This window comes from Schistocerca nitens, chromosome 11 (genome assembly GCF_023898315.1).
Source record: "Schistocerca nitens isolate TAMUIC-IGC-003100 chromosome 11, iqSchNite1.1, whole genome shotgun sequence".
NCBI lineage: Eukaryota > Metazoa > Arthropoda > Insecta > Orthoptera > Acrididae > Schistocerca > Schistocerca nitens.
The window spans coordinates 137,889,969-138,178,326 of record NC_064624.1 but is presented as its reverse complement, the minus strand read 5'-3'; the positions used below and the strand labels follow the sequence as shown (position 1 = coordinate 138,178,326).

At 44.9% G+C, this 288,358-nt stretch overlaps 1 protein-coding gene across 6 annotated transcripts; it reads right to left on the bottom strand.

The window, feature by feature from the left end:
• Nucleotides 1-114,763: 114,763 nt before the first annotated feature.
• LOC126213244 (THAP domain-containing protein 1 B-like) lies at nt 114,764-282,154 on the bottom strand. 6 transcript variants are annotated; one of them, XR_007541114.1, is made up of 3 exons: nt 281,780-282,141; nt 281,434-281,575; nt 114,764-115,038 (listed from the first exon to the last, which is right to left on the bottom strand). XR_007541114.1 is itself a non-coding variant. In XM_049940902.1 (3 exons), exons 1-3 carry the CDS (start codon nt 281,930-281,932, stop codon nt 115,010-115,012), a joined length of 300 nt encoding a protein of 99 aa, XP_049796859.1. In that variant the 5' UTR covers nt 281,933-282,154; the 3' UTR covers nt 114,764-115,009. The 6 variants fall into 6 exon arrangements, 2 of the variants coding, with proteins under 2 accessions (XP_049796859.1, XP_049796860.1); XR_007541117.1 differs by lacking the exons at nt 281,434-281,575; nt 281,780-282,141 and adding exons at nt 115,161-115,302; nt 115,506-115,747; XM_049940902.1 differs by lacking the exon at nt 281,434-281,575 and adding an exon at nt 115,185-115,302 and having other exon boundaries at nt 281,780-282,154.
• Between the last annotated feature and the right edge of the window lie 6,204 nt (nt 282,155-288,358).

Below are 288,358 nucleotides of genomic sequence, written 5' to 3'. Positions count from 1 at the left end.
GCGATGGATGTCGGTGAATGGGCAGGTGGGCAGGCTATCTGCCTGACATCCAGGGCCGCACTGACACCTCTCCCCCTCACTTACTCCTAGCTTCCAGTACTTGGGGGCCACACCACCATCCTATCTCAACACCCCCATCGTCACACAAGACATCGTCACCACAATACACACCAATCGTAATATGGCTCCCGGGCATGACCGTATTACATACTGCCAACTCAAAGAAGCCCCCCTCTCCTTCCTTACAGTCCCTACCACCCTCTATAATGTTATCCTCTCCACCGGCTCGTACCCTGACATTTGGAAGTCTTCCCAGATGCTTATGTTTCTCAAACCTGCCAAACTCCATTCCGATACCTCCTCCTAGCGCCCTATGAGTCTCACGTCGGTGTTCAGCAAGGTCCTGGAGTACATCATTACCAGCCGCATTCACTACCACTTCCACCAGCACCGTCTCCTTCCCTTGACCCAATGTTGCTTCCAACCTTCCTTCTCTGTTGACTATCTCCTCCTCCACCTGACACACCTCCTTTCCACTCATCTCAATTCCCATCGCTCCACCATCTTTGTGTCGCTTTACCTTGAACGTGCCTATAACCATGTATGGCATCCCAGGCTCCTCTTTGAACTCCAGACTTACACCTTCCACATCAACTATGTTCGCATGATAGCCTCCTTCTGCTCTCACTGCCCCTCCTATGTTGCCATCCACAACTCCAATTCTTACACCTTCTACCCCTCCACAGGCATGCCCCAAGGCTCCGTCCTTTCCCCTCTTCTCCACCTGTTATACACGGCGGACATGCCGCAGTCTCCACCACCTGCCCATCTCTTGTAAAATGCCGATGACACTGCCTTCCTTGCCCTTGCCCCTCCCTCCAACACTCCCAGCGCCTCCTCTAGTCCCACCTTGACCTGTTGACCACATGGTGCAACCAATGGCTCCTTAAGATCAATCCCTCCAAAACCCAGGTAATCATCACAGGCCACACCACCCCCTCCTTCCGCCACCTAGATTTCTACCTTACCATCTCTGGTTGCCCCATTGCCCTCACTCCCACCCTCAACTACCTGTGTATCACCCTCGACTGCCACCTTTCTAGGACCCCCCATCTCCTCACAGTCCAAGCCAAGGCACGTATCCGTCTCTGTCTCCTCCCCGGTCGAACATGGGGATTAGACCCTTCCACTATTCTACATACCTATAAGTCGCTCATCTGCGCACTCCTATGTTATGCTCACTCCACGATCTCCACCTCCCCCACCTATTACAAATCCCTCCAATTCAATGAGCACCATGCGCTCCACCGCACTTATTGCATCTGACTCTTGTCCTTTATGCGGATCCTTTGCGATCTGATTCCTTTCCCCCATCTTTCCTGTTCCTAGAATGGATACTGATCCTATATGTCTACCACATACTGGATCCCCCCCATCCTTTGGTTTCTCCCATCATCTCCCACCTTAGCCCACTGCCACACCTGCACCACAGTGTACCGCCTGGTCTCCATGTCCACACGCTCCATACCCTCACCAAGGTGGCTTCCACCAACTCCCCCTTCTGGATAATGCCCTCATGTCTTCCATCTACCCCTCCTACCAGATCTAATCCCTCCTTTTTCCCCCCTCCTAAGGGCTCCCACTCTCTCCCCCTTCCCATCTTCTTCCTTCTCCCATGCCAAACACCTTTTTCCTTTTAACCTACCCCCTCCTTTCCTTCTCCCCTCCACTGTCCCCTCTACCCGCTCCTTGTTTCCTCCTACCATCTCTACCAACTTTTCTTCCCCTCTCATCCCTTCACCCAGTGGTAGGTCCCCTTCGGTGCAGTGATGTTTATCGTTTTTGTTATGGTGTCAGCATTACTCTAGTGCCATGTGCAGTGTCGCCAGAATCACTCATTTGTATTCATACTGTGTTTTTTTTTTTATTTTTGTGTCAAATTACAGTGTTCATTCTCCATATGTGTGTGTGTGGCTCTCGTCTATGTTGTTTTTAAATCTACCATTTATACTCATCTAGTTTTGTTCTCGTTTCTTCATCACTTTATACCATTCTATGTTATGTGTTCTCTTCTCATTTGACTATGATTTTTCTGTAACCCTCTTGGCTGAAGAGCGGCGTATTGTGCCACTGCCAGCCCGCCCCATTTTGGGGAGTGAAATATCAATAAAGAAAAAAACCATAAAAAAACTTTGGGCTGGTATGGAAAATCGGGCCATGCGGCTGTCGCTTGGCGCCACTAACAGATGACAGGGCAGTAGCCGCACTTGTCTTTGCTGCAGTGTCGGTCCGTTTCCCCGCAGTTTTTGACGCTAGTTTCGAAGAAAGAGTGAGTCAAATGTGTGAATTTGTGTCTACAATGTGTTCGCCAGATAAAACAACTGACTAGCAACGTACCTATTAAGGTCGTTTCCCAGCAACAGCAGCGACAAACGCTTTCCGCGGTGACTCGGCTGTTTGAGGAATTGGCAGTCCCAGCTGGAAGCGGCAGACGCTAGCAACAGAGAATGACTGTGCAGGTGGGGACCCACTCAGATGCGCGATGAATTTCATTAACTATACCACGAACCTACACGAAAGAAAGACGGAGTTGCGTGAAGACATACTAAGTTTTCATTTTCTTTGCAAAATATTCTTCCACATCTTTCATTATTCATGTTCACTTACTTTATCATAAAGAGACTGGACGAATTACTGTTCATGACTGTCCCCTGTCTCATTATGTAGTGGACAATATTTAGGAAACCGATCGCCCCAGAACTAAAACTTGCTGTGACTCTCATAACAATTTTTAGTATTGACAGTTGCAGTACCGAAGTGCAGTTTACCATAATTATTGCACATCACCTCTTGTGGAGTAGGTATCTATAACCGAAAATGTGTGGCAGTTGATCCTTACTGTATATGAAGAAGATATGTGTTAACCCCTTTGTTATTGAAACAATCAGTGAAGCAGTATCACAATACTTGGCTCCATCGCCAACCTGCCATTAACTTTATATGAAAAATAAACATAAATCTAAAATCCACCCACCACAGTGGTACACGTTTACATGCCTATCAACACCACAGATGAACAGATTGAATCACTGTACAGTGAGATAACAGAACTAATTCAGATAGTTAACGGGGACAAATATTTAAAATGTGATATGACCAGTGGCGATAAAGGGGGTCTTTGAGGAAGAGGCGGAGGGGTGGAGTGTGTTCCACACCTGTTTCCAGCTTCATGGTGGTGACAAAACCTGCCAGGTTATGTTGTGGCACAAGTACTAAAAACTGGACAACATTTTGCTTGTCCTGCTCATCTGACTTGCTTTCTTCTCCATGCCATAAACATGGACCAATAGTCTGGTATTCTGCGCCGCAAATTTAGGTGTGTCCTCTATCTTGACGGACAACTCAATAGCATCAAAGTTATGTCAATTACGAAAATCAAGGTATCTACCATATCCAGATGAACGCTGTGGTTTTTTCTCATAATTTCTCTCAGGAGCCAGACCTGACCATACAAAACAAGCCTTATGCTTTTCATTTTGAACATTAATGCATGGTGCTATATAGCTAGGCCCTGCATTTACCGGATCGTAGACGGATATGCAGTGGTACGACGAAAAAAATATATGGACTACTTACAATGGCGTTCCTGCCGTTGCCGCTGCCACTGCCACTTCTTTCACCAGCCAGGTTGTCAATTATCCGGTGGACATATACTGAAACAAAACGAAATTCTTAATGAAAAGAAAAGAAGTAACGCTTAATCGATCTCTGAAATCACCTACAACAACAATATACATTGAATCGGCAAAGAAACTAATACAGGTATTGCGTATTGAAGTACAGAGATAATTAAGGAAGAATAAGGCGATGCGGTTGGCAACCCCTATATAAGACAACAAGTGGCTGGCGCAGTTGTTAGATCAGTGACAGCCGCTACAGTGGCAGGTTATCAAGATTTCAGTGCATTTGGGCGTGGTGTTACCGACAGTGCACGAGGGATGCGATACAGAATCTCCGAGATAGCAATGAAATCGGGACTATCCCATAGGAGTATTTCAGAGTGCATCGTGAATATCAGGAATCGGTAAAACATCAAATCTCCGATATCGATGTGGCCGGAAAAAAATCCTGTAAGAATGGGATCAACTAAGACTCATGAGAGTCGTCTAATGGGACATAAATGCAATCCTTTCGCAAATTGCTTCAGAATTCAATGCTGTGCCATCAAAAAGGGTCAGCATGCGAACCATTGTACGGAACATCATCGATACACTCTTTTGGAGGTGAAGTCCACTGGTGTACACTTGATGACTGCCAACACAAAGCATTACACCTCGTCTGGGCCCATCAACACTGACAGTGTACTGTTGATGACTTAAAAAATCTTGGCTGGTTGGATGCATCTCGTTTAAAATTGTATTGAGGGGACGAAATTTAGCTTATTTGTTTATGTATAGATTTTGGTTGGAAATCGATTGCAATGTATGGAATGCGTGCAATATTGTTTGTTTATATAGTTCTTTGTTTATATTATTGTTTATTTATGTAATATATGGGATAGAAGGAAATGTATAGAAAAATTAAACGATTGCAATGCTTTTTCATTCATAATGCACAAGCAAACACATATTTACACTGTCACAGAGTGCTTAAACACATCTGGAAAACTTGCTTCCTTTTCACCACATGTGGAGGCAACCCGGATTTGGGATGTACTAGAGGAATTTAATTCGACTACAGTCCATTATCCTTGTTTTGCTTTTGTTGACTTTCATCTTATATCCTCCTCTCAAGACACTGTCCATTCCGTTCAACTGCTCTTCCAGGTCCTTTGCTGTCTCTGATAGAATTGCAATGTCATCAGAAACCTTCAAGTTTTTATTTCTTCTCCATGGATTTTAATTCCTACTCCGAATTTTTCTTTTGTTTCCTTACTGCTTGTTCAATATACAGATTGAATAACATTGGGGATAGTCTACAAACCTGTCTCACTCCCTTCTCAACCACTGCTTCCCTTCCATGCCCCTCAACTGTTAAAACTGCCATCTGGTTTCTGTACAAATTGGAAACAGCCTTTGACTCGCTGTATTTGAACTCTACCACCTTCAGAATTTGAAAGAGTGTATTCCAGTCAACATTGTCAAAAGGTTTCTCTAAGTCTACAAGTGCTAGAAACGTATGTTTGCCTTTCCTTAATCTATCTTCTAAGATAAGTCATAGGGTCAGTATTGCCTCACGTGTTTCAACGTTACTGTGGAATCCAAACTGAACTTCTGTGAGGTCGTCTTCTACCAGATTTTCCATTCACCTGTAAAGAATTCGTGTTAGTATTTTACAGCCATGAATAATTAAATTGATAGTTCAGTAATTTTCACATTTGTCAATAACTGCTTTCTTTGAGATTGGGATTATCATATTCTTCTTGAAGTCTGAGGATATTTCACCTGTCTCATACATCTTGCTCACCAGATGGTAGAGGTTTGTCAGGGCTGGCTCTCCCAAGGTTATCAGTAGTTCTAACAGAATGTTGTCTACTCCAGGGGTCTTGTTTCGACTTAGTTCTTTCAGTGCTCTGTCAAACTCTGCACTCAGTATCATATCTCCCATTTGATCTTCCATTTCCATAATATTGTCTTCAAGTACATCGCCCTTACATAGACATACCATATACTCCTTCCACCTTTCTGCTTTCCACTCTTGGCTTTGGACTGGTGTAATGCACGTGCATTCCTTTCACGTGTTTAAGCAAGTATTACACACATTTAAGCGATTGGGAATGTTCAGTAGCTGCCAGGCTACATGAACAGTCTTAGACATAAAACCTGACCGCCGGCCAGCCACCACAGAGACTAAGCCTGAGTTGTTCACTTAAGGTGCCCAATAAAACCGACCACCCCTGGCAACGCTAAGTCCGACGCTCGGCACAATCTGGCAACACTGTAAGAAGCGGAAGTGTCACAAGGAAAGGTAGTCTGCTTCCTAGGTGTTCTTGTGAAGTGTGAGCCCGTGATCTAGTGGTATTTATAGTGCATTCTAAACTTATAGACGTCATTGTGGAATCTTTACTGAAACATCTTATTCAGTAAGCTTCTGAGACCTGTTACCGAATGGTCCTCCCAACGATTTTACGACAATTGTAAAGAAAGGTTTTGGATTTCGGTGTGGCCCTGTTGATCGGTGAGCTGTGAATTATGTATACCTATAATTTGTTATTTTAAACATATTTATCGGTTTTAGCTTTGGATTTAGTGATTGTGTTACTAAAGAATCACCAAAGGATGCATCCAGTGTGAAAGTGAGTTCATAATAGACAATTTTCCTTTGTTAGAAATATGGTTAGATTAGGTTGTTTCTGTGAACGAGTACATAAAAAAATGTTTTCGGTCATTATTCTCTCAAAATACATGTTATTTTTATGCAAATAAGAGTTTGAAGATCATTAAATATCAAGACATCGCCTCTGCTTACGTATATGACATGAGTGTGAACTGACGTTACTAGTGACTTCTTGTACTTTTTCCCACAAATGGTTTAGTTAGTAATAATCGAAACGTGTTTATAACTTTGAAGTAACAAAGGAAAGCAATTATGTGAAACCTGATACTGGAAACCTTCCAAACTATCATGTATTTATGACTTACCGAGCACCATTTGACAACAAAGTCAGCCTAAGTTACTCTGCACAATAGTACTAGAACTGAGCGCTATGTTTCTGTTGTTTGGCGTGGCCAAGTGGTAGCTGGTACGGTAGCTCAGCGTGTTCGGTCAGAGGGTTAGCTACCCTCTGTAATAAAAAAACTGAGTTAATGGATCAAAAACGAACTGAAATGCTTTCTACGTCCGCACCGAGCAGATATAACGAACGAAAACGAACGAAATGAGAGTGTATAAAAAAAATAGTGGTTAGCATATGGGTATGCTGTATACAAGCATCTGGGTTCGCACATGGATGGGTGAAAAATTTTTTTTCCGCTTCATGTATCCAGCACGTTGTGAGACATTGTTATTCGTGTAAGTTAAGGTTTTTGAGCAATATTCGTTATTACTTACATGTAAGAGCGCACTTCCTCAGTAATGATTTCGTGATTTGTGTGTGTTTAAAAAACGAAATACGACATTGCTGGAGATGAAATTGCTGTGAGTGAAACAACCAACAGTGGCCTTTATATTTTTTCTTTTCAGAAATAATTTTCCATTTTTTTCCGAATGTATAGCGATTTCCTAGTTTCGTTTAGACAGGAATCTAAGAGCACAACTTAAATCACTGGGAATGTAAATAGCAGCAATCATCTTCATAAGCTTTCTTGTCACAACTGTTTATCTGCGATCGAATCCTCAACCACAGTAGACAGAGATGAATGGTCTCCATCGTAATATTTTTGGACTGTAGCGCCATATACGAAACGTTTTCATTCATAAGATGCATGTTATAAACTTCGACGAACTGCAGGAGCTGCCCAAAATGTTTTTTTTTTTTTTCAGTTTCGTTTTTACGAACCAAATCGTTGACCTATCATATAGGGAAGTGGGCTACTTAATCATTTGAATCTCTAGGAGTGAGTTATAACCACATTCTGTTCATCTTCTTATTCTTTGAAACTCTCAGAATCAATCTTTCTGGTGTTTTTTAGGTATATTAGTACAATGTGGTACTACACAATATTCCTTAACTCATTTTCCGAAACGTAAACTCCACCATAACCCAATGTCAGTGTCAATGAGAATAAGATGACATAATGCGGCCTTTACGACAATCTGCAGAATACAGTCAAATACGCTATCGTTATTATGCATGCATGGAAACATGCGGACAGGGAAACTGTAAAAATTTCTATGCATTTCAGCTGAGGAACATGGAAATGGATATACTACGCCTGATACTTTTAAGGAGGAGGCACGACCGATGAAGGCAGACACATCAGTTCGATGGAATGCGGCGTCATGCGTTATGGCAACGTAAGCGCAATTTTCGGTACTTGGAAGAACAGCGCGCCTGTGTCATGTGCTACCAACTTTGTGTCCATGGTGCTGTGTGCGCTGCAGTGTGCATGCGCGGATCTGCAGCTGCTTGCTTTTGATTGGCTTGCGCAACGCGAACCGACAACAGCGTTTCGGTTCTCTAGACCCGAACGTTATCACTACCGAAATGCATACTGAGTAATGCAGGGACTCTAATTCGAGTACTAGAGCGTTCGGTACTCTGGAGTACCGAAACGATCGGCACAATGCCGGAAAGATACAGAATAGTCACCAAGACGCCACCCACTGCATGGAATCCGGCGCCACCCAGGTGAACGAGGCGCGATACTGTCGTGTATGTATCAACCGTCATTTTAGAATTTGAAGTTCTAATTATATCTTGCAGTTAAGCATTGGATTTTACATACTTGAAAATCATGAACTACAGTTAAGCGTTGTAAAATTGGGTCGCAAGTGGTAAAAGGTATAACATCAGCAACACAATATTTACTTTTTGTATAATAGAGGGCTGAATGCAGAGGAGGCAACTTGAAAAATTTGAACTGTGTCTGGAGCGAGTGCTTTTGGTAAAAATACGCCAGAAAAAGATATTCTTGGTTCAACAAAGATCGTTCTGGCATTAATAATTTTCCACGTTAAGGAAGTCTTGACTACTGTAATAAGTGATGGATTACCATTTAACCGTCATGCGACATTTGCATTAAACAGGCAAGGTTCAGAAGTCTGGTGTAGGAGTACTGAGTGCTCCAACTCGAAACAACAAAAATCAATGGAATGAGTATTATTACAGTTTGGCTTGAACGTCATCAGGTCGCTCATTGAGCATTCCTATGCAATTCTGTTAGTGGTGCCGTGTTATGATGCTTTTATCGTTAACTTTCTAAGAAGAAATGAAAGGCTGAGTCCTACCAAAAGACGTAAACTGGAGCAAAGAGTAGTGTGAACATAATATTTTCCATCTGATATCTCCAACAGCGTGTTTTGCACTACTACTACAGCTGGAATTTGTTGCCAAAAATTGAGACACCATTCGGTCGCAGTGTCTCTGCGTAATTGATTGGTGCATGTGTTGTTCAACAGACAGCAGTCGTCACTCACACTGCAATCAGTGACTCTGTGTGTGTGTGTGTGTTTTCATGTTTGTGCCCGATCTGAATCAATACTATCAACATAAGAGAGACAAGCAACAATAAATATTGCATCAAATGTAACTGTTAACCATGGTAATGCAGTGGCTAGTTACTACAAATTGAATTTTTACCCAACCCATGTCCTGCAAATTACGTTAAGCAAGTAAGATGTATAAACTCCATTATATCGTTGCCAGAGACAATGCGCTCTTGTTGTCGCGACCGGCGACAAGTGCAACGATTAGCAATGCCCAATGCCGTCACGATTTGTTTATGTTGGCTGAGCGTGGACGCTGCTGCAGACGCTTCTCCATAAACAGAAGGAAATAAACATGGCTCTGACTGCAGTGAGCGGACATCACTGCCTGCATTTTCTTATAGCAACAAACGTGAGACTCTACTCACAGTTGAATGGAGCAATTAGAACTGGTATCACGTCATTAGTCATCATATTATTAACCAGTGATGAAATTTCCACGCTCTTTGAATCCCAAAAGTCGGAACCTTCTCACAAAGTAATGTGAGATGATATCAAAATTTATCCAACACACAAAAATTAACTGCAGAGCTTTCATGCATGTAGTAGTTGCACACAAGGAAATATTATGTCTTGGAAGCGTATACTTCATTTCCTCTTCTCATATCAACGCCCTTGTTTTAGTATGAAGTGAGGAAATAAACACAAAAAGCTGAAGTTTCTGAGAGGCACGTAAGCCATTTCCTCTTCTCATATTATAGGTTTTGTTTTCGTATGAAGTAAAAAAATAAACAGTTTAGGGTTCTGAAGTATAATATGACACCAGATTCTTCTCATACGATCTATCGGAAACGCAAAAAGCAGGGAGCTCTCCATTCTTTTGTCCAACAGTTTGTTTCCTTTCATGCATTACTACCGCGCGGAGATTCTTATTTAAGGTCTTGCGGGCATCAAGTTCTTAAGAAGAATGAGCCTTAAGTTATTTTGCTAATTACGGTACGAAAAAATGCGACAAAGACGAGTTCTCCTAGAGCAGTGAAGATATTTGCACATGTCTGTATTCAGAAATGACTGCCAGGATCGCACCTACATGGAACCTGGTACCTGAGCGTTACTACTGTGCAGCGAGGGACTACCGAAGCAGCAGGACACCAGGTTAGTGATACTAAACCAGAGAAGTAAGGCAGAGTTGCTTCCTTCTCACTACAATGCCACTGTCGAAACTTAAGTAATTGTGGTTTCAGGAGTTACAAAGAGTTCTTCAAGAAGTATGTGGAAAAGAACTATTTAGATGATCCCCTGAAAGAAACGGATTTAATATCAATCATTTTGATCAAGTTGCCTCTGAGGGTACAAGGAAAGTTGATAGGAATATATAAGTCAGATGTAAACGCAATTGTGCAAGCGCTGGACCAATTGGATTCATTTTCAGGGAACAATCAGAATCTAGAAGGTTGGAGAAGAAACCCCTGGGAAAATAACGGACCTAATGAAGATAGGATACAAGGAGAACTGACAAACAGACAGATACAATATCCTCAACACACAGATAATGGAATAACTCAGCAGGAGACAATGATAGACAGGACACACACAACTGGTCAAAGGATCAACTGAAAACCTCAGTTGGCTGGGGTGGCCGAGCGGTTCTAGGCGCTACAGTCTGGAACCGAGTGATCGCTATGGTCGCAGGTTCGAATCCTGCCTCAGGCATGGATGTGTGTGATGTCCTTAGGTTAGTTAGGTTTAAGCAGTTCTACGTTCTAGGGGACTGATGACCTCAGAAGTTAAGTCCCATAGTGTTCAGAGCCATTTTTTTTAACCTCAGAGGGCGTAGTGTTCTGTACAACACAAGGTGTTTAACAAACACCTGGCACTCAAGTTATTGACAATTTTATTTCAAAAAAAGGTTCAAATGGCTCTGAGCACTATGGAACTTAACATATGTGGTCATCAGTCCCTTAGAACTTAGAACTACTTAAACCTAACTAACCTAAAGACATCACACACATCCATGCTCAAGGCAGGATTCGAACCTGCGACTGAAGCGAATATTATTTCAGTTTCCCTTCATATTGTCAATCTTCATCTTCTTTCAGTCAGAACTATTTACTATCATCTTTAATTCATCGCTATCCAACTTCAGAGTGTACAACTGCTTTGCAAGGTAAGGTGCGTGACACACACCAGGTGCTCAGGCATTGTCAAAATATTCCAATTCTTGTCATATTGCCAATATTCCCTTGTTTCTGTCAAAACGATGCTCTATCATTAGTCCCTGCTTCATCTTCGAATATAGGAACATGGGAATAGTGAGTAACACTGGTAAGTGAGAAAAAGAGACGGTACAAAAAAGGAAAAACTATTTATAAAATTGTGTTATCCTGTTGGAAAATGTTTAGCAAAATCTGAAATGTGATTATAACATGTAACAACCCTAAAAGACAGTCAGTACAACAAGGAAAAAGCTATGATTAGAGTAAACAAGGTATAGAGAGACAAAGAAGATTATCCTGTTGGAAACAAATTTAACAAATTCTAAAAAGCCACCATGGAGACAGTGAACAAACAACTTAGCGAAAACAGGAAAAATGGATATAAGTGGGTATCATTCTGCAATTGTGCTTAGATAAGTGAACAGTAAAGAGATTGAATGGTAACAAAATGCGAAACATATGTTTAGCCAACTGACAAGGTAAATCATGACCAAAGGATAAAGAGGTAAGTGCAGCAGAATAAGATGAAGAATTGAAGTTATGTAAGTATGGGAACTGGGTCCAAACCCCATAGAATAAAAGAAAGAAAAGGTAAAAGTTAATGAGTGGCCGAGGATGGTATCACTATACATTATGAAGTATAAAGATGACGAGGGTCATACAAAGGAGTCCCCACATCCAATAATGGGTAATGGTAACCCGAGAGGTACCTTGAGTAAAGATAAGAAGTATTGAAATAAGTTAGAGGGAATGCTTTATAGTTATAAGAGTGAGAATGACGGTATTCGCTGGCGAAAAAGAAACAAAAAGTAGTGAACCAGTGACTAATAGGACGGCAATTACTTAGCCGATGATTATGGAACATGTTCTTGTATGTAGTAGAAAATGGGCATTATAAAGTAAGATTAGCCAAATGCGAGTTTTATAAATTTTTGATTTACTTGTTCTGTATTGGATGTAGAAATAATTAATATGTAAATGTTTAGATGAGCTAAAAGGAAGGGGCATATGAGTAGATGTTCCATCTCAGATAAAACAGAAGTGCATCAGAATAAGTATTCAATTTTAATTAAGGTATTATTATATAGTGTTCATGGTATATTCAGAAATGATTTAAAGCTAAAATGGTGCCACTCTCAAGGCATCAAGGCATCAATTAAACAGGGTCTTCGAGCATATTGAATTTTGAAAATAAAAGAAGAGGGGGGGAATGTGTAATGCACGTGCAATCCCTTCACATGTTTGAGCCAAGTATTACGCTCAGTAGCAGCCAGGTTACATGTTCATTTGACAATTAAGCGTCAACAGGGATCATTAGTGATGAAACCATAGGAGGCAATGTTCTGCAACCTTAGTATGGACGAGATCTGTCTATTCGGGAGTAGGATCTTACAATCTGAGACAGTGTTACGAGACAAACTTCGGTCACAATTTCCGCAAACATGACGTCAGATCCGCCTAGCAACAGCGATCTGAACGCCCATTGGCTGAAAGTTTGGATATATATATATATATATATATATATATATATATATATATATATATATATATATATATATATATGCGTGTGTGTATGAAATGAGCGAAGTGTCCTTACTGGCTGAGAGAGAAAGGTGCGGTTTCTCTTGTCCGTCGGGAAGAGAGGGCGAGTTAGTAGCGAGGCGCCACTGAATAAGCACGTTCGAGTAACTGGGGGTGGCTCCAAAAGAACGATGACGAATAAATGTTCCAGCTGTTAAACATGAGATAGTGAATGTTAGTTATCAGTGAACGCCACGTGTCGTGGGCAGTGTGTATTATGATTATGGAAAGTTAGAAAAGTGTTAATGTGTTGTAAAGGGTTGAATAACGGCGTAGCCAAGAGCCGCCATATTGCAAATTCGGTGAAGTGTCTTTCAAAGTATTTTCTTTATTAAAATGGGTATAGTACAAAGCGTTGTTGACATTTAACTACTGGCATCCAGAAACACTCCACTTCAGCAAGATCGCCCCTTCATTGAACCTAGTGCCTGAGTGCTAATACTTGGGATGAGGGACTACCGAAGCAGCAGGACACCAGGTTAGTGATACATAAACCAGAGAAGTAAGGCAGAGTCACTTCCTTCTTGCTACATTGTCACTGAGGGCATTGTACTGGGTTTCCATCTGAGCTCGTGATATTCAAACAAGTGGTTCTCTTTTCTCCAAAGGTCTCTTTAATTTTACTGTAGGCAGTATCTATTTCTTCCCTGGTGATATATGTCTATACCTCCTTTCTTTTGTCCTCTAGCCATCCCTGCTTAGCCATTTTGCACTTCCTATGGATCTCATTTTTGGGACGTTTGTATTCCTTTTTGCCTGCTTCATTTACTGCATTTCTAAATTTTCTCCTTTCATCAATTAAATTCAATATTTCTTCTGTTATCCAAGGATTTCTAATAGCCCTCATCTTTTTTCCTACTTGATCCTCCGCTGCCTTCACTATTCCATGTATCAAAGCTACTGGTTCTTCTTCTACAGCATTTATTTCCCCCATTCTTGTCAAGCGTTCCCTAATGGTCTCCCTGAAACTCTCTACAACCTCTCGTTCTCCCAGTATATCCAGGTACCAAGTTCTTAAATTTCCCACCTTTTTGCACTTTCTTCATTTTTGATCTACAGTTCATAACCAATAGATTGTGGTCAGAGTCCATGTGCGGAGCTAGTTGGCACATAAACTTGTTCTATTGTGGCAGGTGTGGGCTTCGTGTCTATCTTCGTTACAATAAGGTGTTAACTATGCTGTTCACTGTAGCTCACCCGCACTCCTATTTTTTAAATTCATTATTAGACCTTCTCCTGCATTACTCTATTTGACTTTTTATTTATAACCCTGTATTCACCTGACCAGAAATCTTGTACCTCCTGCCACTGAACTTGACTAATTCCAACTATATGTAACTTTAACCTATCCATTTCCCTTTATAAATTTTCTAACCTGCCTGCCTGATTAAGGGATCTGACATTCCACACTCCCATACATAGAACGCCAATTTTTTTTCTCCTGATTACGACGTCCTCCTCAGTAGTCCCCACCCAGAGATCCGAATGGCGGCTACTTTACCTCTGGAATATTTTACCCTAGAGGACACCATCATCATTTTACCATACACTGAAACCACACGCCCTCGGGAAAAATTACGACTGTAGTTTCCCCTTGGTTCCAGCCATTCCCAGTACCAGTACTAGAGGTGGCAAAAAATAACGTATCTGACAGAAATAACCAGTTACTGAGAAGTAACGGTTACTGCTATAACCGTTCCTCTGATACAGGCAGTTATTTGAATAACTCTCTAGTGTCAACAGTGCCTCACGCCATCTGTTGACTAAAGATCATACTATGCTTTCCCGTCAACTCATCGGAGATGAGGCTACGAACGAAAGAGAGGGATACACCATTTGGAAGGCGTTCTATAGGCCATGGGAATAACTGTGAGACTGCGCGCCATCTATTGACAAGAGCTGTGTACTATTTTGTGTGCCTTCGTTACTTTTAGCACAAACAATTAAATAAAGTTAATGTCCGAGCGGTTGCTGATAGGAGCTGCAGTACAGGCATTAACAAGTACGGTTGTTCCCGTGAGCCACCGCCTTATATGTCAATTTAGCATGGATGGGTAGTATAAAGAGAGTTACCATAAGGAATTCGAGCGACTATGGAAACATCTGTCAGTGATCCATAATTTCCTCAACGTCCGTCTGATCGGCCCCTTTTTCTCCCACCGTCCTTCCTACGTCACCATCCATAACACAGATTCCTACACCTTTTTTCCCTCCGCCAGTGTGCTCCAAGGCTCCACCCTCTCTCCCCTTCTGTACCTTTTGTATACGGCGGACATGCCGCCGCCGTCTCCGCCCATCCACCTTCTCCAGTTTGCCGAAGACACCGCCTTCCTTGCCCTTGAACCCAACCTGCAGGGCTCCCAACAGCTTCTCCGATCCCATCTTGACCGGTTCACCGCTTGGTGCAACCAGTGGTTGCTCAAAGTCAATCCCTCCTTTTCCCCGAACGGATACGGGTCCTCTACACTCCCGTAACCTCGATCCTCCTCACTCGCTTGTCTCTCCCATCCACTCCCGACCCCGCTTGCTGCCGTGCCTGTATTTCCACTTCCCACAAGCTCTCCATCTCTCCCCTTACCCTCTCTCAAGGAGGCTTCCACCAGCTCCCCCTCCCTGATGATGCCCTCCACCCCTCCATCTACCCCTCCTACCAACATTGATACTCCTCTCCCTCTTCCTGTGTAGGCAAAACCACCCCTTCCTTCCGCCTCCTCGATTTTTATCTAACCATATATCTCTGCTCTCCCCTCTCCCTCTCCCACCTCCCCTCTTCCTCTCTTGGCAGGTCCCCGGACTCGCACACGCAGTGAACATTCACGCACTGGATATCATCGCCATCAGTGTCTCGTGTGTGTGCCTTCGTTTTATGTTTAGTGTTCTTTCGCCATCTCGCCACCACTGTTCACATGTGCCGTCGCAGTCATCCTTGTTATGTGCGACGTGTCAACTAGTGTTAGTGTTTTTTCGCGTCCAGCGTGACCAGCTCCATGTTTATTTTTCGTTTCTACAGTTTTTGCCCACCATTTTTATTGTGTTATCTGTGCCACCAATATGTAATACTTACTGTACGACTCACAGCTGAAGAGCAGCGTAATATGCTGCTGCCTGCCTGCCTTTGTATAAGGTGATCAAAATAACAATAAAAAAAATAATAAAAAATTCCTCAAGGCTGACTGGAATACCTACCGGGATACCCTCTCACCTACCACAACCCTGATGATATTACCCGTGCTGCCTCCATTCTCCTGCAGACCTTGTCTGAGGCCGTGGAGGCCCACATAACTTCCGTCGCCATCCACCCCCACCACCCTACTTTACTCCCACAGGCCGTCCTCCTTCTCTGTGAATGCCGCCGTCTCTACTGTGCCTTCCTTCACATGCGTGAACCGGACACAATACGACGCCACTCGCAACTACAACGACACATCAGAAACTTGCTCGCGGCTAAGAAACGCCGGGACTGGCGACAGACATGCACCCGTTTCAGTGCTACACTTCCTATCAACTCGTACTGGTCAGCCTTCCGCTGCCTTACCGGATCTAAACCCCCTGCCTACTACTCTCTCCTTCATGATGATGAACCCTTCCCTGACAACCTTAGTAAGGCCAATCACTTTGCGTCCTACCGCTCCAATGTCTTTATCATCCCTGACGATCCCCAGTTCGATTACTCCCTCTTCCCAGATGCCCACGATCGAACTCACACCTCTGTCCCTCCCCTAGCCCCTGGTTTCCAGTACTTGGACAACATTGCACACACCAAACTCAATGACCGCATCACTACTCAGGATATCATCGCTATCTTCCTCTCCCTTGACCTTGAATGCACCTATGACCAGTTGTGGCATTCCAGTATCCCCGTCAAGTTCCAAACCTTCACCCTTCCTATTAACTACGTCTGTCTGATCAGGTCCTTTCTTTCCCAACGTCCATCCTACCTCAGCATCCATAACATGGATTCCTACACCTTTTCCCCTCTGCCGGTGTGACCCAAGGTTCCGTCCTCTCCCCTCTTCTGTACCTTTTGCATACGGTGGACATGCCGCCGCCTTCACCTCCAATCCACCTTCTCCAGAACGCCGATGGCACCGCCTTCCTTGCCCTCACCCCCACCCTGCAGCGTTCCCAACACCTACTCCAGGCACATCTTGACCGGTTCACCACATGGTGCAACCAGTGGTTGCTTAAGGCCAAACCCTCCAAAACCTAGGAGATCATTGTAGGCAAAACCACCCCTTCCTTCCGCCCCCTCGACTTCTATGTCACCATCTATGGCCGCCCTATCGCCCTCACCCCTACCCTTAAATACCATGGCATCACCCTTGACTGTAGCCTCTTCTGGCCCCCCACCTCCGGACAATCCAAGCCAAGGCACGCTCCCAACTCCGTCTCCTCAAGCTCCTTCCTGGCCGTACACGGGGTTTGGAGCCCTCCACCATCCTCCACACCTATAAATTCCTCATCTGCCCTATCCTCTGCTACGTCCTCCCTGCCTGGATTTCCGATCCTCCTACCTTTTCCAAATCTCTTCAGATCCTTGAATGCCATGCTCTTCGCCTTGCCTATCACATCTGTCTCCCCTCCCTAACGTGGATCCTGTACAACCTTATTCCATTCCCCAACCTCCTCCTTTTCCTCGAACAGATACGGGTCCTCTACACTTCCTGTAACCTCGATCCTCCTCACCCACTTGTCTCTCCCATCCTCTCCCGACCCCGCCCGCTGCCGTGCCTGTATTTCCACTTCCCACAAGCTCTCCATCTCTCCACTCTCCTTACCCTCTCTCAAGGAGGCTTCCACCAGCTCCCCCTCCCTGATGATGCCCTCCTCCCCTCCATCTACCCCTCCTACCAACATTGATACTCCTCTCCCTCTTCCTGTGTTTGTTCCTATGGGCACCCTCTCTCCCTTCTTTCCCCTTTCCCTCGTTCCTCCTTTTCCCCCCTCCTCCCCAGCTTCCCCTGCGCCCATACCTTCATTCCTCCCACCATCTCCTCTGCCATTGGCATTTTCGCTCTCCCCTCTCCCTCCCCCACCACCTTCTTCCCCTCTTGGCAGGTCCCTGGACTCGCACAAGTTTGGTGGACATTTGCACGCCAGATATCATCGCCATCAGTTTCTTGTGTGTGTGCCATTGTGTTTGTGATTTAGTGTTTTTCGCCGCCACGTTCCTTCGTTCAGTTGTACCGTCTAAGTCATCAGGGTTTGTGCGCAGTGCTGACAGTTTCTTGTGTTTTTCGTCGAGTGTGAATGGCTTCGTGTTTTTAATTTTTGTATCTACTGTTTTTTTTAACCACCAATCTGTTACTTTCCTGTCTTCGTTGTCTCTTTTATTGTAATGCTTGTGGCTGAAGAACAGAGTAGATTTATCCGCTGCAAACCCACATTTGTATAAGGTGAAAAATAACAATAAAGAAAAAAATAATAATTTCCTCTCGGCCAACTGGAATCCCTACCAGGATACCCTCTCTATCCAGGTCGATAGCCACCCGTTCACCTACCACCACCCTGATGATATTACCCGTGCCGCCTCCTTTCTCCTCCAGACCTTGTCTGAGGTTGTGGAGGCCCAGTCCCTTCCATCGCCATCCACCCTCATTGTCCTACTTTACCCCCACTTCCATTTCCGTGAATCACGCCGTTCCTACCGTTCCTTCCTTCACACATGTGACCCAGACACACTACAACGCCACCGGCAACTACAATGACACATCAGAAACTTGCTCACGGCTAAGAAATGCTGGGACTGGCGACAGACATGCACCCATCTTAATGCTACACTTCCTATCAACTCGTCCAAGTACTGGTCAGCCTTCTGCCGCCTTACCGGATCTAAACCCCCTCCCTACTACCCTCTCCTTCATGATAATCAATCCTTCCCTGGCAACCATAGTAAGGGCAATCACTTTGCCTCCTACCTCTCCGATGTCTTTACCATCCCAGATGATACCCACTTCCATTACTCCCTCTTCCCATATGTCCGCAGTCGAACTGACGCCTCTGCCTCTCCCCTCGCTCCTGGCTTCCAGTACTTGGACAACATTGCACAGAACGAACGCAATGCCCCCATCACTACTCAGGATCTCATCACTGCACTCCACATGAAACACAACACCACTCTTGGTTACGATCGTGTCACCTATCACCAACTTTGTGAATCTCCTGCCTCCTTCCTCTCCACTCTGGCCAGGCTCTACAATGTAGTTCTGCCCACCGACTACTACCTCGACCTGTGGAAAACCTCCCCCATCCTGATGTTCCTTAAACCTGACAAACCACCGTTTGCTGTCTCCTCTTACAGTCCCATCAGCCTTACCTCGGTCTTCGGCAAGGTCCTGGAATTCATCCTCACCTGACTCATCCACCAGCATCTCCGCCAGCACCGCCTCCTTCCCGTTACCCAGTGTGGCTTTTGGCCGTCCTTCTCTACCGATGACCTTTTCCTTCACCTCACTCATCTCCTCTCCAAACCTTTGCCCTTCCTCTTAACTACGTCCGTCTGATTGGGTCCTTTCTTTCCCAACGTCCTACCTAGGTCACCATCCATAACACAGATTCCTACACCTTTTTCCCCTCCACTGGTGTGCCCCTAGGTTCCGTTGTCTCCTCTCTTCTGTACCTTTAGTATACGGCGGACATGCCGGCACCTTCACCCCCCCCCCCCCGTCCACCTTCTCCAGTACGCCAATGACACCGCCTTCCTTGCCCCCCTCCGCACCCTGCAGCGCTCCCAACACCTTCTCCAATCCCATCTTGACCAATTCACCACTTGGTGCTACCAGTGGTTGCTCAAGGTCAATCCGTCCAAGACCCAGGCAATCATTGTAGGCAAATGCACCCCTTCCTTATGCCTCCTCGACCTCTATGTCACCATCTATGGCCGTCCTATCGCCCTCACCCGCACCCTTAAGTACCTTGGCGTCACCCTTGACCATTACCTCTACTGGACCCCCATCTCCAGACAATTCAAGCCAAGGCACGCCCGTGACTCCATCTCCTCAAGCTCCTTTATGGTCGCACTTCGGGTCTGGACCCCTCCACCATCCTCCACACCTATAAATCCCTCATCCACCCTATCTTCTGCTACGCCCACCCTACCTGGATCTCCGTCCCTCCTACCTTTCACAAATCCCTTCAAATCCTCGAACGCCATGCTCTCTGCCTCACCTATCGCATCCGTTTCCCCTCCCCCACATGCATCCTGTACGATATTAATCCATTCCCACAACTCCTCCTTTTCCTCAAATGGATACAGATCCTCTAGACCTCCTGTAAACTAGATCCCCCTCACCCACTTGTCTCTCCCATCCTCTCCCACCGTTGTCTGCTGTCGCACCTGTATTCCCACATCCCACCTCCTCTCCATCTCTCCACTCTCCTTACCCTCTCCCAGGGTGGCTTTCACCAGCTCCCCTACCCTGATGATGCCCTCCAACCCTCCATCTATCCCTCCTATCAACTTTGATCGTCGTCTTCCACTTCCAGTGTTTTTTCCTCAGGGCACCCTCCCTCCCTTCTGTCCCTCCTCCCTCCCCCAGGCTTCCCGTACCCCAAACCTTCTAATGTTACTTACAATCCGTCTTGATTGCAAATTTTTTATTCATATGACCGGTTTCGGTTCATTCAGAACCATCTTCAGATCTGTAAAAGTAATGATACTAATTTACCATTTCACGGAAGCAAATCTTTTTCATCCTATCTAATCAACATCAAATGTACCAGAACGTACCTGATATTTCAGTTACAGGTGTAACCCGTCCAAATCCAGCAACTTTCACATGCCACATCACATAAAATTGGTTGGCAGAGTGCCCGCCATTCATATTAATTATAACACTATTACCAACAGGTGGCGTCTGGTACATTTGTTACATTCCATTTGCAAATACTGTATTCAGTAGATCTTTTTTTTATATTAAAAATACTTAATTAAAATATGCAGATGGCAAGGTTAAAATCTGTACTTGTCAGAATTAAAAAACAGTAAAATTATCATTTTTATACGATCTAAAAAACATAGGGCGATTTATATATCTATGGTGCTGGTGGGAACTTGTTTTCCTCTACGGTCGGTCTGCTTCTGCGGTTTCCGCCATTTCGGTGTTGTGCCGCGGTCCACTCAATCGTCTGATGTCAATCGCTGCGGGCAAGAGGGCTGCACAGGAGGGCTCCGTCAACGACGCCAGGCGCTGCACGCGTCTTCCGGCTTCTCCACCGCGCACCATCTCTCATCCCTCGGTCTGGATCTCCACACGCAACACTTGTCATCGTAGTAGGTCGTCATAAGTGCTAAAATAGGCGTTACGATTGAATTCGCTTTGCTCATTGTGGATTAAATCCGGATCTTTATTTTTGTGGGTGTATATTTCAATTTCTTCCAAAATGTTAAGAAACCGTCCCTTATGAGCTGTATGCAGTATGTCTAACTTGCGTTCAATGTTCGTGACTGAGTGCTTTGTCGCAGCCATATGCGCCCCAAAAGCTGTTTTGTTTTGAGAGTAGGTGTGCTTCCTGAATCTGGTTTCAAAGTTCCTACCAGCCTGCCCTATATAATGTTTACAGCAGTCATTCCATTTGATCTTATATACCCCTGAATCCTGAAATTTATTCCTACTATTACATATTCTATGCCGGAGCTTCAATTTTAACGTGTTATTTGTTCAGAACCCTATTTTAACGTCGGATTTACGAAAGCATCTTTCAATTTTATCTGTAATTCTTCCATTGTAAGTGAGAGCTACATATTTTTTCTTGTTGTTCCTCTTAACTGATTCTTGACTTCCTTCTATTTGTTCCATTTTCCTCTTCTTTGTCCTCCTTTAAATATTCATCACCTGCTTACAAGTATATCCGTTCGCTACGGTCACTTCTTTTAAAATACTTAACTCCTTTTCTACTTCCTGTTGGCTTAGTGGCAATCTTAGTAGCCTGTATACCATCCAAGTAAAATATGCCCATTTGTATCGCGGTGGGTGACAAGAACGCTCATTGATAACTAGATCCGTACATGTAGGTTTTCTGAATATGCTAAATTCATACTTCCCATCTTTCTTTATTAGTGTTAAATCTAAGTAATCTATACAGTTGTATTCTTCAAATTCCATGGTGAATCTAATTTTCTGGTCTTGGGAGCTCATTTTTTGTGCTAAGTTTTCGATATCATTTTTATCTCCTTTGTATAATAAAATGGAGTCGTCAATATATCTCCTGTAATATACAATTTTCTCATCGATATTAGGATTTTCATCAAAGAATTTGTTTTCTAAGTGATTTACAAAAATGTCAGCCAGCGTCCCAGCTAAACTATTCCCCATTGCCAGCCCATCTTTGTTGATAAATTTTACCATTGAAAGTAAAGTAATTCAACGACAAGACTTGTTCCAACATTTCCACTAGTTCAATCACTTCCCCCAGTGCCAATTTACCATGAGTGAGGAGATTGTTCTTAATGATCGCAATCGTTTCTTTTACGGGAATGTTGTTGTACAGATTGGTGATATCCAATGAAGCTAATGACGCATTCTGAGGTATAAGTACGTCTTTAATTTGCTCAGCAAATTCGTAGCTGTTGCTAATGTTGAAAGTCCAACGATATGTATATGCCGCCTTCAATCTGTTATTTAGCTCTTTATTTAATTTATAACTTGGGCTGCTGGTGTTATTAACGATTGGGTGAATCGATTTTTCAACTTTATGGAGCTTTATTTGTGACCGTAATTCGGGGATTCGCGGATTCGTTACTTTCAGTTTAAACTTTTCCTCCTCTGTGAACAGAAACACACTGTTATCTATTTGTTTCCTTATTTCTGTTTGAAATTTCTTGGTTGGATCTTTCTTGACTTCTACTATTCCGTTTTCCATAAGTTTTCTCTATATAGTCTGTATCATGTATTAAAACCATAGTGCCGCCCTTATCTGCCTTTGTGATGATAGATAGCCTTACGTGATTTTAACTTCTTATTCAAGCCCTTAAGAGTTAGTAGTTAGTTTCTGTTCTTGTGAGCAGAGTGCATTTCATCTATAATCGACTTCTTTACTTTAACTGCCGTGTTGGTCTGTTCGTATCTATTCATATTTGCGATAACACATGCAATTTTCACTTCTGCGACAGTCTTTTTTATTGTATTTGAGTTAATTGCGGGATTTAGGTTATATTGCAGCCCTTTATTTAAAAGGTTCTGCACATCCTTTGTTAATTCTATCTCAGTTAAGTTCACGACCCTCTCACAAAAAGTATGCAACTTTTTATACGCCGTTTCGTTATCAATATTAAAATCTACACCTAGGTTAAAAAGTTTCTTCTGATGCCTGTTACAGTTAGTTCTCGCTCCCTGACAATTCTATTTTCAATCTCTCTGCTTAAGTATGTGAACTGTAATGGAGATAAAATGTCACCTAAAATCAAGTGAAGATTAAAAGCTTCTCTATTTAACTTGTCTTTCATTTTATATGCTTCTCGAATTTGAGTTTTAACCCATAATACTTCACTTTTACGTTTTACTATTTGTGCTATGTTTGACATATTCCTGATTTTTACTTTTGCGTAATTAGGAGTAATCCCTGCGTCTAAGCATGTTTTGTTAAATTTTATTTTCAGGTTTTCTTTCATTATCTTTGTCCTATTACGTAAGAACTTCGTAATGTATCCCGAAGCCTGACGTGGCACAAACTTTGCAAAAACAGACATAATGTCTTATGGGATAACAGCAATCAGTGATTTTATAATGTTACTTAAAATCCGTCTTGATTGCAAATTTTTTATTCATATGACCGGTTTCGGTTCATTCAGAACCATCTTCAGATCTGTAAAAATAATGATACTAATTTAATATTTCACGGAAGCAAATCTTTTTCATCCTATCTAATCAACATCAAATGTACCAGAACGTACCTGATATTTCAGTTACAGGAGTAACCCATCCAAATCCAGCAACTTTCACGTGCTACGTCACATAAAATTGGTTGGCAGAGTGCCCGCCATTTATATTAATTATAACACTATCACCGACAGGTGGCGTCTGGTACATTTGTTACATTCCATTTGCACATACTGCATTCAGTAGATCTTTTTTTTATATATTAAAAATACTTAATTAAAATATGTAGATGTCAAGGTTAAAATCTGTACTTGTCATAATTAAAAAACAGTAAAATTATCATTTTTATACGATCTAAAAAACATAGGGCGATTTATATATCTATGGTGCTGGTGGGAAATTGTTTTCCTCTACGGTCTGCTTCCGCGGTTTCCGCCATTTCGGTGTTGTGCTGCGGTCCGCTCAGTCGTCTGGTGTCCTTCCTTCCCCGATCTCCTCTGCCACTTGCATCTCTGCCCTCCCTCTTCCTCCTCCCCCACCTTTTTCCCCTTTTGGCAGGTCCCTGGACTCACACATGTTCAGTCAACATTAGTGCGCTGGACATCATCGTCATTGGTTTTGTGTGTGTGCCATCGTGTTTGTGCTTCAGTGTTTTCGCCGTGCACACTCCATCGTTCACGTGTGTCATCTCCATCATCAGTGTTAGTGTACAGTGCTAACAGTTTTTTTGGTTTTCTTCACGTGTGAATGTCTTCATGTTTCTTCGTTACTGTGTCTACTGTTTTTTTGTCACCCGTTATGCTATGTTCTTTCTGTGTCTCCAATGTTTTTTTCTCTTGTAATACCTGTGGCTGAAGAGCGGTGTACTGTGGCCGTTGCCAGCCAACCCTTGTCTAAGGTGTGAAATGACAATTTAAAAAAAAAAATAATTTCCTCTGGTGATCGTTTTGGCTAACAGTTCTCGTTCACTGGCAGTCATCGGGCTACCACTAAAGGTAATCTGGAAGTTGGTAATGGAATAACTGTGCGTCTGGGTTCCTTGGAACCCGCTGATATTTTCAGAAAGGATAGTTACTGAAGCGAACTAATATTTTCGTACTTCTTCGAAAATAGCCACTGGCCATCGCGAATGACAAATAACATGTGAGAAAGTATAAATGGTTCAAATGGCTCTGAGCACTATGTGACTTAACATCTGTGGTCATCAGTCCCCTAGAACTTAGAACTACTTAAACCTAACTAACCTAAGGACATCACACACATCCATGCCCGAGGCCGGGTTTGAACCTGCAACTGTAGTGGTCACGCGGTTCCAGACTGAAGCGCCTAGAACCGCATGGCCACACCGGCCGGTTCAGAAAGTATAACATAATAGATTTGAATATAATAATTATTATCCTCATCATTTGTCAAAATATGTGAATAACTGCTAATATTTACTGCTTGTGAGTAACTGCTAATATTTACAGAATTGATACACTGTCAGAATAAAACACTTTTAATAAATTTATCATACACAGAATACCCGATCTTGACTGTTGCGACCAAGTGCTGTCAAAACTGAAATATAGCAGAATTTTTACTTAAGCTGGTCTGTCTCTGTTAAGAGATTCATCTACAGAGTAGAAGGAGGGGTCAACGGAAGCGTCCGATTCCACCCGTCTGCTTTGACGTAAAGATGTTGTGGTGTGTGAATGTCATTATGACACGGTGTTTATGTGTTGTTTTGTGTGGGGGGGGGAAGGAGGGGGGCAGGCTGATCTAGTTTGTTGCAGTACCGGGGTTTGCTGGTGCTAATCAATTTTTTTTCTAGTTGTGGTGTTTTGTGTATTTATGGAGTATTGAAAGTGTTTTAATTTATGTAGGGATGTTTGACTTGTGGATTTTTGAGGTTGTGGTTTTGGTTTTATTTTTCGCAGTTGTAGTTTTTTTTTTTTGGCATCAGTAGTTGTGGTGGACGTATATAGGTCACCGGAAATGACCGATTCCCATTTTCATAGGTGTATGTGTTGATGTGTTGGTATCGTCATCTGAGGTTGACCTATGTAGGTCAAGGGAAACGTCTGATTCCAATTTTCGTACTTTTAGTAGTGGATATTGGTGTTTTAGTATGGTCACCTATGGTTGACCTATTTTGTTAAAGAGAAGTGTCCGATTCCTGCAGATTTTGTTAGTGTAGCGGAATGCTGTATTTTTTTCCTTATTTCGTTATGTTCTTCATTTTGTGTTTTTGGATCATGGATTTTTTTTTTTTTACTACCTTGTCCTCACCCTAAAACCCCCAACATCCCGCAGTTGTCCCGTTGGTTTGATTTTTTTTTTTTTTGGTGGGAGATGTTATTGTATTATTTATATGTATCTTAGTGTTTGTTGCCATGTGTATATAGTGACGTCATAGAAACACTTAAAATAGCCATTTTCGGCATATTGATGTCGTCCTGGGGCAAAGCACACGCGTGGAATCGGACACTTCTGTATCAAAAACTCTTTCAAACAGTCTGTAAACCGTGCTTTATCTAAACCAAGTTTTTAATGGTTGCTGACTTGTTGGCAGTTTATTGAAAATGCATGTTCCTGAATATTGGACCCCTTTTGGACCAAGGTAAGTGATTTTAGGTCTTTATGTAGATTGCTGTTCCTATTTCTAGTACTGATACTATGTATTGAGCTATTGGTTGGAAATACTTGTAATACATTTCATTAAGGAATAAATATATTAGGAAGCAGTGGTTAGACTACAAAGTTCCTTGAACAGGTTCCTACATGATGTTCTTGAATTTATACCACAATCGAACTTTATTACACGCTTTCACATGCGAAAAACTTTTGCTCCGTTTGATAAGTTACCACAGAATATGATCCCTTATGAAATAATAGAATGAAAATATGTAAGCTTTCCTATATCTATGTCTCCTACATCTAACATCATTCACACTTTAAATACAGACCTGTTAGGCGCTTCACCTATTCTGTGGTATGCCCTTTCCAACTGAATTTGTTTTCGAGTTGTAGTCCCAGAAATGTAACACTGTCAACCTTTTCGATCTGCATGTCTCCATATGTTGTAAAGATGCTGTAGCTGGAGAAATTGAGCAGTTTCCAAATTGCACATAAAACTTGGATTAGCGTACTTACACTTTCCCCAATAGGACTATCTTGTACAGGACAGGAGTAAACAAATCTGATTCATTATGTATATTTTTTGTTGTATTACAAGGCTGTATACTTATTCTATTAAGTGAGCAGCACAAGAAATTAAGCTCGAATTTAATCTACACTATTCAGATTACATATTACTTCATACTTAAAAACTCACGTTGTTAACATTTTACTCAAACAGTGCTGCGGCGAAGTTCCGCTTACTTTCTGTTGCAGCTGTGATGATAATATTTCTAATAGCGACCGATAACCTACATACATATGATATGAAACACTAATAATTGTTCTAACGTCAACTAAAATGTACCCAGAGTTAATTAGCTAAGGATATGACACGATTCATACAACATTCCTGCCATTTCACACTACTCGCAGTTATACTGATAACAAAACTGATGGATTCCAACTATGTCGTTATTTAACTGTAGCCCCATCGGAGCATTCGGTATTCGCTAGCGAAATATAACTTGACAGTTATTAATAGCCATTAAAAATAATGGTTATCAAAGACTAACAGAAATGTGATAAACGTTACTCCAGAATAACCGTTTGACCTACTACTAACCAGCACAATTAGTCCATTTAAATTTACATACTCTCCAGTCTCGAACGGGCCCAGACCACAACATCACAATCAGGGCCGCTCAAAAATTTACTGCTTGAAAAAAGACCAATGAAATAACACTAATACTTTTTGTTTTCTTTATTGTATTTCAATTCCCATTCGGGGCGGGCTGGCAGCAGCATATGTGCTGCTCTTCAGCCAAAAGACATAGAACAAAACAATAGAAGACATTTAAAAACAGCAAAGGAGAGAATAAGGTGAACATAGATATAAAAAAGGGGGAACATCATGGAAGCCAATAGACAAAAAACGGGGTGACTGTAAAATGGAGATAAAAAACTGTTTAAAAGTAGCACACACAAAAAGCCACACACTGCGACGATTAAAAGAACACAACGCACAGTATGACTGGAGCATAAAGGTATCGACGGATGGCATAGCACATAACGTAACACTGACGGCGAACCTCAAGGCAGTACACAATTATAATCACACCTCTTGACGCACACGAGAAACAGCACTAGACACAACACTGATGTGGCACACTGATGATGATCAATACAGAATGGTTCAAATGGCTCTGAGCACTATGGGACTCAACTGCTGTGGTCATAAGTCCCCTAGAACTTAGAACTACTTAAACCTAACTAACCTAAGGACAGCACACAACACCCAGCCATCACGAGGCAGAGAAAATCCCTGACCCCGCCGGGAATCGAACCCGGGAACCCGGGCGTGGGAAGCGAGGGTGTGGAGATGGAGAGAGGGAGGGATACAGCGATAGAGGCACGGCAAGGGTGGGGGGTGGAGAGGAAGGAGGAAACCAGAGGGTGGGGGGGATCAAGTCTGCAAACAATGTAGATGCGGAGATGTTGGAGGAACAGCAGGAGGTGGGGGAAGGGGATCAGTTCATACAGGAGGTGTGTGGGGGAAGGAAGGTGGATACAGAAGGCAAGGCGGAGCGCATGGCGTTCAAGGATGTGGAGGGCCTTGTAAAAGCGGGTGGGGCCGGAGATCCAGGCAACGCTGGCATAACAGAGGATAGGACGGATGAGGGATTTGTAGGTGTGGAGGATGGTAGAAGGATGCAATCCCCATGTCCGGCCAGACAGGAGTTTAATAAGGCGGAGGCGGGAATGGGCTTTCTGCTGGATGGTCAGGAGATGAGGGGTCCAGGTGAGGTGTCGGTCAAGGGTGAGGCCAAGGTATTTCAGGGTGGGAGTGAGTTGGATAGGACGACCATAAAGGGTGAGGTAGAACACTACTACTTGCGATTGCATTTATGAATAGCATTTGCCGTAAATAGTAGAAACGAGTATGAGGCCGTCGTCAGGAACCATTCAGTCTAATTCTCACTCACATGATTATCATTAAAGAATAAATATCTTTTTTTTTTTTTACAAATAAGCTTTCCTTAAACGAATCGTCCACGAATATCCGAACGGGGGCCGTAAACCCGACTTTTACGTTAGGCAGGTATCGAAGAACGGCCCCACTCCTGCCGTCATCAACAGATGGCAGCACAGTAGCCACTCTTGCAATTGCTGCAGTGCCGATTCTTTCTCCCTTCAGTTTTGACTCCAGTTTAGAAGAAAGAGCGAGTTGAATGTTTTAATTAGGGTCTGAACGTGTTCGCCAGATAAAGATAACAGACTACCGCCATATGTATTGAGGCAGTTCCCAGCAGTTGCGTGACAAACGCTTTCCGCTGTGATGCAGCTGCTTCAGGAAATTGGCGTTGTCACCTGAAAGTGGCAACCTCCTTTATCCTGATGTTCTCCAAACCAAACAAGCCTCCATCTGATTCCTCTTCCTACCGTCGGTGTTCAGCAAACTCTTGGAATCCATCCCTACCCAGCGCATCCATCACCACCTCCACCAAAACCACCTCCTCCCTGACACCCAATGTGGCTTTCGACCTTCCTTCTCCACCGATGACCAACTCCTCCACCTCACTCATTTCCTCTCCCACCAGCTTAACTCCCATCGCTCCGCCATTTTTGTCTCCCTTGACCTCGAAAAGGCCTACAACCGTGTCTGGCATCCCGGTCACCTGTTTAAACTCCAAACCTACGCCATTTCTGTCAACTACATCCGACTGATGGCCTCCTTCCTCTCCCGCCGCCCCTCCTATGTTACCATCCATAATCCCAATTCCCGCACCTTCTACACTTCCTGCCGGTGTGCCCCAGGGTTCTGTCCTCTCCCCTCTCCTCTACCTCCTGTACATGGCAGATATGCCCCAACTCCATTCCAGTACACCTCTTGCAATATGACGATGACACCACATTCCGCACCCTCACTCCAACCACCAACGGTCCCAAAGCCTTCTCCAGAATCACCTTGTCCTTTTTGCCGCATGGTGTAACCAGTGGCTCCTGAAAATCAATCCCTCCGAGACCCAGGCAATCATCGTAGGTCGTACCACTCGCTCCTTCTGGCTCCTGGATTTCTCCCTTACCAACTGCGCCTGTCCTTTCCACCTCAACCCCACCCTCGCCTACCTTGGCCTCACCATTGACCGTCACCTCACTTGGATCCCTCATCTCCACTCCATCCAATCCAAGGCCCACAACTGCCACCCACTCATGAAACTCCTCTCTGGCCGGACATGGGGTTTGCACCCCTCTACCATCCTCCACACCTACAAATCCTTAATCCGTCCCATCCTCTGTTATTCCAGTCCCGCCTGGATATCTGCTCCCCCCAAATTCTATAGTCCCTCCATATCCTTGAGTGTCATGCAATCCCCCTCGCCTTCTGTATACGCCTCCCATCCCCCATGCGGATCCTCTATGACCTCATTCCTTTCCCCCATCTGCTCCTATTCCTCAAACATATCCGCATACTCTACACCTCCCGCCACCTAGATCCCCCTCACCCCCTGGTTGCTCCTCTCCTCTCCCATCCCCGCCCCCTGCCACCTCTCCACTGTTGTGTCACCCTACCCTCCATCTCTACACCCTTCATCTCCTTTCCCAAGGTGGCTTCCATCAACTCCCCCTCCCTGATGATGCCCTCTCTCTCTCCATTTATCCCTCCTATCAACTCTGATCCTCACCCACTCCTTACCTCCGTCCTTTTCCTGGGCTCCCCTTCCATCCTCTTTTTTCCCCACCTACCATCTCTCTGCCTCCATTCTCTCCCCTGAGTCCTCTTGCATTTCCATTCTCTGCCTTTTCCCATTCCCTCTCGCATCTGCCCTGCCCCTCCCCCCCTTATGAGTCCTCTACCTCCTTTGGTTCCTCCCCCTTTCGTTTTTCCCCTCCTCCCTCCTTGTTTTACCCCCCCCCCCATCTATCCGCCCCCCCCCCCCCAGCAGCCCTCGGCTATGGTGTGTCATCTTCGTGCCGACATTTTAGTGCAATGTTTACAGTGAGTGTTCAGTGTTGTGTGTCTTTTCCTAAGTGTTGCAAACAGACGTCATACTGTCGCTGGGTGTGATTTTTATATTTCTTGCGAACAGAAACCAGACTGTGGCCGTGTTTTTTAATTGTCTATTTACTATGTTACCTGCTTGCTTCCTGTGTATCTTATTGGCTTTGCCAACCGTTTGCTTTATGTTTTAGCTTTCCACAATTTTCCACCGTTTTACAATTTAAGTCACCGTTTTATCCCCTGCTTTTATTGTTTCTTATCTTCTTCTTACGTTTTAAAAAGTCTGTAGGCTGCTGAGCAGCGTACTAAGCTGCTGCCAGCCCGCCCCCTTAGGGCGGAATCGAGATTCAATAAAGGAAAAAAAAAAAAAAAAAGAAATGGAAGTGGCAGACGCTAGCGGTAGACATGGCGTTATGGATATGGAGTTCATCATAAGAATAAACCTGGTGTAAAAAAACAATCGCGATGATAGGTCAGAAGCTCTAGCAGACGTACACTGGTGTTATTACGTTCTTGGAAGTAGGTCCTACTTATGTATTAGCTACATTAAGTAAAACATTATGATGTTCAAATCTATTAAGAGCCACCAACTTTTATCTTAACAACGCTTTAGCTACGTATTTTAGTTTAATTTCAAAAATGCTCGTCCGCAGCTCGTGGTCGTGCGGTAGCGATCTCGCTTCCCACGCCCGGGTTCCCGGGTTCGATTCCCGGCGGGGTCAGGGATTTTCTCTGCCTCGTGATGACTGGGTGTTGTGTGACGTCCTTAGGTTAGTTAGGTTTAAGTAGTTCTATGTTCTAGGGGACTGATGACCATGGCCGTTACGTCCCATAGTGCTCAGAGCCATTTGAACCAGCCAAAAATGCTCTACAGTCACAGCCTCTTTATTGTTGAGCTCTGATTGTCGCGCTGTTAATACGCGGAATGAAAATACCTGAGGCTGCAGACTGTTCCATAGTGAAACAGGGTTAAAAAGAGGGCCGAAAAATAGATTGTTCTTAATGTTTTTCATAAATATACAGAGGTAATCGGCTTTGAACTTTTCTGAGGGACTGTGTTAGACACAGTGCAGTTACGCATCTAAACTGCAGGTTTCGCTGAATCGGTAGCCTGCTGCGGGCGTTTGTTGCCTGGTTACAATTTCCCCATAGTCACTTTTTTTCTCATTCAATTTGAAATAGCTACATCTCGTAATTCTAGAACTCATCATAACTTTTTATGAATAATGTACGAATTCTTGTTTCTAATTTCATATTGCATGCGAAATTCTCGTTTTTATTGGATATATAAATTCTAAATTATCGATTTTTATGAATGACTGTTAACAAAAGATGCTTATATTATGAAAACATAAGAATATAAGTTTTGAGACAAAAATGAGGAACGAAACACTTTTTATTTGAGCTATCTTTATCGTTTTTTACCACAGATGTAGATAAGCCTCGTAGATACATGGAAAACAAATATTTTCACAGCATCGAGCATGGCATACAAATTCTGGATTTTTACATTTGCCACTGTACCATTACAATAGGAACTCAGCAGAACTGATCTGCTGCCAAATTATGGGAATTGGCCCAAGAAATAACAAGACTTGCCAACTGCCAGACGTCGACTACTGGTACAAACGCACGCAGCTTTTTCACACGTCACGCAGTACGCTGGCGGGATACAGAACGGCTCGTCAAAAAAGACGAAGAGAAAATGGGGCGGCTGGTTGGCTTCGTGTATTCTGATGTCGATAGGGTCGTTATCAACGTAGCAGGTGACACTTCCAGAAATGAAATGTATTTCTCCGACTCCGATAACGCAGGAGCTAAGAGATCACCAGATGACTGACTGTAATAAATAAATTAGTGGCTTCAGTGTTCAACAGTAGAATGAAATCCCTGCAGTATGCTTTTACATTACACACAGCTCGCTATGTTTAAGTTGGAAATTTTCATCACTCTTGTTTGTAATTAGAACACCATGTCAGGTGACAACAATTGCATTTCATGCTTTCCGTCTGGTCACTGAAGAAATGCGTGATAGTGGTTGAGTGTCTCCAAATGTAGTGTCATTCTCTTTAAAAATTAAATGACATTCGAAGCTATCTTGTTTCTTTCCTCGTCTCGTTTTACATCTGAACTGCAACTGTTCACATCATTGCAGGTAAGTTGGACCGCTGGCTGGCCAGTGCTGTCCAAGTTTGATGCTCCGGTATAGCTGTTGTCCCGCATTATCGCTCACTCTGTGTGCGTGTAACACAGCACAAAAAAGGTACCCTTATGATCTTACGTGACTGTACTGGTCTCAGATTGGTTTCCGCTCCACGTGAAACGAAATCCAATTATATTGAAGCAAACATACAAGAATACATGACGTAATGGTTACATCAGTTTTATTCTTATGATGAACAGATTATACTGACGCTGTGCTGTCTTTCAGCATCGTCATTATATCAGACCGGCGAGTGCATTGATAGACGACATTCTTTGGAGGCAAACGACCGATCTGAATACTACACGGTTCGCGTTACAACATTGCCCCGATTTTGAGAGAAAAACATAGATAAAAATAATCTCAGGCACGTATGAATTAGAATGTGATTGATTAAACTGCGAATGATCGCTAACAGTGTTCGGTCATGACCCCCAAACAATCCCAGAAACAACTTCTCTCCAATACAGCCCGAAACTGCACTAAGAAATCCATACTAAACTCATGTGTAACGTGAACAGCAAGGAAAGGCATCTTCAAATGAAACACGGCTACTTAAGATGAAATTGACATAATTATTTCACAAAAGCACACATGTGACACTACACAGCTTATCTCGGTACCGCAGGACAAAAGGGAGAGGGGAAAACAAGTCGCCTTCCGCTTTTTTTTTATATCGTTAGACAAACGAGCGTACCTACTACATTTTGTTTCAACATTTTAACTCAAAGATACTTCTTTACAAAATAATTCATAAAATAAAATGTGGTTCATGGTGTGGGTTCCTGTAGTCATGTCCTAGTTCATGAACCACGGGCAACGTATGAGTGGCCAAGTAAGTGGTCCCGACAGTCGGGATACCAGTTACTTTGGAATAAGGCTGGGCATCTCGGACATATTCTGAGTCGTGGTCACCTTTGTGCTCATTCGGCAAAGACTACCAAATCCACCGGTTAGTCCCTCAGCCGTTAGGGGTAAAACCCAATGGGACTCGGGGCAAGTAAGGCTAGCAACCTGCTTCCCTGGTACTTTAAACATGATGCTGGCAATAATCAGAGCAAAATGCCTCGGACCTTTGGAGGTGACGGAGTCCCACCTCTAACTGACAAACCAGGGACTCCTAAGATACGACTTGGCAAACAAATGGTAATGAGATGGGGAGCTATTAATATCAATGGGGGCTACTCTGGGAAGAAGGTAGAGCTGGCAGAGGCTGCAAGTAAGATGGGGCTGGACGTTTTAGCTGTTAGTGACATTCGGGTAAGGGGTGAGAAAGAAGAGGAAGTGGGAGAATACAAGGTCTACCTGTCAGGAGTCAAAGCAGGAATAGCACAATGGGGTGTAGGGCTTTACATCAGGAAAGAAATGGAACCCAGCGTAGTTGCAATAAGGTATGTAAACGAACGACTGATGTGGATAGATTTGACAGTGTCTAGCAAGAAAATTAGGATTGTGTCAGTATATTCGCATTGTGAAGGGACAGAGCAAGATAAGATGGATAGTTTTTATGAGGCACTCAGTGATGTAGTTGTTAGAGTAAAGGACAAGGACAGTGTTCTGCTCATGGGTGATTTTAACGCCAGGATTGGAAATCGAACAGAAGGGTATGAAAAGGTTATGGGTAAATTTGGAGAGGATATGGAGGCCAACAGGAACGGGAAACAACTCTTGGATTTCTGTGCCAGTATGGGCTTAGTAACCACAAACTCCTTTTTTAAACATAAGAACATTCACCGGTATACTTGGGAAGGCAGGGGAACCAGATCTGTCATTGACTATATAATAACAGATCAGGAATTCAGGAAGGTTGTGAGGGACACACGTGTATTCAGGGGATTCTTTGATGACACTGATCATTATTTAATCTGCAGTGAAATTGGGATTGTGAGGCCGAAAGTGCAGGAGGTCAGGTCCATATGTAGGAGGATGAGAGTGGAGAAACTTCAGGATAAGGAAATAAGGCACAAGTACATAACAGCGATCTCAGAAAGGTACCAGTTAGTTGAATGTAGTCAATTACAGTCATTGGAAAAGGAATGGACAAGGTACAGGGACACAGTAATAGAAGTGGCTAAAGAATGTCTTGGAACAGTAGTGTGTAAAAGTAGGATGAAGCAAACAGCTTGGTGGAATGATACAGTCAAGGCAGCCTGTAAAAGGAAGAAGAAGGCGTATCAAAAATGGCTACATACCAGAACCCAGGTAGACAGAGAAAGTTATGTTGAAGAAAGAAACAAAGCCAAACAGATAATTGCAGCATCGAAGAAGAAATCGTGGGAAGACTGTGGAAACAGGTTGGAGACTATGGGTCAAGCTGCTGGAAAACCATTCTGGAGTGTAATTAGCAGTCTTCGAAAGGGAGGTAAGAAGGAAATGACAAGTATTTTGGACAGGTCAGGAAAACTGCTGGTGAATCCTGTGGATGCCTTGGGCAGATGGAGGGAATATTTTGAAGAGTTGCTCAATGTAGGTGAAAATGCGATCAGTAATGTTTCAGATGTCGAGGTAGAATGGGATAGGAATCATGATGGAAATAGTATCACATTTGAGGAAGTGGAAAAAATGGTCAATAGATTGCAGTGCAATAAAGCGGCTGGGGTGGATGAAATTAAGTCGGAACTCATCAAATACAGTGGAATGTCAGGTCTTAAATGGCTACACAGGATAATTGAAATGGCCTGGGAGTCGGGACAGGTTCCATCAAACTGGACAAAAGCAGTAATCACACCAATCTTTAAACATGGAAACAGAAAAGATTGTAACAACTACAGAGGTATCTCTTTAATCAGCGTTGTGGGTAAAATCTTCGCAGGTATTGTTGAAAGGAAAGTGCGAGTATTAGTTGAGGACCAATTGGATGAAAATCAGTGTGGGTTTAGGCCTCTTAGAGGTTGTCAGGACCAGATCTTTAGCTTACGGCAAATAATGGAGAAGTGTTATGAGTGGAACAGGGAATTGTATGTATGCTTTATAGATCTAGAAAAGGCATATGACCGGGTTCCTAGGAGGAAGTTATTGTCTGTTCTACAAGATTATGGAATAGGAGGCAAACTTTTGCAAGCAATTAAAGGTCTTTACATGGATAGTCAGGCAGCAGTTAGAGTTGACGGTAAATTGAGTTCATGGTTCAGAGTAGTTTCAGGGGTAAGACAAGGCTGCAACCTGTCTCCACTGTTGTTCATATTATTTATGGATCATATGTTGAAAACAATAGACTGGCTGGGTGAGATTAAGATATGTGAACACAAAATAAGCAGTCTTGCATATGCAGATGACTTAGTTGTGATGGCAGATTCGATTGAAAGTTTGCAAAGTAATATTTCAGAGCTAGATCAGAAATGTAAGGACTATGGTATGAAGATTAGCATCTCCAAAACGAAAGTAATGTCAGTGGGAAAGAAATATAAACGGATTGAGTGCCAAATAGGAGGAACAAAGTTAGAACAGGTGGACGGTTTCAAGTACTTAGGATGCATATTCTCACAGGATGGCAACATAGTGAAAGAACTGGAAGCGAGGTGTAGCAAAGCTAATGCAGTGAGCGCTCAGCTACGATCTACTCTCTTCTGCAAGAAGGAAGTCAGTACCAAGACTAAGTTATCTGTGCACCGTTCAATCTTTCGACCAACTTTGTTGTATGGGAGCGAAAGCTGGGTGGATTCAGGTTATCTTATCAACAAGGTTGAGGTTACGGATATGAAAGTAGCTAGGATGATTGCAGGTACTAGTAGATGGGAACAATGGCAGGAGGGTGTCCACAATGAGGAAATCAAAGAAAAACTGGGAATGAACTCTATAGATGTAGCAGTCAGGGCGAACAGGCTTAGATGGTGGGGTCATGTTACACGCATGGGAGAAGCAAGGTTACCCAAGAGACTCATGGGTTCAGCAGTAGAGGGTAGGAGGAGTCGGGGCAGACCAAGGAGAAGGTTCCTGGATTCGGTTAAGAATGATTTTGAAGTAATAGGTTTAACATCAGAAGAGGCACCAATGTTAGCACTGAATAGGGGATCATGGAGGAACTGTATAAGGCGGGCTATGCTCCAGACTGAACGCTGAAAGGCATAATCAGTCTTAAATGATGATGATGATGATGAATAACTAGAAATACATCATCTCATTAGTACATCGTTTCTTTCAATTATATACAAATTTATTTTTATATGCAAAATTTTTTACGATGTTTTCAGGCGATAATTAAAACTAGGGCTACTTCTTTATACATTTATAACGTAACATTTCAGCACGCTATCTGAACGTTCGTGAAGGACGTGGCGGGACCGCATGTGATGACCAGTTATGAAAGAAAATGTAGCACTATGGATGTTCGGACATACAGCCACCTACATTGTTGAGAACAGCGATGCTACATCCTCCGAATATCTGTCCTACGTTGAAGGGGAATATTTTCGGTTGGCGCGCGATGACAATCATCGGAAAACATTTGGCAACATGCTGCATATCATGACCATGGAATCCGCTCAAGTACTCTCGATTGCTGCACTTAACCCATAACCGACACGCTATAGAAGAATTCCGTACAATGCTATAGCCTGTTCATGTGGGTGATATAGGTGCGAGACTAGTTATAGAAGTGGGCAGCACGGGGGAAACAAGCACTCGGATCAAAGGCACTTCATTAAACATAGAAAAAAATCAAACGTGACATATGCTTAAATTCATGTCATCCTGACGATGACGATGGGGGCTATGGTCCAAAGCTCGCGATTTTATCCCGAATTGATGCGTCAAGAAAACCGAGAATGTTTTACATATAAATGCCATTGCGAAAGACTTTTTTCTCATGATGATTAAATTCAGTCCGCTATTTATCTTCAACTAAGAAATTTTGTTACTTACCAAGTCAGAAGAACGACGAAATCCTATCTATTTCTTCATTTCCATATCATTATTTTAAAAAATTGGGCAGTTGGCAAAAGGCTGCCCAAGCACTTCATTTGTGTATATGGGAGAATTAATCTAATTAGTAGTTACTTTATTATACAGCGTGGTGTGAAACATGCAGATACATTTTACACTGTGACAGGGGAAAAAGAAGAAGAAGGTGCACAACAAACAACTTGTGCAGATTGGTCAAAAATTGAAATGAATGCAGATATCGACAGAAAATGCAAATTTGTAAACTTTGGTGGTCGATGAATGAATGTGTGACGCTGCAGAGCAATTTCAACGCGCAACTGGCGAAGTTAGTAAACGAGGGACATGTCGGCAGGACAAAATACAATCTTTACGAATTTCATTCTGTGTACTCTTCTGGACAGCAGCTATGCCTGGCAGACAGGTACGTAGACACTATATACAGCTGTCATCATTTGGGAGACTTGTTGGGCTGAAAGAAGGCAGTTGGAGTAATAGACGAATCGCTCGTCATCTGAGGGGAGTGATGGCACTATTTTCCTATGTTAGCAGGAATGGCTAAACAGTGGCCAAACATAGCATCAAGAAGGAAGAGCTTGACCTCGGGAGATGACAGAACGTGAGTTTGGAGCAGTCATCAGAGAGACACTCAGAGCGCCGGATTCATCATTATTGTCGAGCTGACGTGCAACTGGTACTTCATTTACTGTAGGGACCATTAACAGGCGGCTCACAGAAAGGAGCTGTGTCCACGTCGCCCCTGTACAGAATCAAGCTCGTATTCAGTGGTGTCGGGCACATTCGGCCTGGAATCTCATTGAGTCGAGTAGTCTTCAGTGATGAGTCCTACTCCGAACTGAGCCCCGAATACCAACGAACACTTGTCTGGAGAAGCTGCATACAGTGGTGGGATATCAGACAGACAGTCCCGCCATACGGGAACACAATCAGGTGTTATTGTCTGGGGTGCTACTACATTTCCCAGGGTATTTGACAATCTCTCTGTTCAACCAGTTCTCACACATCTGGACTCAATAAAGGGACATAGATGGTTAATTTACAGCCTTTCCCAATCGTACTTCACGATATCTTCTCGCTTGCAAAAGGATGCGCAAAGTACAGGGTTATTACAAATGATTGAAGCGATTTCACAGCTCTACAATAACTTTATTATTTGAGATATTTTCACAACGCTTTCCACACACACAGAAAATCAAAAAGTTTTTTTAGGCATTCACAAATGTTCGATATGTGCCCCTTTAGTGATTCGGCAGACATCAAGCCGATAATCAAGTTCCTCCCACACTCGGCGCAGCATGTCCCCATCAATGAGTTCGAAAGCATCGTTGATGCGAGCTCGCAGTTCTGGCACGTTTCTTGGTAGAGGAGGTTTAAACACCGAACCTTTCACATAACTCCACAGAAAGAAATCGCATGGGGTTAAGTCAGGAGAACATGGAGGCCATGACATGAATTGCTAATCTTGATCTCCACCACGACCGATCCATCGGTTTTCCAATCTCTTCTTTAAGAGATGCCGAACATCATGATGGAAGTGTGGTGGTGCACCATCCTGTTGAAAGATGAAGTCGGCGCTGTCGGTCTCCAGTTATGGCGTGAGCCAATTTTCCAGCATGTCCAGATACACGTGTCCTGTAACGTGTTTTTTGCAGAAGAAAAAGGGCCCGTAAACTTTAAACCGTGAGATTGCACAAAACACGTTAACTTTTGGTGAATTGCGAATTTCCTGCACGAATGCGTGAGAATTCTCTACCGCCCAGATTCGCGCATTGTGTCTGTTCACTTCACCATTAAGAAAAAATGTTGCTTCATCACTGAAAACGAGTTTCGCACCGAACGCAGCCTCTTCCATGAGCTGTTGCAACCGCGCCGAAAATTAAAAGCGTTTGACTTTGTTATCGGGTGTCAGGTCTTGTAGCAATTGTAAACGGTATGGCTTCTGATTTAGCCTTTTCCGTAAGATTTTACAAACCGTCGGCTGTGGTACGTTTAGCTCCCTGCTTGCTTTATTCGTTGACTTCCACGGGCTACGCATGAAACTTGCCCACACGCGTTCAACCATTTCTTCGCTCACTGCAGGCCGACCCGTTGATTTCCCCTTACAGAGGCATCCAGGAGCTTTAAACTGCGCATACCAACGCCGAATGGAGTTAGCTGTTGGTGGATCTTTGTTGAACTTCGTCCTGAAGTGTCGTTGCACTGTTATGACTGACTGATGTGAGTGCATTTCAAGCACGACATACGCTTTCTCGGCTCCTGTCGCCATTTTGTCTCACTGCGCTCTCGAGCGCTTTGGCGGCAGAAACCTGAAGTGCGGCTTCAGCCGAACAAAACTTTATGAGTTTTTCTACGTATCTGTAGTGTGTTGTGACCATATGCCAATGAATGGAGCTACAGTGAATTTATGAATCGCTTCAGTCATTTGTAATAGCACTGTATATTCACGTAAAAGCTTGAAAATTAGCAGCAGTTTTCCCCTACGAAACATACACTATGTGGTCAAAAGTATCCGGAAACCTGGCTGAAAATGACTTACAAGTTCGTGGCGCCCTCCATCGGTAATGCTGGAATTCAGTACAGTGTTGGCCCAACGTTAGCCTTGATCACAGCTTCCACTATTGCAGGCATACGTTCAATCAGGTGCTGGAAGGTTTTTTCGGGAATGACAGCCCATTCTTCACGGGGTGCTGCACTGAGGAGAGGTATTGATGTCGGTCGGTGAGGCCTGGCACGAAGTTGCCGTTCCAAAATATCCCAAAGGTGTTCTGTAGGATTCAGGTCAAGACTCTGTGCAGGCCAGTCCTTTAGAGGGATGTTATTGTCGTGTAACCACTCCCCCACAGGCCGTGCATTACGAATAGGTGCTCGATCGTGTTGAAAGGTGCAATCGCCACCCCCGACTTGATCTTCAACAGTGGGAGCAAGAAGGTATTTAAAACATCAATGTAGGCCCGTGCTGTGATAGTGCAACACAAAACAACAAGGGGTGCAAGCCTCCTCCATGAAAAACACGACCACTTCATAACACCACCACATCTGAAGATTACTGTTGGCATTACATACGCTAGCAGATGGCGTTCACCAGACATTCGCCATACCCGCACCCTGTTCATTGGATGCCAGATTGTGTACCGTGATACGTCACTCCACACAACGTTTTTCCACTGTTCAATCGTCCAATGTTTACTCTCCTTACACCGAACGGGGCGTCGTTTGGCATTTACCAGCGTGATGTGTGGCTTATGAACAGCTGCTCGACCATGAAATCCAAGTTTTTTCACCTGCTGCCTGACTTTCATAGTACTTGCAGTGGATCCTGATGCAGTTTCGAATTCCTGTGTGACAGTCAGGATAGATGTCTGCCTACTACACATAACGATCCTCTCCAATTGACGGCGGTCTCTGCGAGTCAACAGACAAGGTCGGTCTGTACGCTTTTGTGCTGTATATGTTACTCCTAGTTTCCACTCCACTATCACATCGGAAACAGTGCACCTAGGTATGTTTAGGAGTGTGAAAATTTCGCATACAGACGCATGACACAGGTGATACCCAATCACTTGACCATGTTCAAAGTCTGTGAGTTCCGCGGAGCGTCCCATTCTGCTCTCTCATGATGTCATTGATATGGAGTACCTGGCAGTAGGTAGCTGCACAATGCAGCACAGAGCTGGTTGATGTGGTGAATGGTATCTGTGGATCTGAATGCCATCATAAAAATTAGAAATCTAGATTCCAGATTAGTATTATTTTGTCAAATAAAGGGCGCTCAGGCCAATCATGTCGATTTGTCATTCCACTCACAGCATCATTGTACATACATTTATCCATTTGCTGCCATGGATTAAGTAGCTAGCATTGTCTGTGATTGCTGTGGTGTTCGCACTAAGAAAAGCCCGGCTTTCCGTTCCAATCTATCACATAGTCTTGTGGCACTCTGCGCAGCACTCAGAATGGGCCTGTATGTGGTTGGTAGAAATCAGACACGTGTTCTTCAGACGATAGTTTCGTTGTTTTGTCTGTCAGTAGCTCAGCAGAGTGGGAGGGGAAAAGCAGAGAGGAGCTTAAACAAGTGTCTAGGCATATGAAGATAAAGTGGTCCTGGTTGTGAGAGTAAGTGGCGTAGCTATTGAAATGGAAGACGGAGCAGCAACTAGGGAGATCTGCTGGATTGTGTGGGGATGTTGCAGTGGGTGGATATTCTGCAGAACAATGGTCAGGAATCAGATGTCTTCAGCTGTAGGGGGAGGGTGGAGGAAATTGATGGGATGGATGGGCTGGTCAATGTGGTGAATGGGGACAGTGAGCTCAGGATTTGCATTTGGAGGAGTGGGTGGGGTGGAATTCGTAGCAGGTGTTGCAGGAAGGACGAGGCCAAGGTTAGGACATTGTTTAAGGTAGTGGGAGGCACTCCACGAGGTAATGGTGGATGCGGGGCAAGTAGAGGTGTAAATGATGGTGCTAGTGGGTGTGTCCATGATGGAATTCGTTGTCCACTGGCAATAGGAGTCACTGAAATGGGGAAATAGACAAATATGGTGGGTGGCTGTGATGAGGACATGGGGATGCCGGCGGCGGCGGTGGTGGTGGGGAGCACCAGGCGGCAGACAGATGGCAAAGGCACCTTGAGAGCAGCCCGAGTGGCATAATCCTCCGATTTGGAAGTGAGGGGATCCAACCCTCGAGATGTTAATTTTTTCCCCTTACTGAATGTCAGTTCCCCCTGGCGATAGATGTGTAAAGCCCAAATAAGAAAAGAGAAAAAAAAACACATTATGGGAAAATAACAAACGATATAAAAAGGCAATAAAACGGTGACTTTGTTAAAAACGGCAAAGTGGCGGAAAAGTTGCAGAAGTTAAAAGAGAGAAAATATGGGGTTGATGACGCTAATGAAGACATACAGAAAGTACACAGGCAAAATTTAAAAAACATGGCGACGGTACATTTTCTGTTTGCAACGTGCATGCGTGTGAGCCCGCCGGCGACTGTTTCAACAAACCAATTCATACTTCTCCTATCAACACCACCAAGAAACAAAGCTTCACAACGTCTGCTGTGACGTCACAGCTCTGCGACTGAGTTCAGAAACTAGCACTGAAGTAGCGCAAGGGAATGCACATTCGCTATTTAACTAATGATAGAAGTAACGAAAACAATGAAACCTTCAATTAAGAGAGTACTGCATACTGTGTCACCTAGTTTGTCAATGATGAATTGTGGCGTAACACGATAGAGTGAAAAGGATTTATATAAATATTGGATCCTGTATCTTCAAAGGCAGTTGATATAGTCACAACTACCTACTTTTTAGAATTTTAAGCACTTATTGCGTCACCTTGCTGCTGATTAGATCTTACAATTAGGTAACCAACGCAATATTTCGACTACATAAGTAATAATGATTTTCCTTGATTGTTAATAAAATGACACTAGGACCTTAAAAATTGACCGCAAATAATGTAAATCATTTATTAAAAGTTTTTTCATTTAATAACTTATGAAAAAGGGGCATGTGATACTTAACAAGCTTCATTTTAATAAGTAAATGTCCAGAAAACATTTATTTCACAATTTTTTGTGACAAGGAGTCCAATGTCAAGACTTTTTCATTCTTTTGTAAATACTTACATCTTTTGTCACACACACATCATTTTTTCGTTTTACAAAGTTGTTTAGTAAAATATTTGCACTGCAAGTCAATATCCAATGTATGATAGTTTCAAGAGTGTAACCTTTTAAACAATGGAAACCAAGAAGTAAGTCTTTTGGCACATTAATGGCTGCTTCTTTCACAAGCACATTTTTTGATTTACTTGTTGCAGGAACAAATTTTTCCTTTTCTTTAAGAATTTTTTATAGTGTTAAGTATACATAGGAAACACATGTGACTACATCACTGCTAGGGTATGTTAAACCTCCCCTGTCATTTGCCATTATCAAATCATCTGCTTGTCTTGTTTCTTTGGATGTTACAAACCCTTCACAATATGGACAATTTATTTTAGATGCACTTGGTGTGAGCAATATAATGGAGTAATGGGCAAGTGTTTTCATCCACTTCATCAACATCACTATCATCAACTGCTACATTTAACAGCTCTGGGTTGTCGATATCTTGAAAGCCTGGGCTTCTACAACAAGCAGCATCAACATTATTAGGTCTTACAACAACATCACCAAACACTTTGGCCTTTAATACAAGAGAAAACATACTCTGGGCCCTTAATTTTCCTTCTGTTTCAAATACCTGCCTTAGCGATACATGGTAACTTCCCCCATTAAGTTGGCGGTATTTCCCAAACCTGTCTGTCTGTATTTTCCCAAAGAGCAAATATGTTCTCTTCTTCTCACACAGCCAGTATTCACTAAAATTAATAAAGGCTGCAGTAGTATGTTTGAGAGCAAAGTGTGTTTCTCTGGTCAATTTCTTTCCTCCATTGCAATCTTCCCATGAACACAACCACGAGAGAAAGTTTCTCAAAAAGACATGAATATGTTTTGAATTGAGAGTAATCTGTTCTTGGTAAACTTTTCTTAGCCTTTTACCCTTCAGCAGCGTTTCAACATTTAATATCAAACCACTGACTTATTATTTTTACAAATGTGGCAGTACTCTCCCAGTTTTCAATTTCTTTCTTGCACCTAGTTGTTGCATTGCAACGACAGTCATGTTATTAAAAATATGCAATTCTAATTTCACATTTTGCCATTCAAAAGAATTTGACTTAAGTGTTAAAGTGCTGCCATACTGCAACACTTCACCCTTTTCTAGTAAATGTAGTTCCTTCAGTGCTGTAACAGAAGCAAGACCTACCTTCAAGCTATCACTAAAAGAAGGTAAGCATATAATTTGGTCCTTTTCATAACCCCAGTTGTTCCGTTTACATTTTAAAATGTGTACAGTATCCACAAAATAGTAAAGTGGGCGATCTGCAGAAGTCTGCTCAGGACGAACATATTTTATCTGTACACTAGGAGGGAGGGGGGGGGGGAAGAAAAGTACGAAATAGCTTTCTTATTAATAGCATTATTGTCAGCTACTACTCCTATTACCTGAAATCCCACTGCTTCTAGTTTAATTGAATTGTGTGAACTGGGAGAATATGCACTACATCTTTGTACACTGAATCCATACTCTGGATCAAAAAAATATAAGCACTAGTTGCACACAAAACCACATCTGAGTTAAAAACACCACCTACAACATTGCCACCTTTGTAGTCAAGTTGTGACTTTAAATAAATCTCATCCATCAACAGGACAGTTTTATCATTCACAGATAAAGCACCAACTTTTTGTGGTATGTAACTGAGAAACTGCTCACTCTGAAGCTCAATGATTGGGTTAGTTGGAAGTTTACTGCAAAGTTTTGACAAAGTACTGGGACTTGGAATGGAAAAATTACGAGCACTCGTCAAAAACCTATATGCATGTGGCCTGATAGAATAAGCTAATGACCATAAAATCATTGAAACACTTCCGTACCTAATCTCTGTTGGACTATTAAATCTTGGAAATGAAACTTGTTCCTTCAAAAATTTAATTTTATGCTCACTTTCTGGTAATTTTTCTTACAAGTTTTCCAAAATGTCTTCAATGCAAGACAAACTTGCCTCAAATGGAGCCTCATTTATATGAAACATCACATACAACTCTTTCAAAATATTGCTAACTGTACCAGTATCACTTACTTGGTTTGGTAATTTAATCTTACCAAAGACGTAGGTCATCTTGGCAACTTTGATGGTACAGCATCTGCAAATGGAGAGAGATAAACATGAGATTCGTATAGCAATGTTTCATGATCTTAGATATTTAACAATATCGTAAGAAAATTAAGGAACCTGTACTTTAATCTGTAAACTGATTACAAGTACCCTTTACGATAAATTTTCACGAACGTTTCTTTAAACGTGGACGGTCCAAAGGTGCTGTAAAGAGTTTGCCAGTTTTGGGTCGTAAGCACTGGTAATTTTCTCAATGTCGTCTGCAGTGAAAGGCAGTTCACATATCTGAAAAGAAGCATATATTTCACTGTTAACGTAAAGGCAGAATGTAAACTGACAAATGAAATCTAACTGAGGACTGCATAAAGTGAGCTTAAAAGTATAATGCTTCGTTATAGATAGGCTATTGATTTGAATTTTCAGTTCTGTGACATAACAGTATTAAAAAGGGTAACAATATAGAAATAAAGTTAAATTACAGATACTTACAACGAACTGTTTACTGGGTTCCCAGTCATTCCTATGAACTGCAGCGATCCGTTTCAATCTTAATGCTTCATCAGACGGGAACGAAAAGACGCTAACTTTTAAACCGTTGTCGTAGTTTCCCCTACAATAGGGCATACAGCACTTGTGTGGCATTTTGAGCAGATTCTCAATAACAATCCGAATCGCATATGACAGTGAGAACAAGATTTCCGCCACAAATGTTACGAAAACAAAGCCATGCTTTCAGTCACTGCTACGAAAACAAACCCATGCAGTGACCACGCTTCCAAACATGAAACACCGCTTCTACCACAGATAGCACTGCTCAACCGCAGAACGCCAACGTCACAGCTCCCACAGAATTGTGTGCGTAAGCTTTGTTTTTAGGAGAAGTTGCTCCAATGCGACTCGTTTTCGGCCAGTCACGAATTGCAGACGGAGCTAAAATGATCGCCATATTTTCTGAGGTGGCGTCTTGCACTGACATCTGTTGGCAGCGCCCAGCAACACTGAAGTTTTTTTTTTTCTTTATTGTAATTTGAACACCCCATACAAAGGTGGGCTGGCAGCGGAACAGTGTACTCCGCTCTTCAGCCATAAGCAGTACAATAAAAAAGAAAGGGAGACAGACAAGTAACAGAATGGCGGTTTAAAAAACAGGAGATACAATAGTTAAAAAACATGAAGCCATTCACACTTGACGAAACAAACAAGAAAACCGTCGGCACTGGGCACAAACACTGACGAGGTAGATGACACACGTGAACGAAGGAGCGTGGACGGCGATAAACACTGATGCACAGACACGACGGCACAGACACTAAACCGAGGGCGACGATCTCCGGCGCGCGAAAGTTCACAATGCGTGTGCGAGTCCGGGGACCTGCCATGAGAGGAGGAGGAGGAGGAGGAGGAAGAGGAGTGGGAAAGCGAGAGGGGAGAGCAGGGACGCCACGGGCAGGGGAAAGAGGGGGGAGAGAGGAAGGGGGAGGGGAAGCCCGGAAGAAGAAGGGTGGTGGGAGGGGATGGGGGAAAAGGAAAGAGAAGGGAAGGGAAGAGAAAGGAGGGAGGGTGCCTAAGGGAAAGGACACCAGGAGAGAGGGGGGGGCAGGGTCAAAGTTGATAGGAGGGGTAGATGGAGGGGACGAGGACATCATCAGGGAGAGGGAGCTGGCGGAAACCACCTTGGGAGAGGGTAAGGAGGGTGGAGAGATGGAGACCGGGCGGGACATGGGAGTACAGGCGCGGCAGCGGGCGGGGGTGGGAGAGGATCGGGGAGACGAGCGGGTGAGGAGGATCGAGTTTACGGGAGGTGTATAGGATTCGTATCCTTTCGAGGAAGAGGAGGAGGTGGGGGAAGGGGATAAGATCATACAGGATCCGCGTGGGGGAGGGGAGACGGATGCGATAGGCAAGGCGGAGAGCATGGCGTTCTAGGATTTGGAGGGATTTATAAAAGGAAGGGGGGGGCGGAGATCCAGGCTGGATGGGCGTTACAGAGGATAGGGCGGATGAGGGACTTATAGGTGTGGAGGATGGTGGAGGGGTCCAGACCCCACGTACGGCCGGAAAGGAGCTTGAGGAGACGGAGTCGGGAACGTGCCTTGGCTTGGATTGTCTGGAGATGGGGAGTCCAGGAGAGGCGACGGTCGAGGGTGACGCCTAGGTACTGAAGGGTGGGGGTGAGAGCGATGGGACGGCCATAAACGGTGAGATAGAAATCAAGGAGGCGGAAGGAAGGAGTGGTTTTGCCTACAATGATCGCCTGGGTTTTGGAAGGATTGACCTTGAGCAACCACTGGTTGCACCAAGCGGTGAACCGGTCAAGATGGGATTGGAGAAGGTGTTGGGAGCGTTGCAGGGTGGGGGCAAGGGCAAGGAAGGCGGTGTCATCGGCAAACTGGAGAAGGTGGACGGGGGGTGACGGCGGCGGCATGTCCGCCGTGTACAACAAGTACAGAAGGGGGGAGAGGACGGAGCCTTGGGGCACACCGGCGGAGGGGAAGAAGGTGTAGGAATCGGTGTTATGGATGGTGACATGGGAAGGACGGCGGGAGAGAAAGGAACCGATCAGACGAACGTAGTTAATGGGAAGGGCGAAGGTTTGGAGCTTGAAGAGGAGACCGGAATGCCATACGCGGTCATATGCACGTTCGAGGTCAAGAGAGAGGAAGATGGCGGAGCGACGGGAATTGAGCTGTTCGGAAAGGAGATGAGTGAGGTGAAGGAGAAGATCGTCGGAAGAGAAGGACGGCCGAAAGCCACACTGGGTAACGGGGAGGAGGTGGTGCTGGCGGAGATGCTGGTGGATGCGGCGGGTGAGGATAGATTCCAGGACCTTGCTGAAGACCGAGGTAAGGCTGATGGGACGGTAGGAAGAGATGGCTGACGGCGGTTTGCCAGGTTTGAGGAACATGAGGATACGGGAGGTTTTCCACAGGTCGGGGTAGTAACCGGTGGACAGGACTACATTGTAGAGCCTGGCCAGGGTGGAGAGAAAAGAGACAGGAGCTTCACGAAGGTGACGGTAGGTGACACGATCGTGACCAGGAGTGGTGTTGCGTTTGGTGCGGAGTGTAGTAATGAGATCCTGTGTAGTGATGGGGGCATTAAGTTCCGTGTGTGGAATGTTGTCCAAGTACTGGAAACCAGGAGCGAGGGGAGGGACAGAGGTGTCAGTTCGATCGCGGATATCCGGGAAGAGGGAGTAATCGAACTGGGGATCATCAGGGATGGAAAACACATCGGACAGGTAGGAGGCAAAGTGATTGGCCTTACTAAGGGCGTCAGGGAAGGGGTGATCATCGTGGAGAAGAGGATAGTAGGGGGAGGGCTTAGTTCCGGTAAGGCGATGGAAGGCGGACCAGAACTTGGACGAGTTGATAGGGAGGGTAGCATTTAAACGGGTGCATGTCTGTCGCCAGTCCCGGCGTTTCTTAGCCGCGAGCAAATTTCGAATGTGTCGCTGTAGTTGCCGGTGGCGTCGTAGGGTGTCCGGGTCACGCGTGCGGAGGAAGGCACGGTAGAGACGACGGGATTCACGGAGGAGGAGGACGGCCTGTGGTGGTAAGGTAGGATGGTGGGGGTGGATGGCAACAGTAGGGACGTGGGCCTCCGCGGCCTCAGACAAGGTCTGCTGGAGAAAGGAGGTGGCATGGGCGACATCATCGGGACGACGGTAGGCGAGAGGGTGGCTATCGACCTGAGTGGAGAGGGTATCCCGGTAGGCATTCCAGTTGGCACGGGAATAGTCATGGATGTACTTAGGGGGAGGGTCATGACGAGGGTTGGGACGGGGGCGACGACCGTCTGAAACGGTGAGGAGGACAGGGAGATGGTCGCTACCTATAGGCTCCAGGACATCCACCGTAATGCGACCAAGGAGGTTGGGGGAGGAGAGAATAACATCGGGAGTGGAGTTGTATTCGGGACGGGTGTGCTGGGGGATGGGGATGAGGTCGCCTTGAAGGGAGGAGAGGAACCGATGCCACCGCCGTAACTGGGCAGCGGAGCGACTATGGATGTTGAGGTCGGCGGCGATCACATAGGAGGAGATGGTACGGTCGATGTGGGAGAGGAAGTCGAAAGGAAGAGGGGCGTTGGGGCGGACATAGATGGTGGCACAGGTAATGGTAAGGCCGGGGAAGAAGAGACTAAGGATCAGGTGTTCGGTGAGGTCGGGAAGGAGAGGTTGGAGCCGAACGGGGATCTGGCGGTGGTGGCCTATGGCAACTCCGCCACGCGCAACTGGGAGGGGATTATCGGAGCGCTGGAGGAGATATGGGGAGGTGTGGATGGAGTGGTGGGGTTGGAGGAAGGTCTCATTGAGGAGGAAGGCATCCACACGGTGGGTAGCAAGGGTGTGCAGGAAGAGGTTCTTGTTGGCGGGAAGGGAGCGGATATTGTTGAAAAGGATACGATGCTGTCGCGCCATGATAAGGATTTAGACGAGGGTGTCAAGGCGGGAGAAGGTGAAATGGGCCTGGTTATTGGAATAGGTGGCGTACATTTTAAGGTGGAAAATGGAACGGGCGGCGAGGGAGATCTGTTGGAGGGTGTGGGGGCGCTGAAAGGGATGAACGTTTTGGAGGACAATGGTGAGGAACCTGATGATGTCCTCAGCGGTGGGGGGGGGGGACGAAGGGAATTGCCAGGAGGGGTGGGGGCGTCCAGGGGACAGACAGGTACGGTGAGTTCAGGAGTGGTGGGAGGGGGTCGGGCTTTACACTTTTGGGAGTAGGTGGGGTGGGGGAGGCTGCAGGTATTACAGGAGGGAGGGGATTGGAGGTTGGGGCACTGCCGGAGGAAGTGCGCTTGTCGACAATGCGGGCAGGTGGGGGCCTCGCGGCACTCTGCTGTTGGATGTGCATTATAGCGCAGACATCTCTGGCAGCGCAGGGATTGAGGAGGGGAACGGGAGGGGTCGACCTTGTACCGCTGATTGAAGAGAAGGGCACCCTCCTTCAGGAGTCGGTCAATGGAGGGGGCGTCCTCAGAGAAAACCCGCATAAGGCGGGTGGGGCCGGTCGCGTTGAAAATGCGGCGGACTGCCCGCACCTCCAGCGTGGGATGGACCTTGAGCTCCGCCAACACCTCCTCCTCCGTGATCGACGGGCTGAGCCGAGTGATCACGGCGGTGAGGGTCGGCGGGCGACGCGGGTGTTGGGGTTGGCGGATAGTAGATGGGGAGGGAGCAGGGGTAAGGGAGGCGTGAGGACCAAAACGGGTGATGGGGAGGCGGGAGAGGATGTCAGTATGGAGGGTTGGGCTGGGGGAGGAGATAAGAACAGAATCCCGTCTGGGAGTAAGGAGAGAGATGGGGGCGCCAGGGAAATGTTGGCGGAGGAGGAGGGATAGATTCCGGGCCTCGAGAAAGGAAGGATCGGGATGGGACAGGAGATATTTGTATAAACTGGGTGGGGAGGAGGAGGAGGAGGGAGCAGGGCCTGGTGGGGAGACATCCATGGCATTTTGGGGTGGGGATGGGGGGCGGGGTGGAGCCTTTTTGGGAGCAGAGGAAGTGGGGGCGCCACTAGGGCGTTTGACGGCGGCAGATGGGCGGGTGGTGACATGAGGGACGGGAAAGATGGGGAGGTGGTGGGAAGGGACAGGTCCCGGCACGGACTCAGCAGTCGGCGCCGGAGATGTTGACTGTGACGGCACAGGCGAAGGTGTCAGTGATGGTGATGGTGACGGTGACGATGATGACGGTGGTGGCGGTGGCGGCGGTGATGGCGATGGCGACGGGGACAGCTGGGCGTGGGCAGTGGCCCGACGGGCCACCACCCTAGCCGGAGCTGCAGTGACAGGCTGGGGGAGTGGGGGGAAAGGATCAGAACGAGAGGAAGAAGTGGGAGAGGGGGCGACAAAGAGCGAAGGCGAAGGGATAGAGAGGAGGGGAGGGATGGAAGGAGGGGGGTGGGACTGGGCACACCAAGTGATAGTGGTGGAGGCGGCGGAAGGGGATGTATACACGATGGCGGTGGTGGTAGTAGTGACGGTGGTGGTGGGGGCGGACATGACAAGAAGAAGAAAGAAAAAACACAGCACTAAAAGGACAGGACACACACTGGGAGACGACGGACGGCGGCGGCGACGGCGACGGCGACGGCGACGGCGACGGCGACGGCGACGGCGACGGCGACGGCGAGAGGCAGGAACGCTGCTGCCACGGACGAGGCCGGGGCGGCGGCGGCGGCGGCTGCTGCTGCTGCTGCTGCTGCCGCTGCTGCTGCTGGCTGGACTGCTGCTGGCTGGACTGCTGCTGGCTGGACTGCTGCTGCCACCGGAGGGCTGGCTGGCTGGCTGGCTGGCTGGCTGGCTGGCTGGCTGGCTGCGGGACCACTGCTGCAGCCCGGGACCGGGAACTGCTGGCTGGCTGGCTGGCTGGCTGGCTGGCTGGCTGGCACCTGGAACACCTAGCACTTCGATGAGCGCTAAAATCGCACTATCGAAGGGCGGTAACCTTTCGGTGTACCGCCGGAGAATGACTGAAGTATTCAAGCGCTGCTTATTTTACTTTACAAGTTCAGCAGGAAAATATTGAGCGTAAGAAACAATTTCGTAGTTATATGAAGTATTTATTTCTATACTGCTAATAAAATAGCAATAACCACCCTCGCCCTTGGTTTGTCTGTGAAGAATATATTTCATACCCACAAAATTTCTTGGTAAGGTATTATTTAGATATGGTAACTTTCAGCTACTAGTTGCTATGAATACTTCACTTGAACTCAATTTTTGTAAGGTACGGATTGTGTATTCCGTCCCTATATAAGAAGCCCAAATTGTGTATCGGTAATTAATATACGTGAAATATATCTTCTTCTTCCAACGTTTCTCTTATCAACTGCAATATGGTTTGCTAGTGCGTTATGGGGCGTAACGTATTTGTATATATCCCCGTCTCCCCCAGTAATTCCCAACAAGCAACTCCTCAAGCTAAGGGTCAAATCGAGTAGACTGGTAGCATTTCCAAACTTTGACTTTCGAAGAAGTCGGAAACTTAGTTTTAAACCTATATCGAGTTTACAGTAAAGCACCCATCTTACTTTTATTTTCGTGTTTATCTTCCTTGTCCGCCCAATCTGTAACTTTCATCGATTTAATGATTGCATGATAGTTAGTTTTTTGTATGAAATTCCAAGCGTACTTTCGCCTTCCCTCGCTCCAGTATTGAAATGACAGTAAGCTTTTCTTTCGTCGCCGGCACTCAGCTTTGGAAATCTAGGCAAGTAGATTCTAGTTAGTAATGGGCTTTGTGGTATTGTGAGTTGTAAGAGACGAAAAGCGGAACACAAAATTGTTGGAGAGAAAACAGGAAATGTAATGTACATTCGGATTCTGGGATGCAAACAGGCTGATCGGTTAAAATGATTGTGGCTAGAATATCGTATTTTCCCATAGAATATAAATGTATAGGATCTATTTGGACTGTATGTACTAACGCTGCACGTGTAGTGTTGTACTCGTGAACGTTATAAACGGCAGATTTAGTTTCATAGCTGTGTTGTATGCAACTTACTACTGTTGTAGTCGCATGCGTCATATCCATTCCTGAACAAAAAGCAACAACCGATTAATTTTACTAAAATTACCACACGATCTACAATGAATAAAACCAAATTAAGCTTCACACTCACTGAAACAAATTCCACTACAAACACAGCCGACACTCGAACAATTATGGATAATGAGCAAAACCAAACTGAACCCATTACACCACACAAACGAAAACCCTGAACACACCACAAGAGAGCACAACAAACCACAACACGACGACATCTACAGACACGCCACACTCACAAGGCAAACTCCGCGCCGTCATGACATCACACACGACAACACCCGTACGTCACGGGTCAAAGCCGACGTGTGGGATCGGACGCTTCTGTCGTTCCCTCTCAGATTATATTAGTGAATTATATAACAAAACTTTTGTGGTTATTGTTGAACGCTTTTGTGAATCTTTGGCAGACTTAGTGATAAACAATTGTTATGTTTTCTTCTAAATTTTGATTAAAATAAACTCATGGATGGCAGACAGCTATGGTGGTGAAGGGTCATTCATTATTTACATCATTCCACATGGAATAAGCAAGAGCCGCACATGCAATGCAAATAGAGCAAAACTTACATTCAGATTACTTTTATTGTTGTCATTGTCAGCAGCAATGGGAAGTACATCAGTGGGGATGGTGGATAGAACAACAGTTGGCTCTCGCCTTCCTGTACATCATACTGCAGCTGAGAAAGCTGTGTGGTGCCTAAAAATCAGTCATTATAGTGGGCACATAGGTGTCAAGAAAGAACGGCAGTTGGCTGACTCTTAGTCACTCCCACAATCACAGTTACTTTAATCAAGGCGTATTGTGGTTGTGTAAAAATCAGTTCATGCTGAAATTTGATCTGCACTATCAATACAAGACAGAAATATAACCTTTGTGTAAACTTTGCATCCTTAACTAAGATTTAACAAAGTTATGTATTATGGTATGAAGATACACTCCTGGAAATTGAAATAAGAACACCGTGAATTCATTGTCCCAGGAAGGGGAAACTTTATTGACACATTCCTGGGGTCAGATACATCACATGATCTCACTGACAGAACCACAGACACATAGACACAGGCAACAGAGCATGCACAATGTCGGCACTAGTACAGTGTATATCCACCTTTCGCAGCAATGCAGGCTGCTATTCTCCCATGGATACGATCGTAGAGATGCTGGATGTAGTCCTGTGGAACGGCTTGCCATGCCATTTCCACCTGGCGCCTCAGTTGGACCAGCGTTCGTGCTGGACGTGCAGACCGCGTGAGACGACGCTTCATCCAGTCCCAAACATGCTCAATGGGGGACAGATCCGGAGATCTTGCTGGCCAGGGTAGTTGACTTACACCTTCTAGAGCACGTTGGGTGGCACGGTATACATGCGGACATGCATTGTCCTGTTGGAACAGCAAGTTCCTTTGCCGGTCTAGGAATGGTAGAACGATGGGTTCGATGACGGTTTGGATGTACCGTGCACTATTCAGTGTCCCCTCGACGATCACCAGTGGTGTACGGCCAGTGTAGGAGATCGCTCCCCACACCATGATGCCGGGTGTTGGCCCTGTGTGCCTCGGTCGTATGCAGTCCTGATTGTGGCGCTCACCTGCACGGCGCCAAACACGCATACGACCATCATTGGCACCAAGGCAGAAGCGACTCTCATCGCTGAACACGACACGTCTCCATTCGTCCCTCCATTCACGCCTGTCGCGACACCACTGGAGGCGGGCTGCACGATGTTGGGGCGTGAGCGGAAGACGGCCTAACGGTGTGCGGGACCGTAGCCCAGCTTCATGGAGACGGTTGCGAATGGTCCTCGCCGATACCTCAGGAGCAACAGTGTCCCTAATTTGCTGGGAAGTGGCGGTGCGGTCCCCTACGGCACTGCGTAGGATCCTACGGTCTTGGCGTGCATCCGTGCGTCGCTGCGGTCCGGTCCCAGGTCGACGGGCACGTGCACCTTCCGCCGACCACTGGCGACAACATCGATGTACTGTGGAGACCTCACGCCCCACGTGTTGAGCAATTCGGCGGTACGTCCACCCGGCCTCCCGCATGCCCACTATACGCCCTCGCTCAAAGTCCGTCAACTGCACATACGGTTCACGTCCACACTGTCGCGGCATGCTACCAGTGTTAAAGACTGCGATGGAGCTCCGTATGCCACGGCAAACTGGCTGACACTGACGGCGGCGGTGCACAAATGCTGCGCAGCTAGCGCCATTCGACGGCCAACACCGCGGTTCCTGGTGTGTCCGCTGTGCCGTGCGTGTGATCATTGCTTGTACAGCCCTTTCGCAGTGTCCGGAGCAAGTATGGTGGGTCTGACACACCGGTGTCAATGTGTTCTTTTTTCCATTTCCAGGAGTGTATTTGAGAAGCTCCCATCTAACATAAAACAAGAAATTAGTTATCTTAGGAAATTCAAAGGAAAAGGATTTCATTCCTTCTTTAGATGGATGGCAGGTAGTGTGTTGTAAACTGTCCTATGTAATTACATATGTAGGTTACTGTTTTTTTCTAAGCAATACTTGATTAATGAACTAAATATCAAGTTTCTTATAAGACATCCTGAAGGTACCTAATGTAACTGAAGTAGCAGCAGCATTCCTTCTAATTCACTAGAACACATTTAACTGGCATAAAAAGAAATATCATTAAGCAGTACTGTGATTTTTTCTTGTGAATATAGTGTACAGCTTAAGCAATGTTTGGTTGCCTTTTGTTAATGTTTACCTTCACTTACTCCCTGTAGGTTCACCTCCTTGGCGGTAGAGTAGAAGAAATTTCTATTCTTTTTCACCTTCTTGGTTGGATGTACAGAATATGATGAATGAGTAGAATAAATTTGTATTCTTTTGAAATTGTGATGGTTTATTTATGTCAAGATATGTTAGTAAATGTATATAATGTGATGGTGATATTAGAACACGTACCTATATAATGAGTGTCGGTAAATCCCTAGCATCACTATCTTCAGCTGTCCAGTTGCAGTGTGAATGCAATACATGATCAGATTAGCTGATTAAATGTGCCACCATTTAACAACTTAATATGTAGTTAAATGTGGGAGTTTTTTGAAAATTATTTGCACCTAATTGGCCACAGAGTGGTGTATTCTACATACAAAATTCATATTGCTGATCAGTACATACATAATTCTTTTCTTATTTGACATGTATTGATGTTATTCTAATTTGACATCTAATGATGTTATTCTACTCACATTTGTTCTTTCCGTTACTGCCAGGTTCTATCTTAAAATATGCAATAATTCATTCAATATATCTTTGATGTATTTTCAGAAACACATTGCAAATCCAGTACCACAACAGAGTGACTACAGGATTGCACAACCAAACGTTCTCTGCCAACACCCTATATTTTCTGGGATGGTTACTAGGGATAGGCAACAGCCAGTACCCAGGATCATTATTTTTATTTTACCATCTGTGTCAAATTAATGTGTCTGGTAATATATTAATAATGTTATATCACTGCCTGTAGTAGTATCATAGATATACTTTAAGAAAATGAAATGGTTTACATTCCACTGTGAAAACCCATGTCATAAAATGTTTATTGACGTGGATGACACGTGTATCTCTTGTGTTGGAGTTACTGTTGCAGTGAATGTGATTTTTTAGTATGACATGTTAAAAACAACAGCAGTAAAATAAATTTGTTTATTGCATACCGGTGGTATGTCTTTTACATATGTAGTATTGTCCCATCTTATACATGTGTTGTTCACAATCCCTGCTCCCGTCCCCACCCACAGAAAGTAATTACAGAATCATGAATCTGTGTTGTGATTGGTTCTGCATGGAATGTTGTTATAATATATTCAATTATTCAAAATTTGTTTGCTTACTGTGAACTATTAGACATCATCTGTATTACGTATATTAGTGACATGTGAAAATTTGTGCCGGAGTGCAACTTGAGCCTCATCAGAGATTCACTGTGAATATGTTTAAAATAAGGTATAATGAGCTAATTGTAGCACATTCGGCCAGTGATACACAGCTTCTTATTTGGCATGTGTTCAGTTCTTTTTCTTTGATTCATTCCACGCATCACCTCACTTCAGATTGATCAGTCTGTGAGAGTACATAATGGGCTATGAAAATGAACACTTATTTACAACAGTTCCTACTAGATAAGTTCAGTTTGGTTTGACCTTCTGGATGTGACATGATCTCGAATAAAACAAGTAGAAGTAGTAACAGTTATGACCAGTGCTTGATTTATAAAAAAGAAGAGGTACCAGTACTGTGACTTGTCAGAGGTATCAGTATGGCATACCATCACAAATCGAGCACTGGTTATAACAACCAAAGCAGTTGTTTGGTTTAGAATAGTGATGCCAGTAACTGTACCTGGATTGCTTCGTCTTGTCACAGCAATGAAAAATGAAGATACACGTTCGACGGTTTTATGAAAAGGATAGTTGCTACCCACCATATAGTGGAGTCGTTGATTCGCAGATAGGCACAAAAAAAGACTGTCAAACACAGCTTTCAGCTAAACAGGTCTTCATTAGATTTAAACAGCACACAACACAACACACAAACACAACATTCGCAGACGCGGCCACAGTCTCTGGCTGCCAAGGCAAGACTTTGAGCGTCTTGCACTGCTGCTCACATTCTGGCCTTGGCAGCCAGACGCTGTTGTCAGGTATGTGTGTTTGTGTTTACGCACACTGCCACTGCCACTCAAAGAAACTGATATACAAAATAGGTCTTATGAATTTTTGTGTGGTGGAGGGGTTGGAGGCAGAGGGGAAAGTTTGCACTGCTCACATGCAAAAATCTATCTTAGTATGTGTTAATTAAGAAATCCCAACCTAATCATGGATCTGCCACTATAGATTTAGCATTGCGTTAACATACCAGAATTAAACAATAATTTGAAAGTGATGAATGAAATCAGAATATTATGTGATTGGCTCTGTATGGGATCTGATCCCTGTCACATTCATCTTTTTTTGTTGTAATATATATGGTTACACTGATGCAAAACTTCAGAAAGAGTACACAAGATGAAAACTCCATAAAACAAGATTGATGGAAAAAAGGAAGTTAACTGTTTAGTATTTCTAAACTAATCACCATAGCTGTGAATACATTTATGCCCCTGTGAGACAAGATGGTCAATCGCTTCATGGAAAAATGTTTGCGGTGTACTACGAACTCTTGGTGTGAACCAAACGAATGACCAAGAATGGTTCTTTAGGGCTCCAAAAATATGGAAATCACATGAGGAGAGGTTGGGGCTGTATGGAGGTTGTGTGAAAGCTTCCCAGACAAAACTCTGCATCATAGTTTAAGCAACCTGCCAGTAAAATGCCTGCCAGACTGTATAGAGTATGTTGCAGAAGTTTTTCTGGGAAACACATATTCTCCATAAAGTCCCAATGTCTCTCCATGTGATTTCCATATTTTTAAACTGCTGAAGAAAGGCGTTCATGGCTGTCCCTTTGCTTCAGATAAAGAGGTGTGTGTCTGGCAACATTTTTCCACAAAGGCGTTGACCATTGTAAGGCAATTACAGTGGAATAAATGTGTTAACAACTATGGCAAGTACTTCAGTATTAATGAGTAGTTTACTTACATTTTTCCACATTTTTCATATTTGACTGACCTTGTATGCCACTCTCGTATGTTTGCTTTTGTAGCTCTGTGTACTACGTACACAAGTACTCTATTATTATTTTACAGCATTTTTTTAATGCCATGTTCCCTTCATGATCTTGCAGCTGTGTGCTGGGTTGAAGCTATCCCAAATTTGGTAGGTTTTCATAATGTAGCTAGATTTATCTGCAATGCTAAAGCAATCAACAGTAGCTTCAGAAACACTGATTGACATGCATGCACCATTTTGGATTTGAGAACTGTAGACTCACTTTTTTAAGTTGGGAACAGTAGAATACGTACTTCTATTTTACAGTTGACGAACTTGATACTTGTAAAGTTGGAGTAACTGCATTTTGTATAAATCTACTACTTAGATAACTTTCTTATTTCTTTTTTTTTATATTCTACTGGTTGTGGATGTACCACATTTGCACAAAGCACCAAAATTCCTATTTAAGTGATTTTTCAGTAAAATTCATTATCTGTCAGTTTAACTGAGTTCTGCTAATGTAAACATTGTATGTGTTCTTTTAAGAGAAATCTGTAATTTGCTTTATTCAGAAGCCATATGCTCAGGAACATATTGTGAGCTAACAATTGTTTATTTCCACAATGACATAAATTATTTGAAAGCCCTCATTTCACTCTATCAGTAACCATTTTATTATTTGTGAAAATTAATTAACTAAAATGTCATTCATAATTAAATTTCCACACACTGAAAGTAATATTATTATTTGGACCTCTGCAAGCCTTCCTGCACTTCAATGCTGCCTTCCAGCTTCTCAGCCTCCATACAGACAAATAGCCTCACATAACTACTGAAGCTCCAGTTATGCAGTATTTCATTCTTTTGCAGTTACATGGAATTTCTATATTTTTTTAGTTTGTTTAATATAAGCAGTATATTTTCCACCTTCATTTGCATTGTAAGGAAATGGAAATCCATCATTCTGGCAGAAACAGCTGTGCCACATATTGCAGCTGAGGAAACTCGGGAAAGGAAAGCAGATAAATTGAAATAAATATTAGCCATAAAATCAAACATGAACCATGGATCTTGCCATTGGTGGGGAGGTTTGTGTGCCTCAGCGATACAGATGGCCATACTGTAGGTGCAACCACAACAGAGGGTTATCTGTTGAGAGGCCAGACAAACATGTGGTTCCTGAAGAGGGGCAGCATCATTTTTAGTAGTTGCAGGGGCAAGACTCTGGATGATTGAATGATTTGGCCTTGTAACACTAACCAAAACGGCCTTGCTGTGCTGGCACTCTGAACAGCTGAAGCAAGGGGAAACTACAGCCGTAATTTTTCCCGAGGGCATGCAGCTTTACTGTATGATTAAATGATGATGGCATCCTTTTTGTTAAATATTCCGGAGGTAAAATAGTCCCCCATTCGGATCTCCAGGCGTGGACTACTCTTGAGGCCATCATTATGAGGAGAAAGAAAGCTAACGTTCTACGGATCAGAGCATGGAATGTCAGATCCCTTAATCGGGCAGGTAGGTTAGAAAATTTAAAAAGGGAAATGGATAGGTTAAAGTTAGATATAGTGGGAATTAGTGAAGTTCGGTGAAAGGAGAAACAAGACTTTTGGTCAGGCGAATACAGGATCATAAATACAAAATCAAATAGGGGTAATGGAGGAGTAGCTTTAATAATGAATAGGAAAATAGGAGTGCAGGTAAGGTACTACAAACAGCATTGTGAACGCATTATTGTGGTCAAGATATACACGAAGCTCATGCCTACTACAGTAGTACAAGTTTATATGCCAACTAGCTCAGAAGATGATGAAGAAATTGATGAAATGTATGATAAGATAAAAGAAATTATTCAGGTAGTGAAGGGAGACGAAAATTTAATAGTCATTGGTGACTGGAATTCGAGAATAGGAAAAGGTATGGAAGGAAACATAGTAGGTGAATATGGATTGGGGCTAAGAAATGAAAGAGGAGGCCGTCTGGTAGAATTTTGCACAGAGCATAACTTAATCATAGCTAACACATGGTTCAAGAATCATGAAAGAAGGTTGTATACATGGAAGAATTGTAGATTAAACCTGAAGAAACTGCAAAAAGGTAGGAATTTAAGGAGATGGGACCTGGATAAACTGAAAGAACCAGAGGTTGTACAGAGTTTCAGGGAGAGCATAAGGGAACAATTTACAGGAATGAGGGAAATAAATACAGTAGAAGAAGAATGGGTAGCTCTCAGGGATGAAGTAGTGAAGGCAGCAGAGGATCAAGTAGGTAAAAAGATAAGGACTAGTTGAAATCCTTGGGTAACAGAAGAAATATTGAATTTAATTGATGAAAGGAGAAAATATAAAAATGCAGTAAGTGAAGCAGGAAAAAAAGGAATACAAACGTCTCAAGAATGAGATCGACAGGAGGTGCAAAATGGCTAAGCAGGGATGGGTAGAGAACAAATAATAATAATAATAATAATAATAATAATAATAGTAATAGTAATTTTATTGTCGTTCAGCTGATTACAGCAATAGACAAAGTCAAGAGCATATATTTCTACATAAACTACTAGCCTATATCGAAGTGAATTGGTTTACATAAAATAGGTACACGTTAGAATATAGTATTTTCATCTTCAAAGTATTCATCAATGGAGTAAAACGGATTGTTCACTAGTAGCTTGTATAATTTAGCTTTAAAGATATTTACAGGCAGTTCTTTAAAGTCAGCACTTAGTCTATTAAACATCCTTAGTCCAAGAACTAGGTAAGAGTTATGCGATTTTGATAATCTATGATATGGTACGTCTACAGATGTTCTGTTTCTAGTATTATGGCTATGAATATCACTTCTCAACACAAAATTAGACACATTGTTTCTAATGTACATTAAAACATTGTAGATGAATATGTTTACTACTGTAAGACACTGCAATTTAATAAACAGAGGTTTACAATGTTCTGTTTTATCAGAATCCGTTATTATTCTTATTACTTTCTTCTTTAAAAGTAAAATGTCATTTACATGACAGCTACTACCCCACAGTAAAATTCCATAAGAGATGATGCTTTGGAAGAAGGCAAAATATGCTGATCTCACATAGTCATTGGGAACATGTCTTTTTAAATTTCTAATTAGATAAATCACTCTTGAAAGCCTAGCCAATATATTTTTAATGTGTGGTTCCCACGTCAATTTATTGTCAATAGTAACACCTAAAAATTTAATAGTTTCTAATTCCTGGTAGTTAGGAATCTCTCTGAGGCTAAAGTAAAGTGTCTGGGTTTTGGTTTCATTTAGCAAGAAGCCATTAGCTTTGAACCATAATGAGGACTGAGCAAGGGTATTTTCGGTCAGTGTTTTCAGTGTACCTAGATCAGAGCTTTTATGTAGAAAAGTTGTGTCATCAGCATACAATATTGTATGAGATTTTATGAATAAGGGCAGGTCATTAATCATTAGTATAAACAGTAAAGGTCCAAGCACTGACCCTTGAGGCACTCCGTACCTAACATTAACCAAATTTGATTTCTCCCTACCAATGCACACAACTTGTTGACGGTTCTCTAGAAAAGACCTGAACATATTTATACTGTTGTCATCAAAACCATAGTAAACTAGCTTATTCAGCACAGTGTCATGCTCTACACAGTCAAAGGCTCTGCTCAGGTCACAAAATGTAGCCTGGGCATAGTCCCTAGCCTCGAACACATCTAGGACTAATTTTACGAGGGAGTCCATTGCATCTGTTGTGGATTTACCTTTCCTAAATCCAAACTGTTTATCACTAATTATATTTAGTTTACCCAAGTAGGCACTAACTTGCTCATACATAATCGTTTCTAAAATTTTTGAAAAAACTGGGGTCATGGATATAGGTCTGTAGCTAGCGGGACAGTTCTTTTCCCCTTTTTTGTATATGGGCACAACTCTAGAAATTTTTAGTATGTCCGGGAACTTACTTTCAACTAGGCATTTGTTAACACAAAAGGTTAAAGGATAAATCACACAATCAATAACATCTTTCAACAAATTACATGACATATCATAGTAATCAACACTAATTGAAGGTTTGAAATTTTTCACTATTTTTAGGATATTATTTGGGCTCACTTCTGTGAAAGTGAAGGTGCTTGGGGGAAGCTTTTCAAAGCAGCTGTCCATAATACTAAGTGCATTTTCAGGTGGTTTGATTATTGAACTACTAATTTCTTCAATAGACTGAATGCAATATTTATTAAATTCTTCTGGGGTAATGGTAATTTCCTCTTTGTGTTTAGTGTGTGCAATGGAGTTTATTACACTCCAGGCCTTCTTGCATTTATTGTTAGATTTTTCAATGTTTACTATGTTATGCAGTTTCTTTGCTTCATTTATTGCCTTCCTGTACTTGCATTTAGCTTTAGCATACAGGTCTTTATACAGTTCTGATTTACTGGTTTTGTACAGACTAGAATACAGCATAACAGTACTTTTCAGTTGCCCTAACTGTGGAGTATACCATTCCTTCGTTTTCCTTTTCTTGTAATTACTACTAATATTCACTGTACATTTTTTCAGAGGGATGCTATTTTCAAATACATTTAAAAAGATGGAGAAAAACTTTGTGAATACAATATCAGCTGAACAATGTTGAAGCCTAATAAAACATATGTCCCAACTGAAATAAGTGAGGGCATGTCTAAACCTATCCATCCTCTCTCTGTTCACTGGTCTAGTAATCACAGTTTTAGATTCTGGTTTGGTGCAGTCTGAAGTTACATTATTAAGACTAAGATATACTGCATCATGGTCTGAGAAAGGGAAACTAATTACATCAGTGGACATACAAGTTCTCTTAATATTTGTAAATATATTGTCTAGACAGGATGAGCCTCTGGTAGGTTTGCAGTTAACATAGTACATGTTAAATTGTCGAAGCACATTTTTGAGCTCAGTCACAGTTTTTCTGTCCTGCAGGACATCAAAACTTGAATTGATATCCCCTCCAATGACAACATTGTATTTTTTCCATTTCGGTATACATATGTACATTAAGAGTTCCTCAAGTTTCTCCAGAAAGATATGGGGGTCACCACTAGGTGGCCTGTACACTACTACCACCATTAGCTTAAGGCTCTCAGTTACTATACCTGACATTTCAAAATGCATTTCATCACAAAGGGTATTGAGATCTATCCTGCCACAGTTTGGTGCAAGAGATGTTTTTGCATATATTGCTACCCCACCACGTAAGTGCTGTTTTCTGCAATAGCAACTAAGTAGTGTGTAATCACCCAATACTTTGTACCCAAGCTCATCCTCTTTACACCAATGTTCACTTAAACATAGAATATCTATCACGTTTTCATTTGAAAATTCGTTGACAATTAAGTTTTTATCTGCCATGCCCTGAATATTGAGGTAGCATATTTTAAACTCTACTTTAGGCATTTATTTTTTTGCGTATTCTCTTAGTTGACATGACCTAGTGTTACTGCATGAAAGTTGACCAGGTTGTGTCCTTATGTTACTAGAACACCCAACCTGGTCTATGCATACAAGTTTTTTGTCATCTCAGTTGAAACATAATCCAAACACATTACTGGTCTTTTTTCCTTCTCTAGCTTATCCAATACTATTCCGATAATTGTATCACTTAAAACACGTATACCTAGATAACTGAAATGTTGACCATGCTTGGTATGCCATTCTCTGCTACAGCTACTGGTGTTAATTAGGGAAACATTCTTAAAGTGCTTACAGATAGCTTTGTACTCCTTGTTTGTCTGCTCCACTTCCTTATTCACACATGACCACTGGGGCAAATCATGTCGATGTGGCACATTAACAACAATCACGTTGGTGTGGGTTAACATTCCGAGAGTCTTCTTCAGTGTCGAAGTAGCAATCTTCCTTTCGTTTCTGCTGACGTCGTTTGCTCCGGCCATTACCACTACAAAGTCTCTGTCCGCGAGGACTGTGCTTTCTTTCTTGATTGATGTTGAAACATCTCGTAAACCAGCTCCTGATTTAACAGTACCTTCTATTTCAAACTCGTTAATCACACGAGGTCCGCTTTCCGTTAACATAGCTGCTAATCCTCTGGCGTAACTGTCTGAATAAATCTTGATTTTACGTTTTTTCTTATACCTTCCTTGGCTGTTCACTAAATTTTGAGAGTCCTGCACCACCTTATCAGATGAGTGTGCTGATACAGTTTCTATGTCATCTGTGTTTTGAAGCGAATTATATTTGTTATTTAATGGTAACACAAAGTCCTGCCTATGTTTATTGTTAATATGTTTGTAAGCGCCCCCCTTCGATTTTACAGTTACCCATCTACTGCTAGGCCTGTTGTGAGCCGTTTTAGTCGTAGCTTCACTTTCTGGCAATCCTTCCATAGGTTTGGGGATATTAAGACATACCTGATGACCAATCTCTTCCAATTGAAGCTTGAGTCTTCTGTTTTCATCACTCAGAATTTTTGTGTCCTCTCGTAGCTCAGCAATAATTAACAACAGATCATTTTCAGAGGATGGAGCACCGATTTTCACATCTTTGGTTTTTGTTTTACCACGCCATTGCTCCGACTTTTGTGGATTTAATTCATATTTCTCGTACAGTATTTTTAATTCGTCCTGTAAGAGTCCAATAATTGTAATATATGATAGGTTTTCCTTTTTGATACTGTCGGTCTTCCTTGCTGCATCACACGTACACGTTTCTTGACCATTAAGGGATGCAGCCCTTTGTTTACAATCCGCACAGTTCCACAAAGTCGCACAATTATCGTCGTTTCTCAGTGAAGGATCAACCTTTCCGCAACGAAAATGAAATTTATGGTTACACTGGACACAGACGAAGCCACTTTTAACAGGTTTCGTGCACTTTTTGCAAGATAGACACTGTAAAACACTATTTTCGCGAACTTCTATATTCATTACTTCCGCAACTGACGCCATCTTAAATATGTAAGGATGCAGAGGCTTATCTCACTAGGGGTACGATAGATACTGCCTACAGGAAAATTAAAGAGACCTTTGGAGAAAAGAGAGCCACTTGTATGAATATCAAGAGCTCAGATGGAATCCCAATTCTAAGCAAAGAAGGGAAATCAGAAAGGTGGAAGGAATATATAGAGGGTCTATACAAGGGCGATGTACTTGAGGACAATATTCTAAGCTAAGAAGGGAAAGCAGAAAGGTGGAAGGAGTATCTAGAGGGTCTATACAAGGGCAATGTTCTGGAGGACGATATTATGGAAATGGAAGAGGACGTAGATGAAGATGAAATGGGTGATACAATATTGTGTAAAGAGTTTGACAGAGCACTGAAAGACCTGAGTCGAAACAAGGCCTCGGGAGTAGAAAACGTTCCATTAGAGCTACTGATAGCCTTTGGAGAGCCAGTTCTAAAAAAACGATACCATCTGGTGAGCAAGATGTATGAGACAGGCGAAATACCCTCAGACTTCAAGAAGAATATAATAATTCCAATCCGAAAGAAAGCAGGTGTTCACAAAAGTGAAAATTACCGAACTATCAGTTTAATAAGTCACAGCTGCAAAATACTCACTTGAATTCTTTACAGACGAATGGAAAAACTGATAGAAGCCAACCTCGGGGAAGATCAGTTTGGATTCCGTAGAAATGTTGGAACATGTATAGCAATACTGACCTTACAACTTATCTTAGAAGAAAGATTAAGCAAAGGCAAACCTAGGTTTCTAGCATTTGTAGACTTAGAGAAAGGTTTTGACAATGTTGACTGGAATACTCTCTATCAAATTCTAAAGGTTGCAGGGGTAAAATACAGGGAGCGAAAGGCTATTTTCAATTTGTACAGAAACCAGATGGCAGTTATAAGAGTAGAGGGACATCAAAGGGAAGCAGTGGATGGGAAGGAATTGAGGCAGGGTTGTAACCTATCCCCAATGTTATTCAATCTGTATATTGAGCAAGCAGTAAAGAAAAGTTTTGGTCCTTTTCATTTCTAATTTGATTCGACTGTCTCTCTGTAATCTCACTCCATCTTAAATATGTTCCTTCTTACACTACCTGTAAGATGCTCAGATAATCTGCCCTTCTCCCTCCTGTCCAGGTGCAGGCACTAATTAGCTTATTCCTATCTCCCAACTGGAGCAACAGGCATGGCTTGGATGCAAGTCTTCGTTTCAGTCAAAAGCAATTGCCCTCAGGACTTTGCTTACACAGCTGATAACTGCATAAACTCAGTGCAGGTTGTGTTGTAGCAAATCCTCGGAAAACCCCTCACAAATATGTGCTGTTGCTTATCTTGTTTCATCCAGATAAGTTTTAATATTCTACGCTGTGTTGATACAACTGTTTAAGTTAAACAAGTCTGTGGCTCAATGTGGATTGTTTCTCTCCATGTTCTGTGTCTTTGTTCATAACCTATTTCCAAATTTTGTTATTTGAAGGAATGTTAAACATTTGTTGCAATTTACGGGCGGAAAACATGACTATACAGTTCGCAGTACCAAGGGGCTCACTTGGACTCTTGACTGATGGTGAAAAAAGGAAAGTAAGAGAGGTACAGACACTTTGTTATAATTCCAAGGTGGTATCATATTGTATCTCAAGTGACCTCTGTCATCCATTGTACAACAGCATATGATACAACTCAAACAGATGATAAAAGAACATTGTTTCATGTAGTTTACACCACACTGAAAATATATAAAACATGAATTCATAATGCTAAAAGGGTAAGAGTAAGTTCGAGTAGTAATGCTGGTCATAATCAAACATTTTTATTTCTAATGAAACCGTTTAGTTTTGTATGCCAACCCAAAATATGTTTAGTATAATTCACAAGAAATCACATTCAAGGAAGTCCTATATTATACAGCAGTAAAGGTTTGTTTGAAATGATCAAGTTTTTTAAATTATTTTGTTGGTTCTTGAATATTTTTTTACTTTTCAGGATATGGTTTTTCAGCTTGACTCCCTTACAGTTTCACCATTACTATACAGTTTAGTTGTATGGGGAACTAATCTTCTAACTTTGATTGGCCTTGTGTCATGTTGGGGATTCTCCAGGTTCCTGTTCAGTCTGTTATGTGACCACTGTTCTAGATATGTGAAATGTTGCAGGATTAAAGTTAGCTTCTTACTTCTGTAGAGAAAATATAGACAAAGGAGGAGTTCCCAGTTTGTCAGAAACTGTTTTGATTTCAAGAATATTGATATTAATAAATTTTGATCAGAGTGGCACTTAGAAGCTTGTGCAACAGAATTAGTGTTTTATAATAAGTCCTTTATAATAGAGGTATTTACAGATCACCTTCAGGAAATTTTAACCTCTTCTTAAGAATTATGAAAGCTCTATTGTCCCTTCGCACAGTAAAAAAAAAAAAAAAAAAAGGGGTATAGTGGTTACTGGTGATATTAATGTAAGTTAGATTGCCATTCATAATATCTTTGTATACAAATCAAGGGGAAAAAAGGCATATCACAAAACCAATAGTAAATGGGCTATCTGATCATGACATGCAGCATCTTGTGTTATATTTTGAAACTTCTCAGGATTAAAATTCTATTAAATCTGAGTACAGGAGGATAATACATAAGTAAAAATTTTAGATATTGCTCAAAAACATAAACTGGATATATGCTTACAACACTTCTGACTCAAATGGAAAATACAAAGCATTCACTAATAAAGTTACCTCCACTTTTGAAAATTGTTGTTCTCTAAAGGTAACTCAAATCACACAGAAGTAAAACAATAAACAAGGATTACACAAGGAAGAAAGATATCATGTGGGACAAAAAGGAGACTGTATCTACCATCTAGGAACAACTCTGATGTTAACACTGTAATGTATTACAAAGAATACTGCAAAATATTGAAGCAAGTAATCCAGAAATCGAAGCAGGCTTATTATGAGAAAAAGATAATTACATCGAACAACAAACCAAAAACTGTATGGGATATAGTGAAGACAGACAGGTGGGGCCAAAAAGGAAGTGGAACAGATAGCTCTAAAAATAAAGTGTTGCAAACCTCTTAAACAAGTACTTCATTTCTGTTACAGACAGCTTGGTGTCATCAGGTTCGGTGAGCAGTACAATTGTGTATCCAAGACAAGTCTTTAAAAATAACTTCATTAAAATAGAAATGGTGCTCAGGTCTCCCAGAGAAGTAGCACCCATCATAAAATCCTTCAAATGTAAGTATTGTAGTGGGTATGATAATATATCAAAAGAAGTTAATCAGGCTGGCCGCGGTGGCCGTGCGGTTCTAGGCGCTGCAGTCCAGAACCGTGGGACTGCTACGGTCACAGGTTCGAATCCTGCCTCGGGCATGGATGTGTGTGATGTCCTTAGGTTAGTTAGGTTTAAGTAGTTCTAAGTTCTAGGGGACTGATGGCCTAAGATGTTAAGTCCCATAGTGCTCAAAGACATTTGAACCATTTTTTTTAAGTTAATCAAAGAGTGTTCGTGCGAGTTGAGTTCTATCTTAAGTTGTTTCTGTAATCCTCAAGCACCTGACTGCAAATAATATACTGTCAAAGTCACAGTGTGTGTTACTTAAATGTTCTGATATAGTGAAAGCTATTAGAGGCTACTGGCAGTTTCTTTGACCTGTCAAAAGCCTTTGACTATGTGAACCACACCATTCTCTTAAGTAAGTTACAATATTATGGTGTCACTGGCAGTGCTGTGAAATTGTTAGTCTCTTATCTAACAGGAAACAGGGTGTTGTTGTGAAAAACCTAAGCAGTCAGCCTTCATCCGATTGGGAAGTAATTACATGTGGTGTTAAAGGTTTACATTAATGACCTCATCTGTTACATTGCCTACTCAGATTTTCACTGACATTGATAAGTGATAGTGTTGGAGGTACTGCGCCAGGTCTTCGCCAGAAATCGCAGTTCATTAGAAGTTGAGTGATTGGAGATATGTTGTTTCATTTACTTGTTAAATTATACTAGTTTTCTTGGTGAGGTCACCAGCTGCTTTGTTTTGTAATTGTCCCACCATTCTTCTCCGCTTGCCCACCCGTGGGAAATTGGTTATTTATGAATTGGGTGGTCCATTTTCCCTTGGGGAGTGGGGCAACGTAGAGCAATCTGCAGTTCAGGTTGTTTAGTAATCCCCCTGTCAATCTGCCATACGTTAATAGCTGCCTCTGTCATGTCTGTTGGATTCGGTGTTAACGAATTTATTGCTTAAGGTGTAAAGGCCGAATTCCTGAAATATGTTTTTATCTTGTCTATCATCTTGCGAGGTGGTATATGTGTAATGTAGAGCATGTTGGTACATTTTATGTAAAATTGCATTTCATGGATTTTATTTAAATGGTCAATTTATCATATAAAGTTGCCACCCTTCCACCGTAAGAGTTCTTTTAAAACAAGTTGCACTTTTGGTGGCAAATAATTTTTAAAGTGAGTGTTTTGTACCATTTACAATCCTTTACAGGGCGCATAGTTTATGTGTTTGTGTGAGTTGTTAAAAATTTTAATTTAGGGTAATCTGGTGTGTTGCAGGTTTGCACCAGTGTAGTCTTTAAGAGGTGTTGTGAGCGGTCGTGTCTACAGCCATGTTAAAAGGGAGTGGCAAGGTTCTCAGCTCGAAAGCTCATACCACAAAAACAAAAACAAAATTGTTGTTTCTGCCTCTGAATAAATTGTAACTTGATATTTGCAGGGTGCTTTCTGATTATAATTTTAAATCTGTTTAAAAAAAGGCTTTTCGGAATAAAATTTCCATTTATTGAAAATAAAATATTTAATTTGTTTCTTCAGTTACCATTGGCAACTACTCTCACGCTCTCGTAGTCTGATTAAATGTGTTAATGTTCTTCATGAATCACTAGTAAATAAAATAAATTCTTATGGATATTCTTTGAAAATAAATCAGGTTAAATGGAGGAGGGGATACTGTGGGGAGGGTTTAGATCCAGTAAGGTGATGGAAGGCTGACCAGTACTTGGATGAGTTTATAGTGAGGGTATCATTTAGGCAGGTGCAGGCCTGGCGCCAGTCCCAGCGTTTTTTGGCTGCGAGGAAATTACAGGCATGTCTTTGGAGTTGCCGGTGACATCGGAATGTGTCCCGGTCCCGTGTGTGGAGAAAGGCATGGTGGAGATGATGGGAATCACAAAGGAGGATGGCCTGTGGGGGTAAAGTGTGGTGGTGTGGGTGAAAGGTGGTAGTGGGGATGTGAGCCTCAGCGGCCTCAGACAGGACCTGTTGGAGAAAGGAGGCAGCATGGCTGATATCATCCAGATGCTGGATGGTCAGATGATGGCCACTGACCTGGGTATCTAGGGCTGCCCAGTAGCCATTCCCATCAGCACAGGAGTAGTTATGGACGAAATTTTGGGGAGGATTGGTGTGAGGAGTGAGGCATGGGTTTTGTAGGTCTGTCATGGTAAGGAGGATACACAGCTGGTCGCTACCAGTGGGATCTAGTACGTTCGCCATAATGTGTCGAAGGAGGTCACTGGAGGCCAGGACTACATCATGAGTGGTATTGGAATCAGGGCAGGTGTGGCAGGGGAGTGGAGGAGCTCCCCTTGCAGTGAGGCGAGGCGCCGATGCCACCATTGTAGCTGTGCATCGGTACGACGGTGGATGTTTAGGTCAGTGGCAATCACATAGGAGGAGAAGGTGTGGTCAATGTGGCAAAGGAAGTCAAACGGGATGAGGGTAGAGGCATGGACATAGATGGTGGCGCTGTTTATGGTAAGTCCAGGGAAAAAGAAGCTGAGGATAAGGTGTTCAGTGGGATCAGGAAGGAGGGTTTGGAGCCCAACAGAGATCTGGTGAAGGTAGCCGATGGCAACTCCACCATGCGCAATCAGGTGGGGATTATTGGATTGTTGAAGTGGGTATGGTGATGTGCTGATGATACCTGGGGGCTGGAGAAATGTTTCATTGAGGAGAGAGGCATCCACACGGTGGGTTGTAAGGATGTGCATGAAGAGTTGTTTGTTGGTAGGTAGAGAACGGATGTTACTGAACAAGATACGATGCTGCTGCACCATGGTGGGGTTTAAACTAGGGTGTTGAGACGGGAGAAGGTAAAATGGGCTTGGTTATGGGAGTAGGTGTCGAAGGTGTTAGGGTGGATGATTGAACGGCAGCTAGATAGATCTGTTGGAGGGTATGGGGGGGTTGAAAGTGGTGGATATTTTGTAGGACAATGGTTACAAATCTATCGATGTCCTCGACTGTGGGGAGAGGGCAAAGGCTGTTTCCAGGAGGGGTGGGATCGTAAATAGGTTGGACGGGGACAGTGAGATTAGGAGATGTGGGGGGTATCTGGCCTTACATTTTTCAATAGTTTCTTTTTCCTTTATTGTGATTTCCATTCACTATCAGGGGCAGGCTGGCACCAGCATAAGGCTGCTCTACAGCTAAGAGACATAAATAAACAGGAAGACATGTAAAACAATATAACGAAGGAAACATGGCGGAATATAGAAACAAAAAAGGCGAAATAGAAGAAAAGAAAGCATACGAAGCACTGACATTAAATGAGAGATAAAAATCTGAAAAAATTATGCTACACAAAAAACACACACTAGATTAAAAGGCACCAGGCAAATTGTGGAAACCAGGGTGTGGGAAGGATCTAGCCTGCAGACAGTGTAAAGGTGAAGAGATGTTGGAGGAAAAGGAGGAGGTGAAGGAAGGGGATGAGGTCGTACAGGAACTTTGTGGTGGAGGGAAGGCGGATATGGAAGGTAAGGCACAGCACATGCCATTTGCAGATTTGGAGGGTCTTGTAAAAGCTGGTGGCTGTGGAGATCCAGGCAACATTGGCATAACAAAGGATAGGACAGATGAGGGATTTGTAGGTGTGGAGGATGTTGGAAGGATGTAACCCCATGTCCGGCCAGACAGGAGTTTCAGGAGGCGGAGGCAGGAATGGGCTTTCTGCTGGATGGTCAAGAGGTGAGGGGTCCAGGTGATGTGAGGGTTGAGGGTGAGGCCAAGGTATCTCAGGGTCGGGGTGAGCTGGATGAGACGACCATAAAGGGTGAGGTAGAAGTCATGGAAGAAGCAGGTGGTGCGATCTATGATCATTGCCTGGGTTTTGGAGGGGTTGAGATGAAGGGACCACTGGTTACACCAAGTGGTGAACAGGTCAAGGTGGTTTTGGAGGGTGTGTTGAGACCATTGAAGGGTAGGATAGAAAGCCAGGAAGGTGGTGTCATCAGCATATTGGAGAAGGTGGACAGGAGGGGGTGGATTGGGCATATCAGCGGTGTACAGGAGATAGAGGAGAGGGAAGAGGATGGAGCCCTGGGGGACACCAGTAGTGGGATAAACGGTTGGTGTTGTGGAGGATAACATAGGATGGACAGCGTGAGAGGAAGGAGGCGATCAGATGGACAAAATTGATAGTCAGAGTGTAGGTAGGTGTAGGTGGAGGAGACCGGGATGCCATACACGGCCATAGGAATTTTGGAGGTCGAAGGAAACAAAAATGGTGTAGCAAACGGTGTTAAGCTGGAGGAGGTGAAGGCGAACTACATTAAGGAGTTGGTTTTCTGCAGAGAAGGAGTGTTGGAAGCCACACTGGGTAAGGGGGAGGAGGTGGTGTTAATTAAGGTGCTGACAGATACGACGGGAGAGGATTAACTAGAAGACCTTACTGAAGATGGAGGTGAGGCCGATGGGACGATAGGAAGAGGCGACAGAAGGTGGTTTGTTGGGTTTGAGGAATAAGAGGATGGGGGAAGTCTTCCACAGGTCAGGGTAGGAGTCGGTAGATAGGATGACGTTATAGAGATGGGCAAGGACAGTCAAGAAGGAGATGGGGCTTTCTCTAAGGTGGCAGTAGATGACACAGTTATGAGACAGTGGGGCTTGTTGCATTTGGACCAGAGAAGTTTAATGTCTTGTGCTGTGATTGGAGTGTTCATTTCAGAAGTGGACAACTGCCCCAAGTACTGGAGACTAGGGACAAGTGGAGTGACCGAGGTATTGGCGCATTCCATGACGATGGGGAAGAGAGAATAATCGAAGTGGGGATCATCTGGGATGGAGAAGACCTCAGAAAGGTGGGAAGCAAAGTGGTTGGCTTTACTGAGGTTGTCAGGAAGGGGGCAGTCGTTATGGAGAAGGAGCACGGAATGGTGCGGAATGGGGACCAGTGAGGCGATGGGAGGCGGAACGGTACTTGGAAGAGCTGATAGGCAGGGTGGAATTCAGTTGTGTACATGTCTGGCACCAGTCTTGGCGTTTCTTTTCTGTAATAAGGTTCTGTACGTTTCGCTGTATTTACCAGTGGTGTTGAAGAGTATCCCTGTCATGAGTGCACAGGAAGGAGTGATAGAGGCGGCAGGATTCACAGAAGAGGACAGCAGCCTGCAGAGGGAGAGTGGGAGGGTGGGGGTGGATGGTTTTAGTGGGAACATGGACCTCCAAGGCGTCAGTAATTACCTTCTGAAGGAAGGACGAGGCATGAATGACGTCGTCAGGATGTTGATAAGTAAGAGGATGGCTTTCGACCTGGGTGGTGATGGATTCCTAGTAGGCATCCCAGTTGGCACAATGGTAGACATGGATGACCTTGGGAGGGGGTGCAGGGCAGAGAGCTGGAGGGGCGTGATGAGCAGACATTATGGTGAGAGGACGGGGAAGTGGTCAGTACATGTGGGGTCAAGGATGTCGAAGGTGAAACACCCAAGAAGGTTGGTGGAGGTAATGACAACATTGTGAGTGGCGTCGCTTTCGGGATGGATGTGTTTTGGATGTGGAACAAAGTCACCTTGGATCGTGGAGAGGAACTGATGCCACCAATGAAGGGCGGCAGGGGAGCAGCTATGGATGTTTATGTCGATGGATATTACAAAGGTGCACAAGGTGCAGTCAACGTGGGAATTGTTGGGGTGGATGGGAGACAATAGGACAAACAGGGACAGTAAGCTCAGGGGTGGCATGAGGAGGTTTAGCTTTACACATGTGGCAGTAGGTAGAATGGGGGCTGTTGCAGGTGTTACAGGAGAGAGGGGTGGCTAGATTGGGGCAGTTTTTAAGAAAGTGGGAGACCTTGCAATGGGGACAGTTGGGGAAGATTTTGCAGTTGGGGGTCATGTGATGATTGTACATGAGGCGGTGCTGGAAGTGGTAGGATTGGGGAGGGATTTGGAGGATTCAACTGGATGGTGATGGTGGTAAATCTGAGCACCCTGGGAGTGGAGGTGGTCAATGGAAGGGGTGGACTCCGAAAAGACCCTCATGAGATAGGTGGGACCAGCAGCATTGTGGATACGTTGGGCGGAGTGGATTCGCAGGTTAGGGTGTGAGTTCAGTTCCACCAAAACCTCATTTTCCGTGATCACCGGGCTGAGTTTGGTCTTCATGGCGGTGTAGGTGGGGGAGCGATCGGGAGGCTGACGCTGACGGGGAGAGGAAGATGAGAGGAAGGGAGTGAGGGATGCGTGGGGGCCAAACATAACGCGCAGTACTTTACGGAGGAGGTGTGTGTGAAAGAAGGGGACTCAATGAGGACTGAGTTCCTGCATGGAATCGAAAAATGGTTCGAATACCTCTGAGCACTATGGGACTTAACATCTGCGGTGATCAGTCCCCTACAACTTAGAACTGTATGCGCCCCGGTGGTCCCGGTCGCCTACGGCGGACTGGATGACCAACCGTTGACCTCTCCAGCTGTCAGGATGCTATGAAATGGCTGTAGAAGCGTCAGAAACGCCAAAGAAACATTATTAATTCATAACACCTTTATTCGTGCCGAGTACAATGTGTCTTGGTGATATCAACGACCTTCCCCGTGTCCTCTCTGACTCGTAGCGATGACACCAGATCCGGGCCGCACCAGTCTTGTTAGCGCAGCGCCGCGTGCAGTGATGTAGCGGAGGAATGCCCTTACTTCAGTCGCGCATGGCTGGCGGCGCCCGGCTGGTGAGCCGGCTCGAGGCAGACAGCAGGCTGCTGCACATAGAGGCTTCGGTTTGGAGTCCCCGGCGCTGTTGGCACCAGAAGCTTTCTAGTAGTGCAGAGTGTACTCTATCCCACCCCATGTTCTTCCGTGCTCCTCCTGGTCTCTCGTCTGCAGTGGACGGGCGGAACAGACTGCAGTCCCCTAGCGTCGTTGGCTCACCCGGCTGTGATGGCGAATGCACAGGGCCTAGGCCCCGCACGATCTCGACAACGGCTCACTGATGTGGGCAACATTGATGGCGAGCGAGTCAGCCGCGATGTCTGCTAATCCTGGGTTGATGATTGATAGTGGCAGCAGAGACCCCTCACGTCTGCTGCTGGATGGGCCGCTCTTACTGCAACATCTCCTTAATAAAGAATAAAATGTCGATCACCGACCTGAGTGCTACGCAGCAACCCAGTACACATCTAACTGCAAGTCTGACTGCGAGTGCGAGTGCCTTGTTGCTATCAAAGCTGGCGTATTTAAAGGAAGCACGAGCGACGTCCTGACGTCATTCTCGTTTGTAATGACCACATTCGTTCCACTTATAGTGCTGACTTATCTGTCGTACTCGCCCCTTAGGTGTTCTTGCAACAGAGTTACGTGTTGTTTCGACAGACTTACGCGAAGTTGTGAAATGCTGTACAGCTGACACTATACCTCTGTCTTGCACTCTACGAAAGTCTCCGTCTAACACAAACCCGCATGCTAAGCAATTCTCTCTCGCCTGTTGTGTGGAACCAGGCCATGGCCCCTGCGTGACGACACATTCCATACATGTGCAATCCTCTTACTTCTTGGCCGACCTACTGCTTCTGGCTTTCGGCATAGGCAACAAAACTTGACAATAGTCCACGTCTCCAACTCATTACTATTCCACGACACTACAGAACTACTTAAACCTAAATAATCTAAGGACATCACACACATCCATGCCCGAGACAGGATTCGATCCTGCGACAGTAACAGCTGCGCGGTTTCAGACTGAATTACGTAGAATCGCTCGGCCACAGCGGCCGGCTGCGAGAAATCAGCTGGGGGATGGGAGCACCAGTGTCTGGGGTGGACAGGAGAAAGGTTTGGAGGGTGGGGTCTGGGGTACGGTTGTCAGTTGGAGGGGTAGTGTCCATGAAGACAATGGGGGGAGGGGGAGGAGGTGGTGCCTTTTTGCTGGAGGGGCAGAGTCGGAAATGACGTGTTTGTGGAGTTTTTTGGAGACCGTAGGCTGGGAGGAGGAGAGAGGGATGGGGAGGAGAGGGAGGTGGTGGGTGGCAGATCCTGTAGGCGTGGTGGAGGTGCTGGGAGAAGCAGCTGGTTCAGTGGCGGTGATTGTGGCCTGGCATGGCGTGGTGAATGCGGTAGATGCAGATGATGAAGTGACAGGGGGGTGAGAGGGAGCAAACCGACAACCTGAGAGGTGGCAGTGAATGTGGCAGCAGAGGTGTACTTGAGGGTGGGGGCAGGAGCTGTTGTGGATGTGGAGGCTAGGGGAAGAGTGTAGATGTTGGGGGGGGGGTACACAGCAGAGGAGGAGATGGGGGAATGGGTGAAGGGGGGGGAGGGAGGACGAAGTATAAGGAGGGAGGCGAGAAGCAGCACTCCAGGAAGGGACAGTGGAAGAGGGAGAAGGGGAGGAGTAGATGACAGTGGAGGTGAGAAGGTTCATGATGGACGGATGGCGACAGACAGACGGACAGCAGGCAGCGGCGGCGATGGACAATCGATGGACAAATGGACCGACAGACGGACAGATGGACAGCAGGCGGCAAAGGTGATGGATGTTGGTGAACAGGCAGGTGGGCAGGCTGTCTGCCTGACATCCAGGGCCGCACTTACACCTCTCTCCCCCCACTTGCTCCTAGCTTCCAGTACTTGCGGGCCACACCACCATCCTTTCTCAACACCCCTATTGTCACACAAGACATCGTCACCACACTACACACCAATCGTAATATGGCTACCGGTCACGACCGTGTTACATACCGCCAACTCAAAGAAGCCCCCCTCTCCTTCCTTACAGTCCTAACCACCCCCTATAATGTTATCCTGTCCACCGGCATCTACCCTGACCTGTAGAAGTCTTCCCGGATCCTTATGTTTCTCAAACCTGCCAAACTCCATTCCGATACCGCCTCCTATCGCCCTATGAGTCTCACGTTGGTGTTCAGCAAGGTCCTCGGGTACATCATTACCTGCCGCATTCACCACCACTTCCACCAGCACCGTCTCCTTCCCTTGACCCAATGTCACTTCCAACCTCCCTTCTCTCCTGACGATCTCCTCCTCCACCTGACACACCTCCTTTCCACTCATCTCAATTCCCATCACTCCGCCATCTTTGTGTCCCTTTACCTTTAACGTGCCTATAACCGCGTATGGCATCCCGGGCTCCTCTTCGAACACCAGACTTACACCTTCCCCATCAACTATGTTCGCATGATAGCCTCCTTCTTCTCTCACTGCCCCTCCTATGTTACCATCCGCAACTCCAATTCTTACACCTTCTACCACTCCACAAGCATGCCCCAAGGCTCCGTCCTTTGCCCTCTCCTCTACCTGTTATTCACAGCAGACATGCCGCCACCTCCACTACCTGCCCATCTCTTGGAATGTTCTGATCACACTGCCTTCCTTGCTCTTGCCCCTCCCTCCAACACTCCCAACGCCTCCTCCAGTCCCACATTGACCTGTTCACCACATGGTGCAACCAATGGCTCCTTAAGATGAAGCCCTCCAAGACCCAGGTAATCATCATAGGCCACACCACCCCCTCCTTCCGCCTCCTAGATTTCCAGCTTACAATCACTGGTTGCCCCATTGCCCTCACTCCCACCCTCAATTACCTTGCTATCACTCTCGACTGCCGCCTTTCTAGGACCCCCACCCCCCCATCTCCTCACAGTCCAAGCCAAGGCACATATCTGTCTCTGTCTCCTCTCTAGTCGAACATGGGGATTAGTCCCTCCCACCATCCTACATACCCATAAGTCCCTCATCTGCGCCCTCCTAAGTTACGCCCACCCTACGAAGTCCACTTCCCCACCTATTACAAATCCCTCCAATTCATTGAGCGCCATGCACTCCACCTCACTTATTGCATCCGTCTCCTGTCCCCCATGTGAATCCTTTATGATCTGATTCCTTTCCCCCATCTTTCCTGTTCCTAGAATGAATATGGATCCTATATGTCTACCACAAACTGGATGCCCCACCCCATCCTTTGGTTTCTCCCATCCTCTTCCACCTTAGCCCACTGCCACACCTGCACCACAGTGTCCCACCTGGTCTCCATCTCCACACGCTCCATACCCTCGCCCAAGGTGGCTTCCGCCAACTCCCCCTTCTGGATGATGTCCTCATGTCTTCCATCTACCCCTCCTACCAGATCTAATCCCTCCTTTTTCCCCCTCCTCGGGGCTCCCACCCTCTCCCCCTTCCCATTTTCTTCCTTTTCCCATGCCAAACACCTTCTTTTTCCTTTTAACCTGCCCCCTCCTTTCCTTCTCCCCTCCACTGTCCCCCCTACCCCCTCCTTGTTTCCTCCTACCATCTCTACCCCCTTTTCTTTCCCCCTCATCCCTTCACCCAGTGGTAGGTCCCCTTCAGTGCTGTGATGTTTAACGTTTTTGTTCCGGTGTCAGCATTACTCTAGTGCCATGTGCAGTGTAGCCAGAATCACTCATTTGTGTTCACACTGTGGTATTTCTTTATTTTTGTGTCAAATTACAGTGTTCATTCTCCACATGTGTGTGTGGCTCTCGTCTATGTTCTTTTTAAATCTACCATTTATGCTCATCTATTTTTGTTCTCATTTCTTCATTACTTTATACCATTCTATGTTATGTGTTCTTTTCTCATTTGACTATGATTTTTCTGTAACTCTCTTGGCTGAAGAGCGGCGTATTGTGCCGCTGCCAGCCCTCTCCATTTTGGGGAGTGAAATAACAATAAAGAAAAAAAACATAAAAAAGTTTGGGCTGGTATGGAAGATCGGGCCATGCGGCTGTCGCTTGGCGCCACTAACAGATGACAGGGCAGTAGCCGCACTTGCCTTTGCTGCAGTGTCGGTCCGTTTCCCCGCAGTTTTTTACGCTAGTTTCGTCGAAAGAGCGAGTCAAATTTGTGAATTTGTGTCTACAATGTGTTCGCCAGATAAAACAACTGACTAGCGACGTACCTATTAAGGTCGTTTCCCAGCAACAGCGCCGACAAATGCTTTCCGCGGTGTCGCGGCTGTTTGAGGAATTGGCAGTCCCAGCTGGAAGCGGCAGACGCTAGCAACAGAGAATGACTGTGCAGGTGGGGGACCCACTCAGACGCGTGATGAATTTCATTAACTATACCACGAACCTACACGAAAGAAAGACAGAGTTGCGTGAAGACATACGAAGTTTTCATTTTCTTTGCAAAATATTCTTCCACATCTTTCATTATTCATGTTTTCTTACTTCATCATAAAGAGACTGGACGAATTACTGTTCATGACTGTCCCCTGTCTCATTATGTAGTGGACAATATTTAGGAAACCGATCACCCCAGAACTAAAACTTGCTGTGACTCTCATAACAACTTTTAGTATTGACAGTTGCAGTACCGAAGTGCGGTTTACCATAATTATTGCACATCACCTCTTGTGGAGTAGGTAACTATGACCGAAAATGTGTGGCAGTTGATCCTTACTGTATATGAAGAAGATATGTGTTAACCCCTTTGTTATTGAAACAATCAGTGAAGCAGTAACAATACTTGGCTTCATTGCTAACCTGCCATTAATTTTATATGAAAAATAAACATAAATCCAAAATCCACTCACCACAGTGGTACAAGTGAACATGCCTGTCAACACCACAGATGAACAGATTGAATCACTGTACGATGAGATAACAGTACTTATTCAGATAGTTAACGGGGACAAATATTTAAAATGTGATATGACCAGTGGCGATAGAGGGGGGTCTTTGAGGAAGAGGCGGAGGGGTAGAGTGTGTTCCACACCTGTTTCCAGCTTCGTGGTGGTGAAAAATCCTGCCACGTTCTGTTGTGGCACAAGTACTAAAAACTGTACAACATTTTGCTTGTCCTGCTCATCTGACTTGGTTTCTTCTCGACGCCATAAACATGGACCAATAGTCTGGTATTCTGCGCAGCAAATTTAGGTATGTCCTCTATCTTGACGGAGAACTCGATAGCATCAAAGTTATAACAATTACGAAAATCGAAGTATCTACCATATCGAGATGAACGCTGTGGTTTTTTCTCATAATTTCTCTCACGAGCCAGGACCGACCATACAAAACAAGCCTAATGCTTTTCATTTTGAACATTAAAGCATGGTGCTATATAGCTAGGCCCTGCATTTACCGGATCATAGATGGATATGCAATGGTACGACGAAAAAATTATATGGACTACTTACAATGGCGTTTCTGCCACTGCCACTGCTGTTGCTGGCTTTCACCAGCCAGGTTGTCAATTATGTGCTGGACATATACTGAAACAAAACGAAATTCTTAACGAAAAGGAAAGAAGTAACGCTTAATCAATCGTTGAAATCACCTACAACAAGAACATACACTGAATCGCCAAAGAAACTAGTACGGGTATTGCATATTGAAATACACCGATAATTAAGGAAGAATAAGACGATGCAGTTGAGGGGATGGACATGTACAGGTATGGAGACAACCTCATGAACCCATGGACCCTTCATGTCAGTAGGGGAACGTTCAAGGTAGTGGAGGCTCTGTAATAGTGTGGGGCTCGTGCAGTTGGAGTGATTTGGGAGCCCTGATATATCCAGATGCGACTCTGACAGGTGACACGTACATAATGATCCTGTCTTAATACCAGCATGCATTCATGTCCATTTGCATTCCGTCAGACTTGGGCAATTCCAGCAGGACAATGCGACAGCCCACACATCCAGAACTGCTACAGAGTGGCTCCAGCAACGTTAGTTTAAACACTTCCACTGGCCACCAAATCTCCCAGACATTATTGAGCATAACAGGCATGCCTTGAAACGTGATGTTCGGACGAGATCTCCACAAAAGATTGCTTTTATTTAACTCGAAGAATAAAAAATTTCTTTCATGCAGATATAGTTATTTTTCTGCACATTTGCAGAAGAAAGGATTTTTTAACCTCATGAATTCAGAATCACTACATAATCCTAAATAATTCTTCATTTCCATACTATTATTAAAGACAATTGGTCAGTTGGACGTCACATGGCACAAGCCAGCCGTTCTGCACCCAAGCATGACATGAGTGTAAATGGGAGAATTATCTAACTCGTAGTTACCTTAGCATATAGAGCGATGTGAAACATACATTTTACAGACTGAGAGGTGAATAAAGAAAAAAAAGGGTGCACAATGAACAACTTATGCAGATTGGTCACAAACTGAAACGAATATAGGTTTTGGCAGAAAAGACAAAATTATAAACTTTGGTGCCCGATGGATGAACATGTGATGCTGCAGTGCAATATCAATGCATGACTGGCAAGGCTAGCGAACAGGGGATGTGTCGATACCAAGGTATAAAGTCTTTGTGAATTTCATTCTATGTACTAAGCTACGCAGTAAGTACGCCTGGCAGGTAGGCATGTGCACAATATACGCAGAAGTTAACATTTGAGAGAGGACGTGTAGTTGGGTTAAAGAAGGTAGTCAGAGTAATTGGCAGACCACTCAACATCTGAGTGGAATGATGCCACTATTTGCTGATGGTAGCAGGTATGGGTGAAGCAAGGAAAAAAAACACCATCCAGAAGGAAGCGGTCGACTTCGAGAGACGACAGAATGTGAGGACTGAGGAAATGTCAGAGAGGCACTCAGACCCTACATCAGGGACAAGTATACATTCAGAGGCCAACCTATTTTTCTCTTTTGATTGACAGGTCCTTAACCTAAAGTTCTGCTAATAGGATTATGACCCCATGGGGATTATCCTTCTCTTCGATTAACAGGCCTTTAACCTAGTGTCCCCACCCATCACCCTACCCTTCCCTTCCCCCACATCCATCCCCATCCCTCTGTGAACTCCCCTCGCCGATACGAGCACACTTTTGATATCAATTTGAATGATTGATTAATGATATCGATCAACTGATTAATCCCATCTGGGAAAACCCCCAGGTCTCCCTCTCCCCTCCCCAACTGTGAAATTCAGTGTATGGAGTATTGTTTGAACAATTAGACAATGTGTGGAATATAGTTTATTTAAACGATTTATAGGATATGTGACTCTGTATGAAAATCGTTCATTCATTTATTTGTTTATTTAATTACGATATTTGTTGGGAAATCCATTGCAGAGTATGGAACATTGTTTAAACAGTTTAGGCAATATAGTTTATTTATTTAAAGAATTCGGTGGGAAATTGATGGTGGTTCATGGAATATTATGTGAAGAATTCAGACAGTGTGTGGAATATTGTTAATTTAAGCAATTTATGGCATATGAATCTCTGAATAAAATTTAGTTTATCTGTTTATGTATAGATTTCGGTGGGAAATCGATTGCAATGTATGGAATGCGTGCAATATTGTTTGTTTATATAATTCTTTATTTATATTATTGTTTATTTATGTAATTTATGGGATAGAATGTAATGTATGGAAAATTTAAACAATTTCAATGCTTTTTCATTCATAATGCATAAGCAAACACATATTTACACTGTCCATTCCGTTCAACTGCTCTTCCAGGTCCTTTGCTGTCTCTGACAGAATTGCAATGTCATCAGAAACCCTCAAGTTTTTATTTCTTCTCCATGGATTTTAATTCCTACTCCGAATTTTTCTTTTGTTTCCTTACTGCTTGCTCAATATACAGATTGAATAACATTGGTGATAGTCTACAACCCTGTCACACTCCCTTCTCAACCACTGCTTCCCCTCCATGCCCCTCAACTGTTAAAACTGCTATCTGGTTTCTGTACAAATTGGAAACAGCCTTTGCTCACTGTGTTTGAACTCTACCACCTTCAGAATTTGAAAGAGAGTATTCCAGTCAACATTGTCAAACGTTTTCTCTAAGTCTACAAATGCTAGAAACGTATGTTTGCCTTTCCTTAATCTATCTTCTAAGATAAGTCATAGGGTCAGTATTGCCTCACGTGTTCCAACGTTACTGTGGAATCCAAACTGAACTTCTGCGAGATCAGCTTCTATCAGATTTTCCATTCACCCGTAAAGAATTCGTGTTAGTATTTTACAGCCATGACTAATTAAATTGAAGATTCGGTAATTTTCACATTTGTCAACACCTGCTTTCTTTGAGATTCGGATTATCATATTCTTCTTGAAGTCTGAGGGTATTTCACCTGTCTCATACATCTTGCTCACCAGATGGTAGAGGTTTGTCAGGGCTGGCTCTCCCAAGGCTATCAGTAGTTCTAATGGAATGTTGTCTACTTCAGCGGTCTTGTTTCGACTTAGGTCTTTCAGTGCTCTGTCAAACTCTGCACGCAGTACTCCTTCCACTTTTCTGCTTTCCGCTCTTGGCTTTGCACTGGTGTAATGCATGTGCATTCCTTTCATGTGTTTAAGCCAAGTATTACACACTTTTAAGCGATCGGGATTGTTCAGTAGCTGCCAGGCTACATGGACAGTCTTAGACATAAAACCTGACCGCCGGCCAGCCACCACAGAGACTAAGCCTGAGTTGTTCACTTAAGGTGCCCAATAAAACCGACCACCCCTGACAACGCTAAGTCCAGCCCTCGGCACAATCTGGCAACACTGTAAGATGCGGAAGTGTCACGAGGAAAGGTAGTCTGCTTCCTAGGTGTTCTTGTGTAGTGTGAGGCTGTGATCTAGTGGTAATCATAGTGCATTCTAAACTTATTGTCGCGTGTTTGTGTCCAACCATATAAACATTTTTCCCCACATATTGGCCTTCGTCTAAAGTTATTAGTATGATTGAAACCACCAATAATAAAAAATACTTCAAGAAGCAATTCCGCAAGACAGCTCGTGGCTACGTTGCGATCAGAACAGCTTGCGCTTGAGCGTTTCCTAGTGCTGTGGCGGCTACCAGCCACTGGCCAGGGGCCCTATTCTGTATCGTTCATACCGATTGGTGTAGTAGGTTTGTCTCGGTAGTGACGTCATTTTGGGTTCTTTACCGAAATATCCTATTCAGTAAGCTTCTGAGACCTGTTACCGAACGGTCCTCCCAACGATTTTACGACAATTGTAACGAAAGGTTTTGGATTTCAGTGTGGCCCTGTTGATCGGTGAGCTGTGGTTTATGTACACCTATAATTTGTTATTTTAAACATATTTTTCGGTTGTAGCTTTGGATTTAGTGATTGTGTTACTAAAGAATCACCAAAGGATGCATCCAGTGTGAAAGTGAGTTCATAATAGACAATTTTCCTTTGTTAGAAATATGGTTAGGTTAGGTTGTTTCTGTGAATGATTACATAAAAAAATGTTTTCGGTCATTATTCTCTCAAAATACAGGTTATTTTTATGCAAATAAGAGTTTAAAGATCATTAAATATCAAGACATCACCTCTGCTTACGTATATTACATGACTGTGAACTGACGTTACTAGTGACTTCGTGTACTTTTTCCCAAAATGGTTTAGTTATTAATAATCGAAACGTGTTTATAACTTTCAAGTAACAAAGGAAAGCAATTATGTGAAACCTGATACTGGAAACCTTCCAAACTAACATGTATTTATGACTTACGCAGCACCGTTTTGGAACGAAGTTCCTCTGCACAATAGTACAAGAATTGAGCGCTATGTTTCTGTTGTTTGGCGTGGCCAAGTGGTTAGCGCGTGGGTATTCTGTATACAAGCACCTGGGTTCGCACATGGATGGGTGAAAAATTTTTTTTTCCATTTCATGTATGAGACATTGTTATTCGTGTAAGTTAAGATTTTTCTGCAATATTCGTTATTACTTACATTTAAGAGCGCACTTCCTCAGTAATGATTTCGTGACTTGTGTGTGTTTAAAAAATGAAATACGAAATTGCTGGAGATGAAATTGCTGTGAGTGAAACAACCGACAGTGACCTTTATATTTTTTCTTGTCAGAAATAATTTTCCATTTTTTTCCGAATATGTAGCGATTTCCTAGTTTCGGTTAGACAGGAATGTAAGAGCACAACTTAAATTACTGGGAATGTAACTAGCAGCAGTCATCTTCATAAGCTTGCTTGTCACAACTGTTTATCTGCGATCGAATCCTCATCCACAGTAGACAGAGATGAAAGTCTCCGCCATAATATTTTTGAACTGTAGCACCATTTACGAAATAATTTCATGCATAAGATGCATGTTATAAACTTCGACGAACTGCAGGAGGTCCCCAAAATGTTTTTTTTTTTTTTTTCAGTTTTGTTTTTAAGACCCAAATCGTTGACGTATCATATAGGGAAGTGGGCTACTTAATCATTTGAATCTCTAGGAGCGAGTTATAACCACATTCTGTTTATCTTCTTATTCTTTGAATCTCTCAGAATAAATTTTTCTGGTGTTTTTATAGGTATATTAGTACAATGTGGTACTACACACTTTCCTAACTCATTTTCCGAAATGTAAACTCTACCATAACCCAATGTCAGTGTCAATGAGAATAAGATGACATAATGCGGCCTTTACGACAATCTGCAGAATACAGTCAAATACGCTATCGTTATTATGCATGCATGGAAACATGCGGACAGGGAAACTGTAAAAATTTCTATGCATTTCAGCTGAGGAACATGGAAATGGATATACTGCGCCTGATACTGTTTAGGAGGAGGCAAGACCGATGAAGGCAGGCACATCAGCTCGACGGAATGCGGCGTCGTGCGTTATCGCAGCGTAGACGCAAATTTCGGTACTTGGAAGAATAGCGCGCCTGTGTCATGTGCTACCAACTTTGTGTCGTGGTGCTGTGCGCGCTGCAGTTCGCATGCCCGGATCTGCGGCCACTTTCTTTTGATTGGCTTGTGCAACGCGAACCGACAACAGCATTTCGGTTCTCTATACCCAAACGGTATCGCTACCGAAATGCATACTTAATAATGCAGGGACTCTAACTCGAGTACTAGACTGTTCAGTGTTCTGGAGTACCGAAACGATCGACATAATGGCGGAAAGATACAGAATATGCACCCAGACACCACCCGCCGCATGAAATCCGGCGCCGCCCAGGTGAACGAGGCGCGATACTGTCGTGTATGTTTAAACCGTCATTTTCGCATTTGAAGTTCTAGTTATATCTTGCAGTTAAGCATTGGATTTTGCATACTTGAAAATCATGAACTACAGTTAAGCGTTGTAAAATTGGGTTACAAGTGGAAAAAGGTATAACATCAGCAACACAATATTTACTTTTTGTATAATAGAGGGCTGAATGCAGAGGAGGAAACTCGAAAGATTTGAACTGTGTCTGGAGCGAGTGCTTTTGGAAAAAATACGCCATAAAAAGATATTCTTGGTTCAACAAAGATCGTTCTGGCATTAATGATTTTCCACATTAAGGAAGTCTCGACTACTGACATAAGTGGTGGATTACCATTTAACCATCATGCGACATTTGTATTCAACAGGCAAGTTCAGAAGTCTGGTGTAGGAGTACTGAGTGCTCCAGTTCGAAACAACAAAAATCAATGGAATGAGTATTATTGCAGTTTGGCTTGAACGTCATCAGGTCGCTCATTGAGCATTCCTATGCAATTCTGTTACTGGTGACGTGTTATGATGCTTTTATCGTTAACTTTCTAGGAAGAAATGAAAGGCTGAGTCCTACCAAAAGAGTAGCAAACTCGAGCAAAGAGTAGTGTGAACATAATATTTTCCATCTGATAGCTCCAACAGTGTGTTTTGCACTACTACTACAGCTGGAATTTGTTGCCAAAAATTGAGACACCATTCGGTCGCAGTGTCTCTGCGTAATTGATTGGTGCATGTGTTGTTCAACAGACAGCAGTCGTCACACTCACTGGAATCAGTGACTCTCTCTCTCTCTCTCTCTCTCTCTCTCTCTCTCTCTCTCTCTGTGTGTGTGTGTGTGTGTGTTTTCATGTTCATGGCCGATCTGAATCAATACTATCAACATAAGAGAGAGACAAGCAACAATAAATATTGTATCAAATGTAACTGTTAACCATTGTAATGCAGTGGCTAGTTACTACAAATTGAATTTTTACCCAACCCATGTCCTGCAAATTACGGTAAGCAAGTAAGATGTATAAACTCCATTACATCGTTGCCAGAGACAGTGCGCTCTTGTTGTCGCGACCCGCGACAAGCGCAACGATTAGCAGTGCCCAATGCCGCCACGATTTGTTTATGTTGGCTGAGCGTGGACGCTGCTGCAGACGCTTCTCCATAAACAGACGGAAATAAACATGGCTCTGACTGCAGTGAGCGGATATCACTGCCTGCGTGTTCTCATAGTAACCAACGTGAGACTCTACTCACAGGTGCCATGGAGGAATTGCAACGGGTATCATGTCATTATTCATCAGAATATTAACCAGTGATGAAATTTCCACGCTATTTGAATCCCATGCATGCAGTAGTTGCACACAAGGAAATATTATGTCTTGCAAACATATACTTCATTTCTTCCTCTCGTATCAACGCCCTTGTTTTAGTATGAAGTGAGGAAATAAACACAAAAAACTGAAGTTTCTGAGAGGCACGTAAGCCATTTCCTCTTCTCATATTATAGGTTTTGTTTTCGTATGAAGTAAAAAAATAAACAGTTCAGGGTTCTGAAGTATAATGCGACACCAGATCCTTGTCATACGATCTATCGGAAACGCAAAAGCAGGGAGCTCTCCATCCAACAGTTTGTTTCCTTTCATGCATTACTACCGCTCACAGATTCTTATTTAAGGATTTGGAGGCATCAAGTTCTTAAGCAGAATGAGCCTTATGTTATTTTACTAATTACGGTACGAAAAAATGCAACAAAGACGAGTTCTCCTAGAGCAGTGAAGATATTTGCACATGTTGTATTCAGAAATGACTGCCAGGATCGCACCTACATGGAACCTGGTACCTGAGCGCTACTACTGTGCAGCGAGGGACTACCGAAGCAGCAGGACACCAGGTTAGTGATACTAAACTAGAGAAGTAAGGCGGAGTTGCTTCCTTCTCACTACAATGCCACTGTCGAAACTTAAGTAATTGTAGTTGCAGGAGTTACAAAGGGTTCTTCCAGACGTGTGTGGAAAAGAACTTGTATTTAGATGATCCCCTGAAAGAAACGGATTTAATATCAATCATTTTGATCAAGTTGCCTCTGAGGGTACAAGGAAAATTGATAGGAATATATAAGTCAGATGTAAACGCAATTGTGCAAGCGCTGGACCAATTGGATTCATTTTCAGGGAACAATCAGAATCTAGAAGGTTGGAGAAGAAACCCCTGGGAAAATAACAGACCTAATGAAGATAGGATACAAGGAGAACTGACAAACAGACAGATACAATATCCTCAACACACAGATAATGGAATAACTCAGCAGGAGACAATGATAGACAGGACACACACAACTGGTCAAAGGATCAACTGAAAACCTCAGTTGGCTGGGGTGGCCGAGCGGTTCTAGGCGCTACAGTCTGGAACCGAGTGATCGCTATGGTCGCAGGTTCGAATCCTGCCTCAGGCATGGATGTGTGTGATGTCCTTAGGTTAGTTAGGTTTAAGCAGTTCTATGTTCTAGGGGACTGATGACCTCAGAAGTTCAGTCCCACAGTGTTCAGAGCCATTTTTTTTAACCTCAGAGGGCGCTGTGTTTTGTACAACACAAGGTGTTTAACAAACACCTGGCACTCAAGTTATTGACAATTTTATTTCAAAAAAAGGTTCAAATGGCTCTGAGCACTGTGGGACTTATCATATGTGGTCATCAGTCCCCTAGAACTTATAACTACTTAAACCTAACTAACCTAAGGACATCACACACATCCATGCCCAAGGCAGGATTCGAACCTGCGACTGTAACGAATATTATTTCAGTTTCCCTTCATATTGTCAATCTTCCTCTTCTTTCAGTCAGAACTATTTACTACCATCTTTAATTCATCGCTATCTAACTTCAGAGTATACAACTGCTTTGCAAGGTAAGATGCGTGACACACACCAGGTGGTCAGGCATTGGCAAAATATTCCACATCTCATCATATTGGCAATATTCCCTTGTTTCTGTCAAAACAATACTGTATCATCAGTCCCTGCTTCATCTTCGAATATAGGAACATGGGGATAGCGAGTAACACTGGTAAGTGAGAAAAAGGAAAAGCTATCTATAAAATTGTGTTATCTTGTTGGAAAATGTTTAGCAAGATCTGAAATTATGTAATTATAACATGTAACTACCCTAAAAGACAGTCAGTACAACAAGGAAAAAGCTATGATTAGAGTAAACAAGGTATAGAGAGACAAAGAATATTATCCTGTTGGAAACAAATTTAACAAATTCTAAAAAGACACCGTGGAGACAGTGAACAAACACCTTAGCGAAAACAGGAAAAATAGATATAAGTGGGTATCATTCTGCAACTGTGCTTAGATAAGTGAACAGTAACGAGATCGAATGGTAACAAAATGCGAAACATATGTTTAGCTAACTGACAAGGTAAATCGTGACCAAAGGATACAGAGGTAAGTGCAGCAGAATAAGATGAAGAATAAAAGTTATGTAAGTATGGGTTCAAAATGGTTCAAATGGCTCTGAGCACTATGGGACTCAACTGCTGTGGTCATCAGTCCCCTAGAACTTAGAACTACTTAAACCTAACTAACCTAAGGACATCACACACATCCATGCCCAAGGCGGGATTCGAACCTGCGACCGTAGCAGTCGCACGGTTCCGAACTGCGCGCCTAGAACCGCGAGACCACCGCGGACAGCTGTAAGTATGGGAACTGGGTCCAAACCCCATAGAATAAAAGAAAGAAGGTATAAGTTAATGTGGCCGGGGACAGTATCACTATACATTATGAAGAATAAAGATGATGGTATAAGTTAATGAGCGACCAAGGACGGTATCCCTATAAGTTATGAAGTATAAAGATGATGAGGGTCATACAAAGGTGTCCCCACATCCAATAATGGGTAATGGTAACCTGAGAGGTACCTTGAGTAAAGATAAGAAGTATTGAGATAAGTTAGAGGGAATGCTTTATAGTTATAAGAGTGAGAAGGACGTCATTCATGACGAAATAGAAAAAAAAGTAGTGGACCAGTGACTAATAGGACGGCAATTTCATAGCTGATGATTATGGAACATGTTCTTGTATGTAGTAGAAAATGGGCATTATAAAGTAAGATTAGCCAAATGCGAGTTTTATAAATTTTTGATTAGCTTGTTCTGTATTGGATATAGAAATAATTAATATGTAAATGTTTAGATGAGCTAAAAGGAAGGGGCATATGAGTAGATGTTCCATCTCAGATAAAACAGAAGTGCATCAGAATAAGTATTCAATTTTAATTAAGGTATGTTTTATATAGTGTTCATGGTATATTCAGAAATGATTTAAATCTAAAATGGTGCCACTCTCAAGGCATCAGATAAAGATCGCATCAGATAATGATCAGAAGTAATTTTAAAGATAGAATACATACTCACTTCAATGGGACGTGTATCTGTATAGCTATATCGTGTTAAGGGTAGTGTAATAATAAGATCAGTAGTCGATAAGAAAGGATTGTAGAGTATGTGTAACGTTGTTGTTGTTGTGGTCTTCAGTCCTGAGACTGGCTTGATGCAGCTCTCCATGCTACTCTATCCTTAGCAAGCTTCTTCATCTCCCAGTACCTACTGCAGCCTACATCCTTCTGAATCTGCTTGGTGTATTCATCTCTTGGTCTCCCCCTACTATTTTTACCCTCCACGCTGCCCTCCAATACTAAATTGGTGATCCCTTGATGCCTCAGAGCATGTCCTACCAACCGATCCCTTCTTCTGGTCAAGTTGTGCCACAAACTCCTCTTCTCCCCAATCCTATTCAGTACCTCCTCATTAGTTATGTGATCTACCCATCTAATCTTCAGCATTCTTCTGTAGCACCACATTTCGAAAGCTTCTATTCTCTTCTTGTCCAAACTATTTACCGTCCATGTTTCACTTCCATACATGGCTACACTCCATAAAAATACTTTCAGAAATGACTTCCTGACACTTAAATCAATACTCGATGTTAACAAATTTCTCTTCTTCAGAAACGCTTTCCTTGCCATTGCCAGTCTACATTTTATATCCTCTCTACTTCGACCATCATCAGTTATTTTGCTCCCCAAATAGCAAAACCCCTTTACTACTTTAATTGTCTCATTTCCTAACCTAATACCCTCAACATCACCCGACCTAATTCGACTACATTCCATTATCCTCGTTTTGCTTTTGTTGATGTTCATCTTATATCCTCCCTTCAAGACACTATCTGATGTGTCGGCAGCTGGGCCAACACCTTGTAGATAGAGGTGGCTTAATGCACGCTAAACTAACGCAGACGGGCGTGAAGTACTGGAACAGGATACGTAATTAATGCTATGAAGAAAAGTACGTAGCTGGAATAATACTTAACTTTACTGGCTTGTTCTTGTACATCTCTTGGTAATACAAATGAGTCTCTCTCCAGATATGGATTAACTGCGCCTTGCTAGGTCGTAGCTATGGACTAAGCTGAAGGCTATTCTATCTGTCTCTCGGCAAATGAGAGGAAGGCTTCATACGTCTAGTCGCTGGCAATGTCGTCCGTACAACTGGGGCGAGGTCTCCTCAGTCTCTCGAGACCTGCCTTGTGGTGGCACTAGGTTTGCTATCACACAGTGGCGACACGCGGGTCCGACATGTACTAAGGACCACGTCCGATTTAAGTTACCACCTAGCAAGTGTGGTGTCTGGCTGTGACACCACATTCCTCCCCCGCAAATCGGCGAACGGTCGTGAGATAAGGCTTCCGCCCGCCGTGGGGAGGACCCCATGTTGACGTATGCGATGAGGTGGGGAGCCTAACAACAGGTGAGGCTGTGCCACCCGCACCCGGCCATTCGGTCCGAGGGGAGCTAGGAAACGCCTGAAAACCTAGTCCAGGGTGCACGTCAACATGCGGTGTATGCGCCCGTAATGAGACAGGAGGGGCCGAAGGGATTGACCTCCATTGCGTCGGGGAATCCGACGCGCGATGACGACATCTGGTCCGGAGCGGGCAAGAGGTCCATGGCGGAGGACGGCTGGTCACGGGAAGCGAGCGGCGGCGCGTGACCCAGGGAGGCGCTGGGCGGTTGCAGCGACGCGTCCACTGCTGGCGGCGCCGGCGGCGGCTGCGGCGGCTGCGGCGGCGGCGCGACGCCATGAGGCAAAATGGAAGGCAGCGTCGGTAACACCTGGGGATGAGGCGAGCCAATAGATGGGTCCCCAAGGCGCTGACCTGACGGCACCGTCGCTGAAAGCAGACGGGGAGCGGCAGAACCCAGGCGACGACAGAGGCGCAGCTGATTGAGATGCCGACGCACCTCACCAGCGGCCCCCAAAACCAAATACATCGCGCGGCCGAGGCTGCGAAGAATGCGCCCTGCGAGCCAACGCCGTGAACCGCGATAGGTGCGATAATAGACAACGTCGCCAGGAGCAAAAGCAGGAGTCTGCCGCTGCCCAGGAACCTGATGCGGCGGATGCAGCAAAGACATCAAGGTTCGATGAGAACGACCATGAAGCAACTCAGCCGGCGAGCGACCATCGCGGGGCTGAGAGCGATACGAAGACAAAAAGAGCAACAATGCGTCCTCCCGGGAATGCGACTCTTTCAATTTCAACATCTGTGACTTGAAAGTCCGGACCAATCGTTCCGCGGCACCGTTTGACTGAGGCGAAAACGGTGTGGATGTCAGATGTTGAATACCATTGGCCTTGCAGAATGACTGAAATTCTGCGGACATGAATTGTGGGCCATTGTCGGAAACAATAGTCTGCGGAAGACCTTCAATGCAAAAGATATCAGACAAGGCTTGGATTGTGGCAGAAGACGTCATGGAAGACATCCGGACAACAAAAGGAAAATTACTGAAAGCATCGACCACAACCAACCATCGAGCATTCCAGAATGGACCAGCAAAATCGATGTGCAAGCGTTGCCAAGGGGAAGTGGCTTTCGGCCATGCAAAGAAGTTCCGCGGCGGTGCGGATTGTTGTTCGGCACACGCCACGCAAGAGGAGCACATATTCGTAATCGCAGCATCGATTCCGAACCAAGTACAGTGCTGACGAGCAAGTTGTTTCGTACGCACTATACCCCAATGTCCTCGGTGAAGAAGCTGTAAGACAGAGGACTGTAACGAACGTGGGATCACGACTCGGGATTGATCATTATCGGAACGCAACAACAAAACACCACGTCGTACAAAAAGTCTCTCCTTGTGAGCAAAAAAACGGCGAACCAAAGGATCCTCGATCCGTGACTTTGACAAGGGCCATTGCGTAGCAACAAAACGCAAAACGGAAGCAAGGACAGGGTCAGCAGCTGTGGCTGTAGCTACACGACGAAAATCAATCGGAAACGATTCGACCACGTCATCGGTTTCCGAATCAATGAACATACAAGCAAGTTCGGAAGAATCGAATGCTTTATCCTCAGCAACAGGCAAACGGGACAACGCATCAGCGTTTCCGTGCTTAGCAGTGGACCGATACAAGATATCGTAGCGGTACTGCGAGAGGAAAAGAGACCAGCGAATGAATTTCTGCGCTGTACATGGAGGTACAGGCTTGGTCGGATGAAAAAGCGATGTCAAAGGTTTGTGGTCCGTAATGATGGTAAAGTGACGACCATACAAGAAATCGTGAAACTTAGTCACACCAAAGACGAGAGCCAAAGCTTCTTTCTCTATTTGTGAATAATTTCTTTGCGCAGATGAGAGCAATTTTGACGCAAAGGCAATAGGGCGATCATGCGAGCCATCCTTGTGCGCAAGCACAGCACCGATCCCGAAATCCGATGCATCTACCATCAACAAAAGAGGTTTCTGGGGATCGAATGGCGTAAGGCAATTATTTGAAAGTAACGCCGATTTCAACTGGCGAAAGGCGCGTTCGCATTCCGTCGTCCAGACGAACGGAACACCTTTACGGCGTAAGCGATGAAGCGGAGCTGAAATGGAAGAAGCATTGCGCAAAAATTTATGATAATAATTTATTTTACCCAACACACTCTGTAGCTGTTTCAAGCTCTGCGGTGCAGGTAAATCCTGTATGGCACGGAGGTGCTCTGGACTCGGATGTATACCTTGGGCATTGAGTACATGCCCCAGGTAGGGTAAGTCACGAGCAAAAAACACACATTTGTCCTTCCTCAAGCGAAGACCATTCTGACGCAAAACCTGAAATAATGTTCGGAGATTTTGCAAATGTTCGGCTTCTGTCTTTCCTGAGATCACAATATCGTCCAGATAGTTCGCAGCAGTAGGGACCGACGCACAAACAGTTTGTAAATATTGCTGAAACAATGCAGGGGCGGATGCACACCCGAATGGCAGTCTTTTGAAGCGATACAAGCCAAGATGCGTGTTAACCACCAAGACGCGCTGGGATTCTTCGTCCACAGGTATTTGCAAGTACGCATCTGCTAGGTCCAATTTCGAAAAATATTTTCCCGGGCACAGTTTGTCAAAAAGATCTTCCGGGCGGGGCAAAGGAAAAGTAGCAGTCACTAGTTGTAGATTCACAGTTGCTTTGAAGTCCACACAAAGTCTCAATTTTCCGGAAGCTTTTGGCAAAATTACTAAGGGTGAGGCCCAGAGAGAAGCCTGCACACGTTCAATTACACCTTGAGATTCTAAATCGTGTAATGTTCTTGCGACCTCATCACGCAATGCGTGGGGAACATTGCGCGCTCTGAAAAATTTCGGTTGCGCGTTTTCTTTCAGTTCCAAATGCGCTTCATAGTTCTTAGCGCAACCAAGGCCCGGTGCAAAAATGTCTGCAAATTCGTCACATAGACTAGAAACACTGGCGGAAGGCACAGTCTGATTCACTGATAGGACCTGATTTACTATAGACAAATTAAACAACTGAAATAAATCTAAACCAAACAAGTTCACTGCAGTAGAAGAACGAAGAACGTAAAATGACACAAGTTTTGTTTGTCCCTTGTATGAGGCAAGAAGGCTGCACTGTCCTAACACAGGTATATGCTGTCCTGAGTAACTATGTAACTTAACATTTGTGGCACGCAACAGAGGTGCGTCCAGTTGTTTGTACGTGGCGTGATTGAGCAATGAAACTGCAGCTCCGGTATCGAGCTGGAAAGGGATCACTTTGCCTTCAAAGTCTAAGTCCACAAAAAGTTTATTGTCCTGCTGACGACAAGAGCGACTGTCACGTGCAATTGGAACTGATACAGGTACAGAAGCACTTGCGACTTTACGGGATTTCCGGCGACGTCGACGCACACTTTTGGTGGGACGAACACAGTCACTGTTAGCTAAAGTGTCACTGGACGGGTTGGAATGAACTACATGAATGTCCATGGGCGAAGGTCCACGAGCCTGATTGTCCTGGGTTCGATTCCGGCGCAAAGCAAAGGGCCTGGAATTATTGTGGTTGTCTGATCTAAGCTTTTTCTGGCAAACACTTTGAACATGTCCTTTCTTTTGACAGTAAAAGCAAATAGCTTGGCGTGACGGGCAATTTTCACGCGAATGTCTAGTTGCACACCGTGGGCATGATTTCACTGCAGTTGCTTGCTTACACGGCGCACGTGTTTGCAAGGTAGGCTGCAGCTGCGCCGACGGGCGCGAGGGCCGCTTAGCGTCCCGTGCAGCGGGCCCGGCGGGCCGGTTAATGTAACACACTGCTGGCGAAGTTTCAAATGATGCCTGAGCAAAGTCAAGTGTGTCTTGCCTGTCCAATATGTCTATCACTTGTTGAAGGGAGGGATTAACTAGTTTCAAAATCTGTTCCCGTATGCGAACATCAGAAACGTTCTGTGCTATTGCATCACGCACCATAGTATCTGAATAAGGGAGTCCACAGTCACATTCAAAGGCACACTCCCTAGTAAGTCCTTGCAAAGTTGCAACCCACTCCCTATTAGTCTGACCGGCCGTACATTTTGTACGAAAGAACGTATACCTTTTTGCAACTACATTTACTGTTTCTTTGAAATAAGCATCTAAAGCAGACAAAAATTCTTCATAGGACAGAGTTGCTACGTCGCGTCGGGGAAACAATTTCACTATCACACGGTAGGTAGACACACCGACACAAGAAAGCAAAAACGGCTGCCGCTCATTACCTTGAATTCTGTAGGCGGCGAGGTGGAAGGCGAATTGACGTGACCATTCCGGCCACGTCTCGTGAGTTGCATCAAATCGTCTAAATTGCGGTGCAACAGCATGTTGTGGCTGCAGTAGCGATGAAGCGGCGGCCGCCGCATCGTTTTGCAGCGCACGTTGACCCTGGACAAGCTGTCCAAGGGCTTCCAATAACGCCTGCGTCTGCTGATTCTGCAAGCGAAAAAATTCGGACAGTACATCTGGAGATTGTGGCGAAGCCATGACACAAATAAAATCAGAGCAAAGTATAACACAAGAGCCGTTGTAGACTCGTCGCCATGTGATGTGTCGGCAGCTGGGCCAACACCTTGTAGATAGAGGTGGCTTAATGCACGCTAAACTAACGCAGACGGGCGTGAAGTACTGGAACAGGATACGTAATTAATGCTATGAAGAAAAGTACGTAGCTGGAATAATACTTAACTTTACTGGCTTGTTCTTGTACATCTCTTGGTAATACAAATGAGTCTCTCTCCAGATATGGATTAACTGCGCCTTGCTAGGTCGTAGCTATGGACTAAGCTGAAGGCTATTCTATCTGTCTCTCGGCAAATGAGAGGAAGGCTTCGTACGTCTAGTCGCTAGCAATGTCGTCCGTACAACTGGGGCGAGGTCTCCTCAGTCTCTCGAGACCTGCCTTGTGGTGGCGCTAGGTTTGCTATCACACAGTGGCGACACGCGGGTCCGACATGTACTGAGGACCGCAGCCGATTTAAGTTACCACCTAGCAAGTGTGGTGTCTGGCTGTGACACCACACTATCCATTCCGTTCAACTGCTCTTCCAAGTCCTTTGCTGTCTCTGACAGAATTACTATGTCATCAGCGAACCTCAAAGTTTTTATTTCTTCTCCATGGATTTTAATACCTACTCCGAATTTTTCTTTTGTTTCCTTTACTGCTTGCTCAATATACAGATTGATTAACACCGGGGAGAGGCTACAACCCTGTCTTACTCCCTTCCCAACCACTGCTTCCCTTTCATGTCCCTCGACTCTTATAACTGCCATCTGGTTTCTGTACAAATTGTAAATATTCTTTCGCTCCCTGTATTTTACCCCTGCCACCTTTAGAATTTGAAAGAGAGTAATCCAATCAACATTGTCAAAAGCTTTCTCTAAGTCTACAAATGCTAGAAACCTAGGTTTGCCTTTCCTTAATCTTTCTTCTAAGATAAGTCGTAAGGTCAGTATTGCCTCACGTGTTCCAGTATTTCTACGGAATCCAAACTGATCTTCCCCGAGGCCGGCTTCTACTAGTTTTTCCATTCGTCTGTAAAGAATTCGTGTTAGTATTTTGCAGCTGTGGCTTATTAAATTGATTGTTCGGTAATTCTCACATCTGTTAACACCTGGTTTCTTTGGGATTGGAATTATTATATTCTTCTTGAAGTCTAAGGGTATTTCGCCTGTTTCATACATCTTGCTCACCAGATGGTAGAGTTTTGTCAGAACTGGCTCTCCCAAGGCCGTCAGTAGTTCTAATGGAATGTTGTCTACTCCAGGGGCCTTGTTTCGACTCAGGTCTTTCAGTGCTCTGTCAAACTCTTCACGCAGTATCGTATCTCCCATTTCATCTTCATCTACATCCTCTTCCATTTCCATAATATTGTCCTCAAGTACATCGCCCTTGTATAGACCCTCTATATACTCCTTCCACCTTTCTGCTTTCCCTTCTTTGCTTAGAACTGGGTTTCCATCTGAGCTCTTGATGTTCATACAAGCGGTTCTCTTATCTCCAAAGGTCTCTTTAATTTTCCTGTAGGCAGTATCTATCTTACCCCTAGTGAGATAAGCCTCTACATCCTTACATTTGTCCTCTAGCCATCCCTGCTTAGCCATTTTGCACTTCCTGTCGATATCATTTTTGAGACATTTGTATTCCTTTTTGCCTGCTTCATTTACTGCATTTTTATATTTTCTCCTTTCATCAATTAAATTCAATATTTCTTCTGTTACCCAAGGATTTCTACTAGCCCTCGTCTTTTTACCTACTTGATCCTCTGCTGCCTTCACTACTTCATCCCTCAGAGCTACCAATTCTTCTTCTACTGTATTTCTTTCCCCCATTCTTGTCAAATGTTCCCTTATGCTCTCCCTGAAACTCTGTACAACCTCTGGTTCTTTCAGTTTATCCAGGTCCCATCTCCTTATATTCCCACCTTTTTGCAGTTTCTTCAGTTTTAATCTACAGGTCATAACCAATAGATTGTGGTCAGAGTCCACATCTGCCACTGGAAAAGTCTTACAATTTAAAACCTGGTTCCTAAATCTCTGTCTTACCATTATATAATCTATCTGATACCTTTTAGTATCTCCAGGATTCCTCCATGTATACAACCTTCTATCATGATTCTTAAACCAAGTGTAAGCTATGATAAAGTTGTGCTCTGTGCAAAATTCTACCAGGCGGCTTCCTCTTTCATTTCTTAGCCCCAATCCATACTCACCTACTACGTTTCCTTCTCTCCCTTTTCCTACACTCGAATTCCAGTCACCCTTGACTATTAAATTTTCGCCTCCCTTCACTATCTGAATAATTTCTTTTATTTCATCATACATTTCTTCAATTTCTTCGGCATCTGCAGAGCTAGTTGGCATATAAACTTGTACTACTGTAGTAGGTGTGGGCTTCGTATCTATCTTGGCCACAATAATGCGTTCACTAAGCTGTTTGTAGTAGCTTACCCGCGTTCCTATTTTCCTATTCATTATTAACCCTACTCTTGCATTACCCCTATTTGACTTTGTGTTTATAACCCTGTAGTCACCTGACCAGAAGTCTTGTTCCTCCTGCCACCGAACTTCACTAATTCCCACTATATCTAACTTTAACCTATCCATTTCCCTTTTCAAATTTTCTAACCTACCTGCCCGATTAAGGGACCTGACATTCCACTCTCCGATCCATAGAACGCCAGTTTTCTTTCTCCTGATAACGACATCATCTGTGAGTAGTCCCCGCCCGGAGATCCAAATGGGGGACTATTTTACCTCCAGAATATTTTACCCAAGAAGACGCCATCATCATTTAATCATACAGTAGAGCTGCATGCCCTCGGGAAAAATTACGGCCGTAGTTTCCCCTTGCTTTCAGCCGTTCGCAGTACCAGCACAGTGTAACATTAAGTAATACCAATGATTAAAGAAGTTAACCAAGGGCAAGAGACACCCAACCGAGAATATTTCAAAATTAAACAAGGTCTTCGAGCATATTGAATTTTGAAAATAAAAGAAGAGGGGGGAATGTGTAATGCACGTGCAATCCCTTCAAGTGTTTAAGCCAAGTATTACGCACATTTAAGCGATAAGGAATGCTTAGTAGCAGCCAGGCTACATGTTCATTTGACAATTAAGCGTCAACAAGCAGCATTAGTGATGAAACCATAGGAGGCAATGTTGTGCAACATTAGTAGGGACGAGATCCGTCTATTCGGGAGTAGGATCTTACAATCTGAAACAGTGTTACGAGACAAACTTCCGTCACAATATCCGCAAACATGATGTCAGATCCGCCTAGCAACAGCGATCTGAACGCCCATTGGCTGAAAGTTCGGAGATATATATATACATACACATACACACACACACACACACACACACACACACACACATATATATATATATATATATATATATATATATATATATATATATATATATATATATATGCGTGTGTGTAGGAAATGAGCGAAGTGTCCTTATTGGCTGAGAGAGAAAGGTGGGGTTTCTCTTGTCCGTCGGGAAGAGAGGGCCAGTTAGTAGCGAGGCGCCACTCAAAAAGCACGTTCGAGTAACTGTGGGGGTGGCTCCAAAAGAACGATGATGAATAAATGTTCCAGCTGTTAAACATGAGATAGTGAAAGTTAGTTATCAGCGAACGCCACGTGTCGTGGGCAGTGTGTATTACGATTATGGAAAGTTAGAAAAGTGTTAATGTGTTGTAAAGGGTTGAATAACGGCGTAGCCAAGAGCCGCCATATTGGAAATTTGGTGAAGTGTGTTTCAAAGTATTTTCTTTATTAAAATGAGTATAGTACAAAGCGTTGTTGGCATTTAACTACTGGCATCCAGAAACACTCCACTTCAGCAGGATCGCCCCTACGTTGAACCTGGTGGCTGAGTGCTAATACTTGGGATGAGGGACTACCGAAGCAGCAAGACACCAGGTTAGTGATACATAAACCAGAGAAGTAAGTCGCTTCCTTCTCGCTACATTGTCACTGAGGGCATTGTACTGGGTTTCCATTTGAGCTCTTGATATTCAAACAAGTGGTTCTCTTTTCTCCAAAGGTCTCTTTAATTCTGCTGTAGGCAGTATCTATTTCTTCCCTGGTGATATATGTCTGTACCTCCTTTCTTTTGTCCTCTAGCCATCCCTGCTTAGCCATTTTGCACTTCCTGTGTATCCCATTTTTGGGACGTTTGTATACCTTTTTGCCTGCTTCATTTACTGCATTTCTAAATTTTCTCCTTTCGTCAATTAAATTCAATATTTTTTCTGTTGCCCAAGGACTTCTAATAGCCCTCATCTTTTTACCTACTTGATCCTCCGCTGCCTTCACTACTCCATGTATCAAAGCTACTGATTCTTCTTCTACAGCATTTATTTCCCCCATTCTTGTCAATCGTTCCCTAATGGTCTCCCTGAAACTCTCTACAACCATCGTCCTCTCAGTTTATCCAGGTCCCAAGTTCTCAAATTTCCCACCTTTTTGCAGTTTCTTCAGTTTTGATCTACAGTTCATAACCAACAGATTGTGGTCAGAGTCCATGTGCGGAGCTAGTTGGCACATAAACTTGTTAAATTGTGGTAGGAGTGGGCTTCGTGTCTATCTTCGTTACAATAACGTGTTAAATATGCTGTCGACAGTAGCTCACCCACACTCCTATTTTTTTTTATTCAGTATTAGACCCTCCTGCATTACTCTATTTGATTTTTTATATATAACCCCGTTTCACCTGACCAGAAATCTTGTACCTCCTGCCACTGAACTTGACTAATTCCCACTATATGTAACTTTAACCTATCCATTTCCCTTTTTAAATTTTCTAACCTGCCTGCCTGATTAAGGGATCTGACATTCCACGCTCCCATACATAAAGCACTATTTTTTTTTCTCCTGATTACGACGCCCTCCTCAGTAGTCCCCACCTAGAGATCCGAATGGCGGCTACTTTACCTCTGGAATATTTTCCCCTAGAGGGCAACATCATCATTTTCCCATACAGCGAAACCACACACCCTCGGGAAAAATTATGACTGTAGTTTCCCCTTGCTTTCAGCCGTTTCCAGTAGCAGCACTAGAGGTGGCAAAAAATAACGTAACTGATAGAAATAACTGGTTACTGAGAAGTAACGGTTACTGCTATCACCGTTCCTCTGATACAGGCAGTTATTTCAATAACTGTCTACCCTTCATGATAACCAACTCTTCCCTGACAGCCTTAGTAAGGCCAATAACTTTGTCTCCTACCTTTTGGTTGTCTTTACCATTCTAGACTATCTCTCCGATGTCTTTATCACCCCTGACGATCCCCAGTTCGATTACTCCCTCTTCCCGGATGTCCACGATCGAACTGACACCTCTGTCCCTCCCCTCGCTCCTGGTTTCTGTTACTTGGACAACATTGCACACAACGAACTCAATGCCCCCATCACTACTCAGGATATCATCGCTACACTCCGCACAAAAGCAACACCGCTCCCGGTCATGATCGTGTCACCTTTGTGAAGCTACTGTCTCTTTCCACTCCACCCTGGCCAGGCTCTACAATGTAGTCCTCTCCACCAGCTAGTACCCCGACATGTGGAAATCCTCCTGCATCCTGATGTTCCTTAAACCTGACAAACCGCCGTCCGCTGTCTCCTCCTACAGTCCCATTAGCCTTACACCGGTCTTCAGCAAGGTCCTGGAATCCATCCTTAACCGACACATCCACTAGCATCTCAACCAGCACCACCTCCTTCCCGTTACCCAGTGTGGCTTTCGGCCATCCTTCTCTACCGATGTCCTTCTCCTTCACCTCACTCATCTCCTCTCCCAACAGCTCAATTGCCGTCGCTCCGCTATCTTCCTCTCCCTTGACCTCGAAGCAAGACTCTTGACCAGTTGTGGCACTCCAGTTTCCTCTTCAAGCTCCAAACCTTCGCACTTCCTATTAACTACGTCCGTCTGATCGGGTCCTTTCTTTCCCAATGTGCTTCCTACCACACCAACCATAACACGGGTTCCTACACCTTTTTCCCCTCCGCCGATGTGCCCCAAGGTTCCGTCCTCTCCCCTCTTCTGTACCTTTTGTATACGGTGGACATGCCGCTGCCTTCACCTCCCATCCACCTTTTCCAGTACGCCGACGACACCGTCTTCCTTGCCCTTGGCCCCACCCTGCAGCACTCCCAACATCTTCTCCAGTCACATCTTGACTGGTTCACCACATGGTGCAACCAGTGGTTGCTTAAGGTCAAACCTTCCAAAACCTAGGCGACCATTGTAGGCAAAACCACCCCTTCCTTCCGCCTCCTCGACTTCTATGTCACCATCTATGGCTGCCCTATCGCCCTCACCTCCACCCTTAAGTACCTTGGCGTCACCCTTGACTGTCGCCTCTCCTGGACCCCCCACCTCTGGACAATCCAAGCCAAGGCACGCTCCCAACTCCGTCTCCACAAGGTCCTTTATGGTCGCAATTGCGGTCTGGACCCCACCACCATCCTCCACACCTATAAATCCCTCATGTGCCCTATCCTCTGCTACGCCCACCCTGCCTGGATCTCCGCTCCTCCTACCTTTTCCAAATCCCTTCAGATCCTTGAACACCATGCTCTTCACCTCGCCTATCACATCTGTCTCCCCTCCCCCATGCAGATCCTGTATGACCTTATTCTATTCCCCCACCACCTCCTTTTCCTCGAATGGATACGGGTCCTCTACACCTCCCATAACCTTGATACTCCCCACCCACTTGTCTCTCCCATCCTCTCCCAACCCCGCCTGCTGCCGTGCCTGTATTTCCACTTCCCACCAGCTCTCCATCTCTCCACTCTACTTACCGTCTCCCAAGGAGGTTTCCACAAGCTCCCTCTCCCCGATGACGCACTCCTCCATCTACCCCTCCTACCAACATTGATACTCCTCTCCCTCTTCCTGTGTTTGTTCCTATGGGCACCCTTCTCTTCCCCTTCTCTCCCACATCCCTTCTTCCCGCCTCCTCCCGTGCTTCCCCTACCCACATACCTTCATTCCTCCCACCATCTTCTCTGCCATTGGCATCTTTGCTCTCCCCTCTCCCTCCCCCACCACCTTCTTCCCCTCTTGGCAGGTCCCCAGACTCGTACATGTTCAGTGGACATTTGCGCTCCGGATATCATCACCGTCAGTTTCTTGTGTGTCTGCCATCATGTTTGTGATTTAGTGTTTTTCGCCGTCGCCAGGATCCACATGGGGGATGGGAGGAGGATGCAATAGGCAGGGCAGAGCACATGGCATTCAAGGATTTGGATGGACTTATAGTATGTGGGAGGGGCGGAAACCCAGGTGGGATAGGCATAGCAGAGGATGGAGCAGATGAGGGATTGATAAGTGTGGAAGAGAGTGGAGAAGTCGTAACCCCATGTTTGGGTGGAGAAGAGTTTAAGGAGACAGAGGCAGGTACGGGCCTCATCTTGGACTGCCCAGAGATGGGGGTCCAGGAAAGGCGGCAGTTGAGGGTGACACCAAGATACTTGAGAGTTTGGGGTGAGGTTGATGGGGTGGCAATATATGGTTAGGTAAAAATCTAGGAGACGGAAGATAGGGGTGGTGTTCCCTACCATGATTGCCTGGGTTTTGGAAGGATTGATCATGAGCAACCACTGGTTGCATCAAGCGGTGAATTGGTCAAGGTGGGATTGAAGAAGGCATTGGGAGCATTGGAGGGTGAGGCCGAGGGCAAGGAAGGCAGTCTCATCAGCAAATTGGAGAAGTTGGATGGGGTGGGGTGGTGGCATGTTCGCCTTATAGAGGAGGTAAAGAAGAGGAGAGATGATGGAGCCCTGGGTCAAACTGGCGAAAGGGTAGAAGATATAAGAGTCAGTATTGTGGATGGTGACATAGGAGGGTGGTGGGAGACGAAGGAGGCGACCAGACAGGCATAACTGATGGGAAGGGCGAAGGTTTGGAGCTTGAAAAGGAGACCAGAATGCCAGACATGGTAGTACGCAAGTTTAAGGTCAAGGAACATGAAGATGCTGGAGCGATGGGAATTTAGTTGGCTGTCGAGGAGGTGCGAATGCCAGACACGGTTGTACGCATGTTTGAGGTCAAGGGACATGAAGACGGTGGAGCGATGGGAATTTAGTTGACCGGAGAGGAGGTGGGTTGGATGGAGGAGGAGGTCATCAACAGAGAAGGAGGGTTGGAAGCCACATTGGATAGAGGGAAGGAGACAATGCAGGTGGAAGTGCTGGTGAATTCTTCAGGTGAAGATGGACTCCAAGACATTGCTGAAGATTGAGGGGATGGTAGGAGGACCCATCAGTGGGTGGTTTGGTGGGATTGACGAACATCAGGATCCGGGAGGTTTTCCACAGGTCGCAGTAGTAGCCGGTCATGAAGACCACATTATAGAGCACAGCCAGGATGGTGAGGAAAGATACGGGTGCCTCATGGAGATTGTGGTAGGTGACAGGGTCGTGACCAGGAATGGTGTAACGTTTAGTGTGAAGTGTGGCTATGGTGTCTTGTGTGGTGATGGGAATGTTAAGAGGTGTGTGTGGGATGTGGTCCAAGTACTGGAAGCTAAGGGCATGCGGGGGACCAGAGGTGTCAGTACAATCACAGACATCTGGGAAGAGGGAGTAATCAAACATGGGATCATCAGGAATAGTAAGGATATTGGACAGGTAGGAAGCAAAATGATTGGCCTTACTGAGGTTGTCAGGAAAAGGTTGATCATCATGGAGGAGGGGATAATGCGGGGAGGGATTAGATCCAGTAAGGCGATGGAAGGCTGACCAGTTCTTGGATGAGATGATAGGGAGAATATCACTTAGGTGGGTGCTGGTGCCAGTCCCAGCGTTTTCTGGTAGTGAGCAAATTTCAGATCCCACTGTATAGTTGCCGGTGGCGATGGAGTGTGTCCCAGTCCCATGTGTGGAGAAAGTCGTGGTAGAGATGGCAGGATTCATGAAGGAGAAGGATGGCCTGTGGGGGTTAAGTGGGGCAGTGCAGGTGAATGAAGGTAGTGGGGAAATGAGCTTCAACAGCCTCAGACAGGGTTTGGTGGAGAAAGCAGGTGGCATGGGTGACATCATCAGGATGCTGGAAGGCCAGAGGGTGGTCATCAAACCGGGTATCTAGGGTCGCCCGGTAGGGATTCTATTTAGCACGAGAGTAGTCGTGGACGAACTTTTGGGGAGGGTTGGTGCATGGAGCGAGGCGTGGGTTCCACCCATCTGTCACAATAAGGACAGGGAAATGCTACCAATAGGGTCGAGAACATCCGCTGTAAGGCCAGGACTATGTTGGGAGTGGTATTGGATTCAGGGAAGGTGTGGTGGGGGATGGGAAGGAAATCACCTTGAAGTGAGGTGAGGAACTGATGCCACCCTCCTAGCTCGGCGGTGGTACAACTGCGGATGTTTAGGTTGGCGGCAATCACGTAGGAGGAGAAGGTGCAGTCAATGTGGGAAAGGATGTTAAATGGTATGGGGCCAGTGGCACGGACATAGATGGTGGCACAGCTTATGGCGAGGCCAGGGAAAAAGAAGCTGAGGTTAAAATGTTCAGTGGGGTCATGAAGGAGGATTTGGAGCCAAACAGGGACCTGGCGTAGGTGGCTGATGGCAACTCTTCCACGTGCAATCAGGAAGGGATTATCGGAGCAGTGAATGAAGTAGGGCGAAGTGCTTATGATACGCGGGGGCTGGAGAAAAGTTTTATTGATGAGGAAGGCATCCACGTAGTGGGTCAGGAGGGTGTGCATGAGGAGATCGTTGTTGGTAGCTAGAGAATGGATGTTACTGAACAAGATAAGATGCTGCCACGACATGGCTAGGATGTTGAGATGGGAGACCGGCTTGGGGAAATAACACAGCTCGCTACGTATTGCTGACAGGGGCATAGTGAGGATAAGATTAGAATAATTGCTGCACGCATTCAATCAATCCATCTTCCCGCACCCCATGTGCGAATCGAGCAGGAAAAAGCCTTAATAACAGGTACAATGGGACGTACCCCCTGCCATGCATCTCACAGTCATTTGCAGAGTATAACTGTTGATTTTACTTATGGTCGTAGTTATTGTGCTAGTTCAGAATTAACTAACCCACTGCAAGAATTTCCAAAAGTTTGCATTGAAAACTTGGAGTAGCTATGAGTTTGCATTTGGTACATTTTAACTCTTATGTTTCTGTATACGGAAAGCAGATAATATAGTGAAGTAGAAGGATCACCAATACACAGACAGGAAAGAAAATACCAACACCAAGAAGGAGCTGTGCATTATAAACGAAAGACGACAGGTGTGTTTCTATGTCTGAAAGATGATGTCTTTTCAGATTGCGTCACAGTCGCATAAGGGTGGTGCTAGTAGCTTCAGTTACCTCTGCTATTGGGTGTGCTGAATTGATGTTAGTCAAGAATGCCTTTCAAAAATGGTTCAAATGGCTGTAAGCACTATAGGACTTAACATCTGAGGCCATCAGTCCCCTAGACTCAGAACTACTTAAATCTAACGAACCTAAGGACATCACACACATCCATTCCCGAGGCAGGATTCGAACCTGCGACCATAGCAGCAGCGCGGTTCTGGACTTAAGCGCCTGGAACCGCTCGGCCGCAGCGGCCAACAACAATGCCTTTAAGGAGACAAAGATGCCATTATCAATGTCTCACTGAGTTTCAATGGGGCTGTATTATAGGGCTACGCAAAGCTGGATGTTCTCTCTGTGATACTGCAAAAAGACTAAGCTGGAAAGTACTCACTGTACATTATTGCTGTCAGCAGTGGTCACGAAAATGTAGTCACAAGAAAAATGAGCTCCAGACAGGCACATTGGCACTTTCAAGGGGGATGACCATCGTGTTTGGCGTATGGTTATGGCGCAGCGTATTGCGTCTGCCCCAGGAGTGTAAGCAGCAGTTGGCACTATAGTGACACAACTAACTGTTAGAAACCAGTTGCCTCAAGAACAGCTCCGAGCCAGGCGCCTTGTAATGTGCACTCCACTGAACCCAAACCAGCGCCATTAGTGTCAAGCAAGAGCTCATTGGATGGCAGGGTGCAGTTTGCTGTGTTTCCTCATGAGAGCTTCTTGTGTCGGTCAGTGCCAGTGATGGCCGTGTGTTGTTTAGGACTTGGCCAGCTGACGACCTGCAACCAACCTGTCATTGTGATAGGCACAATAGACCTATACTTGGAGCCATTGTCTGGAGTGCGACTTCGTATCACAGCAGGAGCACTCTCGTGGTTATCCCACGCATTCCGGCCGCAAATTTGTATGTAAGTCCGGTGATTCGATCTGTTGTGGTGCCATTCATGAAGAACATTCCAGTGGGTGTTTTCCAACAGGATAACACTCGACCGCATACAGCTATTGTAGCTCAATACACTCTTCAGAGAATCGACATGTTGCTTTAGCGTGCTCCACCACCGATCTGTCTGATCGAGCACATATGAGACATTATCGGACGACAGATCCAGTGCTATCCACATCCAGCATTAACCATACCGTTATTGACCGACCCAGTGCAACAGACATGGAACTCCACCCCACAAACTGACACCTGAGACCTGCACAACACAATGCATCTAAGTTTTCATGGTTTCAGTCAACATTTTGGAACTTACACTGGTTAATAGTGTACTATCCCTTTGTTTGCGACAGCTTATCTTGCACTTAAATTAACCTATGACCTTGCAGTGTTAATCACTGAAATATGTTACCAAAGCAAGTTTAGCCAATAAATTTCATTACTCCACAGTAATTATTATTTGTTGGTGCGATTTTTTCTTCTGTCAGTGTATTTGACACTCTCTCTGTTCGACATCTGGACTCAATAAATGGACATAGATGGTTAATTTACAGCCTTTCCCAATCGTACTTCACGATATCTTCTCGCTTGCAAAAGGATGTGCAAAGTATATTCACGTAAAAGCTTGAAAATTTACAGCAGTTTCCCCCTACAAAACATACACTATGTGCTCAAAAGTATCCGGAAACATGGCTGAAAATGACTTACAAGTTCGTGGCGCCCTCCATCGGTAATGCTGGAATTCAGTACAGTGTTGACCCACCTTTAGCCTTGATCACAGCTTCCACTATTGCAGGCATACGTTCAATCAGGTGCTGGAAGGTTTTTTCGGGAATGACAGCCCATTCTTCGCGGGGTGCTGCACTGAGGAGAGGTATTGATGTCAGTCAGTGAGGCCTGACACGAAGTTGCCATCCAAAATATCCCAAAGGTGTTCTATAGGATTCAGGTCAAGACTCTGTGCAGGCCAGTCCTTTAGAGGGATGTTATTGTCGTGTAACCACTCCCCCACAGGCCGTGCATTACGAATAGGTGTTCGATTGTGTTGAAAGGTGCAATCGCCACCCCCGACTTGATCTTCAACAGTGTGAGCAAGAAGGTGGGTAAAACATCAATGTAGGTCCGTGCTGTGATAGTGCAACACAAAACAACAAGGGGTGCAAGCCTCCTCCATGAAAAACACGACCACTCCATAACACCACCACCTCCGAAGATTACTGTTGGCATTACATACGCTAGCAGATGACGTTCACCGGACATTCGCCATACCCGCACGCTGTTCATTGGATCGCCAGATTGTGTACCGTGATTCGTCACTCCACACAACGTTTTTCCACTGTTCAATCGTCCAATGTTTACTCTCCTTACACCGAGCGGGGCGTCGTTTGACATTTACCGGTGTGATGTGTGGCTTATGAACAGCTGCTCGACCATGAAATCCATGTTTTCTCACCTGCTGCCTGACTTTCATAGTACTTGCAGTGGATCCTGATGCAGTTTCGAATTCCTGTGTGACAGTCAGGATAGATGTCTGCCTACCACACATAACGATCCTCTCCAGTTGACGGCGGTCTCTGCGAGTCAACAGACGAGGTCGGTCTGTACGCATTTGTGCTGCATATGTTACTTCTAGTTTCCACTCCACTATCACATCGGAAACAGTGCACCTAGGTATGTTTAGGAGTGGGGAAATTTCGCATACAGACGTATGACACAGGTGATACCCAATCACTTGACCATGTTCAAAGTCTGTGAATTCTTGACCATGTTCAAAGTCTGTGAGTTCCGCGGAGCGTCCCATTCTACTCTCTCATGATGTCATTGATATGGAGTACCTGGCAGTAGGTAGCTGCACAATGCAGCACACAGCTGGTTAATGTGGTGAACGGTATCTGTGGATCTGAATGCCTATACCAGTTTCTTTGGGGCCTGAGTGCATAAAAACCATCATAAAAATTAGAAACCTAGATTCCAGATTAGTATTATTTTGTCAAATAAAGGGCGCTCAGCCCAATCATGTCGATTTGTCATTCCACTCCCAGCATCATTGTACATACATTTATCCATTTGCTGCCATGGATTAAGTAGCTAGAATTGTCTGTGATTGCTGTGTGTTTTCGTACTAAGAAAAACCCGGCTTTCCGTTCCAATCTATCACGTAGTCTTTTGGCAATCTGCACAGCACTCAGAATGGGCCTGTATGTGGTTGGTAGAAATCAGACATGTGTTCTTCAGACGATAGTTTCGTTGTTTTGTCTGTCAGTAGCTCAGCAGAGTGGGAGGGGAACAGCAGAGAGGAGCTTAAACAAGTGTCTAGGCATATGAAGATAAAGTGGGCCTGGTTGTGAGAGTAAGTGGCGTAGCTATTGAAATGGAAGACGGAGCAGCAGCAAGGGAGATCTGCTAGATTGTGTGGGGATGTTGCAGTGGGTGGATATTCTGCAGAACAATGGTCAGGAACCAGATGTCTTCAGCTGTAGGGGGAGGGTGGAGGAAATTGATGGGATGGATGGGCTGGTCAATGTGGTGAATGGGGACAGTGAGCTCAGGATTGGTGAGAGGGGGTTTGGCTTTGCATTTGGAGGAGTGGGTGGAGTGGAATTCGTAGCAGGTGTTGCAGGAAGGAGGAGACCAAGGTTAGGACATTGTTTAAGGTCGTGGGAGGCACTCCACGAGGTAATGGTGGATGCAGGGAAAGTAGAGGTGTAAATGATGGTGCTAGTGGGTGTGTCCATGATGAAATTCGTTGTCCACTGGCAATAGGAGTCACTGAAATGGGAAAATAGACAAATATGGAGGGTGGCTGTGACGAGGAAAGGGGGGGGGGGGGCGCCGGCGGCGGCGGCAGCCGGCAGACAGATAGCAAAGGCACCTTGAGAGTAGCCCGGGTGGCATAATCCTCCGATTTGGAAGTGAGGGGATCCAACCCTCGAGATGTTAATTTTATTCCCTTACTGAATTCATTCCCCCCTGGTGATAGATGCGTAAAGCCCAAATAAGAAAAGAGAAAAAAACACATTATGGGAAGGTAACAAACGATACAAAAAGGCAATAAAACGGTGACTTTCTTAAAAACGGTAAAGTGGCGGAAAAGTTGCAGAAGTTAAAACAGAGAAAATATGGGGTTGATGACGCTAATGAAGGCATACAGAAAGTACAGAGGCAAAATTTAAAAAACATGGCGACGGTGTGTTTTCTGTTTGCAACAACCATGCGTGTGAGCCCACTGGTGACTGTTTCAACAAACCTAATCGTAGTTCTCCTATCAACACCACCAAGGAACTAAGCCTCGCTACGCCTGCTGTGACATCACAGCTCTGCGACTGAGTTCAGAAACTAGCACTGAAGTAGCGGAAGGGAATGCACATTCACTATTTGACTAATGACAGAAGTAACGAAAACAATGAAACCTTCAACTAAGAGAGTACTGCATACTGTATCACCTAGATTGTAAATGATGAACTGTGGTGTAACACGATCGAGTGAAAAAGATTTATATAAATATTGGATCCTGTATCTTCAAAGGCAGTTCATATAGTCACCACTACCTACTTTTTAGAATTTTAAGCACTTATAGCGTCACCTTCCTGCTGATTAGATCTTATAATTAGGTAGCCAACGCAATATTTCGACTACCTAAGGAATAATGATTTTCCTCGAATTAAAAAAAAAAAAAATAAATCACTAGGTCCTTCAAAATTCGCCTACTAATAATATAAATCATTTATCCTATTTTTTCAGTCACCACTACCTACTTTTTATGCGATGCAAAATTTTAAGCACTTACAGCATTGCCTTGCTGCATATTCGATTTTATAATTACGTAACCTTCCACATGATAGTTTAGACTACATAAGTAATAATGATTTTCCTTGATTGTTAATAAAATTACGCTAGGACCTTAAAAATTCACCGCAAATAATGTAAATCATTTATTAAAAGTTTTTTCATTTAATAACTTATGAAAAAGGGGCATGTGATACTTAACAAGCTTCACTTTAATAAGTAAATTTCCAGAAAAAATTTATTTCACAATTTTTCATTCTTTTATAAATACTTACATCTTTTGTCACACACACATCATTTTTTCGTTTTACAAAGTTGTTTAGTAAAATATTTGCACTGCAAGTCAATATACAATGTATGATAGATTCAAGAGTGTGACCTTTTAAACAATGGAAACCAAGAAGTAAGTCTTTTGGCACATTAATGGCTGCTTCTTTCACAAGCACATTTCTTTGATTTACTTGTTGCAGGAACAAATTTTTCCTTTTCTTTATGAATTTTTTATAGTGTTAAGTATACATAGGAAACACATGTGACTACATCACTGCTAGGGTATGTTAAACCTCCCCTGTCATTTGCCATTTTCAAATCATCTGCTTGTCTTGTTTCTTCGGATGTTACAAACCCTTCACAATATGGACAATTTATTTTAGATGCACTTGGTGTGAGCAATATAATGGAGTAATGGCCAAGTGTTTTCCTCTATTTCATCAACATCACTATCATCAACTACTACATTTAATAGCTCTGGATTGTCGATATCTTGAATGCCTGGGATTCTACAACAAGCAGCATCAACATAATTAGGTCTTACAACAACATCACCAAACACTTTGGACTTTAATACAAGAGGGAACATACTCTGGGCCCTTAACTTTCCCTGTTCCAAATACCTGCCTTAGCGATACATGGTAACTTCCCCCATTAAGTTGGCGGTATTTCCCAAACGTGTCCTTCAAACTGTCTGTCTGTATTTTCCCAAAGAGCAAATATGTTCTCTTCTTCTCACACAGCCAGTATTCACTAAAATCAATAAAGGCTGCAGTAGTATGTTTGAGAGCAAAGTGTGTTTCTCTGGTCAATTTCTTTCCTCCATTGCAATCTTCCCATGAACACAACCACGAGAGAAAGTTTCTCAAAAAGACATGAATATGTTTTGAATTGAGAGTAATCTGTTCTTGGTAAACATTTGTTAGCCTTTTACCCTTCAGTAGCGTTTCAACATTTAATATCAAACCACTGACTTATTATTTTTACAAATGTGGCAATACTCTCCCAGTTTTCAATTTCTTTCTTGCACCTAGTTGTTGCATTGCAACAACTGTCGTGTTATTAAAAATACGTAATGCTAATTTCACATTTTGCCATTCAAAAGAATTTGGATATGGTGACTTAAGTGTTAAAGTGCTGCCATACTGGAATAGTTCACCTTTTTCTAGTAAATGTAGTTCCTTCAGTGCTGTAACAGAAGCAAGACCTCCCTTCAAGCCATCACTAAAAGCAGGAAAGCACAAAATTTTGTCCTTTTCGTTACCCCAGTTGTTCCGTTTACATTTTAAAATGTGTACAGTATCTACAAAATAGTAAATTGGGCGTTCTGCAGAAGTCTGCTCAGGATGAACATATTTTATCTGTACACTAGGAGGGAGGGGGGGGGGGGGGGCGGGGGGGAAGAAAAGTATGAAATAGCTTTCTTATTAATAGCATTATTGTCAGCTACTACTATTACCTGAAATCCCACTGCTTCTAGTTTAATTGAATTGTGTGAACTGGGAGAATATGCACCACATCTTTGTACACTGAATCCATACTCTGGATCATAAAAACATAAGCACTAGTTGCACACAAAACCACATCTGTGTTAAAAGCACCACCTACAACATTGCCACCTTTATAGTCAAGTTGTGACTTTAAATAAATCTCATCCATCAACAGGACAGTTTTATCATTCACAGATAAAGCACCAACTTTTTGTGGTATGTAACTGAGAAACTGCTCACTCTGATGCTCAATGATTGGGTTAGTTGGAATTTTACTCCAAAGTTTTGACAAAGTACTGGGAATGGAAAAATTACGAGCACTCCTCAAAAACCTATATGCATGTGGACTGATAGAATAAGGTAATGACCATAAAATCATTGAAACACTTCCGTACCTAATCTCTGTTGGACTATTAAATCTTGGAAATGAAACTTGTTCCTTCAAAAATTTAATTTTATGCTCACTTTCTGGTAATTTTTCTTACAAGTTTTCCAAAATGTCTCCAATGCAAGACAAACTTGCCTCAAATGGAGCCTCATTTATATGAAACATCACATACAACTCTTTCAAAATATTGCTAACTGTACCAGTATCACTTACTTGGTTTGATAATTTAATCTTATCAGCACAATTTAGCTCAGCTTCCTTCACAAATGCACTTAACATTAAATCACTATTTATAACGACATGACACACAACACTTAGATAAGGAGCATCCTTTAACACCCGTGACCCAGTCACTGTGCTTTTCACAATCAGATAATTTTGATTTAAAATCTTCTAAACTAGCAAATGAACTCTTCTCCATCATTTTTTGTGTGATTCCACACTCTGCTCAATGACTTTCTCAAGTGCTTGGTTCCCCAAACGTTCGCGACCCTCTGGATCTTCTGGAGCTGGTGCTTGTTTTGAAGATAAATACGTAGGTCATCCTGGCAACTTTGATGGTACAGCATCTGCAAATAGAGAGAGATAAACATGAGATTCGTATAGCAATGTTTAATGATCTTAGATATTTAACAATATCGTAAGAAAATTAAGGAACCTGTACTTTAATCTGTAAACTGATTACAAGTACCCTTTAGGATAAATTTTCACGAACGTTTCTTTAAACGTGGACGGTCCAAAGGTGCTGTAAACTGTAAAGAGTTTGTCAGTTTTGGGTCGTAAGCACTGGTAATTTTCTCAATGTCGTCTGCAGTGAAATGCAGTTCACATATCTGAAAAGAAGCATATATTTCACTCTTAACGTAAAGGCAGAATGTAAACTGACAAATGAAATCTAACTGAAGACTGCATAAAGTGAGCTTAAAAGTATAATGCTTCGTTACAGATAGGCTATTGATTTGAATTTTCAGTTCTGTGACATAACAGTATTAAAAAGTGTAACAAATAGAAATTAATTTAAATTATAGATACTTACAACGAACTGTTTACTGGGTTCCCAGTCATTCCTATGAACTGCAGCGATCCGTTTCAATCTTAATGCTTCATCAGACGGGAATGAAAAGACGTTGTCGTAGTTTCCCCTACAATAGGGCATACAGCACTTGCGTGGCATTTTGAGCAGATGCTCAATAACAATCCGAATCGCATATGACAGTGAGAACAAGATTTCCGCCACAAATGTTACGAAAACAAAGCCATGCTTTCAGTCATTGCTACGAAAACAAACCCATACAGTGACCATGCTTCCAAACATGAAACACCGCTTCTACCACAGATAGCACTGCTCAACCGCAGAACGCTAACGTCACAGCTCCCACAGAATTGTGTGCGTAAGCTTTGTTTTTAGGTGTAGTTGCTCCAATGCGACTCGTTTTCGGCCTGTCACGAATTGCAGACGGAGCTAAAATGATCGCCATATTTTCTGAGGTGGCGTGTCGCAGTGACATCTGTTGGCAGCGCCCAGCAACACTGAAGTATTCAAGCGCTGCTTATTTTACTTTACAAGTTCAGCACGAAAATATTGAGAGTAAGAAACAATTCCGTAGTTACATCAAGTATTTATTTCTATACTGCTAATAAAATAGCAATAACCACCCTCGCCCTTGGTTTGTCCGTGAAGAATATATTTCATACCCACAAAATTTCTTGGTAAGGTATTCTTTAGATATGGTAACTTTCTGTTGTATGTTAAATCTTCGGCGGTACACCGCAAGGTTACCGCCCTTCGATAGTGCACTTCTAGCGCTTATCGAAATGTTAGGTGTTCCAGGTGCCTGCCAGCCAGCCCAGCAGCAGCAGCAGCAGCAGCAGCAGTTCCCGGTCCCGGCCTGCAGCAGTGGTCCCGCAGCCAGCCAGCCAGCCAGCCCTCCGGTGCCAGCAGCAGTCCAGCCAGCAGCGGTCCAGGCAGCAGCAGCCGCCGCCGCCCCGGCCCCGTCCGCGGCAGCAGCGTTCCTGCCGTCCGCCGTCCCCCAGTGTGTGTCCTGTCCTTTTAGTGCTGTGTTTTTTCTTTCTTCTCCTTGTCGTCATGTCCGCCCCAACCACCACCGTCACTACTACCACCACCGCCATCGTGTATACGTCCCCTTCCGCCGCCTCCACCACTATCACTTGGTGTGCCCAGTCCCACCCCCCTCCTTCCATCCCTCCCCTCCTCTCTATCCCTTCGCCCTCGCTCTTTGTCGCCCCTTCTCCCGCTTCTTCCTCTCGTTCTGATCCCTTCCCCCCACTCCCCCAGCCTGTCACTGCAGCTCCGGCTCGGGTGGTGGCCCGTCGGGCCACTGCCCACGCCCAGCTCTCCCCGTCGCCATCGCCATCGCCATCGCCGCCGCCACCACCACCACCACCGCCATCATCGTCGCCTTCACCATCACTGACGCCTTCGCCTGCACCGTCACAGTCATTATCTCCGGCGCCGACTGCTGCGTCCGTGCCGGGACCTGTCCCTTCCCGCCACCTCCCCATCGTTCCCGTCCCTCTTATCACCACCCGCCCATCAGCCGCTGTCAAACGCCCTAGTGGCGCCCCCACTTCCTCTGCTCCTAAAAAGGCTCCACCCCGCCCCCCATCCCCGCCCCAAAATGCCATGGACGTCTCCCCACCAGGCCCCGCTCCCTCCTCCTCCTCCTCCTCCTCCTCCTCTTCCCCACCCGGTCTCTACAAATATCTCCTGTCCCGTCCCGATCCTTCCTTCCTCGAGGCCCGGAATCTCTCCCTCCTCCTCCGCCAACATTTCCCTGGCGCCCCCATATCTCTCCTTACTCCCAGACGGGACTCTGTTCTTATCTCCTCCCCCAGCCCAACCCTCCATACTGACATCCTCTCCCACCTCCCCATCACCCGTTTTGGTCCTAACGCCTCCCTCACCCCTGCTCCCTCCCCATCTCCTACCCGCCAACACCAACCCCCGCGTCGCCCGCCGACCCTCACCGCCGTGATCACTCGGCTTAGTCCGACGATCACGGAGGAGGAGGTGTTGGCGGAGCTGAAGGCCCATCCCACCCTGGAGGTGCGGGCAGTCCGCCGCATTTTTAACGCGACCGGCCCCACCCGCCTTATGCGAGTGTTCTCTGAGGACGCCCCCTCCATCGACCGCCTCCTGAAGGAGGGTGCCCTCCTCTTCAATCAGCGGTACAAGGTAGACCCCTCCCGTTCCCCCCCTCAATCCCTGCGCTGCCAGAGATGTCTGCGCTACAATGCACATACAACAGCCGAGTGCCGCGAGGCCCCCACCTGCCCGCATTGTCCACAAGCGCACTTCCTCCGGCAGTGCCCCAACCTTCAATCCCCTCCCTCCTGTAATACCTGCAGCCTCCCCCACCCTACCTACTCCCAAAAGTGTAAAGCCCGACCCCCTCCCACCACCCCTGAACTCACCGTACCTGTCCGTCCCCTGGACGCCCCCACCCCTCCTGGCAATTCCCTTCGTCCCCCCCCCACTGCTGAGGACATCATCAGGTTCCTCACCATTGTCCTCCAAAACGTCCATCCCTTTCAGCGCCCCCACACCCTCCAACAGATCTCCCTCGCCGCCCGTTCCATCTTCCACCTTAAAATGTACGCCACCTATTCCCATAACCAGGCCCATTTCACCTTCTCCCGCTTTGACACCCTCGTCTAAATCCTTATCATGGCGCGACAGCATCGTATCCTGTTCAACAATATCCGCTCCCTTCCCGCCAACAAGAACCTCTTCCTGCACACCCTTGCTACCCACCGTGTGGATGCCTTCCTCCTCAATGAAACCTTCCTCCAACCCCACCACTCCATCCACACCTCCCCCTTTCTCCTCCACCGATCCGATAATCCCCTCCCAGTTGCGCGTGGCGGAGTTGCCATTGGCCACCACCGCCAGATCCCCGTTCGGCTCCAACCTCTCCTTACCGACCCCACCGAACACCTGATCCTTAGTCTCTTCTTCCCCGGCCTTACCGTTACCTGTGCCACCATCTATGTCCGCCCCAACGCCCCTCTTCCTTTCGACTTCCTCTCCCACATCGACCGTACCTTCTCCTCCTATGTGATCGCCGCCGACCTCAACATCCATAGTCGCTCCGCTGCCCAGTTACGGCGGTGGCATCGGTTCCTCTCCTCCCTTCAAGGCGACCTCATCCCCATCCCCCAGCACACCCGCCCCGAATCCAATTCCACTCCCAATGTTATTCTCTCCTCCCCCGACCTCCTTGGTCGCATTACGGTGGATGTCCTGGAGCCTATTGGAAGTGACCATCTCCCTGTCCTCCTCACCGTTTCAGACGGTCGTCGCCCCCGCCCCAACCCTCTTCATGACCCTCCCCCCAAGTACATCCATGACTATTCCCGTGCCAACTGGAATGCCTACCGGGATACCCTCTCCACTCAGGTCGACAGCCACCCTCTAGCCTACCGCCGTCCCGATGATGTCTCCCATGCCGCCTCCTTTCTCCAGCAGACCTTGTCTGAGGCCGTGGAGGCCCACGTCCCTACTGTTGCCATCCACCCCCACCGTCCTACCTTGCCGCCACAGGCCGTCCTCCTCCTCCGTGAATCCCGTCGTCTCTACCGTGCCTTCCTCCGCACACGTGACCCGGACACCCTACGACGCCACCGGCAACTACAGCGACACATTCGAAATTTTCTCGCGGCTAAGAAACGCCGGGACTGGCGACAGACATGCACCCGTTTATATGCTACCCTCCCTATAAACTCGTCCAAGTTCTGGACCGCCTTCCGTCGCCTTACCGGAACTAAGCCCTCCCCCTACTACCCTCTTCTCCACGATGACCACCCCTTCCCTGACGCCCTTAGTAAGGCCAACCACTTTGCCTCCTACCTGTCCGATGTGTTTTCCATCCCTGATGATCCCCGGTTCGATTACTCCCTCTTCCCAGATATCCGCGATCGAACTGACACCTCTGTCCCTCCCCTCGCTCCTGGTTTCCAGTACTTGGACAACATTCCACACACGGAACTTAATGCCCCCATCACTACACAGTATCTCATTACTACACTCCGCACCAAACGCAACACCGCTCCTGGTCACAATCGTGTCACCTACCGTCACCTTCGTGAAGCTCCTGTCTCTTTCCTCTCCACCCTGGCCAGGCTCTACAATGTAGTCCTGTCCACTGGTTACTACCCCGACCTGTGGAAAACCTCTCGTATCCTCATGTTCCTCAAACCTGGCAAACCGCCGTCCGCCGTCTCTTCCTACCGTCCCATCAGCCTTACCTCGGTCTTCAGCAAGGTCCTGGAATCTATCCTCACCCGCCGCATCCACCAGCATCTCCGCCAGCACCGCCTCCTCCCCGTTACCCAGTGTGGCTTTCGGCCGTCCTTCTCTTCCGACGATCTTCTCCTTCACCTCACTCATCTCCTTTCTGAACAGCTCAATTCCCATCGCTCCGCAATCTTCCTCTCTCTTGACCTCGAACGCGCATACGACCGCGTATGGCATTCCGGTCTCCTCTTCAAGCTCCAAACCTTCGCCCTTCCCATTAACTATGATCGTCTGATCGGTTCCTTTCTCTCCCGCCGTCCTTCCCATGTCACCATCCATAACGCCGATTCCTACACCTTCTTCCCCTCCGCCGGTGTGCCCCAAGGCTCCGTCCTCTCCCCCCTTCTGTACTTGTTGTACACGGCGGACATGCCGCCGCCGTCACCCCCCGTCCACCTTCTCCAGTTTGCCGATGACACCGCCTTCCTTGCCCTTGCCCCCACCCTGCAACGCTCCCAACACCTTCTCCAATCCCATCTTGACCGGTTCACCGCTTGGTGCGACCAGTGGTTGCTCACGGTCAATCCTTCCAAAACCCAGGCGATCATTGTAGGCAAAACCACCCCTTCCTTCCGCCTCCTTGATTTCTATCTCACCGTTTATGGCCGTCCCATCGCTCTCACCCCCACCCTTAAGTACCTTGGCGTCACCCTCGACCGTCGCCTCTCCTGGACTCCCCATCTCCAGACAATCCAAGCCAAGGCACGTTCCCGACTCCGTCTCCTCAAGCTCCTTTCCGGCCGTACGTGTGGTCTGGACCCCTCCACCATCCTCCACACCTATAAGTCCCTCATCCGCCCTATCCTCTGTTACGCCCATCCCGCCTGGATCTCTGCCCTCCCTTCCTTTTATAAATCCCTCCAAATCCTTGAACGCCATGCTCTCCGCCTTGCCTATCGCATCCGTCTCCCCTCCCCCACGCGGATCCTGTATGATCTTATCCCCTTCCCCCACCTCCTCCTCTTCCTCGAACGAATACGCATCCTCTACACCTCCCGTAAACTCGATCCTCCTCACCCGCTCGTCTCCCCGATCCTCTCCCACCCCCGCCCGCTGCCGCGCCTGTACTCCCATGTCCCACCCGGTCTCCATCTCTCCACCCTCCTTACCCTCTCCCATGGTGGCTTCCGCCAGCTCCCCCTCCCTGATGATGTCCTCCTCCCCTCCATCTACCCCTCCTACCAACTTTGATCCTTCCACCCTCCTCCTGTGCATGCTCCTCAGGGCACCCTCCCTCCCTTCTCTCCCTTTTTCCCTCCTCCCTCCTTTTCTCTCCCCTCCTCCCCCGGGCCTCCCCTCCCCTGTCCCTCTCCCTCCTGCCCCCGTCTCCTCCGCCATTGGCGTCCTTTTCTCCCTTCTCCCCCACCTCACCCCCGTTCCCCTCTTGGCAGGTCCCCGGACTCGCACACGCTACGTGGACTTTCGCGCGCCGGAGATCGCCGCCATCAGTGTCTTGTGTGTGCCGTCGTGTTTAGTGTTCAGTGTTCACCGTCACACTCCGTTGTTCACCAGTGCCATCGTCTTCTTCAGTGTTTGTGCGTCGTCTCAACAGTTTGCAGTGTGGTTTATCGTCGAGTGTGAACGGCTCCGTGTTTGTCTTTCTGTGTCTCCTGTTTTATCGCCCACCATTTTGTGACTTTTATGTTTTTCTCCTGTTTTTTATGCTTATGTCTTCTTTGGCTGAAGAGCAGCGTAGTGTGCTGCTGCCAGCCTGCCTATTGTATAGGTTTTAAAATGACAATAAAGTAAAAAAGTTGTATGTTAACATAGCGTTTTATACTTATCTTTAATTTTTGTAAGGTACGGATTGTTTATTCCGTCCCTATATACGAATTCCAAATTGAGTATCGGGATCTGTTTAGTGGTTTACTTTACGTGAAATATATCTTCTTTAATGATTGCATAATAGTTTAGTTTTTTGTATGAAATTCCAAGGGTACTTTCGCCTTCCCTCGCTCCAGTATTTAAATTACAGTAAGCTTTTCTTTCGTCGACGGGGCACAGCTTTGGAAATCCAGGCAAGTAGATCCTATTTAGTAATGGGCTTTGTGGTATTGTGAGTTCTAAGGGACGAAAAGCGGAACACAAAATTGTTAGAGAGAAAACAGGAAATGTAATGTACATTCGGATTCTGGGATGCAAACAGGCTGATCGGTTAAAATGATTGTGGCTAGAATATCGTATTTTCCCATAGAATATAAATGTATAGGATCTGTTTAGACTGTGACGTATGTACTAAAGCTGCACGTGAAGTGTTGTACTCATGAACGTTATAAACGGCAGATTTAGTTTCATAGCTGTGTCGTATGCAACTTACTACTGTTGTAGTGGCATTCGTCATATACATTCCTGAACAAAAAACAACAACTGATTAATTTTACTAAAATTACCACACGATCTACAATAAACAACACTATATTAAGCTTCACACAAAATCGTTAACCCACTGAAACGAATTCCACTACAAACACAGCCGACACTCGAACAATTCTGGATAATGAGCAAAAGCAAACTGAGCCCATTACACCACACAAAAGAAAACCCTGAACACACCACAAGAGAGCACAACAAACCACAACACGACGGCATCTACAAACACGCCACACTCACAAGGCAAACTCCGCACCGTCATGACGTCACACGACAACACCCGTACGTCACGGGTCAAAGCCGATGCATGGGATCGGACGCTTCTGTCGTCCCCTCTCAGATTATATTAGTGAATTATATAAGAAAACTTTTGTGGTTGTTGTTGAACGCTTTTGTGAACCTTTGGCAGACTTAGTGATAAACAATTGTTATGTTTTCTTCTAAATTTTGATTAAAATAACCTCATGGCTGGCAGACAGCTATGGTGGTGCAGGGTCATTCATTATTTACATCATTCCACATGGAATGAGCAAGAGCTGCGCATGCAATGCAAATAGAGCAAAACATACATTCAGATTACTTTTATTGTTGTCATTGTCAGCAGCAGTGGGAAGTACATCAGTGGGAATGGTGGATAGAGCAACAGTTGGCTCTCGCCTTCCTGTGCATCGTACTGCAGCTGAGAAAGCTGTGCGGTGCCTAAAAATCAGTCATTATAGTGAGCACATAGGTGTCAAGAAAGAACAACAGTTGGCTGACTCTTAGTCACTCCCACAATCACAGTTACTTTAATCAAGGCGTAGTGTGGTTGTGAAAAAATCAGTTCATGCTGAAATTTGATCTGCACTATCAATACAAGACAGAAATATAACTTTTGTGTAAACTTTGCATCCTTAACTAAGATTTAACAAAGTTATGTATTATGGTATGAAGATATTTGAGAAGCTCCCATCTAACATACAACAAGAAATTAGTTATCTCAGGAAATTCGAAGGAAAATTTAAAAAATACGTCAGTTGTGACTCCTTCCATTGATTATCTTAGTGCAAGGATTTCATTCCTTCTTTAGATGGATGGCAGGTAGTGTGTTGTAAACTGTCCTACGTAATTACATATGTAGGTTACTGTTTTTTCTAAAAAATACTTGATTAATGAACTAAATATCAAGTTTCTTGTAAGGCATCCTGAAGGTAACTAATGTAACTGAAGTAGCAGCAGCTTTCTTTCTAATTCACTAGAACACATTTAACTGGCATAAAAAGAACTAGCATTAAGCAGTATTGTGATAGTTTCTTGTTAATATAGTGTACAGCTTAAGCAATGTTTTGTTGTCTTTTGTTAATGTTTACCTTCACTTACTCCCTGTAGGTTCACCTCCTTGGTGGTAGAGTAGAAGAAATTTCTATTCTTTTTCACCTTCTTGGTGGGATGATGACTGAGTAGAATAAATTTCTATTCTTTTGAAATTGTGATGGTTTATTTATGTCAAGAAATGTTAGTAAATGTGTATAATGTGAAGGTGATATTAGAACACGTACCTATATAATGAGTCTCGGTAAATCCGTAGCATCACTATCTTCAGCTGTCCAGTTGCAGTGTGAATGCAATACATGATCAGATTAGCTGATCAAATGTGCCACCATTTAACAACTTAATATGTAGTTAAATGTGGGAGTTTTTTGAAAATTATTTGCACCTAATTGGCCATAGAGTGGTGTATTCTACATACAAAATTCATATTGCTGATCAGTACATACATAATTCTTTTCTAATTTGACATGTATTGCTGTTATTCTAATTTTATATAAAGACAAAGATGAGGTGACTTACCAAACGAAAGCGCTGGCAGGTCGATAGACACACAAACATACACACAAAATTCTAGCTTTCGCAACCAACGGTTGCCTCATCAGGAAAGAGGGAAGGAGAGGGAAAGATGAAAGGATGTGGGTTTTAAGGGAGAGGGTAAGGAGTCATTCCAATCCCGGGAGCGGAAAGACTTACCTTAGGGGAAAAAAGGACAGGTATACACTCGCACACACACACACATATCCATCCAAACATACAGACACAAGCAGACATATTGAACCATGTGTTAGCTATGATTAAGTTATGCTCTGTGCAAAATTCTACCAGGCGGCTTCCTCTTTCATTTCTTAGCCCCAATCCATATTCACCTACTATGTTTCCTTCCATACCTTTTCCTACTCTCGAATTCCAGTCACCAATGACTATTCAATTTTCGTCTCCCTTCACTACAATTTCTTTTATCTCATCATACATTTCATCAATTTCTTCATCATCTGCTGAGCTAGTTGGCATATAAACTTGTACTACTGTAGTAGGCATGGGCTTCGTGTCTATCTTGACCACAATAATGCGTTCAATATGCTGTTTGTAGTACCTTACCTGCACTCCTATTTTCCTATTCATTATTAAAGCTACTCCTGCATTACCCCTATTTGATTTTGTATTTATGATCCTGTATTCGCCTGACCAAAAGTCTTGTTCCTCCTGCCACAGAACTTCACTAATTCCCACTATATCTCACTTTAACCTATCCATTTCCCTTTTTAAATTTTCTAACCTACCCGCCCGATTAAGGGATCTGACATTCCATGCTCCGATCCGGAGATCGTCAGTTTTCTTTCTCCCCATAATGATGTCCTCATGAGTAGTCCACGCCTGGAGATCCGAATGGGGGACTATTTTACCTCCGGAATATTATTTATTTCAATTTATCTGCTTTCCTTTCCCGAGTTTCCTCAGCTGCCATATGTGGCACAGCTGTTTCTGCCAGAATGATGGATTTCCATTTCCGTACAATGCAAATGAAGGTGGAAAATATACTGCTTAAATTAAACAAACTAAAAAAAATATAGAAATTCCATGTAACTGCAAAAGAATGAAATACTGCGTAACTGGAGCTTCAGTAGTTATGTGAGGCTATTTGTCTGTATGGAGGCTGAGAAGCTGTAAGGCAGCATTGAAGTGCAGGAAGGCTTGCAGAGGTCCAAATAATAATATTATTTTCAGTGTGTGGAAATTTAATTATGAATGACATTTTAGTTAATTAATTTTCACAAATAATAAAATGTTTACTGATAGAGTGAAATGAAGGCTTTCAAATAATTTATGTCATTCTGGAAATAAACAATTGTTAGCTCACAATATGTTCCTGAGCATATGGCTTCTGAATAAAGCAAATTACAGATTTCTCTTAAAAGAACACATACAATTTTTACATTAGCAGAACTCAGTTAAACTGACAGATAATTAATTTTACTGAAACATCACTTAAATAGGAATTTTGGTGCTTTGTGCAAATGTGGTACATCCACAACCAGTAGAATATAAAAAAAAGAAATAAGAAAGTTATCTAAATAGTAGATTTATACAAAATGCAGTTACTCCAACTTTACAAGTATCAAGTTCGTCAACTGTAAAATAGAAGTATGTATTCTACTTTTCCCACCTTAAAAAAGTGAGTCTACAGTTCTCAAATCCAAAATGGTGCATGCAAGTCAATCAGTGTTTCTGAAGCTACTGTTGATTGCTTTAGCACTGCAGATAAATCTAGCTACATTATGAAAACCTACCAAATTTGGGATAGCTTTAACCCAGCACACAGCTGCAAGATCATGAAGGGAACATGGCATTAAAAAAATGCTGTAAAATAATAATAGAGTACTTGTGTACGTAGTACACAGAGCTACAAAAGCAAACTTAAGAGAGTGGCATACAAGGTCAGTCAAATATGAAAAATGTGGAAAAATGTAAGTAAACTACTCATTAATACTGAAGTACTTGCCATAGTTGTTAACACATTTATTCCACTGTAATTGCCTTACAATGGTCAACGCCTTTGTGGAAAAATGTTGCCAGACACACACCTCTTTATCTGAAGCAAAGGGACAGCCATGAATGTCTTTCTTCAGCACTTTAAAAATATGGAAATCACGTGGAGAGACATTGGGACTTTATGGAGAATATGTGTTTCCCAGCAAAACTTCTGCAACATACTCTATACAGTCTTGGCAGGCATTTTACTGGCAGGTTGCTTAAACTATGATACAGAGTTTTGTCTGTGAAGCTTCCACACAACCTCCATACAGTCCCAATCTCTCCTCATGCGATTTCCATATTTTTGGAGCCCTAAAGAACCATTCTTGGTCATTCGTTTGGTTCACACCAAGAGTTCGTAGTACACCACAAACATTTTTCCATGAAGCGATTGACCATCTTGTCTCACAGGGGCATAAATGTATTCACAGCTATGGTGATTAGTTTAGAAATACTAAACAGTTAACTTCCTTTTTTCCATCAATCTTGTTTTATGGAGTTTTCATCTTGTGTACTCTTTCTGAAGTTTTGCATCAGTGTAACCATATATATTACAACAAAAAAAGATGAATGTGACAGGGATCAGATCCCATACAGAGCCAATCACAAAATATTCTCATTTCATTCATCACTTTCAAATTATTGTTTAATTCTGGTATGTTAACGCAATGCTAAATCTATAGTGGCAGATCCATGATTAGGTTGGGATTTCTTAATTAACACATACTAAGATAGATTTTTGCATGTGAGCAGTGCAAACTTTCCGCTCTGCCTCCAACCCCTCCACCACACAAAAATTCATAAGACCTATTTTGTATATCAGTTTCTTTGAGTGGCAGTGGCAGTGTGCGTAAACACAAACACACATACCTGATCTCAGCATCTGGCTGCCAAGGCCAGAATGTGAGCAGCAGTGCAAGACGCTCAAAGTCTTCCCTTGGCAGCCAGAGACTGTGGCCGCATCTGCGAATGTTGTGTTTGTGTGTTGTGTTGTGTGCTGTTTAAATCTAATGAAGACCTGTTTAGCTGAAAGCTGTGTTTGACAGTCTTTTTGTTGTGCCTATCTGTGAATCAGCGACTCCACTATATGGTGGGTAGCAACTATCCTTTTCATAAAACTGTTTAACACATATCTTCATTTTTCATTGCTGTGACAAGACGAAGCAATCCAGGTGCAGTTACTGGCATCACTATTCTAAACCAAACAACTGCTTTGGTTGTTATAACCAGTGCTGGATTTGTGATGGTATGCCATACTGATACCTCTGACAAGTCACAGTACTGGTACCTCTTCTTTTTTATAAATCAAGCACTGGTCATAACTGTTACTACTTCTACTTGTTTTATTCGAGATCATGTCACATCCAGAAGGTCAAACCAAACTGAACTTATCTAGTAGGAACTGTTGTAAATAAGTGTTCATTTTCATAGCCCATTATGTACTCTCACAGACTGATCAATCTGAAGTGAGGTGATGCGTGGAATGAATCAAAGAAAAAGAACTGAACACATGCCAAATAAGAAGCTGTGTATCACTGGCCGAATGTGCTACAATTAGCTCATTATACCTTCTTTTAAACATATTCACAGTGAATCTTTGATGAGGCTCAAGTTGCACTCCGGCACAAATTTTCACATGTCACTAATATACCTAATACAGATTATGTCTAATAGTTCACAGTAAGCAAACAAATTTTGAATAATTGAATATATTATAACAACATTCCATGCAGAACCAATCATAACACAGATTCATGATTCTGTAATTACTTTCTGTGGGTGGGGACGGGAGCAGGGATTGTGAACAACACATGTATAAGATGGGACAATACAACATATGTAAAAGACATACTGGTAACTCCTTTTGCAATAAACAAATTTATTTTACTGCTGTTGTTTTTAACATGTCATACTAAAAAATCACATTCACTGCAACAGTAACTCCAACACAAGAGATACACGTGTTATCCACGTCAATAAACATTTTATGACATGGGTTTTCACAGTGGAATGTAAACCATTTCATTTTCTTAAAGTGTATCTATGATACTACTACAGACAGTGATATAACATTATTAATATATTACCAGACACATTAATTTGACACAGATGGTAAAATAAAAATAATGATCTTGGGTACTGGCTGTTGCCTATCTCTAGTAACCATCCCAGAAAATATACAGTGTTGGCAGAGAACGGTTGGTTGTGCAATCCTGTAGTCACTCTGTTGTGGTACTGGATTTGCAATGTGTTTCTGAAAATACATCAGAGATATATTGAATGAATTATTGCATATTTTAAGATAGAACCTGGCAGTAACGGAAAGAACAAACGTGAGTAGAATAACATCATAAGATGTCAAATTAGAATAACAATATAATAGAGGGAAACATTCCACATGGGAAAAATTATATATAAAAACAAAGATGAGGTGACTTACCGAACGAAAGCGCTGGCAGGTCGATAGACACACAAACAAACACAAACATACACACAAAATTCTACCTTTAGCAACCAATGGTTGCCTCATCAGGAAAGAGGGAAGGAGAGGGAAAGATGAAAAGATGTGGGTTTTAAGGGAGAGGGTAAGGAGTCATTCCAATCCCGGGAGCGGAAAGACTTACCTTAGGGGGAAAAAAGGACAGGTATACACTCGCACACACACACATATCCATCCACACATACAGACACAAGCAGACATTTAAATATGTCTGCTTGTGAAAACCCATGTCATAAAATATTTATTGACGTGGATGACACGTGTATCTCTTGTGTTGGAGTTACTGTTGCAGTGAATGTGATTTTTTAGTATGACATGTTAAAAACAACAGCAGTAAAATAAATTTGTTTATTGCAAAAGGAGTTACCGGTATGTCTTTTACATATGTTGTATTGTCCCATCTTATACATGTGTTGTTCACAATCCCTGCTCCCGTCCCCACCCACAGAAAGTAATTACAGAATCATGAATCTGTGTTGTGATTGGTTCTGCATGGAATGTTGTTATAATATATTCAATTATTCAAAATTTGTTTGCTTACTCTGAACTATTAGACATAATCTGTATTAGGTATATTAGTGACATGTGAAAATTTGTGCCGGAGTGCAACTTGAGCCTCATCAAAGATTCGCTGTGAATATGTTTAAAAGAAGGTATAATGAGCTAATTGTAGCACATTCGGCCAGTGATACACAGCTTCTTATTTGGCATGTGTTCAGTTCTTTTTCTTTGATTCATTCCACGCATCACCTCACTTCAGATTGATCAGTCTGTGAGAGTACATAATGGGCTATGAAAATGAACACTTATTTACAACAGTTCCTACTAGATAAGTTCAGTTTGGTTTGACCTTCTGGATGTGACATGATCTCGAATAAAACAAGTAGAAGTAGTAACAGTTATGACCAGTGCTTGATTTATAAAAAAGAAGAGGTACCAGTACTGTGACTAGTCAGAGGTATCAGTATGGCATACCATCACAAATCCAGCACTGGTTATAACAACCAAAGCAGTTGTTTGGTTTAGAATAGTGATGCCAGTAACTGCACCTGGATTGCTTCGTCTTGTCACAGCAATGAAAAATGAAGATATGTGTTAAACAGTTTTATGAAAAGGATAGTTGCTACCCACCATATAGTGGAGTCGCTGATTCACAGATAGGCACAACAAAAAGACTGTCAAACACAGCTTTCAGCTAAACAGGTCTTCATTAGATTTAAACAGCACACAACACAACACACAAACACAACATTCGCAGATGTGGCCACAGTCTCTGGCTGCCAAGGGAAGACTTTGAGCGTCTTGCACTGCTGCTCACATTCTGGCCTTGGCAGCCAGATGCTGAGATCAGGTATGTGTGTTTGTGTTTACGCACACTGCCACTGCCACTCAAAGAAACTGATATACAAAATAGGTCTTATGAATTTTTGTGTGGTGGAGGGGTTGGAGGCAGAGGGGAAAGTTTGCACTGCTCACATGCAAAAATCTATCTTAGTATGTGTTAATTAAGAAATCCCAACCTAATCATGGATCTGCCACTATAGATTTAGCATTGCGTTAACATACCAGAATTAAACAATAATTTGAAAGTGATGAATGAAATGAGAATATTTTGTGACTGGCTCTGTATGGGATCTGATCCCTGTCACATTCATCTTTTTTTGTTGTAATATATATGGTTACACTGATGCAAAACTTCAGAAAGAGTACACAAGATGAAAACTCCATAAAACAAGATTGATGGAAAAAAGGAAGTTAACTGTTTAGTATTTCTAAACTAATCACCATAGCTGTGAATACATTTATGCCCCTGTGAGACAAGATGGTCAATCGCTTCATGGAAAAATGTTTGTGGTGTACTACGAACTCTTGGTGTGAACCAAACGAATGACCAAGAATGGTTCTTTAGGGCTCCAAAAATATGGAAATCGCATGAGGAGAGATTGGGACTGTATGGAGGTTGTGTGGAAGCTTCACAGACAAAACTCTGTATCATAGTTTAAGCAACCTGCCAGTAAAATGCCTGCCAAGACTGTATAGAGTATGTTGCAGAAGTTTTGCTGGGAAACACATATTCTCCATAAAGTCCCAATGTCTCTCCACGTGATTTCCATATTTTTAAAGTGCTGAAGAAAGACATTCATGGCTGTCCCTTTGCTTCAGATAAAGAGGTGTGTGTCTGGCAACATTTTTCCACAAAGGCGTTGACCATTGTAAGGCAATTACAGTGGAATAAATGTGTTAATAACTATGGCAAGTACTTCAGTATTAATGAGTAGTTTACTTACATTTTTCCACATTTTTCATATTTGACTGACCTTGTATGCCACTCTCTTAAGTTTGCTTTTGTAGCTCTGTGTACTACGTACACAAGTACTCTATTATTATTTTACAGCATTTTTTTAAATGCCATGTTCCCTTCATGATCTTGCAGCTGTGTGCTGGGTTAAAGCTATCCCAAATTTGGTAGGTTTTCATAATGTAGCTAGATTTATCTGCAGTGCTAAAGCAATCAACAGTAGCTTCAGAAACACTGATTGACTTGCATGCACCATTTTGGATTTGAGAACTGTAGACTCACTTTTTTAAGGTGGGAAAAGTAGAATACATACTTCTATTTTACAGTTGACGAACTTGATACTTGTAAAGTTGGAGTAACTGCATTTTGTATAAATCTACTATTTAGATAACTTTCTTATTTCTTTTTTTTATATTCTACTGGTTGTGGATGTACCACATTTGCACAAAGCACCAAAATTCCTATTTAAGTGATGTTTCAGTAAAATTAATTATCTGTCAGTTTAACTGAGTTCTGCTAATGTAAACATTGTATGTGTTCTTTTGAGAGAAATCTGTAATTTGCTTTATTCAGAAGCCATATTCTCAGGAACATATTGTGAGCTAACAATTGTTTATTTCCAGAATGACATAAATTATTTGAAAGCCTTCATTTCACTCTATCAGTAAACATTTTATTATTTGTGAAAATTAATTAAGTAAAATGTCATTCATAATTAAATTTCCACACACTGAAAATAATATTATTATTTGGACCTCTGCAAGCCTTCCTGCACTTCAATGCTGCCTTACAGCTTCTCAGCCTCCATACAGACAAATAGCCTCACATAACTACTGAAGCTCCAGTTACGCAGTATTTCATTCTTTTGCAGTTACATGGAATTTCTATATTTTTTTTAGTTTGTTTAATTTAAGTAGTATATTTTCCACCTTCATTTGCATTGTACGGAAATGGAAATCCATCATTCTGGCAGAAACAGCTGTGCCACATATGGCAGCTGAGGAAACTCGGGAAAGGAAAGCAGATAAATTGAAATAAATAATATTCCGGAGGTAAAATAGTCCCCCATTCGGATCTCCAGGCGTGGACTACTCATGAGGACATCATTATGAGGAGAAAGAAAACTGACGATCTCCGGATCGGAGCATGGAATGTCAGATCCCTTAATCGGGCGGGTAGGTTAGAAAATTTAAAAAGGGAAATGGATAGGTTAAAGTGAGATATAGTGGGAATTAGTGAAGTTCTGTGGCAGGAGGAACAAGACTTTTGGTCAGGCGAATACAGGATCATAAATACAAAATCAAATAGGGGTAATGCAGGAGTAGCTTTAATAATGAATAGGAAAATAGGAGTGCAGGTAAGGTACTACAAACAGCATATTGAACGCATTATTGTGGTCAAGATAGACACGAAGCCCATGCCTACTACAGTAGTACAAGTTTATATGCCAACTAGCTCAGCAGATGATGAAGAAATTGATGAAATGTATGATGAGATAAAAGAAATTGTAGTGAAGGGAGACGAAAATTGAATAGTCATTGGTGACTGGAATTCGAGAGTAGGAAAAGGTATGGAAGGAAACATAGTAGGTGAATATGGATTGGGGCTAAGAAATGAAAGAGGAAGCCGTCTGGTAGAATTTTGCACAGAGCATAACTTAATCATAGCTAACACATGGTTCAAGAATCAAGAAAGAAGGTTGTATACATGGAAGAATTGTAGATTAAACCTGAAGAAACTGCAAAGAGGTAGGAATTTAAGGAGATGGGACCTGGATAAACTGAAAGAACCAGAGGTTGTACAGAGTTTCAGGGAGAGCATAAGGGAACAATTTACAGGAATGAGGGAAATAAATACAGTAGAAGAAGAATGGGTAGCTCTGAGGGATGAAGTAGTGAATGCAGCAGAGGATCAAGTAGGTAAAAAGATAAGGACTAGTTGAAATCCTTGGGTAACAGAAGAAATATTGAATTTAATTGATGAAAGGAGAAAATATAGAAATGCAGTAAATGAAGCAGGTAAAAAGGAATACAAACGTCTAAAAAATGAGATCGACAGGAAGTGCAAAATGGCTAAGCAGGGATGGGTAGAGAACAAATGTAAGGTTGCAGAGGCTTATCTCACTAAGGGTGCGATAGATACTGCCTACAGGAAAATTAAAGAGACCTTTGGAGAAAAGAGAGCCACTTGTATGAATATCAAGAGCTCAGATGGAATCCCAATTCTAAGCAAAGAAGGGAAATCAGAAAGGTGGAAGGAATATATAGAGGGTCTATACAAGGGCGATGTACTTGAGGACAATATTCTAAGCAAAGAAGGGAAAGCAGAAAGGTGGATAGAGTATGTAGAGGGTCTATACAAGGGCGATGTACTGGAGGACGATATATGGAAATGGAAGAGGACGTAGATGAAGATGAAATGGGTGATACAATATTGTGTAAAGAGTTTGACAGAGCACTGAAAGACCTGAGTCAAAACAAGTCCCCGGGACTAGAAAACATTCCATTAGAGCTACTGATAGCCTTTGGTGAGACAGTCCTTACAAGACTATACCATCTGGTGAGCAAGATGTATGAGACAGGCGAAATACCCTCAGACTTCAAGAAGAATATAATAATTCCAATCCGAAAGAAAGCAAGTGTTCACAAAAGTGGAAATTACCGAACTATCAGTTTAATAAGTCACAGCTGCAAAATACTCACTTGAATTCTTTACAGATGAATGGAAAAACTGATAGAAGCCAACCTCGGGGAAGATCACTTTGGATTCCGTAGAAATGTTGGAACATGTATAGCAATACTGACCTTACAACTTATCTTAGAAGAAAGATTAAGGAAAGGCAAACCTAGGTTTCTAGCATTTGTAGACTTAGAGAAAGGTTTTGACAATGTTGACTGGAATACTCTCTTTCAAATTCTAAAGGTGGCAGGAGTAAAATGCAGGGAGCGAAAGGCTATTTTCAATTTGTACAGAAACCAGATGGCAGTTATAAGAGTAGACGGACATCAAAGGGAAGCAGTGGATGGGAACGGATTGAGGCAGGGTTGTAGCCTATCCCCAATGTTATTCAATCTGTATATTGAGCAAGCAGTAAAGAAAAGTTTTGGTCCTTTTCATTTCTAATTTGATTCGACTGTCTCTCTGTAATCTCACTCCATCTTAAATATGTTCCTTCTTACACTACCTGTAAGATGCTCAGATAATCTGCCCTTCTCCCTCCTGTCCAGGTGCAGGCACTAATTAGCTTATTCCTATCTCCCAACTGGAGTAACAGGCATGGCTTGGATGTAAGTCTTCGTTTCAGTCAAAAGCAATTGCCCTCAGGACTTTGCTTACACAGCTGATAACTGCATAAACTCTGTGCAGGTTGTGTTGTAGCAAAACCTCCGAAAACCCTTCACAAATATGTGCTGTTGCTGCTCTTGTTTCATCCCGATAAGGTTTAATATTCTATGCTGTGTTGCTACAACTGTTTAAGTTAAACAAGTCTGTGGCTCAATGTGGACTGTTTCTCTCCATGTTCTGTGTCTTTGTTCATAACCTATTTCCAAATTTTGTTATTTGAAGGAATGTTAAACATTTGTTGCAATTTACAGGTGGATAACATGACTATACAGTTCGCAGTACCAAGGGGCTCAATTGGACTGTTGACTGATGGTGAAAAAAGGAAAGTAAGAGAGGTACAGATACTTTGTTGTAATTCCAAGGTGGTATCATATTGTATCTCAAGTGACCTCTGTCATCCATTGTACAACAGCATATGATAAAACTGAAACAGATGATAAAAGAACATTGTTTCATGTAGTTTACACCACACTGAAAATATATAAAATATGAATTCATAATGCTAAAAGGGTAAGAGTAAGTTCGAGTAGTAATGCTGGTCATAATCAAACATTTTTATTTCTAATGAAACCGTTTAGTTTTGTATGCCAACCCAAAATATGTTTAGTATAATTCATAAGAAATCACATTCAAGGAAGTCCCATATTATACAGCAGTAAAGGTTTGTTTGAAATGATCAAGTTTTTTAAATTATTTTGTTGGTTCTTGAATATTTTTTACTTTTCAGGATATGGTTTTTCAGCTCGACTCCCTTACAGTTTCACCATTACTATACAGTTTAGTTGTATGGGGAACTAATCTTCTAACTTTGTTTGGCCTTGTGTCATGTTGGGGACTCTCCAGGTTCCTGTTCAGTCTGTTATGTGACCACTGTTCTAGATATGTGAAATGTTGCAGGACTAAAGTTAGCTTCTTACTTCTGTAGAGAAAACATAGACAAAGGAGGAGTTCCCAGTTTGTCAGAAACTGTTTTGATTTCAAGAATATTGATATTAATAAATTTTGATCAGAGTGGCACTTAGAAGCTTGTGCAACAGAATTAGTGTTTTATAATAAGTCCTTTATAATAGAGGTATTTACAGATCACCTTCAGGAAATTTTAACCTCTTCTTAAGAATTATGAAAGCTCTATTGTCCCTTGGCACAGTAAAAAAAAAAAAAATGGATATAGTGTTTACTGGTGATATTAATGTAAGTTTATTGAAAAGCTCTTGTCAGAGAACAATTATGGCACTCAGTAACACTATCTTTCAATTTAGTTCCCACTGTGAACTTTGCAGCTAGTATATGTAAATGCTCAAAGATTGCTATTCATAATATCTTTGTATACAAATCAAGGGGAAAAGAGGCATATCACAAAACCAATAGTAAATGGGCTATCTGATCATGACATGCAGCATCTTGTGTTATATTTTGAAACTTCTCAGGATAAAAAAATCTATTAAATCTGAGTACAGGAGGATAATACATAAGTAAACATTTTTATATTGCCCAAAAACATGAACTGGATATATGCTTACAACACTTCTCACTCAAATGTATAATACAAAGCATTCACTAATAAAGTTACCTCCACTTTTGAAAATTGTTGTTCTCTAAAGGTAACTCAAATCACACAGAAGTAAAACAATAAACCAAGGATTACACAAGGAATAAAGATATCATGTGGGACAGAAAGGAGAGTGTATCTACTATCTAGGAACAACTCTGATGTTAACACTGTAATGTATTACAAAGAGTACTGCAAAATATTGAAGCAAGTAATCCAGAAATCAAAGCAGGTTTATTATGAGAAAAAGATAATTACATCGAACAACAAACCAAAAACTGTATGGGATGTAGTGAAGACAGACAAGTGGGGCCAAAAAGCAAGGGGAACAGATAGCTCTAAAAATAAATGAGACTTCAGTAACAAGTGCATGTAGTGTTGCAAACCTCTTAAAGAAGTACTTCGTTTCTGTTACAGACAGCTTGGTGTCATCAGGTTCGGTGAGCAGTGCAATTGTGTATCCAAGACAAGTCTTTAAAAATAACTTCACTAAAATAGAAATGGTGCTCAGGTCTCCCAGAGAAGTAGCATCCATCATAAAATCCTTCAAATGTAAGTATTCTAGTGGGTATGATAATATATCAAAAGAAGTTAATCAGGCCGGCCGCGGTGCCCGTGCAGTTCTAGGCGCTGCAGTCCACAACCATGGGACTGCTACGGTCACAGGTTCGAATCCTGCCTCTGGTATGGATGTGTGTGATGTCCTTAGGTTAGTTAGGTTTAAGTAGTTCTAAGTTCTAGGGGACTGATGGCCTAAGATGTTAAGTCCCATAGTGCTCAAAGACATTTGAACCATTTTTTTGAATTAATCAAAGAGTGCTCGTGCGAGTTGAGTTCTATCTTAAGTTGTTTCTGTAATCCTCAAGCACCTGACTGCAAATAATATACTGTCAAAGTCACAGTGTGTGTTACTTAAATGTTCTGATATAGTGAAAGCTATTAGAAGCTACTGGCATTTTCTTTGACATGTCAAAATCCTTTGACTATGTGAACCACACCATTCTCTTAAGTAAGTTACAATATTATGGTATCACTGGCAGTGCTGTGAAATTGTTAGTCTCTTATCTAAGAGGAAAGAAAAGGTGTTGTTGTGAAAAACCTAAGCAGTCAGCCTTCATCCGATTGGGAAGTAATTACATGTGGTGTTAAAGGTTCCATCTTGGGTCCATTGTTTTTTTCTTGTTTACATTAATGACCTCATCTGTTACATTGCCTACTCAGATTTTCACTGACATTGAAAAGTGATAGTGTTGGAGGTACTGCGCCAGGTCTTCGCCAGAAATCACAGTTCATTAGAAGTTGAGTGATTGGAGATATGTTGTTTCATTTACTTGTTAAATTATACTAGTTTTCTTGGTGAGGTCACCAGCGACTTTGTTTTGTAATTGTCCCACCATTCTTCTCCGCTTGCCCACCCATGGGAAATTGGTTATTTATGAATTGGGTGGTCCATTTTCCCTTGTGGAGTGGGGGCAACTTAGAGCAATCTGCAGTTCAGGTTGTTCAGTAATCCCCCTGTCAATCTGCCATACGTTAATAGCTGCCTCTGTCATGTTTGTTGGATTCGGTGTTAACGAATTTATTGCTTAAGGTGTAAAGGCCGAATTCCTGAAATATGTTTTTATCTTGTCTATCATCTTGCGAGGTGGTATATGTGTAATGTAGAGCATGTTGGTACATTTTATGTAAAATTGCATTTCATGGATTTTATTTAAATGGTCAATTAATCATATAAAGTTGCCACCCTTCCACCGTAAGGGTTCTTTTAAAACAAGTTACACTTTCGGTGGCAAATAATTTTTAATGTGAGTGTTTTGTACCATTTACAACCCTCTTACAGGGCGCATAGTTTATGTGTTTGTGTGAGTTGTTAAAAATTTTAATTTAGGGTAATCTGGTGTTTTGCAGATTTGCACCAGTGTAGTCTTTAAGAGGTTCTGTGAGCGGTCGTGTCTACAGCCATGTTAAAAGGGAGTGGCAAGGTTCTCAGCCCAAAAGCTCATACCACAAAAACAAAACAAAAAAATTGTTATTTCTGCCTCTGAATAGATTGTAACTTGATATTTGCAGGGTGCTTTCTGATTATAATTTTAAATTGTTTAAAAAAAAGGCTTTTAGGAATAAAATTTCCATTTATTGAAAATAAAATTTTTAATTTGTTTTTCCAGTTACCATTAGTAACTACTTTCACGCTCGCATAGTCCGATTAAATGTGTTAATGTTCTTCATGAATCGCTAGTAAATAAAATAAATTCTTATGAATATTCTTTGAAAATAAATCAGGTTCAATGGAGGAGGGGATACTGTGGGGAGAGTTGAGATCCAGTAAGGTGATGGAAGGCTGACCAGTACTTGGATGAGTTTATAGTTAGGGTATCATTTAGGCAAGTGCAAACCTGGCGCCATTCCCAGCTTTTTTTGGCTGCGAGGAAATTACGGGCATGTCTTTGGAGTTTCCGGTGGCATCGGAGTGTATCCCGGTCCTGTGTGTGGAGAAAGGCATGGTGGAGACGATGGGATTCACAAAGGAGCATGGCATGTGGGGGTAAAGTGTGGTGGTGTGCGCAAATGGTGGTAGTGGGTATGTGAGCCTCAATGGCCTCAGACAGGGCCTGTTGGAGAAAGGAGGCAGCATGCTGATATCATCCAGATGCTGGATGGTCAGAAGATGGCCACTGACCTGGGTATCTAGGGCTGCCCAGTAGCCATTCCAGTCAGCACGGGAGTAGTTATGGACGAAATTTGGGGGAGGATTGGTGTGAGGAGTGAGGCATGGGTTTTGTCGGTCTGTCACGGTAAGGAGGACACAGAGATGGTCACTACCAGTGGGGTCTAGTACGTTTGCCATAATGTGTCGAAGGAGGTCACTGGAGGCCAGGACTACATCGTGAGTGGTATTGGGATCAGGGCAGGTGTGGCGGGGGAGTGGAGGAGCTCATCTTGCAGTGAGGCGAGGAACCGATGCCACCATTGTAGCTGTGCATCAGTACGACGGTGGATGTTTAGGTCAGTGGCAATCACATAGGAGGAGAAGGTGTGGTCAATGTGGCAAAGGAAGTCAAACGGGATGAGGGCAGTGGCACGGACATAGATGGTGGTGCTGTTTATGGTAAGGCCAGAGAACAAGAAGCTGAGGATAAGGTGTTCAGTGGGCTCAGGAAGGAGGGTTTGGAGCCCAACAGAGGTCTGGTGAAGGTAGCCGATGGCAACTCCACCATGCGCAATCAGGTGGGGATTATTGGATTGTTGAAGGGGGTATGGTGATGTGCTGATGATACATGGGGGCTGGAGAAATGTTTCATTGAGGAGGGAGGCATCCACACGGTGGGTTGTAAGGATGTGCATGAAGAGTTGTTTGTTGGTAGGTAGAGAACGGATGTTACTGAACAAGATACGAGGCTGCCGCGCCATGGTGGGGTTTAAACTAGGGTGTCGAGATGGGAGAAGGTAAAATGGGCTTGTTATGGGAGTAGGTGGCGAAGGTGTTAGGGTGAAAGATTGAACGGCAGCTAGGGAGATCTGTTGGAGGGTATGGGGGCGTTGAAAACGGCGGATATTTTGTAGGATGATGGTTATGAATCTAACGATGTCCTCGACTGTGGGGGGAGGGCAAAGGCTGTTTCCAGGAGGGGTGGGATCGTAAATAGGTCGGACGGGGACAGTGAGTTAGGGAGATGTGTTTGTGTGTGTGTGTGTGGGGGGGGGGGATCTGGCCTTACAGTTTTCAATAGTTTCTTTTTCCTTTATTGTAATTTCCATTGACGATTAGGGACAGGCTGGCAGCAGCTTAAGCAGGAAGACATGTAAAACAATATAACGAAGGAAACATGGCGGAATATAGAAACAAAAAATCAAAAAACACACACTAGATTAAATGGCACCAGGCAAATTATGGAAACCAGGGGGTGGGGAGGATCTAGCCTACAGACAGTTTAAAGGATGCAGATATGTTGGACGAAAAGGAGGAGGTGGGGAAAGGCGACGAGGTCGTACAGGAGGTGTGTGGTGGAAGGAAGGCGGATATGGAGGGTAAGGCACAGCACATGCCATTTGTAGATTTGGAGGCTCTTGTAAAAGCTGGTGGGTGCGGAGATCCAGGCAACACTGGCATAACAAAGGATAGGACAGATGAGGGATTTGTAGGTGTGGAGGATGTTGGAAGGATGTAACCCCATGTCCGGCCAGACAGGAGTTTCAGGAGGCGGAGGCGTGAATGGGCTTTCTGCTGGATGGTCAAGAGGTGAGGGGTCCAGGCGATGTGAGGGTTGAGGGTGAGGCCAAGGTATCTCAGGTTGGGAGTGAGCTGGATGAGACGACCATAAAGGGTGAGGTAGAAGTCATGGAAGAAGTAGGTGGTGCGATCTATGATGATTGCTTGGGTTTTGGAGTGGTTGAGATGAAGGGACCACTGGTTACACCAAGTGGTGAACAGGTCAAGGTGGTTTTGGAGGGTGTGTTGAGACCATTGAAGGGTAGGATAGAAAGCCAGGAAGGTGGTGTAATCAGCATATTGGAGAAGGTGGACAGGTGGGGAATGCTTGGGCATATCAGCAGTGTACAGGAGATAGAGGATAGGGGAGAGGATGGACCCTGGGGCACAGCAGCAATGGGATAAAAGGTTGGTGTTGTGGAGGATGACATAGGAAGGACAGCGTGAGAGGAAGGAAGCGATCAGATGTACAAAATTGATAGGCAGGGTGTAGGTAGGTGTAGGTGGAGGAGACCGGGATGCCATACATGGCCATAGGAATTTTGGAGGTCGAAGGAAACAAAAATGGTGGAGCAAACGGAGTTAAGCTAGTGGAGATGAAGGTGAACTACGTTAAGGAGTTGGTTTTCTGCTGAGAAGCAGTGTTGGAAGCCACACTGGGTAAGGGACAGGAGGTGGTGTTGATTAAGGTGCTGACAGATATGACGGGAGAGGATCGATTTGAAGATCTTACTGAAGATGGAGGTGAGGCAAATGGGACAATAGGAAGAGGCGACAGAAGGTGGTTTGTTGGGTTTGAGGAATAAAAGGATGGGGGTCGAGAGGATGACGTTATAGAAATGGGCAAGGACAGTCAAGAAGGAGATGGGGCTTTCTATAAGGTGGCAGTAGATGACACAGTCATGAGACGGTGGGCCTTGTTGCATTTGGACCAGAGAAGTTTAATGTCTTGTGCTGTGATTGGAGTGGAGAGGAACTGATGCCACTACTGAAGGGCGGCAGGGGAGCAGCTATGGATGTTTATGTCGATGGCTATTACAAAGGTGCAGAAGGTGTGGTCAACGTGGGAATTGTTGGGATGGATGGGGAACAATAGGACAAACAGGGACAGTAACCTCAGGGTGGTATGAGGGGGTTTAGCTTTACACATGTGGCAGTAGGTGGGATGGGGGTGTTGCAGGTGTTACGGGAAGGAGGGGTGGCTAGATTGGGGCAGTTTTTAAGAAAGTGGGAGACCATGCAATGGGTACAGCTTGGGACGTGGGGTGTAGGTGGGGGGACGATTGGGAGGCTGTGGCTGACAGGGAGAAGAAGAGGAGAGGAAGGGAGTCAGGGATGTGTGGGGGCCAAACATAATGTGCAGTAGTTTATGGAGGAGATCTGTGTGAAAGAAGGGGTCTCGATGATTACTGAGTACCTGCAAGGAATCGAAAAATGGTTCAAATAGCTCTGAGCACTATGGGACTTAACATCTGTGGTCATCAGTTCCCTACAACCGGTGGTCCCGGTCCCCTACAGTGGACTGGATGGCCGAGTGGTGACCTCTCCAGCTGTCAGGATGCTAGGAAATGGCCTGTACAATGTGGCTTGGTGATATCAACGACCTTCCCCGAGTCCTCGCTGACTCGTAGCGATGACACCAGATCCGGGCCGCACCAGTCTTGCTAGCGCAGCGATGCATGCAGTGACGTAGCGGAGGAATGTCCTCACTTCGGCGGCGCGTGGTTGCCGGCGCCCCTCTGGTCAGCCAGCTCGCGGCTGACAGCAGGCTGCTGCATGTAGAGGCTCCGGGTTGGAGTCCCCGGCGCTGTCGGCACCAGAAGCGTTCTCGTAGTGCAGAGTGTACTCTATCCCACCCCATCTCCTTCCCTGCTCCTCCTGGTGGCTCGTCCGCGGTGGACGGGCGGAACAGGCTGCAGTCCCCCAGCGTCGTCGGCTCACCCGGTTGTGATGGCGGATGCACAGGGCCTAGGCCCCGCACGATCTCGACGACGGCTCACTGATGTGGTCAGCATTGGCGGCGAGCGAGTCTGCCGCGATGTCTGCTAATCCTGGGTCGATGACTGACAGCGGCAGCAGAGAGGACCAGAGCTGGTACTGTCCCCTCACGTCTGCTGCCGGATGGGCCGCCCTTACTGCAATATCTCCTTAATAAAGATTAACATGTCGATCACCGACGTGAGCGTTATGCAGCGACCCAGTACACATCTAACTGCAAGTCTAACTGCGAGTGCGAGTGCCCTGTTGCTATCAAAGCTGGCGTATTTAAAGGAAGCAAGAGAGACGTCCTGACGTCATGCTCGTTTGTAATGACCACATTTGTTCCACTTATAGTGCTGACGTATCTGTCGTACTCGCCCCTTAGGTGTTCTTGCCACAGAGTTAGGCCTACGTGTTGTTTCGACAGACTTACGCGAAGTTGTGAAATGCAGTACAGCTGACGCTATACCTCTGTCTTGCACTCTACGAAAGTCTCCGTCTAACACAAACCCGCGTGCAATGCAATTCTCTCTCGCCTGTTGTGTGGAACCAGGACATTTCCCCTGCGTGACGACACATTCCATACATATGCAATCCTCTTACTTCTTGGCCAACCTACTGCCTCTGGCTTTCGGCATAGGCAACGAAACTTTGACAATATTCCACATCTCCAACTCTTTATTATTCCGTGACACTACAGAACTATTTAAACCTAACTAATCTAAGGACATCACACACATCCATGCCCGAGACAGGATTCGAACCTGCGACAGTAACAGATGCGCAGTTCCAGACTGAATCGCGCAGTACCACTCGGTCACAGCGGCCGGCTGCGAGAAATCAGCTGGGAGATGCGAGCACCAGTGTCTGGGGTGGACAGGACGAAGGTTTGGAGGGTGGGGTGTGGGGTACGGTTGTCAGGAGGAGTGGTAGTGTCCATGGAGTCAATGGGGGAGGGGGAGGAGGTGGTGCCTTTTTGCTGGAGGGGTAGAGTCGGCAATGACGTGTTTGTGGGGTTTTTTGGAGACCGTAGGCTGGGAGGAGGAGAGAGGGAGGTGGCGAGTGGCAGATCCTGTAGGCGTGGTGGACATGCTGGGAGAAGCAACTGGTTCAGTGGCGGTGATTGTCGCATGGCATGGCGTGGTGAATGCGGTGGATGCAGATGATGAAGTGACAGGGGGGTGAGAGGGAGCAAAGGGAGCAAACCGACAACCTGAGAGGTGGCAGCGGCGGCGGCAGCAGATGTGTACTTGAGGGTGGGGGCAGGAGCTGTTGTTGGAGGAGGGGAAACGAGGGGAGGCGAGAAGCAGCACTCCAGGAAGGGACAGTGGAAGAGGGGGAGGGGGAGGTGTAGATGACAGTGGAGGGGGGGAAGGTTCATGATGGACGGATGGCGACAGACAGACGGACAGCAGGCAGCGGCGACGATGGACAATGGATGGACAAATGGACAGAGGGACGGACAGCTGGACAGCAGTTTGCATAGGCGATGGATCTCGGTGAACGGGCAGGTGGGCAGGCTGTCTGCCTGACATCCAGGGCCACACTGACAACTCTCCCCCCCACTTGCTCCTAGCTTCCAGTACTTGGGGGCCACACCACCATCCTATCTCAACACCCCCATCGTCACACAAGACATCGTCACCACACTACACACCGATCGTAATATGGCTCCCGGGCACGACCGTATTACATACTGCCAACTCAAAGAAGCCCCCCTCTCCTTCCTTACAGTCCTAACCACCCTCTATAATGTTATCCTCTCCACCGGCTTGTTCCCTGACATTTGGAAGTCTTCCCGGATCCTTATGTTTCTCAAACCTGCCAAACTCCATTCCGATACCGCCTCCTAGCGCCCTATGAGTCTCACGTCGGTGTTCAGCAAGGTCCTGGAGTACATCATTACCTGCCGCATTCACCACCACTTCCACCAGCACCGTCTCCTTCCCTTGACCCAATGTCACTTCCAACCTCCCTTCTCTCCTGACGATCTCCTCCTCCACCTGACACACCTCCTTTGCACTCATCTCAATTCCCATCACTCCGCCATCTTTGTGTCCCTTTACCTTGAATGTGCCTATAGCCGTGTATGGCATCCCAGGCTCCTCTTCGAACTCCAGACTTACACCTTCCCCATCAACTATGTTCGCATGATAGCCTCCTTCTGCTCTTACTGCCCCTCCTATGTTACCATCCGCAACTCCAATTCTTACACCTTCTACTCCTCCACAGGCATGCCCCAAGGCTCCGTCCTTTCCCCTCTCCTCTACCTGTTATACACGGCGGACATGCGGAGCCTCCACCACCTGCACATCTCTTGGAAAATGCCGATGACTCTGCCTTCCTTGCTTTTGCCCCTCTCTCCAACACTCCCAGCGCCTCCTCCAGTCCCACCTTGACCTGTTCACCACATGGTGCAACCAATGGCTCCTTAAGATCAATCCCTCCAAGACCCAGGTAATCATCGTAGGCCACACCACCCCCTCCTTCCGCCTTCTAGATTTCTACCTTACCATCTCTGGTTGCCCCATTGCCCTCACTCCCACCCTCAACTACCTTGGTATCACCCTCGACTGCCACCTTTCTAGGAACCCCTATCTCCTCACAGATCACGCCAAGGCACATATCCGACTCTGTCTCCTCCTTGATCGAACATGGGGATTAGACCCACTATCCTACATACCTATAAGTCGCTCATCTGCGCCCTCCTATGTTATGCCCACTCCACGATCTCCACCTCCCCCACCTATTACAAATCCCTCCAATTCATTGAGCGCCATGCACTCCACCTCACTTATTGCATCTGTCTCTTGTTCCCCATGCGGATCCTTTATGATCTGATTCCTTTCCCCCATCTTTCCTGTTCCTAGAATGGATACGGATCCTATAAGTCTACCACAAACTGAATCCCCCCCATCCTTTGGTTTCTCCCATCCCCTCCCACCTTAGCCCACTGCAACACCTGCGCCACAGTGTACCGCCTGGTCTCCATGTCCACACGCTCCATATCCTCGCCCAAGGTGGCTTCCGCCAACTCCCCCTTCTGGATGATGCCCTCATGTCTTCCATCTACCCCTCCTACCAGATCTAATCCCTACTTTTTCCCCCTCCTCAGGGTTCCCACCCTCTCCCCCTTCCCATATTCTTCCTTTTCCCATGCCAAACACCTTCTTTTCCTTTTAATCTGCCCCCTCCTTTCCTTCTCCCCTCCTATGTCCCCTCTAACCCCTCCTTGCTTCCTCCTACCATCTCTACCCCCTTTTCTTCCCCTCTCATCCCTTCACCCAGTGATAGGTCGCCTTCGGTGCAGTGATGTTTATCGTTTTTGTTATGGTGTCAGCATTACTCTAGTGCCATGTGCAGTGTCGCCAGAATCACTCATTTGTGTTCACACTATGGTATTTCTTTATTTTTGTGTCAAATTACAGTGTTCATTCTCCACATGTGTGTGTGGCTTCCGTCTATGTTGTTTTTAAATCTACCATATATACTCATCTATTTTTGTTCTCGTTTCTTCATCACTTTATACCATTCTATGTTATGTGTTCTTTTCTCATTTGACTATGATTTTTCTGTAACTCTCTTGGCTGAAGAGCGGCGTATTGTGCCGCTGCCAGCCCTCTCCATTTTGGGGAGTGAAATAACAATAAAGAAAAAAACCATAAAAAAACTTTGGGCTGGTATGGAAAATTGGGCCATGCGGCTGTCGCTTGGCGCCACTAACAGATGACAGGGCAGTAGCCGCACTTGACTTTGCTGCAGTGTCGGTCCGTTTCCCTACAGTATTTGACGCTAGTTTCGAAGAAAGAGTGAGTCAAATGTGTGAATTTGTGTCTACAATGTGTTCGCCAGATAAAACAACTGACTAGCGACGTACCTATTAAGGTCGTTTCCCAGCAACAGCGGCGACAAATACTTTCCGCGGTGACGCGGCTGTTTGGGGAATTGGCAGTCCCAGCTGGAAGCGGCAGACGCTAGCAACAGAGAATGACTGTGCAGGTGGGGACCCACTCAGACGCGTGATGAATTTCATTAACTATACCACGAACCTACACGAAATAAAGACGGAGTTGCGTGAAGACATACTAAGTTTTCATTTTCTTTGCAAAATATTCTTCCACATCTTTCATTTTTCATGTTTTCTTACTTCATCATAAAGAGACTGGACGAATTACTGTTCATGACTGTCCCCTGTCTCATTATGTAGTGGACAATATTTAGGAATCCGATCACCCCGGAACTAAAACTTGCTGTGACTCTCATAACAACCTTTAGTATTGACAGTTGCAGTACCGAAGTGCAGTTTACCATAATTATTGCACATCACCTATTGTGGAGTAGGTATCTATAACCGAAAATGTGTGGCAGTTGATCCTTACTGTATATGAAGAAGATATGTGTTAACCCCTTTGTTATTGAAACAATCAGTGAAGCAGTATCACAATACTTGGCTCCATCGCTAACCTGCCATTAACTTTGTATGAAAAATAAACATAAATCCAAAATCCACCCACCACAGTGGTACAAGTGAACATGCCTGTCAACACCACAGATGAACAGATTGAATCACTGTACGATGAGATAACAGTACTTATTCAGATAGTTAACGGGTCTTTGAGGAAGAGGCGGAGGGGTGGAGTGTGTTCCACACCTGTTTCCAGCTTCATGGTGGTGACAAAACCTGCCAGGTTGTGTTGTGGCACAAGTACTATAAACTGGACAACATTTTGCTTGTCCTGCTCATCTGACTTGCTTTCTTCTCTACGCCATAAACATGGACCAATAGTCTGGTATTCTGCGCCGCAAATTTAGGTGTGTCCTGTATCTTGACGGAGAACTCGATAGCATGAAAGTTATAACAATTACGAAAATCGAGGTACCTACCATATCGAGATGAACGCTGTGGTTTTTCCTCATAATTTCTCTCACGAGCCAGGACTGACCATACAAAACAAGCCTTATGCTTTTCATTTTGATCATTAATGCATTGTGCTATATAGCTAGGCCCTGCATTTACCGGATCGTAGACGGATATGCAGTGGTACGACGAAAAAAATATATGGTCTGCTTACAATGGCGTTCCTGCCGCTGCCGCTGCTGTTGCTGGCTTTCAAGAGCCAGGTTGTCAATTATCCGGTGGACATATACTGAAAGAAAACGAAATTCTTAATGAAAAGAAAAGAAGTAACGCTTAATCGATCTCTGAAATCGCCTACAACAACAATATACACTGAATCGCCAAAGAAACTAATACGGGTATTGCGTATTGAAATACAGAGATAATTAAGGAAGAATAAGGCGATGCAGTTGGCAACGCCTATATAAGACAACAAGTGGCTGGCGCAGTTGTTAGATCAGTTACTGCCGCTACAGTGGCAGGTTATCAAGATTTCAGTGCATTTGGGCGTGGTGTTACAGACGGTGCTCGAGGGATGCGATACAGAATCTTCGAGGTAGCAATGAAATCGGGACTATCCCATAGGGTTATTTCAGAGTGTATCGTGAATATCAGGAATCGGTAAAACATCAAATCTCCGATATCGATGGGGCCGGAAAAAAATCCTGTAAGAATGGGATCAACTAAGACTCATGAGAATCGTCTAATGGGACATAAATGCAATCCTTTCGCAAATTGCTTCAGAATTCAATGCTGTGCCATCAAAAAGGGTCAGCATGCGAACCATTGTACGGAACATCATCGATACACTCTTTTGGAGGTGAAGTCCACTGGTGTACACTTGATGACTGCCAACACAAAGCATTACACCTCGTCTGGGCCCATCAACACTGACAGTGTACTGTTGATGACAAAAAATGTTGGCTGGTTGGATGCATCTCGTTTAAAATTGTATTGAGGGGACGGACATGTACAGGTATGGAGACAACCTCATGAACTCTGTTATAGTGTGGGGCTTGTGCAGTTGGAGTGATTTGGGAGCCCTGATATGTCTAGATACGACTCTGACAGGTGACACGTACATAATGATCCTGTCTTAATACCTGCATGCATTCATGTCCATTTGCATTCCGTCGGACTTGGGCAATTCCAGCAGGACAATGCGACAGCCCACACATCCAGAATTGCTACAGAGTGGCTCCAGCAACGTTAGTTTAAACACTTCCACTGGCCACCAAATTCCCCAGACATTATTGAGCATAACAGACATGCCTTGAAACGTGATGTTCGGACGAGATCTCCACAAAAGATTGCTTTTATTTAACTCGAAGAATAAACAATTTCTTTCATGCAGATATAGTTATTTTTGTGCACATTTGCAGAAGAAAGGATTTTTTAACCTCATGAATTCAGAATCACTACATAATCCTAAATAATTCTTCATTTCCATACTATTATTAAAGACAATTGGTCAGTTGGACGTCACATGGCACAAGCCAGCCGTTCTGCACCCAAGCATGACATGAGTGTAAATGGGAGAATTATCTAACTCGTAGTTACCTTAGCATATAGAGCGATGTGAAACATACATTTTACAGTGTGAGAGGTGAATAAAGAAAAAAAAAGGGTGCACAATGAACAACTTATGCAGATTGGTCACAGACTGAAACGAATATAGGTATGGGCAGAAAATAAAAAATTATAAACTTTGGTGCCTGATGGATGAACATGTGACGCTGTAGTGCAATATCAATGCGTGACTGGCAAGGCTAGCAAACAGGGGATGTGTCGATACCAAGGTATAAAGTCTTTGTGAATTTCATTCTATGTACTCAGCTATGCAGTAAGTATGCCTGGCAGGTAGGCATGTGCACAATATACGCAGAAGTTAACATTTCAGAGAGGACGTGTAGTTAGGTTAAAGAAGGTAGTCAGAATAATTAGCAGATCACTCAACATCTGAGTGGGATGATGCCACTATTTGCTGATGGTAGCAGGAATGGGTGAAGCATGGAAGAAAAACACCATCAAGAAGGAAGCAGTCAACTTCGAGAGACGACAGAATGTGAGGACTGAGGATATGTCACAGAGGCGCTCAGAGCCAACATCAGGGACAAGTATACATTCAGAGGCCAACCTATTGTTCTCTTTTGATTGACAGGTCATTAACCTAATGTTCTGCTAATAGGATTATGACCCCATGGGGATTATCCTTCTCTTCGATTAACAGGCCTTTAACCTAGTATCCCCACCCATCACTCTACCCTTGCCTTCTCCCACGTCCATCCCCATCCCTCTGTGAACTCCCCTCGCTGATACGAGCACACTTTTGATATCTATTTGAATGACTGATTAATGATATCGATCAACTGATTAATCCCATCTGGGAAACCCCTCCCCCACTGTGAAATTCAGTGTAGGGAGTATTGTTTAATTATTTGTATTTGTTTATTTATTTACGGAATTTAGTTGGAAAATCGATTGCAGAGTATGGAACATTGTTTAAACAGTTTAGGCAATATAGTTTATTTATTTAAAGAATTCGGTGGGAAATTGATGTTGGTTCATGGAATATTATGTGAAGAATTTAGACAATGTGTGGAATATGGTTAATTTAAGCAATTTATGGGATATGAATCTCTGAATGAAATTTAGTTTATTTGTTTATGTATAGATTTTGGTGGGAAATCGATTGCAATGTTTGGAATGCGTGCAATATTGTTTGTTTATATAGTTCTTTATTTATATTATTGTTTATTTATATAATTTATGGGAAATGTATAGAAAATTTAAACGATTGCAATGCTTTTTCATTCATAATGCACAAGCAAATACATATTTACACTGTCACAGAGTGCTTAAACACATCTGGAAAACTTGCTTCCTTTTCACCACATGTGGAGGCTACCCGGATTTGGGACGCACTAGAGGAATTTAATTCGACTACAGTCCATTACCCTTGTTTTGCTTTTTGTTGACTTTCATCTTATATCTTCCTTTCAAGACACTGTCCATTCCGTTCAACTGCTCTTCCAGGTCCTTTGCTGTCTCTGACAGAATTGCAATGTCATCAGAAACCTTCAAGTTTTTATTTCTTCTCCATGGATTTTAATTCCTACTCCGAATTTTTCTTTTGTTTCCTTACTGCTTGCGTATATTACATGAGTGTGAACTGACATTACTAGTGACTTCTTGTACTTTTTCCCACAAATGGTTTAGTTAGTAATAATCGAAACGTGTTTATAACTTTGAAGTAACAAAGGAAAGCAATTATTTGAAACCTGATACTGGAAACCTTCCAAACTATCATGTATTTATGACTTACCGAGCACCATTTGGCAACAAAGTCAGCCTACGTTACTCTGCACAATAGTACTAGAACTGAGCGCTATGTTTCTGTTGTTTGGCGTGGCCAAGTGGTAGCTGGCACGGTAGCTCAGCGTGTTCGGTCAGAGGGTTAGCTACCCTCTGTAACAAAAAAACTGAGTTAATGGATCAAAAAGAAACTGAATGGACGTAGAAAGTCTACGTCCGCACCGAGCAGATATAACGAACGAAAACGAACGAAATGAGAGTGTATAAAAAAAAATAGTGGTTAGCGCATGGGTATGCTGTATACAAGCATCTGGGTTCGCACATGGATGGGTGAAAAATTTTTTTTCCGCTTCATGTATCCAGCACGTTGTGAGACATTGTTATTCGTGTAAGTTAAGATTTTTGAGCAATATTCGTTATTACTTACATGTAAGAGCGCGCTTCCTCACTAATGATTTCGTGACTTGTGTGTGTTTAAAAAACGAAATACGACATTGCTGGAGATGAAATTGCTGTGAGTGAAACAACCGACAGTGGCCTTTATATTTTTTCTAGTCAGAAATAATTTTCCATTTTTTTCCGAATGTATAGCGATTTCCTAGTTTCGGTTAGACAGGAATCTAAGAGCACAACTTAAATTACTGGGAATGTAACTAGCAGCAGTCATCTTCAGAAGCTTTCTTGTCACAACTGTTTATCTGCGATCGAATCCTCAACCACAGTAGACAGAGATGAATGGTCTCCATCGTAATATTTTTGGACTGTAGCGCCATATACGAAACGTTTTCATTCATAGGATGCATGTTATAAACTTCGACGAACTGCAGGAGCTCCCCAAAATGTTTTTTTTTTTTTCAGTTTTGTTTTTACGACCCAAATCGTTGACCTTTCATATAGGGAAGTGGGCTACTTAATTATGTAAACCTCTAGGAGTGAGTTATAACCACATTCTGTTCATCTTCTTATTCTTTGAAACTCTCAGAATCAATTTTTCTGGTAATCAAAATATCCACGGGTGTACTGCCGGTCTACATTGTCCAACGGGCACAATATTTCGGCGATCATACATGTCGCCATCATCAGGTGAACTGACGGACTGAGCTCCTGTGAACGTGCCGGCACGGAGATCCGTACACTATGGCTGCTCAGGTGGAACTGGGTTCGGTCGCGGCGGCGGCGGATTTAAATACCCTCCGCCCGCGGCGCGCTCACTCCGCCGTCCGCGCCCCGCGCCACGGTCGCGCGGTGGAACAGATTGCGACGGCGTCTGAGATGACGTCGGTGTGATGTCTCCGTCCGCCGTGGTCGTCACAACTATACATTTGCTCGATTTACTCTTGATTAACCCGTGGATATTTTGATTATCAAATACGCCGGGAGAAACTCAAGAATCACAACAATTTTTCTGGTGTTTTTTTAGGTATATTAGTACAATGTGATACTACACAATATTCCTTAACTCATTTTCCGAAACGTAAACTCCACCATAACCCAATGTCAGTGTCAATGAGAATAAGATGACATAATGCGGCCTTTACGACAATCTGCAGAATACAGTCAAATACGCTATCGTTATTATGCATGCATGGAAACATGCGGACAGGGAAACTGTAAAAATTTCTATGCATTTCAGCTGAGGAACATGGAAATGGATATACTGTACCTGATACTTTTAAGGAGGAGGCACGACCGATGAAGGCAGGCACATCAGCTCGATGGAATGCGGCGTCACGCGTCATGGCAACGTAAGCGCAATTTTCGGTACTTGGAAGAATAGCGCGCTTGTGTCATGTGCTACCAACTTTGTGTCCATGGTGCTGTGTGCGCTGCAGTGTGCACGCGCGGATCTGCGGCTGCTTGCTTTTGATTGGCTTGCGCAACGCGAACCGACAACAGCGTTTCGGTTCTCTAGACCCGAACGTTATCACTACCGAAATGCATACTGAATAATGCAGGGACTCTAATTCGAGTACTAGAGCGTTCGGTGCTCTGGAGTACCGTAACGATCGGCACAATGGCGGAAAGATACAGAATAGGCACCCAGACGCCACCCACTACATGGAATCCGGCGCCGCCCAGGTGAACGTGGAGCGATACTGTCGTGTATGTATCAACCGTCATTTTAGAATTTGAAGTTCTAGTTATATCTTGCAGTTAAGCATTGGATTTTGCATACTTGAAAATTATGAACTACAGTTAAGCGTTGTAAAATTGGGTCGCAAGTGGAAAAAGGTATAACATCAGCAACACAATATTTACTTTTTGTATAATAGAGGGCGGAATGCAGAGGAGGCAACTCGAAAAATTGTCTGGAGCGAGTGCTTTTGGTAAAAATACGCCAGAAAAAGATATTCTTGGTTCAACAAAGATCGTTCTGGCATTAATGATTTTCCACGTTAAGGAAGTCTTGACTACTGTAATAAGTGATGGATTACCATTTAACCGTCATGCGACATTTGCATTCAACAGGCAAGGTTCAGAAGTCTGGTGTAGGAGTACTGAGTGCTCTAATTCGAAACAACAAAAATCAATGGAATGAGTATTATTACAGTTTGGCTTGAACGTCATCAGGTCGCTCATTGAGCATTCCTATGCAATTCTGTTACTGGTGCCGTGTTATGATGCTTTTATCGTTAACTTTCTAAGAAGAAATGAAAGGCTGAGTCCTACCAAAAGTCGTAAACTCGAGCAAAGAGTAGTGTGAACATAATATTTTCCATCTGATAGCTCCAACAGTGTGTTTTGCACTACTACTACAGCTGGAATTTGTTGCCAACAATTGAGACACCATTCGGTCGCAGTGTCTCTGCGTAATTGATTGGTGCATGTGTTGTTCAACAGACAGCAGTCGTCACTCACACTGCAATCAGTGACTCTGTGTGTGTGTGTGTGTGTTTTCATGTTTGTGCCCGATCTGAATCAATACTATCAACATAAGAGAGACAAGCAACAATAAATATTGCATCAAATGTAACTGTTAACCATTGTAATGCAGTGGCTAGTTACTACAAATTGAATTTTTACCCAACCCATGTCCTGCAAATTACGTTAAGCAAGTAAGATGTATAAACTCCATTATATCGTTGCCAGAGACAATGCGCTCTTGTTGTCGCGACCGGCGACAAGTGCAACGATTAGCAATGCCCAATGCCGTCACGATTTGTTTATGTTGGCTGAGCGTGGACGCTGCTGCAGACGCTTCTCCATAAACAGAAGGAAATAAACATGGCTCTGACTGCAGTGAGCCGACATTACTGCCTGCATTTTCTTATAGCAACAAACGTGAGACTCTACTCACAGTTGCATGGAGCAATTAGAACTGGTATCACGTCATTAGTCATCATATTATTAACCAGTGATGAAATTTCCACGCTCTTTGAATCCCAAAAGTCGGAACCTTCTCACAAAGTAATGTGAGATGATATCAAAATTTATCCAACACACAAAAAATAACTGCAGAGCTTTCATGCATGCAGTAGTTGCACACAAGGAAATATTATGTCTTGGAAGAGTATACTTCATTTCCTCCTCTCATATCAACGCCCTTGTTTTAGTATGAAGTGAGTAAATAAACACAAAAAGCTGAAGTTTCTGAGAGGCACGCAAGCCATTTCCTCGTCTCATATTATAGGTTTTGTTTTCGTATGAAGTAAAAACATAAACAGTTTAGGGTTCTGAAGTATAATATGACACCAGATTCTTGTCATACGATCTATCAGAAACGCAAAAAGCAGGGAGCTCTCCATTCTTTTGTCCAACAGTTTGTTGACTTTCATGCATTACTACCGCTCGCAGATTCTTATTTAAGGATTTGCGGGCATCAAGTTCTTAAGCAGAATGAGCCTTATGTTATTTTGCTCATTACGGTACGAAAAAAATGCAACAAAGACGAGTTCTCCTAGAGCAGTGAAAATATTTGCACATGTCTGTATTCAGAAATGACTGCCAGGATCGCACCTACATGGAACCTGGTACCTGAGCGCTACTACTGTGCAATGAGGGACTACCGAAGCAGCAGGACACCAGGTTAGTGATACTAAACCAAAGAAGTAAGGCAGAGTTGCTTCCTTCTCACTACAATGCCACTGTCGAAACTTAAGTAATTGTGGTTGCAGGAGTTACAAAGAGTTCTTCCAGATGTATGTGGAAAAGAACTTGTATTTAGATGATCCCCTGAAAGAAACGGATTTAATATCAATCATTTTGATCAAGTTGCATCTGAGGGTACAAGGATAATTGATAGGAATATATAAGTCAGATGTAAACGCAATTGTGCAAGCGCTGGACCAATTGGATTCATTTTCAGGGAACAATCAGAATCTAGTAGGTTGGAGAAGGAACCCCTGGGAAAATAACGGACCTAATGAAGATAGGATACAAGGAGAAGTGACAAACAGACAGATACAATAGCCTCAACACACAGATAATCGAATAACTCAGCAGGAGACAATGATAGACAGGACACACACAACTGGTCAAAGGATCAACTGAAAACCTCAGTTTGCTGGGGTGGCCGAGCGGTTCTAGGCGCTACAGTCTGGAACCGAGCGACCGCTACGGTCGCAGGTTCGAATGCTGCCTCAGGCATGGATGTGTGTGATGTCCTTAGGTTAGTTAGGTTTAAGCAGTTCTATGTTCTAGGGGACTGATGACCTCAGAAGTTCAGTTCCATAGTGTTCAGAGCCATTTTTTTTAACCTCAGAGGGCGTAGTGTTCTGTACAACACAAGGTGTTTAACAAACACCTGGCACTCAAGTTATTGACAATTTTATTTCAAAAAAAGGTTCCAATGGCTCTGAGCACTATGGGACTTAACATATGTGGTCATCAGTCCCTTAGAACTTAGAACTACTTAAACCTAACTAACCTAAGGACATCACACACATCCATGCTCAAGGCAGTATTCGAACCTGCGACTGAAGCGAATATTATTTCAGTTTCCCTTCATATTGTCCATCTTCATCTTCTTTCAGTCAGAACTATTTACTATCATCTTTAATTCATCGCTATCTAACTTCCGAGTGTACAACTGCTTTGCAAGGTAAGGTGCATGACACACACCAGGTGCTCAGGCATTGGCAAAATATTCCAATTCTCGTCAAATTGCCAATATTCCCTTGTTTCTGTCAAAACGATACTCTATCATCAGTCCCTGCTTCATCTTCGAATATAGGAACTTGGGAATAGTGAGTAACACTGGTAAGTGAGAAAAAGAGACGGTACAAAAAAGGAAAAGCTATTTATAAAATTGTGTTATCCTGTTGGAAAATGTTTAGCAAAATCTGAAATTATGTGATTATAACATGTAACAACCCTAAAAGACAGTCAGTAGAACAAGGAAAAAGCTATGATTAAAGTAAACAAGGTATAGAGAGACAAAGAATATTATCCTGTTGGAAACAAATTTAACAAATTCTAAAAAGACACCATGGAGACAGTGAACAAACAACTTAGCGAAAACAGGAGAAATAGATATAAGTGGGTATCATTCTGCAATTGTGCTTAGATAAGTGAACAGTAAAGAGATCGAATGGTAACAAAATGCGAAACATATGCTTAGCCAACTGACAAGGTGAATCGTGACCAAAGGATAAAGAGGTAAGTGCAGCAGAATAAGGTGAAGAATTGAAGTTATGTAAGTATGGGAACTGGGTCCAAACCCCATAGAATAAAAGAAAGAAAAGGTATAAGTTAATGAGTGGCCGAGGATGGTATCACTGTACATTATGAAGTATAAAGATGATGAGGGTCATACAAAGGTGTCCCCACATCCAATAATGGGTAATGGTAACCCGAGAGGTACCTTGAGTAAAGATAAGAAGTATTGAAATAAGTTAGAGGGAATGCTTTATAGTTATAAGAGTGAGAAGGACGGCATTTGCTGGCGAAAAAGAAACAAAAAGTAGTGAACCAGTGACTAATAGGACGGCAATTACTTAGCCGATGATTATGGAACATGTTCCTGTATGTAGTAGAAAATGGGCATTATAAAGTAAGATTAGCCAAATGCGAGTTTTATAAATTTTTGATTAACTTGTTCTGTATTGGATGTAGAAATAATTAATATGTAAATGTTTAGATGAGCTAAAAGGAAGGGGCATATGAGTATATGTTCCATCTCAGATAAAACAGAAGTGCATCAGAATAAGTATTCAATTTTAATTAAGGTATGTATTATATAGTGTTCATGGTATATTCAGAAATGATTTGAAGCTAAAATGGTGCCACTCTCAAGGCATCAGATAAAGATTGAATCAGATAATGATCAGAAAAAATTTTAAAGATACATACTCACTTCAATGGGACATGTATCTGTATAGCTATATCGTGTTAAGGATAGTGTAATAATAAGAACAGTAGTCGATAAGCAATGATTGTAGAGTATGTGTAAGATGAAGTAATACCAATGATTAAAGATGTAAACCGAGGGCAAGAGACACCCAACCGACAATATTTCAAAATTAAACAAGGTCTTCGAGCATATTGAATTTTGAAAATAAAAGAAGAGGGGGGGGGGGGAATGTGTAATGCACGTGCAATCCCTTCACGTGTTTAAGCCAAGTATTACGCACATTTAAGCGATCAAGAATGCTCAGTAGCAGCCAGGCTACATGTTCATTTGACAATTAAGCGTCAACAAGGAGCAATAGTGATGAAACCATAGGAGGCAATGTTCTGCATCCTTAGTAGGGACGAGATCTGTCTATTCGGGAGTAGGATCTTACAATCTGAGACAGTGTTACGAGACAAACTTCGGTCACAATTTCCGCAAACATAATGTCAGATCCGCCTAGCAACAGCGATCTGAACGCCCATTGGCTGAAAGTTTGGATATATATATATATATATATATATATATATATATATATATATATATATCCAAACTTTCAGCCAATGGGCATATATATATATATATATATATATATATATATATATATATATATATGCGTGTGTGTAGGAAATGAGCGAAGTGTCCTTATTGGCTGAGAGAGAAAGGTGCGGTTTCTCTTGTCCGTCGGTAAGAGAGGGCGAGTTGGTAGCTAGGCGCCACTGAAAAAGCGCGTTCGAGTAACTGGGGGTGGCTCCAAAAGAACGATGACGAATAAATGTTCCAGCTGTTAAACATGAAATAGTGAAAGTTAGTTATCAGTGAACGCCACGTGTCGTGGGCAGTGTGTATTACGATTATGGAAAGTTAGAAAAGTGTTAATGTGTTGTAAAGGGTTGAATAACGGTGTAGCCAAGAGCCGCCATATTGGAAATTCGGTGAAGTGTGTTTCAAAGCATTTTCTTTATTAAAATGAGTATAGTACAAAGCGTTGTTGACATTTAACTGCTGGCATCCAGAAACACTCCACTTCAGCAAGATCGCCCCTTCATTGAACCTAGTGCCTGAGTGATAATACTTGGGATGAGGGACTACCGAAGCAGCAAGACACCAGGTTAGTGATACATAAACCAGAGAAGTAAGGCAGAGTCGCTTCCTCCTCGCTACATTGTCACTGAGGGCATTGTACTGGGTTTCCATCTGAGCTATCTTCGTTACAATAAGTTGTTAACTATGCTGTTCACTGTAGCTCACCCGCACTCCAATTTTTTAAATTCACTATTAGACCTTCTTCTGCATTACTCTATTTGATTTTTTATTTATAACGCTGTATTCACCTGAGAAGAAATTTTGTACCTCCTGCCACTGAACTTGACTAATTCCAACTATATGTAACTTTAACCTATCCATTTCCCTTTATAAATTTTCTAACTTGCCTGCCTGATTAAGGGATCTGACATTCCACACTCCCATACATAGAACGCCAATTTTTTTTCTCCTGATTACGACGCCCTCTTCAGTAGTCCCCGCCCAGAGATCCGAATGGCGGCTACTTTACCTCTGGAATATTTTACCATAGAGGACACCATCATCATTTTACCATACACTGAAACCACACGCCCTCTGGAAAAATTACGACTGTAGTTTCCCCTTGGTTCCAGCCATTCCCAGTACCAGTACTAGAGGTGGCAAAAAATAACGTAACTGATAGAAATAACCAGTTACTGAGAAGTAACGGTTACTGCTATAACCGTTCCTCTGATACAGGCAGTTATTTGAATAACTGTCTAGTGTCAACAGTGCCTCACGCCATCTGTTGACTAAAGATCATAATATGCTTTCCCGTCAACTCATCAGAGATCAGGCTACGAACGAAAGAGAGGGATACACCATTTGGAAGGCGTTCTATAGGCCATGGGAATAACTGTGAGACTGCATGCCATGTGTTGACAAGAGCTGTGTACTATTTCATGTGCCTTCGTTATTTTTAGCACAAACAATTAAATAAAGTTAATGTCCGAGCGGTGGCTGATAGGAGCTGCAGTACAGGCATTAACAAGTACGGTTGTTCCCTTGAGCCACCGCCCTATATGTCAATTTAGCGTGGATGGGTAGTATAAAGAGAGTTACCATAAGGAATTCGAGCGACTATGGAAACATCTGTCAGCGATCCATAATTTCCTCAACGTCCGTCTGATCGGCCCCTTTCTCTCCCACCGTCCTTCCTACGTCACCATCCATAACACGGATTCCTACACCTTTCTTCCCTCCGCCAGTGTGCTCCAAGGCTCCATCCTCTCCCCCCTTCTGTACCTTTTGTATATGGCGGACATGCCGCCGCCGTCTCCCCCCATCCACCTTCTCCAGTTTGCCGATGACACCGCCTTCCTTGCCCTTGAACCCAACCTGCAGCGCTCCCAACACCTTCTCCAATCCCATCTTGACCAGTTCACCGCTTGGTGCAACCAGTGGTTGCTCAAGGTCAATCCCTCCTTTACCTCGAACGGATATGGGTCCTCTACACTTCCCGTAACCTCAATCCTCCTCACTCGCTTTTCTCTCCTATCCTCTCCCGACCCCGCCCGCTGCCGTGCCTGTATTTCCACTTCCCACAAGCTCTCCATCTCTCCACTCTCCTTACCCTCTCTCAAGGAGGCTTCCACCAGCGCCCCCTCCCTGATGATGCCCTCCACCCCTCCATCTACCCCTCCTACCAACATTGATACTCCTCTCCCTCTTCCTGTGTAGGCAAAACCACCCCTTCCTTCCGCCTCCTCGATTTTTATCTAACCATATATCTCTGCTCTCCCCTCTCCCTCTCCCACCTCCCCTCCTCCTCTCTTGGCAGGTCCCCGGACTCGCACATGCAGTGAACATTCGCGCACTGGATATCATCGCCATCAGTGTCTCGTGTGTGTGCCGTGTCACCTATCACCAACTTTGTGAAGCTCCTGCCTCCTTCCTCTCCACTCTGTCCAGGCTCTACAATGTAGTTCTGCCCACTGACTACTACCCCGACCTGTGGAAAACCTCCCCCATCCTGATGTTCCTTAAACCTGACAAACCACCGTCTGCTGTCTCCTCCTACAGTCCCATCAGCCTTACCTCGGTCTTCAGCAAGGTCCTGGAATCCATCCTCACCCGACTCATCCACCAGCATCTCCGCCAGCACCGCCTCCTTCCCGTTACCCAGTGTGGCTTTCGGCCGTCCTTCTCTACCGATGACCTTTTCCTTCACCTCACTCATCTCCTCTCCGAACCTTTGCCCTTCCTCTTAACTACGTCCGTCTGATTGGGTCCTTTCTTTCCCAACGTCCTACCTAGGTCACCATCCATAACACGGAGTCCTACACCTTTCTCCCCTCCACTGGTGTGCCCCTAGGTTCCGTCCTCTCCTCTCTTCTGTACCTTTAGTATACGGTGGACATGCTGGCACCTTCACCCCCCCCCCCCCCGTCCACCTTCTCCAGTACGCCGATGACACCGCCTTCCTTGCCCCCACCCGCACCCTGCAACGTTCTCAACACCTTCTCCAATCCCATCTTGACCAATTCACCACTTGGTGCTACCAGTGGTTGCTCAAGGTCAATCCATCCAAGACCCAGGCGATCATTGTAGGCAAAACCACCCCTTCCTTCCGCCTCCTCGACTTCTATGTCACCATCTATGGCCGACTTATCGCCCTCACCCCCACCCTTAAGTACCTTGGCGTCACCCTTGACCATTGCCTCTCCTGGACCCCCATCTCCAGACAATTCAAGCCAAGGCACGCCCGTGACTCCGTCTCCTCAAGCTCCTTTATGGTCGCACTTGGGGTCTGGACCCCTCCACCATCCTCCACACCTATAAATCCCTCATCCACCCTATCTTCTCCTACACCCACCCTGCCTGGATCTCCGTCCCTCCTACCTTTTACAAATCCCTTCAAATCCTCGAACGCCATGCTCTCTGCCTCACCTATCGCATCCGTTTCCCCTCCCCCACGTGCATCCTGTACGATATTAATCCATTCCCACACCTCCTTCTTTTCCTCGAATGGATACAGATCCTCTACACCTCCTGTAAACTAGATCCCCCTCACTCACTTGTCTCTCCCATCCTCTCCCACCGCTGTCCGCTGTCGCACCTGTATTCCCACATCCCACCTCCTCTCCATCTCTCCACTCTCCTTACCCTCTCCCAAGGTGGCTTCCACCAGCTCCCCTACCCTGATGAAGCCCTCCACCCCTCCATATACCCCTCCTATTAACTTTGATCCAGTGTTTTTTCCTCAGGGCACCCTCCCTCCCTTCTGTCCCTCCTCCCTCCCCCAGGCCTCCCGTACCCCCACACCTTCTAATGTTACTTAAAATCCGTCTTGATTGCAAATTTTTTATTCATATGACCGGTTTCGGTTCATTCAGAACCATCTTCAGATCTGTAAAAATAATGACACTATTTTACTATTTCACGGAAGCAAATCTTTTTCATCCTATCTAATCAACATCAAATGTACCAGAACGTACCTGATATTTCAGTTACAGGAGTAACCCGTCCAAATCCAGCAACTTTCACATGCTACGTCACATAAAATTGGTTGTCAGAGTGCCCGCCATTTATATTAATTATAACACTATTACCGACAGGTGGCGTCTGGTACATTTGTTACATTCAATTTGCACATACTGTATTCAGTAGATCTTTTTTTGTATATTAAAAATAGTTAATTAAAATATGCAGATGTCAAGGTTAAAATCTGTACTTGTCAGAATTAAAAAACAATAAAATTATCATTTTTATACGATCTAAAAAACATAGGGCGATTTATATATCTATGGTGCTGGTGGGAACTTGTTTTCTTCTACAGTCGGTCTGCTTCCGCGGATTCCGCCATTTCGGTGTTGTGCCGCGGTCCGCTCAGTCGTCTGATGTCCATCGCCGCGGGCAAGAGGGCTGCACAGGAGGGTCCCGTCAACGACGCCAGGCGCTGCACGCGTCTTCTGGCTTCTCCACCGCGCACCATTTCTCATCCCTCGGTCTGGATCTCCACACGCAACACTTGTCTTCTTAGTAGGTCGTCATAAATGCTAAAATAGGCGTTACGATTGAATTCGCTTTGCTCATTGAGGATTAGATCCGGATCTTTATTTTTGTCGGTGTATATTTCAATTTCTTCCAAAATGTTAAGAAACCGTCCCTTATGAGCTCTATGCAGTATGTATAGCTTGCGTTCAATGTTCGTGACTGAGTGCTTTGTCGCAGCCATATGCGCCCCAAAAGCTGTTTTGTTTTGGGAGTAGGTGTGCTCCCTGAATCTGGTTTCAAAGTTCCTGCCAGCCTGCCCTATATATTGTTTACAGCAGTCATTCCATTTGATCTTATATACCCCTGAATCCTGAAATTTATTCCTACTATTACATATTCTATGCCGGAGCTTCAATTTTACGTGTTATTTGTTCGGAACCCTATTTTAACGTCGGATTTACGAAAGCATCTTTCAATTTTATCTGTAATTCTTCCATTGTAAGTGAGAGCTACATATTTTTTCTTGTTGTTCCTCTTAACTGATACTTGACTTCCTTCTATTTGTTCCATTTTCCTCTTCTTTGTCTTCCTATAAATATTCATCACCTGCTTACACGTATATCCGTTCGCTACGGTCACTTGTTTTAAAATACTTAACTCCTTTTCTAATTCCTGTTGGCTTAGTGGCAATCTTAGTAGCCCGTATACCATCCAAGTAAAATATGCCCATTTGTATCGCAGTGGGTGACAAGAGTGCTCATTGATAACTAGATACGTACACGTAGGTTTTCTGAATATGCTAAATTCATGCTTCCCATCTTTCTTTATTAGTGTTAAATCTAAGTAATCTATACAGTTGTTTTCTTCAAATTCCATGGTGATTCTAATTTTCGGGTGTTGGGAGCTCATTTTTTGTGCTAAGTTTTCGATATCATTTTTATCTCCTTTGTAAAATAAAATGGAGTCGTCAATATATCTCCTGTAATATACAACTTTCTCATCGATATTAGGATTTTCATCAAAGAATTTGTTTTCTAAGTTATTTACAAAAATGTCAGCCAGCGTCCCAGCTAAACTATTCCCCATTGCCAGCCCGTCTTTGTTGATAAATTGTACCATTCAAAGTAAAGTAATTGAACGACAAGACTTGTTCCAACATTTCCACTAGTTCAATCACTTCCCCCAGTGCCAATTTACCATGAGTGAGGAGATTGTTCTTAATGATCGCAATCGTTTCTTTTACGGGAATGTTTGTGTACAGATTGGTGATATCCAATGAAGCTAGTGACGCATTCTGGAGGTATAAGTACGTCTTTAATTTGCTCGGCAAATTCGTAGCTGTTGCTAATGTTGAAAGTCCGACGCTATGTACATGCCTCCTTCAATCTGTTATTTAGCTCTTTATTTAATTTATAACTTGGGCTGCTGGTGTTATTAACGATTGGGTGAATCGATTTTTCAACTTTATGGAGCTTTATTTGTGACCGTAATTCGGGGATTCGCGGATTCGTTACTTTCAGTTTAAACTTTTCCTCCTCTGTGAATAGAAACACACTGTTATCTATTTGTTTCCTTATTTCTGTTTGAAATTTCTTGGTTGGATCTTTCTTGACTTCTACTATTCCGTTTTCCATAAAGAACTTTTCAGTTTTCTCTATATAGTCTGTATCATGTATTAAAACCATAGTGCCGCCCTTATCTGCCTTTGTGATGATAGCCTTACGTGATTTTAACTTCTTATTCAAGCCCTTAAGAGTTAGTAGTTCGTTTATGTTCTTCTGAGCAGAGTGCATTTCATCTATAATCGACTTCTTTACTTTAACTGCCGTGTTGGTCTGTTCGTATCTATTCATACACTCCTGGAAATGGAAAAAATAACACATTGACACCGGTGTGTCAGACCCACCATACTTGCTCCGGACACTGCGAGAGGGCTGTACAAGCAATGATCACACACACGGTACAGCGGACACACCAGGAACCGCGGTGTTGGCCGTCGAATGGCGCTAGCTGCGCAGCATTTGTGCACCGCCGCCGTCAGTGTCAGCCAGTTTGCCGTGGCATACGGAGCTCCATCGCACTCTTTAACACTGGTAGCATGCCGCGACAGCGTGGACGTGAACCGTATGTGCAGTTGACGGACTTTGAGCGAGGGCGTATAGTGGGCATGCGGGAGGCCGGGTGGACGTACCGCCGAATTGCTCAACACGTGGGGCGTGAGGTCTCCACAGTACATCGATGTTGTTGCCAGTGGTCGGCGGAAGGTGCACGTGCCCGTCGACCTGGGACCGGACCGCAGCGACGCACGGATGCACGCCAAGACCGTAGGATCCTACGCAGTGCCGTAGGGGACCGCACTGCCACTTCCCAGCAAATTAGGGACACTGTTGCTCCTGGGGTATCGGCGAGGACCATTCGCAACCGTCTCCATGAAGCTGGGCTACGGTCCCGCACACCGTTAGGCCGTCTTCCGCTCACGCCCCAACATCGTGCAACCCGCTTCCAGTGGTGTCGCGACAGGCGTGAATGGAGGGACGAATGGAGACGTGTCGTCTTCAGCGATGAGAGTCGCTTCTGCCTCGGTGCCAATGATGGTCGTATGCGTGTTTGGCGCCGTGCAGGTGAGCGCCACAATCAGGACTGCATACGACCGAGGCACACAGGGCCAACACCCGGCATCATGGTGTGGGGAGCGATCTCCTACACTGGCCGTACACCACTGGTGATCGTCGAGGGGACACTGAATAGTGCACGGTACATCCAAACTGTCATCGAACCCATCGTTCTACCATTCCTAGACCGGCAAGGGAACTTGCTGTTCCAACAGGACAATGCACGTCCGCATGTATCCCGTGCCACCCAACGTGCTCTAGAAGGTGTAAGTCAACTACCCTGGCCAGCAAGATCTCCGGATCTGTCCCCCATTGAGCATGTTTGGGACTGGATGAAGCGTCGTCTCACGCGGTCTGCACGTCCAGCACGAACGCTGGTCCAACTGAGGCGCCAGGTGGAAATGGCATGGTAAGCCGTTCCACAGGACTACATCCAGCATCTCTACGATCGTCTCCATGGGAGAATAGCAGCCTGCATTGCTGCGAAAGGTGGATATACACTGTACTAGTGCCGACATTGTGCATGCTCTGTTGCCTGTGTCTATGTGCCTGTGGTTCTGTCAGTGTGATCATGTGATGTATCTGACCCCAGGAATGTGTCAATAAAGTTTCCCCTTCCTGGGACAATGAATTCACGGTGTTCTTATTTCAATTTCCAGGAGTGTATTTGCGATATCACATGCAATTTTCACTTCTGCGACAGTCTTTTTTATTGTATTTGAGTTAATTGCGGGATTTAGGTTATATTGCAGCCCTTTATTTAAAAGGTTCTGCTCATCCTTTGTTAATTCTATCTCAGTTAAGTTCACGACCCTCTCACTAAAAGTATGCAACTTTTTATACGCCATTTCGTTATCAATATTAAAATCTACACCTAGGTTAAAAAGCTTCTTCTGATGTCTGTTTAGAGATAGTTCTCGCTCCCTGACAATTCTATTTCAATCTATCTGCTTACATATGTGAACTGTAATGGAGATAAAATGTCACCTAAAATCAAGTGAAGATTAAAAGCTTCTCTATTTAACTTGTCTTTCATTTTATATGCTTCTCGAATTTGAGTTTTAACCCATAATACTTCACTTTTACGTTTTACTATTTGTGCTATGTTTGACATATTCCTGATTTTTACTTTTGCGTAATTATGAGTAATCCCTGCGTCTAAGCATGTTTTGTCAAATTTTATTTTCAGGTTTTCTTTCATTATCTTTGTCCTAATACGTAAGAACTTCGTAATGTATCCAGAAGCCTGACGTGACACAAACTTTGCAAAAACAGACATAATGTCTTATGGGATAACAGCAATCAGTGATTTTATAATGTTACTTAAAATCCGTCTTGATTGCAAATTTTTTATTCATATGACCGGTTTCGGTTCATTCAGAACCATCTTCAGATCTGTAAAAATAATGATACTATTTTACCATTTCACGGAAGCAAATCTTTTTCATCCTATCTAATCAACATCAAATGTACCAGAACGTACCTGATATTTCAGTTACAGGAGTAACCCGTCCAAATCCAGCAACTTTCACATGCTACGTCACGTAAAATTGGTTGTCAGAGTGCACGTCATTTGTATTAATTATAACACTATTACCGACAGGTGGCGTCTGGTACATTTGTTACATTTCATTTGCACATACTGCATTCAGTAGATCTTTTTTTTATATTAAAATACTTAATTAAAATATGTAGATGTCAAGGTTAAAATCTGTAATTGTCAGAATTAAAAAACAGTAAAATAATCATTTTTATACGATCTAAAAAGCATAGGGCGATTTATATATCTATGGTGCTGGTGGGAACTTGTTTTCCTCTACGGTCTGCTTCCGCAGTTTCCGCCATTTCGGTGTTGTGCCGCGGTCCGCTCAGTCGTCTGATGTCCTTCTTTCCTTCCCCGATCTCCTCTGCCACTTGCATCTCTGCCCTCCCTCTTCTTCCTGCCCCACCTTTTTCCCCTATTGGCAGGTCCCTGGAGTCGCACATGTTCAGTCAACATTAGTGCGCCGGACATCATCGCCATTGGTTTTGTGTGTGTGCCATCGTGTTTGTGCTTCAGTGTTTTCGCCGTGCACACTCCATCGTTCACGTGTGTCATCTCCATCATCAGTGTTAGTGCACAGTGCTAACAGTTTGTTTGGTTTTCTTCACGTGTGAATGTCTTCATGTTTCTTCGTTACTGTGTCTACTGTTTTTTTGTCCCCCATTATGCTATGTTCTTTCTGTGCCTCCAATGTTTTTTTCTCTTGTAATACCTGTGGCTGAAGTTTGGCATACTGTGGCCGCTGCCAGCCCACCTTGTCTAAGGTGTGAAATGACAATAAAGAAAAAAAAAATAATTTCCTCTGGTGATCGTTTTGGCTCACAGTTCTCGTTCTCTGGCAGTCATTGGGCTACCACTAAAGGTAACCTGGGAGTTGGTAAAGGAATAATTGTGTGTCTGTGTTCCTGACACAGTGACTCCAGTCTTGGACCCCGCTGATATTTTCAGAAAGGATAGTTACTGGAGCGAACTAATATTTTCGTACTTCTTCGCAAATAGCCTCTGGCCATCGCAAATGACAAATAACATGTCAGAAAGTATAAATGGTTCAAATGGCTCTGAGCACTATGGGACTTAACATCTGTGGTCATCAGTCCCCTAGAACTTAGAACTACTTAAACCTAACTAACCTAAGGACATCACACACATCCATGCCCGAGGCAGGGTTTGAACCTGCGACTGTCACGGTCACGCGGTTCCAGACTGAAGCGCCTAGAACCGCACGGCCACACCGGCCGGCTCAGAAAGTATAACATAATAGATTTGAATATAATAATTATTATCCTCATCATTTGTCAAAATATGTGAATAACTGCTAATATTGACTGCTTGTGAGTAAATGCTAATATTTACAGAATTGATACACTGTCAGAATAAAACACAGTTACGCACTTTTAATAAATTTATCATACACAGAATACCCGATCTTGACTGTTGCGACCAAGTGCTGTCAAAACTGAAATATAGCAGAATTTTTACTTAAGCCGGTCTGTCTCTGTTAAGAGATTCATCTACAGAGTAGAAGGAGGAGTCAACAGAAGTGTTCGATTCCACCCGTCTGCTTTGACGTCAAGATGTTCTGGTGTGTGAATGTCATTATGACACGGTGTTTATGTGTTGTTTTGTGTGTGTGGGAGGGAGGAGGAGGGGGGATGGCTGATCTAGTTTGCAGTGCCGGGATTTGCTGGTGGTAATTAATTTTTTTCTAGTTGTGACGTTTTGTGTATTTATGGAGTATTGAAAGTGTTTTAATTTATGTACGGATGTTTGATTTGTGGATTTTTGAGGTTGTGGTTTTGGTTTTATTTTTCGCAGTTGTAGTTGTTGGTTTTTTGGCATCAGTAGTTGTGGTGGACGTATATAGGTCACTGGAAATGACCGATTCCCATTTTCATAGTTGTATGTGTTGATGTGTTGGTATCGTCATCTGAGGTTGACCTATGTAGGTCAAGGGAAATGTATGATTCCAATTTTCGTACTTTTAGTTGTGGATATTGGTGTTTTGGTATGGTCACCTATGGTTGACCTATTTTGTTAAAGATAAGTGTCCGATTCCTGCAGATTTTGTTAGTGTAGCGGAATGCTGTATTTTTTTCCTTATTTCCTTATGTTCTTCATTTTGTGTTTTTGGATCATGGATTTTTTTTTACTAGCTTGTCCTCACCCTAAAACCCCCAACATCCCGCAGTTGTCCTGTTCGTTTGATTTTTTTTTGGTGGGAGATGTTATTGTATTATTTATATGTATCTTAGTGTTTGTTGCCATGTTTATATAGTGACATCATAGAAACACTTAAAATAGCCATTTCCGGCATATTGATGTCGTCCTGGGGCAAAGCACACGCGTGAATCGGACACTTCTGTATCAAAAACTCTTTCAGACCGTCTGTAAACCGTGCTTTATCTAAAACCAAGTTTTTAATGGTTGCTGACTTGTTGGCAGTTTATTGAAAATGCATGTTCCTGAATATTGGACCCCTTTTGGACCAAGGTAAGTGATTTTAGGTCTTTATGTAGATTGCTGTTCCTATTTCTAGTACTGATATTATGTATTGAGCTATTGGTTGGAAATACTTACAATACATTTCATTAAGGAATAAATATATTAGGAAGCAGTGGTTAGAATACAAAGTTCCTTGAACAGGTTCCTACATGATGTTCTTGAATTTATACCACAATCGATCTTTATTACACGCTTTTACATGCGAAAAACTTTTGCTCCGTTTGATGAGTTACCACAGAATATGATCCCTTATGAAATAATAGAATGAAAATATATAAGCTTTCCTATATCTATGTCTCCTACATCAAACATCATTCACACTTTAAATATAGACCTGTTTAGGCGCTTCATCTATTCTGTGGTATGCCCTTTCCAACTGAATTTATTTTCGAGTTGTAGTCCCAGAAATGTAACACTGTCAACCTTTTCGATCTGCATGTCTTCATATGTTGTAAAGATGCTGTAGCTGGAGAAATTGAGCAGTTTCCAAATTGCACATAAAACTTGGATTAGCGTACTTACACTTTCCCCAATAGGACTATCTTGTACAGGACAGGAGTAACCAATTCTGATCATTATGTATATTTTTAGTTGTATTACAAGGCTGTACACTTATTCTATTAAGTGAGCAGCACAAGAAATTAAGCTTCGAATTTAATCTACACTATTCAGATTACATATTACTTCATACTTAAAAACGCACGTTGTTAACATTTTACTCAAACAGTGCTGTGGCGAAGTTCCGCTTACTTTCTGTTGCAGCTGTGATGATAATATTTCTAATAGCGACCGATAACCTACATACATATAATATGAAACACTAATAACCGTTCTAACATCAACTAAAATGTACCCAGAGTTAATTAGCTAGGGATATGACACGATTCATACAACATTCCTGCCATTTCACACTACTCGCAGTTATACTGATAACAAAACTGATGGATTCCAAATATGTCGTTATTTAACTGTAGCCCCATCGGAGAATTCGGTATTCGCTAGCGAAATATAACTTGACAGTTGTTAATAGCCGTTAAAAATAACGGTTATCAAAGACTAACAGAACTGTGATAAACGTTACTCCAGAATAACCGTTTGACCTACTACTACCCAGCACAATTAGTCCATTTAAGTTTACACACTCTCAAGTCTCGAACGGGCCCAGACCGCAACATCACAATCAGGGCCGCTCAAAAATTTACTGCTTGAAAAAAGACCAATGAAATAATACTACCCCTTTTTTTTTCTTTATTGTATTTCAATTCCCCTTCAGGGCGGACTGGCAGCAGCATATGTGCTGCTCTTCAGCCGAAAGACATAGAACAAAACAATAGAAGACATTTAAAAACAGCAAAGGAGAGAATAAGGTGAAAATAGGTATAAAAAAGGGGGAGCATCATGGAAGGCAATAGACAAAAAACGGGGTGACTGTAAAATGGAGATAAAAAACTGTTTAAAAGTAGCTCACACAAAAAGCCACACACAGCGATGATTAAAAGAACACAAGGCACAGTAAGACTGGAGCACAAAGGTGTCGATGGATGGCATAGCACATAACGTAACACTGACGGCGAACCTCAAGGCAGTACACAATTAAAATCACACCTCTTGACGCACAGGAGAAACAGCACTAAACACAACACTGATGTGGCACACTGATGATGATCAATACAGAGGATCTGCCAGGCGCTAGGAGATGAGGGAGACCTGAAGAAGGGAGGGAGGGGAAGAGATGGGGGAGATGAGCTGGGGGCGTGCTCAAGAGGGCCAGGTAGGGAGGGATGTGGGAAGGAAAGAGGCAAGTATGGGGTGCAGGGTCTCAGGGGTCGGGGGGGACGGAGGAAAATCCGCTCTGGGAGAAGGAGGGAAGAGGAAAAAGGAGGCCCTGGGGAGGGGGGGGGGAACAAGGCCAGGTTATAGTTGGAAGGAAGGGTAGATGTCACGGCGAAGTTCGTCATCCGGGAGGGGGAGGCATTGCAAATTGCCCTGATGAAGAAGATGGAGGGTGTGGAGGTGGAGAGAGGGAGGGATACAGTGATAGAGGCGAGGCAAATGGGCGGGGGGTGGAGAGGAAGGAGGAAACCAGAGGGTGGGGGGGATCAAGCCTGTGAACAATGTAAAGGATGCGGAGATGTTGGAGGAACAGGAGGAGGTGGGGGAAGGGGATCAGTTCATACAGGAACCGTGTGGGGGAAGGAAGGCAGATACGGAAGGAAAGGTGGAGCGCATGGCGTTCAAGGATTTGGAGGGCCTTGTAAAAGCGAGTGGGGGCGGAGATCCAGGCAACGCTGGCATAACAGAGGATAGGACGGATGAGGGATTTGTAGGTGTGGAGAATGGTAGAAGGATGCAATCCCCATGTCCGGCCAGACAGGAGTTTCAGAAAGCGGAGGCGGGAATGGGCTTTCTGCTGGACGGTCTGGAGATGAGGGGTCCAGGTGAGGTGTCGGTCGAGGGTGAGGCCAAGGTATTTCAGGGTGGGGGTTAGCTGGATAGGACGACCATAAAGGGTGTGGTAGAAATCATGGAGGCGAAAGGAGCGAGTGGTGCGGCCTATGATGATTGCCTGGGTTTTGGTGGGGTTGAGACGGAGGAACCACTGGTTACACCAAGTGGTGAACTGGTTAAGGTGGGTTTGGAGAGTACCTTGAGACCGTTGAAGGGTAGGATAGAGAGCCAGCACTACTACTTGCGATTGCATTTATGAATAGCATTTGCCGTAAATAGTAGAAATGACTATGAAGCCGTCGTCAGGAACCATTCAGTCTAATTCTCACTCACATGATTATCATTAAAGAATAAATATCTTTTTTTTATAAATAAGTTTTCCTTAAACGAATCGTCCACGAATATCTGAACAGGGGCCGTAAACCCAACTTTTACGTTAGGCAGGTATCGAAGAACGGCCCCACTCCTGCCGTCATCAACAGATGGCAGCGCAGTAGCCACTCTTGCAATTGCTGCAGTGCCGATTCTTTCTCCCTTCAGTTTTTGACTCCAGTTTAGAAGAAAGAGCGAGTTGAATGTTTTAATTAGGGTCTGAACGTGTTCGCCAGATAAAGATAACAGACTACCGCCATATGTATTAAGGCAGTTCCCAGCAATTGCGTGACAAACGCTTTCCGCTGTGATGCAGCTGCTTCAGCAAATTGGCGTTGTCACCTGAAAGTGGCAACCTCCTGTATCCTGATGTTCTCCAAACCAAACAAGCCTCCATCTGATTCCTCTTCCTACCGTCGGTGTTCAGCAAACTCTTGGAATCCATCCCTACCCAGCGCATCCATCACCACCTCCACCAAAACCACCTCCTCCTTGACACCCAATGTCGCTTTCGACCTTCCTTCTCCACCGATGACCAACTCCTCCACCTCACTCATTTCCTCTCCCTCCAGCTTAACTCCCATCGCTCCGCCATTTTTGTCTCCCTCGACACCGAAGAGGCCTACGACCGTGTTTGGCATCCTGATCTCCTGTTGAAACTCCAAACCTCTGCCGTTCCTGTCAACTACATCCGACTGATGGCCTCCTTCCTCTCCCGCCGCGCCTCCTATGTTACCATCCATAATCCCAATTCCCGCACCTTCTACCCCTCTCCCGGTGTGCACCAGGGTTCTGTCCTCTCCCCTCTCCTCTACCTCCTGTACATGGCAGATATGCCCCAACCACCCTCCAGTACACCTCTTGCAATATGACGATGACACCACATTCCTCGCCCTCACTCCTACCCACCAACGGTCCCAAAGCCTTCTCCAGAATCACCTTGTCCTTTTTGCCGCATGGTGTAACCAGTGGCTCCAGAAAATCAACCCTTCCGAGACTCAGGGAATCATCGTAGGTCATACCACTCACTCCTTCCGGCTCCTGGATTTCTCCCTTACCATCTGCGCCCGTCCTTTCCACCTCAACCCCACCCTCGCCTACCTTGGCCTCACCATTGACCGTCACCTCACTTGGATCCCTCATCTCCGCTCCATCCAATCCAAGGCCCACAACTGCCACCCACTCATCAAACTCCTCTCTGGCCGGACATGGGGGTTGCACCCCTCTACCATCCTCCACACTTACAAATCCTTAATCCGTCCCATCCTCTGTTATGCCAGTCCCGCCTGGATATCTGCTCTCCCCCAATTCTATAAGTCCCTCCAGATCCTTGAGCGTCATGCAATCCCCCTCGCCTTCTGTATACGCCTCCCATCCCCCATGCGGATCCTCTATGACCTCATTCCTTTCCCCCATCTGCTCCTATTCCTCGAACATATCCGCATACTCTACACCTCCCGCCGCCTAGATCCCCCTCATGGCCTGGTTGCTCCTCTCCTCTCCCATCCCCGCCCCCTGCCACCTCTCCACTGTTGTGTCACCCTACCCTCCATCTCTACACCCTTCATCTCCTTTCCCAAGGTGGCTTCCATCAACTCCCCCTCCCTGATGATGCCCTCTCTCTCTCCATTTATCCCTCCTATCAACTCTGATCCTCACCCCCTCCTTACCTCCGTCCTTTTCCTGGGCTCCCCTTCCATCCTCTTTTTTCCCCACCTACCATCTCTCTGCCTCCCTTCTCTCCCCTGAGTCCTCTTGCATTTCCATCCTCTGCCTTTTCACATTCCCTCTCGCGTCTGCCCTGCCCCTCCCCCCCTTATGAGTCCTCTACCTCCTTTGGTTCCTCCCCCTTTCGTTTTTCCTCTCCTCCCTCCTTGTTTTACCCCCCCCCCATCTGTCCAGCCCGCCCTCCCCCCATCTGCCCTCGGCTATGGTGTGTCATCTTTGTGCCGACATTTTAGTGCAATGTTTACAGTGAGTGTTCAGTGTTGTGTGTCTTTTCCGAAGTGTTGCAAACAGACGTCATACTGTCGCTGGGTGTGATTTTTATATCTCTTGCGAACAGAAACAAGACTGTGGCCGTGTTTTTTAATTGTCTGTTTATTATGTTACCTGTCTGCTTCCTGTGTATCTTATTAGCATTGCCAACCGTTTGCTTTATGTTTTAGCTTTCCACAATTTTCCACAGTTTTACAATTTAAGTCACCGTTTTATCCCCTGCTTTTATTGTTTCTTATCTTCTTCTTACGTTTTAAAAAGTTTGTAGGCTGCAGAGCAGCGTACTAAGCTGCTGCCAGCCCGCCCCCTTAGGGCGGAATCGAAATTCAATAAAGGAAAAAAAAGAAGTGGAAGTGGCAGACGCCAGCGGTAGACATGGCGTTACGGATATGGAGTTAATCATAAGAATAAACCTGGTGTAAAAAAACACAATCCCGATGATAGGTCAGAAGCACTAGCAGACGTACACTGGTGTTATTACGTTCTTGGAAGTAGGTCCTACTTATGTATTAGCTACATTAAATAAAACTTTATGATGTTCAAATCTATTAAGAGCCACCAACCTTTTTCTTAATAACGCTTTAGGTACGTATTTTAATTTAATTTCAAAAATGCTCTACAGTCACAGCCTGTTTATTGTTGAGCTCTGATTGTCGCGCTGTTAATACGCGGAATGAAAATACCTGAGGCTGCAGACTGTTCCATAGTGAAACAGGGTTAAAAAAAGGGCCGAAAAATAGATTGTTCTTAATGTTTTTCATAAATTTACAGAGGTAATCGGCTTTGAACTTCTCTGAGGGACTGTATTAGACACAGTGCAGTCAGGCTTCTAAACTGCAGGTTTCGCTGAATCGGTAGCCTGCTGTGGGCGTTTGTTCCCTGGTTACAATTTCCCCATAGTCATTTTTTTTTTCTCATTCAATTTGAAATAGCTACATCTCGTAATTGTAGAACTCATCATAATATTTTATGAATAATGTACGAATTCTTGTTTCTAATTACATATTGCATGCGAAATTCTCGTTTTTATTGGGTATATCAATTCTGAATTATCGATTTTTATGAACGACTGTTAACAAAAGTTACTTATATTATGAAAACATAAGAATATAAGTTTTAAGACAAAAATGAAAAACCAAACAGTTTTTATTTGAACTATCTTCATCGTTTTATACCACAGATGTAGATAAGCCTCGTAGAAACATGAAAAACAATTCTTTTCACAGCATCGAGCATGGCATACAAATTCTGGATTTTTACATTTGCCACTGTACCATTACAATAGGAACTCAGCAGAACTGATCTGCTGCCAAATGAAGGGAATTGGCCCAGGAAATAACAAGACTTACCAACTGCCAGACGTAGATTACTCGTACAAACGCACGCAGCTTTTTCACACGTCACGCCGAACGCTGGCGGGATACAGAACGGCTCGTCAAAAAAGAAGAAGAGAAAATAGGGCGGCTGGTTGGCATCGTGTATTCTGATGTCGACAGGGTCGTTATCAACGTTGCAGGTGACACTTCCAGAACTGAAATGTATTTCTCCGACTCCGATAACGCAGGAGCTAAGAGATCACCAGATGACTGACTGTAATAAATACATTAGTGGCTTCAGTGTTCAACAGTACGATGAAATCCCTGCAGTATGCTTTTACATTACACACAGCTGGCTATGTTTAAGTTGGAAATTTTCATCACTCTTGTTTGTAATTAGAACACCATGTCAGGTGACAACAATTGCATTTCATGCTTGCCGTCTGGTCACTGAACAAGTGAGCGGTAGTGGTGGAGTTTCTCCAAATATAGTTTCATTCTCTTTAAAAATTAAATGACATTCGAAGCTATCTTGTTTCTTTCCTCGTCTCGTTTTACATCTGAACTGCAACTGTTCACATCATTGCAGGTAAGTTGGACCGCTGGCTGGCCAGTGCTGTCCAAGTTTGATGCTCCGGTATAGCTGTTGTCCCGCATTATCGCTCACTCTGTGTGCGTGTAACACAGCACGAAACGTACCCTTATTATCTTACTTGACTGTACTGGTCTCAGATTGGTTTCCGCTCCACGTGAAACGAAATCCAATTATATTGAAGCAAACATACAAGAATACATGACGTAATGGTTACATCAGTTTTATTCTTATGATGAACAGATTATACTTACGCTATGCTGTCTTCCAGCATCGTCATTATATCAGACCGGCGAGTGCATTGATAGACGACATTCTTTGGAGGCAAACGACCGATCTGAATACTACACCGTTCGCGTTATAACATTGCCCCGATTTCGAGAGTTAAACATAGATAAAAATAATCTTAGGGACGTATGAATTATAATGTGATTGATTAAACTGCGAATGACCGCTAACAGTGTTCGGCCATGACCCCCAAACAATCCCAGAAACAACTTCTCTCCGATACAGCCCGAAACTGCACTAAGAAATCCATACTAAACTCATGTGTAACGTGAACAGCAAGGAAAGGGATCTTCAAATGAAACACGGCTACTTAAGATGAAATTGACATAATTATTTCACAAAAGCATACAAGTGGCACTACACAGCTTATCTCGGTACCGCAGGACAGAAGGGAGAGAGGGAAAACAAGTCGCCTTCCGCTTTTTTTTTTTTTTATATCGTTAGACAAACGAGCGTACCTACTACATTTTGTTTCAACATTTTAACTCAAAGATACTTCTTTACAAAATACTCCAAAAATAAATAGAAATACACTATCTCATTGGTACATCGTTTCTTTCAATTATATACAAATTTATTTTTATATGCAAAATTATTTACGATACTTTCAGGCGATAATTAAAACTAGGGCTACTTCTTTATACATTTATAACGTAACATTTCAGCACGCTATCTGAACATTCGTGAAGGGATCCGGCGGGACCGCATGTGATGACCTGTTATGAAAGAAAATGCAGCACTATGGATGTTCGGACATACAGCCACTTACATTGTTGAGAACAGCGATGCTACATCCTCCGAATATCTGTCCTACGTCGAAGGGGAATATTTTCGGTTGGCGCGAGATGACAATCATCGGAAAACATTTGGCAACATGCTGCATATCATAACCATGGAATCCCCGCAACTGCTCTCCATTACGCCACTTAACCCATAACCAACACAGCGTAAAGCAGACGCTATAGAAGAATTCTGTACAATGCTATAGCCTGTTCATGTGAGTGGTATAGGTGCGAGACTAGTTGTAGAAGTGGGCAGCACGGGGGAAACAAGCACATGGACCAAAGGCACTTCATTAAAAATAGAAAAAATCAAAACGTGATATATGCTTAAATTCATGTGTCATCCTGACGATGATGATGGGGGCTATCGTCGAAAGCTCGCGATTTTATCCCGAATTGATGCGGCAAGAAAACCGATAATGCTTTACATGTAAGTGGTGTCGCGAAAGATTTTTTCTCATGATGATTAAATTCAGTCTGCTATTTATCTTCAACTAAGGAATTTTGTTACTTACCAAGTCAGAAGAACGACGAAATCCTATCTATTTCTTCATTTCCATATCATTATTTAAAAAAATTGGGCAGTTGGTAAAAGGCTGCCCAAGCACTTCATTTGTGTATATGGGAGAATTAATCTAATTAGTAGTTACTTTATCTTATACAGTGGTGTGAAACATGCAGATACATTTTACACTGTGACAGGGGAAAAAGAAGAAAAAGGTGCACCACAAACAACTTGTGCGGATTGGTCAAAAATTGAAATGAATGCAGATATCGACAGAAAATGCAAAATTGTAAACGTTGGTGGCCGATGAATGAATGTGTGATGCCGCAGAGCAATTTCAACGCCCAACTGGCGAAGTTAGTAAACGAGGGACATGTCGACAGGAAAAAATACAGTCTTTACGAATTTCATTCTGTGTACTCTTCTGGACAGCAACTATGCCTGGCAGACAGGTACGTAGACACTATATGCAGATGTCATCATTTGGGTGACTTTTTGGGCTGAAAGAAGGCAGTTGGAGTAATAGACGAATCGCTCGACATCTGAGGGGGAGTGATGGCACTATTTTCCGATGTTAGCAGCAATGGGTAAACAGTGGCCAAACATAGCATCAAGAAGGAAGTGCTTGACCTCGGGAGATGACAGAACGTGAGGACGGAGCAGTCATCAGAGAGACACTCAGAGCGCCGGATTCATCAATTTTGTCGAGCTGACGTGCAACTGGTACTTCATTTACTGCAGGGACCATTAACAGGCGGCTCACAGAAAGGGGCTGTGTTCACGTCGCCCCTGTACAGCATCAAGCTCGTATTCAGTGGTGTCGCGCACATTCGGCCTGGAATCTCATTGAGTTGAGTAGAATTGTCTTCAGTGATGAGTCCTACTTCGAACTGAGCCCCGAATACCAACGAACACTTGTCTGGAGATGCTGCAGACAGTGGTGGGATATCAAACAGACAGTCCCGCCATATGAGAGAACAATCAGGTGTTATCGTCTGGGGTGCTACTACATTTCCCAGTAAGACCTCTTTAGTTGACTTCTGTGGAACACTTACAGCGCAGCGGTAAGTCGACGATATTCTATGCCCCGTTTTGTTGCCCCACCATGGCATGGTCATACTTTTCAGCAGGATAACGCCCGACGGCAAACGACGAGAGTTTCTACTGCTTTCCATGCCCCACCTTGACCAGCAAGGTCGCCAGAGCTCTGTCAACGTTTCGAGCATTATTAGCAGGGCCCTTCTGTCGGCATGGTGTATTGATGATCTAACACGTCAGTTCCACAGAATTTGGTAAGTTATCCTTCAGTAAGACATCCAACAACTCAATCAACCAATGGCAAGTCGAATAACTGCTTGCATAAGGGGCAGAGGTGGACCGTCGAATCATTGGCTTGCTCAGTTTACAGAGCTCTTTCTCTTGAATAAGTCATCTACTTTTGCTGAAATTGTAATCATTTGTTTGTCTGTATATGTACATCACATCCACCGATTTCCGTTCCATTCTAATTCCTTCGTGGTATGTCGTTGTTTTTGTCGCAGAGTGTACAGTAAATTAAGAAGAAAAAAAAAAAAAAGTGTCAACTTTTCTGTGGTGAATAACGCCATAGTGTTCTACAGCAAAATGCTATTCGAGAGCAGAGCGCAGTAGTACGTTTCTCTTAATTACGAAAAGTGATACAAATTCGGAATTATGCAAAATATGGCTACATCGAATTGGAACGAAAGATACATTTTTCAGAGTCTGCAAGACTACATGAAGTAAATATATATTTCCCTCATAGTTGATTACTTAACATAGAAATCGTATGTAAAATTATGTGGGAAAAGAAGCAAGTGTTTTTTTTGTAGTGCATCTAGCAACGTGATGAATTTCAGATGTAAACTTCACAAAACTAATCCACACTCAGTGCAAAATAAATTTTTTTTTCTTCGTCCTGTCTCCGATTAATACTGCTGTCTTGTGAAGTTTATGTTATTCATAATAGAGTTGTGTAAGGGTTTTAAATTCTAAATCACATTACATTTTTATATGTAGTTTCATATCTTAGCATACTTTTACACATGATGAGTTTCAGATAAATCTGGGGGATGTTGTTAATAAACTATATTTCATGCCTGAGGCACTGGCGTAGTTACGGAGTTCGGCAGCAAGCACGGTGTTTTAACTTGTCAGACACAATCTCTCCTCCCGCCCCCCTCGACAACCCCACAAAAAGCTGAACAAGTACTTCTGGGAGAGGTATGGACAAATTTTTCGGAACAGGTGTTTAAGTAAAGAAAATATAGTGTTTACAATTTTGTAAACAGTTATTATGAATGGATAGGAATACGTAAAACTCATTCTTGTAAATAACATAGTTTTAACTAGTTATTGATGAATCAGTACAAATAACGAGTGATCTTCTTATTGGTGGGTAAGTTCAATATGTAATTTAGAGTTATTGTAACTCATTATGTCGCAAATTTTTTTTGCTCCATCAGAATCGATATCTTTAGCACCACTATTTTGGATCGACAAAATTGTCATACTACATTGTGGTGACAAAAGTCATCGGATATCCCCTAATATCGTATCGGATCTCCGATTACACGACGTAGTGCAGCAACACGACGTGAGATGGACTCAGGAAGTCGCTGGAAGTCCCCTGCAGAAATACTGAGCCTTGCTGCCTCTACAGCCATCCGTAATAGTGAAAGTGTTGCTGGAGCAAGATTTTGTACACGAACTGACCTCCGAATTATGTGCCACAGATCTTCGGTGGGAATAATGTCGAGCGGTCTTGGCTACCAAATCATTTGCCGGAATACTTCAGAATGTTCTTCTAACCAATCTCGAACAGTTCTGGCCCAGTGATATTTTTGGTAGCATGAAGTCCATGAATTAAGCCAAACGGTCTCCAAGTAGCCGAACGTAGCCATTTCCAGTTAATGATCGGTTCAGTTGACCCAGAGGATACAGTCCATTCCGTATCAACACAGCCCATGCCATTAAGGAGGCATCATCACCTCGCACAGAGCCTTGTTGACAACTTGAGTCCGTGGCTTTGTGGGGTCTGCACCACACTCGAACCCACGGCACTGTCATAACGGATACTTTCGTCGTCCGTCCCACACTGATTTCTGTTGTTATTCCACGCAGTGTATCTTTCTGTTAGCACTGACAGCTCTACACAAACACGCCTGCTCTCGGTCGTTACGTGAAGGCCGTCAGCCACTGCGTTGTGCGTGATGAGGAGAACGCCTGAAACTCGGTATTTTCGGCACAATCTTGAAATTGTGGAAGTCAGAACACTGGACTCCCTAACCATTTCCGAAATGGAATGCCCCACGCGTCTAGCTCCAACTACCGTTCAGAGTTCAAAGCCTGTTACTTCTGGTCGCGCGGCCATAATCATGTCGGAAACCTTTTTACATGAATCACGTGTTTACAAATGACAGCTCTGCCCATGCACTGCCCTTTTATGCCGTGTGCACGCGATACTATCGGCATCTGGATATGTGAATGACTTTTGTCGTGCTTGACTCATGGTAGACCAAAGATAATATTAATTAGTTTGAATTTTAAATAACTCCTTTGATGTGACACTACTGAAACACACCAAGTTCAGAAAAGCTTTAGCACCAAAATGAGGATGTGAACAGATTCGAAAAATCCGTATTCAAAAACGAACTATAAGAACCTTAAAGACGTCCAAAAATGGATTCTTCTTTCTGAACTTTGCCAGCTTGCAGAAATCTTCCCATGTGCGAAATTTCTGCGAGGATACGATCTTCAGAAATCTCATGATTATTGTCCACTAAACTTTTTACAATCATTCAAAATTCCATCTCTGAGGTTTTAGCCAGATTCCTGGGTCCTAAAACTAGGAAACGATGTGATACACTTTCCATGGTTTTGCAATGTGTATCGACTATATTACGCTTGTTGGTTCTCTTCTGCTTATATTACTGTGCTATTTCGGATCCGTACAAGACAGGCTTGACAGAGGACATCGAAAAAGTTCAAAGACGGGCTGCACCTATTCTATTATCGTGAAATGAGGGACAAAGTGTCATCAGTATGATGAGGTGACAGTTATTAAAAGCAAGTGGTTTTCCTTTTCGCCGAGTGGTTTTCACTGAAAGCCAAACGCCACCTTTCTCCTCTGAACCGGTTCAAATGGCTCTGAGCACTATGGGACTCAACAGCTGTGGTTATCAGTCCCCTAGAACTTAGAACTACTTAAACCTAACTAACCTAAGGACATCACACACATCCATGCCCGAGGCAGGATTCGAACCTGCCACCGTAGCAGTCGCACGGTTCCGGTCTGCGCGCCTAGAACCGCGAGACCACCGCGGCCGGCCCTCTGAACCGGAAATTGTTATGTTAGCAGGAAATTATCATCTTAGTAAAATAAAATAAATCAGTGCTCGCACAAATAGATTTAAGTGTTCGTTTTTCCCGCGAGCTTTTCGAGAATGGAACGGTAGTCAAATAGTCTGAAAGTGGTTCGATCAATCTTCCGCCATGCTCTTAAATGTGAACTGCAGAGTATTCACGTAGATACAGATGTGCTTATTTTTCAAACCACTGTCAAGTGCGTGGAAGAAGCTACTTAGCGCTGTACAGCGGTTGGGAAGACTGATATCAGACACCCTCCCCTCACCCTACACCCTCGAAATCTTGATTGTGACGACACACTGATCAGTAACGTATCCTAAGGTATACCTTAGGGTAAAAGACGATAATTCGGTTGAGTTTACAAATACCTAATAAATGTGGTGGTAACATATGGACCTATAGTTAACCTTACGTTAATGTTCGTACCATATTTAAATATACACAACACATTTTCCATCACAAGAAGTAAAAGTACAAAGAAAATTGATAAAATGTATATTAAGTAATGGACAAGGTTCCGACGAGAATTTTGATGTGTATTACACGCTCATATATAGGAGCGATGGAGGGATATATAGTGAGAGATGGAACACGTGTCGACTACGTAACTTATGGATATTTTTTTCAATACGACGATATACAGGTAAGCCATTTGTGTGTGTCTCCAATTCCTGACGACAGCTTTTAACTAGTATACCTGTACATCCCACTGTTTTCGTTTCCCCATCATCAACCATAAAACACTTAACCGAATCTTTATCAACAACATGACGAAAAATTTAGGGCTATGGAACGGTTTTGACAAAGGGACGATGGACTTTTCATTGCCTGCTTTCAGTTTGCTTTACATTTACTTATCATTCCTTTGAAAAACGCGTAACGACTTGAGAGACACAGCGAAGAAACAATCAGCTTGCACATTTTACAGGCGATAACATGGTATTTCGGTTGGACTGAGACAAGTCACCTGGGCAGAAGCAGCGGGTGGCACACATAGCTGCCAGCACCTGTTAGTTGCTACTTGTAATTAATTAAAGTGTAATATTTAATGTAACGGATCTCATAATAGCCTTATTACAGTGCTGAAGGATGCAACCCGTGAATTCGTCAACTGCGTTTCTACCTATAGCGATTCTCCAGTTTCTATTTATTCATGCGCACCAAGTTCTTCTCTGCACCAATACGCCCAGACCACAAAATTACACTGAGCCGTCCAAAACTATTGTTTTTTTTTTCTTTATTGTATTTCAATGCCGCATCTGGGGCGGGCTGGCAGCAGCGTTTGCGCTGCTCTTCAGCCGAAAGACATTAATCATACAACAGAAGACATTTAAAATAACATAAAGGAGACAATATGGCGTACATTCGTACATTCATATAATAAGGGGGAACATCATGGAAGAGAACAGACGAAAGGGGGGCGACTGAAAAATGGAGATAAAAACTGTAACAAATTAGCGCACAGAAAACAAAACAACACGCTGTATCATAAATGTATCGACGGACAGCGTAGCACATAACAATCACTGACAATAACACTATGTACAAGTCTAGCACACAATCAAAATCACAGCTCTTGAACTACAGGAGAACAGCAGCAAACACAACACTGATGCACTACAGTGATGACGACGACAGAGAGCATCTGCCAGGGGCGTACATATGAGGAAGGAGGGATGAAGAAAGGAAGAAGTGAGGGAGGGGAAAAGAGATCAGAGAAGGGAGTGAGGGGAGGACATGGGCGTTACAGTTGGAAGGAGGCGCAGATGTCACCGCAAAGTTCAAAATCTGGGAGGGGGAGGTGCTAGAAATTTCCCTGATGAAGGAGATGGAGGATGTGGTGATTAAGACAGTGTAAAGGATGTGTAAATGTTGGAGGAGAAGGAGGAGGTGGGGGAAGAGGTTGAGGTCATATCCAAAACTTTCATTACACCTCAATACCTTTTTCCTTTTTTGTTCCTTTATTCTTATTTCATTCCTCACACGAGGTGGGCCTGCAGCGGCCTACATAAGAGGTTCTTTAGCCAAATGGTACAACATTAGATACAATAGAAAACAATAGAAAATTCACTCCTGGAAATGGAAAAAAGAACACATTGACACCGGTGTGTCAGACCCACCATACTTGCTCCGGACACTGCGAGAGGGCTGTACAAGCAATGATCACACGCACGGCACAGCGGACACACCAGGACCCGCGGTGTTGGCCGTCGAATGGCGCTAGCTGCGCAGCATTTGTGCACCGCCGCCGTCAGTGTCAGCCAGTTTGCCGTGGCATACGGAGCTCCATCGCAGTCTTTAACACTGGTAGCACGCCGCGACAGCGTGGACGTGAACCGTATGTGCAGTTGACGGGCTTTGAGCGAGGTCGTATAGTGGGCATGCGGGAGGCCGGGTGGACGTACCGCCGAATTGCTCAACACGTGGGGCGTGAGGTCTCCACAGTACATCGATGTTGTCGCCAGTGGTCGGCGGAAGGTGCACGTGCCCGTCGACCTGGGACCGGACCGCAGCGACGCACGGATGCACGCCAAGACCGTAGGATCCTACGCAGTGCCGTAGGGGACCGCACCGCCACTTCCCAGCAAATTAGGGACACTGTTGCTCCTGGGGTATCGGCGAGGACCATTCGCAACCGTCTCCATGAAGCTGGGCTACGGTGACGCACACCGTTAGACCGTCTTCCGCTCACGCCCCAACATCGTGCAGCCCGCCTCCAGTGGTGTCGCGACAGGCGTGAATGGAGGGACGAATGGAGACGTGTCGTCTTCAGCGATGAGAGTCGCTTCTGCCTTGGTGCCAATGATGGTCGTATGCGTGTTTGGCGCCGTGCAGGTGAGCCCCACAATCAGGACTGCATACGACCGAGGCACACAGGGCCAACACCCGGCATCATGGTGTGGGGAGCGATCTCCTACACTGGCCGTACACCACTGGTGATCGTCGAGGGGACACTGAATAGTGCACGGTACATCCAAACCGTCATCGAACCCATCGTTCTACCATTCCTAGACAGGCAAGGGAACTTGCTGTTCCAACAGGACAATGCACATCCGTATGTATCCCGTGCCACCCAACGTGCTCTAGAAGGTGTAAGTCAACTACCCTGGCCAGCAAGATCTCCGGATCTGTCCCCCATTGAGCATGTTTGGGACTGGATGAGGCGTCGTCTCACGCGGTCTGCACGTCCAGCACGAAAGCTGGTCCAACTGAGGCGCCAGGTGGAAATGGCAAGGCAGGCCGTTCCACAGGACTACATCCAGCATCTCTACGATCGTCTCCATGGGAGAATAGCAGCCTGCATTGCTGCGAAAGGTGGATATACACTGTACTAGTGCCGACATAGAAAATATATGTAGGGAAAAACATGGTGACAATATGTAACACGATAGAAATGAAGTCGTTCGACTGTAGGCTTGGTATACACAAATGAGGTCAACAGTTAAAAAAAATGTAGACATCCAGTTGGAGACACAAACGTAGAAGGACACTGAAAAACACTGTTGAAGAAACAGTGGTGCACTGAACCAGATGCAGATGTAATGCAGTGGCTAGTTACTACAAATTGAATTTTTACCCAACCCATGTCCTGCAAATTACGTTAAGCAAGTAAGATGTATAAACTCCATTATATCGTTGCCAGAGACAGTGCGCTCTTGTTGTCGCGACCCGCGACAAGTGCAACGATTAGCAGTGCCCAATGCCGCCACGATTTGTTTATGTTGGCTGAGCGTGGACGCTGCTGGAGACGCTTCTCCATAAACAGAAGGAAATAAACATGACTCTGACTGCAGTGAGCGGACATCACTGCCTGCATTTTCTTATAGGAACAAACGTGAGACTCTACTCACAGTTGCATGGAGCAATTAGAACTGGTATCACGTCATTAGTCATCATATTATTAACCAGTGATGAAATTTCCACGCTCTTTGAATCCCAAAAGTCGGAACCTTCTCACAAAGTAATGTGAGATGATATCAAAATTTATCCAACACACAAAAATTAACTGCAGAGCTTTCATGCATGCAGTAGTTGCACACAAGGAAATATTATGACTTGGAAGCGTATACTTCATTTCCTCCTCATTAGTATGAAGTGAGGAAATAAACACAAAAAGCTGAAGTTTCTGAGAGGCACGTAAGCCATTTCCTCTTCTCATATTATAGGTTTTGTTTTCGTATGACGTAAAAAAATAAACAGTTTAGGGTTCTGAAGTATAATATGACACCAGATTCTTGTCATACGATCTATCGGACACGCAAAAAGCAGGGAGCTCTCCATTCTTTTGTCCAACAAATTGTTTCCTTTCATGCATTACTACCGCACGGAGATTCTTATTTAAGGACTTGCGGGCATCAAGTTCTTAAGCAGGATGAGCCTTAAGTTATTTTGCTAGTTACGGTACGAAAAAATGCAACAAAGACGAGTTCTCCTAGAGCAGTGAAGATATTTGCACATGTCTGTATTCAGAAATGACTGCCAGGATCGCACCTACATGGAACCTGGTACCTGAGCGCTACTACTGTGCAACGAGGGACTACCGAAGCAGCAGGACACCAGGTTAGTGATACTAAACCAGAGAAGTAAGGCAGAGTTGCTTCCTTCTCACTACAATGCCACTGTCGAAACTTAAGTAATTGTGGTTGCAGGAGTTACAAAGAGTTCTTCCAGAAGTATGTGGAAAAGAACTTGTATTTAGATGATCCCCTGAAAGAAACGGATTTAATATCAATCATTTTGATCAAGTTGCCTCTGAGGGTACAAGGAAAATTGATAGGAATATATAAGTCAGATGTAAACGCAATTGTGCAAGCGCTGGACCAATTGGATTCATTTTCAGGGAACAATCAGAATCTAGTAGGTTGGAGAAGGAACCCCTGGGGAAATAACGGACCTAATGAAGATAGGATACAAGGAGAACTGACAAACAGACAAATACAATATCCTCAACACACAGATAATGGAATAACTCAGCAGGAGACAATGATAGACAGGACACACACAACTGGTCAAAGGATCAACTGAAAACCTCAGTTGGCTGGGGTGGCCGAGCGGTTCTAGGCGCTACAGTCTGGAACCGAGTGACCGCTACGGTCGCAGGTTCGAATCCTGCCTCAGGCATGGATGTGTGTGATGTCCTTAGGTTAGTTAGGTTTAAGCAGTTCTATGTTCTAGGGGACTGATGACCTCAGAAGTTCAGTCCCATAGTGTTCAGAGCCATTTTTTTTTAACCTCAGAGGGTGTAGTGTTCTGTACAACACAAGGTGTTTAACAAACACCTGGCACTCAAGTTATTGACAATTTTATTTCAAAAAAAGGTTCAAATGGCTCTGAGCACTATGGGACTTAACATATGTGGTCATCAGTCCCTTAGAACTTAGAACTACTGAAACCTAACTAACCTAAGGACATCACACACATCCGTGCTCAAGGCAGGATTCGAACCTGCGACTGAAGCGAATATTATTTCAGTTTCCCTTCATATTGTCAATCTTCATCTTCTTTCAGTCAGAACTATTTACTATCATCTTTAATTCATCGCTATCCAAGTTCAGAGTGTACAACTGCTTTGCAAGGTAAGGTGCGTGACACACACCAGGTGCTCAGCCATTGGCAAAATATTCCAATTCTCCTCAAATTGCCAATATTCCCTTGTTTCTGTCAAAACGATACTCAATCATCAGTCCCTGCTTCATCTTCGAATATAGGAACATGGGAATAGTGAGTAACACTGGTCAGTGAGAAAAAGAGACGGTACAAAAAAGGAAAAGCTATTTATAAAATTGTGTTATCCTGTTGGAAAATGTTTAGCAAAATCTGAAATTATGTGATTATAACATGTAACTACCCTAAAAGACAGTCAGTACAACAAGGAAAAAGCTATGATTAGAGTAAACAAGGTATAGAGAGACAAAGAATATTATCCTGTTGGAAACAAATTTAACAAATTCTAAAAAGACACCGTGGAGACAGTGAGCAAACAACTTAGCGAAAACAGGAAAAATAGATATAAGTGGGTATCATTCTGCAATTGTGCTTAGATAAGTGAACAGTAAAGAGATCGAATGGTAACAAAATGCGAAACATATGTTTAGCCAACTGACAAGGTAAATCGTGACCAAAGGATAAAGAGGTAAGTGCAGCAGAATAAGATGAAGAATTGAAGTTATGTAAGTATGGGAACTGGGTCCAAACTCCATAGAATAAAAGAAAGAAAACGTATAAGTTAATGAGTGGCCGAGGATGGTATCACTATACATTATGAAGATGATGAGGGTCATACAAAGGTGTCCCCACATCCAATAATAGGTAATGGTAACCCGAGAGGTACCTTGAGTAAAGATAAGAAGTATTGAAATAAGTTAGAGGGAATGCTTTATAGTTATAAGAGTGAGAAGCACGGTATTCGCTGGCTAAAAAGAAACAAAAAGTAGTGAACCAGTGACTAATAGGACGGCAATTACTTAGCCGATGTCTATGGAACATGTTCTTGTATGTAGTAGAAAATGGGCATTATAAAGTAAGATTAGCCAAATGCGAGTTTTATAAATTTTTGATTAATTTGTTCTGTATTGGATGTAGAAATAATTAATATGTAAATGTTTGGATGAGCTAAAAGGAAGGGCCATATGAGTAGATGTTCCATCTCAGATAAAATAGAAGTGCATCAGAATAAGTATTCAATTTTAATTAAGGTATGTATTATATAGTGTTCATGGTATATTCAGAAATGATTTAAAGCTAAAATGGTGCCACTCTCAAGGCATCAGATAAAGATCGAATCAGATAACGATCAGAAGTAATTTTAAAGATACATACTCACTTCATTGGGACATGTATATGTATAGCTATATCGTGGTAAGGATGTTGTTGTTGTTGTGGTCTTCAGTCCTGAGACTGGTTTGATGCAGCTCTCCATGCTACTCTATCCTGTGCAAGCTTCTTCATCTCCCAGTACCTACTGCAACCTACATCCTTCTGAATCTGCTTAGTGTATTGATCTCTTGGTCTCCCTCTACGATTTTTACCCTCCACGCTGCCCTCCAATGCTAAATTTGTAATCCCTTGATGCCTCAAAACATGTCCTACCAACCGATCCCTTCTTCTAGTCAAGTTGTGCCACAAACTTCTCTTCTCCCCAATCCTATTCAATACCTCCTCATTAGTTACGTGATCTACCCACCTTATCTTCAGCATTCTTCTGTAGCACCACATTTCGAAAGCTTCTATTCTCTTCTTGTCCAAACTAGTTATCGTCCATGTCTCACTTCCATACATGGCTACACTCCATACAAACACTTTCAGAAACGACTTCCTGAGACCTAAATCTATACTCGATGTTAACAAATTTCTCTTCTTGAGAAACGCTTTCCTTGCCATTGCCAGTCTACATTTTATATCCTCTCTACTTCGACCATCATCGGTTATTTTACTCCCTAAATAGCAAAACTCCTTTACTACTTTAAGTGTCTCATTTCCTAATCTAATTCCCTCAGCATCACCCGACTTAATTTGACTACATTCCATTATCCTCGTTTTGCTTTTGTTGATGTTCATCTTATATCCTCCTTTCAAGACACTGTCCATTCCGTTCAACTGCTCTTCCAAGTCCTTTGCTGTCTCTGACAGAATTACAATGTCATCGGCGAACCTCAAAGTTTTTACTTCTTCTCCATGAATTTTAATACCTACTCCGAATTTTTCTTTTGTTTCCTTTACTGCTTGCTCAATATACAGATTGAATAACATCGGGGAGAGGCTACAACCCTGTCTCACTCCTTTCCCAACCACTGCTTCCCTTTCATGCCCCTCGACTCTTATAACTGCCATCTGGTTTCTGTACAAATTGTAAATAGCCTTTCGCTCCCTGTATTTTATCCCTGCCACCTTCAGAATTTGAAAGAGAGTATTCCAGTCAACATTGTCAAAAGCTTTCTCTAAGTCTACAAATGCTAGAAACGTAGGTTTGCCTTTTCTCAATCTTTCTTCGAAGATAAGTCGTAAGGTCAGTATTGCCTCACGTGTTCCAACATTTCTACGGAATCCAAACTGATCTTCCCCGAGGTCGGCTTCTACCAGTTTTTCCATTCGTCTGTAAAGAATTCGCGTTAGTATTTTGCAGCTGTGACTTATTAAACTGATAGTTCGGTAATTTTCACATCTGTCAACACCTGCTTTCTTTGGGATTGGAATTATTATATTCTTCTTGAAGTCTGAGGGTATTTCGCCTGTCTCATACATCGTGCTCACCAGATGGTAGAGTTTTGTCATGACTGGCTCTCCCGAGGCCATCAGTAGTTCTAGTGGAATGTTGTCTACTCCCGGGGCCTTGTTTCGACTCAGGTCTTTCAGTGCTCTGTCAAACTCTTCACGCAGTATCTTATCTCCCATTTCGTCTTCATCTACATCCTCTTCCATTTCCGTAATATTGTCCTCAAGTACATCTCCCTTGTATAAACCCTCTATATACTCCTTCCACCTTTCTGCCTTCCCTTCTTTGCTTAGAACTGGGTTTCCATCTGAGCTCTTGATATTCATACAAGTGGTTCTCTTCTCTCCAAGGGTCTCTTTAATTTTCCTGTAGGCAGTATCTATCTTACCCCTAGTGAGACAAGCCTCTACATCCTTACATTTGTCCTCTAGCCATCCCTGCTTAGCCATTTTGCACTTCCTGTCGATTTCATTTTTGAGACGTTTGTATTCCTTTTTGGCTGCTTCATTTACTGCATTTTTATATTTTCTCCTTTCATCAATTAAATTCAATATTTCTTCTGTTACCCAAGGATTTCTATTAGCCCTCGTCTTTTTACCTACTTGATCGTCTGCTGCCTTCACCACTTCATCCCTCAGAGCTACCCATTCTTCTTCTACTGTATTTCTTTCCCCCATTCCTGTCAATTGTTCCCTTATGCTCTCCCTGAAACTCTGTACAACCTCTGGTTCTTTCAGTTTATCCAGGTCCCATCTCCTTAAATTCCCACCTTTTTGCAGTTTCTTCAGTTTCAATCCGCAGTTCATAACCAATAGATTGTGGTCAGAATCCACATCTGCCCCAGGAAATGTCTTACAATTTAAAACCTGGTTCCTAAATCTCTGTCTTACCATTATATAATCTATCTGAAACCTGTCGGTATCTCCTGGCTTCTTCCATGTATACAGCCTCCTTTCATGATTCTTGAGGATAGTGTAATAATAAGAACAGTAGTCGATAAGCAAAGATTGTAGAGTATGTGTAAGATGAAGTAATACCAATTATTAAAGATGTAAACCGAGGGCAAGAGATACCCAACTGACAATATTTCAAAATTAAACAACGTCTTCGAACATATTGAATTTTGAAAATAAAAGAAGAGGGGGGGGGGGGGAATGTGTAATGCACGTGCAATCCCTTCACGTGTTTAAGCCAAGTATTACGCACATTTAAGCGGTCAGGAATACTCAGTAGCAGCCAGGCTACATGTTCATTTGACAATTAAGCGTCAACAAGGAGCATTAGTGATGAAACCATAGGAGGCATTGTTCTGCAACCTTAGTAGGGACGAGATCTGTCTATTCGGGAGTAGGATCTTACAATCTGAGACAGTGTTACGAGACAAACTTCGGTCACAATTTCCGCAAACATGATGTCAGATTATGGATTATGGAAAGTTAGAAAAGTGATAATGTGTTGTAAGGGGTTGAATAACGGCGTAGCCAAGAGCCGCCATATTGGAAATTCGGTGAAGTGTGTTTCAAAGCATTTTCTTTATTAAAATGAGTATAGTACAAAGCGTTGTTGACATTTAACTACTGGCATCCAGAAACACTCCACTTCAGCAAGATCGCCCCTTCATTGAACCTAGTGCCTGAGTGCTAATACTTGGGATGGGGGACTACCGAAGCAGCAAGACACCAGGTTAGTGATACATAAGCCAGAGAAGTAAGGCAGAGTCGCTTCCTTCTCGCTACATTGTCACTGAGGGCATTGTACTGCGTTTCCATCTGAGCTATCTTCGTTACAATAAGGTGCTAACTATGCTGTTCACTGTAGCTCACCCGCGCTCCTGTTTTTTAAATTCATTATTAGACCTTCTCCTGCATTACTCTATTTGATTTTTATTTATAACCCTGTATTCACCTGACCAGAAATCTTGTACCTCCTGCCACTGAACTTGACTAATTCCCACTATATGTAACTTTAACCTATCCATTTCCCTTTATAAATTTTCTAACCTGCCTGCCTGATTAAGGGATCTGACATTCCACACTCCCATACATAGAACACCAATTTTTTTTCTCCTGATTACGACGCCCTCCTCAGTAGTCCCCGCCCAGAGATCCGAATGGCGGCTACTTTACCTCTGGAATATTTTACCCTAGAGGACACCATCATCATTTTACCATAGACTGAAACCACACGCCCTCGGGAAAAATTACGACTGTAGTTTCCCCTTGGTTCCAACCATTCCCAGTGCCAGTACTAGAGGTGGCAAAAAATAACGTAACTGATAGAAATAACCAGTTACTGAGAAGTAACGGTTACTGCTATAACCGTTCCTCTGATACAGGCAGTTATTTGAATAACAGTCTAGTGTCAACAGTGCCTCACGCCATCTGTTGACTAAAGATCATACTATGCTTTCCTGTCAACTCATCAGAGATCAGGCTGTGAACGAAAGAGATGGATACACCATTTGGAAGGCGTTCTATAGGCCACGGGAATAACTGTGAGACTGCGTGCATGTGTTGACAAGAGCGGTGTACTATTTCATGTGCCTTTGTTACTTTTAGCACAAACAATTAAATAAAGTTAAGGTCCGAGCGGTGGCTGATAGCAGCTGCAGTACAGGCATTAACAAGTACGGTTGTTCCCTTGAGCCACCGCCTTATATGTCAATTTAGCGTGGATGGGTAGTATAAAGAGAGTTACCATAAGGAATTCGGGTGACTGTGGAAACATCTGTCAGCGATCCATAATTTCCTCAACGTCCGTCTGATCGGCCCCTTTCTCTCCCACCGTCCTTCCAACGTCACCATCCATAACACGGATTCCTACACCTTTTTTCCCTCCGCCAGTGTGCTCCAAGGCTTCACCCTCTCCCCCCTTCTGTACCTTTTGTATACGGCGGACATGCCGCCGCCGCCTTCCCCCATCCACCTTCTCCAGTTTGCCGATGACACTGCCTTCCTTGCCCTTGAACCCAACCTGCAGCGCTCCCAACACCTTCTCCAATCCCATCTTGACTGGTTCACCGCTTGGTGCAACCAGTGGTTGCTCAAGGTCAATCCCTCCTTTTCCTCGAACGGATATAGGTCGTCTACACTTCCCGTAACCTCGATCCTCCTCACTTGCTTGTCTCTCCCATCCTCTCCCGACCCCGCCTGCTGCCGTGCCTGTATTTCCACTTCCCACAAGCTCTCCATCTCTCCCCTCTCCTTACCCTCTCTCAAGGAGGCTTCCACCAGCTCCCCCTCCCTGATGATGCCCTCCACCCCTCCATCTACCCCTCCTACCAACATTGATACTCCTCTCCCTCTTCCTGTGTAGGCAAAACCACCCCTTCCTTCCGCCTCCTCGATTTTTATCTGACCATATATCTCTGCTCTCCCCTCTCCCTCTCCCACCTCCCCCCTCCTCACTTGGCAGGTCCCCGGACTCGCATACGCAGTGAACATTCGCGCACTGGATATCATCGCCATCAGTGTCTCGTGTGTGTGCCTTTGTTTTATGTTTAGTGTTTTTTCGCCATCACGCCACCACTGTTCACATGTGCCATCACAGTCATCCTTGTTACGTGCGCCGTGTCAACTAGTGTTAGTGTTTTTTCTCGTCCAGCGTGACCAGCTCCATGTTTATTATTTTTCGTGTCTACAGTTTTTGCCCACCGTTTCTATTGTATTATCTGTGCCACCTATATGTAATACTTATTTTACCACTCACGGCTGAAGAGCAGCGTAATATGCTGCTGCCTGCCCGCCTTTGTATAAGGTGATCAAAATAACAATAAAAAAATTTAAAAAAATTTCCTCAAGGCTGACTGGAATACCTACCGGGATACCCTCTCACTTACCACAACCCTGATGATATTACCCATGCTGCCTCCTTTCTCCTGCAGACCTTGTCTGAGGCCGTGGAGGCCCACATAACTTCCGTCGCCATCCACCCCCACCATCATACTTTACCCCCACAGGCCGTCCTCCTTCTCTGCGAATGCCGCCGTGTCTACTGTGCCTTCCTTCACATGTGTGAACCGGACACAATACGACGCCACTCACAACTACAACGACACATCATAAACTTGCTCGCGGCTAAGAAACGCCGGGAGTGGCGACAGACATGCACCCGTTTTAGTGCTACACTTCCTATCAACTCGTCCAAGTACTGGTCAGCCTTCCGCTGCCTTACCGGATCTAAACCCCCTCCCTACTACTCTCTCCTTCATAATGATGAACCCTTCCCTGACAACCTTAGTAAGGCCAATCACTTTGCCTCCTACCGCTCCGATGTCTTTATCATCCCTGACGATCCCCAGTTCGATTACTCCCTCTTCCCAGATGCCCACGATCGAACTCACACCTCTGTCCCTCCCCTAGCCCCGGGTTTCCAGTACTTGGACAACATGGCACACACCAAACTCAATGACCGCATCACTACTCAGGATATCATCGCTATCTTCCTCTCCCTTGACCTTGAATGCACCTATGACCAGTTGTGGCATTCCAGTATCCCCGTCAAGCTCCAAACCTTCGCCCTTCCTATTAACTACGTCTGTCTGATCGGGTCCTTTCTTTCCCAACGTCCATCCTACCTCAGCATCCATAACATGGATTCCTACACCTTTTGCCCTCTGCCGGTGTGACCCAAGGTTCCGTCCTCTCCCCTCTTCTGTACCTTTTACATACGGTGGACATGCCACCGCCTTCACCTCCAATCCACCTTCTCCAGTACGCCGATGGCACCGCCTTCCTTGCCCTCGCCCCCACCCTGCAGCGTTCCCAACACCTACTCCAGGCACATCTTGACCGGTTCACCACATGCTGCAACCAGTGGTTGCTTAAGGCCAAACCCTCCAAAACCTAGGAGATCATTGTAGGCGAAACCACCCCTTCCTTCCGCCTCCTCGACTTCTATGTCACCATCTATGGCCGCCCTATCGCCCTCACCCCTACCCTTAAATACCATGGCATCACCCTTGATTGTCGCCTCTCCTGGACCCCCCACCTCCAGACAATCCAAGCCAAGGCACGCTCCCAACTCCGTCTCCTCAAGCTCCTTTATGGCTGTACATGGGGTTTGGACCCCTCCACCATCCTTGAACGCCATGCTCTTCGCCTCGCCTATCACATCCGTCTCCCCTCCCTAACATGGATCCTGTACAACTTTATTCCATTCCCCCACCTCCTCCTCTTCCTTGAACGATTACGGGTCATCTACACTTTCCGTAACCTTGATCCTCCTCACCCACTTGTCTCTCCCATCCTCTCCCGACCTCGCCCGCTGCCGTGCATGTATTTCCACTTCCCACAAGCTCTCCATCTCTCCACTCTCCTTACCCTCTCTCAAGGAGGCTTCCACCAGCTCCCCCTCCCTGATGATGCCCTCCTCCCCTCCTCCCCTCCATCTACCCCTCCTACCTTGATACTCCTCTCCCTCTTCCTGTGTTTGTACCTATGGGCACCCTCTCTCCCTTCTTTCCCCCTTCCCTCCCTCCTCCTTTCCCCCCCCCCTCCCGAGCTTCCCCTACGCCAATACCTTCATTCCTCCCACCATCTCCTCTGCCATTGGCATCTTCGCTCTCCCCTCTCCCTCCCCCACCACCTTCATCCCCTCTTGGCAGGTCCCTGCACTCGCACAAGTTCGGTGGACATTTGCACGCCAGATATCATCGCCATCAGTTTCTTGTGTGTGTGCCATTGTGTTTGTGATTTAGTGTTTTTCGCCGCCACGTTCCTTCGTTCACTTGTACTGTCTAAGTCATCAGTGTCTGTGCACAGTGCTGACAGTTTCTTGTGTTTTTTCGTCGAGTGTGAATGGCTTCGTTTTTTTCATTTTTGTATCTACTGTTTTCTTTAACCACCAATCTGTTACTTTCCTGTCTTCATTGTCTCTTTTATTGTAATGCTTGTGGCTGAAGAACAGAGTAGATTTATCCGCTGTAAGCCCACATTTGTATAAGGTGAAAAATAACAATAAAGAAAAAATAATAATTTCCTCTCGGCCAACTGGAATCCCTACCAGGATACCCTCTCTATCCAGGTCGATAGCCACCCGCTCACCTACCACCACCCTGATGATATTACCTGTGCCGCCTCCTTTCTCCTCCAGACCTTGTCTGAGGTTGTGGAGGCCAAGTCCCCTCCATCGCCATCCACCCCCATTGTCCTACTTTACCCCCACTTCCATTTCCGTGAATCACGCCGTCCTTATCGTTCCTTCCTTCACACGTGTGACCCGGACACACTACAACGCCACCGGCAACTACAACGACACATCAGAAACTTCCTCGCGGCTAAGAAATGCTGGGACTGGCGACAGACATGGACTCAATGCTACACTTCCTATCAACTCGTCCAAGTACTGGTCAGCCTTCTGCCGCCTTACTGGATCTAAACCCCCTCCCTACTACCCTCTCCTTCATGATAATCAATCCTTCCCTGACAACCATAGTAAGGCCAAGCACTTTGCCTCCTACATCTCCGACGTCTTTACCATCCCAGATGATACCCACTTCCATTACGCCCTCTTCCCAGATGTCCGCAGTCGAACTGACACCTCTGCCTCTCCCCTCGCTCCTGGCTTCCAGTATTTGGACAACATTGCACAGAACGAACGCAATGCCCCCATCACTACTCAGGATCTCATCACTGCACTCCGCATGAAACACAACACCCCTCTTGGTTACGATCGTGTCACCTATCGCCAACTTTGTGAAGCTCCTGCCTCCTTCCTCTCCACTCTGGCCAGGCTCTACAATGTAGTTCTGCCCACCGACTACTACCCCGACCTGTGGAAAACCTCCCCCATCCTGATGTTCCTTAAACCTGACAAACCACCGTTTGCTGTCTCCTCCTACAGTCCCATCAGCCTTACCTCGGTCTTCAGCAAGGTCCTGGAATCCACCTCACCCGACTCATCCAACAGCATCTCCGCCAGCACCGCCTCCTTCCCGTTACCCAGTGTGGCTTTCGGCCGTCCTTCTCTACCGATCACCTTTTCCTTCACCTCACTCATCTCCTCTCCGAACCTTTGCCCTTCCTCTTAACTACGTCCATCTGATTGGGTCCTTTCTATCCCAACGTCCTACCTAGGTCACCATCCATAACACGGATTCCTACACCTTTTTCCCCTCCACTGGTGTGCCCCTAGGTTCCGTCCTCTCTTCTGTACCTTTAGTATACGGAGGACATGCTGGCACCTTCACCCCCCTGTCCACCTTCTCCAGTACGCCGATGACACCGCCTTCCTTGCCCCCACCCGCACCCTGCAACACTCCCAACACCTTCTCCAATTCCATCATGACCAATTCACCACTTGGTGCTACCAGTGGTTGCTCAAAGTCAATCCGTCCAAGACCCAGGTGATCATTGTAGGCAAATGCACCCCTTCCTTCCGCCTCCTCTACTTCTACGTCACCATCCATGGCCGACCTATCGCCCTCACCCCCACCCTTAAGTACCTTGGCGTCACCCTTGACCATTGCCTCTCCTGGACCCCCATCTCCAGACAATCCAAGCCAAGGCACGCCCGTGACTCCGTCTCCTCAAGCTCCTTTATGGTCGCACTTGGGGTCTGGACCCCTCCACCATCCTCCACACCTATAAATCCCTCATCCACCCTATCTTCTGCTACACCCACCCTGCCTGGATCTCCGTCCCTCCTAACTTTTACAAATCCCTTCAAATCCTCGAACGCCATGCTCTCCGCCTCACCTATCGCATGTGTTTCCCCTCCCCCACGTGCATCCTGTACGATATTAATCCATTCCCACACCTCCTCCTTTTCCTCAAACGGATACAGATCCTCTACACCTCCTGTAAACTAGATCCCCTTCACTCACTTGTCTCTCCCATCCTCTCCCACCGCTGTCTGCTGTCGCACCTGTATTCCCACATCCCACCTCCTCTCCATCTCTCCACTCTCCTTACCCTCTCCCAAGGTGGCTTCCACCAGCTCCCCTACCCTGATGATGCCCTCCACCCCTCCATCTACCCCTCCTATCAACTTTGATCCTCCTCTTCTACTTCCAGTGTTTTTTCCTCAGGACACTCCCTCCCATCTGTCCCTCCTCCCTCCCCCAGGCTTCCCGTACCCCCACACCTTCTAATGTTACTTAAAATCCGTCTTGATTGCAAATTTTTTATTCATATGACCGGTTTCGGTTCATTCAGAACCATCTTCAGATCTGTAAAAATAATGATACTATTTTAGTATTTCACGGAAGCAAATCTTTTTCATCCTATCTAATCAACATCAAATGTACCACAAAGTACCTGATATTTCAGTTACAGGAGTAACCCGTCCAAATCCAGCAACTTTCACATGCTACGTCACATAAAATTGGTTGGCAGAGTGCCCACCATTTATATTAATTATAACACTATTACCGACAGGTGGCGTCTGGTACATTTGTTACATTCCATTTGCAAATACTGTATTCAGTAGTGGAGGGATGGACTGAGGGGGGAGTGAAGCAGCACACCACGTGATAGTGGTGGCAGCAGCAGAGGGGGAGGTTATATAATGGCAGTGGTGGTGGCTGTAGAAGAGGTGGTGGGGGTTGACATTATGATAAGGGGGAAAAAACACTGTACTAGACAAAGGAGCAAACGAGAGACGGGCAGGGTAACGAGAGACACAGAGGAGAAAGGGACGGAGAATGATGAAGGAGACTGGGGCCTAAGCCCCACTCTGCCGCTGGGGGGGGGGGGGGGTGGCGACCCGGCTGGCTGGATGGCTGATGGGGACGCCACTGCTGCTGCTGCTGCTGCTGCTGGCGGATGGTGGGGGCAGCTAGGAACACCGCTGGCCACTGGCTGTGACCGCTGGTGGCGGGGACTGCTGCTGGATGCTGGCTGCTGGCTGCTGGCTGCTGGCTACGGCCAGCACAGGCGAGGACCGCTACTGGCGTAGACCGCTGCTGGCTGCCGGTGGGGACCGCTGATGGCTGCCGGCGGGGACCGCTGCTGACGAGGACCGCCGCTGGCAGAGACCGCTGCTGGCTGCTGGCTGGACCGACGCATGCCGACGGGCTGGCTGACTGGCTGGCTGGCTGGCTGGCTGGCACCTGCAACACCTATCACTTCGATAGGTGCCAGAATAGCACAAATCGAAGGGCGGTATTCAAACTAATTACTGCCGGAGATGACACTACTGCTTGCGATTGCATTTATGAATAGTATTTGCCATAAATAGTAGAAACGAGTAAGAAGCCATCGTCAGGAACCATTCAGTCTAATTCTCACTCACATGATTATCATTAAAGAATAAATATCTTTTTTTTATAAATAAGCTTTCCTTAAACGAATCATCCACGAATATCCGAACAGGGGCCGTAAACCCGACTTTTACGTTAGGCAGGTATCAAATAACGGCCCCACTCCAGTTTAGAAGAAAGAGCGAGTTGAATGTTTTAATTAGGGTCTGAACGTGTTCGCCAGATAAAGATAACAGACTACCGCCATATGTATTAAGGCAGTTCCCAGCAATTGCGTGACAAACGCTTTCCACTGTGATGCAGCTGCTTCAGGAAATTGGCGTTGTCACCTGAAAGTGGCAACCTCCTGTATCCTGATGTTCTCCAAACCAAACAAGCCTCCATCTGATTCCTCTTCCTACCGTCCTATCTGTCTCACATCGTTGTTCAGCAAACTCTTGGAATCCATCCTTACCCGGCGCATCCATCACCACCTCCACCAAAACCACCTCCTCCCTGACACCCAATGTGGCTTTCGACCTTCCTTTTCCACCGATGACCAACTCCTCCACCTCACTCATTTCCTCTCCCTCCAGCTTACCTCCCATCGCTCCGCCATTTTTGTCTCCCTTGACCTCGAAAAGGCCTACGACTGTGTCTGGCATCCCGGTCTCCTGTTTAAACTGCAAACCTACGCCGTTCCTGTCAACTACATCCGACTGATGGCCTCCTTCCTCTCCCGCCGCCCCTCCTATGTTACCATCCATAATCCCAATTCCCGCACCTTCTACACTTCTGCCGGTGTGCCTCAGGGTTCTGTCCTCTCCCCTCTCCTCTACCTCCTGTACATGGCAGATATGCCCCACCTCCATTCCAGTACACCTCTTGCAATGTGACGATGACACCACATTCCTCGCCCTCACTCCTACCCACCAACAGTCCCAAAGCCTTCTCCAGAATCACCTTGTACTTTTTGCCGCATGGTGTAGCCAGTGGTTCCTGAAAATCAATCCCTCTGAGACCCAGGCAATCATCGTAGGTCGTACCACTCGCTCCTTCTGGCTCCTGGATTTCTCCCTTACCATCTGCGCCTGTCCTTTCCACCTCAACCCCACCCTTGCCTACCTTGGCCTCACCATTGACCGTCACCTCACTTGGATCACTCATCTCCGCTCCATCCAATCCAAGGCCCACAACTGCCACCCACTCATCAAACTCCTCTCTGGCTGGACATGGGGGTTGCACCCCTCTACCATCCTCCACACCTACAAATCCTTAATCCGTCCCATACTCTGTTATGCCAGTCCCGCCTGGATATCTGCTCCCACCAAATTCTATAAGTCCCTCTAGATCCTTGAGTGTCATGCAATCCCCCTCGCCTTCTGTATACGCCTCAAATCCCACATGCGGATCCTCTATGACCTCATTCCTTTGCCCCATCTGCTCCTATTCCTCAAACATATCCGCATACTCTACACCTCCCGCCACCTAGATCCCCCTCACCCCCTGGTTGCTCCTCTCCTCTCCCATCCCCGCCCCCTGCCACCTCTCCACTGTTGTGTCACCCTACCATCCATCTCTACACCCTTCATCTCCTTTCCCAAGGTGGCTTCCATCAACTCCCCCTCCCTGATGATGCCCTCTCTCACTCCATTTATCCCTCCTATCAACTCTGATCCTCACCCACTCCTTACCTCCGTCCTTTTCCTGGGCTCCCCTTCCATCCTCTTTTTTCCCCACCTACCATCTCTGCCTGCCTTCTTTCCCCTGAGTCCTCTTGCATTTCCATTCTCTGCCTTTTCCCATTCCCTCTCGCATCTGCCCTGCCCCTCCTCCCCCTTATGATTCCTCTACCTCCTTTGGTTCCTCCCCCTTTCGTTTTTCCTCTCCTCCCTCCTTGTTTTACCCCCCCCCCCCCCATCTATCCAGCCCCCACCCCATCTGCCCTCGGCTATGATGTGTCATCTTTGTGCCGACATTTTAGTGCAATGTTTACAGTGAGTGTTCAGTGTTGTGTCTTTTCCGAAGTGTTGCAAACAGACGTCATACTGTCGCTGGGTGTGGTTTTTTTATCTCTTGCGAACAGAAACCAGACTGTGGCCGTGTTTTTTAATTGTCTGTTTACTATGTTACCTGTCTGCTTCTTGTGTATCTTATTGGCTTTGCCAACCGTTTGCTTTATGTTTTAGCTTTCCACAATTTTCCACCGTTTTACAATTTAAGTCACCGTTTTATCCCCTGATTTTATTGTTTCTTATCTTCTTCTTACGTTTTAAAAAGTCTGTAGGCTGCAGAGCAGCGTACTAAGCTGCTGCCAGCCCGCCCCCTTAGGGCGTAATCAAAATTCAATAAAGGAAAAAAAAAAAAAAAAAGAAATGGAAGTGGCAGACGCTAGTGGTAGACATGGCGTTATGGATATGGAGTTCATCATAAGAATAAACCTGGTGTAAAAAAACACAATCGCGATGATAGGTCAGAAGCACTAGCAGACGTACACTGGTGTTATTACATTCTTGGAAGTAGGTCCTACTTATGTATTAGCTACATTAAATAAAACGTTATGATGTTCAAATCTATTAAGAGCCACCAACCTTTTTCTTAATAATGGTTTAGCTACGTATTTTAATTTAATTTGAAAAATGCTCTACAGTCACAGCATCTTTATTGTTGAGCTCTGAATGTCGCGCTGTTAATACGCGGAATGAAAATACCTTAGGCTACAGACTGTTCCATAGTGAAACAGGGTTAAAAAAAGGGCCGAAAAATAATTTGTTCTTAATGTTTTTCATAAATTTACACAGGTAATCGGCTTTGAACTTTTCTGACGGACTGTGTTAGACACAGTGCAGTTACACATCTAAACTGCAGGTTTTGCTGAATCGGTAGCCTGCTGTGGGCGGTTGTTCCCTGGTTACAATTTCCCCATAGTCATTTTTTTTTTCTCATTCAATTTGAAATAGCTACATCTCGTAATACTAGAACTCATCATAACTTTTTATGAATAATGTACGAATTCTTGTTTCTAATTACATATTGCATGCGAAATTCTCGTTTTTATTGGGTATATAAATTCTGAATTATCGATTTTTATGAATGACTGTTAACAAAAGTTGCTTATTTATGAAAACATAAGAATATAAGTTTTAAGACAAAAATGAAAAACCAAACACTTTTAATTTGAACTATCTTTATCGTTTTATACCACAGATGTAGATAAGCCTCGTAAAAACATGAAAAACAATTCTTTTCACAGCATCGAGCATGGCATACAAATCCTGGATTTTTACATTTGCCACTGTACCATTACAATAGGAACTCAGCAGAACTGATCTGCTGCCAAATGAAGGGAATTGGCCCAAGAAATAAGAAGACTTGCCAACTGCCAGACGTAGACTACTGGTACAAACGCACGCAGTTTTTTCACACGTCACGCAACGCTGGCGGGATACAGAACGGCTCGTCAAAAAAGAAGAAGAGAAAATGGGGTGGCTGGTTGGCATCGTGTATTCTTATGTAGATAGGGTCGTTATCAACGTAGCAGATGACACTTCCAGAACTGAAATGTATTTCTCCGACTCCGATAACACAGGAGCTAAGAGATCACCAGATGACTGACTGTAATAAATACATTAGTGGCTTCAGTGTTCAACAGTAGGATGAAATCACTGCAGTATGCTTTTACATTACACACAGCTCGCTATGTTTAAGTTGGAAATTTTCATCACTCTTGTTTGTAATTAGAACACCATGTCAGGTGACAACAATTGCATTTCATGCTTGCCGTCTGGTGACTGAAGAAGTGAGCGGTAGTGGTGGAGTTTCTCCAAATATAGTTTCATTCTCTTTAAAAATTAAATGACATTCGAAGCTATCTTGTTTCTTTCCTCGTCTCGTTTTACATGTGAACTGCAACTGTTCACATCATTGCAGGTATGTTGGACCGCTGGCTGGCCAGTGCTGTCCAAGTTTGATGCTCCAGTATAGCTGTTGTCCCGCATTATCGCTCACTCTGTGTGCTTGTAACACAGCACGAAACGTACCCTTATGATCGTACTTGACTGTACTGGTCTCAGATTGGTTTCCGCTCCACGTGAAACGAAATCCAATTATATTGAAGCAAACATACAAGAATACATGGCGTAATGGTTACATCAGTTTTATTCTTATGATGAACGGATTATACTTACGCTATGCTGTCTTCCAGCATCGTCATTATATCAGACCGGCGAGTGCATTGATAGACGACATTCTATGGAGGCAAACGACCGATCTGAATACTACACCGTTCGCGTTATAACATTGCCCCGATTTCGAGAGATAAACATAGATAAAAATAATCTTAGGGACGTATGAATTATAATGTGATTGATTAAACTGCGAATGACCGCTAACAGTGTTCGGCCATGACCCCCAAACAATCCCAGAAACAACTTCTCTCCGATACAGCCCGAAACTGCACTAAGAAATCCATACTAAATTCATGTGTAACGTGAACAGCAAGGAAAGGGATCTTCAAATGAAACACGGCTACTTAAGATGAAATTGACATTATTATTTCACAGAAGCACACATGTGACACTACACAGCTTATCTCGGTACCGCAGGACAAAAGGGAGAGAGGGAAAACAAGTCGCCTTCCGCTTTTTTTTTATATCGTTAGACAATCGAGCGTACCTACTACATTTTGTTTCAACATTTTAACTCAAAGATACTTCTTTACAAAATAATCCATAAATAACTAGAAATACATCATCTCATTAGTACATCGTTTCTTTCAATTATATACAAATTTATTTTTATATGCAAACTTATTTAAGATATTTTCAGGCGATAATTAAAACTAGGGCTACTTCTTTATACATTTATAACGTAACATTTCAGCACGCTATCTGAACGTTCGTGAAGGGGTGTGGCGGGACCGCATGTGATGACCAGTTATGAAAGAAAATGTAGCACTATGGATGTTCGGACATACACCCACCTACATTGTTGAGAACAGCGATGCTACATCCTCCGAATATCTGTCCTACGTTGAAGGGGAATATTTTCGGTTGGCGCGCGATGACAATCATCGGAAAACATTTGGCAACATGCTACATATCATGACCATGGAATCCGCGCAAGTACTCTCGATTGCTGCACTTAACCCATAACCGACACGCTATAGAAGAATTCCGTACAATGCTATAGCCTGTTCATGTGGGTGATATAGGTGCGAGACTAGTTGTAGAAGTGGGCAGCACAGGGGAAACAAGCACACGGATCAAAGGCACTTCATTAAAAATAGAAAAAAATCAAACGTGATATATGCTTAAATTCATGTGTCATCCTGACGATGACGATGGGCGCTATGGTCCAAAGTTCGCGATTTTATCCCGAATTGATGCGTCAAGAAAACAGTTGGAGTAATAGACGAATCGCTCGTCATCTGAGGGGAGTGATGCCACTATTTTCCGATGTTAGCAGGAATGGGTAAACAGTGGCCAAACATAGCATCAAGAAGGAAGTGCTTGACCTCGGGAGATGACAGAACGTGAGGTCGGAGCAGTCATCAGAGAGACACTCAGAGCGCCGGATTTATCATTATTGTCGAGCTGACGTGCAACTGGTACTTCATTTACTGCAGGGACTATTAACAGGCGGCTCACAGAAAGGAGCTGTGTCCACGTCGCCCCTGTACAGAATCAAGCTCGTATTCAGTGGTGTCGGGCACATTCGGCGTTGAATCTCATTGAGTCGAGTAGAATTGTCTTCAGTGATTAGTCCCACTTCGAACTGAGCCCCGAATACCAACGAACACTTGTCTGGAGAAGCTGCAGACAGTGGTGGGATATCAGACAGACAGTCCCGCCGTACGGGAGGACAATCAGGTGTTATTGTCTGGGGTGCTACTACATTTCCCAGGGTATTTGACAATCTCTCTGTTCAACCAGTTCTCTCACATCTGGACTCAATAAAGGGACATAGATGGTTAATTTACAGCCTTTCCCAATCGTACTTCACGATATCTTCTCGCTTGCAAAAGGATGCGCAAAGTACAAGGTTATTACAAATGATTGAAGCGATTTCACAGCTCTACAATAACTTTATTATTTGAGATATTTTCACAATGCTTTGCACACACAAACAAAAACTCAAAAAGTTTTTTTAGGCATTCACAAATGTTCGATATGTGTCCCTTTAGTGATTCGGCAGACATCAAGCTGATAATCAAGTTCCTCCCACACTCATCGTAGCATGTCCCCATCAATGAGTTCGAAAGCATCGTTGATGCGAGCTCGTAGTTCTGGCACGTTTCTTGGTAGAGGAGGTTTAAACACTGAATCTTTCACATAACCCCACAGAAAGAAATCGCATGGGGTTAAGACAGGCGAGCGTGGAGGCCATGACGCGAATTGCTAATCATGATCTCCACCGCGACCGATCCATCGGTTTTCCAGTCTCCTGTTTAAGAGATGCCGAACATCATGATGGAAGTGCAGTGGAGCACCATCCTGTTGAAAGATGAAGTCGGCGCTGTCGGTCTCCAGTTGTGGCGTGAGCGAATTTTCCAGCATGTCCAGATACACGTGTCCTGTAACGTTTATTTCGCAGAAGAAAAAGGGCCCGTAAACTTTAAACCGTGAGATTGCACAAAACACGTTAACTTTTGGTGAATTGCGAATTTGCTGCACGAATGCGTGAGGATTCTCTACCGCCCAGATTCGCGCATTGTGTCTGTTCACTTCACCATTAAGAAAAAATGTTGCTTCATCACTGAAAACGAGTTTCGCACTGAACGCATCCTCTTCCATGAGCTGTTGCAACCGCGCCGAAAATTAAAAGCGTTTGACTTTGTTATCGGGTGTCAGGGCTTGTAGCAATTGTAAACGGTATGTCTTCTGGTTTAGCCTTTTCCGTAAGATTTTCCAAACCGTCGGCTGTGGTACGTTTAGCTCCCTGCTTGCTTTATTCGTTGACTTCCACGGGCTATGCGTGAAACTTGCCCGCACGCGTTCAACCATTTCTTCGCTCACTGCAGGCCGACCCGTTGATTTCCCCTTACAGAGGCATCCAGAAGCTTTAAACTGCGCATACCAACGCCGAATGGAGTTAGCAGTTGGTGGATCTTTGTTGAACTTCGTCCTGAAGTGTCGTTGCACTGTTATGAGTGACTGATGTGAGTGCATTTCAAGCACGACATACGCTTTCTCGGCTCCTGTCGCCATTTTGTCTCACTGCGCTCTTGAGCGCTTTGGCGGCAGGAACCTGAAGTGCGGCTTCAGCCGAACAAAACTTTATGAGTTTTTCTACGTATCTGTAGTGTGTTGTGACCATATTCCAATGAATGGAGCTACAGTGAATTTATGAATCGCTTCAATAATTTGTAATAGCACTGTATATTCACGTAAAAGCTTGAAAATAAACAGCAGTTTCCCCCTATGAAACATACACTATGTGATCAAAAGTATCTGGAAACCTGGCTGAAAATGACTTACAAGTTCGTGGCGCCCTCCATCGGTAATGCTGGAATACAGTACAGTGTTGGCCCACCTTTAGCCTTGATCACAGCTTCCACTATTGCAGGCATACGTTCAATCAGGTGCTGGAAGGTTATTTCGGGAATGACAGCCCATTCTTCACGGCGTGCTGCACTGAGGAGAGGTATTGATGTCTGTCGGTGAGGCCTGGCACGAAGTTGCCATTCCAAAATATCCCAAAGGTGTTCTGTAGGATTCAGGTCAAGACTCTGTGCAGGCCAGTCCTTTAGAGGGATGTTATTGTCGTGTAACCACTCCCCCACAGGCCGTGCATTACAAATAGGTGCTCGATCGTGTTGAAAGGTGCAATCGCCACCCCCCGACTTGATCTTCAACAGTGGGAGCAAGAAGGTGTTTAAAACATCAATGTAGGCCCATGCTGTGATAGTGCAACACAAAACAAGGGGTGCAAGCCTCCTCCATGAAAAACACGACCGCCGGCCGAAGTGGCCGTGCGGTTAAAGGCGCTGCAGTCTGGAACCGCAAGACCGCTACGGTCGCAGGTTCGAATCCTGCCTCGGGCATGGATGTTTGTGATGTCCTTAGGTTAGTTAGGTTTAACTAGTTCTACGTTCTAGGGGACTAATGACCTCAGCAGTTGAGTCCCATAGTGCTCAGAGCCATTTGAACCAAAACACGACCACTCCATAACACCACCACATCTGAAGATTACTGTTGGCATTACATATGCTAGCAGATGACGTTCACCAGACATTTGCCATACCCGCACCCTGTTCATTGGATGCCAGATTGTGTACCGCGATACGTCACTCCACACAACGTTTTTCCACTGTTCAATCGTCCAATGTTTACTCTCCTTACACCGAACGGGGCGTCGTTTGGCATTTACCGGCGTGATGTGTGGCTTATGAACAGCTGCTCGACCATGAAAACCTAGTTTTCTCACCTGCTGCCTGACTTTCATAGTACTTGCAGTGGATCCTGATGCAGTTTTGAATTCCTGTGTGACAGTCAGGATAGATGTCTGCCTACTACACATAACGATCCTCTCCAATTGACGGCGGTCTCTGCGAGTCAACAGACGAGGTCGGTCTGTATGCTTTTGTGCTGTATATGTTACTTCTAGTTTCCACTCCACTATCACATCGGAAACAGTGCACCTAGGTATGTTTAGGAGTGTGAAAATTTCGCATACAGACGTATGACACAGGTGATACCCAATCACTTGACCATGTTCAAAGTCTGTGAGTTCCGCGGAGCGTCCCATTCAGCTCTCTCATGATGTCATTGATATGGAGTACCTGGCAGTAGGTAGCTGCACAATGCAGCACAGAGCTGGTTGATGTGGTGAATGGTATCTGTGGATCTGAATGCCATCATAAAAATTAGAAATCTAGATTCCAGATTAGTATTATTTTGTCAAATAAAGGGCGCTCAGGCCAATCATGTCGATTTGTCATTCCACTCCCAGCATCATTGTACATACATTTATCCATTTGCTGCCATGGATTAAGTAGGTAGAATTGTCTGTGATTGCTGTGTGTTTTCGCACTAAGAAAAGCCTGGCTTTCCGTTCCAATCTACCACGTAGTCTTTTGGCACTCTGCGCAGTACTCAGAATGGGCCTGTATGTGGTTGGTAGAAATCAGACACGTGTTCTTCAGACGATAGTTTCGTTGTTTTGTCTGTCAGTAGCTCAGCAGAGTGGGAGGGGAAGAGCAGAGAGGAGCTTAAACAAGTGTCTAGGCATATGAAGATAAAGTGGGCCTGGTTGTGAGAGTAAGTGGCGTAGCTATTGAAATGGAAGACGGAGCAGCAGCAAGGGAGATCTGCTGTATTGTGTGGGGATGTTGCAGTGGGTGGATATTCTGCAGAACAATGGTCAGGAACCAGATGTCTTCAGCTGTAGGGGGAGGGTGGAGGAAATTGATGGGATGGATGGGCTGGTCAATGTGGTGAATGGGGACAGTGAGCTCAGGATTTACATTTGGAGGAGTGGGTGGGGTGGAATTCGTAGCAGGTGTTGCAGGAAGGACGAGGCCAAGGTTAGGACATTGTTTAAGGTAGTGGGAGGCACTTCACGAGGTAATGGTGGATGCGGGGCAAGTAGAGGTGTAAATGATGGTGCTAGTGGGTGTGTCCATGATGAAATTCGTTGTCCACTCGCAATAGGAGTCACTGAAATGGGGAAATAGACAAATATGGAGGGTGGCTGTGATGAGGACACGGGGATGCCGGCGGCGGCGGTGGTGGTGGGGAGCACCGGGCGGCAGCCGGCAGACAGATGGCAAAGGCACCTTGAGAGCAGCCCGGGTGGCATAATCCTCCGATTTGGAAGTGAGGGGATCCAACCCTCGAGATGTTAATTTATTCTCCTTACTGAATGTCAATCCCCCCTGGCGATAGATGCGTAAAGCCCAAATAAGAAAAGAGAAAAAAAAACACATTATGGGAAGATAACAAACGATATAAAAAGGCAATAAAACGGTGACTTTGTTAAAAACGGTAAAGTGGCGGAAAAGTTGCAGAAGTTAAAACACAGAAAACATGGGGTTGATGACGCTAGTGAAGACATACAGAAAGTACACAGGCAAAATTTAAAAAACATGGCGACGGTACGTTTTCTGTTCGCAACGGGCATGCGTGTGAGCCCGCCGGCGACTGTTTCAACAAACCTATTCGTACTTCTCCTATCAACACCACCAAGAAACAAAGCTTCACAACGCCTGCTGTGACGTCACAGCTCTGGGACTGAGTTCAGAAACTAACACTGAAGTAGCGCAAGGGAATGCACATTCGCTATTTAACTAATGATAGAAGTAACGAAAACAATGAAACCTTCAACTAAGAGAGTACTGCATACTGTATCACCTAGTTTGTAAATGATGAATTGTGGCGTAACACGATCGAGTGAAAAAGATTTATATAAATATTGGATCCTGTATCTTCAAAGGCAGTTCATATAGTCACAACTACCTACTTTTTAGAATTTTAAGCACTTATAGCGTGACCTTGCTGCTGATTAGATCTTACAATTAGGTAACCAACGCAATATTTCGACTACCTAAGGAATAATGATTTCCCTTGAATGCAAAAAAAAAAAAAAAAAAAAATACACTAGGACCTTCAAAATTAGTCTACAAATAAAATAAATCATTAATCCTATTTTTTCAGTCACCACTACCTACTTTTTATGCGACGTAAAATTTTAAGCACTTACAGCATTGCCTTGCTGCGTATTCGATTTTATAATTAGGTAACCTTCCCCATAATAGTTTAGACTACATAAGTAATAATGATTTTCCTTGATTGTTAATAAAATTACACTGGGACCTTAAAAATTCACCGCAAATAATATAAATCATTTATTACAAGTTTTTTCATTTAATAACTTATGAAAAAGGGGCATGTCATACTTAACAAGCCTCACTTTAATAAGTAAACGTCCAGAAAACATTTATTTCACATTTTTTTGTGACAAGGAGTCAGATGTCAAGACTTTTTCATTCTTTTGTAAATACTTACATCTTTTGTCACACACACATCATTTTTTCGTTTTACAAAGTTGTTTAGTAAAATATTTGCACTGCAAGTCAACATACAATGTATGATAGATTCAAGAGTGTGACCTTTTAAACAATGGAAACCAAGAAGTAAGTCTTTTGGCACATTAATGGCTGCTTCTTTCACAAGCACATTTCTTTGATTTACTTGTTGCAGGAACAAATTTTTCCTTTTCTTTAAGAATTTTTTGTAGTGTTAAGTATACATAGGAAACACATGTGACTACATCACTGCTGGGGTATGTTAAACCTCCCCTGTCACTTGCCATTATCAAATCATCTGCTTGTCTTGTTTCTTTGGATGTTACAAACCCTTCACAATATGGACAATTTATTTTAGATGCACTTGGTGTGAGCAATATAATGGAGTAATGGCCAAGTGTTTTCGTCTATTTCATCAACATCACTATCATCAACTACTACATTTAACAGCTCTGGGTTGTCGATATCTTGAAAGCCTGGGATTCTACAACAAGCAGCATCAACATAATTAGGTCTTACAACAACATCACCAAACACTTTGGACTTTAATACAAGAGGAAACATACTCTGGGCCCTTAATTTTCCTTGTTCCAAATACCTGCCTTAGCGATACATGGTAACTTCCCCCATTAAGTTGGCGGTATTTCCCAACCTGTCCTTCAAACTGTCTGTCTGTATTTTCCCAAAGAGCAAATATGTTCTCTTCTTCTCACACAGCCAGTATTCACTAAAATCAATAAAGGCTGCAGTAGTATGTTTGAGAGCAAAGTGTGTTTCCCTGGTCAATTTCTTTCCTCCATTGCAATCTTCCCATGAACACAACCACGAGAGAAAGTTTCTCAAAAAGACATGAATATGTTTTGAATTGAGAGTAATCTATTCTTGGTAAACATTTCTTAGCCTTTTACCCTTCAGCAGCGTTTCAACATTTAATATCAAACCACTGACTTATTATTTTCACAACTGTGGCAGTACTCTCCCAGTTTTCAATTTCTTTCTTGCACCTAGTTGTTGCATTACAACAACTGTCATGTTATTAAAAATATGCAATGCTAATTTCACATTTTGCCGTTCAAAAGAATTTGGATATAGTGACTTAAGTGTTAAAGTGCTGCCATACTGCAACAGTTCACATTTTTCTAGTAAATATAGTTCCGTCAGTGCTGTAACAGAAGCAAGACCTACCTTCAAGCTATCACTGAAAGAAGGAAAGCATATAATTTGGTCCTTTTCATTACCCCAGTTGTTCCGTTTACATTTTAAAATGTGTACAGTATCCACAAAATAGTAAAGTGGGCGGTCTGCAGAAGTCTGCTCAGGATGAACATATTTTATCTGTACACTAGGAGGGAGGGGGGGGGGGGAAGAAAAGTACGAAATAGCTTTCTTATTAATAGCATTATTGTCAGCTACTACTCATATTACCTGAAATCCCACTGCTTCTAGTTTAATTGAATTGTGTGAACTGGGAGAATATGCACCACATCTTTGTACACTGAATCCATACTCTGGATCATAAAAACATAAGCACTAGTTGCACACAAAACCACATCTGTGTTAAAAGCACCACCTACAACATTGCCACCTTTATAGTCAAGTTGTGACTTTAAATAAATCTCATCCATCAGCAGGACAGTTTTATCATTCACAGATAAAGCACCAACTTTTTGTGGTATGTAACTGAGAAACTGCTCACTCTGAAGCTCAATGATTGGGTTAGTTGGAAGTTTACTGCAAAGTTTTGACAAAGTACTGGGACTTGGAATGGAAAAATTACGAGCACTCCTCAAAAACCTATATGCATGTGGCCTGATAGAATAAGCTAATGACCATAAAATCATTGAAACACTCCCGTACCTAATCTCTGTTGGACTATTAAATCTTGGAAATGAAACTTGTTCCTTCAAAAATTTAATTTTATGCTCACTTTCTGGTAATTTTTCTTACAAGTTTTCCAAAATGTCTTCAATGCAAGACAAACTTGCCTCAAATGGAGCCTCATTTATATGAAACATCACATACAACTCTTTCAAAATATTGCTAACTGTACCAGTATCACTTACTTGGTTTGGTAATTTAATCTTACCAGCACAATTTAGCTCAGCTTCCTTCACAAATGCACTTAACACTAAATCACTATTTATAACGACATGACACACAACACTTAGATAAGGAGCATCCTTTAACACAAGACACAAATTATTTGATTTGGTTACCGTGACCCAGTCACTGTGCTTTTCACAATCAGATAATTTTGATTTAAAATCTTCTAAACTAGCAAATGAACTCTTCTCCATCATTTTTTGTGTGATTCCACACTCTGCTCAATGACTTTCTCAAGTGCTTGGTTCTCCAAACATTCGCGACTCTCTGGATCTTCTCGAGCTGGTGCTTGTTTTGAAGATAAAGACGTAGGTCATCCTGGCAACTTTGATAGTACAGCATCTGCAAATGGAAAAATTACGAGCACTCCTCAAAAACCTATATGCATGTGGCCTGATAGAATAAGCTAATGACCATAAAATCATTGAAACACTCCCGTACCTAATCTCTGTTGGACTATTAAATCTTGGAAATGAAACTTGTTCCTTCAAAAATTTAATTTTATGCTCACTTTCTGGTAATTTTTCTTACAAGTTTTCCAAAATGTCTTCAATGCAAGACAAACTTGCCTCAAATGGAGCCTCATTTATATGAAACATCACATACAACTCTTTCAAAATATTGCTAACTGTACCAGTATCACTTACTTGGTTTGGTAATTTAATCTTACCAGCACAATTTAGCTCAGCTTCCTTCACAAATGCACTTAACACTAAATCACTATTTATAACGACATGACACACAACACTTAGATAAGGAGCATCCTTTAACACAAGACACAAATTATTTGATTTGGTTACCGTGACCCAGTCACTGTGCTTTTCACAATCAGATAATTTTGATTTAAAATCTTCTAAACTAGCAAATGAACTCTTCTCCATCATTTTTTGTGTGATTCCACACTCTGCTCAATGACTTTCTCAAGTGCTTGGTTCTCCAAACATTCGCGACTCTCTGGATCTTCTCGAGCTGGTGCTTGTTTTGAAGATAAAGACGTAGGTCATCCTGGCAACTTTGATAGTACAGCATCTGCAAATAGAGAGCGATAAACATGAGATTCGTATAGCAATGTTTATTGATCTTAGATATTTAACAATATCGTAAGAAAATTAAGGAACCTGTACATTAATCTGAAAACTGATTACAAGTACCCTTTACGATAAATTTTCACGAACGTTTCTTTAAATGTGGACGGTCCAAAGGTGCTGTAAAGAGTTTGCCAGTTTTGGGTCGTAAGCACTGGTAATTTTCTCAATGTCGTCTGCAGTGAAATGCAGTTCACATATCTGAAAAGAAGCATATATTTTACTGTTAACGTAAAGGCAGAATGTAAACCGACAAATGAAATCTGAGGACTGCATAAAGTGAGCTTAAAAGTATAATGCTTCGTTATAGATAGGCTATTGATTTGAATTTTCAGTTCTGTAACATAACAGTATTAAAGAGTAACAATTAGGAAATAAAGTTAAATTACAGATACTTACAACGAACTGTTTACTGGGTTCCCAGTCATTCCTATGAACTGCAGCGATCCGTTTCAATCTTAATGCTTCCTCAGACGGGAATGAAAAGACGCTAACTTTTAAACCGTTGTCGTAGTTTCCCCTACAATAGGGCATACAGCACTTGCGTGGCATTTTGAGCAGATGCTCAATAACAATCCGAATCGCATATGGCAGTGAGAACAAAATTTCTGCCACAAATGTTACGAAAACAAAGCCATTTTTTTTTTTACTTTATTGTTATTTTAATACCTGTACAAAGCAAGTAGGCTGGCAGCGGCACACTACGCCGCTCTTCAGCCACAGCGGTTTACAAAAGTAGAAAAACGGAGAAAGACAATGAAACAAAGTGACGGGCAAAAGAAAGATGTCACATAGACACAAAAAACACGGAGTCGTTCACACGTGACAATAACAACACTGATAACACATTGGCACGGCGCACACAACACTGATGAATCCGACGGCACAAGTGAACGTAGTAGTGGGACGGCGGACACCAAAAACACTAAACGGCGGCACACACACGAGACACAGAAGGCGATGATCTCCGGCGCGCGAATGTTCACTATGCGTGTGCGAGTCCGAGGACCTGCCAAGAGAGGAGGAGGAGGAAGTGGAGAGGGAGAGCGAGAGGGGAGAGCAGGGATGCCATGGGCAAAGGAGAGAGGGGGAGGGAGGAAGGGGGTGGGGAAGCCCGGGGGAGAGGGGAGGAGGGAGGGGGGAAAGGAAAGAGAAGGGAGGGGATAGGAGGGAGGGAGGGTGCCTAAAGGATAGGACACAGGAGGAGGGGGGGGATCAAAGTTGATAGGAGGGGTAGATGGAGGGGAGGAGGACATCATCAGGGAGAGGGAGCTGGCGGAAGCCACCTCGGGAGAGGGTAAGGAGGGTGGAGAGATGGAGACCGGGTGGGACATGGGAGTACAGGCGCGGCAGCGGGCGGGGGTGGGAGAGGATCGGGGAGACGAGCGGGTGAGGAGGATCGAGTTTACGGGAGGTGTATAGGATTCGTATCCTTTCGAGGAAGAGGAGGAGGTGGGGGAAGGGGATAAGGTCATACAGGATCCGCGTGGGGGAGGGGAGACGGATGCGATAGGCAAGGCGGAGAGCATGGCGTTCAAGGATTTGGAGGGATTTATAAAAGGAAGGGGGGGCGGAGATCCAGGCTGGATGGGCGTAACAGAGGATAGGGCGGATGAGGGACTTATAGGTGTGGAGGATGGTGGAGGGGTCCAGACCCCACGTACGGCCAGAAAGGAGCTTGAGGAGACGGAGTCGGGAACGTGCCTTGGCTTGGATTGTCTGGAGATGGGGAATCCAGGAGAGACGACGGTCGAGGGTGACGCCAAGGTACTTAAGGGTGGGGGTGAGAGCGATGGGACGGCCATAAACGGTGAGATAGAAATCAAGGAGGCGGAAGGAAGGAGTGGTTTTGCCTACAATGATCGCCTGGGTTTTGGAAGGATTGACCTTGAGCAACCACTGGTTGCACCAAGCGGTGAACCGGTCAAGATGGGATTGGAGAAGGTGTTGGGAGCGTTGCAGGGTGGGGGCAAGGGCAAGGAAGGCGGTGTCATCGGCAAACTGGAGAAGGTGGACGGGGGGTGGCGGCGGCGGCATGTCCGCCGTGTACAACAAGTACAGAAGGGGGGAGAGGACGGAGCCTTGGGGCACACCGGCGGAGGGGAAAAAGGTGTAGGAATCGGTGTTATGGATGGTGACATGGGAAGGACGGCGGGAGAGAAAGGAACCGATCAGACGAACGTAGTTAATGGGAAGGGCGAAGGTTTGGAGCTTGAAGAGGAGACCGGAATGCCATACGCGGTCATATGCGCGTTCGAGGTCAAGAGAGAGGAAGATTGCGGAGCGACGGGAATTGAGCTGTTCGGAAAGGAGATGAGTGAGGTGAAGGAGAAGATCGTCGGAAGAGAAGGACGGCCGAAAGCCACACTGGGTAACGGGGAGGAGGCGGTGCTGGCGGAGATGCTGGTGGATGCGGCGGGTGAGGATAGATTCCAGGACCTTGCTGAAGACCGAGGTAAGGCTGATGGGACGGTAGGAGGAGACGGCGGACGGCGATTTGCCAGGTTTGAGGAACATGAGGATACGAGAGGTTTTCCACAGGTCGGGGTAGTAACCAGTGGACAGGACTACATTGTAGAGCCTGGCCAGGGTGGAGAGGAAAGAGACAGGAGCTTCACGAAGGTGACGGTAGGTGACACGATCGTGACCAGGAGCGGTGTTGCGTTTGGTGCGGAGTGTAGTAATGAGATCCTGTGTAGTGATGGGGGCATTAAGTTCCGTGTGTGGAATGTTGTCCAAGTACTGGAAACCAGGAGCGAGGGGAGGGACAGAGGTGTCAGTTCGATCGCGGATATCGGGGAAGAGGGAGTAATCGAACCGGGGATCATCAGGGATGGAAAACACATCGGACAGGTAGGAGGCAAAGTGGGTGGCCTTACTAAGGGCGTCAGGGAATGGGTGGTCATTGTGGAGAAGAGGATAGTAGGGGGAGGGCTTTGTTCCGGTAAGGCGACGGAAGGCGGTCCAGAACTTGGACGAGTTTATAGGAAGGGTAGCATTTAAACGGGTGCATGTCTGTCGCCAGTCCCGGCGTTTCTTAGCCACGAGCAAATTTCGAATGTGTCGCTGTAGTTGCCGGTGGCGTCGTAGGGTGTCCGGGTCACGCGTGCGGAGGAAGGCACGGTAGAGACGACGGGATTCACGGAGGAGGAGGACGGCCTGTGGTGGCAAGGTAGGACGGTGGGGGTGGATGGCAACAGTAGGGACGTGGGCCTCCACGGCCTCAGACAAGGTCTGCTGGAGAAAGGAGGCGGCATGGGAGACATCATCGGGACGGCGGTAGGCGAGAGGGTGGCTGTCGACCTGAGTGGAGAGGGTATCCCGGTAGGCATTCCAGTCGGCACGGGAATAGTCATGGATGTACTTGGGTGGAGGGTCATTACGAGGGTCGGGGCGGGGGCGACGACCGTCTGAAACGGTGAGGAGGACAGGATGGTCACTACCAATAGGCTCCAGGACATCCACCGTAATGCGACCAAGGAGGTTGGGGGAGGAAAGAATAACATCGGGAGTGGAATTGGATTCGGGGCGGGTGTGCTGGGGGATGGGGATGAGGTCGCCTTGAAGGGAGGAGAGGAACCGATGCCACCGCCGTAACTGGGCAGCGGAGCGACTATGGATGTTGAGGTCGGCGGCGATCACATAGGAGGAGAAGGTACGGTCGATGTGGGAGAGGAAGTCGAAAGGAAGAGGGGCGTTAGGGCGGACATAGATGGTGGCACAGGTAACGGTAAGGCCGGGGAAGAAGAGATTAAGGATCAGGTGTTCGGTGGGGTCGGGAAGGAGAGGTTGGAGCCGAACGGGGATCTGGCGGTGGTGGCCAATGGCAACGCCGCCACGCGCCACTGGGAGGGGATTATCGGATCGGTGGAGGAGATAGGGGGAGGTGTGAATGGAGTGGTGGGGTTGGAGAAAGGTTTCATTGAGGAGGAAGGCATCCACACGGTGGGTAGCAAGGGTGTGCAGGAAGAGGTTCTTGTTGGCGGGAAGGGAGCGGATATTGTTGAAAAGGATACGATGCTGTCGCGCCATGATAGGATTTAGACGAGGGTGTCAAGGCGGGAGAAGGTGAAATGGGCCTGGTTATTGGAATAGGTGGCGTACATTTTAAGGTGGAATATGGAACGGGCGGCGAGGGAGATCTGTTGGAGGGTGTGGGGGCGCTGAAAGGGATGGACGTTTTGGAGGACAATAGTGAGGAACCTGATGATGTCCTCAGCAGTGGGGGGGGACGAAGGGAATTGCCAGGAGGGGTGGGGGCGTCCAGGGGACGGACAGGTACGGTGAGTTATGGGGTGGTGGGAGGGGGCCGGGCTTTACACTTTTGGGAGTAGGTAGGGTGGGGGAGGCTGCAGGTATTACAGGAGGGAGGGGATTGGAGGTTGGGGCACTGCCGGAGAAAGTGCGCTTGTCGACAATGCGGGCAGGTGGGGGCCTCGCGGCACTCGGCTGTTGTATGTGCATTGTAGCGCAGACATCTCTGGCAGCGCAGGGATTGAGGGGGGGAACGGGAGGGGTCGACCTTGTACCGCTGATTGAAGAGGAGGGCACCCCCCTTCAGGAGGCCGTCAATGGAGGGGGTGTCCTCAGAGAACACCCGCATAAGGCGGGTGGGGCCGGTCGCGTTAAAAATGCGGCGGACTGCCCGCACCTCCAGGGTGGGATGGGCCTTCAGCTCCGCCAACACCTCCTCCTCCGTGATCGACAGACTAAGCCGAGTGATCACGGCGGTGAGGGTCGGCGGGCGACGCGGGGGTTGGGGTTGGCGGGTAGGAGAAGGAGAGGGAGCAGGGGTGAGGGAGGCGTTAGGACCAAAACGGGTGATGGGGAGGCGGGAGAGGATGTCAGTATGGAGGGTCGGGCTGGGGGAGGAGATAAGAACAGAGTCCCGTCTGGGAGTAAGGAGAGATATGGGGGCGCCAGGGAAATGGCGGCGGAGGAGGAGGGAGAGATTCCGGGCCTCGAGGAAGGAAGGATCGGGACGGGACAGGAGATATTTGTAGAGACCGGGTGGGGAGGAGGAGGAGGAGGAGGAGGGAGCGGGGCCAGGTGGGGAGACGTCCATGGCATTTTGGGGTGGGGATGGGGGGCGGGGTGGAGCCTTTTTAGGAGCAGAGGAAGTGGGGGCGCCACTAGGGCGTTTGACAGCTGCAGATGGGCGGGTGGTGATAAGAGGGACGGGAACGATGGGGAGGTGGTGGGAAGGGGCAGGTCCCGGCACGGACGCAACAGTCGGCGCCGGAGATGACTGTGACGGTGCAGGCGAAGGTGGCAGTGATGGTGACGGCGACGAAGATGGCGGTGGTGGTGGTGGTGGCGGCGGAGATGGCGATGGCGACGGGGAAAGCTGGGCGTGGGCAGTGGCCCGACGGGCCACCACCCGAGCCGGAGCTGCAGTGACAGGCTGGGGGAGTGGGGGGAAGGGATCAGAACGAGAGGAAGAAGCGGAAGAGGGGGGGACAAAGAGCGAGGGCGAAGGGATAGAGAGGAGGGGAGGGATGGAAGGAGGGGGGTGGGACTGGGCACACCAAGTGATAGTGGTGGAGGCGGCGGAAGGGGACGTATACACGATGACGGTGGTGGTAGTAGTGACGGTGGTGGTGGGGGCGGACATGATGACAAGGAGAAGAAAAAACACAGCACTAAAGGACAGGACACACACTGGGGGACGGCGGACGGCGGACGGCGGACGGCGGACGGCGGGAACGCTGCTGCCGCGGACGGGGCCGGGGCGGCGGCGGCTGCTGCTGCTGCTGCTGCTGCTGGCGGAGCTGCTGCTGGCGGGACTGCTGCTGCTGCCACCGGAGGGCTGGCTGGCTGCCCGACCACTGCTGCAGGCCGGGACCGGGAACTGCTGCTGCTGCTGCTGCTGCTGCTGCTGCTTCTTCTGGGCTGGCTGGCTGGCTGGCTGGCTGGCTGGCACCTGGAACACCTAACACTTCGATAAGCGCTAGAAGGGCACTATCGAAGGGCGGTAACCTTGCGGTGTACCGCCGGAGATCCAACAAAGCCAAGCTTTCAGTCACTGCTATGAAAACAAACCCATGCAGTGACCACGCTTCCAAACATGAAACACCGCTTCTACCACGGATAGCACTGCTCAACCGCAGAACGCCAACGTCACAGCTCCCACAGAATTGTGTGCGTAAGCTTTGTTTTTAGGAGTAGTTGCTCCAATGCGACTCGTTTTCGGCGTCACGAATATTTTCTGAGGTGGCGTCTCGCACTGACATCTGTTGGCAGTGCCCAGCAACACTGAAGTATTTTTTTTTTTTTTTTTTTTCTTTATTGAATTTCAATTCCCCCCGAAGGGGGCGGGCTGGCAGCAGCTTACTACGCCGCTCTTCAGCCTACAGAATTTGAGTTAAAAAGAGGAGATAAGAAAAAAACAACAGTTGGCGAGAAAATCGGTGACTTAAAGGTAAAATGGCAGAAAATTCTAGAACTTAAAACATAAAACACAGGGATGATGATACAAGAAGCAGAAAAATAGCAGACAGACAGTTAAAAAAACACGGCGACAGTCTGGTTTCTGTTCGCAAAATATAAAATGCACACCCAGCGACAGCATGATGTCTGTTCGCATCACTGTGGAAAGACGCACAACACCGAACACTCACTTAAACACGGCACTAAAAAGTGGGCACAAACATGACATACCACAGCCGAGAGCGGGTGGGGGGGAAACAGGACAGAAGACGGAAAAATAAAAAAAGGGGGGGGGGAAGGAGAGGAAAAGGGGAAGGGTGGGAGGGGGGAAAGAAGCCAGTGGAGAATGAGGACCCATAAGAGGGGTGGGGGGTGCTGAGCAGACGGGCCAGGGAGTGGGGAAGGCAGAGGAGGGGAATGCAAAAGGACTCGGGGGGGGGGAAGGGACCTAGGGGGAGGATGGGCGGGGAGAAAACACAGGAGGGAAGGGGGGGAGGAAGAGGGAGCCCAGGGAAAGGACGGAGGAAAGGAGGGGGAGTGAGGATCAGAGTTGATAGGAAGGATAAATGGAGGGAGAGAGGGCATCATCCGGGAGGGGGAGTTGACGGAAGCCACCTTGGGAAAGGAGATGGAGGGTGTAGAGATGGAGGGTAGGGGGGACACAACGGTGAAGACGTGGCAGGGGTCGGGGATGGGAGAGGAGAGGAGCAACCAGGGGGTGAGGGGGTTCAAGACGGCGGGAGGTGTAGAGGATGCGGATATGTTCGAGGAATAGGAGGAGATGGGGGAAAGGAATGAGATCATAGAGGATCCGCGTGGGGGACGGGAGGCGGATACGGAAGGCGAGGCGGAGTGCATGACGCTCAAGGATCTGGAGGGACTGATAGAATTTGGGGGGGGCAGATATCCAGGCAGGACTGGCATAACAGAGGATGGGACGGATTAAGGATTTGTAGGTGTGGAGGATGGTAGAGGGGTGCAACCCCCATGTCCGGCCAGAGAGGAGTTTGAGGAGTCGGAGGCGGGTGCGGGCTTTGGATTGGATGGAGCGGAGATGAGGTATCCAGGTGAGGTGACGGTCAATGGTGAGGCCAAGGTAGGTGAGGGTGGGGGCGAGGCGGACAGGACGTGCGCAGACAGTAAGGGAGAAATCCAGGAGCCGGAAGGAGCGAGTGGTACGACCTACGACGATTGCCTGGGTCTTGGAAGGATTGAGTTTCAGGAGCCACTGGTTACACCATGCAGCAAAAAGGTCAAGGTGATTCTGGAGAAGGCGTTGGGACCGTTGGAGCGTAGGAGCGAGGGCGAGGAATGCGGTGTCATCAGCATATTGCAAGAGGTGTACTGGAGGGGGGGGTTGGGGCATATCTGCCGTGTACAGGAGGTAGAGGAGAGGGGAGAGGACAGAGCCCTGGGGCACACCGGCAGAGGGGTAGAAGGTGGGGGAATTGGCATTGTGGATGGTAACATAGGAGGGGCGGTGGGAGAGGAAGGAGGCCATCAGGCGGATGTAGTTGATAGGAAGGGCGTAGGTTTGGAGTTTAAACAGGAGACCGGGATGCCAGACACGGTCGTAGGCCTTTTCGAGGTCAAGTGAGACAAAAATGGCGGAGCGACGGGAGTTAAGCTGGAGGGAGAGGAGATGAGTGAGGCGGAGGAGTTGGTCATCAGCAGAGAAGGAAGGTCGAAAGCCACATTGGGTGTTTGGGAGGAGGTGGTTTTGGTGGAGGTGAAGATGGATGCGCCGGGAAAGGATGGATTCCAAGAGCTTGCTGAACACCGATGTGAGACAGATAGGACGATAGGAAGAGGCATCAGACGGAGGCTTATTGGGTTTGGAGAACATCAGGATACGGGAGGTTTTCCACAGGTCGGGATAGAAGCCAGTGGCAAGGATGACATTGTAGAGGGTGGCAAGGAGGGAAAGGAAGGAGGGAGGGCAGTGTTTGAGGTGGCGGTAGGTAACGCAGTCGTGGCCGGGAGCAGTGTTGCGTTTAGTGCGGAGTGTGAGGCTGATGTCCTGTGTAGTGATGGGAGTGTTAAGTGCAGAAGGTGGGGTGTGGCCCAAGTACTGGAAGCTAGGAGCAAGGGGAGGAACAGAGGTATCCGTACGGTCCATGACATCGGGGAAGAGGGAATAATCAAAGTGGGGATCGTCTGGGATGGAAAAAACATCAGAGAGGTGGGAGGCAAAGTGGGTGGCCTTACTGAGGTTGTCAGGAAAGGGACGGTCATTAAGGAGGAGAGGGTACTGGGGGGTGGGGCGGTTCCCAGTAAGGCGGTGGAAAGCAGACCAATACTTGGAAGAGTTGATGGGGAGCGTGGTGTTGAGTTGTGTACATGTCTGGCGCCAGGCTCGGCGTTTCTTCGCAACAAGCAGGTTGCGGATGTGTCGCTGTAATTGCCGGTGGCGGGTAAGTGTATCCCGGTCACGAGTGCGGAGAAAAGAGCGGTAGAGGCGGCGGGACTCTCGAAGGAGAAGGACGGCCTGTGGAGGCAGGGCGGGGCGGTGAGGGTGGATGGCTTTGGTGGGGATATGGGTGGCGACGGCGTCAGACAAGGTCTGGTGCAGGAAGGCAGCAGTGCGAGAGATGTCATCAGGAGACTGGAGGGTATGGTCGTGGCCGTCAACCTGGGTGTGAATGGAGTCCCGGTAGGCATCCCAGTTGGCACGGGAGTAATCATGGACAAGTTTAGGAGGGACGGCAGGGCGAGGAGCGTGGCGGGGATGGCGACCGTTAGAGATAGTGAGGAGGACAGGAGCATGGTCACTGCCAATGAGGTCAAGGACATCCGCGGTGATGCGCCCAAGGAGGTTTGGAGAGGCAAGGACCACATCAGGAGTGGTGTTGGATTCGGGCCGGGAGTGCTGAGGCAGGGGAACCAGGTCTCCCTGGAGAGTGGTGAGAAACTGATGCCACCGCCGGAGGTCGGCAGGATCACGGCTGTGGATATTGAGGTCGGCGGCAATCACGTAGGTGGAGAAGGTGCGGTCAATGTGGGCCAGGAAATCGTACGGGATGGGGGTGCGAGGGCGGACATAAATGGTGGCACAGGTGATGGTAAGGGTGGGGAAGAAGAGGCTGAGGGTGAGATGCTCAGCAGGATTGTTAAGGAGAGGTTGGGGCCGGACAGGGAGGTGCTTGAGGTGGCCTATAGCAACTCCGCCACGCGCGAGAGGGTACGGGTTATCGGTGCGGTGTAGAGTGTAAGGAGCCGTGGAGATGGAGATACGGGGTTGAAGGAAGGTTTCATTTAGGATGAAGGCATCCACGCGGTGCTGATGTAGGGTGTGGAGGAAGAGGAGTTTGTGGGTGGGCAGGGAGCGAATGTTGTGGTACAGGATACGGTACGGTTGTTGTCCCATGGGAGTGGAGAGTTAGACAAGGGTGGTGAGGGGGGTGAAGGTGAAGTGGGCCTGGTTGTGGGAGTATGTGGCATAGGTGGTAAGATGGAAGATGGAACGGGCAGCAAGGGCGATTTGGGAAAGAGTGTGTGAGCGCTGGAAGGGGTGGATGTTTTGGAGCACTATGGTGGTGAAGCGGATGATGTCCTCAGCAGTAGGGGGAGGGCGGAGCGAGTTGTTGGGGTGGATGGGGTCATCAACAGGACGGACAGGCACGGTGAGCTCAGGGGTTACTGGTGGAGGTTTTGCTTTACACTTCGAGGAGTAGGTAGGATGTGGTTCGTTGCAAGTGTTGCAGGAGGGGGGAGCGGTGAGGTTGGGGCAATGCTTGAGGAAGTGGGAAGCTTTGCAGTGGGGACAAGTAGGGGGGTTTTTGCAGGCAGAGGTAACGTGGTCGTTGTAGGTGAGACAGCGTTGGCAGCGGTAGGATTGGACTGGGGAACGGGAGGGGTCCACCTTATGGCTCTGATTGTAGATGAGGGCTCCCTCGGTGAGGAGGCGGTCAATGGAGGAGGAGGATTCGGTGAATATCCGCATGAGAAAAGTCGGCCCGGCATCATTGAAGATGCGACGGGCCGAGCGGATTTCAATGTCGGGCCGGGAGTTGAGTTCCGCCAACACCTCAGCCTCCGTGATCACGGGGCTAAGCTTCGTGATCACAGCGGTGAAGGTTGGCGGACGCCGGGGAGGTTGAGGCTGACGGGGAGAGGACGGGGTGTGATAGGGGGTGAGGGTTGCACGTTGGCCAAATTGGATACGGGGGATGCGGGAGAGGAGATCGGTGTGGAGGGAAGCACTGGGGGATTTTATGAGGACCGAGTCCTTGCGAGGAATCAGTTGGGAGATGGGAGCATTGGGGTAGTATTTCTGGATGGCGAGGGTGAGGGAGCGGGCATCAAGGAATTGAGGGTCAGGATTGGAGAGGACAAAGGTGTGGGTGGCAGGCGTGGCGGGGGCGGGGGTCGGAGCCGCGTCCATGGGGGTGGGTGGGTCACGGGGGTTGGGGGTTTTTTTGGAGGAGACTGCGGGGGAAGGGTCAACATTCGGGCGCTTTGAAGGTTTCGTGGGCACGACCGGGTGGAGAGGGGGCAGGGGTACGGGCTGCAGGGGGAGATGGCGGGGGGCAGGACCACCCTGAGCAGCGGATGACGCAGACGGAGGGGGCGTGGGTGTCACTGAGACTGTGGAACGGCGAGCAGAGATCCGTGCGGGCTTGGAGCCTGTCGGAGGCGGTGCGGGGAGCGGCGGAAAGTCAGTAGCTGTCGATGGGGCGACAGTGATAGGGGAGGAGGAGTTGGGGGTGGTGACAGCCGAAAGCGGCGCAGGGGTGGGGTGGACAGGGAGAGAAGGAAGGACGGGAAGTGGGGTGGAGGAGGAGCTCCATGTGATGGTGGTTGGAGCAGCGGAGGGAGAGGTGAAAATGATAGTGGTGGTGGTGGTGGGTTGGGACATGGTGACGGCGCGCGAGAAGGGCGGCGGCGGCGACCGGTAGGCGGCGGCGGCGGCGGCGGCGGCAGGCGGCAGGCGGCAGCCGGCGGCGGCGAGCACCGGCAGGCGGCAGGCGGCGACGGCGGCGGCGGCGGCGACGGCGGCGGCGAGCACAGGCAGGCGGCAGGCGTCGGCGTCGGCGGCGGCGATGACCGGCAGGCGGCGGCGGCGGCGGCGAGCACCGGCTGGCGGCGACCAGGCGGCGGCGGCGAGGAGGACCGGACGGCGAGCAGTAGTGACGGAGAGCAGACGACACGGCAAGGAAAACGGCGAGAATCTTCCACGTCGAAGTCGCACCCTGAGAGTAGCCCAGGCAGTGAAACTCTTCGATGAAGACGAGAGGGAATCCAACCCTCGAATGCCCACTGAAGTATTCAAGCGCTGCTTATTTTACTTTACAAGTTCAGCAGGAAAATATTGAGCGTAAAAAACAATTTCTTAGTTATATGAAGTATTTATTTCTATGCTGCTAATAAAATAGCAATAACCACCCTCGCCCTTGGTTTGTCTGTGAAGAATATATTTCATACCCACAAAATTTCTTGGTAAGGTATTATTTAGATATGGTAACTTTCTGCTGGTAGTTGCCATGAATGCTTGACTTGAACTGAATTTTTGTAAGGTACGGATTGTATATTCCTTCCGTCCCTATATAAGGAACCCAATATGTGTATCGGTATCTCTTCAGTGCTTTACTATACGTGAAATATATCGTCTACTTCCAACATTCCTGTTAACAACTTAAGTATGGTTTGCTAGTGCGTTATGGGGCCTGACGTATATGTATATATCTCTGTCTCCCCCAGTAATTCCCAACAAGCAACTCCTCAAGCTAAAGGTCAAATAGTGTAGACTGGTAGTATTTCCAAACCACCTTACTTTTATTTTCGTGTTTATCTTCCTTGTCCGCCCAATCTGTAACTTTCATCGATTTAATGATTGCATGATAGTTTAGTTTTTTGTATGAAATTCCAAGCGTACTTTCGCCTTCCCTCGCTCCAGTATTGAAATGACAGTAAGCTTTTCTTTCGTCGCCGGCGCTCAGCTTTGGAAATCTAGGCAAGTAGATTCTATTTGGTAATGGGATTTGTGGTATTGTGAGTTCTAAGAGACGAAAAGCGGAACACAAAGTTGTTGTAGAGAAAACAGGAAATGTAATGTACATTCGGATTCTGGGATGCAAACAGGCTGATCGGTTAAAATGATTGTGGCTAGAATATCGTATTTTCCCATAGATTATAAATGTATAGGATCTATTTGGACTGTATGTACTAAAGCTGCACGTGTAGTGTTGTACTCGTGAACGTTATAAACGGCAGATTTAGTTTCATAGCTGTGTTGTATGCAACTTACTACTGTTGTAGTCGCATCCGTCATATCCATTCCTGAACAAAAAACAACAACCGATTAATTTTACTAAAATTACCATACGATCTACAATGAACAACACCAAATTAAGCTTCACACTCACTGAAACGAATTCCACTACAAACACAGCCGACACTCGAACAATTCTGGATAATGAGTAAAACCAAACTGAGCCCATTACACCACACAAACGAAAACCCAGAACACACCACAAGAGAGCACAACAAACAACAACACGACGACATCTAAAAACACGCCACACTCACAAGGCAAACTCCACGCCGTCATGACGTCACACACGACAACACCCGTACGTCACGGGTCAAAGCCGACGCGTGGGATCGGACGCTTCTGTCATTCCCTCTCAGATTATATTAGTGAATTATATAAGAAAACTTTTGTGGTTATTGTTGAACGCTTTTGTGAATCTTTGGCAGACTTAGTGATAAACAATTGTTATGTTTTCTTCTAAATTTTGATTAAAATAACCTCATGGCTGGCAGACAGCTATGGTGGTGAAGGGTCATTCATTATTTACATCATTCCACATGGAATGAGCAAGAGCCGCACATGCAATGCAAATAAAGCAAAACTTACATTCAGATTACTTTGTCAGCAGCAATGGTAAGTACATCAGTGGGGATGGTGGATAGAGCAACAGTTGGCTCTCGCCTTCCTGTGCATCGCACTGCAGCTGAGAAACCTGTGTGGTGCCTAAAAATCAGTCATTATAGTGGGCACATAGGTGTCAAGAAAGAACAGCAGTTGGCTGACTCTTAGTCACTCCCACAATCACAGTTACTTTAATCAAGGCGTAGTGTGGTTGTGTAAAACTCAGTTCATGCTGAAATTTGATCTGCACTATCAATACAAGACAGAAATATAACCTTTGTGTAAACTTTGCATCCTTAACTAAGATTTAACAAAGTTATGTATTATGGTATGAAGATATTTGAGAAGTTCCCATGTAACATACAACAAGAAATTAGTTATCTTAGGAAATTCAAAGGGAAATTTAAAAAATACATCAGTAGTGACTCCTGCCGTTGATTATCTTAGTGCAAGGATTTCATTCCTTCTTTAGATGGATGGCAGGTAGTGTGTTGTAAACTGTCCTATGTAATTACATATGTAGGTTACTGTTTTTTTCTAAAAAATACTTGATTAATGAACTAAATATCAAGTTTCTTATAAGACATCCTGAAGGTACCTAATGTAACTGAAGTAGCAGCAGCATTCCTTCTAATTCACTAGAACACATTTAACTGGCATAAAAAGAACTAGCATTAAGCAATATTGTGATATTTTCTTGTTAATATAGTGTACAGCTTAAGCAATGTTTGGTTGACTTTTGTTAATGTTTACCTTCACTTACTCCCTGTAGGTTCACCTCCTTGGCGGTAGAGTAGAAGAAATTTCTATTATTTTTCACCTTCTTGGTGGGATGTACAGAATATGATGAATGAGTAGAATATATTTGTATTCTTTTGAAATTGTGATGGTTTATTTATCTCAAGAAATGTTAGCAAATGTATATAATGTGAAGGTGATACTAGAATGCTTAATGCCTTGAACACGTACCTATATAATGAGTGTCGGTAAATCTGTAGCATCACTATCTTCAGCTGTTCAGTTGCCGTGTGAATGCAATACATGATCAGATTAGCTGATTAAATGTGCCACCATTTAACAACTTAATATGTAGTTAAATGTGGGAGTTTTATGAAAATGATTTGGACCTAATTGGCCACAGAGTGGTATATTCTACATACAAAATTCATATTGCTGATCAGTACATACATAATTCTTTTCTTATTTGACATGTATTGATGTTATTCTAATTTGACATCTAATGATGTTATTCTCCTCACGTTTGTTCTTTCCGTTACTGCCAGGTTCTATCTTAAAATATGCAATAATTCATTCAATATATCTTTTATGTATTTTCAGAAACGCATTGCAAATCCAGTACCACAACAGAGTGACTACAGGATTGCACAACCAAACGTTCTCTGCCACCACCCTATATTTTCTGGGATGGTTACTAGGGATAGGCAACAGCCAGTACCCAAGATCATTATTTTTATTTTACCATCTGTGTCAAATTAATGTGTCTGGTAATATATTAATAATGTTATATCACTGTCTGTAGTAGTATCATAGATACCCTTTAAGAAAATGAAATGGTTTACATTGCACTGTGAAAACCCATGTCATAAAATGTTTATTGACGTGGATGACACGTGTATCTCTTGTGTTGGAGTTACTGTTGCAGTGAATGTGATTTTTTAGTATGACATGTTAAAAACATCAGCAGTAAAATAAATTTGTTTATTGCAGAAGGAGTTACCGGTATGTCTTTTAAATATGTTGTATTGTCCCATCCTATACATGTGTTGTTCACAATCCCTGCTCCCGTCCCCACCCACAGAAAGTAATTACAGAATCAAGAATCTGTGTTGTGATTGGTTCTGCATGGAATGTTGTTATAATGTTCAAAATTTGTTTGCTTACTGTGAACTATTAGACATCATCTGTATTACGTATATTAGTGACATGTGAAAATTTGTGCCGGAGTGCAACGTGAGCCTCATCAAAGATTCACTGTGTATATGTTTAAAATAAGGTATAATGAGCTAATTGTAGCACATTCGGCCTGTGATACACAGCTTCTTATTTGGCATGTGTTCAGTTCTTTTTCTTTGATTCATTCCACGCATCACCTCTCCTCTGCTTGTAACTTCAGATTGATCAGTCTGTGAGAGTACATAATGGGCCATGAAAATGAACACTTATTTACAACAGTTCCTTCTAGATATGTTCAGTTTGGTTTGACCATCTGGATGTGACATGATCTCGAATAAAACAAGCAGAAGTAGTAACAGTTATGACCAGTGCTTGATTTATAAAAAAAGAAGAGGTACCAGTACTGTGACTTGTCAGAGGTATCAGTATGGCATACCATCACAAATCGAGCACTGGTTATAACAACCAAAGCAGTTTGGTTTAGAAAAGTGATGCCAGTAACTGTACCTGGAATGCTTCGTCTTGTCACAGCAATGAAAAATGAAGATATATGTTAGACAGTTTTATGAAAAGGATAGTTGCTCCCCAACATATAGTGGAGTCGCTGATCAACAGATAGGCACAACAATAAGACTGTCAAACACAGCTTTCAGCTAAACAGGTCTTCATTAGATTTAAACAGCACACAACACAACACACAAACACAACATGCACAGACTTGGCCACAGTCTCTGGCTGCCAAGGCAAGAGTTTGAGCATCTTGCACTGCTGCTCACATTCTGGCCTTGGCAGCCAGACTCTGTTGTCAGGTATGTCTGTTTGTGTTTACGCACACTGCTGCTGCCACTCAAAGAAACTGATAAACAAAATAGGTCTTATGAATTTTTGTGTGGTGGAGGGGGGAGGGGGATGGGAGGGGTTGGAATCAGAGGGGAAGGTTTGCACTGCCCACATGCAAAATTCTATCTTAGTATGCGTTAATTAGGAAATCCCAACCTAATCAGGGATCTGCCACTATAGATTTAGCATTGCGTTAACATACCAGAATTAAACAATATTTTGAAAGTGATGAATGAAATCAGAATATTTTGTGATTGGCTCTGTATGGGATCTGAACCTTATCACATTCATCTTTTTTTGTTGTAATATATTTGGTTACACTGATGCAAAACTTCAGAAAGAATACACAAGATGAAAACTCCATAAAACAAGATTGATGGAAAAAAGGAAGTTAACTGTTTAGTATTTCAAAACTAATCACCATAGCTGTGAATACATTTATGCCCCTGTGAGACAAGATGGTCAATAGCTTCATGGAAAAATGTTTGCGGTGTTCTACGAACTCTTGGTGTGAACCGAACGAATGACCAATCTCTCTCCATGTGATTTCCATATTTTTAAAGTGCTGAAGAAAGGCATTCATGGCTGTCCCTTTGCTTCAGATAAAGATGTGTGTGTCTGGCAACATTTTTTCAGAAAGGCATTGACCATTTAAGGCAATTACAGTGGAATAAATGTGTTAACAACTATGGCAAGTACTTCAGTATTAATAAGTAGTTTACTTACATTTTTCCACATTTTTCATATTTGACTGGCCTTGTATGTCACTCTCTTAAGTTTGCTTTTGTAGCTCTGTGTACGTACACAAGTACTCTATTATTATTTTACAGCATTTTTTTTAATGCCATGTTCCCTTCATGATCTTGCAGCGGTGTGCTGGGTTAAAGCTATCCCAAATTTGGTAGGTTTTCATAATGTAGCTAGATTTATCTGCAGTGCTAAAGCAATCAACAGTAGCTTCAGGAACACTGATTGACATGCATGCACCATTTTGGATTTGAGAACTGTAGACTCACTTTTATAAGGTGGGAACAGTAGAATACGTACTTCTATTTTACAGTTGACGAACTTGATACTTGTAAAGTTGGAGTAACTGCATTTTGTATAAATCTACTACTTAGGTAACTTTCTTATTTCTTTTTTTTATATTCTACTGGTTGTGGATATACCACATTTGCACAAAGCACCAAAATTCCTATTTAAGTGATGTTTCAGTAAAATTCATTATCTGTCAGTTTAACTGAGTTCTGCTAATGTAAACATTGTATGTGTTCTTTTAAGAGAAATCTGTAATTTGCTTTATTCAGAAGCCATATGCTCAGGAACATATTGTGAGCTAACAATTGTTTATTTCCAGAATGACTTAAGGGGCTCCGGAAAGGCTCAAAATCATGAAAAGTTCAATTTTTACTTTTTTGTGTTTTCTGAATCTGCAGACTATTACCTTTTAATAGATATATAATTTATTCAAGTCCGAAGACATGACAACAATTTTTAAATTTTTTTTGAAATGTGTTCTACATGGGCGTGACCCACTGTGGCGCTGTTAAACTGCTGTCAGATGGTGTTATTATTAACGTCCGTGTTCATCAGGTACATTTTAGTGATGTGAGATAAAGTATGTGTTGTGGCTAACCTGTGATGGTTCAATATATATCGCTGGTGTGATTGTCGATTGTTTCATGTTTATTTACTCTGTCGTTATCTCGAAAATATTCGTAATTAATGCTGTTTCTTGAGTCTCTGTTTTGTTGAAGTATAATAATGAGTAAAAGTAAAGTTATTAGAAATCCTCTGAAGGCTTTTAAGAAAAGGAGATATGTTGGAAAGCCAAAGGTATTTAGAAATATGGGAATGAAGATAGGTTCTAACATGGTACGAGCGATGCTTGCTTTAGACAAGGAACGGCTTCGGGCTGCAGACAGGGCTGTAAAGAGTCTAGAAATACAAGCAAGAGTAAACAGGAGGAGGAACAAGAGGAAGCTGGAGGAGGAGTTTGCAGAGGATGAAGATAATCCATCCTATGGACCTGGAATGCACTAAAAAGTTAATCCAATCTTTGTCGCTCGATTCCCAAAACTTTTATTTTCTCATACTAATTACATGTTTTCTAAGGATCTTCCTAACATATTTGTTTCAAACTTTCAGTAAATGTTACACAGTACCTTCTGCATAATTTAACACAGCCTTTTTCCAAAAAACTGTATATTTTTGAATATATAAATAAAAAATTGCAAAAAAATGTTGTGAATTTTCATTACAATTGGAAAAAAAATCATCTTTAATAACTGAACTAAAATTTTGTAAAATCCCTGTGTTAAGTTGTAGCTCATATTACAATAAATAATCTGCAAAAAGTTCAACTTCCTACCTCAAATACTTTGTGAGGAAAGATGTAATTTATAAGCGTTATTTTAACATTGCAAGTATAGGGCGTTCCGGAGCCCCTTAAATTATTTGAAATCCCTCATTTCACTCTATCAGTAAACATTTTATTATTTGTGAAAATTAATTAACTAAAATGTCATTCATAATTAAATTTCCACACACTGAAAATAATATTATTATTTGGACCTCTGCGAGCCTTCCTGCACTTCAGTGCTGCCTTCCAGCTTCTCAGCCTCCATACAGACAAATAGCCTCACATAACAACCGAAGCTCCAGTTACGCAGTATTCCATTCTTTTGCTGTTACATGGAATTTCTATATATTTTTTAGGTTGTTTAATTTAAGCAGTATATTTTCCACCTTCATTTGCATTGTAAGGAAATGGAAATCCATCATTTTGGCAGAAACAGCTGTGCCACATATGGCAGCTGAGGAAACTCGGGAAAGGAAAGCAGATAAATTGAAATAAATAATATCCATGAAATCAAACATGAACCATGGATCTTGCCGTTGGTGGGGAGGTTTGTGTGCCTCAGCGTTACAGATGGCCGTACCGTAGGTGCAACCACAACAGAGGGGTATGTGTTGAGAGGCCAGACAAACGTGTGGTTCCTGAAGAGGGGCAGCATCATTTTTAGTAGTTGCAGGGGCTAGACTCTAGATGATTGACTGATTTGGCCTTGTAACACTAACCAAAACGGCCTTGCTGTGCTGGCACTGCCAACAGCTGAAAGCAAGGGGAAACTACAGCCGTAATTTTTCCCGAGGACGTGCAGCTTTACTGTATGATTAAATGATGATGGCATCCTTTTGGGTAAAATATTCCGGAGGTAAAATAGTCCCCCATTCGGATCTCCAAGCGTGGACTACTCATAAGGACATCATTATCAGGAAAAAGAAAACTGATGTTCTACGGATCGGAGTGTGGAATGTCAGATCCCTTAATCGGGCGGGTAGGTTAGAAAATTTAAAAAGGGAAATGGATAGGTTAAAGTTAGATATAGTGGGAATTAGTGAAGTTCGGTGGCAGGAGGAACAAGACTTTTGGTCAGGCGAATACAGGATCATAAATACAAAATCAAATAGGGGTAATGCAGGAGTAGCTTCAGTAATGAATAGGAAAATAGGAGTGCAGGTAAGCTACTACAAACAGCATAGTGAACTCATTATTGTGGCCAAGATAGACACGAAGCCCATGCCTACTACAGTAGTACAAGTTTATATGCCAACTAGCTCTGCAGATGATGAAGAAATTGATGAAATGTATGATGAGATAAAAGAACTTATTCAGGTAGTGAAGGGAGACGAATATTTAATAGTCATTGGTGGCTGGAATTCGAGAGTAGGAAAAGGTATGGAAGGAAACATAGTAGGTGAATATGGATTGGGGCTAAGAAATGAAAGAGGAGGCCGTCTGGTAGAATTTTGCACAGAGCATAACTTAATCATAGCTAACACATGCTTCAAGAATCATGAAAGAAGGTTGTATACATGGAAGAATTGTAGATTAAACCTGAATAAACTGCAAAAAGGTAGGAATTTAAGGAGATGGGACCTGGATAAACTGAAAGAACCAGAGGTTGTACAGAGTTTCAGGGAGAGCATAAGGGAACAATTTACAGGAATGAGGGGAAATAAATACAGAAGAAGAAGAATGGGTAGCTCTGAGGGATGAAGTAGTGAAGGCAGCAGAGGATCAAGTAGGTATAAAGATGAGGGCTAGTAGAAATCCTTGGGTAACAGAAGAAATATTGAATTTAATTGATGAAAGGAGAAAATATAAAAATGCAGTAAATGAAGCTGGAAAAAAAGGAATACAAACGTCTCAAAAATGAGATCGACAGGAAGTGCAAAATGGCTAAGCAGGGATGGGTAGAGAACAAATGTAAGGATGCAGAGGCTTATCTCACTAGGGGTATGATAGATACTGCCTACAGGAAAATTAAAGAGACCTTTGGAGAAAAGAGAGCCATTTGAATGAATATCAAGAGCTCAGATGGAATCCCAATTCTAAGCAAAAAAGGGAAATCAGAAAGGTGGAAGGAGTATATAGAGGGTCTATACAAGGGCAATGTACTTGAGGACAATATTCTAAGCAAAGATGGGAATGCAGAAAGGTGGAAGGAGTATATAGAGGGTCTATACAAGGGCAATGTACTGGAGGACGATATTATGGAAGAGGATGTAGATGAAGATGAAATGGGTGATACAATATTGTGTAAAGAGTTTGACAGAGCACTGAAAGACCTGAGTCGAAACAAGGCCCCGGGAGTAGAAAACATTCCATTAGAGCTACTGATAGCCTTTGTAGAGCCAGTCCTTACAAACCTCTACCATCTGGTGAGCAGGATGTATGAGACAGGCGAAATACCCTCAGACTTCAAGAAGAATATAATAATTCCAATCCCAAAGAAAGCAGGTGTTGACAAATGTGAAAATTACCGAACTATCAGTTTAATAAGCCACAGATGCAAAATACTAACACGAATTCTTTACAGACGAATGGAAAAACTAGTAGAAGCCGACCTCGGGGAAGATCAGTTTGGATTCCGTGGAAATACTGGAACACGTGAGGCAATACTGACCTTACGACTTATCTTAGAAGAAAGATTAAGGAAAGGCAAACCTACGTTTCTAGTATTTGTAGAGAGAAAGCTTTTGACAATGTTGACTGGAATACTCTCTTTCAAATTCTAAAGGTGACAGGGGTAAAATACAGGGAGCGAAAGGCTATTTACAATTTGTACAGAAAGCAGATGGCAGTTATAAGAGTCGAGGGACATGGAAGGGAAGCAGTGGTTGGGAAGGGAGTACGACATGGTTGTAGCCTCTCCCCGATGTTTTTCAATCTGTATATTGAGCAAGCAGTAAAGAAAAGTTTTGGTCCTTTTCATTTCTAATTTGTTTCGACTGTCTCTCTGTAATCTCACTCCATCTTAAATATGTTCCTTCTTACACTACCTGTAAGATGCTCAGATAATCCACCCTTCTCCCTCCTGTCCAGGTGCAGGCACTAATTATCTTATTCCTATCTCCCAACCGGAGCAACAGGCATGGCTTGGATGTAAGTCTTCGTTTCAGTCAAAAGCAGTTGCCCTCAGGACTTTGCTTACACCGCTGATAACTGCTTTAACTTAGTGCAGGTTGTGTTGTAGCAAAACCTCCAAAAACCCCTCACAAATATGTGCTGTTGCTGCTTTTGTTTCATCCAGATAAGGTTTAATATTCTACATTATGTTGATACAACTGTTTAAGTTAAACAAGTCTGTGGCTCAATGTGGACTGTTTCTCTCCATGTTCTGTGTCTTTGTTCATAACCTATTTCCAAATTTTGTTATTTGAAGGAATGTTAAACATTTGTTGCAATTTACAGGCGGAAAAGATGACTATACAGTTCGCAGTACGAAGGGGCTCAACTGGACTCTTGACTGATGGTGAAAAAAGGAAAGTAAGAGAGGTACAGATACTTTGTTGTAATTCCGAGGTGGTATCATATTGTATCTCAAGTGACCTCTGTCATCCATTGTACAACAGCATATGATACAACTCAAACAGATGATAAAAGAACATTGTTTCATGTAGTTTACACCACACTGAAAATATATTAAACATGAATTCATAATGCTAAAAGAGTAAGAGTAAGTTCGAGTAGTAATGCTGGTCATAATCAAACATTTTTATTTCTAATGAAACTATTTAGTTTTGTATGTCAACTCAAAATATGTTTAGTATAATTATCAAGAAATCACATTCAAGGAAGTCCTATATTCTACAGGAGTAATGGTTTGTTGGTTCTTGAATATTTTTTACTTTTCAGGATATGGTTTTTCAGCTCGACTCCCTTACAGTTTCACCATTACTATACAGTTTAGTTGTGTGGGGAACTAATCTTCTAACTTTGTTTGGCCTTGTGTCGTGTTGGGGACTCTTCAGGTTCCTGTTCAGTCTGTTATGTGACCACTGTTCTATATATGTTATATGTTGCAGGATTAAAGTTAGCTTCTTACTTCTGTAGAGATAACATAGACAATGGAGGAGTTGCCAGTATGTCAGAAACTGTTTTGATTTCAAGAATATTGATATTAATAAATTTTGATCAGAGCGGCACTTAGAAGCTTGTGCAACAGAATTAGTGTTTTATAATAAGTCCTTTATAATAGAGGTATGTACAGATCACCTCCAGGAAATTTTAACCTCTTCATAAGAATTATGGAAGCTCTGTTGTCCCTTCTCACAGTAAAAAAAAGGAAATAATGGTTACTGGTGATATTAATGTGAGTTTATTGAAAAGCTCTTGTCAGAGAACAATTATGGCACTCAGTAACACTATCTTTAAATTTAGTTCCCACTGTGGACTTTGCAGCTAGGATATGAAAATGCTCTGAGATTGCCATTCATAATATCTTTGTATACAAATCAAGGGGAAAAAAGGCATATCACAAAACCAATAGTAAATGGGCTATCTGATCATGACATGCAGCATCTTGTGTTATATTTTGAAACTTCTCAGGATAAAAAAATCTATTAAATCTGAGTACAGTAGGATAATACATAAGTAAAAATTTTAGATATTGCTCAAAAACATGAACTGGATATATGCTTACAACACTTCTGACTCAAATAGAAAATACAAAGAATTCACTAATAAAGTTACCTCCACTTTTGAAAATTGTTGTTCTCTAAAGGTAACTCAAATCACACAGAAGTCAAACAATAAACCAAGAATTACACAAGGAATGAAGATATCATGTGGGACAAAAAGGAGACTGTATCTACTATCTAGGAACAACTCTGATGTTAACACTGTAATGTATTACAAAGAATACTGCAAAATATTGAAGCAAGTAGTCCAGAAATCGAAGCAGGCTTATTATGAGAAAAAGATAATTACATCGAACAACAAACCAAAAACTGTATGGTATATAGTGAAGACAGACCGGTGGGGCCAAAAAGGAAGGGGAACAGATAGCTCTAAAAATAAATGAGACTTCAGTAACAAGTGCATGTAGTGTTGCAAACCTCTTAAAGAAGTACTTCATTTCTGTTACAGACAGCTTGGTGTCATCAGGTTCGGTGGGCAGTGCAATTGTGTATCGAAGACAAGTCTTTAAAAATAACTTCACTAAAATAGAAATGGTGCTCAGGTCTCCCAGAGAAGTAGCATCCATCATAAAATCCTTCAAATGTAAGTATTCTAGTGGGTATGATAGTATATCATCATCATCATCTTGGACAGTTTCCAGCCACTGGCTGGGTCTGTCGGGAACACAAGCCTCCCCATCGTGTTCTGTCTTTCCACCATTCCCCCTCTTCCACCTTCGTCCAGTTCTCTCCTCTTCTCATTACACATTCCTTCACTCCCTTCACCCATCTATCCCTTGGTCTTCCTCTGGGCCTCTTCCCCTCCAGTTGCAGATCAAACATCCTCTTTGGGATTCTTCCCTCATCCATTCTCTTCATGTGTCCATACCACTGCAGTCTTGATTTTTCTATCCTGTCCTGTACTGGTTCCTCCTTTAGTCTTTCCCTCACATACACATTTCGCAATCTGTCTCGTCTTGTTACACCCAACCTGCTCCTCTGGAACTTAATTTCACTAGCTTGTATTCTACTTTTGTCGCTTTTGTGCATTACCCATGTCTCACTTCCGTATGCCAATATGGGGACAAAGTAGGTTCGGTATATAATTCCCTTGGATTTCTGTGGCACCTCCTTGCTCCAAATAAGCCCCCTAATGCATTTGTAGAACTGCCCTGCTTTTCTGCACCTTTCATTTATTTCCATTGCGTTTCCCCCCTTACTTTCAATCACGCTTCCCAGGTGCTTGAAGTTCTCTACCACTTGTAGTTTTTCCCCTCCACAAGTTATATCCGCATTTGGCCTATTCTTCTTCCTTGTTGTGACGATTATTTCACTTTTCTTTGCAGAGAAATGCATTCCATATTGTGCTGCCGTCGCCTCCCATGCATCTAACTGCTCTTGCACCTCCTTCTCGCAATTTACCCATAACATCAGGTCATCGGTAAAAAGCACTGCTTTCATTTTATGATCTCCAATTGCATCTGATACTTGCTGTAGTATTTCATTCATAACAATAATAAACAATAAAGGCGAAAGTGCACTTCCCTGTCGCAGCCCATTTTCCAGCTTGAACCATGCAGTACGTTCCCTCCCCACTTTCACACAACTCTCACTTCCCTCATACATTTTTCTGACTTTTCGTGTTACCTCTTCATCTATCCCTTTTGCGTTCAGCACATCTCAGAGCTTGTCCCTACAGATACTGTCATACGCCTTCTCAATATCCAAAAGGGCCATGATTAAGTCCTTCCCGTACTCATAGTGCCTCTCCTGCAGTTGCCTTACCGCAAATATTAGGTCCGTTGTTGATCTTCCCGGTCTGAAACCGTACTGCTCCTCTTGCACTCTACTTTCAATACTGCTTCTTATTCTCTTCTCCAGGATCTTTTCATAGATTTTTCCACAGTGGCATTGCAGGGTGATTCCTCTGTAGTTCTCACATCTCCTTTTATCCCCTTTCTTGAAGATCGGGACTATAATTCCTTTCTTCCAATCCTCAGGAATTCTGTTCTCCTTCCACACCACCATCAGCACTCTGTATAGCCACTGGGTTACTACTTCTCCTGCTGCTCGTATCATATCCACTGTTACTTCGTCCCAACCTGGTGCCTTGCCCCCTTTCATCCTCTTTATGGCTTCTTCCACTTCATTCCAAGTTAGATCATCAATTTCCCCACTATTATAATCGTCTGCTGCCTTAGGCTGTCCATCGCTGTTAGTTACCCGCTTGGCGGCATTCAACAAATCTTCAAAGTTGTGGAGGTATGATAGTATATCAAAAGAAGTTAATCAGGCCGGTCGCGTCGGCCGTGCGGGTCTAGGCGCTGCAGTCCAGAACCGTGGGACTGCTACGGACACAGGTTCGAATCCTGCCTCGGGCATGGATGTGTGTGATGTCCTTAGGTTAGTTAGGTTTAAGTAGTTCTAAGTTCTAGGGACTGATGACCTAAGATGTCAAGTGCTCAAAGACATTTGAACCATTTTTTTGAAGTTAATCAAAGAGTGCTCGTGTGAGTTGAGTTCTAAAGTTGTTTCTGTAATCCTCAAGCACCTGACTGCAAATAATATACTGTCAAAGTCACAGTTTGGGTTACTTAAATGTTCTGATATAGTGAAAGCTATTAGAGGCTACTGGCATTTTCTGTGACCTGTCAAAAGCCTTTGACTATGTGAACCACACCATTCTCTTAAGTAAGTTACAATATTATAGTGTCACTGGCAGTGCTGTGAAATTGATTGTCTCTTATCTAACAGGAAAGAAAGGGTGTTGTTGTGAAAAACCTAAGCAGTCAGCCTTCATCTGATTGGGAATTAATTACATGGGGTGTTAAAGGTTCCATCCTGTGTCCATTGTTTTTTTCTTGTTTACATTAATGACCTCATGTGTTACATTGCTCTACTCAGATTTTCACTGACATTGATAAGTGATAGCGTTGGAGGTGCTGCGCCAGGTCTTCGCCAGAAATCGCAGTTCATTAGAAGTTAAGTGATTGGAGATATGTTGTTCCATTTACTTGTTAAATTATACTAGTTTTCTTGGTGAGGTCACCAGCTGCTTTGTTTTGTAATCGTCCCACCATTCTTCTCCGCTTGCCCACCCGTGGGAAAATGGCTATTTATGAATTGGGTGGTCCATTTTCCCTTGTGGAGTGGGGGCAACTTAGAACAATCTGCAGTTCAGGTTGTTCAGTAATCCCCCCGTCAATCTTCCATACGTTAATAGCTGCCTGTGTCCTGTTTGTCGGATTTGGTGTTAACGAATTTATTGCTTAAGGTGTAAAGGCCGAATTCCTGAAATATGTTTTTATCTTGTCTATCATCTTGCGAGGTGGTATATGTGTAATGTAGAGCATGTTGGTATATTTTATGTAAAATTGCATTTCATGGATTTTATTTAAATGGTCAATTAATCATATAAAGTTGCCACCCTTCCACTGTAAGGGTTCTTTTAAAACAACTTACTCTTTCGGGGGCAAATAATTTTTAATGTGAGTGTTTTGTACCATTTACAACCCTCTTACAGGGCGCATAGTTAATGTGTTTGTGTGAGTTGTTAAAAATTTTAATTTAGGGTAATCTGGTATGTTGCAGATTTGCACCAGTGCAGTCTTTAAGAGGTGTTGTGAGCGGTCTTGTCTGCAGCCATGTTAAAAGGAAGTGGCAAGGTTCTCAGCCCGAAAGCTCATACCACAAAAAAAAAAAATTATTATTTCTGCCTCTGAATAAATTGAAACATGATATTTACAGGGTGCTTTCAGATTATAATTTTAAATCTGTTTAAAAAAAGGCTTTTAGGAATAAAATTTCCATTTAGTGAAAATAAAATTTTTAATTTGTTTTTTCAGTTACCATTGGCATCTACTTACACGCTCACGTAGTCCAATTAAATGTGTTAATGTTCTTCATGAATTGCTAGTAAATAAAATAAATTCTTATGGATATTCTTTGAAAATAAATCAGGTTCAATGGAGGAAGGAATACTGTGGGGAGGATTTAGATCCAGTAAGGTGATGGAAGGCTGACGAGTACTTGGATGGGTTTATAGTTAGGGTATCATTTAGGCAGGTGCAGACCTGGCACCAGTCCCAGCGTTTTTTGGCTGTGAGGAAATTACGGGCATGTCTTTGGAGTTGCCGGTGGCATCGGAGTGTGTCCCGGTCCCGTGTGTGGAGAAAGGCATGGTGGAGACGATGGGATTCTCAAAGGAGAATGGCATGTGGGGGTAAAGTGTGGTGGTGTGCGTGAATGGTGGTAGTAGGGATGTGAGCCTCAATCGCCTCAGACAGGGCCTGTTGGAGAAAGGAGGCAGCATGGCTGATATCATCCAGATGCTGGATGGTCAGAAGATGGCCACTGACCTGGGTATCTAGGGCTGCGCAGTAGCCATTCCAGTCAGCATGGACGAAATTTGGGCAAGGATTGGTGTGAGGAGTGAGGCATGGGTCTTGTCCATCTGTCACGGTAAGGAGGACACAGAGATGGTCAGGGAAAAAGAAGCTGAGGATAAGGTGTTCAGTGGGGCCAGGAAGGAGGGTTTGGAGCCCAACAGAGATCTGGTGAAGGTAGCCGATGGCCACTCCACCATGCGCAATCAGGTGGGGATTATTGGATTGTTGAAGTGGGTATGGTGATGTGCTGATGATACATGGGGTCTGGAGATATGTTTCATTGAGGAGGGAGGCATCCACACGGTGGGTTGTAAGGATGTGCATGTAGAGTTGCTTGTTGGTAGGTAGAGAACGGATGTTACTGAACAAGATACAAGGTTGCCGCGCCAGGGTGGGGTTTAAACTAGGTTGTCGAGATGGGAGAAGGTAAAATGGGCTTGGTTATGGGAGAAGGTGGCGAAGGTGTTAGGGTGAAAGATTGAACGGTAGCTAGGGAGATCTGTTGGAGGGTATGGGGGCGTTGAAAATGGCGGATATTTTGTAGAATGATGGTTACGAATCTAACGATGTCCTCGACTGTGGGGAGAGGGCAAAGGCTGTTTCCAGGAGGGGTGGGATCGTAAATAGGTCGGACGGGGACAGTGAGTTGGGGAGATGTGTGTGGTGGGGGGATCTTGCCTTACATTTTTCAATAGTTTCTTTTTCCTTTATTGTAATTTCCATTCACGATCAGGGGCAGGCTGGCAGCAGCTTAAGCAGGAAGACATGTAAAACAATATAACGAAGGAAACATGGCGGAAAATAGAAACAAATAAGTCGAAACAGAAGAAAAGAAAGCATACAAAGCACTGACATTAAATGAGAGTTAAAAATCTAAAAAAATTATGGTACACAAAAAACACACACTAGATTAAATGGCACCAGGCAAATTATGGAAACCATGGGGTGGGGAGTATCTAGCCTGCTACAGTGTAAAGGATGCAGAGATGTTGGAGGAAAAGGAGGAGGTGGAGGAAGGGTATGAGGTCGTACAGGAGGTGTGTGGTGGCAGGAAGGCGGATATGGAAGGTAAGGCACAGCACATGCCATTTGAAGATTTGGAGGGTCTTGTAAAAGCTGGTGGGTGCGGAGATCCAGGCAACACTGGCATAACAAAGGATAGGACAGATGAGGGATTTGTAGGTGTGGAGGATGTTGGAAGGATGTAACCCCATGTCCGGCCAGACAGGAGTTTCAGGAGGTGGAGGCGGGAATGGGCTTTCTGCTGGATGGTCAAGAGGTGAGGGGTCCAGGTGATGCGAGGGTTGAGGGTGAGGCCAAGGTATCTCAGGGTGGGGGTGAGCAGGATGAGACGACCATAAAGGGTGAGGTAGAAGTCATGGAAGAAGCAGGTGGTGCGATCTGTGATCATTGCCTGGGTTTTGGAGGGGTTGAGATGAAGGGACCACTGGTTACACCAAGTGGTGAACAGGTCAAGGTGGTTTTGGAGGGTGTGTTGAGAAAAATTGAAGGGTAGGATAGAAAGCCAGGAAGGTGGTGTCATCAGCATATTGGAGAAGGTGGACAGGTGGGGAATGATTTGGCATATCAGCAGTGTACAGGAGATAGAGGAGAGGGGAGAGGATGGACCCTGGGGCACACCAGCAATGGGATAAAAGGTTGGTGTTCCGGAGGATGACATAGGAAGGACAGCGTGAGAGGAAGGAAGCGATCAGACGGACAAAATGGATAGGCAGGGTGTAGGTAGGTGGAGGTGGAGTATACCGGGATGCCATGCATGGCCATAGGAGTTTTGGAAGTCGCAGGAAACAAAAATGGTGGAGCAAACGGAGTTAAGCTAGTGGAGATGAAAGTGAACTACGTTAAGGAGTTGGTTTTCTGCAGAGAAGCGGTGTTGGAAGCCACACTGGGTAAGGGGGAGGAGGTGGTGTTAATTAAGGTGCTGACAGATACGACAGGAGAGGATTAACTCGAAGACCTTACTGAAGATGGAGGTGAGGCAGATGGGACGATAGGAAGAGGCGACGGAAGGTGGTTTGTTGGGTTTGAGGAATAAGAGGATGGGGGAAGTCTTCCACAGGTCAGGGTAGAAGGCGGTAGAGAGGATGACGTTATAGAGATGGGCAAGGACAGTCAAGAAGGAGATGGGGCTTTCTCTAAGGTGGCAGTAGATGACACAGTCATGAGACAGTGGGCCTTGTTGCATTTGGACCAGAGGAGAAGTTTAATGTCTTGTGCTGTGATTGGAGTGTTGATTTTGGAAGGGGACAACTGCCCCAAGTACTGGAGACTAGGGGCAAGTGGAGTGACCGAGGTATTGGCGCATTCCATGACGATGGGGAAAAGAGAATAATTAAAGTGGGGATCATCTGGGATGGAGAACACCTCAGAAAGGTTGAAATCAAAGTGGTTGGCTTTACTGAGGTTGTCAGGAAGGGGGCAGTCGTTAAGGAGAAGGGGGTAATTTGGTGCGGAATGGGAACCAGTGAGGCGATGGAAGGCGGACCAGTACTTGGAGGAGTTGATAGGCAGGGTGGAATTCAGTCATGTACAAGTCTGGAGCCAGTCTTGGCGTTTGTTTTCTGTAATAAGTTTCTGTACGTTTTGCTGTATTTGCCGGTGGTGTTGAAGAGTATCCCTGTCATGAGTGCACAGGAAGGAGTGATAGAGGCGGCGGGATTCACAGAATAGGAGGACAGCCTGCAGATGGGGTGGGACGGTGGGGGTGGATGGTTTTAGTGGGAACATGGACCTCCAAGGCGTCAATAATTACCTTCTGAAGGAAGGACGAGGCATGAATGATGTCGTCAGGATGGTGATAAGTAAGAGGATGGCTTTCGACCTGGGTGGCGATGGATTCCCAGTAGGCATCCCAGTTGACACAATGATAGACATGGATGACCTTGGGAGGGGGTGCAGGGCAAAGAGATGGAGGGGCGTGATGAGCAGACGTGATGGTGAGAGGACGGGGAAGTGGTTGGTACCTGTGGGGTCAAAGGTGATATGCCCACGAAGGTCGGTGGATGTACTGACAACATTGTGGGTGGTGTTGCTTTTGGGATGGATGTGTTTTGGAAGAGGAACAAAGTCACCTTGGATCGTGGAGAGGAACTGATGCCACTACTGAAGGGCGGCAGGGGAGCAGCTATGGATGTTTATGTCGATGGCTATTACAAAGGTGCAGAAGGTGTGGTCAACGTGGGAATTGTTGGGATGGATGGGGAACAATAGGACAAACAGGGACAGTAAGCTCAGAGGTGGTATGAGGGGGTTTAGCTTTACACATGTGGCAGTAGGTGGGATGGGGGTGTTGCAGGTGTTACAGGAAGGAGGGGTGGCTAGGTTGGGGCAGATTTTAAGAAAGTGGGAGACCTTGCAATGGGGACAGCTGGGGAGGCTTTTGCAGTTGGGGGTCAGGTGATCATTGTACATGAGGCAGTGCTGGAAGTGGTAGGATTGGGGAGGGATTTGGAGGATTCAACTGGATGGTGACGGTGGTAAATCTGGGTACCCTGGGAGTGGAGGTGGTCAATGGAGGGGGTGGACTCCGTAAAGACCCTCATGAGATAGGTGGGACCTGCAGCATTGTGGATACGTTGGGCGGAGCGGATTTGCAGGTTAGGGTGTGAGTTCAGTTCCACCAAACACCTCACCCTCCTGAGTTTGGTCATCATGGCGGTGTAGGTGGGGGGATGATCGGGAGGCTGTGGCTGACAGGGAGAGGAAGAGGAGAGGAAGGGAGTCAGGGATGGGTGGGGACCAAACATAATGCACAGTAGTTTATGGAGGAGGTCTGTGTGAAAGAAGGGGTATCGATGAGGACTGAGTCCCTGCAAGGTATCGATAAATGGTTCAAATAGCTCTGAGCACTATGGGACTTAACATTTGTGGTCATCAGTCCCCTACAACCGGTGGTCCCGGTCGCCTATGGTGGACTGGATGGCCGAGTGGTGACCTCTCCAGCTGTCAGGATGTTAGGAAATTGCTGTAGATGCATCAGAAACGCCAAAGAAACATTATTAATCCGTAACACCTTTATTTGTGCCGAGTACAATGTGGCTTGGTAATGTCAACGACCTTCCCAGAGTTCTCGCTGAATTGTAGCGATGACACCAGATCCGGACCGCACCAGTCTTGCTAGCGCAGCGCCGCGTGCAGTGATGTAGCGGAGGAATGTCCTCACTTTGGCCGCGCGTGGCTGCCGGCGCCCCTCTGGTCAGCCGGCTCGCGGCAGACAGCAGGCTGCTGCACGTAGAGGCTCCGGGTTGGAGTCCCCGGCGCTGTCGGCACCAGAAGCGTTCTCGTAGTGCGGAGTGTACTCTATCCCACCCCATCTCCTTCCCTGCTCCTCCTGGTGGCTCGTCCGCGGTGGGCGGGCGGAACAGGCTACAGTCCCCCAGCGTCGTCGGCTCACCCGGTTGTGATGGCGGATGCACAGGGCCTAGGCCCCGCACGATCTCGACGACGGCTCACTGATGTGGTCAGCATTGGCGGCGAGCGAGTCTGCCGCGATGTCTGCTAATCCTGGGTCGATGATTGACTGCGGCAGCGGAGAGGACCAGAGCTGGTAATGTCCCCTCACGTCTATTGCTGGATGGGCCGCCCTTACTGCAACATCTCCTTAATAAAGATTAACATGTTGATCACCGACCTGTGCGCTACGCAGCGACCCAGTACACATCTAACTGCAAGTCTAACTGCGAGTGCGAGTGCCCTGTTGCTATCAAAGCCGGCGTATTTAAAGGAAGCACGAGCGACGTCCTGACGTCATTCTCGTTTGTAATGACCACATTCGTTCCACTTATAGTGCTGACTTATCCGTCGTACTCGCCCCTTAGGTGTTCTTGCGACAGAGTTACGTGTTGTTTCGGCAGACTTACGCGAAGTTGTGAAATGCAGTACAGCTGACGCTATACCTCTGTCTTGCACTCTACGAAAGTCTCCGTCTAACACAAACCCGTGTGCAAAGCAATTCTCTCTCGCCTGTTGTGTGGAACCAGGACATTGCCCCTGCGTGACGACACATTCCATACATACGCAATCCTCTTACTTCTTGGCCAACCCACTGTCTCTGGCTTTCGGCATAGGCAACGAAACTTTGACAATATTCCACATCTCCAACTCTTTATTATTCCGTGACACTACAGAACTACTTAAACCTAACTAATCTAAGGACTACACACACATCCATGCCCGAGACAGGATTCGAACCTGCGACAGTAACAGTTGCGCAGTTCCAGACTGAATCGCGCAGTACCACTCGGTCACAGCGGCCGGCTGCGAGAAATCAGCTTTGAGATGCGAGCACCAGTGTCTGGGGTGGACAGGACGAAGGTTTGGAGGGAGGGGTGTGGGGTACGGTTGTCAGGAGGAGTGGTAGTGTCCATGGAGAAAATGGGGGAGGGGGAGGAGGTGGTGCCTTTTTGTTGGAGGCGTAGAGTCGGCAATGACGTGTTTGTGGGGTTTTTTGGAGACCGTAGGCTGGGAAGTGGAGAGAGGGATGGGGAGGAGAGGGAGGTGGCGAGCAGCAGATCCTGTAGGCGTGGTGGACGTGCTGGGAGAAGCAGCTGGTTCAGTGGCGGTGATTGTGGCATGGCATGGCGTGGTGAATGCGGTGGATGCAGATGATGAAGTGACAGAGGGGTGAGAGGGAGCAAAGGGAGAAAACCGACAACCTGAGAGGTGGCAGCGGAGGCGGCAGCAGAGGTGTACTTGAGGGTGGGGGCAGGAGCTGTTGTGGGTGTGGAGGCCAGGGGAAGAGTGTAGATTTGGGGGGGGGGGGTAAACAGCAGAGGAGGAGATGGGGGAATGGGTGAGTGGGGGGAGGGGAGACGAGGTATAAGGAGGGAGGCTAGAAGCAGCACTCCAGGAAGGGACAGTGGAAGAGGGGGAGGGGGAGGTGTAGATGACAGTGGAGGGGGGAAGGTTCATGATGGACAGATGGCGAAAGACAGACGGACAGCAGGCAGCGGCGACGATGGACAATGGATGGACAAATGGACAGACGGACGGACAGATGGACACCAGTTGGCAAAGGCGATAGATGTCGGTGAACGGGCAGGTGGGCAGGCTGTCTGCCTGACATCCAGGGCCACATGAGACCTCTCCCCCTCACTTACTCCTAGCTTCCAGTACTTGGGGGCCACACCACCATCCTATCTCAACAACCCCATAGTCACACAAGACATCGTCACCACAATACACACGAATCGTAATATGGCTCCCGGGCACGACCTTATTACACACTGCCAACTCAAAGAAGCCCCCCTCTCCTTCCTTACAGTCCCTACCACCCACTATCATGTTATCCTCTCCACCGGCTCGTACCCTGACATTTGGAAGTCTTCCCAGATGCTTATGTTTCTCAAACCTGCCAAACTCCTTTCCGATACCCCCTCCTAGCGCCCTATGAGTCTCACGTCAGTGTTCAGCAAGGTCCTGGAGTACATCATTACCTGCCGCATTCACCACCACTTCCACCAGCACCGTCTCCTTCCCTTGACCCAATGTTGCTTCCAACCTTCCATCTCTGTTGACTATCTCCTCCTCCACCTGACACACCTCCTTTCCACTCATCTCAATTCCCATCGCTCCGCCATCTTTGTGTCCCTTTACCTTGAACGTGCCTATAACCATGTATGGCATCCCAGGCTCCTCTTCGAATTCCAGACTTACACCTTCCCCATCAACTATGTTCGCATGATAGCCTCCTTCTGCTCTCACTGACCCTCCTATGTTGCCATCCACAACTCCAATTCTTACACCTTTTACCCCTCCACAGGCATGCCCCAAGGCTCCATCCATTCCCCTCTCCTCCACCTGTTATACATGGCGGACATGCCGCAGTCTACACCACCTGCCCATCTCTTGGAAAATGCCGATGACACTGCCTTCCTTGCTCTTGCCCTTCCCTCCATCCAAGCCAAGCCAAGGCACATATCCGTCTCTGTCTCCTCCCTGGTCGAACATGGGGATTAGACCCTTCCACTATCCTACATACCTATAAGTCGCTCATCTGCGCCCTCCTATGTTATGCTCACTCCACGATCTCCACCTCCCCCACCTATTACAAATCCCTCCAATTCAATGAGCGCCATGCGCTCCACCTCACTTATTGCATCTGACTCTTGTCCTCCATGCGGATCCTTTATGATCTGATTCCTTTCCCCCATCTTTCCTGTTCCTAGAATGGATACGGATCCTATATGTCCACCACAAACTGGATGCCCCCCATCCTTAGGTTTCTCCCATCCTCTCCCACCTTAGCCCACTGCCACACCTGCACCACAGTGTACCGCCTGGTCTCCATGTCCACACGCTCCATACCCTCACCAAGGTGGCTTCCGCCAACTCCCCCTTCTGGATGATGCCCTAATGTCTTCCATCTACCCCTCCTACCAGATCTAATCCCTCCTTTTTTCCCCCTCCTCAGGGCTCCCACTCTCTCCCCCTTCCCATCTTCTTCCTTTTCCCTTGCCAAACACCTTCTTTTTCCTTTTAACCTACACCCTCCTTTCCTTCTCCCCTCCACTGTCCCCTCTACCCGCTCCTTGTTTCCTCCTACCATCTCTACCCCCTTTTCTTCCCCTCTCATCCCTTCACCCAGTGGTAGGTCCCCTTCGGTGCAGTGATGTTTATCGTTTAGTTATGGTGTCAGCATTACTCTAGTGCCATGTGCAGTGTCGCCAGAATCACTCATTTGTGTTCATACTGTGGTATTTCTTTATTTTTGTGTCAAATTACAGTGTTCATTCTCCATATGTGTGTGTGTGTGGCTCTCGTCTATGTTGTTTTTAAATCTACCATTTATACTCATCTAGTTTTGTTCTCGTTTCTTCATCACTTTATACCATTCTATGTTATGTGTTCTTTTCTCATTTGACTATGATTTTTCTGTAACCCTCTTGGCTAAAGAGCGGCGTATTGTGCCACCACCAGCCCGCCCCATTTTGGGGAGTGAAATATCAATAAAGAAAAAAACCATAAAAAAACTTTGGGCTGGTATGGAAAATCGGGCCATGCGGCTGTCGCTTGGCGCCACTAACAGATGACAGGGCAGTAGCCGCACTTGACTTTGCTGCAGTGTCGGTCCGTTTCCCCCAGGTTTTTGACGCAAGTTTCGAAGAAAGAGCGAGTGAAATGTGTGAATTTGTGTCTACAATGTGTTCGCCAGATAAAACAACTGACTAGCAACGTACCTATTAAGGTCGTTTCCCAGCAACAGCGGCGACAAACGCTTTCCGCGGTGACGCGGCTGTTCGAGGAATTGGCAGTCCCAGCTGGAAGCGGCAGACGCTAGCAACAGAGAATGACTGTGCAGGTGGGGACCGACTCAGACGCGTGATGAATTTCATTAACTATACCACGAACCTACACGAAAGAAAGACGGAGTTGCGTGAAGACATACTAAGTTTTCATTTTCTTTGCAAAATATTCTTCCACATCTTTCATTATTCATGCTCTCTTACTTTATCATAAAGAGACTGGACGAATTACTGTTCATGACTGTCCCCTGTCTCATTATGTAGTGGACAATATTTACGAAACCGATCACCCCAGAACTAAAACTTGCTGTGACTCTCATAACAACTTTTAGTATTGACAGTTGCAGTACCGAAGTGCAGTTTACCATAATTATTGCACTTCACCTCTTGTGGAGTAGTTATCTATAACCGAAAATGTGTGGCAGTTGATCCTTACTGTATATGAAGAAGATATGTGTTAACCCCTTTGTTACTGAAACAATCAGTGAAGCAGTATCACAATACTCAGCTCCATCGCTAACCTGTTATTAACTTTATATGAAAAATAAACATAAATCTAAAATCCACCCACCACAGTGGTACACGTTTACATGCCTATCAACACCACAGATGAACAGATTGAATCACTGTACAATGAGATAACAGAACTTATTCAGATAGTTAACAGGGACAAATATTTAAAATGTGATATGACCAGTGGCGATAAAGGGGGTCTTTGAGGAAGAGGCGGAGGGGTGGAGTGTGTTCCACACCTGTTTCCAGTTTCGTGGTGGTAACAAAACCTGCCAGGTTCTGTTGTGGCACAAGTACTAAAAACTGGACAGCATTTTGCTTGTCCTGCTCATCTGACTTGCTTTCTTCTACACGCCATAAACATGGACCAATAGTCTGGTATTCTGCGCCGCAAATTTAGGTGTGTCCTCAATCTTGACGGACAACTCAATAGCATCAAAGTTATGTCAATTACGAAAATCGAGGTATCTACCATATCGAGATGAACGCTGTGGTTTTTTCTCATAATTTCTCTCACGAGCCAGGACTGACCATACAAAACAAGCCTTATGCTTTTCATTTTGAACATTAATGCGTGGTGCTATATAGCTAGACCCTGCATTTACCGGATCATAGACGGATATGCAGTGGTACGACGAAAAAAATATATGGACTACTTACAATGGCGTTCCTGCCGTTGCCGCTGCCACTGCCACTTCTTTCACCAGCCAGGTTGTCAATTATCCGGTGGACATATACTGAAACAAAACGAAATTCTTAATGAAAAGAAAAGAAGTAACGCTTAATCGATCTCTGAAATCACCTACAACAACAATATACACTGAATCGGCAAAGAAACTAATACGGGTATTGCGTATTGAAATACAGAGATAATTAAGGAAGAATGAGGCGATGCGGTTGGCAACGCCTATATAAGACAACAAGTGGCTGGCGCAGTTGTTAGATCAGTGACTGCCGCTACAGTGGCAGGTTATCAAGATTTCAGTGCATTTGGGCGTGGTGTTACAGACGGTGCACGAGACAGAATCTCCGAGATAGCAATGAAATCGGGACTATCCCATAGGAGTATTTCAGAGTGCATCGTGAATATCAGGAATCGGTAAAACATCAAATCTCTGATATCGCTGGGGCCGGAAAAAAATCCTGTAAGAATTGGATCAACTAAGACTCATGAGAATCGTCTAATGGGACACAAATGCAATCGTTTCGCAAATTGCTTCAGAATTCAATACTGTGCCATCAAAAACGGTCAGCATGCGAACCATTGTACGGAACATCATCGATACACTCTTTTGGAGGTGAAGTCCACTGGTGTATACTTGATGACTGCCAACACAAAGCTTTACACCTCGTCTGGGCCCATCAAAACTGAAAGTGTACTGTTGATGACTTAAAAAATGTTGGATGGTTGGATGCATCTCGTTTAAAATTGTATTGAGGGGACGAAATTTAGTTTATTTGTTTATGTATAGATTTTGGTTGGAAATCGATTGCAATGTATGGAATGCGTGCAATATTGTTTGTTTATATAGTTCTTTATTTATATTATTGTTTATTTATGTAATTTATGGGATAGAATGAAATGTATAGAAAATTTAAACGATTGCAATGCTTTTTCATTAATAATGCACAAGCAAACACATATTTACACTGTCACAGAGTGCTTAAACACATCTGGAAAACTTGCTTCCTTTTCACCACATGTGGAGGCTACCCGGATTTGGGATGTACTAGAGGAATTTAATTCGACTACAGTCCATTATCCTTGTTTTGCTTTTGTTGACTTTCATCTTATATCCTCCTTTCAAGACACTGTCCATCCGTTCAACTGCTCTTCCAGGTCCTTTGCTGTCTCTGACAGAATTGCAATGTCATCAGAAACCTTCAAGTTTTTATTTCTTCTCCATGGATTTTAATTCCTACTCCGAATTTTTCTTTTGTTTCGTTACTGCTTGCTCAATATACAGATAGAATAACATTGGGGATAGTCTACAAACCTGTCTCACTCCCTTCTCAACCAATGCTTCCCTTCCATGCCCCTTAACTGTTAAAACTGCTATCTGGTTTCTGTACAAATTGGAAACAGCCTTTGGCTTGCTGTATTTGAACTCTACCACCTTCAGAATTTGAAAGAGTGTATTCCAGTCAACATTGTCAAAAGGTTTCTCTAAGTCTACAAATGCTAGAAACGTATGTTTGCCTTTCCTTAATCTATCTTCTAAGATAAGTCATAGGGTCAGTATTGCCTCACGTGTTTCAACGTTACTATGGAATCCAAACTGAACTTCTGCGAGGTCGTCTTCTACCAGATTTTCCATTCACCTGTAAAGAATTCGTGTTAGTATTTTACAGCCATGAATAATTAAATTGATAGTTCAGTAATTTTCACATTTGTCAACAACTGCTTTCTTTGAGATTGGGATTATCATATTCTTCTTGAAGTCTGAGGATATTTCATCTGTCTCATACATCTTGCTCACCAGATGGTAGAGGTTTGTCAGGGCTGGCTCTCCCAAGGTTATCAGTAGTTCTAACGGAATGTTGTCTACTCCAGGGGCTTTGTTTCGACTTAGTTCTTTCAGTGCTCTGTCAAACTCTGCACGCAGTATCATATCTCCCATTTGATCTTCCATTTCCATAATACTGTCTTCAAGTACATCGCCCTTATATAGACATACCATATACTCCTTCCACCTTTCTGCTTTCCACTCTTGGCTTTGGACTGGTGTAATGCAGGTGCATTCCTTTCACGTGTTTAAGCAAGTATTACACACATTTAAGCGATAGGGAATGTTCAGTAGCTGCCAGGCTACATGGACAGTCTTAGACATAAAACCTGACCACCGGCCAGCCACCACAGAGACTAAGCCTGAGTTGTTCACTTAAGGTGCCCAATAAAACCGACCACCCCTGACAACGCTAAGTCCGACGCTTGGCACAATCTGGCAACACTGTAAGATGCGGAAGTGTCACGAGGAAAGGTAGTCTGCTTCCTAGGTGTTCCTGTGAAGTGTGAGCCCGTGATCTAGTGGTATTTATAGTGCATTCTAAACTTATAGTTAGACGTCATTTTGGAATCTTTACCGAAACATCTTATTCAGTAAGCTTCTGAGACCTGTTACCGAATGGTGCTCCCAACGATTTTACGACAATTGTAAAGAAAGGTTTTGGATTTCGGTGTGGCCCTGTTGATCGGTGAGCTGTGGTTTATGTATACCTATAATTTGTTATTTTAAACATATTTATCGGTTTTAGCTTTGGATTTAGTGATTGTGTTACCAAAGAATCACCAAAGGATGCATCCAGTGTGAAAGTGAGTTCATAATAGACCATTTTCCTTTGTTAGAAATATGGTTAGATTAGGTTGTTTCTGTGAACGAGTACATAAAAAAATGTTGTCGGTCATTATTCTCTCAAAATACATGCTATTTTTATGCAAATAAGAGTTTGAAGGTCATTAAATATCAAGACATCGTCTCTGCTTACGTATATGACATGAGTGTGAACTGACGTTACTAGTGACTTCTTGTACTTTTTCCCACAAATGGTTTAGTTAGTAATAATCTAAACGTGTTTATAACTTTGAAGTAACAAAGGAAAGCAATTACTTGAAACCTGATACTGGAAACCTTCCAAACTATCATGTATTTATGACTTACCGAGCACCATTTGGCAAAAATGTCAGCCTACGTTACTCTGCACAATAATACTAGAACTGAGTGCTATCTTTCTGTTGTTTGGCGTGGCCAAGTGGTAGCCGGCACGGTAGCTCAGCGTGTTCGGTCAGAGGGTTAGCTACCCTCTGTAATAAAAAAACTGAGTTAATGGATCAAAAACGAACTGAAATGGATGTCTTTCTACATCCGCACCGAGCAGATATAACGAACGAAAACGAACGAAATGAGAGTGTATAAAAAAAATAGTGGTTAGCGCATGGGTATGCTGTATACAAGCATCTGGGTTCGCACATGGATGGGTGAAAAATTTTTTTTCCGCTTCATGTATCCAGCACGTTGTGAGACATTGTTATTCGTGTAAGTTAAGATTTTTGAGCAATATTCGTTATTACTTACATGTAAGAGCTCACTTCCTCAGTAATGATTTCGTGATTTGTGTGTGTTTAAAAAACGAAATACGACATTGCTGGAGATGAAATTTCTGTGAGTGAAACAACCGACAGTGGCCTTTATATTTTTTCTTGTCAGAAATAATTTTCCATTTTTTTCCGAATGTATAGCGATTTTCTAGTTTCGGTTAGACAGGAATCTAAGAGCACAACTTAAATTACTGGGAATGTAAATAGCAGCAGTCATCTTCAGAAGCTTTCTTGTCACAACTGTTTATCTGCGATCGAATCCTCAACCATAGTAGACAGAGATGAATGGTCTCCATCGTAATATTTTTGGACTGTAGCGCCATATACGAAACGTTTTCATTCATAAGATGCATGTTATAAACTTCGACGAACTGCAGGAGCTGCCCAAAATGTTCTTTTTTTTTTTCAGTTTCGTTTTTACGACCCAAATCGTAGACCTATCATATAGGGAAGTGGGCTACTTAATCATTTGAATCTCTAGGAGTGAGTTATAACCACATTCTGTTAATCTTCTTATTCCTTGAAACTCTCAAAATCAATTTTTCTGGTGTTTTTTAGGTATATTAGTACAATGTGGTACTACACAATATTCCTTAACTCATTTTCCGAAACGTAAACTCCACCATAACCCAATGTCAGTGTCAATGAGAATAAGATGACACAATGCGGCCTTTACGACAATCTGCAGAATACAGTCAAATACGCTATCGTTATTATGCATGAATGGAAACATGCGGACAGGGAAACTGTAAAAATTTCCATGCATTTCAGCTGAGGAACATGGAAATGGATATACTGCGCCTGATACTTTTAAGGAGGAGGCACGACCGATGAAGGCAGGCACATCAGCTCGATGGAATGCGGCGTCATGCGTTAAGGCAACGTAAGCGCAATTTTCGGTACTTGGAAGAATAGCGCGCCTGTGTCATGTGCTACCAACTTTGTGTCCATGGTGCTGTGTGCGCTGCAGTGTGCATGCGCGGATCTGCGGCTGCTTGCTTTTGATTGGCTTGCGCAACGCGAACCAACAACAGCGTTACGGTTCTCTAGACCCGAACGTTATCACTACCGAAATGCATACTGAATAATGCAGGGACTCTAATTCGAGTACTAGAGCGTTCGGTGCTCTGGAGTACCGTAACGATCGGCACAATGGCGGAAAGATACAGAATAGGCACCCAGACGCCACCCGCTGCGTGGAATCCAGCGCCGCCCAGGTGAAGCTGGCGCTATACTGTCGTGTATGTGTCAACCGTCATTTTAGAATTTGAAGTTCTAGTTATATCTTGCAGTTAAGCATTGGATTTTGCATACTTGAATATCATGAACTACAGTTAAGCGTTGTAAAATTGGGTCGCAAATGGAAAAAGGTATAACATCAGCAACACAATATTTGCTTTTTGTATAACAGAGGGCTGAATGCAGAGGAGGCAACTCGAAAAATTTGAACTGTGTCTGGAGCGAGTGCTTTTGGTAAAAATACGCCAGAAAAAGATATTCTTGGTTCTACAAAGATCGTTCTGGCATTAATGATTTTCGCCCGCATCTCGTGGTCGTGCGGTAGCGTTCTCGCATCCCACGCCCGGGTTCCCGGGTTCGATTCCCGGCGGGGTCAGCGATTTTCTCTGCCTTGTGATGGCTGGGTGTTGTGTGCTGTCCTTAGGTTAGTTAGGTTTAAGTAGTTCTAAGTTCTAGGGGACTGATGACCATAGCTGTTAAGTCCCAAAGTGCTCAGAGCCATTTCAACCATTTGAGCCATTAATGATTTTCCACGTTAAGGAAGTCTTGACTACTGTAATTAGTGATGGATTACCACTTAACCGTCATGCGACATTTGCATTCAACAGGCAAGGTTCAGAAGTCTGGTGTAGGAGTACTGAGTGCTCTAATTCGAAACAACGAAAATCAATGGAATGAGTATTATTACAGTTTGGCTTGAACGTCATCAGGTCGCTCATTGAGCATTCCTATGCAATTCTGTTACTGGTGCCGTGTTATGATGCTTTTATCGTTAACTTTCTAAGAAGAAGGCTGAGTCCTACCAAAAGACGTAAACTCGAGGAAAGAGTAGTGTGAACATAATATTTTCCATCTGATAGCTCCAACAGTGTGTTTTGCACTACTACTACAGCTGGAATTTGTTGCCAACAATTGAGACACCATTCGGTCGCAGTGTCTCTGCGTAATTGATTGGTGCATGTGTTGTTCAACAGACAGCAGTCGTCACTCTCACTGCAATCAGTGACTCTGTGTGTGTGTGTGTGTGTTTTCATGTTTGTGCCCGATCTGAATCAATACTATCAACATAAGAGAGACAAGCAACAATAAATATTGCATCAAATGTAACTGTTAACCATTGTAATGCAGTGGCTAGTTACTACAAATTGAATTTTTACCCAACCCATGTCCTGCAAATTACGCTAAGCAAGTAAGATGTATAAACTCCATTATATCGTTGCCAGAGACAGTGCGCTCTTGTTGTCGCGACCCGCGACAAGTGCAACGATTAGCAGTGCCCAATGCCGCCACGATTTGTTTATGTTGGCTGAGCGTGGACGCTGCTGGAGACGCTTCTCCATAAACAGAAGGAAATAAACATGGCTCTGACTGCAGTGAGCGGACATCACTGCCTGCATTTTCTTATAGGAACAAACGTGAGACTCTACTCACAGTTGCATGGAGCAATTAGAACTGGTATCACGTCATTAGTCATCATATTATTAACCAGTGATGAAATTTCCACGCTCTTTGAATCCCAAAAGTCGGAACCTTCTCACAAAGTAATGTGAGATGATATCAAAATTTATCCAACACACAAAAATTAACTGCAGAGCTTTCATGCATGCAGTAGTTGCACACAAGGAAATATTATGTCTTGGAAGCGTATACTTCATTTCCTCCTCATTAGTATGAAGTGAGGAAATAAACACAAAAAGCTGAAGTTTCTGAGAGGCACGTAAGCCATTTCCTCTTCTCATATTATAGGTTTTGTTTTCGTATGACGTAAAAAAATAAACAGTTTAGGGTTCTGAAGTATAATATGACACCAGATTCTTGTCATACGATCTATCGGACACGCAAAAAGCAGGGAGCTCTCCATTCTTTTGTCCAACAGTTTGTTTCCTTTCATGCATTACTACCGCACGGAGATTCTTATTTAAGGACTTGCGGGCATCAAGTTCTTAAGCAGGATGAGCCTTAAGTTATTTTGCTAGTTACGGTACGAAAAAATGCAACAAAGACGAGTTCTCCTAGAGCAGTGAAGATATTTGCACATGTCTGTATTCAGAAATGACTGCCAGGATCGCACCTACATGGAACCTGGTACCTGAGCGCTACTACTGTGAAACGAGGGACTACCGAAGCAGCAGGACACCAGGTTAGTGATACTAAACCAGAGAAGTAAGGCAGAGTTGCTTCCTTCTCACTACAACGCCACTGTCGAAACTTAAGTAATTGTGGTTGCAGGACTTACAAAGAGTTCTTCCAGAAGTATGTGGAAAAGAACTTGTATTTAGATGATCCCCTGAAAGAAACGGATTTAATATCAATCATTTTGATCAAGTTGCCTCTGAGGGTACAAGGAAAATTGATAGGAATATCTAAGTCAGATGTAAACGCAATTGTGCAAGCGCTGGACCAATTGGATTCATTTTCAGGGAACAATCAGAATCTAGTAGGTTGGAGAAGGAACCCCTGGGGAAATAACGGACCTAATGAAGATAGGATACAAGGAGAACTGACAAACAGACAGATACAATATCCTCAACACACAGATAATGGAATAACTCAGCAGGAGACAATGATAGACAGGACACACACAACTGGTCAAAGGATCAACTGAAAACCTCAGTTGGCTGGGGTGGCCGAGCGGTTCTAGGCGCTACAGTCTGGAACCGAGTGACCGCTACGGTCGCAGGTTCGAATCCTGCCTCAGGCATGGATGTGTGTGATGTCCTTAGGTTAGTTAGGTTTAAGCAGTTCTATGTTCTAGGGGACTGATGACCTCAGAAGTTCAGTCCCATAGTGTTCAGAGCCTTTTTTTTTTAACCTCAGAGGGCGTAGTGTTCTGTACAACACAAGGTGTTTAACAAACACCTGGCACTCAAGTTATTGACAATTTTATTTCAAAAAAAGGTTCAAATGGCTCTGAGCACTATGGGACTTAACATATGTGGTCATCAGTCCCTTAGAACTTAGAACTACTGAAACCTAACTAACCTAAGGACATCACACACATCCGTGCTCAAGGCAGGATTCGAACCTGCGACTGAAGCGAATATTATTTCAGTTTCCCTTCATATTGTCAATCTTCATCTTCTTTCAGTCAGAACTATTTAGTATCATCTTTAATTCATCGCTATCCAAGTTCAGAGTGTACAACTGCTTTACAAGGTAAGGTGCGTGACACACACCAGGTGCTCAGCCATTGGCAAAATATTCCAATTCTCGTCAAATTGCCAATATTCCCTTGTTTCTGTCAAAACGATACTCAATCATCAGGCCCTGCTTCATCTTCGAATATAGGAACATGGGAATAGTGAGTAACACTGGTCAGTGAGAAAAAGAGACGGTACAAAAAAGGAAAAGCTATTTATAAAATTGTGTTATCCTGTTGGAAAATGTTTAGCAAAATCTGAAATTATGTGATTATAACATGTAACTACCCTAAAAGACAGTCAGTACAACAAGGAAAAAGCTATGATTAGAGTAAACAAGGTATAGAGAGACAAAGAATATTATCCTGTTGGAAACAAATTTAACAAATTCTAAAAAGGCACCGTGGAGACAGTGAGCAAACAACTTAGCGAAAACAGGAAAAATAGATATAAGTGGGTATAATTCTGCAATTGTGCTTAGATAAGTGAACAGTAAAGAGATCGAATGGTAACAAAATGCGAAACATATGTTTAGCCAACTGACAAGGTAAATCGTGACCAAAGGATAAAGAGGTAAGTGCAGCAGAATAAGATGCAGAATTGAAGTTATGTAAGTATGGGAACTGGGTCCAAACTCCATAGAATAAAAGAAAGAAAAGGTATAAGTTAATGAGTGGCCGAGGATGGTATCACTATACATTATGAAGTATAAAGATGATGAGGGTCATACAAAGGTGTCCCCACATCCAATAATAGGTAATGGTAACCCGAGAGGTACCTTGAGTAAAGATAAGAAGTATTGAAATAAGTTAGAGGGAATGCTTTATAGTTATAAGAGTGAGAAGGACGGTATTCGCTGGCTAAAAAGAAACAAAAAGTAGTGAACCAGTGACTAATAGGACGGCAATTACTTAGCCGATGTCTATGGAACATTTTCTTGTATGTAGTTGAAAATGGGCATTATAAAGTAAGATTAGCCAAATGCGAGTTTTATAAATTTTTGATTAATTTGTTCTGTATTAGATGTAGAAATAATTAATATGTAAATGTTTGGATGAGCTAAAAGGAAGGGCCATATGAGTAGATGTTCCATCTCAGATAAAATAGAAGTGCATCAGAATAAGTATTCAATTTTAATTAAGGTATGTATTATATAGTGTTCATGGTATATTCAGAAATGATTTAAAGCTAAAATGGTGCCACTCTCAAGGCATCAGATAAAGATCGAATCAGATAACGATCAGAAGTAATTTTAAAGATACATACTCACTTCATTGGGACATGTATATGTATAGCTATATCGTGGTAAGGATAGTGTAATAATAAGAACAGTAGTCAATAAGCAAAGATTGTAGAGTATGTGTAAGATGAAGTAATACCAATGATTAAAGATGTAAACCGAGGGCAAGAGATACCCAACTGACAATATTTCAAAATTAAACAACATCTTCGAGCATATTGAATTTTGAAAATAAAAGAAGAGGGGGGGGGGGGGGAATGTGTAATGCACGTGCAATCCCTTCACGTGTTTAAGCCAAGTATTACGCACATTTAAGCGGTCAGGAATGCTCAGTAGCAGCCAGGCTACATGTTCATTTGACAATTAAGCGTCAACAAGGAGCATTAGTGATGAAACCATAGGTGGCATTGTTCTGCAACCTTAGTAGGGACGAGATCTGTCTATTCGGGAGTAGGATCTTACAATCTGAGACAGTGTTACGAGACAAACTTCGGTCACAATTTCCGCAAACATGATGTCAGATTATGGATTATGGAAAGTTAGAAAAGTGATAATGTGTTGTAAGGGGTTGAATAACGGCGTAGCCAAGAGCCGCCATATTGGAAATTCGGTGAAGTGTGTTTCAAAGCATTTTCTTTATTAAAATGAGTATAGTACAAAGCGTTGTTGACATTTAACTACTGGCATCCAGAAACACTCCACTTCAGCAAGATCGCCCCTTCATTGAACCTAGTGCCTGAGTGCTAATACTTGGGATGGGGGACTACCGAAGCAGCAAGACACCAGGTTAGTGATACATAAGCCAGAGAAGTAAGGCAGAGTCGCTTCCTTCTCGCTACATTGTCACTGAGGGCATTGTACTGCGTTTCCATCTGAGCTATCTTCGTTACAATAAGGTGCTAACTATGCTGTTCACTGTAGCTCACCCGCGCTCCTGTTTTTTAAATTCATTATTAGACCTACTCCTGCATTACTCTATTTGATTTTTATTTATAACCCTGTATTCACCTGACCAGAAATCTTGTACCTCCTGCCACTGAACTTGACTAATTCCCACTATATGTAACTTTAACCTATCCATTTCCCTTTATAAATTTTCTAACCTGCCTGCCTGATTAAGGGATCTGACATTCCACACTCCCATACATAGAACGCCAATTTTTTTTCTCCTGATTACGACGCCCTCCTCAGTAGTCCCCGCCCAGAGATCCGAATGGCGGCTACTTTACCTCTGGAATATTTTACCCTAGAGGACACCATCATCATTTTACCATAGACTGAAACCACACGCCCTCGGGAAAAATTACGACTGTAGTTTCCCCTTGGTTCCAGCCATTCCCAGTGCCAGTACCAGAGGTGGCAAAAAATAACGTAACTGATAGAAATAACCAGTTACTGAGAAGTAACGGTTACTGCTATAACCGTTCCTCTGATACAGGCAGTTATTTGAATAACTGTCTAGTGTCAACAGTGCCTCACGCCATCTGTTGACTAAAGATCATACTATGCTTTCCTGTCAACTCATCAGAGATCAGGCTGTGAACGAAAGAGATGGATACACCATTTGGAAGGCGTTCTGTAGGCCACGGGAATAACTGTGAGACTGCGTACATGTGTTGACAAGAGCGGTGTACTATTTCATGTGCCTTTGTTACTTTTAGCACAAACAATTAAATAAAGTTAAGGTCCGAGCGGTGGCTGATAGCAGCTGCAGTACAGGCATTAACAAGTACGGTTGTTCCCTTGAGCCACCGCCTTATATGTCAATTTAGCGTGGATGGGTAGTATAAAGAGAGTTACCATAAGGAATTCGAGTGACTGTGGAAACATCTGTCAGCGATCCATAATTTCCTCAACGTCCGTCTGATCGGCCCCTTTCTCTCCCACCGTCCTTCCAACGTCACCATCCATAACACGGATTCCTACACCTTTTTTCCCTCCGCCAGTGTGCTCCAAGGCTTCACCCTCTCCCCCCTTCTGTACCTTTTGTATACGGCGGACATGCCGCCGCCGTCTTCCCCCATCCACCTTCTCCAGTTTGCCGATGACACTGCCTTCCTTGCCCTTGAACCCAACCTGCAGCGCTCCCAACACCTCCAATCCCATCTTGACTGGTTCACCGCTTGGTGCAACCAGTGGTTGCTCAAGGTCAGTCCCTCCTTTTCCTCGAACGGATATAGGTCCTCTACACTTCCCGTAACCTCGATCCTCCTCACTTGCTTGTCTCTCCCATCCTCTCCCGACCCCGCCCGCTGCCGTGCCTGTATTTCCACTTCCCACAAGCTCTCCATCTCTCCCCTCTCCGTACCCTCTCTCAAGGAGGCTTCCACCAGCTCCCCCTCCCTGATGATGCCCTCCACCTCTCCATCTACCCCTCCTACCAACATTGATACTCCTCTCCCTCTTCATGTGTAGGCAAAACCACCCCTTCCTTCCACCTCCTCGATTTTTATCTAACCATATATCTCTGCTCTCCCCTCTCCCTCTCCCACCTCCCCCCTCCTCTCTTGGCAGGTCCCCGGACTCGCATACGCAGTGAACATTCGCGCACTGGATATCATCGCCATCAGTGTCTCGTGTGTGTGCCTTTGTTTTATGTTTAGTGTTTTTTCGCCATCACGCCACCACTGTTCACATGTGCCATCGCAGTCATCCTTGTTACGTGCGCCGTGTCAACTAGTGTTAGTCCAGCGTGACCAGCTCCATGTTTATTATTTTTCGTGTCTACAGTTTTTGCCCACCGTTTCTATTGTACTATCTGTGCCACCTATATGTAATACTTATTTTACCACTCGCGGCTGAAGAGCAGCGTAATATGCTGCTGCCTGCCCGCCTTTGTATAAGGTGATCAAAATAACAATAAAAAAATTTAAAAAAATTTCCTCAAGGCTGACTGGAATACCTACCGGGATACCCTCTCACTTACCACAACCCTGATGATATTACCCGTGCTGCCTCCTTTCTCCTGCAGACCTTGTCTGAGGCCGTGGAGGCCCACATAACTTCCGTCGCCATCCACCCCCACCATCATACTTTACCCCCACAGGCCGTCCTCCTTCTCTGCGAATGCCGCCGTGTCTACTGTGCCTTCCTTCACATGCGTGAACTGGACACAATACGACGCCACTCACAACTACAACGACACATCACAAACTTGCTCGCGGCTAAGAAACGCCGGGAGTGGCGACAGACATGCACCCGTTTTAGTGCTACACTTCCTATCAACTCGTCCAAGTACTGGTCAGCCTTCCGCTGCCTTACCGGATCTAAACCCCCTCCCTACTACTCTCTCCTTCATGATGATGAACCCTTCCCTGACAACCTTAGTAAGGCCAATCACTTTGCCTCCTACCGCTCCGATGACTTTATCATCCCTGACGATCCCCAGTTCGATTACTCCCTCTTCCCAGATGCCCACGATCGAACTCACACCTCTGTCCCTCCCCTAGCCCCTGGTTTCCAGTACTTGGACAACATGGCACACACCAAACTCAATGACCCATCACTACTCAGGATATCATCGCTATCTTCCTCTCTCTTGACCTTGAATGCACCTATGACCAGTTGTGGCATTCCAGTATCCCCGTCAAGCTCCAAACCTTCGCCCTTCCTATTAACTACGTCTGTCTGATCGGGTCCTTTCTTTCCCAACGTCCATCCTACCTCAGCATCCATAACATGGATTCCTACACCTTTTCCCCTCTGCCGGTGTGGCCCAAGGTTCCGTCCTCTCCCCTCTTCTGTACCTTTTGCATACGGTGGACATGCCACCGCCTTCACCTCCAATCCACCTTCTCCAGTACGCCGATGGCACTGCCTTCCTTGCCCTCGCCCCCACCCTGCAGCGTTCCCAACACCTACTCCAGGCACATCTTGACCGGTTCACCACATGCTGCAACCAGTGGTTGCTTAAGGCCAAACCCTCCAAAACCTAGGAGATCATTGTAGGCAAAACCACCCCTTCCTTCCGCCTCCTCGACTTCTATGTCACCATCTATGGCCTCCCTATCGCCCTCACCCCTACCCTTAAATACCATGGCATCACCCTTGACTGTCGCCTCTCCTGGACCCCCCACCTCCGGACAATCCAAGCCAAGGCACGCTCCCAACTCCGTCTCCTCAAGCTCCTTCATGGCCGTACATGGGGTTTGGACCCCTCCACCATCCTCCACACCTATAAATCCCTCATTTGCCCTATCCTCTGCTACGTCCTCCCTGCCTGGATTTCCGATCCTCCTACCTTTTCCAAATCCCTTCAGATCCTTGAACGCCATGCTCTTCGCCTCGCCTATCACATCCGTCTCCCCTCCCTAACATGGATCCTGTACAACTTTATTCCATTCCCCCACATCCTCCTCTTCCTTGAACGGATACGGGTCATCTACACTTTCCATAACCTCGATCCTCCTCACCCGCTTGTCTCTCCCATCCTCTCCCGACCTCGCCCGCTGCCGTGCATGTATTTCCACTTCCCACAAGCTCTCCATCTCTCCACTCTCCTTACCCTCTCTCAAGGAGGCTTCCACCAGCTCCCCCTCCCTGATGATGCCCTCCTCCCCTCCTCCCCTCCATCTACCCCTCCTACCTTGATACTCCTCTCCCTCTTCCTGTGTTTGTACCTATGGGCACCCTCTCTCCCTTCTTTCCCCCTTCCCTCCCTCCTCCTTTCCCCCCCCCCTCCCCAGCTTCCCCTACGCCAATACCTTCATTCCTCCCACCATCTCCTCTGCCATTGGCATCTTCGCTCTCCCCTCTCCCTCCCCCACCACCTTCATCCCCTCTTGGCAGGTCCCTGGACTCGCACAAGTTCGGTGGACATTTGCACACCAGATATCATCGCCATCAGTTTCTTGTGTGTGTGCCATTGTGTTTGTGATTTAGTGTTTTTCGCCGCCACGTTCCTTCGTTCACTTGTACCGTCTAAGTCATCAGTGTCTGTGCACAGTGCTGACAGTTTCTTGTGTTTTTTCGTCGAGTGTGAATGGCTTCGTTTTTTTCATTTTTGTATCTACTGTTTTCTTTAACCACCAATCTGTTACTTTCCTGTCTTCATTGTCTCTTTTATTGTAATGCTTGTGGCTGAAGAACAGAGTAGATTTATCCGCTGCAAGCCCACATTTGTATAAGGTGAAAAATAACAATAAAGAAAAAAATAATAATTTCCTCTCGGCCAACTGGAATCCATACCAGGATACCCTCTCTATCCAGGTCGATAGCCACCCACTCACCTACCACCACCCTGATGATATTACCTGTGCCGCCTCCTTTCTCCTCCAGACCTTGTCTGAGGTTGTGGAGGCCAAGTCCCTTCCATCGCCATCCACCCCCATTGTCCTACTTTACCCCCACTTCCATTTCCGTGAATCACGCCGTCCCTATCGTTCCTTCCTTCACACTTGTGACCCGGACACACTACAACGCCACCAGCAACTACAACGACACATCAGAAACTTCCTCGCGGCTAAGAAATGCTGGGACTGGCGACAGACATGGACTCAATGCTACACTTCCTATCAACTCGTCCAAGTACTGGTCAGCCTTCTGCCGCCTTACTGGATCTAAACCCCCTCCCTACTACCCTCTCCTTCATGATAATCAATCCTTCCCTGACAACCATAGTAAGGCCAAGCACTTTGCCTCCTACATCTCCGACGTCTTTACCATCCCAGATGATACCCACTTTCATTACGCCCTCTTCCCAGATGTCCGCAGTCGAACTGACACCTCTGCCTCTCCCCTCGCTCCTGGCTTCCAGTATTTGGACAACATTGCACAGAACGAACGCAATGCCCCCATCACTACTCAGGATCTCATCACTGCACTCCGCATGAAACACAACACCGCTCTTGGTTACGATCGTGTCACCTATCGCCAACTTTGTGAAGCTCCTGCCTCCTTCCTCTCCACTCTGTCCAGGCTCTAATATGTAGTTCTGCCCACCGACTACTACCCCGACCTGTGGAAAACCTCCCCCATCCTGATGTTCCTTAAACCTGACAAACCACCGTTTGCTGTCTCCTCCTACAGTCCCATCAGCCTTACCTCGGTCTTCAGCAAGGTCCAGGAATCCACCTCACCCGACTCATCCACCAGCATCTCCGCCAGCACCGCCTCCTTCCCGTTACCCAGTGTGGGTTTCGGCCGTCCTTCTCTACCGATCACCTTTTCTTTCACCTCACTCATCTCCTCTCCGAACCTTTGCCCTTCCTCTTAACTACGTCCGTCTGATTGGGTCCTTTCTATCCCAACGTCCTACCTAGGTCACCATCCATAACACAGATTCCTACACCTTTTTCCCCTCCACTGGTGTGCCCCTAGGTTCCGTCCTCTCCTCTCTTCTGTACCTTTAGTATACGGAGGACATGCTGGCACCTTCACCCCCCCCCCTGTCCACCCTCTCCAGTACGCCGATGACACCGCCTTCCTTGCCCCCACCCGCACCCTGCAACACTCCCAACACTTTCTCCAATTCCATCATGACCAATTCACCACTTGGTGCTACCAGTGGTTGCTCAAAGTCAATCCGTCCAAGACCCAGGTGATCATTGTAGGCAAATGCACCCCTTCCTTCCGCCTCCTCTACTTCTACGTCACCATCCATGGCCGACCTATCGCCCTCACCCCCACCCTTAAGTACCTTGGCGTCACCCTTGACCATTGCCTCTCCTGGACCCCCATCTCCAGACAATCCAAGCCAAGGCACGCCCGTGACTCCGTCTCCTCAAGCTCCTTTATGGTCGCACTTGGGGTCTGGACCCCTCCACCATCCTCCACACCTATAAATCCCTCATCCACCCTATCTTCTGCTACACTCACCCTGCCTGGATCTCCGTCCCTCCTAACTTTTACAAATCCCTTCAAATCCTCGAACGCCATGCTCTCCGCCTCACCTATCGCATGTGTTTCCCCTCCCCCACGTGCATCCTGTACGATATTAATCCAATCCCACACTTCCTCCTTTTCCTCAAACGGATACAGATCCTCTACACCTCCTGTAAACTAGATCCCCCTCACTCACTTGTCTCTCCCATCCTCTCCCACCGCTGTCTGCTGTCGCACCTGTATTCCCACATCCCACCTCCTCTCCATCTCTCCACTCTCCTTACCCTCTCCCAAAGTGGCTTCCACCAGCTCCCCTACCCTGATGATGCCCTCCACCCCTCCATCTACCACTCCTATCAACTTTGATCCTCCTCTTCTACTTCCAGTGTTTTTTCCTCAGGACACTCCCTCCCATCTGTCCCTCCTCCCTCCCCCAGGCTTCCCGTACCCCCACACCTTCTAATGTTACTTAAAATCCGTCTTGATTGCAAATTTTTTATTCATATGACCGGTTTCGGTTCATTCAGAACCATCTTCAGATCTGTAAAAATAATGATACTATTTTAGTATTTCACGGAAGCAAATCTTTTTCATCCTATCTAATCAACATCAAATGTACCACAAAGTACCTGATATTTCAGTTACAGGAGTAACCCGTCCAAATCCAGCAACTTTCACATGCTACGTCACATAAAATTGGTTGGCAGAGTGCCCACCATTTATATTAATTATAACACTATTACCGACAGGTGGCGTCTGGTACATTTGTTACATTCCATTTGCAAATACTGTATAGTGGTGGTGGCTGTAAAAGAGGTGGTGGGGGTTGACATTATGATAAGGGGGAAAAAAACACAGTACTAGACAAAGGAGCAAACGAGAGACGGGCAGGGTAACGAGAGACACAGAGGAGAAAGGGACGGAGAATGATGAAGGAGACTGGGGCCTAAGCCCCACTCTGCCGCTGGGGGGGGGGGGTGGCGACCCGGCTGGCTGGATGGCTGATGGGGACGCCACTGCTGCTGCTGCTGCTGCTGCTGGCGGATGGTGGGGGCAGCTAGGACCACCGCTGGCCACTGGCTGTGACCGCTGGTGGCGGGGACTGCTGCTGGATGCTGGCTGCTGGCTGCTGGCTGCTGGCTGCGGCCAGCGCAGGCGAGGACCGCTACTGGCGTAGACCGCTGCTGGCTGCCGGTGGGGACCGCTGCTGGCTGCCGGCGGGGACCGCTGCTGGCGAGGACCGCCGCTGGCAGAGACCGCTGCTGGCTGCTGGCTGGACCGACGCACGCCGACGGGCTGGCTGACTGGCTGGCTGGCTGGCTGGCTGGCTGGCTGGCTGGCTGGCACCTGCAACACCTATCACTTCGATAGGTGCCAGAATAGCACAAATCGAAGGGCGGTATTCAAACTAATTACTGCCGGAGATGACACTACTGCTTGCGATTGCATTTATGAATAGCATTTGCCATAAATAGTAGAAACGAGTAAGAAGCCATCGTCAGGAACCATTCAGTCTAATTCTCACTCACATGATTATCATTAAAGAATAAATATCTTTTTTTTATAAATAAGCTTTCCTTAAACGAATCATCCACGAATATCCGAACAGGGGCCGTAAACCCGACTTTTACGTTAGGCAGGTATCGAATAACGGCCCCACTCCTGCCGTCATCAACAGATGGACGCACAGTAGCCACTCTTGCAATTGCTGCAGTGCCGATTCTTTCTCCCTTCAGTTTTGACTCCAGTTTAGAAGAAAGAGCGAGTTGAATGTTTTAATTAGGGTCTGAACGTGTTCGCCAGATAAAGATAACAGACTACCACCATATGTATTAAGGCAGTTCCCAGCAATTGCGTGACAAACGCTTTCCGCTGTGATGCAGCTGCTTCAGTAATTGGCGTTGTCACCTGAAAGTGGCAACCTCCTGTATCCTGATGTTCTCCAAACCAAACAAGCCTCCATCTGATTCCTCTTCCTACCGTCCTATCTGTCTCACATCGTTGTTCAGCAAACTCTTGGAATCCATCCTTACCCGGCGCATCCATCACCACCTCCACCAAAACCACCTCCTCCCTGACACCCAATGTGGCTTTCGACCTTCCTTCTCCACCGATGACCAACTCCTCCACCTCACTCATTTCCTCTCCCTCCAGCTTACCTCCCATCGCTCCGCCATTTTTGTCTCCCTTGACCTCGAAAAGGCCTACGGCTGTGTCTGGCATCCCGGTCTGCTGTTTAAACTCCAAACCTACGCCGTTCCTGTCAACTACATCCGACTGATGGCCTCCTTCCTCTCCCGCCGCCCCTCCTATGTTACCATCCATAATCCCAATTCCCGCACCTTCTACACTTCTGCCGGTGTGCCTCAGGGTTCTGTCCTCTCCCCTCTCCTCTACCTCCTGTACATGGCAGATATGCCCCACCTCCATTCCAGTACACCTCTTGCAATATGACGATGACACCACATTCCTCGCCCTCACTCCTACCCACCAACAGTCCCAAAGCCTTCTCCAGAATCACCTTGTCCTTTTTGCCGCATGGTGTAGCCAGTGGTTCCTGAAAATCAATCCCTCCGAGACCCAGGCAATCATCGTAGGTCGTACCACTCGCTCCTTCTGGCTCCTGGATTTCTCCCTTACCATCTGCGCCTGTCCTTTCCACCTCAACCCCACCCTCGCCTACCTTGGCCTCACCATTGACCGTCACCTCACTTGGATCCCTCATCTCCGCTCCATCCAATCCAAGGCCCACAACTGCCACCCACTCATCAAACTCCTCTCTGGCTGGAAATGGGGGTTGCACCCCTCTACCATCCTCCACACCTACAAATCCTTAATCCGTCCCATACTCTGTTATGTCAGTCCCGCCTGGATATCTGCTCCCACCAAATTCTATAAGTCCCTCCAGATCCTTGAGTGTCATGCAATCCCCCTCGCCTTCTGTATACGCCTCCCATCCCCCATGCGGATCCTCTATGACCGCATTCCTTTCCCCCATCTGCTCCTATTCCTCAAACATATCCGCATACTCTACACCTCCCGCCACCTAGATCCCCCTCACCCCCTGGTTGCTCCTCTCCTCTCCCATCCCCGCCCCCTGCCACCTCTCCACTGTTGTGTCACCCTACCATCCATCTCTACACACTTCATCTCCTCTCCCAAGGTGGCTTCCATCAACTCCCCCTCCCTGATGATGTCCTCTCTCACTCCATTTATCCCTCCTATCAACTCTGATCCTCACCCACTCCTTACCTCCGTCCTTTTCCTGGGCTCCCCTTCCATCCTCTTTTTTCCCCACCTACCATCTCTGCCTGCCTTCTTTCCCCTGAGTCCTCTTGCATTTCCATTCTCTGCCTTTTCCCATTCCCTCTCGCATCTGCCCTGACCCTCCCCCCCCTTATGAGTCCTCTACCTCCTTTGGTTCCTCCCCCTTTCGTTTTTCCTCTCCTCCCTCCTTGTTTTACCCCCCCCCCCATCTATCCAGCCCCCACCCCATCTGCCCTCGGCTATGGTGTGTCATCTTTGTGCCGACATTTTAGTGCAATGTTTACAGTGAGGGTTCAGTGTTGTGTCTTTTCCGAAGTGTTGCAAACAGACGTCATACTGTCGCTGGGTGTGGTTTTTTTATCTCTTGCGAACAGAAACCAGACTGTGGCTGTGTTTTTTAATTGTCTGTTTACTATGTTACCTGTCTGCTTCTTGTGTATCTTATTGGCTTTGCCAACCGTTTGCTTTATGTTTTAGCTTTCCACAATTTTCCACCGTTTTACAATTTAGTCACCGTTTTATCCCCTGCTTTTATTGTTTCTTATCTTCTTCTTACGTTTTAAAAAGTCTGTAGGCTGCAGAGCAGCGTACTAAGCTGCTGCCAGCCCGCCCCCTTAGGGCGTAATCAAAATTCAATAAAGGAAAAAAAAAAAAAGAAATGGAAGTGGCAGACGCTAGCGGTAGACATGGCGTTATGGATATGGAGTTCATCATAAGAATAAACCTGGTGTAAAAAAACACAATCGCGATGATAGGTCAGAAGCACTAGCAGACGTACACTGGTGTTATTACATTCTTGGAAGTAGGTCCTACTTATGTATTAGCTACATTAAATAAAACGTTATGATGTTCAAATCTATTAAGAGCCACCAACCTTTTTCTTAATAACGGTTTAGCTACGTATTTTAATTTAATTTCAAAAATGCTCTACAGTCACAGCATCTTTATTGTTGAGCTCTGAATGTCGCGCTGTTAATACGCGGAATGAAAATACCTTAGGCTACAGACTGTTCCATAGTGAAACAGGGTTAAAAAAAGGGCCGAAAAATAGATTGTTCTTAATGTTTTTCATAAATTTACACAGGTAATCGGCTTTGAACTTTTCTGACGGACTGTGTTAGACACAGTGCAGTTACACATCTAAACTGCAGGTTTTGCTGAATCGGTAGCCTGCTGTGGGCGTTTGTTCCCTGGTTACAATTTCCCCATAGTCATTTTTTTTCTCATTCAATTTGAAATAGCTACATCTCGTAATTCTAGAACTCATCATAACTTTTTATGAATAATGTACGAATTCTTGTTTCTAATTACATATTGCATGCGAAATTCTCGTTTTTATTGGGTATATAAATTCTGAATTATCGATTTTTATGAATGACTGTTAACAAAAGTTGCTTATTTATGAAAACATAAGAATATAAGTTTTAAGACAAAAATGAAAAACCAAACACTTTTTATTTGAACTATCTTTATCGTTTTATACCACAGATGTAGATAAGCCTCGTAAAAACATGAAAAACAAGTCTTTTCACAGCATCGAGCATGGCATACAAATTCTGGATTTTTACATTTGCCACTGTACCATTACAATAGGAACTCAGCAGAACTGATCTGCTGCCAAATGAAGGGAATTGGCCAAAGAAATAACAAGACTTGCCAACTGCCAGACGTAGACTACTGGTACAAACGCACGCAGTTTTTTCACACGTCACGCAACGCTGGCGGGATACAGAACGGCTCGTCAAAAAAGAAGAAGAGAAAATGGGGTGGCTGGTTGGCATCGTGTATTCTTATGTAGATAGGGTCGTTATCAACGTAGCAGATGACACTTCCAGAACTGAAATGTATTTCTCCGACTCCGATAACACAGGAGCTAAGAGATCACCAGATGACTGACTGTAATAAATACATTAGTGGCTTCAGTGTTCAACAGTAGGATGAAATCACTGCAGTATGCTTTTACATTACACACAGCTCGCTATGTTTAAGTTGGAAATTTTCATCACTCTTGTTTGTAATTAGAACACCATGTCAGGTGACAACAATTGCATTTCATGCTTGCCGTCTGGTGACTGAAGAAGTGAGCGGTAGTGGTGGAGTTTCTCCAAATATAGTTTCATTCTCTTTAAAAATTAAATGACATTCGAAGCTATCTTGTTTCTTTCCTCGTCTCGTTTTACATCTGAACCGCAACTGTTCACATCATTGCAGGTATGTTGGACCGCTGGCTGGCCAGTGCTGTCCAAGTTTGATGCTCCGGTATAGCTGTTGTCCCGCATTATCGCTCACTCTGTGTGCGTGTAACACAGCACGAAACGTACCCTTATGATCGTACTTGACTGTACTGGTCTCAGATTGGTTTCCGCTCCACGTGAAACGAAATCCAATTATATTGAAGCAAACATACAAGAATACATGACGTAATGGTTACATCAGTTTTATTCTTATGATGAACGGATTATACCTACGCTATGCTGTCTTCCAGCATCGTCATTATATCAGACCGGCGAGTGCATTGATAGACAACATTCTTTGGAGGCAAACGACCGATCTGAATACTACACCGTTCGCGTTATAACATTGCCCCGATTTCGAGAGATAAACATAGATAAAAATAATCTCAGGGACGTATGAATTATAATGTGATTGATTAAACTGCGAATGACCGCTAACAGTGTTCGGCCATGACCCCCAAACAATCCCAGAAACAACTTCTCTCCGATACAGCCCGAAACTGCACTAAGAAATCCATATTAAACTCATGTGTAACGTGAACAGCAAGGAAAGGGATCTTCAAATGAAACACGGCTACTTAAGATGAAATTGACATTATTATTTCACAAAAGCACACATGTGACACTACACAGCTTATCTCGGTACCGCAGGCTAAAAGGGAGAGAGGGAAAACAAGTCGCCTTCAGCTTTTTTTTATATCGTTAGACAAACGAGCGTACCTACTACATTTTGTTTCAACATTTTAACTCAAAGATACTTCTTTACAAAATAATTCATAAATAACTAGAAATACATCATCTCATTAGTACATCGTTTCTTTCAATTATATACAAATTTATTTTTATATGCAAAATTATTTAAGATATTTTCAGGCGATAATTAAAACTAGGGCTACTTCTTTATACATTTATAACGTAACATTTCAGCACGCTATCTGAACGTTCGTGAAGGGGTGTGGCGGGACCGCATGTGATGACCAGTTATGAAAGAAAATGTAGCGCTATGGATGTTCGGACATACAGCCACCTACATTGTTGAGAACAGCGATGCTACATCCTTCGAATATCTATCCTACGTTGAAGGGGAATATTTTCGGTTGGCGCTGGTGACAATCATCGGAAAACATTTGGCAACATGCTACATATCATGACCATGGAATCCGCGCAAGTACTCTCGATTGCTGCACTTAACCCATAAACGACAAGCTATAGAAGAATTCCGTACAATGCTATAGCCTGTTCATGTGGGTGATATAGGTGCGAGACTAGTTGTAGAAGTGGGGAGCACAGGGGAAACAAGCACACGGATCAAAGGCACTTCATTAAAAATAGAAAAAAATCAAACATGTTATATGCTTAAATTCATGTGTCATCCTGACGATGACGATGGGCGCTATGGTCCAAAGTTCGCGATTTTATCCCGAATTGATGTGTCAAGAAAACAGTTGGAGTAATAGACGAATCGCTCATCATCTGAGGGGAGTGATGCCACTATTTTCCGATGTTAGCAGGAATGGGTAAACAGTGGCCAAACATAGCATCAAGAAGGAAGTGCTTGACCTCGGGAGATGACAGAACGTGAGGTCGGAGCAGTCATCAGAGAGACACTCAGAGCGCCGGATTCATCATTATTGTCGAGCTGACTTGCAACTGGTACTTCATTTACTGTAGGGACCATTAACAGGCGGCTCACAGAAAGGGGCTGAGTTCACGTCGCCCCTGTACAGCATCAAGCTCGTATTCAGTGGTGTCGGACACATTCGGCCTGGAATCCCATTGAGTCGAGTAGAATTGTCTTCAGTGATTAGTCCCACTTCGAACTGAGCCCTGAATACCAACGAACACTTGTCTGGAGAAGCTGCAGACAGTGGTGGGATATCAGACAGACAGTCCCGCCGTACGGGAACACAATCAGGTGTTATTGTCTGGGGTGCTACTACATTTCCCAGGGTATTTGACAATCTCTCTGTTCAACCAGTTCTCACACATCTGGACTCAATAAAGGGACATAGATGGTTAATTTACAGCCTTTCCCAATCCTACTTCACGATATCTTCTCGCTTGCAAAAGGATGCGCAAAGTACAGGGTTATTACAAATGACTGAAGCGATTTCACAGCTCTACAATAACTTTATTATTTGAGATATTTTCACAATGCTTTGCACACACATACAAAAACTCAAAAAGTTTTTTTAGGCATTCACAAATGTTCGATATGTGCCCCTTTAGTGATTCGGCAGACATCAAGCCGATAATCAAGTTCCTCCCACACTCGGGGCAGCATGTCCCCATCATTGAGTTCGAAAGCACCGTTGATGCGAGCTCGCAGTTCTGGCACGTTTCTTGGTCGAGGAGGTTTAAACACTGAATCTTTCACATAACCCCACAGAAAGAAATCGCATGGGGTTAAGACAGGCGAGCGTGGAGGCCATGACACGAATTGCTAATCATGATCTCCACCACGACCGATCCATCGGTTTTCCAGTCTCCTGTTTAAGAGATGCCGAACATCATGATGGAAGTGTAGTAGAGCACCATCCTGTTGAAAGATGAAGTCGGCGCTGTCGGTCTCCAGTTGTGGCGTGAGCGAATTTTCCAGCATGTCCAGATACACGTGTCCTGTAACGTTTTTTTCGCAGAAGAAAAAGGGCCCGTAAACTTTAAACCGTGAGATTGCACAAAACACGTTAACTTTTGGTGAATTGCGAATTTGCTGCACGAATGCGTGAGGATTCTCTACCGCCCAGATTCGCGCAATGTGTCTGTTCACTTCACCATTAAGAAAAAATGTTGCTTCATCACTGAAAACGAGTTTCGCACTGAACGCATCCTCTTCCATGAGCTGTTGCAACCGCGCCGAAAATTAAAAGCGTTTGACTTTGTTATCGGGTGTCAGGGCTTGTAGCAATTGTAAACGGTATGTCTTCTGGTTTAGCCTTTTCCGTAAGATTTTCCAAACCGTCGGCTGTGGTACGTTTAGGTCCCTGCTTGCTTTATTCGTTGACTTCCACGGGCTATGCGTGAAACTTGCCCGCACGCGTTCAACCATTTCTTCGCTCACTGCAGGCCGACCCGTTGATTTCCCCTTACAGAGGCATCCAGAAGCTTTAAACTGCGCATACCAACGCCGAATGGAGTTAGCAGTTGGTGGATCTTTGTTGAACTTCGTCCTGAAGTGCCGTTGCACTGTTATGAGTGACTGATGTGAGTGCATTACAAGCACGACATACGCTTTCTCGGCTCCTGTCGCCATTTTGTCTCACTGCGCTCCCGAGCGCTTTGGCGGCAGGAACCTGAAGTGCGGCTTCAGCCGAATAAAACTTTATGAGTTTTTCTACGTATCTGTGGTGTGTTGTGACCATATGCCAATGAATGGAGCTACAGTGAATTTATGAATCGCTTCAATAATTTGTAATAGCACTGTATATTCACGTAAAAGCTTGAAAATAAACAGCAGTTTCCCCCTACGAAACATACATTATGTGATCAAAAGTATCCGGAAACCTCGCTGAAAATGACTTACAAGTTCGTGGCGCCCTCCATCGGTAATGCTGGAATTCAGTACAGTGTTGGCCCACCTTTAGCCTTGATCACAGCTTCCACTATTGCAGGCATACGTTCAATCAGGTGCTGGAAGGTTATTTCGGGAATGACAGCCCATTCTTCACGGCGTGCTGCACTGAGGAGAGGTACTGATGTCTGTCGGTGAGGCCTGGCACGAAGTTGCCATTCCAAAATATCCCAAAGGTGTTCTGTAGGATTCAGGTCAAGACTCTGTGCAGGCCAGTCCTTTAGAGGGATGTTATTGTCGTGTAACCACTCCCCCACAGGCCGTGCATTACGAATAGGTGCTCGATCGTGTTGAAAGGTGCAATCGCCACCCCCGACTTGATCTTCAACAGTGGGAGCAAGAAGGTGTTTAAAACATCAATGTAGGGCCATGCTGTGATAGTGCAACACAAAACAACAAGGGGTGCAAGCCTCCTCCATGAAAAACACGACCACTCCATAACACCACCACATCTGAAGATTACTGTTGGCATTACATACGCTAGCAGATGATGTTCACCAGACATTTGCCATACCCGCACCCTGTTCATTGGATGCCAGATTGTGTACCGCGATACGTCACTCCACACAACGTTTTTCCACTGTTCAATCGTCCAATGTTTACTCTCCTTACACCGAACGGGGCGTCGTTTGGCATTTACCGGCGTGATGTGTGGCTTATGCACAGCTGCTCGACCATGAAAACCAAGTTTCTCACCTGCTGCCTGACTTTCATAGTACTTGCAGTGCATCCTGATGCAGTTTTGAATTCCTGTGTGACAGTCAGGATAGATGTCTGCCTACCACACATAACGATCCTCTCCAATTGACGGCGGTCTCTGCGAGTCAACAGACGAGGTCGGTCTGTACGCTTTTGTGCTGTATATGTTACTTCTAGTTTCCACTCCACTATCACATCGGAAACAGTGCACCTAGATATGTTTAGGAGTGTGAAAATTTCGCATACAGACGTATGACACAGGTGATACCCAATCACTTGACCATGTTCAAAGTCTGTGAGTTCCGCGGAGCGTCCCATTCTGCTCTCTCATGATGTCATTGATATGGAGTACCTGGCAGTAGGTAGCTGCACAATGCAGCACAGAGCTGGTTGATGTGGTGAATGGTATCTGTGGATCTGAATGCCATCATAAAAATTAGAAATCTAGATTCCAGATTAGTATTATTTTGTCAAATAAAGGGCGCTCAGTCCAATCATGTCGATTTGTCATTCCACTCCCAGCATTATTGTACATACATTTATCCATTTGCTGCCATGGATTAAGTAGCTAGAATTGTCTGTGATTGCTGTGTGTTTTCGTACTAAGAAAAGCCCGGCTTTCCGTTCCAATCTATCACGTAGTCTTTTGGCACTCTGCGCAGCACTCAGAATGGGCCTGTATGTGGTTGGTAGAAATCAGACACGTGTTCTTCAGACGACAGTTTCGTTGTTTTGTCTGTCAGTAGCTCAGCAGAGTGGGAGGGGAAGAGCAGAGAGGAGCTTAAACAAGTGTCTAGGCATATGAAGATAAAGTGGGCCTGGTTGTGAGAGTAAGTGGCGTATCTATTGAAATGGAAGACGGAGCAGCAGCAAGGGAGATCTGCTGGATTGTGTGGGGATGTTGCAGTGGGTGGATATTCTGCAGAACAATGGTCAGGAACCAGATGTCTTCAGCTGTAGGGGGAGGGTGGAGGAAATTGATGGGATGGATGGGCTGGTCAATGTGGTGAATGGGGACAGTGAGCTCAGGATTTGCATTTGGAGGAGTGGGTGGAGTGGAATTCGTAGCAGGTGTTGCAGGAAGTACGAGGCCAAGGTTAGGACATTGTTTAAGGTAATGGGAGGCACTTCACGAGGTAATGGTGGATGCGGGGCAAGTAGAGGCGTAAATGATGGTGCTAGTGGGTGTGTCCATGATGGAATTCGTTGTCCATTCGCAATAGGAGTCACTGAAATGGGGAAATAGACAAATATGGAGGGTGGCTGTGATGAGGACAGGGGGACGCCGGCGGCGGCGGTGGTGGTGGGGAGCACCGGGCGGCAGCCGGCAGACAGATGGCAAAGGCACCTTGAAAGCAGCCCGGATGGCATAATCGTCCGATTTGGAAGTGAGGGGATCCAACCCTCGAGATGTTAATTTATTCCCCTTACTGAATGTCAATGCCCCCTGGCGATAGAAGCGTAAAGCCCAAATAAGAAAAGAGAAAAAAAAACACATTATGGGAAGATAATAAACGATATAAAAAGGCAATAAAACGGTGACTTTGTTAAAAACGGTAAAGTGGCGGAAAAGTTGCAGAAGTAAAAACAGAGAAAACATGGGGTTGATGACGCTAGTGAAGACATACAGAAAGTACACAGGCAAAATTTAAAAAACACGGCGACGGTACGTTTTCTGTTTGCAACGCGCATGCGTGTGAGCCCGCCGGCGACTGTTTCAACAAACCTATTCGTACTTCTCCTATCAACACCACCAAGAAACAAAGTTTCACAACGCCTGCTGTGACGTCACAGCTCTGCGACTGAGTTCAGAAACTAGCACTGAAGTAGTGCAAGGGAATGCACATTCGCTATTTAACTAATGATAGAAGTAACGAAAACAATGAAACCTTCAACTAAGAGAGTACTGCATACTGTATCACCTAGTTTGTAAATGATGAATTGTGGCGTAACACGATCGAGTGAAAAAGATTTATATAAATATTGGATCCTGTTTCTTCAAAGGCAGTTCATATAGTCACAACTACCTACTTTTTAGAATTTTAAGCACTTATAGCGTCACCTTGCTGCTGATTAGATCTTACAATTAGGTAACCAACGCAATATTTCGACTACCTAAGGAATAATGATTTCCCTTGAATGCAAAAAAAAAAAAAAAAAAATACACTAGGACCTTCAAAATTAGCCTACAAATAAAATAAATCATTAATCCTATTTTTTCAGTCACCACTACCTACTTTTTATGCGACATAAAATTTTAAGCACTTACAGCATTGCCTTGCTGCGTATTCGATTTTATAATTAGGTAACCTTCCACATAATACACTCTTGGGAATGGAAAAAAGAACACATTGACACCGGTGTGTCAGACCCACCATACTTGCTCCGGACACTGCGAGAGGGTTGTACAAGCAATGATCACACACACGGCACAGCGGACACACCAGGAACCGCGGTGTTGGCCGTCGAATGGCGCTAGCTGCGCAGCATTTGTGCACCGCCGCCGTCAGTGTCAGCCAGTTTGCCGTGGCATACGGAGCTCCATCGCAGTCTCTAACACTGGTAGCATGCCGCGACAGCGTGGACGTGAACCGTATGTGCAGTTGACGGACTTTGAGCGAGGGCATACAGTGGGCATGCGGGAGGCCGGGTGGACGTACCGCCGAATTGCTCAACACGTGGGGCGTGAGGTCTCCACAGTACATCGATGTTGTCGCCAGTGGTCGGCGGAAGGTGCACGTGCCCGTCGACCTGGGACCGGACCACAGCGACGCACGGATGCACGCCAAGACCGTAGGATCCTACGCAGTGCCGTAGGGGACCGCACCGCCACTTCCCAGCAAATTAGGGACACTGTTGCTCCTGGGGTATCAGCGAGGACCATTCGCAACCGTCTCCATGAAGCTGGGCTACGGTCCCGCACACCATTAGGCCGTCTTCCGCTCACGCCCCAACATCGTGCAGCCCGCCTCCAGTGGTGTCGCGACAGGCGTGAATGGAGGGACGAATGGAGACGTGTCATCTTCAGCGATGAGAGTCGCTTCTGCCTTGGTGCCAATGATGGTCGTATGCGTGTTTGGCGCCGTGCAGGTGAGCGCCACAATCAGGACTGCATACGACCGAGGCACACAGGGCCAACACCCGGCATCATGGTGTGGGGAGCGATCTCCTACACTGGCCGTACACCACTGGTGATCGTCGAGGGGACACTGAATAGTGCACGGTACATCCAAACCGTCATCGAACCCATCGTTCTACCATTCCTAGACCGGCAAGGGACCTTGCTGTTCCAACAGGACAATGCACGTCCGCATGTATCCCGTGCCACCCAACGTGCTCTAGAAGGTGTAAGTCAACTACCCTGGCCAGCAAGATCTCCGGATCTGTCCCCCATTGAGCATGTTTGGGACTGGATGAAGCGTCGTCTCACGCGGTCTGCACGTCCAGCACGAACGCTGGGCCAACTGAGGCGCCAGGTGGAAATGGCATGGCAAGCCGTTCCACAGGACTACATCCAGCATCTCTACGATCGTCTCCATGGGAGAATAGCAGCCTGCATTGCTGCGAAAGGTGGATATACACTGTACTAGTGCCGACATTGTGCATGCTCTGTTGCCTGTGTCTATGTGCCTGTGGTTCTGTCAGTGTGATCATGTGATGTAACTGACCCCAGGAATGTGTCAATAAAGTTTCCCCTTCCTGGGACAATGAATTCACGGTGTTCTTATTTCAATTTCCAGGAGTGTAGTTTAGACTACATAAGTAATAATGATTTTCCTTGATTGTTAATAAAATTACACTGGGACCTTAAAAATTCACCGCAAATAATATAAATCATTTATTACAAGTTTTTTCATTTAATAACTTACGAAAAAGGGGCATGTGATACTTAACAAGCTTCACTTTAATAAGTAAACGTCCAGAAAACATTTATTTCACATTTTTTTGTGACAAGGAGTCAGATGTCAAGACTTTTTCATTCTTTTGTAAATACTTACATCTTTTGTCACACACACATCATTTTTTCGTTTTACAAAGTTGTTTAGTAAAATATTTGCATTGCAAGTCAATATACAATGTATGATAGATTCAAGAGTGTGACCTTTTAAACAATGGAAACCAAGAAGTAAGTCTTTTGGCACATTAATGGCTGCTTCTTTCACAAGCACATTTCTTTGATTTACTTGTTGCAGGAACAAATTTTTCCTTTTCTTTAAGAATTTTTTATAGTGTTAAGTATACATAGGAAACACATGTGACTACATCACTGCTAGGGTATGTTAAACCTCTCCTGTCATTTGCCATTATCAAATCATCTGCTTGTCTTGTTTCTTCGGATGTTACAAACCCTTCACAATATGGACAATTTATTTTAGATGCACTTGGTGTGAGCAATATAATGGAGTAATGGCCAAGTGTTTTACTCTATTTCATCAACATCACTATCATCAACTACTACATTTAATAGCTCTGGGTTGTCGATATCTTGAAAGCCTGGGATTCTACAACTAGCAGCATCAACATAATTAGGTCTTACAACAACATCACCAAACACTTTGGACTTTAATACAAAAGGAAACATACTCTGGGCCCTTAATTTTCCTTCTGTTCCAAATACCTGCCTTAGCGATACATGGTAACTTCCCCCATTAAGTTGGCGGTATTTCCCAAACCTGTCCTTCAAACTGTCTGTCTGTATTTTCCCAAAGAGCAAATATGTTCTCTTCTTCTCACACAGCCAGTATTCACTAAAATCAATAAAGGCTGCAGTAGTATGTTTGAGAGCAAAGTGTGTTTCTCTGGTCAATTTCTTTCCTCCATTGCAATCTTCCCATGAACACAACCACGAGAGAAAGTTTCTCAAAAAGTCATGAATATGTTTTCAATTGAGAGTAATCTGTTCTTGGTAAACATTTCTTAGCCTTTTACCCTTCAGCAGCGTTTCAACGTTTAATATCAAACCACTGACTTATTATTTTTACAAATGTGGCAATACTCTCCCAGTTTTCAAATTCTTTCTTGCACCTAGTTGTTGCATTGCAACAACTGTCGTGTTATTAAAAATATGCAATGCTAATTTCACATTTTGCCATTCAAAAGAATTTGGATATGGTGACTTAAGTGTTAAAGTGCTGCCATACTACAATAGTTCACCTTTTTCTAGTAAATGTAGTTCCTTCAGTGCTGTAACAGAAGCAAGACCTCCCTTCAAGCTATCACTAAAAGAAGGAAAGCACAAAATTTGGTCCTTTTCGTTACCCCAGTTGTTGCGTTTACATTTTAAAATGTGTACAGTATCTACAAAATAGTAAATTGGGCGGTCTGCAGAAGTCTGCTCAGGATGAACATATTTTATCTGTACACTAGGAGGGAGGGGGGGGGGAAGAAAAGTAAGAAATAGCTTTCTTATTAATAGCATTATTGACAGCTACTACTATTACCTGAAATCCCACTGCTTCTAGTTTAATTGAATTGTGTGAACTGGGAGAATATGCACCACATCTTTGTACACTGAATCCATACTCTGGATCATAAAAACATAAGCACTAGTTGCACACAAAACCACATCTGTGTTAAAAGCACCACCTACAACATTGCCACCTTTATAGTCAAGTTGTGACTTTAAATAAATCTCATCCATCAACAAGACAGTTTTATCATTCACAGATAAAGCACTAACTTTTTGTGGTATGTAACTGAGAAACTGCTCACTCTGATGCTCAATGATTGGGTTAGTTGGAAGTTTACTGCAAAGTTTTGACAAAGTACTGGGACTTGGAATGGAAAAATTACGAGCACTCCTGAAAAACCTATATGCATGTGGACTGATGGAATAAGGTAATGACCATAAAATCATTGAAACACTCCCGTACCTAATCTGTGTTGGGCTATTAAATCTTGGAAATGAAACTTGTTCCTTCAAAAATTTAATTTTATGCTCACTTTCTGGTAATTTTTCTTACAAGTTTTCCAAAATGTCTTCAATGCAAGACAAACTTGCCTCAAATGGAGCCTCATTTATATGAAACATCACATACAACTCTTTCAAAATATTGCTAACTGTACCAGTATCACTTACTTGGTTTGATAATTTAATCTTACCAGCACAATTTAGCTCAGCTTCCTTCACAAATGGACTTAACACTAAATCACTATTTATAACGGCATGACACAAAACACTTAGATAAGGAGCATCCTTTAACACCCGTGACCCAGTCACTGTGCTTTTCACAATCAGATAATTTTGATTTAAAATCTTCTAAACTAGCAAATGAACTCTTCTCCATCATTTTTTGTGTGATTCCACACTCTGCTCAATGACTTTCTCAAGTGCTTGGTTCTCCAAACGTTCGCGACCCTCTGGATCTTCTTGAGCTGGTGCTTGTTTTGAAGATAAATACGTAGGTCATCCTGGCAACTTTGATGGTACAGCATCTGCAAGTAGAGAGAGATATACATGAGATTCGTATAGCAATGTTTAATGATCTTAGATATTTAACAATATCGTAAGAAAATTAAGGAACCTGTACTTTAATCTGTAAACTGATTACAAGTACCCTTTACGATAAATTTTCACGAACGTTTCTTTAAACGTGGACGGTCCAAAGGTGCTGTAAACTGTAAAGAGTTTGCCAGTTTTGGGTCGTAAGCACTGGTAATTTTCTCAATGTCGTCTGCAGTGAAATGCAGTTCACATATCTGAAAAGATGCATATATTTCACTGTTAACGTAAAGGCAGAATGTAAACTGACAAATGAAATCTAACTGAGGACTGCATAAAGTGAGCTTAAAAGTATAATGATTCGTTATATATAGGCTATTGATTTGAATTTTCAGTTCTGTGACATAACAGTATTAAAAAGGGTAACAATATAGAAATAAATTTAAATTACAGATACTTACAACGAACTGTTTACTGGGTTCCCAGTCTTTCCTATGGACTGCAGCGATCCGTTTCAATCTTAATGCTTCATCAGACGGGAATGAAAAGACGCTAACTTTTAAACCGTTGTCGTAGTTTCCCCTACAATAGGGCATACAGCACTTGCGTGGCATTTTGAGCAGATGCTCAATAACAATCCGAATCGCATATGACAGTGAGAACAAGATTTCCGCCACAAATGTTACGAAAACAAAGCCATGCTTTCAGTCATTGCTAAGAAAACAAACCCATGCAGTGACCACGCTTCCAAACATGAAACACCGCTTCTACCACAGATAGCACTGCTCAACCGCAGAACGCTAACGTCACAGCTCCCACAGAATTGTTTGCGTAAGCTTTGTTTTTAGGTGTAGTTGCTCCAATCCGACTCGTTTTCGGCCAGTCACGAATTGCAGACGGAGCTAAAATGATCGCCATATTTTCTGAGGTGGCGTCTCGCACTGACATCTGTTGGCAGCGCCCAGCAACACTGAAGTATTCAAGCGCTGCTTATTTTACTTTACAAGTTCAGCACGAAAATATTGAGAGTAAGAAAGAATTCCGTAGTTATATCAAGTATTTATCTCTATACTGCTAATAAAATAGCAATAACCACCCTCGCCCTTGGTTTGTCTGTGAAGAATATATTTCATACCCACAAAATTTCTTGGTAAGGTATTCTTTAGATATGGTAACTTTCTGCTTCTTGTACATCAGAGGGTTGGATCCCCTCAGTCGACGACGTCAGGTTGCAACGCCTGGGCTACTCTCAGGTTGTGATCTCTGTCTTCGGCGGTTGTGTCTCCGTCTGTTCGCCGCCGTCTGCTGCCCGTCCGTCCGTCCGTCCGTCCGTCTGTTCATCGCCGCCGCCGCCGCCGCCACCACCGCCATCCGGTGCCGCCTGGTCGCCGCCGTCCTGACCCTGGTCTACGGCCGTCTTCGTCTTCATCCGTCTTTGTCTGTCCCCAGTTTCTGTCCTTTCCTCTCCGTTCTGTTCGTTCTTGTTTCTGTCTACCGTCATGTCCGCCCCCACCACCGCTGCCACCACCGCCATCGTCTATACATCCCCTTCCGCCGCTTCCACCACTATAACTTGGTGTGCCCAGTCCCACCCCCCTCCTTCCATCCCGCCTCTCCTCACTCTCCCTTCACCCTCTATCTTTGTCGCCCCCTCTCCCGCTTCTTCCTCTCGCTCCTCTCGTTATGATCCTTTCCCCCCACTCCCCCAGCCTGTCACTGCAGCTCCGGCTAGGGTGGTGGCCCGTCGGGCCACTGCCCACGCCCAGCTCTCCCCGTCCCCTTCGCCATCACCGCCGCCACCGTCTTCATCGTCGCCGTTACCATCGCCGTCATCCTCGCCTGCACCGTCACCGTCACCATCTCCGGCGCCGACTGCTGCGTCTACACCGGGACCTGTCCCTTCCCACCACCTACCCGTCGCTCCCGTCCCTCCTGTCACCACCCGCCCTTCTGCCGCCATCAAACGCCCTAGTGGCACCCCCGCTTCCTCCGCCCCCAAAAAGGCCCCACCCCGACCTCTATCCCCACCCCAGGGTGCCATGGATGTCTCCCCACCAGACCCCGCTCCCCCCTCCTCCTCCTCCTCCCCACCCGGTTTATACAAATATCTCCTGTCCCGCCCCGATCCTTCCTTTCTCGAGGCCCGGAATCTCTCCCTCCTCCTCCGCCAACATTTCCCTGGTATCCCCATCTCTCTCCTTACCCCCAGACGGGACTCTGTTCTCATCTCCTCCCCCAGCCCAACCCTCCATTCTGACATCCTCTCCCGCCTCCCCATCACCCGTTTTGGTCCTAACGCCTCCCTTACCCCTGCTCCTTCTCCGTCTCCTACCCGCCAACCCCAACCACCGCGTCGCCCGCCGACCCTCACCGCCGTGATCACTCGGCTCAGCCCGTCGATCACGGAGGAGGAGGTGTTGGCGGAGCTGAAGGCCCATCCCACGCTGGAGGTGCGGGCGGTCCGCCGCATTTTCAACGCGGCCGGTCCCACCCGACTTATGCGGGTTTTCTCTGAGGACGCCCCCTCCATTGACCGACTCCTGAAGGAGGGTGCCCTCCTCTTCAATCAGCGGTACAAGGTCGACCCCTCCCGTTCCCCTCCTCAATCCCTGTGCTGCCAGAGGTGTCTGCGCTATAATGCGCATCCAACAGCTGAATGCCGCGAGGCCCCCACCTGCCCGCATTGTCGGCAAGCGCACTTCCTCCGGCAGTGCCCTAATCTCCAATCCCCTCCCTCCTGCAATACCTGCAACCTCCCCCATCCCACGTACTCCCAAAAATGTAAAGCCCGACCCCCTCCCACCACTCCTGAACTCACCGTCCCTGTCCGTCCCCTGGACGCCCCCACCCCTCCTGGCAATTCCCTTCGTCCCCCCCCCACTGCTGAGGACATCATCAGGTTCCTCACCATCGTCCTTCAGAATGTCCATCCCTTTCAGCGCCCCCACACCCTACAACAGATCTCCCTCGCCGCCCGTTCCATATTCCACCTTAAAATGTTCGCCACCTATTCCAATAACCAGGCCCATTTCACCTTCTCCCTCCTTGACACCCTCGTTTAAATCCTTGTCATGGCGCGACAGCATCGTATCCTTTTCAACAACATCCGCTCCCTCCCCGCCAACAAGAACCTCTTTCTCCATACCCTTGCCTCCCACCGCGTGGATGCCTTCATCCTTAATGAAACCTTCCTCCAACCCCACCACACCGTCCACACTTCGCCCTACCTCCTCCACCGCTCCGACAATCCCCTCCCCATTGCGCGTGGCGGAGTTGCCATTGGGCACCATCGCCAGATCCCCGTTCGGCTCCAACCTCTCCTTCCCGACCCCACCGAACACCTGATCCTTAGTCTCTTCTTCCCTGGCCTTACCGTTACCTGCGCCACCATCTATGTCCGCCCTAACGCCCCTATTCCCTTCGACTTCCTCTCCCACATTGACCGTACCTTCTCCTCTTACGTGATCGCCGCCGACCTCAACATCCATAGTCGTTCCGCCGCCCAGTTACGGCGGTGGCATCGGTTCCTCTCCTCCCTTCAAGGTGACCTCATTCCCATCCCCCAGCACACCCGTCCCGAATCCAACTCCACTCCTGATGTTATCCTCTCCTTCCCCAACCTCCTTGGCCGCATAACGGTGGATGTCCTGGAGCCTATTGGTAGCGACCATCTCCCTGTCCTCCTCACCGTTTCAGACGGTCGTCGCCCTCGCCCCGACCCTCGTACTGACCCTCCCCCTAAGTATGTCCACGACTATTCCCGCGCCGACTGGAATGCCTACCGGGATACCCTTTCCACCCAGGTCGATAGCCACCCTCTCACCTACCACCACCCGGACGATGTCACCCAAGCCGCCTCCTTTCTCCAGCAGACCTTGTCTGAGGCCGTGGAGGCCCACGTCCCTACTGTCGCCATCCACCCCCACCGTCCTACCTTGCCCCCACAGGCCGTTCTCCTCCTCCGTGAATCCCGTCGTCTCTACCGTGCCTTCCTCCGCACGCATGACCCGGACACACTACGACGCCACCGGCAACTCCAGCGACACATTCGTAATTTGCTCGCGGCTAAGAAACGCCGGGACTGGCGGCAGACATGCACCCGTTTAAATGCTACCCTACCAATCAACTCGTCCAAGTTCTGGTCGGCCTTCCGTCGCCTTACCGGAACTAAACCCTCCCCCTATTATCCTCTTCTCCATGATGATCACCCTTTCCCTGACTCCCTTAGTAAGGCCAATCACTTTGCCTCCTACCTCTCCGATGTATTTTCCATCCCCGATGATCCCCAGTTCGATTACTCCCTCTTCCCGGATATCCGCGATCGAACTGACACCTCTTCCCCTCCCCTCGCTCCTGGTTTCCAGTACTTGGACAACATTGCACACACGGAACTCAATGCCCCTATCACTACACAGGATCTCATTGCTACACTCCGCACGAAACGCAACACCGCTCCTGGTCACGATCGTGTCACCTACCGCCACCTTCGTGAAGCTCCTGTCTCTTTTCTCTCCACCCTGGCCAGGCTCTACAATGTAGTCCTGTCCACCGGTTACTACCCCGACCTGTGGAAAACCTCCCGTATCCTCATGTTCCTAAACCTGGCAAACCGCCGTCCGCCGTCTCGTCCTACCGTCCCATCAGCCTTACCTCGGTCTTCAGCAAGGTCCTGGAATCTATCCTCACCCGCCGCATCCACCAGCATCTCCGCCAGCACCGCCTCCTCCCTATTACCCAGTGTGGCTTTCGGCCGTCCTTCTCTTCCGACGATCTCCTCCTTCACCTCACTCATCTCCTTTCCGACCAGCTCAATTCCCGTCGCTCCGCAATCTTCCTCTCTCTTGACCTCGAACGCGCATATGACCGCGTATGGCATTCCGGTCTCCTCTTCAAGCTCCAAACCTTCGCCCTTCCCATTAACTACGTTCGTCTGATCGGTTCCTTCCTCTCCCGCCGTCCTTCCCATGTCACCATCCATAACACCGATTCCTACACCTTTTTCCCCTCCGCCAGTGTGCCCCAAGGCTCCGTCCTCTCCCCCCTTCTGTACTTGTTGTACACGGCGGACATGCCGCCGCCGTCACCCCCCGTCCACCTTCTCCAGTTTGCCGATGACACCACCTTCCTTGCCCTTGCCCCCACCCTGCAACGCTCCCAACGCCTTCTCCAATCCCATCTTGACCGGTTCACCGCTTGGTGCAACCAGTGGTTGCTCAAGGTCAATCCTTCCAAAACCCAGGCGATCATTGTAGGCAAAACCACCCCTTCCTTCCGCCTCCTTGATTTCTATCTCACCGTTTATGGCCGTCCCATCGCTCTCACCCCCACCCTTAAGTACCTTGGCGTCACCCTCGACCGTCGCCTCTCCTGGACTCCCCATCTCCAGACAATCCAAGCCAAGGCACGTTCCCGACTCCGTCTCCTCAAGCTCCTATCCGGCCGCACGTGGGGTCTGGACCCCTCCACCATCCTCCACACCTATAAGTCCCTCATCCGCCCTATCCTCTGTTACGCCCATCCCGCCTGGATCTCCGCCCCCCCTTCCTTTTATAAATCCCTCCAAATCCTCGAACGCCATGCTCTCCGCCTTGCCTATCGCATCCGTCTCCCCTCCCCCACGCGGATCCTGTATGATCTTATCCCCTTCCCCCACCTCCTCCTCTTCCTCGAAAGGATACGAATCCTATACACCTCCCGTAAACTCGATCCTCCTCACCCACTCGTCTCCCCGATCATCTCCCACCCCCGCCCGCTGCCGCGCCTGTACTCCCATGTCCCACCCGGTCTCCATCTCTCCACCCTCCTCACCCTCTCCCAAGGTGGCTTCCGCCAGCTCCCCCTCCCTGATGATGCCCTCCTCCCCTCCATCTACCCCTCCTACCAACTTTGATCCTCCCGCCCTCCTCCTGTGCTTGCTCCTCAGGGCACCCTCCCTCCCTTCTCTCCCTTTTTTCCCTCCCTCCTCCTTTTCTCTCCCCTCCTCCCCCGGGCCTCCCCTCCCCTGTCCCTCTCCTTCCTGCCCCCGTCCCCTCCGCCATTGGCATCCTTTTCTCCTCTCTCCCCCGCCTCACCCCTGTTCCCCTCTTGGCAGGTCCCCGGACTCGCACACGCTACGTGGACTTTCGCGCGCCGGAGATCACCGCCATCAGTGTCTCGTGTGTGTCGTCGTGTTTAGTGTTCAGTGTTCACCGTCACACTCCATTGTTCACCAGTGCCATCGTCTTCTTCGGTGTTTGTGCGTCGTCTCAACAGTTTGCAGTGTGGTTTTTATCGTCGAGTGTGAACGGCTCCGTGTTTGTCTCTCTGTGTCTCCTGTTTTATCGCCCACCATTTTGTAACTTTTATGTTTTTCTCATGTTTTTGCTGCTTATGTCTTCTTTGGCTGAAGAGCAGCGTAGTGTGCTGCTGCCAGCCTGCCTATTGTATAGGCTTTAAAATGACAATAAAGTAAAAAAAAAAAAAAAGCTGCTTGTACCTACCGCCACCTCAAACACTGCCCTCCCTCCTTCCTTTCCCTCCTTGCCACCCTCTACTATGTCATCCTTGCCACTGGCTTCTATCCCGACCTGTGGAAAACCTCCCGTATCCTGATGTTCTCCAAACCCAATAAGCCTCCATCTGATGCCTCTTCCTATCGTCCTATCTGTCTCACATCGGTGTTCAGCAAGCTCTTGGAATCCATCCTTTCCCGGCGCATCCATCTCCACCTCCACCAAAACCACCTCCTCCCAAACACCCAATGTGGCTTTCGACCTTCCTTCTCTGCTGATGACCAACTCCTCCGCCTCACTCATCTCCTCTCCCTCCAGCTTAACTCCCGTCGCTCCGCCATTTTTGTCTCACTTGACCTCGAAAAGGCCTACGACCATGTCTGGCATCCCGGTCTCCTGTTTAAACTCCAAACCTTCCTATCAACTACATCCGTCTGGTGGCCTCCTTCCTCTCCCACCGCCCCTCCTATGTTACCATCCATAATGCCAATTCCCACACCTTCTACCCCTCTGCCGGTGTGCCCCAGGGCTCTGTCCTCTCCCCTCTCC

Coding starts and splice junctions, on each gene's coding strand:
- LOC126213244 (XM_049940902.1), bottom strand. CDS start 281,932: ATGCCACGCAAGTGCTGTATGCCCTATTGTAGGGGAAACTACGACAAC. Junction 115,303..281,779: donor AACCCAGTAAACAGTTCGTT/GTAAGTATCTGT, acceptor GCTTCTTTTCAG/ATATGTGAACTGCATTTCAC. Junction 115,039..115,184: donor CCGTCCACGTTTAAAGAAAC/GTTCGTGAAAAT, acceptor CTCTATTTGCAG/ATGCTGTACCATCAAAGTTG.